This window comes from Megalobrama amblycephala, linkage group LG17 (assembly GCF_018812025.1).
Source record: "Megalobrama amblycephala isolate DHTTF-2021 linkage group LG17, ASM1881202v1, whole genome shotgun sequence".
Taxonomy (NCBI): domain Eukaryota; kingdom Metazoa; phylum Chordata; class Actinopteri; order Cypriniformes; family Xenocyprididae; genus Megalobrama; species Megalobrama amblycephala.
In genome coordinates, this window is record NC_063060.1 from 32,383,430 (window position 1) to 32,608,503 (window position 225,074).

Consider the following 225,074-nt stretch of genomic DNA (forward strand, 5'->3'; position numbering starts at 1 on the left):
TCCCCCTTGTAATAAACTAATGCATTTATTCAACACAGATGCATTTAATCAATCAGTGACAGACATTAATAATGTTACAAAAGATTTCTGTCACACTTTAGATTAGGATCAAATTCTCACTATTAAAGGATTAGTTCACTTTCAAATGAAAATTAGCCCAAGCTTTACTCACCCTCAAGCCGTCCTAGGTGTATATGACTTTCTTCTTTCTGATGATCACAATCAAAGATATTTTAATAAATATCCTGACACATCTGAGCTTTATAGTGGCAGTGAACAGGGGTCCATCCACATCCATCCATCCATCATAAACATACTCCACATGGATCCGGGGGGTTAATAAAGGCCTTCTGAAGTTAAGTTTTTTCCGTAAGTTGAATAGGTAAGGCGTAGGACGTAGCGTAAGCGTTTCAAACTGCGAGAGTTTCACACTTTCTTCGTAAGTTGAATACACTCTTAGCCCGGATTTTATATTTACTTAAAAATATAATTACAATATACTTAAAATATTTAAGTTTGGTTGCATTACTTATAAAATATAAGTATATTCTACTAATTTGTGGGTGTATTTGAATGTGTTAATAAATGTAAGTTAAATGCACTTAAATTATGAAGTTTTTCTCCTGACCGCGACTCCTACACACTGGTTTACGGCAGGTAATGACGCCATTTTGTCGTGGTGTGTGTGAATTCAAGGAGCTGTTGATGAGCAGTTGGAACATTTGTTTTGGCTGTTCTACAGACATTTTTTCCAAACATTTACCTTTTTATAGTTTTTCACCAAAGGAGAAAATCACAATTTTTAAGTTACCATCATCGAGGTCAGGGTTTGTTTTAGTTGAGCTCTTGACCCTTGACTTTTTAATATTAGATTTTGTTTGGGCAGTTTTAACTACATTAAAACCAACCAACCAGACAAGCAAAGTTAAAAGATGATCAGGTGGTGTTGATTATGTTTTCACATAATCATTATTTGATCTGAATCACTGAACTCATTTAGAGCCCAAATTGATTACAGCAGCACTGTGATTCTACAGTGATATATCAGCTTTTACAATACAATTAGAAGTTGTTAGAAGAATTAGAAGATCAGCTTTTACAATACAATTTTTTGTGTCCTTATCACAAAAAAAAAAAAAAACATATTTTAGGCACACACAGACATCAAGAATCAGTGTATGAATCTCAACAATGGTGACAAGCAACATATTCTGATAAACAGATCAACTCTGAACATTAGAAAACAAGCTACTAAAAAGTCAGAAAAACAGCAAAATTTAAATAGTGAGAATAAAGAAAATTACTAAGACAATTCAGCTCATAATTTATTCATGCAGCAATCATGATGGGAGGCATGGATGAATTTTGATTGGTGGCAAGTTAACTTGCTTAGTACATTGAACTTAAATAAACTAGGTGTAATAACTACAAAGTAATTAATATTACAAAACATTTTAAGGTAAATGAACTCGAATTATTAAGTTAACATTACTTAATTTTAAGGGCAATCAGTTTCCTCAAATTTTTTAAGTAAATTCAACTTATCCGGGCTAACAGTGTACGGAAGCCAGTCTGGCGGAAGCTAGATATTTTACTTAATAAAATTTTACTTTTTTTTTTTTTTTTTTTTACACAAATACATCTCTTTGCTTCAGAAGGCCTTTATTAACCTCTCTGGAGCCGTGTGGAGTTTGTTTATGATGGATGGATGTGAATGGAGGCACTTTCTTCAGCTCATATAGTACTCTGCCATTATAAAGCACGGATGCGTCAGGATATTTATTAATATATCTCTGATTGTGTTCACCAGAAAGAAGAAAGTCATATACACATAGGATGGCTTGAGGGTGAGTAAAGCTTGGGCTAATTTTCATTTGAAAGTGAACTAATCCTTTAACTAACTGTTAACTATGACTTTTGCCTCAATAAACTAATTGCTGCTTATTAATTTTAAGGAAGTTGTTAAGTTTAGGTATTGGGTAGGATTACGGGATGTAGAATATGGTCATGCAGAATAAGGCATTAATATCTGCTTTATAAGTACTAATAAACAGCCAATATCCTAGTAATATGCATGCTAATAAGAATTGGAGCCTAAACTAAAGTGTTACCAAGATTTCTATCTCAAATAAAAGCTGTTCTTATTATTATTCAAAGTTTCCACAAAATAGAAAGCAGCTGTTTTCAACATTGATAATAAGAAATGCATCAAATCAGCATATTAGAGTGATTTCTGAAGGATCATGTGGTGCTGAAGACTGGAGTAATGATGCTGAAAATTACATTTTAAAGCAGAATACTTGATAGAAAAAAGAAATAACAATAAGAGATACATCAAATAAATGCAGTCTTGGTAAGAATAAGAGACTAATTACAAAAACATTAAAATATATTACCAAACCCCGAGCTTTTTGAACAGTAAGGAATAATGTGCTAAAAGCAAAATAATATCAGGTTTTATGAAATACTTGAGGTTGAAAGTAAATAAAACACAAACTTAGTAGCCTACATAGTTTAAAAAATATTGCTATATCCAAAAAACAAATTTTGTCATATCACAATTATTGCCCCTATATTTACACTATATCGTTATAATATAGTGCCCATGTAGCTTAATTTACCTTTTAAATAAAACAAACTCCTTTTGCCATTTTTTCACACAGATTGTTGCTTCATCAATATTCAATAAAATTTTTTTTATTTTAAGGTTTTTATTATTATTGTTGTTGTTGTCATACTCTTTTAAAAAAAAACGTTCCTTAAGGGAAGCTTTTAGCCCTGCTGTACCCTCCGCATTTTGGATTATTTTGTCCAATGCCCTGAAAGACCAGCCTCACAGAATCTCTTACTTAAACCATGCAAAATGTGATGAAACATGTTTAATACTTTAGCAGCAGTTATTCAGCTTATTTTTACACAGACATTGAAGATATGATTGCTTTGACGCTGCGTTTTCGGATGCGGGACGGCTGGAATGAGTCATGGTCATACATGACTTGACATTCAGGCGGGTGTCTGCTGATACCGGCTCTAGGCTTTGGCCTGGATGCTCATCCAACTATTAGGTGAGGGATCAGTAGCCTGGCTGGGCTCAGAAAAGTGAATGTCCTATCTGAATATTTTATGCAATGTAGACTATGATAAAAAATACATGCGCTAGAAAAGCATCAGATCTGCAGACTTGGAGATGGTACTGCAGATGCAAACCAAACCTCCAGTTAGAGGCACTGAACTTATTAAAATGGCTAGTATAAATGGTGAGTAAAAGATTTAGGCCTTACATCTTCGGTCTGTCACAGCATGATGCGCCTTATGCTGTCATTTGTAATTATAATTTTACAAAATTTTAATGAAATGTTAGACTCGATATAAGAAACACAGCATGTGTTTTTACATGCTGATTTCCCCATGAAAAATAGACGTTTGCTGCCCCCTTGTGAATGAGACCTTCAACCTTTGGTCTGTTGAGTGTTTTCTCAATATTTGCATTGTCAAAGGTGATTCGTGCCATATATAAGTCTAATATCTCACAGAACTTTACTTTTGAATCATATTTCAAATATTCACCCAAAAATGTAAGTTCTGTCATCATTTACTCACCCTCATCATGTCTTTCCAAACCTGTATGCGTTTCTTTCTTCTGGTGAACACAAAAGAAGTTTTTTTGAAGAATGTTTATACCAAATTACTTCCATTGTAATTCGTGTCCATAAAATGGAAGTCAATCTCTGTATCTCTGCGGCACATACAGCCTCCAACAGTTCCCTGAGGTAAACCTGAGGTACAACACAAACACACACGTCTCAGGGCTCCTGAACAGTCATTACATGTTGAATCAGACATGAGCTCTCTGAAAGCGAGAAAAGCGAACACATCGACAGTGGAACATCTACAGAGAGCACACTTCAAAAACCATTATGAAATGAAAAGGTTTGTGAATAAGCGGGAAATTCTGTGCAGAGATCACAGGAGATCGATGTTTTTGATCAACAAAGAAATACAAGAGCTTCAAAAGACCTTGATGGACATAAAACTGATAAGCGGATATTGTCACGAAGCCTACGGTGCTCATCTGAGATCAGTGAGTATTGCTTTTTCAACTTGTAAAGAAACCAAGAAAGAAAACACATGTGATAATATTGACTTTAATGCTGAAAGCGGTGACTCAGTGAAGTCCAAACGCATGTTTAGCCAGAAGCATGATGGTTTGGGTGATGAATCCTCTGGTGATTGTGAGAAGGATCTGTCAGAAGTCAAACAGCATTCACTGACTCTACAAACGTATAAAAAATGCAGCACTAATAATTACATTTCACCACATAAGGATTGCTTAAAAGCCTCGTCTCATTTTGAGATACCCTCAAGGGAATGCAATGAAAAAGATGAGGATAAAAGTGATGGATATCCTCATAAGACTTTGCCCAAGAGCCCTTCATATATCGCAAAGACAGATCTGAAGAGCAGTTCCTCGACTCCTAGACATTTCACCCTTCACAGAAGAGCAAAACAAGTGCATCAAAGACGACAAAAAGTCACTCTTCATAAGAGTCCTGCTCCAGGAATGAGGAACCCTGCACATGAACAGGATTGTTGTTATTATATGAGTATACAGGAGCAAGACCAAGACAGCAAGACATTGTCAAGATACTTACAAAGTAAAGATGGAATGGACAACAGCAGAGGTCACATATCAAAAGCAGCCATAAAGCACAGCCTCGATCTGCTCATCAAAGAATACAGTCGTTCTCAAAATGCTGATATAGTGAGCGACAATAAGCAGAGGGGTTTGCAGGAAAAGGTGTCTAACTTTGTGTCAGAGCTTCAGATGTGACGTGTGACATTCGGTTTTCTGTTTGTACTTTAAATACGACATAATTTCAAATATTACACAGAGGATTCTCAGAACTAGCACATAAAGACCCACATAACACATGTCAGATGACAAGATAACCAACCTCCAATCCGTTCTTTGTTTCATGAATTTTATAAGCAATTGATTGGTAAAGCTTTCCACAATATTATATGAAATTCATCATCCTCTGAGGGATTCAATTCCTTTCTATCTGATTCACAGTTCATGCACGGCTAGACATAATGCCCTACATTCACTTCATCAATAGAGGCATCAGTATCATTCTGCAATGTTTCCAGGCTTGAAAAAAGAAGCACGGACATTGAAAAGATGTACTTGTTGTGTCTGCCAGAGAGAGGCTGTTGCTAATGGGATGTCTTTCCATGTGGCTTGCTTTTCTTATTTTGTGAATGTCTTATTTTAAGAATGTGAACATTTGAACACAAGTGCAGAGCTGTTTTTCTAGTGAATGAACAAAATGGTTCAAACAAAAGACCGTGTTTGAAGATAACGTAGACAAAGCTAATGTACTGATTTCACCTTGTCTTATTAATTTATCATAATCATGTAAATCTCATATTCATATGAAGCAAGCCAAACATTTACAGGTGAGTAAACATTAGCTACGAATTACCGCCAGTGCAAACTTATTTCAATAGAGAAACCAAACAGATGAAATCTTGGCTAATGCATTTTTAAGCACATCTTTGTATCCCTGTCACATAAACCAGTGGTTCTAAACCTTTTTGTTTGAAGGGGCTCCTGTCTAAGCTGATTTGTACCTCAGGTACTTTATTGTAATAAAAAAGGGCTGTCAAAATAACGCGTTAATTTCGATCAATTAATCTGAGAAAAAATAACGCGTTAAAAAAAATAATGCGCACGAGCTCTCTGTCTTTAAAGTAAGCACAGTCTTTGCACTCTCTCTACCTCACACATAATAATCTAAATCAACTGACACGATGCTAAAAGCTAAAAGACCGAATCGTTTCACGAGGCGCATTCGGAAAATGTTTTTCCTGAATAACCGCTGGGTGTGAATAGTGCTCAAAAGAACGTCACCTCATCTTCTCTGACAGGCGCCCTGCACGTGCAGCTGACATAAACCACACTTTCAGTAAACAAAAAGAAAATCCTATCCAGTGGTGAAGTGTTTTCTGTATTGACAAATCTTTTGTGATGTCCTAATAACAGTCGCGATTCGCACGCAACGCGTCATCATCCGCTAATGTCCAATTCGCGACCTAATGACTCATTTGAACAGATTCATTTTAATGAATCATGATAACAACTGATCTGTCCACACGGTCTGTAACGAATCATTTACTCGAACAACTCTGAAATGAGAACATAAGTGTGCTTACCCCATTTAGCAAGAGTGGTTAGTAAAATTAGCCTTAATAATCCACAGTATTTTCAGGTTATTTAAATGACAATGTGTAGTAAATTAGGCCTACCTATAAAATCAGTTAGTTTAGACTGGAGTGAGGTGAAACCAGAACAAAGCAAGTTGTTGTTAGCTAGGTGCATTCAATTGTATATGGTAGAAAATTATATTATTAGTTAATATAACTTCTAAATGCTACTTTTTAATACTTTTCAGGTTTAGCAAAAAAGCATCTTCTCTTACAAAGCTATAAAATCACTTTTTTTTTTTTTTTCCAAAGAGGGCAAGAAAGAATTACAGTGAGAGCGACGGGTACTTTATTGTACTTTATTGTTGTTTATCGGGCTCGCAGATCACGTGGGTAAGGCACTTTTTACTGTTTGTGTGGATGACTATGTCTGTCACCACCGAAGACCATTTTTGACCCAGGAAAAACCCTGCATTGATTCATTTGAATTGAAATATTTAATACTTTCACAACAAAAATTATGTATGTGATTAATTTAGATTAATTAATCACAGAGTATGTAATTAATTAGATTAAAATATTTAATCGATTGACAGCCCTAAATAAAAATAAACTCAAAAATATAATGTCAGTTTAATGTAATCTTTATTTTTAGTGTTCTCAAAAATGAAAATTCTGTCATTAATTACTCACTCTCATGTCACCCGTTAGAATTTCGTTTATCGTCAGAACACAGATATTTTTCATAAAATCTGATGGCACAGTGAGGCCTGCAGATGCCCAGAAAGCTACTAAAGACATATTTAAAACAGTTCGTGTGACTACAGTGGTTCAACCTTAATGTTATGAAGCAACGAGAATACTTTTTGTGTGCCAAAAAAAAAAAAAAAAAAAAACTTTATTCAACAATATCTCGTGATTTCAAAACACTGCTTCATGGAGCTTTGAAGCTTTACGAATCTTTTGTTTTGAATCAGTGGTTCAGAGCGTGAAAGTCGCGTGATTTCAGTAAAAGAGGCTTCGTTACGTCATAAGTGTTTCGAAATTTCAATGGTTCACCACTGGGGGGCGTGACTTTGGCAGTTTGATACTCGCTCTGAACCACTGATTCGAAACAAAAGATTCGTTAAGCTTCGAAGCTTCATGAAGCAGTGTTTTTCGTTATTTGTGTTTTTTGGTGCACAAAAAGTATTCTCATCATTTCATAACATTAAGGTTGAACCACTGTAGTCACATGAACTGTTTTAAATATGTTTTTAGTAACTTTCTGGGCATTAAAAATGTTAATTGTCTTGCAGGCAATGGAGGCCTCACTGAGCCATTGGATTTCAACAAAAATATCTTAATTTGTGTTCCAAAGATGAACGAAGGTCTTATGGGTGTGGAACGACATGAGGGTGAGTAATTAATGACAGAATTTTCATTTTTGGGTGAACTAACCCTTTAACATTTGCTAACCAAATAAAGTGCATTTCTAGAAAATATCAGTAAATAGGCTACAGCAACACAATTGCAGCAGACAATTGTACATAATAAAGTGCATGAATGTACTTAAGCAAATGAGAAATTGCTTTTATGATGTGCACAAGTGGTATAGGTGATGTTGAGATTGAACAAGCAGATGCGAGAATTTCAGTTGTGATCTGTGAAATGTATCAAAGCAAATGAGGAAAAACTGTGATAAAACTGTGAAAAAACTGTGAGAAAAAAAAAAAAAAAGCCTTATTGTGGCCCCCTAAAAGTGTGCTGAAGCCCCCTAGTGGGAGAATCACTATTCCAAACCTTTAATCTAATGCCTTATGAGCAAATGCTTAAAATAGTTTTGCTGACAAATGTATATTGTGCCCATGTATGAATTTCTTTACAAAATAAAAATGTTAATCGCACATTTTCAATGAGTTGAACTGACTAGTGAAGGTATAAAGCAACCAAAACATGCCAAATATTTGACATGTAGTGTAGTAGTCCAATAAATACCCAGTTTTTGTTACTTGCAAAATACTTTTTGCCCAAAAGAACAAAAATTACTTACAAAATGACCTGTTTTTGCCTGAAATAAAATGATTACATTTAAAAAGGTTCATGATGTTTTTGATGTTATGATTTCTTAGTGTTAACTAATCATCATGTCTTTATTAAACTAACAGAGGCAGTAGATGTGTGAGGGGATCTAACAACAACATGAGTGCCAGGAGACAGTGGTGACATGTGGCACATCTCTCACACTCTGAACAGGTTGTAATGAGAGCCAATGGGGATTCAGCGTAGCCTAACAACCCTTGTGTTTGTTTCTGCAAATCAGTCAGGGGTCTGTAGATTGCTGCGCTCTTGATGATTTCACACTCTGAATTGATTGCCTCTTCACTTTTCCAACTACGTGCTCATATACTTGAAAGCTTTACAGATTTTTTTTTTTTTTTTTGACTAATAGCAGATATGAATACAAATTTAAAAGCACTGTGTGAAAAGCTTATTTTGAACTGAATTTTAGTAAACACAACATCATAAGATAATCGGTGACATTCAAAGCTTGATTGACTAAAACTGGTAGTCAATACAGTTTAATAGTTTTATAAATGATACACATTTCTAACCTACAGTATGCAAAGAAATGCACAAGTACTACTGAGGAAGATCATGTAACAGCAGGCCACTGAAATCTCATTACAATCAGTGTCAGAAGCCATAGGGGTGATGAGCATCAACAGATTAACACCTGACAATGAATTATCCACTAATGAAGCAAAAATCACTTGAGTTTTTGATATTAACATCACATTCATATTCCACGTAGAAGGCGACGTTCTCAGGACCTTGCGCAACGTTCCTTAAACTAAAAGTTCTCTAAAGTGACGAAAATTCCGAACCTTTACAGAACATTCGGGACGTTCCTAAAACGTTCTCTTTTGGTAATGAAAGTGCTGCAGTTCAAGTTTCCTCATATGAGTTTAGGGGGACGTTCTATTTTGCTCATTTTATGGTCGCGCGAGAACGTTACAAAGAGCACATTTGGGAAGTTAACAGAACGTTCTATAGTAATAGTCCCCTAAACATTCCTAGAACGTCCTGAATGTTCCCTGAAGGTCCACCAAATAACATCCCCCAACCCTTAAAAGAAATCTACATTGTGACCGTCTCTGAACGTTCTGGGAACGTTACTAGGTGACAGGTTATCACCGCTAGAAATTTTACGTTCCCAGAACATTCGCAGAACATCCACTGGTGTTAAGGACGTTGTCTAGTAACGTTCCCAGAACGTTCAGAGACGGTCACGATGTGGAGTTCTTTTAAAGGTGCCCAAGAATGCTTTTTCACAAGATGTAATATAAGTCTAAGGTGTCTTTCAGCTCAAAATACCCCATAGATTTTTTTGGGGCATCATTAACTATACACTGATTTTGGCAGCACGCCGCCCCTTTAATTCGCCTGCTCCCTGCCACACAAGCTCTCGACTATATTACAGTGCATTTACAAAGTTCACACAGCTAATATAACCCTCAAATGGATCTTTACAAGATGTTCATCATGCATGCTGTGTGCATGCCTCGAATTATGTGAGTAAAGTGTTTATTTTGATGTTTACGTTTGATTCTGTATGAGTTTGAGGCTGTGCTCCGTGGCTAACGGCTAATGCTACACTGTTGGAGAGATTTATAAAGAATGAAGTTGTGTTTATGAATTATACAGACTGCACATATTTAAAAATGAAAATAGCGACGGCTCTTTTCTCCGTGAATACAGTAAGAAACGATGGTAACTTTAACCACATTTAACAGTACATTAGCAACATGCTAACGAAACATTTAGAAAGACAATTTACAAATATCACTAAAAATATCATGCTATCATGGATCATGTCAGTTATTATTGCTCCATCTGCCATTTTTCGCTGTTGTTCTTGCTGGCTTACCTTGTCTGTGCACAGATCCAGACGTTAATACTGCCTTTCCTTGTCTAATGCGTTGAACATGGGCTGGCATATATGCAAATATTGGGGTCATACATATTAATGATCCCGATTGTTACGTAACAGTCGGTGTTATGTTGAGATCCGCGTGTTTTCCGGAAGTCTTGTAAACAAATGAGATTTACATAAGAAGGAGGAAGCAATGGGGTTTGAAACTCAATGTATGTCTTTTCCATGTATTGAACTCTTGTTATTCAACTATGCCAACGTAAATTCAAATTTTGATTCTAGGGCACCTTTAAGGGTTGGGGGACGTTATTTGGTGGACCTTCAAGGAACATTTAGGACGTTATGGGAATGTTTAGGAGACTATTACTAGGACGTTCTGAAAACTTCCCAAATGTCCTTTTTGTAACGTTCTCGCGCGACCATAAAATAACCAAAATAGAACGTCCCCCTAAACTCATATCAGGAACGTTATTAAATGACCAACAGAGGTTGGTAACGTTCTGTTAATGTCCCAGATATCCTCATTGTAACGTTCTTATCTGACCATGAAATTAACCAAATTGGAATGTCCCCCTAAAATCATATAAGGAACCTTGAACTGCAGCACTTTCATTACCAAAAGAAGACGTTTTATGTCCCAAATATTCTGTAAAATTTTAGACTTTTCGTCACTTTTAGAGAACTTTTAGTCAAAGTTGCGCAAGATCACGAGAACGTTGCCTTCTGCGTGGCTGTTTTATAGAAAATAATAAAGTTTGAAGTCACCGTTATGGAGGTGAGCATTTGCTTTAATTGGGCTCTTGATTCTTACTGTTTTAACATTAGATTTTCTCTGGCTGATTTTCAAAACACACTTGTTACAACAAAAATTGCGAGAGAAATTCTGATCTGATGAATTTGGTTGTTTAATGGAGATTTAGTCATCATGGAGTGTCCTGATTCTCTCCAAAGACTAAACTATTAGTGTGTTGACTGTTAGATTTGCGTTGATTAACGGTTAGTTTTTTTTTGTTAGCTTGTTTTTTACGAATTTTATTTTTCAAAATTCATTATACAGACAGAGTTTTGAGCAGTGTCTTTTAGACTCACACAGACATCATGAATCAGCGTATGAACCTCAACAATGGTGACAATAAACAAAAATCTTTTTTGTGACTTTTGTAGCTTGTTTTGTTTTTTATCTGAAAATTTTGTCACCATTGTTGAGGATCATACGCAGAATCTTGATGTCTGTGTGTCTACATTACCCTACTTTTTTGTAATAAATGTGCTTTAGAAACACACAGTGACAACAACTGGAGAGAAAAAATAAAGTCAAGGATCAGGAGCCCAAGTAAAGCAAGTGTTTACCTCTGTAACAATGACATTTATATAAGTCAAGGGTCAAGAGCTCAACTAAAACAAACCCTGACCTCAATGATGGTAACTTAAAAATAGTGATTTTCTCCATTGGTGATTCTGCTTGTTATCATCAGGTGTCTTCAATAATGGTCAATCATCACTCAATTAAACACTTATTTATCTCATTAATGCTTCAGTGGGTGGAATAAAAATATGGCAGGACTTTTACTCTTTGACCCCTGGACTTCCCACCTCTGTTTATAATAAGTGAAGATGCAGAGATCTAGAGAGATCTGTTAGTGTTTAATGTTCTGTTTCTGCTATCTGAGTTTTGTGAGGTTACCATTGTGCTGAAGAGTAGAGCCTGTGATTCAGTCAGTGATGATCCAGAAACACTGATGTTCTGCTGCATGTTGCTTTATTTAAATGCTGCAGTAACTGTGTAGTTGCTGATGCAGTGAGACAGCAGTTACTTTAGCTCATGCATGTGCTGTTGTCAGCTAATGACTTACTGCAAGAGATTTGCATTTTAAAGAAAAGGTTTGATAGTAATAATCCAGGAAATACCTGTAAAGAGCTTTTTTTTGTAAGACATTTAAGAAAAAAATAGTTTTTGTTTAAACAGCCACTTTTATTAGTCAATTTAGCTCTAATTTTAATTATTATTATTTTTTTGACAAGGGCAGCAGGGACATTCTGAGAACATTTCCAAATAAAATATGGTTCCCTAAACGTTCAGAAAACGTCCTGAATGTTCTGTGAAGGTCAGCCAAACAATGTCCCCCAAACCTTAAAAGAACTCCACATCGTGACCGTCTCTGAACGTACTGGGAACGTAACCAGGCAACGTCCTTAACGGGGACGTTCTGAGAATGTTCTGGGAACATAAAATTTCTAGCGGGGTCCATCCCACACCACAGGCATGTTCACACACTGGTATAAATGCAAGAATGAGAGAAAAATTCATCATTCATACCACAACTGAAACACTCTCTGCCAAATCTCAATAATAACAGCAGCTGCAAACCAAACATGACTTTTAAAATGGTCGCACAATAGTTATTAAGAATGTTTTAGGGATGTGAGGACTAACAAAACTTTGATGATTGATGTGAACAAACTACGGACATAAAATTAATTACATGAAAAGTGTTATGTAACATGTAAATGTTAGTCTTGCGTACTCACTTTGGAAAAGCCAGAGATGAATGAGTGATCTCTACTCTCACTAACTAAATGTTCTTGATTCATACCAAAACAAATGGTATCAACCTGAACAAATCTCTGAACTAAAGCACACAATGTCTTTCTAAAGTCCTTGGTCCCTGTAAGCGGAGTGCCGAATGTTAGTTGAAGATGACAGCTTTCCTCGGTTTGCTCATTTCAAAACTGGGCTGGCTGTGCAGGTGAAGGACAAGAGTAAAACCGTCATGCTGAAAATTTAATCTCAGCTCAGCAAGTCTGGTTGAAGGCCAATTCTCTGAAGCACATCCTCAGGCATGCAAAACACAGGGTTCACCGGTTTGATCTGCTCATCTCCCAGCAAAGACAGACCAGTCACACCAAACAGAGTGTGGAAAGGATCCACCTGGAAAGAAAGACAAAAGAAAAATACACATTATACTCATAACATATCTGTTTAAGAAAGGTAAGTCCTATAGAAAAAACATGCAAAATTTTGTCACCATTGTTGAGGATCATATGCAGAATCTTGATGTCTGTGTGAATCTACATCATGCTGTCTGAATAATTTCAGCATAATGATAAAAACTTTCAAAATATCAAAGCAGGGCAGGATGCACCATCATAGGACTATAACATGAAAAAAAAAATACAATATTCAGAGATCAGTGAGTAAGACCGTTGTATGCTGAAATCATCAACAATGAGCAACCAATCCAACTTTTTATTCTCACAATTTTTTTTTTTTTTTGTAATAAATGTGCTTTCAAAACACACAGTTACAACAACTGGAGAAAAAAAAATAAAGTTAAAATGTCAAGGGTCAGGAGCCCAAGTAAAGCAAAGCACTTACCTCCGTAACGGTGACATTAAATTTTGATAAAACATCAACACCTCATTAAGTTTTGAATGAAAGAAATAAAGTCAGAGTGGTTTGTAATAAGTGAAGATGCTGAGATCTAGAGAGATCTGTTAGTGTTTAATGTTGTTTCTGTTATCTGAGTTTTGTGAGGTTACCATTGTGCTGGAGAGTAGCGCCTGTGCTTCAGTCAGTGATGATCCAGAAACATTGATGTTCTGCAGCATGTTGCTTTATTTAAAGGCTGTAGTAAACTATGTAGTTGCTGATGCAGTTACAGCAGAAAAGGTTTCATAATAATAATCCAGAAATTACCTGTAAAGAGCTTTTTTTTTTTTTTTTGTAAGACATTTAAGAAAAAATAGTTTTTGTTTGAACAGCCACTTTTATTAGTCAATTAAGTTCTAATTTTCAATTCAATTTTTTGATAAGAGCAGCAGGGACGTTCTGAGAACATTTCCAAATAAAATATGGTTCCCTAAATGTTTAGAGAACGTCCTGAATGTTATGTGAAGAAAAACTGCATTTCATGTTAAAAAGTACTTATCTCCTTCTCTACTCAATGCTTTATATTAGATTATGTTAACCTGTAATGGTCAGATGAAATATCTGAAACGATCCCAATTTAACTGATAGTATATCAAAATCTGACCTTGTAAATCCAAATCAAGTCAAATCAAATGGGAAAATCAGTGCTAAACCCATCAGCCTAACAAAATGAACTTCTCTGTCTCTTTTTGACAAGTATCTCATCACATTTAATTATTTTTAAGTTGTTTTCTAAAAGCACTTTGAATCTGAGCGTGTATGATGTGAGTTTGTTTTAATTATTGTCTGTGTAGCCTATTTACATGATTTTCACTTTGAGGTAGTAGCCTAGTTTTTAGCACTAATGATTCTGGCAGTCAGAAAGGCAGTGGTAGTACTTTGAAGTTGTTCTGAATTCCCTATATATGTGTATGCTGGTATGACTTTTATTATAAAAATCTTGCCGCAGGTTGCCTTTCACTTTCACATTCTTGAGCCGTTTGCTCCGCCATTTTCTTCAGGTGTGTTCGTGGTTTAATAAACACCTCGTGGCTGTTACCACAGCTGTACATTAACCACTGTCGATATCCATCTGATGTTAAGTGTTGCCATTTACTCTGAACATTCAATATTTCACATAGTTGAACAGTTAATCTGTCTCCTGTCACGCTTCTTAGGCTACCGGAGTTCTGTAATGAATGAGCTTTCGTCTACTTTCAGAGGTGTGAACTTATATTCAAGATTCGTTTTTAATGCTTTGTATTTTTTACATTTATTAAAGTTTTTAGACCAGAGACACTGAACAGACAGTATTTCCAGTCAGACATGAGAAAGATGTATCTTAATAAGTGGACGAGCAAACCACTTGTAAATTAAAAACATTGTTTTATTTGAGTGAAAATGACATGTTAACACTCGTTTGAAACAGGCTTCACTCGGGAGTTAGTGCGCATGCGTCAATTCGTGCTCACGATTTTTGTGGACGGAGCGGAACGCGGAAAGCGAAGTACACGCTCTTAGCACTCAACATTTGCCACCCACTTTTCTAGCATAAAGTGAGTATTTATTATTATTTTAATGTTTACGTTTTCATATTTTAGAACTTATTTTGTTCTGAAATATGACACTTTTGATAAACGGTGGGATCAATACGTTGCTGGTGACTAAAAACGTAAACCAGGTAATTTTATTAACTGGCCCTCTGGACACCCACCGATTTCTACAGAATAAAAACCCATTTTACACCAAAATCAAGTATGTCTGTGTTTGACCTAACATTAGTCCAGGTTAATTTCGAAGGAGTATGACGTAATACAGTCTCTTTCGCAGAAGTCACGTGACGCTCGCCACGAGCCGATCCTCAGTATCCAGAATCACTGCTGTCATTCAGTTTAGATGCGATCAGAAGCGGGATCAGCATGAGGAGCCGTTCCTTCATTTTTTGGGTTTTATTACTCGTGGACGGTAAGTTACATATTTGTTTTCATTAATATTCAGCAGTTTCGGTTTCATTATAACTCCACAGAAATGCGCATGTGCTTTTATATTATGATGTGAATATCTCAAGTGTTTCATAACATACAAACTTTTATTACTTTTCGACTAAGAGACGTGATAAATAACAGCACCAATGTAAGTATTTTGGAGGGTGCTACGTTGGTTGTACATGTGTGTTTGGTGATAGACACTAGAGGGCGCTGATGGCCTGTAATATTCTGCTTATCATTTGTGGATACAAGCATCAAATATAACTCGCCCTGATCGTGGGGTAGTTTGTGTCAATAGCACTCTGTACTTGAAACTGGCGTGTAAGATTTATCTGTGTGAGATAAATGGGACAACATTAGCCTATATTAAAGTTTGAGACGGGTATATATTTATAATATTAATAGCCTAATAGATTTGTGTGTGCGTGTGTGGTGTGCATAGTGTCATGCTGATTTTGGCCTGATATGACATTTTGCTTCTTCGTGCCTTATTGCCTTTTGACTATATGCTTCCTGCTTTTTCCCTCCTTAAATGGAGGGAACTTTTGTTTGACCTGGTGCAATATTAGGTATTGGAAAACTCAAAATATGGGATCACTAATTGGGGACGGATTCATTTCTCACTCACTTTCTAATTCCAGTATCTGTTTTATAGATCAGTTCACATATAGGAGCCAAAGAATACATAATTTTTGTTTAAGTTTAATGTTTTTTTATTTTGGGGTGCTGGGGGGTTGTGCATGTGTCTCTAAATGTTGCATGGCCATGGCCTGTAAAAAATTGCAGCTCAAACTTATTGGTTACTGTTTTAGCAGGATAGAAATACTAAAGAAAAATAAACATTAAATGTCAACTTATATGAAAGTGCCTATAATAATGCATTCTCATATTTGTATTAACATGTACACATCAAGAATGTGTGCAAAAGGTGATATCTGAAACTCTGAAAAGAACTATTTTTAAACATATCAATTCTTGTGTTGTTAATTTTATTCTCTTGTTTTCCAGTTTCTCCATCAGGTTATGTCAAAACCAATGAAGAAGAAAACATGCAGCAGATAGAGAAATATTCTGACATGAGTATGTTTTCTCGTCCCCCTTTTCTTTTTTTTTTACTATTTATAATAGATTGTGCTAAGTATATTACAATTAAACTAAGTGCATATCATTCTTAAACGACAGTTTATCATTTTTTTATGAATATACTGCTTTTCAGTGCAGTATTGTACCCTCCTCCCTAGAAACTACTGTTGAAATTTAGCTGCACAGTGCATTGTCTGTAAAATTATTTATTTATTTATAAATAATGTCAACTAACACATATGTTAACACGGTGCAATGTCTCTTCAGACGTGTTTGTTGCTGTGGGAGATGGAGTGAAGACGCTGATAGTGATGGAGGGAGATTCTATCACTTTAAACACTAGTGTTACTGAAATAAAAAGAGATGATACGATACTATGGATGTTTGGAGATGATGAGTATATCGCTAAAATGAATGAAGCAGCTGGATTATACTTTATATCTGAGGGTGAGAGATTCAGAGATAGACTGTCGCTGGACAATCAAACTGGATCTCTCACTATCAAAAACATCAGAACTGAACACACTGGATATTATCAGCTACAGATCCGTAGCAAAAGTGAAACAACGAAGAAATTCAGTGTTACTGTCCGTGGTGAGTAGCTCTCAAGTCTTACAATGTTATAATTAAAGGGTTAGTTCACCCAAAAATGAAAATTCTGTTACTCACCCTCATGCCGTTCCACACCTGTAAGACCTTCGTTAATCTTCGGAACACAAATTAAGATATTTTTGTTGAAATTCGATGATTCAGTGAGGTCTGCGTTGACAGCAATGACATTTTCTCTCTCAAGATCCATTAATGTACTAAAAACATATTTAAATCAGTTCATGTGAGTACAGTGGTTCAATATTAATATTATAAAGCGATGAGAATATTTTTGAAGTGCCAAAAAAACAAAACAAAGACTTATATAGTGATGGCTGATTTCAAAACACTGCTTCAGGAAAAATCGAAGCATAATGAATCAGCGTATCGAATCACGATTCAGATCGCATGTCAAACTGCTGAAATCACGTGACTTTGGTGCTCCAAACTGCTGATTTCCTTTGATCCTGAGTTTTGGAGCACGTGCACATGAATCCGTGACATCAGTGGTGAACAGCCAATCACATGCCTTGCAACAGAGAGAGAAACTATGATTCACTTCTTGCGAGAGAGCTAGCGCGATTCAAAACTCTTGCTGAGGGTTAAGAGATTGATGAAAATGAAAACTCATTTACACCGATGAAAGAGGACAGATAAAAGAAATTCTCTTGCTCTATCAGTGCAAGTGAAACTTGTGAAGTTAGTTTATACAGTTGCTTCATAATATATAGCAATAGAGACTCGTACATGTAACACACATCACATGTAGTCATTTTTAAAGAGTTATCTATTGATTCTACAGCTTATTTATATTACATATGATCTGTATATATTAATATTCATTCAAACTAAATGCTTAATAATAACTGTTAAACTAAAATTTCTTGTGTATAATGGATTAATAATATAGATCATATAATATAAATCATAAAATAATTCTAAATTAATTATCAATTATCAAGACAATTTCATCTTCAAATATTTGTTTTTACTATATAGTGACCTTTAATTTGGAGGAAGTGAAACTGGGGGAGTGACTTTACTGCGTTGGATATGTCACTATCACTTTGCTCACATCTGATTGGTCCAATTTCGGTTTGAGATCTCTTATCCAGAACATAACCTGCCACGGAGCAGGTTAGCTGTGGAGCGTAAAACCCAAGATTGGCACAAACTAATCTGAAACTTACCTGGCTAGCCAGCTAATCCAGCTTCATGGTACAGGCCCCTGAAGCAGTGTTTTGAAATCAGCCATCACTAAATAAGTCGTTATTTTGTTTTTTTTTTGGTGCGCCAAAAATATTCTCGTCGATTTATAATATTAATATTGAACTACTGTACTCACGTGAACAGATTTAAATATGTTTTTAGTACATTAATGGATCTTGAGAGAGGAAATGTCATTGCTTGCTATGCAGGCCTCATTAAGCCATTGGATTTCAACAAAAATATCTCATTTTGTGTTCCGAATATTAATGAAGGTCTTACAGGTGTGGAACAGCATGAGGGTAAGTAATAAATGACAAATTTTTCATTTTTGGGTGAACTAACCCTTTAAAGGTGCAATAATTGATTTCTGAGAAATGTTGTTGAGAGTGGATTGGACAGAGTGCAACAACACTTGTAGCCAATCAGCAATAGGGGGCATGTCCACTCATTATGAGGGAGGAGAGATTTATAGGGTTGCACCTTAATAGTAGACTAAACATTAGTCGACTAATAGCCTATCAGTAAGTGAAACATATTTCACTTACTGATATAATGTTAATTTACCAACCGAATGAAGTATTAACATCTGTTTACACATATAAGTGTTCATTAAACACTGAGGATTTTGTTGTGAGGTTAAAAGGGTTAAAGGTGTAAGATGAAAAAAAAACCAGAGTCAAATGTAATTTAACAGTAATAAACTCTAAATTAATTTACGGCAACAGACTATAGAAAAACAGAAATTTACTGGCGCCCCTGCTTACCATAAAATCAAGGGAAAACAGTAATGATTTTATTATTTCAATGGCGACGCATCACTACTTGTCATGTGACACCGCAGATGAGATGAGACCAACAGAAATGCAAGAACTACAACTGACTTCAGTCACAGCCTTAAAATCAGACATTAAATCTTTCAAGATCTGATTAAGCAACTCCACAAATAGCATTACCAGAGTCACTTATTACTAATCAGACTGACTTTATTTCTGTCAGACATCTACAGAAGTTCTTATTGAGAATTAACAGAGGATTAGGCTAGATGTTTTGGTTCATTAGATGTTATCATTGTGGCGATCAGTGTTTGCATTAGCTTTTCTTTGTTGTTGTGACTGTCTTTTTGAAACATTGTAGCAACAACAAAAAAGTCAAAGAAAAAAGTGATCAGATTGAGTTCTCATAACAACATAACCATGATGTAAAACATGATTCACTGATTTTGTTGCTTGTTTCTTAACAAATATTAGTACACCTTAATTTTATGTTATTACTACCACTGTGATTTTACAGCAAAAGATAAAGCAGCGCTTGAGCAACCAGTTATGAAAAACATGAAACTCATTCACAAAAATAAAAACCTTTGAACTGCTGTGCCACTTCGACACACACAGACATCAAGAATCAGCATATGAATCTCAACAATGGTGACAATCAATAAAATAGATAAATAGATTAGCTCTGAACATCACAAAACAAGCTACTAAAAAGTCAAAAACAACAGCAAAAACAAAAGCAAATAGTAAGAATTAAGAGAAAATAACTCGGCAACATAATTTATTCATGCTGCACTGCATGCTGGGAGTCATGAATGAGTCTTGTAGTATACTGGTACCCAGAATGCATTGCAGCATGAAGCTTTTTGGCACCATTGTTGAGATTCATATGCTGATTCTTGATGTCTGTGTGTGTCTGCATGATACAGATGTTCAAAACATTTTCAGTACAAACTGTTTTTAAAATACTTTATACACTTATGTATTTCACGTTACACGTATAATTAAAAATACAATACATCATTAGAAAAATCAGACCACTTGATGACTTAAACCATTAATAAACAGCCCATGTCATCTGATTGTGTTTTTCTCAGAGTTTTTTTTTTGCTTTAACACGTGTCCATTAAACACATTACATAAAACAAAACAAACTGATGTTGAAAAGTCAAGGGTCAAGAGCCCAGCTAAAGCAAATACTGCCCACCACAATGGTAACATTAAATAAAACAATAAAACATCAACATCTAAACCTCTGTTAATTCTCAGTGAGAACGTCTGTAGATGTTTGACAAAAATAAAGTCAGTCTGGTTAGTAATGAGTGAAGCTGGTAATGCTGTTTGTGGAGTTGTTAAAGGGTTAGTTCACCCAAAAATGAAATTTATGTTATTAAGTACTTACCCTCTTGTCGTTCCACACCCGTAAGACCTTCGTTCATCTTCGGAACGCAAATTAAGATATTTTTGATGAAATCTGAGAGTTTCTGATCCGACTGTAATGTCATTACACATTTTGAAAAGATAGTCGACGTGACTACAACGGTTTAATCTTAAACAACAAAAATACTTTTTGTGCTCCAAAACAATTTGAGTAGTTGTCATATGTAGTGAACTCAGTGCAGGTTTCCTTGTTTACATCTGAACGCCAACTCAGTATTGGGTTGATTTCAAATATTGGCAGTGTTTCTCAGAATTTGCTTATTGCACCTTTAAATTGCCTGAGAATTTGATTTTTTTTTTCTTCTGTAAAATAAATAGTCAAAAATAAAAGCAGCAGCTAGCAAAGACATTCAGAGTACAGTGTGCTTCTTCTGAGCAAAACTTGTAATAGAAAAATGTAATAGAAATATGAATATTATCAGATGAAATGGAACTGTAAAGTTGGCTATTATACCAGAATTACATTCCAAATGAGATTTAAGAGATTTCTTTTATAACCATTTTGCATTCAGATAATCGTGTGGAATTTACCAACAGCAATCATTTCAGCTTAATCTCTTTTCCAAAACTGTTCTTGTGTTTGTTGCTGTGATAGAAGAAGTGATATCAGTGTCGTTGATGGTGGGAGATTCTGTCACTCTTCAGACCGGTGTTGCTAAAATAGAGAGAGATGATCAGATACTGTGGAAGTTTGGAAACCAAGGTGTCCTCATTGCCAACTTAACCTGTTAACAGTCACCCCCCATAGTTGAGCTCAAACCCAAACCTGACATGCACAAACTAAAACCGTCACAGTTCATGAACCCTCTGGACTACAGGCATAACTGAAGGCTCTTTAGAAAGATGAGAGTTGAGAGTTTGTTGCAAACCGAATGAATTATTTCAATGTAGACAAAGAGTAGAAGAAGCAAATACTTAGTTAATTTATTTACATAAAAGAATTTAAGATAAATACTGAAACCCTGTCAGAGCCAAAAAGCAATGAAGTCAAAGCCACAATTCTGACCAAGTTAGAAATCAAATTGGAAGATGAAGCCACTAAAAAAATTAGGATCTTCTAAGCTTTTCCTTTTAAAGAATGCATTTTTAAAAAATGGCACTTAATATAAGTCATTTAACAATCGTAGTAATTAATTTGAGGTGAAACACAGAACATGATTTACACTAAGCACAATTTTTGGGCTGTATGAACACTAAAACAACTTTTAGTTTTTTTTCTGAAACGTTCACATTTTGCTGAAACATTCACGTTTTGTCTGAAAGCACAGTGTCACATCAAGTAGTAACTTGATTTTCTGATGTGAATTAATTTTCAGTTTGCTTCAATGTTCAAATCTGAGATTCCAAACTGTTCTTTTGCCATCCACTCTACATTCATACTTTTGCACGTCTTACTTCTCTGTGTAGATTTCTCTGTTTCCTTTTAAATGGCATTTTTAAAGGATATTCACATTCAGGTCTGGCTCCATTCTCAAATGGAACGCTCACTTTTTTTACCATCCATAATTCTATGTATAAAATCAAGTTCGGCCATTTTTACTGAATATCTTATTTTAGTTGGCAATTCATCAATTTGGATTAAAAATAAATGCTGTTGTAATGGTTCAAAATTTGTTTCACATTGACTTTAAGACCTAAATGTGTTTTTAATGTTTGGCTAAGTATATTGAAATCATAATATTGAAATTATATTTTCCTATCCCAGTTTAATATGCAGCGGCAACTATAAACTTCCATTTGTAGATTTCACTGAAAAGGGAAAAACTGTGACTGTGCATTTTCAAAATCTTGATCTCCAACACAATCAGCTTGACAAAGCAACATTTACTCAACCAGTGGAGTGAGACTGGGGTGGGACTACCTGTTTGACCAGCCAATGAAAGATGGGGGAGTGTTTTAAAAAACCTGTTTGAATAAAGTTACTGTTTTTGCAATTCTGTTTTGTGATGCCAGTGGCCCATGAATTACATGAGGTATCTTTAGTAAGAATACAAATATTAAGATACCTAAGTACAAAATTCTATGCTTGAACATTTACATATGGCTTACTGAGAAATACAAACAATCCATGTAATCTCTGATTCTGTGTAATGATTTGTTGGGTGCATTTTACATCCATCAAAACTTTTCTAGCGTTACACACTTGCTGCTGTGTGCAGTGAATATTAGATTAATTTTTGGAGGTCACGCTGTTAGAATGTTTTGAATACTGACCAATCAGCGCTGCCGAAAGAATGCGGTGGACGGTGTTATTCTGTTCCTCACGTTTAACTACTGAAACAACCTCAGAGTGTATAATTTACTGGACAATAAAGAAGAAACCATTTTTTTCTCTGGAGAAATGTTATGTAATCAAAGCAAATATATCAGTATTTGTCTTAAACTTCCATTTTTTTTATTTAAAAGTTAATTATATATTCATATATATTTGATTTTTTTTTTTTTTTTTTTTTTTTTTTGCTACATACTATGGAAGTCAATAAGGGCTCGAGCAAGTAATGGATTAAATGGCATTATCGATGCAAAATGGAAAAATGTGATCAAACTGAATGATCATACTGGAGATCTCACCATTAGAAACATCCAATTCCAACATTCTGGAGACTATGATTTGGAGATCAACAACAGCACCACGATCTTACACATGAAGTTCAATATTGCGGTTAGTGGTGAGTGGCTCGACATTTTCTATAATATATTGTTTTTTTAATGATGCTGTTGGGTTCTATAATTATCAAATTATATTTTATGGACATTTAACAGTTTAAATGCTCAAATTCACAGCTAATTTTCCATTAAGGTAGACAAAAATTAATTAGCTATTAAAGGGATAGTGTCATTTACTCACTCCGAGGTTGTTTTAAACCTGCATGAAATTCTTCCTTCTGTTGAACATAAAAGAATATATTTTGAATATTTGTTAATTATATATTCATATATATTTGATTTTTTTTTTTTTTTTTTTTTTTTTTTGCTACATACTATGGAAGTCAATAAGGGCTTAGCAACTGTTCGGTAACCCATATTCCAAAATAACTTCTTTTGTGTTTAACAAAACAAACTCGTATAGGTTCAGAATGATGTGAGTGAGTAAATGATGACAGAATTGTATTTTTATATTAAACTATCCCTTTAATATTATTAATGTGTAATTAACAACATTTGCTTGCATAAAGGATAGTTCACCCAAAATAATTTTATGTACCTTCATGTTGTACCAAATCTGTATTACTTTCTTTATTCTGTGAAACATAAAAGAAGATTTGAGAAATGTTTTTGTTTTTGTTTATGTTTTTTTTTTTTTGGGGGGGGGGGGGGGGGTTTGTATTTTGAAGATATTCCAAAGCAACACAGTGAAAGGTTCCTTTGCACGTCAGTCACAGCCTTTGAGTTTAAAAGGTGCACATTATCAAATCAACAATAATATTAGTGTCCTTTGAAATGAGCAAGTTTTGCAAAGAACTGATCACTGGTGATCACTGTTAGATTTAAGACCCAGTATACAAATCTTATTAAAAGCTTATGTAAATGTTCATGCAAAAAAAATAAAATAAAAAAAAATAAGTAAGGAATGAATTAAGATGTTAATCAGCCTGTCTGTCAACATATAATGTCTTCAATAAGGTCAGAATAGCAGGAATGCATAATTAATATATCTGCTGAACTATTACAGACCTCCCCAAGAACAACACAGCCATGATCGTGATTGTGATTGTGATCTTGGCTGTGCTCGGGATCTTGGTCATGATCCTGGCCTTTGTGTGGTTCGCAATCTATAAGAAAAAAGCATCCTGTTTCCACAAGAATGGTAAGTACTGAATTTCAAAGGATATATTTCTTATAAAACTAGACCATTTTATTAAGTGATTATTGTGACAATCTCTTTTATTATAAAAGATTCTCTCTGTAAAAATTCTCCTAACTGAGGGGAATGATGCCACTGAAATCTTTGGCTAAGGAAGATCCTGCTATTTTACTTGATCACATCTGCATCTGATATCTGCACTAAGCACAGATAGGACAGATTAATATCATTGTTTGGTTTCAGAATAATTGTGTCTGTTTGTGGGTGTGATGTGACTTCATTCAAACATCAAATACTATTCCAAAGAAACACCATTACAAATAGTCCCTGTGAATTGACTTTATGAGCATATGTCCAATGAAACATGAAGTGGAGTATACATGGTATCCATCCATCCATTTTCCAAACCATTTGTCCTATGTAAGGTCATGGGGATGCTTTAGCCTATCCCAGCATCTTGAGCCGTAGGCAGGGAACCACCCTGGACATATGGTCTGTCCATCACAGGGCTCACACACTCACACACACTCACACCTAAGGGCAGTTTACTGTCTCCCATTGATCTGTCTTGCATGTCTTTGGATTGAGGGGGAGGCCAGAGTAACCAGAGGACAGACGCGTCAAGACAGAGTGAAGAGGAGAACTTAAAACAAGCAGGTGACAGTGCTACCAACTGAGCTACTGTGTCAAGTATATGGTATATTTCCACACTTTCAATTTATCATTATTTGTTACTTGTTTTATTTATTCAAATCAGAAAAGAGCTCTAGACTGTTCTCAGTAGACATTCATGTGGATGATCATTTCAGATTCACTAATTTAATGATCAGCTGTTCGAAAACTGTTCAAATCAGCATGATATCAACACACAATATGATTTAAATAAAAGTGAAATAAAAATACAAAACTAATGATTTCAGTCATAAAGGCAAAATATAGGAGACAAAAAATATTCAAAAACTAATTGACTTGTGTACTTGCATTATCCCAAATGTTTCCATAAATTTTTAAATCCAGACACATCAGCATTTTTAACTAGTGTAAAGTCCCGTGTCATTGCATCGCCTATCAATCACTTCGTATCCATGCTACCCTCTAACTGCGACTGTGTTGAGCTATATGGCAATGATTACTTTTGTGTTGATGAATGTATCCAAACAGTTGCTTACCCCTCATTAACTCATTAGAGACTGAAAAAAAAAAAAAATCTTACATAAAAAACCATCCAACTGGAAATTAAACCAGATAAAAGACTTGTTTTTCAGCATTTTTGTCATTCCTCCTACTTTAAGTTTGTGTAGCTGAAGCATAGCTCAGCACTATTTCTCTGTAGCTTTTCAACTTCTCTTGTTTTTTTGTTTTATTATAGATGGTGGTACAGACCCAGGGAATGAGGCAATGCAGCAATTGAACAGAGATGCCCAATAGCAGTAGTTCATAGTTGGTACACATTAATAGCTTTTGAAAATCAACCATTCTGCACCTGCACTGTAAAAATGAGTTAAGGCTTTTAATTGATTTGGCATGAATAGCATATATAGAGAAACATGCTTTCATCTAGTATAAAATTCACTCAAAATCATCTTTGAATGGCCAATGTAATGTGGAGGGATATAATATCTGTTTGTTGATTTTTGTTGTTGTTGTAGTTTTTTTTTTTAGTTGGACCATTTTTATATAGAATTTAGATTATTTTGTATATTGTTTTTTTTTTATATGTGTACAGTAGTGTCCAAAAGTACAGAGCGCCTAGAGGGACCAAGTGAAGGAAAAAAATATGAGGAGGCAAAATTATATGCCAATACTTACGTGTTCTCTCACAAATAGTTTGCATTCCCCCAAGAAACTTTGCGTTCGTTTGCAAAGAACTCAAAGGTTTTTTCGGGTGAATGCAAAGGTTTTGAAAATAAACAATTCTTGGGTAGTATTTTTTCCTCCCATCCCATATTTTTTCATCCACTATGTCCATCAGGGGAGTTGTAATTGTTGCATTAACCATTTACAATCATTGACTGCTCAGCGAAAGTCTGTATCGAGGGTGCATATCAACCACAAAGGGGGCGCTCATGAGCACCCTTCTGAAACCTACAATAACAAATGGGACACTCTAGAGTTAACGGACACATGCACACGGCAGCCATTTTAAGTCCACAAGACTGCAAGTGCACCTTAAGTGTGCCATTTGGGACAGGGCTATTTTGGCAGATTACAGAGCACTAGCTCCAACTGACCTGAGAAACATTTTCCCTGAGAATATTTCAGCAAATATGATGTGTGTCCAGTATTTCTGTCAGCTGTTCAGAATTAGTGTATGTTTACATGACAATGATGTACTAAAAACAGAGACGTTTTTACTTTGCATTTTTCGCGTACAGGCGACATTCTCAAACAGATCCCCACAGATCCACAAAAAAGACAAAAAAAAAAAAGTATTATTCTGCCAGGCTTGGCATTTTATAAGAAACACTATGCTACTATAGACTTTATAGACTGTAATATGCATGTGCATGATGTCACCGTTTTCACAAATTTGTGTTTTTGTAGTTTACATGGAGACGATAAGGGTATTGTTTTCAAAAACTTGCACTTTGAAACCCATTTTCAGAAGTTTGTATTTTCAGGCCCAGAAAACGCTGTTGTCGTATAGATAAATGGCCAAAACGCTTAAAAAAACTTTTGTTTTTAGTTTAAAATGGTGCCCCATAGTGATGAAATTGAATCAGTCATGCTGTTCAGTTTTGCAAAACGATCTAAATCAATTCATCATTCAGATTGGACTGCTTTCACACTGAATAGTTCTCTTGAATATAATTGTGTTCTGTAAAATATAATCTTCACTGGAATTACTGGAATAATCAAGCTTGTTAAATAGAAAATAGTGTCCACATACTATTTGCTGTACATCTGCCAAATTTGCAGTTTATCTTACTTCCATGCTGTTCTGTCCTGTGTAATCAAATTGGTAATGTTGAGTAAGTAATCTGTTGAATTGAAGCACATATTGTACATATACACTACTTATGTTTGCATTTGAATAAAAAAAAATTGTTTATCATTCTGAGTGGAAATGTAGTATGTTAACCTAGTTTATATACGTGCACATATTATAAAGGTAGTAACATTTAAACATTAACAAAAACTGGCCTAGTTATAGAATTGTGAGGCTTTTTGAAAATTTGGAGGGGCAGCATTATCTTCATAATTCAATTCAAACACAACCTTTGGAAATTTAGAACAATTCACTTTGAATCATAATGACATTTTATTAGATATCAGAAGCTCACAGTAAAGAAAGAAAGAAAGAAACATCTTGTTTCAATCGTTCCTGCCGTTTGTTCCTGTGTTTAGTTCCTGTTTTCAGCATTGCATCCTCATGTTGTTCTACACCCGTAAGACCTTCGTTCATGTTCGGAACACAAATTAAGATATTTTTGATTAAATCAGATGGCTCAGTGAGGCCTGAATAGCCAGCAATGGTACGTCCGCTCTCAAGATCCATAAAGGTACTAAAACATATTTAAAACAGTTCATGTGAGTTCAGTGGTTCAATATTAATATTATAATGCTGCGTTCACACCAGACGCGACTTGCGCGAATAAATCGCGCTATTCACGCGTAGTTGGACGCTTGAATATTTTGAGTTTACTCGCTTCATTTGCGCGTGAAAATCCCTTCACAACTGACGCGAATTCGCGTCATGAGAGGGGCTCTCCTGCTCCTTTATGTGTCCCAGACTCTCCCACTGCTTTCTGCACACTTCCTCTGAATAAACACAATTTGTCAGTGGGGAAATAATTGTAAATTACAGCGAATAAGCTCAATTGGTCGTCTTTAGTTGGCTTGTAGTCTTAATATGTATATATCGCTCAAATTGAGTAAAGACCGTTTTTTACAACTTATCAGATTGTCCGACCTCCTCACTCACTTTCTTTCAAACACGATCCTTTTTATTTCTGTTTCTATAAATGTATGAAGATGTACAGCGACGATGATTTTGTCCTCCATTGTTGTTTCGAATTTCTGCCTCAGCTTGCTAGTCACGTCACTACTAGAGCAAGCTCCTGATTGGTTAACGCGGTGCGGAAATTCGGCAAAGTTAAGTTCAGATTTTTCAACTTGCGTGATTCGCGCGAATCACACGTTAAGCGCGTCAAACGCCCAAATCGCTCAATTCGCGTCGCGTCATTCGCGTGAATCACGCTGCAGGATGTCAATTCACGTCTTTGCATTGACTTAACATGTAAATCACTCGCGCTTACCGCTTCATTCGCGTCCGGTGTGAACGCACCAAGCTACAAGAACATTTCTTTCATTTAAATATGTTTTTAGTACATTAATGGATCCTGAGAGAGGAAATACCATTGCTGTCTATGCAGGCCTCGCTGAGCCATCAGATTTCATCAAAAATACCTTAATTTGTGTTCCGAAGATGAACGAAAGTCTTCTTGTGTAGAACGACATGAGGGTGAGTAATAAATTACATTATTTTAATTTTGGGGTGAACTAACCCTTTAATATGTCATGGCCATGACAAAAGTAAGTGAACCGAACATGTCCCCCTTCCCAGGGTTGCCAGGTTTTCACAACAAAACCCACCCAATTGCTACTCAAAACTAGCCCAATTGTGTTTCAGGGGGTCCCCCAGTAAAAATCATGTTCTGGGGGGTAAAATCCGTGTTTTTGGCTGGGTTCTTTGGTAAAATTCTCATTCCAGGGGCTAAATGTCATGTTATTTGAGGTCGCTTCAACCCGTGGACATGAAAAACAATCAGTGGCAACAGTATAAAGTAGCCAAATTCAGCGGGAAAACCACGGACTTGGCAATACCGCCCCACCCAGTCACTGTACAGTCAGACAAACAGCATGAAAAATAGGAACAAGAATACAATTCAAAATAAAAGTCCCGAAACACAAGACAAGAGAAAACGAGACAGGAATTGTAACAGCAACTTTCATAAAATGCTCAGAAATATTTTGAGAAATAATAAAATGAATTTTACTTAATGTTACCAAACTCTTTTTTTTTTTTTTTTTTTTACCACACAAATAAAGCTACTTGGATCTTTACATTCTTTATAACCAAACTAGAACCAGGATTCAGAAAAAAAAAAAAAAAATCATCTACCAAAAGAGAAAATATATATTTCATACCTTTCATTGTATTTTACAAAAAGAAAAACATAGAAAAAGTATTCAAAATACAGACTGTTTATTCTTGTTTTAGAATATCAGCTCCATCATTGTGGCTCTCATATCTCTCCTGCTCACTTCTTCTTGATCTGATGTCATAAACCAACACAATAAAAGCAGCCACAGCGGCCAGGCCCACCAGAGCCGTGACAGCCAATCGGATCACAGTTTCAGTCCCTCCACAATCATGGACTTCATCTGAAGAGAAAACTTAAGCACAGAAACAACATTTTTGGACACATATACACTAATATCACACTAATGTACCTGACAGAGACTGGATCAGTAAATAAATGATAATATCACTGCTAACATACCTGAACACAAACGACAGAGATCGGTAATGCAGACGTGTTTGGTCTGGTTGCTGAGAGGATTGCTCACCACACAGCTGTATGTTTTGTTATCCTGATATTCCACCTCTAGAGGTAGAGATAGACTGATCCCGAGATCAGACACACTGATGCTGGACAATAAACTGTTCCCTTTGTACCAGGAGAGAGTCACCCTGGTCACATTCCTCACTGAACACAGCAGCACACATTTTGGGCTTGATGAACATTGTGAAATGTTGCTGGTGATGACAGGAATGGATAGTGGACCTGCAAAACATGAAATAAGATGAAACCTAAGAGTTACAAGAGGAATGTTTTATTTGTTAGTGTAGCATGAGTGATTGCTGTGACCCCCCTATACCCTTAAATAGGGCACTATTTGAGGGAACAGCCATTTGTAGTAGTGTCTGAAACCATAATGGGTGTTATCAAGAGCACTCATTCAATCCCACAATGCACCACATTTACGAATGTACAACCGATGTTCACTCAACAGCTAGAGAATTCACATAATGCACTGTGAGAGAGTATGCTGAATGAATTTCTGAGTCTGACCAGAAGATGGTGCACGCCTCTGAATCATTCATCCATCCATCTATCCATCCATTTTCCAAACTGCTGGTCCAATGTGGCTTTACAGGTATGAATTCCTTTTAACTGATGGTTAAATTGTTTAATTAAAAGTGCCCTAGAATCAAAAATTGCATTTACCTTGGCATAGTTGAATAACAAGAGTTCAGTACATGGAAATGACATATGTTGAGTTTCAATCTCCATTGCTTCCTCCTTCTTATGTAAATCTCATTTGTTTAAAAGACCTCCGGAAAACAGGCGAATCTCAACATAACACCGACTGTTACGTAACAGTCGGGATCTTTAATATGTACGCCCCCAATATTTGCATATGCCAGCCCATGTTCAAGGCATTAGACAAGGGCAGCCAGTATTAACATCTGGATCTGTGCACAGCTGAATCATCAGACTAGGTAAGCAAGCAAGGACAATAGCTTAAATGTGGTTGAATTAGATGTGGTAGATGTGGTTAAATTTACCATCGTTTATTGCTGTATTCGCGGAGACAAGAGCCGTCGCTATTTTCATTTTTAAACACTTGCAGTCTGTATAATTCATAAACACAACTTCATTCTTTATAAATCTCTCCAACAGTGTAGCATTAGCTGTTAGCCACAAAGCACAGCCTCAAACTAATTCAGAATCAAATGTAAACATCCAAATAAATACTATACTCACATGAATCGATGCATGCAGTATGAATGACGAACATCTTGTAAAGATCCATTTGAGGGTTGTATTAGCTGTGTGAACTTTCTAAATGCACTGTATTATAGTCGAGAGCTCGGGGGGGAGGGAGCGCGAGATTTAAAGGGGCCGCGCGCTGAATTGGCGCATAGTTAATGATGCCCCAAAATAGGCAATTAAAAAAATTAATTCAAAAAAATCTATGGGGTATTTTGAGTTGAAACTTCACAGACACATTCAGGGGACACCTTAGACTTAGACTTATGTTACATCTTTTGAAAAGATGTTCTACGGCACCATTAAGGTTTATACATGCTAGTATATCCATCACAGAGTTCAAGATTAGTCTTTTCATGTTACTGGAACTGCCAGTTTGCTGAGTTCCAAGTGATTATTAAACAGTAAGCACAAACAATGCAAAAATGGCAGCTCTCCCGGCACACTAAGTGTCTGAATTCACCCACTCGTTTTCATTCACTTCATCAAGTGACCTATATTAGTGGACTAACGTAGGGAATAGTGAATAAGGGTATAGGGGGCGATTTTGGACACAGACTGTGTTAGTCTCTGAGACCAGAGCTAAATATTTCAAATCAGAGAGATATTGGAATAGTTAAAACCCTTGATCTATTGAAATGAGTTAGCCGACATTTGTTCACAATTAAATAACATACTTTAAATCAGAAATAAAATCAACAAGTATGATGCAAAGTGTGCTTTATCCGAAATCACAATAAATAAATTATGCTGGTTCAACTAACACAACTAGTGCAACAGGTGATGTCAAAAAAAGGTCAAAAGGCTGTTTTAACTGTACCATAGGACAAATTCAAATATTAATTATTATGTGAATTATATAGTACTACTTACAATATGAATATGAAGAGAATATGACACAGAATATAATAGAGTAGCCTATTATCCATATACTCACCATAAACAGTAACAGTGAATCTGCTTGAATGCATGGTTGCGATAATACTTAATTCATATACTCCAGTGTCTGTGATTCTGGCATCTGTGATGGTGAGAGATCCATTTCTGTCCAGTTTTAGTCTGTCTCTGAATCTCGCCTCATCATCATATATAGGACTGCCATGAATTAGTTTAGCTATGCGAGTTTTGTCGAACCTCCACTCGATCAAGTTTTCAGAGCTATTACAGTCCAGAGTGACAGAATGTCCCACCATCACTGACACTGCATGTGACTCAACACCAAACACACCTGCAGAGCAAAAATTAAACAACGTTAATATTTAAACAATGTTCATTTTCTCCCGTCATAAATGTATGTTTAGAACTTACCAACCAGACACAACAAAAATAACAAAACAAACGTGCGAATCATTTTCTTAAATCCTCAAAACACTGAAACTTATGTGAAAATACTTTAAGGTAATTAATATGTTTATTTTTGTAAAGTTTAGAGCCTATAACAACCCTTCAGACTCCATCAGTCTGCACAGCCACAGTTAGTGCGCGCTTGTGGTCATGAGCTCGACTGAAACATGTGCTGACGTTTGCATCTGTTCAACCAATGAGAATTTTAGGTAAGCTTGTCCAGTTGCGCTTTCGGAAATCCAGTTTCCAAGTTCGCGGTTTTCCAGCGGAATTGGGCTTCTTGTTGCCGCGGGTTGATTTTTTTTTTTTCCCGCGGTATAAATGTTTGACGTAAGAGCTGAAAATGACTGAAATGCTTGTATATTGAAATATTATACTAATTCTTATGATTATTCTACTAATCATAAAACTGTACTAGATTAGGATTTTGTGAGGGAGGGGCATTTGAGTTAATCTATGAAAACAGACTGATATTCAAGTTGACATTTTGTAAAAGAATAACAGTGAGTGACAGTTAAATATGTATTTCAGGCATTGCCTATGTTGAGTTTTTATGTTTGAATAGGGTTCAGTGGGCTTGTTTTTGGGCTATTTTTGATGGACGACGCACCTTCACTCTCTTCAATTGTAACTGAAGCCGCCAGTGTGTCAATATGGCGCTGACATCTTGAGTCTCTAGTCTGCGTATAGTGAACTTGGAGCCTGAGTCTGCACAGTAGGCTATGAGCCTGAAGTGGAGCCGTGATATCAAGGTCCTGCCCACACTCCCGCAAAATCGGTTAAAGGATTAGTTCACTTTTAAATAAACTTTTGCTGATAGTTTACTCACCCCCATGTCATCCAAGATGTCCATGTCTTTCTTTCTTCAGTCGAAAAGAAATTAAGGTTTTTGATGTAAACATTCTAGGATTTTTCTCCATATCATTCATTTCAATGGGCACCAAACGGTTGAAGGTCCAAATGACAGCTTCAGTGCAGCTTCAAAGGGCTTTAAAGGACACCAGACGATACCAGACGATGAATAAGGGTCTTATCTAGCGAAACGATCGGTCATTTAAAAAAAAAAATTAAAAAAGTTTTATAAACACAAATGCTGGCTTTGCTCTTTTCTCCGATGCGCGTTCGTGACGTCACGTAATACGCAATTACGTTGAAAAGGTCACGGCGTAGGCGTAGCAACCACAGTTTCATTTGCTCAGGATTGTGTAAAGGAAATCTCTGAAAAGTCACAAATTTCTGTCCTGACAAAAATTTTCTTTTAGGCTTTCTAAAATTAAAACACCCAGGATACGCACACCTTTCAAGCGTGAGTTTAAAATGTTCTAACTGACCGCCAGAGTGAGTTTTTTTTAAGGCGACCCTTATTTTAGAACGTTTGCCCTTATTGTTTCCATGGCGACACGTGCGTGTCACGAGCGCTGAACATAGCCACAATAACACTGTATGAGAGATGGATCACTATTATTTTGTTTTTCCTTTTTTATTTAAAATATTCGCAAACTTGCTTACATGTCTTCAACTATATGATGTTCCGATTCTCAAATATGTAATAATAGTGAGTGTGTTTTGTCGTTTAAAAACCTTTATAAATGATCTTTATCTTGATCTATAATGCGAGATGGGCGCCGCCATCTTAGTTTGCACTGCAGTTCACAGAGTTCTGTCAGTCTGATTTACAGCAGGTGAATACATCAGTTTCTCCTGAAATATATGCAAAGTAAGTGGCTGGTGAACTGGAAGAATAAGAGAACAGACTTCGCAACAGACTTCTTCCTGACAATCAAAGCAGCGTTACGTCACAAAAGTGCGGACTCTTAGGACTGCGAGTGTTTAGGGTGCTATTCGGGACAGGACCATACACTCAGCAGCTAGAGAATACCTACAATGCACTCTGAGGGTCATGCCCATAGACAGTAAAAGAAATGGACACAGCGACCCCATTGGAACTCAATTGAGACAAGTGAAGCCCATTTTTAGCGATTTTTAGCACTTCCGTTTCTGACGCGCAGACTCAAACTAAGCTTGATGACGTCAGCAACCTGTCTGACAGATGTAAATCTTCTAGTAGCTGTGCGTGCAAACTGCCATCGTTAATCTTGCAGAGACGGCGAGCTTGAGCGGGGAGTTCTTTGGCGTGAGTGAGCAGGAGTAAGTATTCTGATTAATTATTTTGTATAGTATTTTAAAATGTAACGCCAGTACGCCATATTAAGTTAATGCATACTATTGCCTGCGAGCTTCTCCTCCTGTCTGTACGGTAATTTCTCTACTGTGCGACAGAGAGTCGAGTGGTTATGACGCAATCGTTAGCCTATTTTTACAAAAACTGTTTCTACGGGGCCATAATGTAACATAGAAGGTAATGGAGCCCTTTATACATTGTCGTGTATCTTTAGAAATAAATAATGGACAAATGGAGTCTTTAAACGCCTCAGATGTAAAGTTATTCGCTGTCAAAGTGACGCCAAAATGAATGGGACTCAATGGGATGCTAACGCAAGTGAAGTTCTGCTACAAGATGGCGGCACGCGGCCGACTTCAACTTCCGGTCGACTTCCTTGGGCACTGGTCATGCCGAATAAATTCCTGCGTCTTGTTAGAAGATGGCGCCTAAGCTGAACCATCTATCCTTCTATTTTTCAAACTGCTGGTCCAATGTGGCCAAAGCATAATATCATACAAGTATAAATTACTTTTTTAATGTTTAATTAAGGTTTGTACATGCTAGTTTCCAGAGTTCAAGATAAATATTTTCATTACTGCTAGCACAAACTATGCAAAAGCAGCAATTCTGCTCAAGCAATTCTATTCTTATTTTTTTTCTAATGTGCTGAAACCAATTTAGTCAGTATTGACCAGGTCAAGTGACCAAGGGTTTAAGTGAGTGGCTGAAAAACCTTTCTGATCAGAGTGTTGCAGCAGTTGTTTGGTTTAATCTACTTCTGTCTTATAGTGCTAAGATGATCATCTGTGAATCTGCTTTAGAGAAGTTTCTTGAATAATGCGTGATGGGCTATAAACCAGTTTGACAAATATTACTGGTGTTATTTATTAGCCTCTATCTTTTGCATAGAGTGGAAATCTGACATAAAGAAAATAATTGTATTTACCCATCAGTCAACCACACACATGCGATAGTAAACAGGAGCAAGACATCTGTCCACTCAACAGAAACCACAGGCATTTGGGCCACTTTGCAACAAAACTAACCTGAGTTAAACAAAGACCACAGCAGGTTTCAGATTGACTCTGATAGAGTGTCTAAAGCGTTCAGTAGAAACCATGTGTAATCTTGCAAGAGAAAAAAACCCCTACTTGACTGTTTAGTAAAGCTGTTTTGAGGGGAAATCATAAAAAGAAAAGAAGCCCTTTAAACACTATACAAGCTCAGACATCAGGGGAAAAAAGTTCACTTTTTTGTGGTCAGTATTTTTTTGGGTTATTATTTCGCTTCACATTTCACATTTTTTATCACTTTGCATTCCAATAAATCCAAACAAAAGAGGTTGAAATCATGTTTAGAGTTAAAGATTCTGTACTCAGTGAATGTAAGTCATCTTAAAAGGAAATCGGTTCTCTGATCTAAAGCTATTTGCAGATTGTCTCAGTTCTTGTGGTTTTCTTCAGCATCTTCTGTTCACTGTGGTTACAGACTGTGACTAGGGAACAACAACATTAACAAAACCTTTCACTTAATTCCAAACCTATCCAAACCAAAACACTTTATCAATGGTACATTAGCATAGATAGCCTACATACCATCACTTACAAAAAGAGCTGTGCTGTTATTTTCATTTCTCAATTTTTACCAAATGAACTTTATTTTTTGTCACTTTGCATTCTCATAGACCACATCCTGTGGAGAGATTGACAGTATCTCAGCAGACACAAACTGACCCTTAATGTTCTGTGCTCAATTTAATGTAATTGTGTATTTAGAGGTGTGTATTGACTCCTTGCTAATATTTAAATCACTTTGTCATGATGCATTCTTTTTTATATCTAATGATACATTATATTTCAAAGAAACTAAACAAGGCTTATGACTTTTTGTGGAACTTTTGAGCTGTGTGTGTACATGCGTGTGTGTTAAAACAGCTCATTCTTTAAAACAGGGATGAGTGCTGGTAAGTCATAAAATAACATTCTTAATCCAATTAAAAATTATATTTCATTATGTAAATCATATTTAATTACTTAAATTTTAAATTTTAAAAAGTATGTTGGACTGGTTCACAAACTTAGCAATTTGTTGTCTAACAAGGGACAATCAAAAGTTGTAATATTAATATGATAGACAGTATCTGAGAACAGATAAGGGTGATCTCAGTTACTAGGGTGATACGAGACTCTACAAACGCATAAAAATGCAGCACTAATACTTACCTTTAGCCACGTAAGGATTTATAAACAGATTGAATTTAGGTTTTTACTCGCATATAAACCTTGATCAGCAAACATAAACCGAACCTAAATTATGCACAAGAACAGAACAGGTTCGATTGAGTTTTTGTTTATGTTTGCTGATCAAGATTTATATGTGAGTAAAAACCTAAATTCAGTCTGTTCGTCATAAAAAGTGATCGAGTCTCTTCAGAAAATTTGGACTAAACTGCTCGATTCATAGGGATTAGTTTTACGATCTCTTTATGAACTTTTTGAAGCATCAAAGATGAAATTGCAAAGGTAGTCTATGGAAGGACAGAAAGCTCTCAGATTTCATCAAAAAATCTTCATTTGTGTTCCAAAGATGAACGAAAGTCTTACGAGTTTGGAACAACATGGGGTTGAGTAATTGATGACAGAATTTTCATTTTGGGGTGAACTTTTACTAACCGATAAAAGTGCTTTTCTTTACAGAATAAAAATGTTAATCACACATTTTCAATGAGTTGAACTGGTTAGTGAAGGTATAAAGCAACCAACACATGCCAAATATTTGGCATGTAGTGTATAGAATCAATGCCCAGTTTTTGTTACTTGCAAAATACTTTTTGCCCAGAACAAAAATTACTTACAAAATTACCTGTTTTTGCCTGAAATAAAATGATTACATTTAAAATGGTTCATGTTTTTCATGTTACGCTTTCTTAGTGTTAACTAATCATTATGTCTTTATTAAAGGTGCCCTAGATTCAAAAATTGAATTTACCTTGGCATAGTTGAATAACAAGAGTTCAGTACATGGAAATGACATACAGTGAGTCTCAAACACCATTGTTTCCTCCTTCTTATATAAATCTCATTTGTTTAAAAGACCTCCGAAGAACAGGCGAATCTCAACATAACACCGACTGTTATGCAACAGTCGGGATCATTAAAGGGATAGTTCACCCAAAAATGAAAATTTGATGTTTATCTGCTTACCCCCAGTGCATCCAAGATGTAGGTGACTTTTTTTCTTCAGTCGAACGCAAATTATGATTTTTAACTGCAACCGCTGCCGTCTGTCAGTCAGTAGATGGGAACTTCAACTATAACAGTAAATAAAACTTGCTTAGACAAATCAAAATTAAAACCTGCGGCTCGTGACGACACATTAATGTCCTAAGACACGAAACGATCGGTTTGTGCGAGAAACCGAACATTATTTATATAATTTTTACCTCTAATACACCACTATGTCCAACTTCGTTCAGCTTCCTGTTAGTGAGGTCAAAAAACGCATTCTGTGACGGAAGTGATGTCTCGCCCATATACTTCAATGAGCGCGAGACATCACTTCCGTTGTCAGAGCGCGATCAGACCTCACTAGCCGGAAGCTGAACGGAGTTGGACATAGTGGTGTATTAGAGGTAAAAAATGATATAAATACTGTTCGGTTTCTCACACAAACCGATCGTTTCGTGTCTTAGGACATCAATGTGCCGTCACGAGCCGCAGGGTTTAATTTGGATTTGTCTATGGAAGTTTTTTCGACTCTTATTGTTCAAGTTCCCAATCACTGCTATTATTTGACTGACAGACGGCAGCGGTTGCAGTTAAAAATCATAATTTGCGTTTGACTGAAGAAAAAAAGTAATCTACATCTTGGATGCCCTGGGGGTAAGCAGATAAACATCAAATTTTCATTTTTGGGTGAACTATCCCTTTAATATGTGCGACCCCAATATTTGCATATGCCAGCCCATGTTCAAGGCATTAGACAAGGGCAGCCAGTATTAACATCTGGATCTGTGCACAGCTGAATCATCAGACTAGGTAAGCAAGCAAGGACAATAGCAAAAAATGGCAGATGGAGCAATAATAACTGACATGATCCATCATATCATGATATTTTTATTGATATTTGTAAACTGTCTTTCTAAATGTTTTGTTAGCATGTTGCTAATGTACTGTTAAATGTGGTTAAAGTTACCATCATTTCTTACTGTATTCACGGAGACGAGCCGTCGCTATTTTCATTTTTAAACACTTGCAGTCTGTATAATTCATAAACAACTTCATTCTTTATAAATATCTCCAACAGTGTAGCATTAGCCGTTAGCCACGGAACACCATCAAACTCATTCAGAATCAATGTAAACATCAAAATAAACACTGTACTTACGCGATTAGACATGCTGCATGACGAACACTTTGTAAAGATCCATTTTGAGGGTTATATTAGCTGTTTGAACTTTTTTTATGTTGTTTAAGGAGAGCGCGAGATCTTGGGGCGTGGAGCACGAGATTTAAAGGGCCACACACCCTGAATCGGCTCATTTCTAATTATGCCCCAATATAGGCAGTTAAAAAAATGAATAAAAAAAAATCTATGGGGTATTTTGAGCTGAAACTTCACAGACACATTCAGGGGACACCTTAGACTTGTATTACATCTTTTTAAAAAAAGTTCTAGGGCACCTTTAAACTAACAGAGGCAGTAGATGTGTGAGGGGATCTAACAACAACATGAGTGCCAGGAGACAGTGGTGACATGTGGCACATCTCTCGCCAGGGACGTGCACAGGGGGGTTGCTCAGGTTGCCCGGGCAACTGCCCATATGCCCTTCTCGACTCACGTTGCCCTTCCGAGGTGGAAAAAAATAAATAAATAAATCGTACAATGGATGCAGAATTTCACGTAGGCCTAGATAAAAATAAAAAATAAAAATAAAAAATCGCAAAGCCTCATTCACTTCCATATTCGGGCACCCGTCCGAAAGTGAAAGTCAGTAAGGGGAAGGGCAAACTCTGTTTACGTGGCTGCAGCGCTGCATGCGACCGGCACCTGAGCTGAGCCTGCATGAGCGGCACTAGAAGGAGATTGTCGCGGTTGTCAGGAGAGACGACTTAACGTTGTCGGAAAGGTGATTAAGGTTATAATCGTTAACGAAAACGAACGAAAAAACGAAAACTAGGTGGGAAAAAACAACGTCGTTAACTGAAATAAAAATAAAAACGAGGCATTACAAAAAACGATAACTAACCAAAACTGTGATGTGTGTTTGGCAAAACTAACTATAATAAAATTATAGATTAAATGTCCTTAGTTTTCGTCTTTGTCAATGTCTTTCATAGAGCAAACGTTCAGCTGCATTTCATTTCCCTGCGTCTCTCACTCACGCGTCTCTCTCACATACTCGCGCGCGCACAGCCCCTCCCTCCGTGCACACCGCGCCTCCATGAGAACAAGTGTTGGAAGCAAGTTCGCGAAAGGACAGCGGTAAAGTTAGTTTAACGTTTGACATTCGTCAGACATTCGGTTTCATACCCAATTAAACTCTAAGCACATTTCACGTTTTCAGCCCAAACCAACTCAGATATGCATAAAGAAATGTCCTTTGCATTGCACAAGGCTTAATTTCACCAAATAAAATATATAATAATTAGCCCTATAAATCAATTAAACAATTTAACTATATGACATTATGATATCAAACTAATGGTAAAATGTTCAGAAAAATATCCCCTTTATTGCACAAGGCTCTGTTTTTGGAATTAGCATTTCACTTATTTTATAATAATTTTTTTTTATTATTTAAATGTATACAATACTGTAAATCCATTAAACCACAACACCATTTGACCTGAAAGTATCAAACCAACTGTAAATTACTCAGAATATTATTCTCTATGATGCACAAGGCTTATTTTCCAGAGTAATAATCTGGTATTTTTTATACGTCTTATTTTCCAGATTATTAATCTGGTATTTCTCATATACAGTACTAAACCCATTTATATCCATTAAACTACAACACCGTTTGACCTAAAACTGTCAAACCAACTGCAAATTACTCAGAATATTATTCTCTATGATGCACAAGGCTTGTTTTCCAGATTAATAATCTGGTGATTTTATATTCAGATTATTAATCTGGTGTTTCTTATATACAGTACTGTACCCATTTAAATCCATTAAACTACAACACTGTTTGGCCTAAAACTGTCAAACCAACTCTAAATTACTCAGAATATTATTCTCTATGATGCACAAGTCTTATTTTCCAGATTAATAATCTGGTATTTCTCATATACAGTACTAAACCCATTTATATCCATTAAACTACAACACCGTTTGACCTAAAACTGTCAAACCAACTGTAAATTACTCAGAATATTATTCTCTATGATGCACAAGGCTTGTTTTCTAGATTAAAAATCTGGTATTTTTTATACGTCTTATTTTCCAGATTATTAATCTGGTGTTTTTTATATGCAGTACTGAACCCATTTAAATCCATTAAACTAAAACACTGTTTGACCTAAAACTGTCAAACCAACTGCAAATTACTCAGAATATTATTCTCTATGATGCACAAGGCTTGTTTTCCAGATTAATAATCTGGTGATTTTATATTCAGATTATTAATCTGGTGTTTCTTATATACAGTACTGTACCCATTTAAATCCATTAAACTACAACACTGTTTGGCCTAAAACTGTCAAACCAACTTAAATTACTCAGAATATTATTCTCTATGATGTACAAGGTTTATTTTCCAGATTAATAATCTGGTATTTCTCATATACAGTACTAAACCCATTTATATCCATTAAACTACAACACCGTTTGACCTAAAACTGTCAAACCAACTGTAAATTACTCAGAATATTATTCTCTATGATGCACAAGGCTTGTTTTCTAGATTAATAATCTGGTATTTCTCATATACAGTACTAAACCCATTTAAATCCATTAAACTGCAACACTGTTTGGCCTAAAACTGTCAAACCAACTGTAAATTACTCAGAATATTATTCTCTATGATGCACAAGGCTTGTTTTCTAGATTAATAATCTGGTATTTCTCATATACAGTACTAAACCCATTTAAATCCATTAAACTGCAACACTGTTTGGCCTAAAACTGTCAAACCAACTGTAAATTACTCAGAATATTATTCTTTATGATGCACAAGGCTTGTGTTTCAGATTATTAATCTGGTGTTTTTTATATGCATTACTAAACACATTTAAATCCATTAAACTACAACAACGTATGGCCTAAAAGTGTCAAACCAACTGTAAATTACTCAGAATATTATTCTCTATGATGCACAAGGCTTGCAACTCTGTGTTTACCGCATTTGGGGAACGTCACACGTGAACCGATGTCTGAAAGCCAAGTATCAAATCTCTCCAATCCTATTGGCCGGCGACAGCCTATGACATCATCATAGCGTGACCCGGAAGTATATAAGGAGCGCCTAGAGAATCAGTCAGTATCTTATTGTCTTGATAAGACGATAAGATCTGTTCAGCAAGCAGCCCCGAAGCATGGCTAAGCAATGCAGAGTCTTGTTCCCCGTTCTCAGGGAACCATGGTTACATACGTAACCTGAGACATTCCCTTTCGAAAGGGAACTCAACTCTGCGTTTACCGCATTTGGGGAACGATATTCCCACGCCACCATGCTTGAGGAGAGTGCATGCCAAAGATGGCTAGGCAAACGTCAAGCAGTTTCAAAAGAAATGCCAGATAGCAACTCACCCTCAGGTCACACAAAGGCTGGCAGTGACAGCATCCCTATGGCCAATAGCCCAAGCTGAACCTCAAAGAGGCCTTCCGCAGAGAGCCTACCAAAGCAGCTCCAAGGCTTATGGGACCAAATCTTCCAAAGAAAGACGGTCCCGACCTGGTCTGACAGAGGACAAACTTAGTCTTGGCAAAACCTGTCTGAATACAGAGTCTCAACAATGCATTCTTCAGAGAAGACAGCAAGTGAGAGTGACTGCAAAAAGCAGTAACTCAAACCTACACGTAGAGACAGGCATCCTGGAGAGCAGAACTCAGCTGAGTGCTATGGACCCTCTTATTGAGGGGAGTATACTCTGCTCAATCCTAGGATCTACTCAGCGCCTGATTATTTGCACTGAGCAGGCTGTGTGCTAAGAAACCCTGATAAAGGGGAGCACAAACCAGTCTGGGGGCTGATCCTCAACGGGAGGCCTCATGGAAGCCTGCAACCAATTATTAGCTTAGGGAACTAAGGACTATACAAGACAACCCTAGCAGGGGAGTATAAAGCTCAACCTAACAGATAGACCATACTGTAGGCACATAATCACGGAGGCCAGAAAGGGGCCTACAACATGACAATAGTTCTACATGGAGTAGAAACTCATACATGTCATTCTGCTTAAGTCACAACCCCAGAAGTGGGAGTGGGAAAATCCAAGGGCGGCCTGTCAAGGCCACTCACCTTGAACAACAATCTTGCTGGGAGCAAGAAATAACTACAAGACAGCAACAGCAGATAAGACTGTAAAGTGCCCACATAACAGTCCACCTAACACAATCCAACAAGCAGTGTACTCAGTAAAAGCACCTTTTACTCTTTAAAGCAAGAGGAGTACAACATATGCCATCATGATCTAAAGGAGGCCCAAAAATGGGCCTACAACTTCAGACAGACACGTGGCGTCAGCACCTGGTGTAGGTGCAGAAGGTCCTTAACAATCTGGAACACGCAGACAAAGGTACCTTGGATTAAAGGTGTGCTCTCCTGAGCTTAACCTTGTTGCAGATGTTGTTACTGTCTCGCTGGACAGAAATTCTGAACGTAGTGTTTGTTAATGTCTCTTTCCTCGCAGGCTAGAGGCTCAGAACGTGGTCGTCTCTGTTGCTGCCTCACAAGCTGTAGACTCAGATCATGGGATATGTTGTTGTATCTCTGGATGAACCAGAGGCTCAGAACAGTGTTGTATCTGTTAGTGTCTCAGCTTCGCAAGCCGGGACTTGGTATATCTGTTAATGTCTATCCCTGTACAGGATAGACTCAGAACAGTGTATCTGTTGTGTCTTTCCCCTTTGAAGGGCAGACTCAGAACTGTGTATCTGTTAATGTCTTTCCCCGTGCAGGACAGAGTCAGAATGGTATATCTGTTAATGTCTCCCTCCTTACAGAGTTAAGACCCAGAACAAGGAGTGTTTGTTGAAAGGGTATCTTTATCCCTTTCCGAAGAGGAGGAGATTGCAATTTGGTGCTTCTCCCTTCGAGTGCTGTGATTGGCTGCTGGCATCAGAGGGGACACAGAGGGGACACAGTGTGGCCCACACCTCTCTCCCCTGTGGAAATCATTTGCATAAAGCACAAAGTTGGAAGTCTTTACAGTGTCTTTAAAGTTTACCAATGCATTTCTCACTTTCAAAACCACCACCAGAATACATTTGGCAATATTCTAAACAAATAGAGACTAAACATGATGAAAAAAGATTGAACTGTCATTCAATTGTAGATTAACAGCTGAATTTGTGTCAGATGTTGCACTACAAATAGCTGTCACTTAGAATACTTATTTATTTGAATAAGTATGAAATTGATGTGTAGTTTGCATCAAGTTCTAAGGTTTTCAAACATCATTTTGAATGGATTTGGATGGATCTTTGTGATTTCTCTTTGTTTCACCTATTGCTGCTAAGGTCTTGTGGAATTTTTATGGCGGTCTGTGGCCAACCTTAGGAGATAGTCTCTAGATGGGTGAAGGGCAGAAACTGCCTGTGGACCAATGAGAAGTCCTGTCCTTCCTAGGCTTGGTACAAGAGGTCTTCTTCTTGCCCTCTAAGAGAGGTCTTGATGTTGTCCTTACATCTTTATCTGATGGAGTTGGACAGTTTGTTTGTGTTAGTCCACCAAGATCCAATCAAAATGTAGCAAACCTTTGTCTGCTGTTACGGACAGAGTGGGGCCCGGCCATAAACTGGGCCCTGGAATGTGCTGTTCACTACACCAACATGCAACATAGGAGGCCCAGAAGGCCTACAACTCGCAAACACGTGGCATCTGCTAGTGGCAATCATGAACATACCAGCCAACAGGCCATGCACTCAGTAAAAACTCCTAAACTCTTAAAACAAGAGTACACACTCCACCACAATGCTCTGAGAGAGGCCTTACCTAGGACCTACTCTTAGCAGAGACCGGGCCGTGGCCAGTGGCTGTGATGGGCCATACAAAACCAACACAGAACTGTGCCAACATGTAATCTGAAAGGAGGCCTTAATGGGGCCTACAACTTCAACAACACATGGCGCCAGCTAGTGGTTATAAAGGGGATAAAGCTCAAAGGGCTCTAAACCCAACAAACAGTTGTGGGAAACTATCTCAACACAACCTGAGCTAAGTCTGCACATTCCAACAGGCAATGTACAGGAATTTACACAGTTACAGGGGCTGAATGAAATGCCATCATGGTCTAAGGGAGGCCTACAAATGGCCTACTACCTCAAACTGACACGAGCATAGACCTCTGGCAGTGCTAAACTAAGTGAGCAAAACTCATGACCATATACCAACAACACTTGTGAACACAAGCTGCTAAACTAGGAGGCTAAATCCATTAGAGCTAAATAAAAGGAAATAAAGCAAAACTCAACATGCAAACAATGTGAGGTGGCCGATTAAGGCCAACACTAGTCATAAATATTAACTGATGTGACGAGTGTTAACTCAAACTTACTCTAGCTAACACCAGAGGAGAACCTACTCTGTACAATGGTGGCTAAGAGGTGGCCATTTTGTGGCCTGCACAAATATCGTTCTAGCCAACCTAACAAACTTTGCCCAAAAAACCCTAACTTTTTCCAACTACATACTCAGGAAAAACCAAGCAGGAACACAAGGTCAATATATTTATACACATAAACATAAACCCAGCTTACCTTCCTGCAGCTCAAAGACCGAAGATTCCTCTTTTCCTTTTCTTTCACAAGGAAGGATGGAATCTAGGGTTCTTTGAAGAGTAAAAGAGCCTCTTTCACTATCAAGCCAGAATGCAGGCCTTTAGAAAAATATTCATCAAGGGCCCAGCCATCAGCCTGACCCAGGAGGCGGAGGAAGAAGGGCCGAGGGCAGGTGTGAAGTCACCCTTGCAAAGAGAGGGAATCGATTACCGACGGTGCTGGCGTCTGCGATCGATCACCTACCTTATAACCTGCTTCTTCCTCCTCAGGTCCCGCCATCTTTGTGACTTGCTCCAAGACAGAGGAGGCGCCCGAGCGGCCATACTGGACCTCTGGTCCTGTCTCTGAGCCTCAGCTCGAGATGGACCAGCCTCCTGGCTGTCTACATGCTCAAGAAAAACTATACAGGAAAACCAAGGTCGACATATTTTAAAATACAAAATATATACCCAGCTTACCTTCCTGCGGCTCGAAGACCGAAGATTCCTAATTTTTCACATAAGGATAGAATCTAGGGTTCTTTTAAGCCTAAAAGACCCCCTCATTATCAAACCGGAAAAGCGGGCCGTCAAAAAAAATAATAGCCATAATATTATTAATCTTGAAAAAAAGAAGCCTTGTGCATCATAGAGAATAATATTCTGAGTAATTTACAGTTGTTTTGACAGTTTTAGGCCAAACGGTGTTGTAGTTTAATGGATTAATATGGGTTCAGTACTGTTAAAAACAAAACAAAACACCAGATTAAAAATCTGGAAAACAAGCCTTGTGCATCACAAAGAATAATATTCTGAGTAATTTGCAGTTGGTTTGACACTTTTAGGCCATACGTTGTTGTAGTTTATTGGATTTAAATGTGTTTAGTAATGCATATAAAAAAAACACCAGATTAATAATCTGGAAAATAAGACGTATAAAAATACCAGATTATTAATCTGGAAAATAAACCTTGTGCATCATAGAGAATAATATTCTGAGTAATTTAGAGTTGGTTTGACAGTTTTAGGTCAAACGGTGTTGTAGTTTAATGGATTTAAATGGGTTTAGTACTGTATATGAGAAATACCAGATTATTAATCTGAAAACAAGCCTTTTGCATAATAAAGAATAATATTCTGAGTAATTTACAGTTGGTTTGACAGTTTTAGGCCCAACGGTGTTGTAGTTTAATCGATTTATATGGGTTCAGTACTGTATATGAGAAATACCAGATTAATAAACTGGAAAAGAAGACGTATAAAAAAGACGTATAAAATTAATACAAGAAATTATTAATTTTAGGCCAAACAGTGTTGCAGTTTAATGGGGGTTTAGTACTGTATATGAAAATAAACATAATCTGGAAAATGTGCATCATAGAGAATAATATTCTGAATAAGTTGTATTCTGAGTAATTTAGAGTTGGTTTGACACATCATAGTTTTCTGAGTAATTTAGAGTTGGTTTGACAGTTTTAGGCCAAACAGTGTTGTAGTTTAATGGATTTAAATGGGTACAGTACTGTATATAAGAAACACCAGATTAATAATATGAATATAAAATCACCAGATTATTCATCTAGAAAACAAGCCTTGTGCATCATAGAGAATAATATTCCGAGTAATTTAGAGTTGGTTTGACAGTTTTAGGCCAAACAGTGTTGCAGTTTAATGGATTTAAATGGGTTTAGTACTGTATATGAGAAATACCAGATTATTAATCTAGAAAACAAGCCTTGTGCATCATAGAGAATAATATTCTGAGTAATTTACAGTTGGTTTGACAGTTTTAGGTCAAACGGTGTTGTAGTTTAATGGATTTAAATGGGTTTAGTACTGTATATGAGAAATACCAGATTATTAATCTGGAAAATAAACCTTGTACATCATAGAGAATAATATTCTGAGTAATTTAGAGTTGGTTTGACAGTTTTAGGCCAAACAGTGTTGTAGTTTAATGGATTTAAATGGGTACAGTACTGTATATAAGAAACACCAGATTAATAATCTGAATATAAAATCACCAGATTATTAATCTGGAAAACAAGCCTTGTGCATCATAGAGAATAATATTCTGAGTAATTTGCAGTTGGTTTGACAGTTTTAGGCCAAACAGTGTTGCAGTTTAATGGATTTAAATGGGTTTAGTACTGTATGAGAAATACCAGATTATTAATCTAGAAAACAAGTTGTGCATCATAGAGAATAATATTCTGAGTAATTTACAGTTGGTTTGACAGTTTTAGGTCAAACGGTGTTTTAATGTTTATTTAAATGGGTTCAGTACTGTATATAAAAAACACCAGATTAATAATCTGGAAAATAAGACGTATAAAAAATACCAGATTATTAATCTGGAAAATAAGACGTATAAAAAATACCAGATTATTAATCTAGAAAACAAGCCTTGTGCATCATAGAGAATAATATTCTGAGTAATTTGCAGTTGGTTTGACAGTTTTAGGCCAAACAGTGTTGTAGTTTAATGGATTTAAATGGGTTTACAGTACTGTATATAAGAAACACCAGATTAATAATCTGAATATAAAATCACCAGATTATTAATCTGGAAAACAAGCCTTGTGCATCATAGAGAATAATATTCTGAGTAATTTGCAGTTGGTTTGACAGTTTTAGGCCAAACAGTGTTGTAGTTTAATGGATTTAAATGGGTACAGTACTGTATATAAGAAACACCAGATTAATAATCTGAATATAGAATCACCAGATTATTAATCTGGAAAACAAGCCTTGTGCATCATAGAGAATAATATTCTGAGTAATTTGCAGTTGGTTTGACAGTTTTAGGTCAAACGGTGTTGTAGTTTAATGGATATAAATGGGTTTAGTACTGTATATGAGAAATACCAGATTATTACTCTGGAAAATAAGCCTTGTGCATCATAGAGAATAATATTCTGAGTAATTTACAGTTGGTTTGATACTTTCAGGTCAAATGGTGTTGTGGTTTAATGGATTTACAGTATTGTATACATTTAAATAATAAAAAAAATTATTATAAAATAAGTGAAATGCTAATTTTTCCAAAAACAGAGCCTTGTGCAATAAAGGGGATATTTTTCTGAACATTTTACCATTAGTTTGATATCATAATGTCATATAGTTAAATTGTTTAATTGATTTATAGGGCTAATTATTATATATTTTATTTGGTGAAATTAAGCCTTGTGCAATGCAAAGGACATTTCTTTATGCATATCTGAGTTGGTTTGGGCTGAAAACGTGAAATGTGCTTAGAGTTTAATTGGGTATGAAACCGAATGTCTGACGAATGTCAAACGTTAAACTAACTTTACCGCCATCGCGAAACGTTGGTATCTCGTGAAAACCTTTACACAATCACACATTAAAAAGTGGTATAAAAATTTAAAAAAATTTAAAAATGTTAAATTCTGAATATAATTTTGTCAGTGTGTTAATGTCGACCCGAGAAGCGAAAGAAAGTTAACTAGACGCAGGTAAAATGCAAGGGTTGTCGATGTCAAAACACTATTTAAGCTGTGATTCAAGTAAGGAATAATTGACGACGGGCCGTTGAAATATTAGAAAAATAATGCACACCTGAGGTCGTGATTCGGTCACGACTCGAAGTGGAGTCAATTATTCTGCTTATACCGCGGTTATTCTCAGTCCTTCATATAGCCCATGAGGTTTTTTTTTTTTTTTTTTGTGGGGGGTGCCCTTTTTTTTTAGGTCAGAGCAACTGCCCCTCAAAATTCCTGTGCACGTCCCTGTCTCTCGCACTCTGAACAGGTTGTAATGAGAGCCAGTGGGGATTCAGCGTAGCCTAACAACCCTTGTGTTTGTTTCTGCAAATCAGTCAGGGGTTTTGATTGACTCTTCACGTTTCCAAATATGTGTGCATATACTTTTACAGATTTTTTACTTTTTTACTAATAGCAGATATGAATACAACTTTAAAGCACTGTGTGAAAAGCCTATTTTGAACTGAATTTTAGTAAACACAACATCATAAGATAATTTGTGTGGCATTCAAAACTTGATTGACTAAAACTGGTAGTCAATACAGTTTAACAGTTTTATATGATGCACATTTCTAACCTAGAAAAGCATAAACACTGAGGAAAGTCAACATCAGGCCACTGAAATCTCATTACAATCAGTGTCAGAAGCCATAGGGGTGATGAGCATCGACAGATTAACACCTGACAATGAATTATCCAAATTACACTAATGAAGCAAAAATCACAAGTTTTTGATTTTAACATCACATTTATTCCATCCCACACCACAGGCATGTTCACACACTGGTATCAATGCCAGAATGAGAGAAAATGTCATCATTCATACCACAACTGAAACACTCTCTGCCAAATCTCAATAATAACAGCAGCTGCAAACCAAACGTGACTTTTAAAATGGTCGCACAATAGTTATTAAGAATGTTTTAGGGATGTGAGGACTAACAAAACTTTGATGATTGATGTGAACAAACTACAGTAAGAGAATATGGACATAAAATGAATTACATGCATGAAACTTATGTAACATGTAAATGTTAGTCTTGCGTACTCACTTTGGAAAAGCCAGAGATGAATGAGTGATCTCTACTCTCACCAACTAAATGTTCTTGATTCATACCAAAAAGTGACCTGCTGAATTAGTCATATAAATAAAGTTATGTTTTGGTACACAGTGAAAGCTGTAATAATACCAGATGTACCTCTTCGACTAGCATCTTTAAAGAAAGAAAGCCTATTAACGGAAGTAAGCTCTGTAAGATTGTGCCTATACATGATGACCAGAACAAATCTCTGAACTAAAGCACACAATGTCTTTCCTTGGTCCCTGTAAGCAGAGTGCCGACTGTTAGTTGAAGATGACAGCTTTCCACAGTTTGCTCATTTCAAAACTGGGCTGACTGTGCAGGTGAAGGACAAGAGTAAAACCGTCATGCTGAAAATTTAAACTCAGCTCAGCAAGTCTGGTTGAAGGCCAATTCTCTGAAGCACATCCTCAGGCATGCAAAACACAGGGTTCACCGGTTTGATCTGCTCATCTCCCAGCAAAGACAGACCAGCCACACCAAACAGTGTGTGGAAAGGATCCACCTGGACAGAAAAACAAAAGAGAAATATACATTATACTCATAACATATCTGTTTAAAGAAAGGTAAGTCCTATAGAACTTGCAAAATATTAATGCATATGCAAAATTTCATGTGACAAAATCTATAGAGCTTACGCAGGTCCTGATTTTGCAGAGTTAGACACATTCCCGGGTCATCATATTTTGTTGATCCTGGAACAACATTGCTGTCCAAAAATTTATACCTAACCCTATCCCTACCCCTAAACCTGACTCTACCCATAACATATTCCTTAAATCTGAGGGAAACAACAGATTAATTAATACCTAACCCTGGTTGTATGCCTAAACTTGACATGAACTGTAAACTTGTACCTAAAATCTGATTGGTTGATTGGAATGTCTTTCCAGGATCAACAAAGATGTTGATAGAGGAACATGTGGCACTTGGTGAAATCAGGTTATGCAGAGTTTACCATGTCTCCAGGCCTGTCAGCGAAGCCTCCGGTCTCTTCATCCTGGCAAGCAAGAATAAAATTGCGCAGTTTTGCTTTGTCAATCCAGTGAATTCTGCCAATGATCTTCAAAGATGCAAGAACCCACCAGGAATAGCAGACATCAGGCAGCTGAAATCAGAAAAAAATAAAATAAAATCATCCACAGTTGCATATGCCATCAGATATAAAAGAGTATCTAGGATATATATATATATATATATATATATATATATATATATCATTAATTTTTATTTTGTTTATTTATTTGGTCAATTTCAGTTTAGTTTTATGGTGTACAAATAGTTTTAATTTAATCTAATCTGATTTAGTTTAATCTGATTTTTAAAAAATATTTAAAATATTTTTTATAATTAGTTTAATTATCTTTAATTTAATTAAATTTAATTTTTAATACTTTTTTAAATTAGTTTCAATAGGCTATAAGGTACAGTTTTCACACCACAAATTGTACTATTTATAATCCCACAACAATGACTGGATCAGATGGTTTCTTCCTGATGGTCAAAAGATTTGTAATAGATTAGAAGATTTGGGAAATTAAATCATACTATGCAGCATTGATTGAAAATATGAGAACTAATGTAATTTCATTTGTAATACCATTTCATTTTTATTCTTTAAGCCCTTTTATATTATTTTAATTAACAAAATTATTCTTCATTAAAGGGTTAGTTCACCCAAAAATGAAATTTCTGTCATTCATTACTCACCCTCATGTTATACCACACCCGTAAAACCTTCGTTCATCTTCGGAACACAAATTAAGATATATTTGATGAATTCCGAGAGGTTTTTTATCCCCCATAGACAGCAATTTAACCACCACTTTTAAAATCCAGAAAGGTACTAAAGACATCAAAAAAATAGTCCATGTGACTGCAGTGGTTCAACCTTAATTTTAGGAAAAGACAAAAATACGCTTTGTGCACAAAAACAAAATGACACTGTTCACGTGAGCAGCACGACACATGCGTGTGATGCTGACACAGGAGCCGGCCAATAATGAGCCGGCGTTCTGATGTAGAACCTGGAAGCACTGGACGACATAAACAAAGGAGGAGAATGACACAGAAGAGAAGATATTATTGCATAAAGTTGTTATTTTTGTTTATGCGCACAAAAAGTATTCTCATCGTTTCATAAACTTAAGTTTGAACCACTGCAGTGACTATTTTAACGATGTCTTTAGTACCTTTCTGGACTTTGAAAGTGGTGGTTAAATTGCTGTCTATGAGTGATAAAAAAACTATAATTTTGACCTTCAACCGTTTGGTGGCCACTGAAGTCCACTATAAGGAGAATAATCCTGGAATGTTTTCATCAAAAACCTTAATTTCTTTTCGACTGAAGAAAGAAAGACATGAACATCTTGGATGACATGGGGGTGAGTCAATTATCAGGAAAATTTTATTTGAAAGTGAACTAATCCTTTAATGACAGAATTATCATTTTTGGGTGAACTAACCCTTTAATACCTATGATCTACAAGACATCTTACCTTCTCTGGTCTCCCATTCAGGCCTCCTGACGGCAACTGTCTTTCACAGAGCCACCAGCCCAACAGATCTGCATTTACTTGATGAAGCTGCCCAGTGACGGACAAGAAACCTGTGCAGCAGTAAATCTGGAGACAGGATGAGAAAAACATGACTGAGACACAGAGCATCACTTACAAATACACTAAAAAAAGGGGCATAAAATACCTCAAAAATCTCACCTGACCAGCATGAGACTCTGAACCAGGCCTACAACCAAACCCACCATCAAAGTTCATACAGGACAGCACAAACTGAACAGCCTTGTCCATGTTGATCGCATCCAACTTCCCCTACACAAAAATTTGTCTTGTTATATGCATTTAAAACCATCAAAGCTTGCAGGAAACACCATTAATGCAATTAAATATAACATTAAATACAAAATAATTCAGACCAGTAGTGCCAACGTCGCAACCGCACAAAAGGAAAACCGTGTATCTATTTCACCTGTTACGGGGAAAAAAACAGTCCTTTATGTAGTCATGTAACATTTAAATGTTTATTTCACTAAAGACAGAAAAAGAATATAAATGTACCCCATTTGTCCCCAGCGAATGAGCCGTCCTCCTGCTGCAGTCGTCTAACATAGTCCACCACTTTGTCCACATCAATGACATTAATGCTATCGTACAAGGACAGGATCTAAAGGGGGTAACAACCATTTTTCCCATAAACCATTTTGTACAGCCATTTATTAATCATTATGGTTGCCTTCTATGGAATGTATTTTATTAGAAATTATCCAAAATGTACTATGATAAAGCCATGTTTTTGGTGCACTGACTACCATTTGTATAACAACAAAAAAACATAGTTATAAAGGTGCCCTAGAACTTTTTTTAAAAAGATGTAATACAAGTCTAAGGTGTCCCCTGAAAGTGTCTGTGAAGTTTCAGCTCAAAATACCCCATAGATTTTTTTTAATTCATTTTTTTAACTGCCTATTTTGGGGCATAATTAGAAATGAGCCGATTCAGGGTGTGTGGCCCTTTAAATCTCGTGCTCCACGCCCCAAGAGCTCGCGCTTGCCTTAAACAACATAAAAAAAGTTCAAACAGCTAATATAACCCTCAAAATGGATCTTTACAAAGTGTTCGTCATGCAGCATGTCTAATCGCGTAAGTACAGTGTTTATTTTGATGTTTACATTGATTCTGAATGAGTTTGAGGCTGTGCTCCATGGCTAACGGCTAATGCTACACTGTTGGAGAGATTTATAAAGAATGAAGTTGTGTTTATGCATTATACAGACTGCAAGTGTTTAATAATGAAAATAACGACGGCTCTTGTCTCCGCGAATACAGTAAGAAACGATGGTAACTTTAACCACATTTAACAGTACATTAGCAACATGCTAACGAAACATTTAGAAAGACAATTTACAAATATCACTAAAAATATCATGTTATCATGAATCATGTCAGTTATTATTGCTCCATCTGCCATTTTTTGCTATTGTCCTTGCTTGCTTACCTAGTCTGTTGATTCAGCTGTGCACAGATCCAGACTTTACTGGCTGCCCTTGTTTAATGCCTTTCATAATGTTGGGAACATGGGCTGGCATATGCAAATATTGGGGTCGCACATATTAATGATCCCGACTGTTACATAACAGTTGGTGTTATGTTGAGATTCGCCTGTTCTTCTGAGGTCTTTTAAACAAATGAGATTTATATAAGAAGGAGGAAACAATGGAGTTTGAGACTCACTGTATGTCTTTTCCATGTACTGAACTCTTGTTATTTAACTATGCCGAGGTAAATTCAATTTTTGAATCTAGGGCACCTTTAACTCATCAATTCCTGATGAACAAAATCAAGTCCCGCCCTACATTTTTTTCTAGTTCAAAAAGCTGTTTCACTTGGATGTCACAATAAGGGGAAAAAAGTCTATCGCAACTGTAGTTACACACTGATTCCTACTGACCTGTACAGCACTGAGGGTGTAGAGGAGGTGTGGGTCGTGGCCGATGCTGGCGCTGATGCCTCCACAGTCATGCTGACAGGACTTGATGAAGTCTATGATCTCCTCACGGTTCATTCGAGAGAGCTGACCCATCAGGTCCATTACTGTCAGGCCCCAGTAGATGCCACTCATTCTCAGGTACTCTGACAGCGTGTACTCCTGCAGGAGGAATTAACCTCCAGTTTAAATTATTTATTGAAGGGCAATCATTTTGGGCTTTTTATAAGCCAACAACTTACATAATCATCCTTCTTGGAGCCATAGGCAGCAATATAGTCTGCATGCTTGTCCAGGAGGAGAGTGTTTGGAGCATCAGGTTTAATGATCACGTCTTTAACCTGGGTTCCCTGCGAGATAAAGTAGCTGTCATCACAATAAGCTCAGAAACTGCAGTCTGATACATTCATTTCAGTTTAGACTGTAAACTGCTGAACTGACTGGGCGGATGCCATGACATGTTTATGCTAATATCGCTCTCCTCTTCTAATGTTTTCTTCGCAATCGCATGCCCTTTCTTTATGGGGAAACATTGATACACAATTAAATAACTATAAAAGCAAAGTGGTGTGTTTTACATTACCATTCTGGTGGAGAAGCAAGAGAGTGGACTACAGGCTTACTTCAGCAGTCACACACATTTTACATCATCACATATTTCGTCATTTCTACGGGTGCTCATGAAGGACAGAACGCATTTAACGGGGACGTTATGCGATTTTGCAAATCGCAACTTCTAAACGGACGTTTACGTGAATATTTATTGTTTTTTATATTATATTATATTAAATATAATGTCATTGTGTCACAAAGCAAAGAAAGTGCTTACCATTTTTTCCCAGAAAAATTAAAATACTGTCACTAGTTTTATATTAGCCGTTTTTATGTTTATGCAATGCTGTTAGTAAAATTTTAGACATGTTTAAATACAATTTAAAATTGTGATTTGTGGGATTTTTTCTAATAATAAATATTCAGTAAACAAAAAAATTCACACATACGAAATTAAAAAACATTTCTAAAATTAAAGTTATCACTCAATGGCGACATCTAGGTTGGGTCTAAATGTTGGTTTACTGATTAATGTTTTTATTTCGAATAAATTAAAGAATATTATTCCTTTGATCATTTTTTCTTTCTTGCAATATCTTTGGTAACAAAAGTCTTGACAAATGCAGTTAACTTGTTTACTCAACCTTGTGTGGATCCAAATGATGTTACTTCTTGAGTATCATAACTTTTATTACACTTTCCGTAAAGGGGGAAAATCATATAAGGTTGCACAGTTGCAGTTTGTAATTAAAATGTCAATAATACAGTTTCTATTACTGGCCAAATCATTTGGTCAAGAAAATGACTAACATTTTTTCATGGTAGATTATTTATTTTTATTTTGAGGACATAATTCATTTAAAAAAAATGAGGACGTGCTCAGTAACTACTTTGTTCATCTTAACATCTCATCAACTTACTTGTTCAACACTACAAAAACAAAGACGGCAAGGCATGCTGATATGACATAAGGCAACTTGAGTTCTGTATAGGCAATTTACAATCTGTTAGATACAATCCTGAGATCTATTATATCAAATACATCATCATGTACAAAAGAAGCTAAACCAAACGATCAGCTCTTGGCATGGAAGTCCTGGGTTTACAGGTTCACTGTTTGAATCTCCCAAGAAGTTCTCTTGAGATGATGAGCCTTTGGATTTGAGCAGTCCCTTCATAAATCTGTGGATTCAGATAATAAGCCATTAATCAAATTTTAGCATCTTTACAAATGAACAAATTAATAAAGGTCTCCAATCCTTACCTGGTAAATCTTAGCATCTCTCATCAGCTTCTCCACAGGATATTCACTATTGAAACCGTTCCCACCAAAGATCTGGACGGCATCAGTGGCACACTGGTTTGCAATGTCTCCGGCAAAGGCCTTGGCAATCGAAGCATAGTAGGTGTTCCTGCGACCCTCGTCCACTTCCCAAGCTGCTCTCTGATAGGCCATCCTAGCAAGCTCCACTTTCATGGCCATTTCAGCCAGAAGGAATGACACTGCCTGGTGCTGGGGGTCGGAAAACAGACGCAGCGTATTCGTTATTAATATTGTAGAATTAAGTAGATTTATTTTAGAATGTACTGTATTAACTTCATAGTATCAGTTTAGGTTGTCAAACATGTCTACTGAAACAGACACCTACCTCTGCAATAAACTTGCCAAAAGTCTTTCTTTCCAAAGCGTACTTTGTGGCCTCTTCCAGTGCTCTCTGTGCAAGTCCCGTTGCACCGGCAGCCACCTGAAAAGCATCAAGATATGGTTGAGATGACATTATGAATTAGCCATCTGCAATTTGTTAGCAATAAAAAGGACACTTACTGGTGGTCTGGTCTTGTCAAATGCACCCATGGCAATCTTGAAGCCGGCTCCTTCTCCAATCAAAACATTCTCTTTTGGGATTCTTACATCCTCAAATGTGATGCCCCTGGTGTCTGAGCATCTCTGGCCCATGTTCAGTTCCTGTTGAACAGGAGAATGTAGACTTAAGCAAACAGTGCAGAATCTCATAGTGGTATTAATATAGTGTTTAAGTATCATCTGAGTGCATCAGACTGCAGTTGTCAGCACCTTTTACCTTTCTGCCAGGCTGGACTCCTGGGGTGTCAGCTTCAACAACAAAGCCTGTGAAAGCCTTGCTAGCAGGACATTTTGGATCGGGATCCGTGCGGGCCAGCAGGAAGTACCTTTAAATGCAAACCAATAGGTTTAGAATTGCCCCAAAAACAATTATGAATAAGAAGCAGTTCACCTACCAGTTTGCTTTTCCTCCATTGGTGATCCACATTTTCTGACCGTTGACCACATACTCGTCTCCTTTCTTCACAGCCCGGGTCTTTATCGCAGCCACATCAGAGCCTGCTCCTGGCTCGGTCACACAGTACGCCTGCAAAAATGAGTCTATGTACTTACTTACTATTGCTAAAGGAACGCTTCATAAATCATAAATATTGATGATTAGAAAAATGATGACACACTTACACACATTAGTGGTTCTTCCGTCATTCTGCCCAAATATTTCTTCTTCTGGGCATCATTACCAGCAATAATGACTGGCATTTGCTGCATAGGAAAGACACATAAAAATGTAACTAACTATGATAAGTTCTAGCATTTTACAATAGCTGTTAATTTCCCAGTAAAAAATTACCGTTTAATATAATTATTAAATTAATCACACTAAAAAAAAAAAAAAAAAAAAAAAAAAAAAAAGGTCATAAAACACCACTCACTCCCAGAGAGTTTGCCTCAATGGCTGTCTGTACACCAGTGCAGCCAAAGGCCAGCTCCTCTGTGATGAGACAGGCATCAAATATGCCCAGACCCATTCCACCTGGAACACATTGCAATATCCAACATGGTCAGAATTAAAGGAATAGTTGTGCTCATGTTGATCCAAACTCCTATGACTTACTTTCCTCCATGGAACAAAAATATATATATATTTTTAAGAATATCTTGGGTACTTCACTTTCATATAAAGAAAAGGAGGCCTGAAGCTGCCAAGCTCTAAAATGACATAAAAAGTACCATAAAAGCAGGGGTTTTAAATCTTTTAGATGCCACAGACCCCCAAATATGATCACCCTCAAGCAAGGGATCCCCATGCTAAGATTTGAAAGGCAGTTGAAGGATTAGTTTGCTTCAGAATTAAAATTTCCTGATAATTTACTCACCCATATGTCATCCAAGATGTTCATGTCTTTCTTTCTTTAGTCGAAAAGAAATTAAGGTTTCTGAGGAAAACTTTCCAGGAATTTTCTCCATATAGTGGACTTCAGTGGGGACCAACGGGTTGAAGGTCCAAATTTCAGTTTCAGTGCAGCTTCAAATGGCTCTACATGATCCCAGCTAAGGAATAAGGGTCTTGTCTAGTGAAACGATTGGTCATTTTCCACAAAAAAAAAAAAAAAAAAAAATTATCTACTTTTTAACCACAAATGCTCATCTTGCACTAGCTCTGCGATGCGCCACGCATTACGTAATCACATTAGAAAGGTCATGCGTGATGTAGGTGGAGGTACCAATCCAGTGTCTAAAAAGCAAACATGCAAAGACTAAGTCAAATGCCCTTTACAAAACAGACATCCCAAGTCTCCCGGAAGTTCGGGAGTCTCCCGCATATTGATAGCGGCTCCCTGATGCCCGCAAATTAGTTAAAATCTCCCGGAATCAAGAGCGAGCGAGCAAGAGCGCGCATAGAGACTGTGTTTCAAACCAGCGCACGCACGGCAGAGAGGGAGACGGAGCGAGAGAGAGACCTTGCGTGTGTGTGTGTGTGTGCGTGTGTGCGAAGCGCATGTATGACAGAGAGCATCCCGAATGGCCTTTTTCGGCAAATCAACCAATCAATTATCAGTGAGGTGAGTTGACAAGTTTCATTTCATGTGCATATTATTCAGGCTAGTTGCCAAGGCTACATGAAAACAACAAACTCCTTAGACCTGTTTAAAGTTGCAATGGAAAATAAATAAAAGCAGTTTACATAAATAGTATAAGCAGCTTATATAAATAGTAAAAGTAATCTACATATTTAAACATAATTAACGAATAATTGCATATGCCTATAGCTTATAGCTATAGGGGGGGGGGGGGGGGGGGGGGGGTTATGATACCTCCCTGAAATGACTTTTTGCAGGTTGGGATGTCTGACAAAATAAAAGGTAAAGTTTTTCACCCTACTGCGGTAAAAGTATAATTTCTTTTTTTTTTTTTTTTTTTTTTTAGAAAATGACCAATCGTTTCAACCTGTTGTACCCCAGGGAAGTCCACTATATGGAGAAAAATCTTGGAATGTGTTCCTCAAAAACCTTCATTTCTTTTCGACTGAAGATAAAAAGACATAAACATCTTTGATGACATGGGGGTGAGTAAATTATCAGGAAATTTTAATTCTGAAGTGAACTAATCCTTTAAGGCACCTCTATAGTTTCTTGAATAAAAACTCAATTTGTGCTGTGAAAAAAGAATCATGTGTCAAAATATTATTTGGAAAATATTTTACTATTTACTACAAATATATACTATATATATATATATATACTATATATATATATATATATATATATATATATATATATATTTAATCATTTACATTTAATTATTTTACATTTCCATGTATCCCCAGCACTCCCTTGCGGCCCCACACCCCACTTTGAAAACCCCTGCCATAAAAGTATCATAAAAGGGTTCCACATGACTTTTACGCTGCATTTCAGCTTAAATGTCAGGATGTTCTTTACCCAAATATATGGACTACTTTTATGATGCTTTTATGGTATAATTGCATAGAAACAAGCAATCAGTAGATTATTGTAATGTCTCCTTTTATGTTTAATGGAAAAATGAAAGTCATACAGGTTTGCACTTGGAATGACATGAAGGTGAGCAAAATGACAGAATGATCATTTTTGGGCATCAGTCTTTAGGTTTGGACCTTAAAGTACCTACCACAGTCCTCTGGAATATGTCCATTCATAAGACCCAACTCCCATGCTCTCTTAATGAGAGGAAATGGATACTGCCAGGAGGAAATCAACCATTACAATTTTTGCAAATCAAAAATATGTAATATGACGGACCGGTAGATTTAAATAGCTTACTTCCCCACTTCTGTCATATGATGCGGCAGCTGGGACAATCTCCTCTCGTGCAAACTTTCTTGCCAACTCCTGGAACTCTTTCTGCTGGTCAGTAAATTCTGTAAAATTTGAGGAATAGTGTGTTGGGATGGTGAAATGGTGCCTTGGGATTTCTGAAAACATGGTGAGGTTAAGTAACATTGTAATCAGAGGATGATCACACATACCAAAACTGAAGCCTCCATGAGCTCCCTTCAAGGTGGCAGTCGCTGCTTTGGCACTAGCTTGAGCGCCGGAACTCTGAAACCTGAGTCCAGTCCGAACACCTGCCCTCAAAACCTGTTGGACAATGATTATACAAGTCAACTACTCAAATAATCCACAAACTAACCAATATACAATATTATTGCATTCATTCACTATCTTAATTTAATAATATCAAATCACTATAATTCTAATATACAGTAGAATGAGTTTGGCAAGAGTATGTTACTGTATATTTGCAGTACAGTATGGCAGTATGAGGTAATATCCTGTCAAGCACTTTGTTTATAGATACGTTTATTGATTAATTAACCCTATCACGTTTGTGAAAACTTCATGAACCCAGATGGATATTATCTCGAAATGTACACTACGAAATATACACTAGGAATTCAGCTAACGTTAATCGAACTGCCTAGCGCTAGGCTAGCTATCTCAAACTCACCAGAATTTACATTTGAAACGAATAAAACGTCATGCATATGCAAAATATATTCTGTTCGCAAATATGTCAAGAGAAATGCGTACATACCTTATTAAAAAGCATCGCTATTTCTCAGTGGCTGCACTCAGATCCTTCAATGCCCTTACAATGTTCACCACAAAGAAATCATGAAGCACCAACCAATCAACGACCTCTGTTTCATCACGTGATTAAGCACCGTCGCTCTAGTGACTTTTGCCCTACTTTTTTTATATAACCAACGATAAACATATTAGATCAGTTTATCAAGATTTATTTAAAAAAAAGTCCACAAGAACATTAATCAAATATTTTGTTAAAGAAATAACCCTTGCTTCAATTACGATACGTCACTGTCATCAATTAATTTATTAATATATCCAATTTTAATTAAATTGTTTAAATAATCCTTATGCTTATTTTAAAAAGTGGGATTTAAAAACGTTATGACTTAAAATGAATAATAAAAAAAAAACTAACAAAATACTAAGAAATTCACATTAGTTTTTTCAGTCTTTTCACTCTGTGGTTATTTCCTACAAATGTCATAAGTAAAAAAATAATAATACGAAATATAATATGTTAATAAGCAAAACATTTTAATTTTTTTAAATACATTTTTCTCGAATTTTAAATGAGGGGAGTTTAACTGGCAGTCTCTCCAGTAGAGGGAACGAGTAAACAGCACACATGGGCGGCGGATCCATGTCTATGGGCGGATCGCCCTTTGGACCGGTGAAGATAGCTGTCTTGACAGATGCCAGTATCGGTGAGAAAGCTAAGTTTAGCGGGAGTAAAAATGCTAAACTGTATCTAGTCTTTCGTCGTACTGTTCGTTTATTACATCGGATCTCATTAAAAGCGGACAAACAGGTAAATAAATGCAAAGCATATGTGAGTGTAATGCTTGCTGACGCCCGAACTGCTCAGTGTTGACACATCCTCAGCTAGCTCCCCGGCTAGCGCACTCAAACTTGAGGAGATGTCTCCGGACGTCAACCCCAACACCCTCCTGGGGAGAATACGCTTTTTAAACAAGTGCATTGAATGTTTCCGAAAAAGTGAACCTCTGCCGGAGTCCCTGTGCTACGTGCCGAAAGAGGTTTGCTACAAAATCTGTAAGGATTCGTCGTCGGGCTCCGTTTCCGCGTCCTCGTCAACAGCTGGCAACTCGGGTGGCAAAAGCCTGGTGTCGGTGTGGGAGAGCCCGCATCAGGCGCCACAGAAGAAATCATGCAAGTGTAACATCGAGCCCAAGAAAGGGACATGTATACGGACAACAGGGGAGGAGTACTGCAACAGCCATGGCCTGTGGGTCAAAATAAGCAAGGTAGAACATTTTAATGTATGAGGTGTTGTCGGGAACTGGTGTCAGACGCTATTCTGATTGATCTGCTGTATCATTATTGATATCAGTGTACACGGGACTTCCTGGTTCATGACGTCACTGCATGTAATGTGTTTGCGTGGCACTCGGATTCTTCCACTCTTCAGCTCAATGGACATTCAAATGAGAGTCAGCATGTTTTGTTTGTGTGCTCTGTCCATCACAGGAGCAGCTGGAGGAGTATCGTGCTGGTCTGGACATAGAGGAGGGCTGGATCCTGGTGTGTAAACACACAGAAGGTGGAGACAGACTTGTGCCCGTGGAATCTCCTGACACTATCAGCCGCCAACAGCAGCTGTTTGGCTATGACCACAAGCCTTGTAGCAGGTTTGTGGATTTTTAAAAGTCCACCATTTTCTATTTCCCTGATCCATACAAACTTAAAACTGTGAATCGTTAAATAGTGAGCAAAATCTGTGGTCTGTAAGTTTATTTTTTTATTTAAAGAAATAAATTCTTGTATTTAGCAATTATGTATAAATGGATCGAAAGTGAAGATTTCTATTTTAAAAAATAGCTGCAAGCAGCGATGATGGGTCCGAGCCCTGGCGCCCCGGTGGCTTGAGCAACTGTGCACGGCAGGCAATAGGCATTTAAAATGGGTAAAAGTAAAAGAATTATGTTGAGATAAGTCTCTTCCTGTTTCCCTTTTTGTCAATAATTAATAACCGCTCTCCATGGCAACACCTTTTGAGATATCCAAAATCTGTTCACAATTTAACATCTTCAATGTCTTGCCACCATGTTCAGAAAGTTTGGTGTGAATTGTATGAATTACAAATTAAGAGCCTAAATAAACCTAAATATCTGACTTCCTGTTGGTCGGAGCTAATGACTGTAAATTAGAAAGTTGTCCGGCTCAATGAGAACAATATATGTACAGAGTTTGGTGACTGTAGGTAAAACTAACCCCACACTTTTGTCAAAAGGTGGCATTACAGAGCTCCCTCTCCAGGCCCGTTTCTAAGGCTTTACCCATGTCTACTGGCTGATCACTCTAATGTGTGTCGAGTTTCATGTAACTTGAAGCAAGAGCCTCCCAAAAATATTATTAAAGTTTGATGCGTTGCCATGGCAATAGTATTTAAGATATCAAGAATCTTTTTTGGTCTACATCTGCCATGTTTTGACATTATTACTGATGAAGTTTGAAGTGAATTGGATAAAAATACGCTGTCCTTAGTCAGGGTTTACACAAAAATATTAAACTCTTTTCAACATATATATAATAAGAAATGTTTCTTGAGCAGCAAATCAGCCTATTTGAATGATTTCTGAAGGGTCATGTGACACTGAGGCCTGGAGTAATGCCTGCTGAAAATTCAGCTTTGCCATCACAGGAATAAATTACTTTTTAAAATATATTCAAATAGAAAACAGTTATTTTAAATTATAATAATATTTCACAATATTACTGTTTTTACTGTATTTTCATCAAATAAATGCAGCCTTGGTGAACATAAGAGACTACTTTCAAAAACATAAACTCTTATCAACCCCAAACTTTTGAATGGTAGTATTTTTTTAATTTTTTTAATTTTTTTTTAGCATTAAAAAAAATATATTAGTTTGTGCTCTTAGAATAACACCTCGATCAACTATTATAAAATAAGCTGCCAGTAAAATTTAACTGGGAAGTCTGACATATTCAGTTTAGTAACAGCTCACTTCTTGAATTGGCTGTCAATGTAAAGTGCATATATTAACGTATAGAAGTGTTGATTGTGAATAAATGTATCCTGATGATTCAATGGATATAAATGACCAACATTTTTCCTTGACGGCTTTATAGGTGGGAGCAGGTGGTGGATGTGGAAAACTCTTTACACATGGGTTCCAAACCCAAGGTGGCAGAGCCGGACGAGGCCGCTGTTCGAAAGCTGAGGTGAATGGATGCTCTGACACATAAATTTTATTATATAATTAAACAAAACTCTCTGTCATATAATTTCCTGTTTTATGTTTTACTCCTGCTTGTTTGCACCACATGACTTTTATTTTAGTCTAATTTATATTTTATGATATTAATAAGCAGTTATCATATCTGTGCAGAATAATATATTTATAGCAATATAGTAGAATAATCATATATATGCCAAAAAAAGTTTCTTTAACAATAAACAAACAAACAAACAAATCTTTTAATGAGCCCTTTTTTCCTTCATTATGATAACGATAAATACATGCTTGTAGAAGATTGTAGAAGAGGGGTATTCAGGTAAACTAAAATAATTGTATGTACAGTATGAATTAAATGTTTTGAATAAATGAATAGATTCATAAAAAATGATTTTTTTATGATTTTTTGTCATGTTATTGACCAAGATCTGCCTAATTCTGTGAAGGAATATATGCAATCTCTGTCTTCCAGGTATGCCCCTCCTACGTGGATGTTTGAATGTGACGAGGACCTCGTACACTACTTCTACGACCACATTGGGAAGGAAGATGAAAATCTTGGCAGTGTGAAGCAATGCGTGACCAGCATTGATGTGTCTTCTAGTTCGGTATGTGAGGGCTATCATTTTGTGTAATAACGAAAGGCAGAGAGCTGTGAGTGTCAACATATTGATGTTCTAGACTAGTAAGTGAGTTTTTATGTTTGAAGGAGGACCCCAGTGGTGGTGCAAGCTGCCTGACAGATGGAGACACTGAGACCTACTGGGAGAGCGATGGCATGCAGGGACAGCACTGGATCCGTCTGCACATGAAGAGAGGCACTGTGGTCAAGTAAGGACAACTGATTTGCTAGTCACTCTAATTATCATGGACTTTGTTTACAGGGCACTCAAATCTGATTTGGTTATCAAATCCGAACCTTTGAGACTGAGGGTGTGTCCACATTTGTAGTTTGCTTCGTTTGGTCTGGACCAAAAAAAAAAGAAGTATTTAGTCCTGGTCTGATCAGCGTTCAGATTGGCAATTTTATCACAGAACCCAAAAGATACCTAACCTAAAAGCATAGGGATACGTTCACAACCTGATTGGTCAGATTTTATGACGTATTGCCTATTTTGAGACTGAACGTACCGAACATCCAAAACAACGCTGTGTGATGAGATAAATGTGTTTGTTGTGTGTGCGAAGCCTGCATATGATGGTATTTTGGTCAGCTGGGAACTCGTGAAGAGCTTATAAAATGTGTAAAGGAGTCAAAACAGCAGCAGGAATCCCTCCGTCACGCACAAACTGATACCTGTGATGGGCAAACTAGCGACTATGACAAGAAAAACCAATATGCGTGAGGATTCTGTCCTTTTTAGGGTCTCATCGTCCTGTTTTTGGTTCGTTTACATGTCTTTGGTCTGTGTTGTGTTCATATATCATTTGATCTGCACCAGAGTTCGTTTGGAAGCGGACTGAGACCCATCTTTTCAGTGGTCTCGGTCCGCTTGTTTGGTGCGCGCCAGGGTTCGGATGGCAGCGTTCACACGTTCAGATGAACCGCATTAACAGAGCAATCGCACCAGGGTTGGTTTTAATCGAACCAAACGTGACAAGTGTGAATGCACCCTGACTGTCTGAAATCAGGTCAGTTTGTTCAGACATTGTTGTCAATATTGTGTGTCTACAGTACATTGTATGAAATATAATCTGATCTTTCAGACTGGGGTGCATTCCAAAAAAATCAGATTTTAATTGGATTCAAACAATAAACATCATATTTGATCTGTTTTTTTGCTCTCCAGAATTCAGAAAACGAAACCTGTTTGAGTCAGAATAAAAACTCTGAACATAAAAACATAAATTATTATATTTTCTCTTCCTTTAGCAAACTGATATTAACAGTGGACTCAACAGATGACAACTACATGCCCAAAAGAGTGACTGTATATGGTGGAGAGGGAGATAATCTCAAGAAATACAGTGATGTAACAATAGACGAGTAAGTAATTTGTTTTATTATTATTATTTTTTTTGGTGCAATGTTTTGTTTGGAAAGTGTGCTTGACAAAATTTATGTCATTTTGATATTTTGTTATCTAATGCAATAACTTTTAATTGTGGTGGAAAAGTCCACTTTTTGGGGCCAATTATCATTTTATATGTATAAGCAATAGTAGTAGCTCTATTTTCAAGTTATAAATATGTAAAGGTTATAAAAGATTATGAATATTGCAACAGTATGGCTTTATTTCTCTTGTAGCAACTTAATAGGAGAGGTTTGTGTTCTGGAGGACATGACATCACATTTGCCGGTTATAGAGATCAGGATTGAGGAATGCAGAGGTAAGACATGTGCCGTCATCTGAAATAGAAAGCCAGACTCATGACTGTTCATTTCTATTCTTATCATTCATTTCTTGTCACTATATTTTGCTGTAGATGAGGGAATCGATGTACGAATCAGGGGTCTAAAGATCAAATCGTCCTGCGAGCGTGACTTGGGCCTCAACGCAGACGTGTTTCAGTCTCCCAACCTAGTGCGCTACCCAAGATTGGAGGGCACACCTCCTGATGTCCTCTATCACCGTGCTCTGGTCATTCAGAGGTAACACCCAGCAATATGTGATTTGATAAGGCTTGTAACTGTGAGCTTTTGGCAAATCCCAGTATTCTTTTTGTGTGTCTGTAGGTTCATCACACTTCTGGACAGTCTATTACCACATATGGTGCCTGCATGGGACTACAGCCTTGGAACATTCAACCAGATCAAAGTTAGTACTCTTGCTTAGGACAAGTGTGTGTTGTTTGTATATCAGAAGTTTAAACTGGCAAGGCTTTAAATCGCATGCGAATAATAAACTTTTGTGATGACGAAAAACCGTAATGTCATGTGAGAGTAACCACAGTAGAAAAGAAAAAAAAACTGGTGGAAGGTTTAGCGTAAGGCAGTTCATGGAGACATTTTAATCGTTCACAATCTAATATTGTCATATCGCACACCTCTCTTTTTTTTCTCTTTCCTCAAATTTTGTACTGCCCTGTAGAGCATAAAGCAGTTCCTGCTGTTGTCCAAGCGCCGCTCTGCTCTCATCACCCAGTGCCTGAAGGACTCTGAGACCAGTAAGCCTAACTTCATGCCCCGCCTTTACATCAACCGTCGCCTTGCCATGGAGCACCGTGACAACCCCACTCTGGACCCCACGTGTAAAAATGCTGTCTTCACTCAGGTAGTTCACAAAACAAGTGCCAAATCATGTACAAAATGTATTTGTTCTGCGTTTGTGTAAAACATACACTACCTTAAGTTTTATTTTTTTCACTAAGATATGAATGCTGCATTGTTCAGCAAAACCCATTCATTTGATCAAAAGTAATGACATTTTAAAATGTTAGAAAAGATATGTATTTCAAATACATGCTGTGCGTTTGAACATTCTATTTATCAAATAATCATAAAAAATTGTTTCCACAAAAATATTAAAATCCAAAATGTTTTTTGAGCACCAAATCAGTATATTAATGATTTCTGAAGAATCATGTGAATCATTGAAGACTGGAGTAATGATGCTGAAAATTCAGCTTTGCCATCATGGGAGTGAATTGCTTTTTAAAATATATTAAAATTATTACAATTACAATTTTACAATATTACTATTTCTACTGTATTTTTGAACAAATAAATGCAGCCTTGGTGAGCATAAGAGACTTTTCAATAACATTCAACAGACCACAGTCTTTTGAATAGTAGTGTTTAATGAATTTTTTTTTTTTTTTTGTTATCTAGGTGTATGAGGGTCTGAAGCCGTCTGACAAGTATGAAAAAACTCTGGACTACAGGTAGTCTCTCTCTCTCTCTGGTGAAATCACAGAAGTTGCTGGACTAAATACTCAAAATGCTCCATAACATGCTAGTTATGATAAACTATCACTTTGTTATACATTATACACACAAATATATATTTTTGTCTTTCTTACAGGTGGCCAGCACGATATGACCAGTGGTGGGAGTGTAAATTCATTGCAGAAGGCATCATCGATCAAGGTCATAGTGATAAGCTATAATAATTCACATGTCTGAAATTAAACCGTACCCTGACCTGAGATTCCTGTCTTGCAGGCGGTGGATTTCGAGACAGCCTGGCAGACATGTCTGAAGAGCTTTGTCCCAGCTCATCAGAGTGCTCTTTGCCACTTCCGTTCTTCACTCGAACCTCTAACCAGGTAACAACCCAGTTATTACATGCACTGTCCTTTTCTTTCTGTAATTTTACTTTTTTAATCCTGCCGTAGTCCATTGCATTGGAGTTGACTCTAATGTAACAGACAAGGTAGTTATGAACCTCTCATTATATAAAAATTAAACTGTTTTTAGGGAGCTGGAGAGGCCAGAGACTTCTATGTGCCAAATCCTTCATGCCGAGAATTCCACAAGTTTGAGTGGATTGGGCAACTAATGGGCGCAGCTCTTCGTGGAAAAGACTTTCTGGTCAGTTTTGTTATGTACTTGCAGTGAGACCTTAGTATTCATTTAAAGTCAGCTTTCCTTGATCATTTGGTAGAAAATGGGATTTCATGATATTTATCCTTTAGGTTCTGGCTTTGCCAGGGCTGGTGTGGAAGCAGCTGATTGGAGAAACAGTCAGCTGGACGAAAGATTTTCCTGCAGTAGATTCAGTGCTGGTAAGAAGACCATATATCTCTCCTTCAGTCTTTTCTTAGTGCAACTACTTCCTTAACCATCAGTGGAACTGATGTATGTTTGATGTGATTCCTTAGGTGAAGTTATTGGAGGCTATGGAGCATATGGACAAGGACACGTTTGACTTTAAGTTCGGCCAGGAGCTTGTGTACACAACACCGCTGAGTGACGGGCGGCTGGTGGAGCTGATTCCAGGAGGAAGTGGAGTGGTGGTCCGATATGAAGATCGCATGGAGTTCATACGCCTGGTACAGAAAGCGAGGCTAGACGAGAGCCGAGAACAGGTAAAGACTCTTATATTTGGAATTAACAGAAAAAATAACATCTTTTTTGAGGACGTACTAAGCATATATTTCTCGATCGGTCCATACAATCCTGTGCTTAATCCATACTGTGTTCCTGCACTACAGATAGCTGCCATGCAGGCAGGACTGGTGAAAGTGGTGCCGCAAGCTGTGCTTGATCTTCTGACATGGCAGGAAGTGGAGAAGAAAGTGTGTGGAGACCCAGAGATCACAGTGGAGGCCCTTAAACGCCTCAGTGAGTCATACAGCAGCTGACATGGGCATTTAATAATTGATGTTCTCTGCCTCAGCATGAATTCTTGAAGGCATTGAACCGAATGGTGGATGAAAATATTACAGCTCTGTACAGCAGTCGTTCTCAACTGGCTTCACTTCAGGACCCAAGTTTTATGTTGATTTTAAATTGAGTGGCAATTGTTTGCTAGAATTTTATCTAAATGTTTGTTAATGTACTGTGAATTTTCATGTTATATTACATTACATTATATATATTTGTTATGTACTTTCTATCAGCACGCTATGAAGACTTGGAACAAACAGATGTCAGAGTGCAGTACTTATGGGAAGCCCTGATGAACTTCACCAATGGTTAGTAAGGTTCCTTGTAGTACATGAAACCACTGTTTCTAGTAACTTGCAAAGGGAAGTACCTAAATTTCTCATGTTGATTTATTTACACTTTTACCAGAGGATCGTAGCAGGTTTTTGAGGTTTGTGACTGGCAGAAGTCGTCTTCCTGCTCCAATTTACATCTTTCCGGATAAACAAGGGTAAGATGTGAAGAAAATAACAAGAGATCATGTTCATTTAGGTTGTGATCTGAATAAATATTGAACAAATGCTTTTTTTGTCTAGGTCTGAAACCACAGATGCACTTCCTCAATCTTCTACATGTTCCAGCACTCTTTATCTACCCAAATACCCAAGGTGTGTTTATGCAATATAATATATGGATGATGTTGTTATTTTTCATATTAGCTGAATGAAAAGTCAGTAACTTTTTTGACTGCATTATAAATGTGTTTAATCCACAGTGCTAAAGTTTGTGAAGAGAAGCTTCGCTATGCTGCATATAACTGTGTGGCCATCGACACAGACATGAGCCCTTGGGAGGAGTGACCTGACCATGTTTACAAATTTTACACAGTGGAGTTTTGGCATAAATAAACTAGCCTTCAGCACCGTGCACATGACCATGTCTACGCTATTGCCAATTACATCTGTACAGTATAAAATAAATATGTTATAAACCATACCTGTTTTGCTGTTCTTTTAAGATTATTAATCAAACTGTTTGAAATTGTGGGGAAATCAATAGGGACCACTCATGACAATTTCAATTTAGTATTTTGTATTCTAATTTAATACAAATATTTTCATTACAAAATATATTACCAGTATAACAAATTGAATTTTTTTGAATTTTTTTTTTTTTGTAATGTCCCACTTTTCCATTACTGACAGCAGCACTGAAGCTACATGAACTTTAAGAACTCCATGATCCAACAAAACAGTATGTGATTCAATTGAAGTCAAAACAGCTGACAGATGCTCTCATAAGCAATGTCACATTTGATTGGTGAAATAATGCAGTGGGGTAGGTTGTAACAAAGGAACGCCATGTATTTAACATTAACTCACGAGGTCTGTGATATTCCTGTAGAGGGTTAAATTGGTTCTATTTGTAGTAAACAAATGTGGGTACTTTGTATAAAAGTTTGAGAACTCAAGCTAAAAAGTTTAGCAAGTTATAGGTGCTGAAGCAAAAAGTGTTGCAACCATCCCCAGTCTTCCCTACCAAAATTCCCCAGTGTTTAAAGTTAAAGCCATAAGAGTTTAGTAAAGTGAATGTTGTTTCTTCAAGGTGATATCAGTTAACTGACATACTTTAATGTAGGCTACTTTTCTCAAAAGAACATTGCTTATGGACTTGTTATGAGCAAAAACAATGACTTCATAAATATAAAAAGTTTGAGAGTGAAACCTAGGTTTTGCATATTTTACAATGAGTTACTTTCCTACACAAAATAAATAATGCAATAAAAGATTTATAAGAAATATAGTTTTTGCACCCAATCCTACAATGGTTATAAATTACTATTTATATGACTAAAAAACAATAGTTATGACCTCCTAACGCGTGGTGACAGTCAAGTGTTTTCCACTGAACCCAACGTACTACTCTCGCGATTTCTCCAGGTATTCTCGCGATATGTGGTTGCTTGAAACCCGCCCATGATTCTTTGCTCGCCCTCTTTCTAGCCGGCGCCTGAGAATGGGTACGTGTTTTCAGATTCTCATCGCGGGGACAATCCGTCTTCATCTGCTCTATCCGATGATGCTTTTGTTGAAATTCATTCTGTGATATATCACAAAGGTAGATTTCAAGCATTATAGGCGCAAATTAGACGATTCAATGCCTTTTCAGGTATTTTAACGAGAAAAGATGGGAAAGTGGCTGTAGCCATTTCTCAAGATGGCTGCGCTCATTGGGTATATACTCTCAAACAGCGTTTAGAGTCTAGATAAGGCTGTAGTTGTACTCCGAGATGTGTACAAGGTGGGTTTATTCGTAGATGAAGGATCTTTGTGTTTGAGAAATGTAATTTAGATGAGAAACCAGTTAGCACGACAGGCTAAACGCGCAGAGGATGCATGTGTCAATCACTGGAGGCTGCATGGCTATCTAACGTGCGCTAAAAGGTAGATTTTGAAAGCTTATAAATGTTAATTAGCTATCGTTTGCTTCATATTTCTCGTCATAAACGGGGTACAACTAATTTTAGCAGTGTTATTGTGTCGGTTTGTGAAGTTGGAGCTCAAGACGTCCGAACTGTTAGCATATTGCTAATGTGATTTTTTTTTTTTTTTTTTTTTTACTGCAGTTTGTGGTTGACACCAGATTTTGCTCTTAAAACTTAACGAAAAAAATTAAACATGTCATCTACTACATGCCTGTATGACTTTCTTCCATAGAGCGCGAAAGGAGATTTTTAGGCAGGATGACTGGGTTGTTCTGTGTATAAAGTCATACAGGTGTGGGACGACATGAGGGTGCGTAAATGAGCTGCTTTTTTTTTTCTTTTTTGTACGTTTAAGCTTGAGTGTACGTGATGAATCCAATTGAATCCTATTTTTAATGCGGATAAACACCTTGGAGAACTGAACACTCAAGCGTGCAATTGAAGTGAATGCTCGGATTTCATTCAAATTTGTTTGTAATGCATCTTAATCTCTTTACACTTAAGGTATCTCAAGGGACAACTGGCACAAACGCCGTAAGACCGGTGGAAAACGCAAGCCCGTCCACAAGAAAAGGAAATATGAGCTCGGGCGTCCTCCCGCAAATACCAAGGTAAAACCTAACTTGAAGGGTTAGTTCACCCAAAAATGAAAATTCTGTCATTACTCACCCTCATGCCGTTCCACACACGTAGACCTTTGTTAATCTTCGGAACACAAATATATTTTAGTTAATCTGATGACTCTGTGAGGCCTGCATTGCCAATGACATTTCCTCTCTCAAGATCCTTTAATGTACTAAAAACATATTTAAATCAGTTCATGTGAGTACAGTGGTTCAGTGATTTGATATGTTGATTCATTATGCTCCGAAGCTTATGAAGCAATGTTTTGAAATTAATCATCACTAAATAAGTAATTTTGTTTTTTTGGTGCACAAAATATTCTCTTCGCTTTATAATAATATTGAACCACTATACTCGCATGAACTGATTTAAATGTTTTTAGTATGTTTATGGATCTTGAAAGAGGAAGTGTCATTGCTGGCTATGGAGGCCTCACTTAGCCATCGGATTTCAACAAAAATATCTTAATCTTACAGGTGTGGAACGGCATGAGGGTTAGTAATGACGGAATTTTCATTTTTGGGTGAACTAACCCTTTAAATATGCTGCTATCAGAACGTATGTCTTCTTGCCAATGTGAGTGATGAAAACACGTCCTTAGGTTGGTCATTTTTGGCCGTTTTGGTCAAAGTTTTTGACCTTCCAATGTTAGGATTAGTCATAGTTACACTGACACATGGCTGAACTCAAAGTATGTTTTCATGGATCTTTGTTACCTTTTATAAATATCTTTGTGGCTCTCCATAGATTGGCCCTCGCCGCATCCACACAATAAGAGTCCGTGGTGGAAACAAGAAATACCGTGCCTTGAGGCTCGACGTGGGCAACTTCTCATGGGGCTCAGAATGTGAGTTTATAAATGTTTGGTGCTGCGTAAACGGGTGTAGCTCTTTCAATGAAGATAACTTGTCCAGTTCTGCTACTGAAAGTTTCTGATGGATAACATTGTTTTAACTCTGAGAAAGACACGTTCAACTAATGTATATTCTGAGCTTTTGTTGGATTTTTCTTTTCAGGCTGTTTTAATGTATTGTTAATGTTATTTCAGGCTGTACCCGCAAAACCAGGGTCATTGATGTGGTCTACAATGCCTCTAACAATGAGCTGGTGAGAACCAAGACCCTGGTGAAGAACTGTGTGGTCCTTGTGGACAGCACTCCTTACAGACAGTGGTATGAGTCTCACTATGCCCTCCCGCTTGGCAGGAAGAAGGGTGCCAAGTTGGTAAGTCCAAAAAAAAAAAAAAAAAAGGTTTTCCTAATTCAGAGAGTTTAAAATTTTTTTTATGATGTCTTTCTTTGATGATAACAATGTCAGTTCTGCTACTGAATGAAAGTGATGCAGTTTAAGACACTGAGGAAGGCTTGTAGCTTATAAATCCTTGTAAATATTAAAAATGTGCAACGCATCAGCATATTGCTAATTGTATTTGATTTGTCAATCCAGACCCCTGAGGAAGAAGAAATCCTGAACAAGAAGAGGTCGAAAAAGGTCCAAAAGAAGTTTGATGTGCGCAGAAAGAACAGCAAAATCAGTCATCTGTTGGAGGAGCAGTTCCTGCAGGGCAAGCTTCTCGGTAAGTTGTGTTAAGAGGTCTTAAAATAATACTGATGTGATCATGATGAAACTTTAACCAGTTCTGCTACTGATGAAACAGTGCTGAAGTTTATACCATTTCTGATACCCACTGAAATGTTGCCTTCAGCAACATTGCCCTTCAATTTAAGTGTTTAATCTATGGTTGTTTCTCTCCAGCCTGCATTTCCTCCAGACCGGGACAGTGTGGCCGTGCCGATGGCTATATCCTTGAGGGCAAAGAACTGGAGTTCTACCTGAGGAAGATTAAAGCCAAGAAAGGCAAATAAATGTACAGCTCTCTTTGATACGACCATTAAAGAAATATCCCAACTCGGCATGTTGCTGTTCTCATTTCATGCAACACAATGTTTAGTTGTCCTGTGCATAATTTTGTCTTTTGCCAAAAGGGGATTCAGTCCCTTATATCTTGCAGTTTCTTGTGTACGTAGATGTTGCAAGTAAAATTTACTCCGATCTTCCATTACACAATTTATCAAAAGGAGGATTGAGAAAGTTAAGCAGCCTGTCTCGTACTGCATTAACTGGTTATAAACTCCTAGAAAAACCACAAGTGTTGAAGTGCTCTTTTTAATTTCCTGTATGAAAGTAGTCATTGCAATACTTGTGTACATTTCTTGAGGATCAATCCTAATTGATGTGTACTTTGACATGCAATATGCATCTAACAAGTTGCATATTGCGAATGGCAGGCTTTGAAGAGTCATGGAAACTTCTAATATGAAAAATATTCCAAGAACAAGAAAGAATCACACAATCTATAAGCTTATAACAGGTCAATGCATTAGCTATGATGAATCAAGCAATTGAAAGCATTTATCTAGGTTAGTGTTAATTTCTACATTTAAAACTGTTATAAACAAGTCTTTACAAATGAGCTATTCATAAATCAATACAATTTCTATTTGAATATATTTTCAAAATGTAATTTGCCTGTGATGAAGCTGAATTTTCAGCAGTTGTTACTCCAGTCTTCAGTGTCACATGATCCTTCAAAGAATTGTGCTGCTTGATATTTTTGTAAAACCACTTTTTTAGGATTCTTTCATTAGACATTTTTTAAAAAAAAATCCTTTGTAACATCTTCACTGACAGTTTTAAACAATTTATGGCATCCCTGATTAATAAAAATGTCAAAAAAAAAATCTTGCTGACCCCAAACTTTTGAACAGTAGTGTGCATTGGTAAAAACTGAGAAGGGATGAGGGGTCAAATATTACTTCAAATATCCTTTTATCCTTGACTATCCAAATACATGTTATGGTAAATTCTGAGAAGTTGCACATTTATCTATGGGTCTTGGTTTGCTGGTCCTGTAGTTTCTGGTGTCCCCAAGAGTTTTTCCTGGCAGATAGTCATGTTTTGTTGCTGCGGTGGTGATAAGATGTTGCTCTTGGAAGGCTGTTCAAGTCTCGAGCGCTCGTTCTTACATTTAGCTCTGCAGCATAACTGCTGCAAGTTCTTGCTCTTCTGCTTTTTTACTCTGTGTGTAGTCGGCCACACATTGATGGCAAGCATTTGTGTCTTGGGGGTTGGTACAGATTCCTCAATATCATCCTCCAGTATCCTAATAAATACAGAATTACTACAGTCAATAATGCAAAAAGACAGTAAATCACGTTTTCAAGGATTTGATGCATAAATTCAACATACAGGTTTCATATCATATATCAGTTTCCTGTTGCTGAGGGCTGCTCCACAGTACCTATTTCTGTTAACACTATTTAATCGCCAATAACTTAATTTATCGTGTTTGATAACAGATAACATTCACAGTTAAACAAAAATTGCATACTTGGCCAATGCATTTGATAATTCCATAGCAAGTTAAGTGACCAACTGACTTCACACGATTGGAATAAAGATGCTGAGAGTTGGCAGTATAAGTCCAGACTTTTGGAAAAACACCTATTTTTTGATGTTCTCCCCTACATATAATTCCGCTCCTTTGATATTTACAAGTATTTGTAAAATATAAATAGGTGTTTCAGTTCTTCACCTCATGTCATGTGTAGAACCCATGAAGACAGGCTTCATAGTAGCTGATGGATATGAAGGACCCTTATCCACCCAGTATTTGTCCTTCTCAAGGGGGGGAAGATTTTGATGCATATCATCTACAGCTAGCATAGAAACCTAAATAAAATTAAAAACTGCCATGAATGGTTATGATCAAACGCGTCCTTTGAAATGCAGAAGGGTATTTATCAATTTACTGACCTGAATGTTTCGATCTATGAGTTGGTTGGTTTCAAAATCATCATCGTCTTCTCCAAATGGGTTGATAATAAGTTCGCCTACCTTTAAGAATAAATGCACCCTCGATTTTAGAGAAATCAAGTCAATTTTGTAGAACAAAATATACTATTTTCATGCAACCCATAGCACCTTTAACCAGCCAGCGTAAAAGAAGAACTCCAGTAGAGTGAAAATTGGGACATACAGGTCCAGAACCTTCTCCCCATCTTTCTCAGGTTTCACAAACTGACGCCCAATTAAGCAAAATGTGAAGAAGGAGTACACAGCCACGGTCACTACCTGCATCCAAACAGAAGTTAGATGACCTGAGGTGAATACTGTGAGTTACACCCATGAAAGATCTGTTAGATGAGCTTCACCTGTGTGTAGACCAAGGGAATGCTGATCCAGTCATAATGGAAGAGCATGCTGCACTTTGACCTATAGTTATTCAGCTCCTGACAAAGAGGAAGAAAGGAAGGAATTATTGTGCTTTTATTGTGCATATGCATTATCTTGACATGTTTAAACGCACTTACATCCATAAGCAGTCGCAAGGCTATGTCATCTTTCACACGCCCTTCTTTTCTTGCGTGTGATGCCAGGTTCGCAAACCAGGCAAGTGGCATCCAGTACTTGTTAAAGTCAGAGTACAGATCGTTTAGTTTCTTGAGCTCCTCTGCGGTCATGAATCCTGCAAAATAATAGATAATAATAAGGGGATTTTAGTCTTATAGAGGCCAGAGCACCAAATATGAGTATCTTCACAAAGGACACCCATCCTAAAATTTAAAAGGGAACTATATATTTAGCCACCTTGGAATTATATGGTTCAGTTTTGAGATATTGAGCTTAATCTTTTTGCATTTAATTGGCTACTCCTTTATGGACAGACCCTTTTTGTTTCCTAAAAGAAAATTCCCAAAATGTATACAACTTAAAAAAAAAAAAAATAAAAAAAAAAAAAACACAATGTAAATAAGTTGTCACAGAGTAAGAATATGTGAATAACTCAATTTTGACAAGGTAGAACCTTATAATTCCAAGGTGACTATTTTCATGCATAAAGACCCAATTTATACCAATTTAAATTGTATGTGATACCAGTTTAAAGTATTATTTGGAAAATGTTTAGTATCTGTTAAGTACTTCTATTCAAATTCCTTTCAGATGCAAATTTAGGTCTTACCTGCCTCCACAATGTCCTCCAGAGTTGGGAATCTCTTGCGCACTCGCGTACTGATGGAGCGCAGGATGAGGACCGATGACAGGTTTGCGTATCTCATCAGAGTTCTCCTCAGCAAACGGCCCCTTTCATCTGTGCCATGGACATTCCCAGACACAACCATCATCAGGTTATCTGGCAGGGGGAAGCTTGTATATTGACCCCACCAGCGTTGGAATGCCTGTGTGACATAGAACCCTAACAAGGACCACAGACCATTTTAACTTATAAGGAATCCAAGGAGTATATCATGTTGTTATGGTCAGAACATTTATGCTCACCAAGAACAAATGACATAGGGATGAGTTTAGCAAACTTGTTGCAATGACGTGCAAGTCGCTCAAACATCTCCTGTTGTTCGTTATTGAGGACACACCTGTAAGATGCAACATGCATTGATGAGTTTTACTATTGCTCACATGCTATTTGCTTTAAATAAATAAACTTCCAAATAATCGTTAATTGTAAATATGAATTATTACAATGTTTGGAAATCTCTCAATACCTGTATATAACACTGATGAAGCTGTACAGTAAGCAGAAGACCATGAATTCTCTGTATAGAAGCTTGTAAATGCTTCCTTTCCATCGGAAGAGCAACTTTGAGAAGCCTCCAAACTTGGCATTGGCCACCTTGAGCGTGTAGGACACCGTCATGGTGGAACACTAGGAAAAACCCAAAGAATTTAGAAGTTGCCACAATTTTGTCACTGGAACAGTAATTTATTTATTTTTTTGTTCTTACCTCAAGCTCGTTTCAAGCCCGTCTTCTTTTAGAGAGAAAACACACCTCTTGCTTTCACCTTTATATCTGTCTTTAATGTGGACCTATAATGCATCTGGTGATTTATGGTTTGGGAACCCAGTTTAAAAGATCATGTTTGTGGTTAATGTCAGTTTCACACAGGTGTCTTCATTATGAAAGATTACTCTTGAAAACACACAGTAAAGGTCTAATTTATGACGAGGTATTTATCACTCGATCAAGATTTTGCTCTTTGTTTATAATAGTGTTTTAGTTAAAAAAAAAAAAAAACTTTCAAAGAACAAAAAAAAAGCTCAAAGAACACTGACAAACTTTGAGCAAGCCTCAAACTCCATGTTTGGGGAAAATAGTTTGGAATTCACACTGTTCTCCGATGCATGTTAATATTAATTTTAAATAAATATAAAAGAATTTAGTTACAGCATATGCAATAAAACCTGAAATTCTTGGAAGGCCTTAGTAATATTTACATAAGTTATAAATCCTCTTTCATGTCACTGCTGTAAAACCATTCTCATGTGAACTGCTCATTGACAAACACACCCAAAAGAACAGTGATGTTAAAACCAGTAGTGCTTTATATCCAACCAAACAACCTGAACTCATTTCATAACACTGATTGCTGTTGTGTATTCTATTTATATTCTATTTCCGCTTCTGTGGTCTTTATAAGACTTCTCACACTGATAAAAAAAATAGGTTCTTGAACATGATACAATGGTAGGTTCAAAAGGTTAAACCTAAAAGGATTCAAGCCTGCTGCTCATTTATTAATTTATTTAAAAGTTATACAGATTTTCAGCCAAGGAACATGTGCTGTCTTTTTATACAGATGTAAATAGTTAAACTATCAATTAAAGTTAAATTAAATTATTACATTCTTTCTTTCAAACTATTTCCATCAGCTTATGCATATTATGCACAGGGTGTGAGGAGTAAAAAGCACAAGGGGGCGGTGGACAATAAGAGAAAGAAAGCAGCCTACACCGAGCTACACCAGTTTGGGAGACCCATCACAGCGCTGGCGATATGAGTTCACTTCGTTTAAACAGAACACTCATTTCTTTCCTTGTTAAACAGCAAAAGCTTGATCCTGTTTTCCAGCTGAATTCAGTAAGGTGAGAAGAATCATGATAAACATTCCATAGCCTATCTATTGTACATGTAAATTACATCAGACAGTAGGCAAACATAAAAGTCTTTTTTTAAAGGTGCTCTAGAATTAAATATTGAATTTATATTGGCATAGTTGAATAACAAGAGTTTCAATACATGGAAAAGACATACACTGAGTTTCAAACTCCATTGTTTCCTCCTTCTTATATAAATCTCATTTGTTTAAAAGACCTCAGAGGAACAGGCGAATCTCAACATAACACCAACTGTTACATAACAGTCGGAGTGTACGACCCCAATATTTGCATATGCCAGCCCATGTTCAAGGCATTACACAAGGGCAGAACGTCTGGATGTGCACAGCTGAATCATCAGAGGTAAGCAAGCAAGAACAATAGCAAAAAATGGCAGATGGAGCAATAATAACTGACATGATCCATGATAACTTGATATTTTTAGTGATATTTGTGAATTGTCTTTCTAAATGTTTCGTTAGCATGTTGCTAATGTACTGTTAAATGTGGTTAAAGTTACCATTGTTTATTACTGTATTCATGGAGACAAGAGAGCCGTCTCTATTTTCATTTTTAAACACTTGCAGTCTGTATAATGCATAAACACAACTTCATTCTTTATAAATCTCTCAAACAGTGTGTAATGTTAGCTTTAGCCACGCAGCATAGCCTCAAACTCATTCAGAATCAAATGTAAACATCCAAATAAATACTATACTTACATGATCCGATGTATGCAAGCAGCATGCATGACGAACATCTTGTAAAGATCCATTTTTAAGGGTTATATTAGCTGTGTAAACTGTGTTTATGCTGTTCAAGGCAAGGGGGAGCACGAGAATTAAAGGGGCGCAACCTATATATCGTGCATAGTTAATGATGCCCCAAAATAGGCAGTTAAAAAAATGAATTAAAAAAAATCTATGGGGTATTTTGAGCTGAAACTTCACAGACACATTCAGGGGACACCTTAGACTTATATTACATCTTTTAAAAAGAAGTTCTAGGACACCTTTAAGATAATAATCGAATTAGTAAAAAAAAAAAAAAAGAAAAGAAAGAAAGAAAGAAAGAAATATGACCCTTTTGGTAATCACTAAATTAAGCAACACTATGACAGTTATGTGATAATAAATTGCATTATGGTATGTTCTTAATTGCAATGATGGTCTGAGTAAAATGATGCTTCTAAAAGAACAAGCTTGTGTTCTAATGCTAATCTTTAGTCTGTTTGAAAATAGAGATTCACAACTGTAAAGTGCACACAGAGCCCACAAAAATAACACTCTCTCCAGCAGCAGGGCAGGTATAGATGCCATTACTGCACTGCAGGTTTTACTGGGACTGAGTAACCCAATGCTATAATTACAAACTCCCACACAGGAGGAAATCAGAGCTAGCTTTTTATTACTGCTGAGTGATTTCAGCCACTAATGAATGGGCTGGGTCATTATGGGGACACAAAGGCAGATAAACAGCATCTTGCGAAGGCCAGTGTGAGAAGTGTGGAAGGGCTATATTCATTTACTTGCTCTCTTAGGACTCAGTATAATTAACAAATTTCAATTTAATTTTTTTCTTCTTCACAATTTCAGTTAAACAGCCAATGATTAGAGCCTATACTCCAATTAATTAACACTGAAAAGTCTCAAAAACATCAGAACACCAATTATGTGAAAAAGCATTTATTCGAAGGCATTCAGGATTCTTTGTTAATGCCACAAGCTCTCATATTAAAATCATACAGAATGTCATAACCAGTGTAACTGATATATACCCAAGATTACAAAAGCTGTGTTTTGTTCAGTTTGCATGTCAGCATCTGTATTGTGTCACCATCACTCTTGTTAGAGATTTGTTCTGCCATTTTGTCAATATGAGATTGGCAGTTTTTTTTTTTTTTATAATAATAATAATAATAATAATAATATATATATATATATATATATATATATATATATATATATATATATATATATATATATATATATATAGTCCAAAAGTTTGGAACCACTAAGATTTTTAATGTTTTTAAAAGAAGTTTCATCTGCTCACAAAGGCTACATTTATTTAATTAAAAATACAGTAAAAAACAGTGAAATATTATTACAATTTAAAATAACTGTGTACTATTTAAATATATTTGACAAAGTAATTTATTCCTGTGATGCAAAGCTGAATTTTCAGCATCGTTACTCCAGTCTTCAATGTTCAGCGTTCAAAAGTTTGGGGTCAGTAAGAATTTTTATTTTTATTTTTTTGAAAAGAAATTAAAGAAATGAATACTTTTATTCAGCAAGGATGCATTAAATCAATCAAAAGTGGCAGTAAAGACATTTATAATGTTACAAAAGATTAGATTTCAGATAAACACTGTTCTTTTGAACTTTCTATTCATCAAATAATCCTGAAAAAAAATATTGTACACAAATATTTTGTACAATTGTACACATAAATGTTTCTTGAGCAGCAGATCAGCATATATGAATGATTTCTGAAGGATCATGTGACACTGAAGACTGGAGTAATGATGCTGAAAATTCAGCTTTGCCATCACAGGAATAAATTACTTTGTGAAATATATTCAAATAGAAAACAGTTATTTTAAATTGTAATAATATTTCACAATATTACTGTTTTTACTGTATTTTTAATTAAATAAATGTAGCCTTGGTGAGCAGACGAAACTTCTTTTAAAAACATTAAAAATCTTAGTGGTTCCAGTGGTATATACTGTACTGTATATATATATATATATATATATATATATATATATATATATATATATACAGTATTCATTAATAGTTTGAAATCACTATTACACTATAATATATATTTATCACTATTATATATATTTTTGTTTTTATTTCAATTTTAGTTTGTTGTTTTATGTGCTTTTATCATTTTTATTGATTTTTTCATGTTTCTATTTTGTTTTATTTCAGTATAAGTTTTAGTAATTTTAGTACTTCAGCTTTAACTTGTTTTATTTTAGTTTGTTGCCAAGGCAAACATTTCTCATTTTCATTTAAGTTTTTCATCTGATATTTATATTTTATTTCATTTTAGCTTTATTTCAATTAACGAAAACTATTACAATATTTAATAATTTTAGTTTTAGTTAACAATAACAATGGACGTGAGATAGAAAAAGTCATTTTATAGGTAAAAGTTGAGAGTGATTTGTTCTGTATGGTGTGCATACTCACTCTTTTGCTTTATTTATTCTTTCCATTGAAATCTGCTTATGTTAACTTGTACTCGCTGAGTCAGCCTGATATTATCTGAAAGCCACTTCATTTGACTAGTATAGCTGTTTCTGTTGATTTGATTATGCACATTTTGAACTCGCTAAGATTACATTAATTATTAACAAGACCAAAAATAATGATTACATCAGCTGTGGATGCCAAATGTGGATAAAGGCTAGATACTATTGAGTAAATGGTCACTGTTTTCAACATATATATAGTTAGAAAAAAACTTCATTCTTCATATACCAACCTCCATACTTCTGTGTAGAAGAGAAATGTTGGTCCATTATATATCAAATTTTAGCAAAGCACTGTTTTCAATTATAGTTACAATGGCAGATTTGGTTGCTTATGATAGTGATCAGAGGTTGGACTGTGGTTCTGTCTAATGTTCTCTTGCTCTCTACTGTTACTGTTCCTCTTCATAATATGATATATAAATTATATGGGACACCAAATACATTGTACACTAAACACTGTAACTGAATGTGAAACAAAGATTACAATAATAAAAACTTCCCAACTAAATTACAGTAGACAACGAAGATATAAAAATCTCGATATAATGAAAATATCCAGGCGACAGCTATACGATAGCTTATCTTGGCAAACAGTTTCGTTTGACACTTTATCAGTACAGTAATTCATTCACGTTGTATGCAAAAGTAATGGTTCCGCACTGGCGCAGTGACTTCCTTATGGATAACGTAATCATGGATAACGTAATGACCAGTGATCCAATTCAATTCAGAGACACAAAACTCCAGTGTACTTAACGGGATAGTTCACCCAAAAATGAAAATTATCCCATGATTTACTCACCCCAACCTACTCTTTCAGACAAACACTATCGGGGATATATTTAAAAAAATCCTGGCTCTCCCAAGCTTTATAATAATGAGTGGGGCATGTTTTGAACCCCCCCAAAAATCCATCATAAATATAATCCATACAGCCTCAGGGGGTTAATAAAGGCCTTCTGAAGCAATGCATTGGGTTTTTGTAAGAAAAATATCCATATTTAAAACTTTGGAAGCTCAAAGGATAGAGCAAAACAAAACACCGAATTAGAAGTCTAAACTTCTATAAACTAGAAGTCTAAGCTTACGCTACTCCTACATCCTGCATCATACAATGCATCAGGGGATATCATTTGGCGCAAATCAACTTGTGCAGTATGCTTATGGTTGTTTGGTGGAAGCTAGTTATTTTAGTTCATAAAGTTTTAAATGTGTATATTTTTCTTACCAAATCCCACCGCTTTGTTTCATATGCCCCCTGGAGCCATATGGATTATATTTATGATGGATGGATGCATTGTTTTGGGCTTAAAAATATGCTCCTCGTTCACTACCGTTATAAAGCTTGGGAGAGCCAGGATATTTTTTTTAAATATATCTCCAATTGTGTTCGTCTGAAAGAAGATAGTCATATACACCTAGGATGGCTTGAGGGTGAGTAAATCACGGGATAATTTTCACTTTCTGGGGGAACTATCCCTTTAATTGAATCTCTGAGTATTTCAACCAAATTCAGCATTTCCTGTAATGTCACGAAAGGTCCACACTTTCATACTCTCCATGATCAGAGTCTTCGATTTCAATCCCAGGAACCAGGCTGTAGTATTCAGTGGACTGGGTCAAGTACGCTTTCTCCCGATCGGCCGAGTCCTTCATCACCTCGCTCACACTCACCGTGTCCAGGTCCTGCTTTCCAGCGGTCCCTTCTGTGGAGCAAGTAGATGGCGGAGGAGCCAGCGAGTCCACAGAGCCCAGTTTGATCTCCACCTCCTCATAAATATCCCGAGTGCTGCCTAACAGGTTGGACGCGGGCTGAAGCATCAGCTGGTTCCTCAGTATGACCTCCTTGCTGCCATCCACAGACACTGCTGACTCCTCAGTGGGCAGTTTGGCATGTGGCCACCGTCCGTTGCAATGGGAGTTGTTGGCCCTTTTTCGAGTTGGGCTGAACGAGGGAGTCTCTTTCCTCTTCTTCTTTCTGCCACAGCACCAGCACAGCACCAAACTGAGGAGCAGGAGCAGGGGAAGCAGGATGAAGAGAGCGGTCAGGTTGGCCAAATGACACACGTCACTGGTCTGCAAAGACCAAATCGTCCGCCCAGCCAGATTTTGAGGAGAGGCACAGGTCAGATTACCTACGAGGTCCTGAAGGCTGCTAGAGTTGTCATGCAGACCACTTTGAAGCCCCTCCCACAGAGAGCATGTACAGTCCCAGGGGTTTCCAATGAGCTCCAGATGCTTTAGCGAAGGCTTAAGCGCTGAATGAGGCAGAGCACTCAGCTGGTTCCATCCCAGGATCAGCACTCGCAGTTTGTCCGCGGTCTGCAGAAATTGCTCGGGAAGATCCTTCAGATGATTCACTCCCAAATCCAGCACTTCCAAACTATAAGCTTTAGTGAGGAAGTCAGCTGGGAGAGATGTTAGTCTGTTCTGGCTGAGATACAGCTCTCTCAGTGAACTGACAGCAACATCGACCTCACTGTTATCAAAGTGACTGATATTACAGTTCGTCAGGTCCAAAATCTGCAGGTGTGTATGTGACAAAAAAGCTGACCAAGACATCTGGTTAAATGTGGATCCTGAGTAGTTCAAGCAGCATGTGTCATTGGGTACCTTAGATGGAAAATGAGACAAACTGCTGGCCGCTGGACACCCACATCCCCCAATGCTTCCTTCAGTCACATGCAGCATTTGGAGAATCCCCAACCCACATAAAAAGACAAGCCCTACAATAAAAAACAAAAAACCAAGGATTAGACAAAACTTCAAACTTATAATAATTAAACAGTGAATTATGTAATGTGGCACCAAATGGAGTGACAAAAATAATGATTGTTTCCAAAGAGGTTTCTCAAAAACTCCTAAAGGCCCCGATATACTCACGGCGATTCGGTGAAGTTCTTTTTTGTTCTTTGTTTAGGGGTAAAAAGAAGTTCGAAATACGTCAGCAGAAATATACTGTTATCGAACATCTGACGCTACCCACACTGCTGAGAGCGGCGTTTAGATGAATATGTAAATATGTGCTGCACGCTTTCCTCTCAGTAACAAAATAAACACAACAAAAATGAGAAAACAGCAAGGATTTTTTTTTATAGAAAGCATAAGAAAAGCATCTGATCATAACAACATGGGTATGTTAGCACAAGCTCTGCAAATTAGCACTCCAGTAAAGTCACGTCACATTTATTTATATTACATTTTATTCAATAAATTGCTTAATGACTCTGGCAGCTGGAGCAAACTTTTCCTCAGAGTTTGCTTCGGCAAACCATTTCAAACTCCTAAAACAAACACAAACTAAATTCGTTTTGGCCTGATTTTGTTCGAAATGACATCACATCAATTCGATTTCATTTGAAGTATATTGGGGCCTTAAAGGATTGGTTCACTTCAGAATTAAAATTTCCTGATAATTTACTCACCTCTATGTCATCCAAGATGTTTATGTCTTTCTTTAGTCGAAAAGAAATTAAGATTTTTGAGGAAAACATTCCAGGATTTTTCTCCATATAATGGACTTCAACAGGTTTCAATGGGTTGAAGGTTCAAAATGCAGTTTCAATGCAGCTTCAAAGGGCTCTACACGATCCCAGCCGAGGAATAAGGGTCTTATCTAGCAAAACGAGTCGTTTTCTCGTTTTCTATACTTTTAACCACAAATGCTCGTCTTGCGAGAGAAAGTGTTTAAAAGCGAACGTGCAAAGACTAAGTCAAACAGCCTTTACAAAAACAAGATGTCAGACAATTTTAAAGTTGGAGGAGAAAATGAGATGAGTTTTTCACCCTACCGCGTTACTTCCGCCTTCTAAGGCGCATCGCAGAGCTAGATTTTTTTTATTATTATTATTTAGAAAATGCTTTACTAGATAAGACCCTTGTTCCTCGTCTTGGATCGTGTAGAGCTCTTCAAAGCTGCATTGAAACTGCAATTTGGACCTTCAACCGTTGAACCCTGAAGTCCACTATATGGTGAAAAATCCTGGAATGTTTTCCTCAAAAACCGTAATTTCTTTTCAAATGAAGAAAGAAAGACAAACATCTTGGATGATATGGGGGTGAGTAAATTATCAGGAAATTGTAATTCTGAAGTGAACTAATCCTTTAACACTGAAACATATACATTAATTGACAACATCTAAAACATAGTTTGAGATGTACAAATGCTCATAATTTTATTATATTATCATGTATGCTATCACATTTAATGCATTTAACTACTTTGACATTACAGTAGTTTAATTCTGTTCTATTCAATTAGTTTCGAAGAATTCTGTCACTTAGGCCTACCCACTTTACCCAACCTTTAAAATGAATGAACATTCAGTCATTTATTACTTTATATATATATATATATATATATATATATATATATATATATATATATATATATATATATGTAGTGCACGTATACAATTTTGATATAATATTGTCTTATATATTCTAATATTACATATTTTATAAAAAGAAATAATATATTTTACTAAAATGAGTGATGGCTACTATACCTAGGAATATTAATCAGATTGGTTTGACAGGTCGGACCACAAAAACAAACAGTTTTGAAAGTGCTACACTTTGAACAGTCAACAAAAAAATGACATAGTTTTGCTCTCTGATTCTACATCTTAAGAGTAAAATATCGCATGCATGTCTATTCTCTCTCTTTCTGTTATGTTCTAGCTTGACCTCCAGGGATCTGCTTGCTCAGTTTGAGCAGAGATGTAAAGATCCCATGTGCATAGCAACACTGCCATGGCTTCGGCACTGTTGTCATTAGTGTGAGAGTTGGCATGGCGATGAGGTGAGTCTGGGATCAGGAGTCCATGCTTCACAGAGAAACATCTTATCTGGCAACCATGCAGCTCACGGTTGGTTGGGAACTGAACAAATATATCACCCACACATCCTTTGATGGCTGAGGTGCAAGACAATAAGTGCTTTCCTGTTCACGTTCATTAAACAGAAGTATGTAATATAATTTCTGAAGCTATGAAAACATAAATTTATGCTTACACTGATTATTGTCAGCGATCACAGCATGTATAACAATATATCTGAAAGAATTAATGCAAATGTTTTTCTTTTATTAGTGAAAATAAGACTTTTTGTTTTTTGTTTTTTTTACTACAATTTTTTAGTTTCATTAGTTTCAGGGGAAAAAGCAAATTCTTCTCTTATCTTTAAGAAAACTTTACTCCGGTATCTTTTTCCCTGCTGTGCAGAGGACTGTACATGTTTTCGTTCCCCCACAAGTATAGGCCTGGCATCAGACTTTCCTGATGTAAACAATAGAAGTGGAATGTGCAAACCCCCTGACAACACAGACTATCCACATCAGGAACGAGGGGTGAGGAACCAGGCCAATCCAGCCCTGCATTCAGTACTGCTGAAACACTCATTTTACTTTAGATATCATCAACAGCTATTTGTTTACCCAACACCGGCCCCGAATTTTCTCTCTGAAATTATATGTCATCTGTTAAAGTGACAAACATCATAAATCTAGATGTAATACAGAAAATCAGCCATTACAAGTAATTCTTATAATGAAGTAATGATAGGTAATAGAGTATCACAATTTAGAGATTTGCAGATTTAATCTAAGATGTCCAAACCCACATTAAAGCCGAGGACACACTTAGCGACTAGCTGAAACATTCTAAGACTGAGCTCAACACACAAAGACTGTTTCCTTTGACTGAAGCAGATTTATATATTTACACATGGAATTTAAACACCGACTGTAATTGCCGACTCAACGCAGCTGGCTCTGACTGGACGCATTTGAGCATGATCAGTCATAAGTATCAAATTACATTCATAATCGGCCTTACAATAGTTAAGTGTGTCCCCAGCTTAAGTCCTTATAATGTGCTCTAAATTCTTTATTTTAAGCACTTAATGCCATTGAAGAAAAACAATCTTGGCAAGCTTACGTTCAGCAAACAAGCCCTAACAAAACAATAACTTAAATTTTGATCTAAGCACCAGATAAGTGCTGATCTCTCTCTTACATGCACACAGGTTTGCTTTTCTAATCAACTTTCCATTGACTATTGTTTTATACTGAGCTAATGATATTTTCTATCCTGTAAGCCTAAACCGGATCATCACAGAAACCTTTCTGTCTTGTGGTGGTTCCCAATGTAGGAAAAAACTGACACAATCACACACGCAAACAAACAGCTAGATCCTTCCAGCTATACTGGTTTATTTTCTTTAAACTAAATGTTAATAATAAAAAAATGGTCTTTGTGTTTCCCCATTTAAAGGGTTAGTTCACCCAAAAATGACATTTCTGTCATTAATTACTCACCCTCATATCGTCCCAAACCCTTTAGACCTTTGTTCATCTTCAGAACACAAATTAAGATATTTTGGAGGAAATCCAATAGTTTCTGAAGCACACATAGCCAGCAACGTCATTACACCTTTTGAGGTCCAGAAAAGTATTAAAGATATCATTAAAACAGTCCATGTGACTACAGTGGTTCAACCTTAATATTATGAAGTGACGAGAATACTTTTTGTGTGCAAAAACAAAACAAAAAATATAGCTGCAAGCAGCGATGACGGACCAAAGCCCGGTGGTACCACCACGCCGGTGGCTTCAGGGCAACTGTGTATGGCGGGCAATGGGCATTTAAAACAGTTAAACATAAAAGGACTATGTCAATTTCAAACCACATTTACTGCAGCAGCTGATGCTCCTATGATCACAAACCACAACAGCCACATCATTGAGATCGTTTAAATTGAGATGACTTTCATGTCATAGAATGTCGTAAGTCAATTTCAAAATAACGACTTTATTTAACAATTTGAGCTGTTGTCATACGCATTTGACATAGTGAACGCAATTCAGGCCTTCCGTGTTTACGTTCAAACGCCGGTGTTGTGCGGAATTTCGACTCCCTGCCAAATTATTACCCCCCTCATTGAAGTTGGTACCTGATTGCCTAACCCTAACCCCACACCTTATCCTAAACCTACCGATACTAGGGGGGTAATAATTTGGCGGGGGTCACAATTCAGCCCAACACCGGCTCAATATAATAATTATATGATTGGCCGACCCTGTACACGTGAGCAGCAGGACGCGTGCGTGTGATGCGTTCTGACGTAGAACATGGAACTGTCAACTGCAACAACAGTTCAAATTGTTCAATAAAGTCAATATTTTTGTTTCGTTTTTTTGCACACAAAAAGTACTCTCGTCACTTCATAACATTAAGGTTGAACCATTGCAGTCATGTTGACTATTTTAACAATGTCTTTACTACCTTTCCTGGACTAAAAAAGCAATGGCGTTGCTGCCTATGTGTGCTTCAGAAACCCTTGGATTTCATCTAAAATATCTTAATTTGTGTTCAGAAGATGAACAAAGAGCTTAAGGGTTTGGAACGACATGAGGGTGAGTAATTAATGACAGAAATTTCATTTTTGGGTGAACTAATCCTTTAATTTATTAGTGGATGCAACTGCTATTCCTCAAAATATGAGCTCAATTGGAAATAAAAATATTTAGGCCAGTAAAAAGGACACAACCTATAATAAATAAACATGTTATAGTGACTGAGTTATCCATATATTGTGCAAGGGAGATCAATACTGTGAGGTTAAAGGTACAAGTAGCCTATCTGGAGCGCAAGGTTTGTTCCAACTAAACATTAAGGAAAGAGGGGCATATTAAAACTAAAAAGTTTTCTTCCTAATGTGTAAACGAATGCATTAAAGTGATGAGTATATTCCAACCTATCCTACATGATCTCATGGCAGAACAATGCGCGCTGTTACACCCAGTCCGGCACTTTCCTCTCAGATAGCGGATCTTTTATTTTACTCGAGCGCAACTTCACAACGCGTCTGGTTAGCACTGATAAAACAGTAACAAGTCAATACAAAACAATCCGATTATGTCTGCAAAGCAGAAACTTTCAACATAAAATGTTTCTAGTTAATAAATTTACTAAAAAATTATTTATTTATCAAAACCACTGTCTCTACGTCCATTGTACATTACCGGAGCAATTCTAACTTTACTCAAATTCACTCGGGCAAATATATGGGTGCAACAGTAACAGAGCAAGAGTAAAGTGACGCTTACCTTCACGTGTCATTATTGTGAGCTGTTGGTAGAACTGTCATTCATTCAGATGAGCGCAACACAAAGCGCTAGAGCAGCAGTCCCATCGCGACTCTACTGTACAATGTGTGTGTGTGCGAGCGCTGGGTGTGTCCTGATCAACACAACACCGGCTGGAATGTGGAAATTCTGCTTCCTGTCTGTGTGTGTGATGCAGAGGGAAAGTTGGTGAGAGAACACAGCAGAAGGGAAACTCACCTGGCAGACTTCCCCTCACTTGCTTCATACTGTGAGGTCTGAGCATGTGGGGGGTTGGGGGCTCTTAAAAATGTATATTCCTTTTACATGAAACTATATGTTAATTCGTTTCAAGAGCGTTTTCAAACAACGTTTCAGTAACCCCAAGAGTTGAGTAAAAGTCCACAAACCATAAAAGAGTGACGCTTGCGAGAAATTGCGTTCGCCTGCTGAGGTGGTAACCATAGCAACAACACGCTGCTCGCGCTCTTTCAGGTAAAATCAGATTGGCAAAAAATAATGCTCACAATATTTATCACTTTATATTTGATTTTCATATCGCAAATATATATTTGTATTTTATTTACCTCTTTAAGGTTGACGTTTAGCCACGTGTCCACGGCGCCGAAACACGTTGTTTATACTTGTAGTGCTTTTCATAATCTCTGTTGCTTTAACACTATTTCATCTTCATTAAATAATAAAGGAAGTAAGATGACTTCAGTTTGCAGTGACTTTGAAACACATTAGAATAATGTAAGAATAATAGCCTATAAACGCAAAAGAGATGCTTATTACTAGCTATGGGTGATCAGACCTCCCCGTTTTCCGGAGCTGTCCCCGAAAATGTCCCCGTTATACAGCATGTTGAAAACAACCCTTAAATACACTATAAAAAGCCCGACCAACAGACTGCAGGTTGCCAGAGCAGTCGTGTAGTGATTACTTTGACCAACAGAGGGGGCTGGAGATACACTGATCGAGCTCCACTACTGTTGCCATGAAGAACGAGATATGAGAAATCACTGTTATCATCAATTATCAAAGAGACAAGGTAGTTTCAGGGTAGTCACATTCTAACTACCCATGTTAAATTAAAGTATTATTATTTGTATGTATTATAGGCTATAGCATTTTCTGAACATGGTGTGGTATTTTTGTTTTGCACTCAATTTTACACGTTCGCGAAAGTTCCGCCGTTACAACACAGTAATTCCCCCACATCTATACAACCGATATGAATAAATAAAAAAATAATCACTGATTCGATTCATAAAGCTCCGAAGCAGTGTTTTGAAATCGGACCATCACTACATTGTTGAAAAGTCATTATTTTGTTTTTTTGGTGCACAAAAAAGTATTCTTGTCGCTTAATAATATTAAGATAGAATTACTGTACTCACATGAACTGATTAAAATATGTTTTTAGTAGCCTACCTTTATGGATCTTGAGAGAGGAAATGTCATTGCTGTGAATGCAGGCCTCATTGAGCCATCGGATTTCAACTAAAATATCTTAATTTGTGTTCTGAAGATTAACGAAGGCCTTACGGGTGTGGAACGCCATGAGGGTGAGTAATAAATGACATTATTTTCATTTTGGGGTGAACTAACCAGGGACGTGCACAGGAATTTTGAGGGGCAGTTGCTCTGACCTAAAAAAAAAAAAGGGCACCCCCACAAAAAAAAAAAAAAAAAAAAAAAAAACCTCATGGGCTATATGAAGGACTGAGAATAACCGCGGTATAAGCGGAATAATTGACTCCACTTCGAGTCGTGACCGAATCACGACCTCAGGTGTGCATTATTTTTCTAATATTTCAACGGCCCGTCGTCAATTATTCCTTACTTGAATCACAGCTTAAATAGTGTTTTGACATCGACAACCCTTGCATTTTACCTGCGTCTAGTTAACTTTCTTTCGCTTCTCGGGTCGACATTAACACACTGACAAAATTTCAAATTCAGAATTAAACATTTTTAAATTTTTAAATTTTTTTAAATTTTTATACCACTTTTTAATGTGTGATTGTGTAAAGGTTTTCACGAGATACCAACCTTTCGCGAACTTGCTTCCAACACTTGTTCTCATGGAGGCGCGGTGTGCACGGAGGGAGGGGCTGTGCGCGCGCGAGTATGTGAGAGAGACGCGTGAGTGAGAGACGCAGGGAAATGAAATGCAGCTGAACGTTTGCTCTATGAAAGACATTGACAAAGACGAAAACTAAGGACATTTAATCTATAATTTTATTTTAGTTAGTTTTGCCAAACACACCACAGTTTTGGTTAGTTATCGTTTTTTGTAATGCCTCGTTTTTATTTTTATTTCAGTTAACGACGTTGTTTTTTCCTACCTAGTTTTCGTTTTTTCGTTCGTTTTCGTTAACGATTATAACCTTAATCACCTTTCCGACAACGTTAAGTCGTCTCTCCTGACAACCGCGACAATCTCCTTCTAGTGCCGCTCATGCAGGCTCAGCTCAGGTGCCGGTCGCATGCAGCGCTGCAGCCACGTAAACAGAGTTTGCCCTTCCCCTTACTGACTTTCACTTTCGGACGGGTGCCCGAATATGGAAGTGAATGAGGCTTTGCGATTTTTTATTTTTATTTTTTATTTTTATCTAGGCCTACGTGAAATTCTGCATCCATTGTACGATTTTTTTATTTATTTTTTTCCACCTCGGAAGGGCAACGTGAGTCGAGAAGGGCATATGGGCAGTTGCCCGGGCAACCTGAGCAACCCCCCTGTGCACGTCCCTGGAACTAACCCTTTAAATACAATTAGAAAGTGTAAAAAAGGTTAAATACAGTATTTATCATTTTCTTATATTTATATTTTTGTTTTTTCTTTTACAAAAACACATGTAATTGCCTACTGTTTTGATCTGCTTTCATAGTGTGATTATTTATTATATCCCCTCACCCCCACCCCCCAGATGTAGTCTGTCCCCGTTTTTTAATTATTTATTTATTTTTATTCATAATAAATTAGATTTCAGTTATATTTTGACCACCACTGAAGAACTAGGAAATGTCCCCGGTTTTCATTTCAGAAATCTGGTCACCTTATTATTAGCCGAACGTTAAACTACAGTTCGAGTAAAAGGAAGACAAACCTTTTAGGCGTTATATTCGAGTTAACCACAAGATGGCAGAATTCTACTATAGTAATACTTCCTTCTGTTAGCCTGCAGAGGAGCATTTCATGGTCAAACACCTGAAACAATCAGGACAGACAGATAGACAGATATTTCTCTGTAATTTATTTGAGAAAGGCAGCAAAATGGTACACTATGATGTGATATTGCATCACACATGAAACTAATGTCTGAAAATACAACAAAACATGTTATATAAAGAATTGTGTCATGTTACCATACCAACTCAATATAAACAGCATATCTCCTAACATTCTCTGTGCACACACAAACAGAAAATTACAGTGTCTATTCAGCATCAAAACACAAGGCTGCTGCATAATCATCTTCATCACGATCATCAGTGCCCGAGCCAAGGAGTCTCTCTTTTCTCCGACTCAATGCTCAAGGAATCTCTCAATGAATGATGCTCCACTTCCTCAAAGTGCATGCTTTCATGTCCTTGTTCCTACACTGCTGCTCTCAGACGCAGCGGTTCTAAGGTGTGTCTCAAGTCTACAGAGAGTAGATCTGACTGAGGCAGTGCTCATATAGATTCCGACCGGAGCAGGACAGGGAAGAGGGGCGATTCCCACTCACCTACTGTATGTCCTGAGTTAAGCTGTAGCCTGCCAACAAAGAGAGAGGTTGCAGAATTAAACCAGAGATGAAGGTTAGGAGCAGACTGACATAAATTGACACTTACCAGAGGAGTTTATACATGTAAAAGGAAATCCATTTTGGTCAAAATTATGCAGATCGTCTCTTTCATTACTGGAAATCTGCTCAACTCGATTAAAAGTGGCCTGAAAAACTAGACAAAGACACAGAAAGTACAGAATTAGCTAAACACATTTTATTTGCATTTTCTACTTCCTAGATTACTTGATATTCCACCAATAAAAAGACAAACATCTTTTTAAAATCACCTCAATATTTAATTAAAGGATTTATGGAGTATCCTAAAAATTCACATTTTGTTTACAAAGGGGTCTAAACATCTTTCCAGCTTAATCCTGGTTAACATGCACATGGATCTGATTAAATGATCTAATTTAGTGGTTTTTGAGCTGTCGTTGAACACTGATTTAACAGAGCCAGATTTTAATCATTGCCACTTGTTATTATAAACTAACCACGTAGACAATGGGAAACAAGCAAATGCAACTATAAATCTTTAACAGCAACAATGGCCCTCTTCATGAAATGCTCTGTGTTCCCGTAAATGAAGGCCTTCCTGAAACAGGCTGTAAAATCATTTGAAGGAGGTTTTTGTCTCAGACTTGCTTTGCTGACTAACGCCGCTGCATTTTGTAAAGTTAATGCATATTCCAGCATTGGTGCCAACAAGTTGTCAGTTTGCGGAAATATCGAGAGTATAAAAACCAGCAGAATGAAGAATGCCTTTCACCATTTTTTAACATTAATGAAGGTAATACAGAATAGCTTTCTTACCTTGCTGATTTATTGGTACTTCATTAAACATCTGGTTGAGTTTTTGATGTGGGTTTAGGAAGGAGCTGTGTTTCTCAGAGACAGACTGGAGCTCATTGGTACCACTGACCAGGTTGATTCCACAAACCAGTGGAGAAAGTCTGAAAGAACACAGCAGTTGCTTTTAAATTCATGCATGCTTAACTTCTCTTAACATTTCTTTAATGGGCTTTAAAGGATTAGTTCACTTTCAAATGAAAATTAGCCCAAGCTTTACTCACCCTCAAGCCATCCTAGGTGTATATGACTTTCTTCTTTCTGATGATCACAATCGGAGATATATTAATAAACATCCTGACGCATCCGAGCTTTATAATGGCAGTAAACGGGATCAACGAGTATGAAGCTGAAGAAAGTGTTTCCATCCACATCCATCCATCATAAACGTACTCCACACGGCTCTGGGGGGTTAATAAAGGCCTTCTGAAGCAAAGCGATGCATTTGTGTAAAAAAAATATCCATATAACAAGTTATGAAGTAACTTATGAAGTAGACTGCCTTCCATATTCAACTTACAAAAAAAAAAAAAAATGGAACTGGCGTCGTGTCAGTTAAGCTTTTTCCGTAAGTTGAATTGGGACATAGGATGTAGCATAAGCTTTTTGAACTGTGAGAGTTTTACACTTTCTTCATAAGTTGAGTATTTACTTCATAACTTGGTAAATATGGATTTTTTTTAACACAAACGCATCGCTTCGCTTCAGAAGGCCTTTATTAACCCACCCGGAACCGTGTGGAGTACATTTATGATGGATGGATGTGGATGTAGATGGAAGCACTTTCTTCAGCTCATACTCATTGATCCTGTTCACTGCCATTATAAAGTTTGGATGCATCAGGGTATTTATTAAAATATCTCCGACTGTGATCATCTGAAAGAAGAAAGTCATATACACCTAGGATGGCTTGAGGGTGAGTAAAGCCTGGGCTAATTTTTATTTGAAAGTGAACTAATCCTTTAATTTACTTAAATTCAAGTCCCATGGTTCATTGTTGCATAAATGTAATTCTATATTTATAGTTCAAATATAGAGTATATCAGTATATCAAGAATTAAAAAAAATGCATTCATTAAGAAAAATAAAATATTTTATTGTCTTCATTTTGACATTCATTCATTCATTCATTCTAGTGCATGCCAAATTCAGCCAAGATTCAAGAACTTTTTTTTCAAAAATAATGTCAGAAAAGATTGTCATGACACATAAAAACAAAAAAACAAATAGTTCACATGCAGCACTTACTAAGAGTTCTGGACATATCTGATACATTAATCCAACTATAAGGATCAGTAACTGATGAAAGAATGTTTCTATTTCTCTCATTCCTCTTGAGAGCCCAGCATAGGCTGAAACTCAGAGGGACTCACAGCTAGCCTGCAAAGAACCATCATGATGTACTTTATGTGGAGCACAGTGTTCACTGAACTGATGTAGCCCCTTACAGAGAAGCCCGAGGGTGTTTGACCCAGGTGTCTTTTGGAAGATCTTCAGTGTAATTCATCAACAAGATGCTTGTGTCAGTATCTCACATCAGCCTGAATGGAGCTAGTGTCAACCCAGTGTCAACTAAACTGGTGTATATTTTATATATATATATATATATATATATATATTTTCGTCTGCTCACCAAGGCTACATTTATTTAATTAAAAATACAGTAAAAACAGTAATATTGTGAAATATTATTACAATTTAAAATAACTGTTTTCTATTTGAATATATTTCACAAAGTAATTTATTCCTGTGATGGCAAAGCTGAATTTTCAGCATCATTACTCCAGTCTTCAGTGTCACATGATCCTTCAGAAATCATTCTAATATGCTGATCTGCTGCTCAAGAAACATTTATGATTATTTTCAATGTTGAAAACAGTTGTGTACTAAAAAAAGGAAGGATTTTTCTTCATGGAAATAAATTTTATTTCATTTTGATTTTATACACAAATATTTGGGCTGGATGTTTCTGAATATACATTTTACTGGTTTCAATGTAACTAGTTGACCCACCACTATTAGCAACAAAATTTTAAAAACTTAATTAAACTTGAATTTTTAAAACTTGTTTGATCAAGTAGGCACCGATAGCCTAGTGGTCAGTGCGCCAACATATGCGCAAATGCGTTCATCATGGTGACCCGAGTACGAATCCCGTCTCCCGTTCTTTGACGATCCTACCTCCCTCTATCTGCACAATGCTTTCCTGTCTGCTCTCTATTGTCCTCTCTGAATAAAGGCACAAAAGCCCATAAACATAACTTTTTTTTAAAAAAAAAGTTTGGTTAAATGAACACAGAATATGAGCCATGTATCCATCCATTCATCGTGTTACAGGTCTGAGGTGCCGTGTCCTGTCACTGGGCTCCAGAGTATAGAGAAGAAGATAAGTGGTGTGTGTGTTTGGTGGGAGCCCTGCAGCGCTGCCATGTGTGTGGAGCAGAGGACTGAGTCCCAATAGAGCGGCTGTCAGCACAAAACTCAGAAAACAGCTCCACTCCATATTTTTCACAGCGAGCCTCTCTATATGCACTAATCACAGCCAGCTGCCCGTACGCACCCTTAGGCTGGAATGAGAGGAATCTTTCATGCAGCGTTTAAAAATCCCAATTTACCCATCACACTGATCCTCTTCTTGGTTGACATTGCGTTATTTTCGGCCAGCACACTGCAGTGAAAGACTTGCTCAAAGACATTTGGGTAACGTATCCTGTCATGTTTAAGGAGGTCATTAAATAAGTGAATGTAATGACTCAACTTTACAGGGCAGGAACTTTCATCTCGGAAAAGATTTTATGGATCCAACAGACCTCCTTTTAAACTTACAGGTGGACCAAAAGTTATTACTACAGCCAAACATTGCTCTGACTATTAAAGGAGCTCCAAAATCACTTCAATGTCTCGTCAAGTCATTCACTGAAAAACATTCATTTAATTGGGCTTATGGATAGGTAAATACATAACTTGCTGTGAGCATTTTTAGATTTATAAACATCAAGATTTTAGGTTCAATTTTATATGTATATACAGTACCATTCAAAGCTTTGAGGCCAACTCACAAGACTGAATTTATTTGAATAGAAATAAAGTTAAAACATTAATTTTGTGAAATATTGTGTAATATTGTGTTTAAATAGTTATTTATTCCTGTGATGGCAAAGCTGAATTTTCAGGAACTATTACTCCAGTCTTTAGTGTCACATGATACATGTATATTATGCCATTTTATATAACACATATTATATATAATATGCCAGTTTTCTGCTCAAGGACGATTTCTTATCATTCACATAACATTTGTGCTGCTTAATATTTTTGTGAAAACTATGATACTTTTTTTTGAAAAGTTACTTTTTCTTTTCTTTTTTTATACATATTTTCCAAAATTCAAAAGTTCAAAAGAACAGTATTTACTTTAAATAGAAACAATGTAACAATGTAAATATCTTTACTGCCACTTTTGATCGATTTAATGAATCTTAGCTGAATAAAAGTCTATCTTTAAAAAAATATATATATATCTTACTGACCCCAAACTTTTCAATGGTTCTGTATAAGGAAAAGCATATATTTTAGAAGCTGTGAAAGTTTTTCACCATTTTAATCATTTCAGTAGTTCATTTTAAACAGTGGTGTAAAGTGATATGAATTTTTAAAAGTACAAAAAGTCCTTGTAGTCTCATTTAATATGAGGTCATAAAACAGTATTAATATAAACTATAAAATTGTAGAAAATGCTCAAATAGTTTTAGATGAAGTAAAGCTTGTCAAACTGCAGGAGTATTTCAACTACCCATATATTTTAATGCAAACATATATTAAACTGAATGATTCTTTTGGCAGGAAGATCAAATGGCTAATAACTGATGAAAGACCAAATATCCAGAGGAACTCTAAATGATATAAATCTTTTCTGATACCTACTTTAAAAGAAAGTCCATCAGCATACACCCACATTCACTCAAAAATGAACCACAAGTCGCTCAAAATCTCACATTTCATAACAGGGTTTTGAAATAACAACAATCCTCAGTAAGCAAAATCTCCTAAATGCTTTTTTTTTGCCAAACGAAACATATTTTGCAATGGTATCAGATTCTGATGATGGGAGTTAGAAAAGATAATTTAGTTATAAAAAGGTTTAATATCATTTAAAACCCATTTGGGAAAAATGAGCTTTCTGTTTTGGGACCACAAACCCAAACCTTCAATGTTTCTGTCACACAGTCAGTGGTAGGATAGCTGGCAACAAATAGTATGCGTGAAGTGTTAAGTAGGTTCTGCTGATGTGTTTTGTTATTTGATAAAACACATTTCCTGTTTACAGCCACAGAGTTCTGTTTTTGTCACATCACCTCAAAAGTGATTGTTGTTTACATAAAGCAAGTCGTGGCATGTGTTCCCTTTCCGGACACGTCTGGATAAGCAAACGTTCAGAAACAAACACTGCCTGTTTGTGGTGAGTGAGAGCATAACAACACGCTTCTTTAACAACAACAATAAAAGAAAAAAATTAAATAACGAGAACAATTATTAAAGCCATTTCTAAGAACCGAAATTTACGCAAGACTTAGCAATGACCACAACAGTGACCAAAACTGCAAAAAAATTCCTATGATCTCTGCATTGTCCATATGGCATAAGATTGAATAAACATCTTAATGCAAGACATCCAGATCAAATCAAATCCCTTCACAATCAGCATATTTGCGTGACAACGAAACAGTAATATTGAGAGAACAGGTCATGGGTTAACCGTGTGTTGTAAAAAGACCCATGCGAATGCATAATGATGATAATTTTTCTACTGAAGAAACATGTGTTGCCACACTTCATAATGTCTTCGTTCTCAGGGCAGGGACGATTTGCTCCCATCGCATCGGGTGTGCTGTTTTAATGTTTCACATCATAAGCACATGTTGTTAACTGCTGTGGTTGACGCACATATATGCACTGCAGATGGGAGTCCTCCAGTCAGTGACAAATAGCTAATTAGACTCAAGTAAAATTGTTCCCATATGTATTAAAGCAGCAAACTGGATGTTTCTATGCTGTATGTTTGCTAAAATTTTTTATCATGCTACGTTCTGATGCAGTGACATTACTAGGATGCCATCCTGGGGTTGGCGACTAAAGTTTGTCATCAAAACGTTCGCTATCATCACAATGCAAAATAGTGCACACAAATATACATGGGCATCATTTTGTTCATAAAAGCAGTGAGAAATTATTATATATATATATATATATATATATATATATATATATATATATATATATATATATATATATATATATATATATATATATATATATATATGTTGACTTGTTGGCCACAACATATATCATGATGTTCATGGTCATACATTGCAATGCTCATACTGACAGATTGCTGATCCTCACCTCGGCTGATTGAGCTTGTTAATGTGCAGATGGTTGTGAAGGCTGATGCTGCTGTGCTCCATGCTGGGCTGCTCCAGTGTTACACTGGAGGCTCCAGATAAGACTCTGCTAAACGATTCATCCTCCTCTGAGTATCCTGTAAACAAACAGGAACGAGGGGGGAAAAAAAATAAAAAAAAATAAATCACAAATGAGATCTCTGTTACCAGTTACATCACAGTTGCTTCTTCTAAACAGCAATGCAATCAAATGGAGAGCAAATGGAGACTTTGATTCTCTTGCAATCACTGAAATTTCAATATGAACTCAAACAACATTGATAATAAAAATAAATATTTCTTGAGCACCAAATCAGACTGAAGTAATGGCTGCTGAAAATTCAGCTTTGCCATAACAGGAATAAATTATTTTTTTAAATATATTAAAATACAAAACAGCTATTTTGAATTGTAACAATATGTTTTACAATATTACTATTTTACTGTATTTTTGATCAAATAAATGCAGCCTTGGTGAGGACGAGACTTTTTTATTTATTTATTTATTTATTTTTTTTAGTAAAAATAAAAGCACGACCTCGCGCTGCAAAAACAGTCCAAACTAAGGAAGGAGGGAGGGTGGTGCTCTGGAGGAAGACGAGGAGCAGGCAGAGGAAGACACCAAGGAGACGATGACCAGGGAGGAGATGAAGGTGGGAGGAGCCAGGGGAGAGACAGGAGGAGCAGGAGGATGAGCCAGAGCCATAACAGGAAGGTCCACGGTGGAGCCAATGGAGGGAGGAGCCTTGGAGGAGAGATTGGACATAACCAGGGAGACGACTGACTGAGGTAGAGATGATGGAGATGGAGACCAAGGAATGAAGAGTAAGGGTGACATTGAAGCCCTGGAGGGCTATGGTGGAAACCAAACCGTGTGTTTGGCAGACCAGGTGGAGATGGTGGGACCGTGGGAGTGAGTCAGGGTGTTGCCAAGCTGCTGACTCTGAAGTCCGAGGCAAAGCCAGAGCGACAACAGACCAAGGTGGAGCCAGAGGGACGAAGTGGACCTGGCGGAGCCTAAGGAATGGCAGTCCATGGTGGAGCTGATGGGTGGGAGGGCTGAGGTGGAATCTGGGGCTTGGAAGCTTGAGGTGGAGCCGAGGGATTCACGAGCCAAGGCTGAGCTGATTGCTGGGAAGCCCCTGGCAGATCCGTGCAGCATAGCGGAACCACTGGAGGAGCCAAGGGGCTGAAGGGAGACAGCGGAGGTGAGGACGAGGAACTAGACAGCTTAGATAGTGGAGGAGAGAGAGGGAAGCTGGGCGTGACCATCCAGAACAAAGGAGATTTGATGCTGGACGATTTGGTGACTTGGTGTTGGGCTTAACAAGTGACAACTTGGATGACTTGAAACTAGGCTTATCCAGTGATGAATTTAACAACTTGGAACTGGATGGGACCAGCGGTGACTGCAGTACATCTCATATTCCAGCTCATTGTACAATAAATCCTCAAAAAAACTGGGCGGTGCCAAGCATGAGTGAAGCATGCCAGATCAAGAAAGTCCCTTGTGTGGTCTTCGAGGGAGCAATCCCCCTGCTCCAGCAGGAGGAGATTGACTGTGTAAATATCCACATAAATGTTTGCCGTATTTATCCAATCTGTCAGGGGTTGCTTTGAAAAAAAAGTTTCAAGAGAGATGCGTGATGTAGAATGAATGAATATATAACCAAGATTTCATAAACAGAGGCCAATACACAATCAACATAACGTTAACAAAAGACAAAGAACCGAGGAAGACAGAAGGCTTAAATACACAGAGGATGGTAATCAACGGAACAGGGAACAGGTGATAACTACTCAGAAACCACGAGGAATGACTGGAACTCAGGCAAATGGTGACAATGAAAACTAAAACTGAAAAATAAGACAGAGAAACAGAACATGACTGGTCAGAAATTAATAATGTAGTCAGTTTGGCTTGTTTATGTTAAACATGGTCATAGTCATTCTTCACTCGAAACAGAAATTCTTTCTTCTTTCTTATAAGGCAAGACTAGACGAATATCTGCGGCTTCTGTCTGCCTGTCACATCTCTTATAAAAGTCATCTAAGGCAATTAGTGTGGACTGCCTTCATGGATTTTCACTTCAGGTGTTGACTAAAGGAGCCCCTTCGCTGTCTGACAGCTTCTTGACTCAGTCTCAAGCATCTGAAAGAAAAACAGCTGGAATGGAAAAGATTCTGGAGTGTGAGAGACACGCGTGGGGTGGCCGTTTGCCCACAGTGGGAGCCCAGTGACGGTGCAAACACTGGTCTTTTGAGCTCGTCGGAACAGCTGATGTCAGAAATAGTACGTAGTGTAAATGATGGGTATAGGGAAACGAGAAAGGGAGTGGACAGGGCTCTGAGCACACTCTCCCCTCGACACATCTGTAATGATAAATGGCATGCACATATACAATTTTTTCCTTGTGCACTAGTTAAAAATGCATAGCAGCTGGACTGCTTGTGTAGGGTTACACAATGTCATCTTTTACTCGCATTATTGGGTTCTTTTACTCTAGCTTTCAAAAGTGTGGGGTCAGTATGATTTTTTTAAAGAACTGAATACTTGTATTTAGCAAGGACACATCAAATTGATTAAAAGCTGTAAAAACATTAATGATACAAAAGATTTCTAATGAATTCTATTAATCAAAGATTCCTGGAAAAATATAGCAGTTTCTACAAAAATATTAAGCAGCACAACTGTTTTTAACATATAAAAAAAAAATCTTACCAACCCCAAACTTTTAAACAGTAGCTTATATTATAATGTACATCTTACAGTCTAGCTAATAATGACTAATATTATGTTTAGCTTTATACTAAACTAGAAAAATGTAAAAATATATGAATTTTATATTTTGAAAAAAATTTGCATATTCAGATTCGTATTTTAAAACTTTTTAAAACTTTTTTGTTGTTGTTCTGAACCTTTTTAGTTGTGATATTAGCTGTAAATGTTCAAATGATAAAATTATAGCTTCAATTGAACAGCAAATTCAGAATTCTAAAAACGTAAACTACAATTTAAGGTTTGTGTTCCACAGCAATGCTTGAACTGAGCATTCTGGACAAATAATTGTGTCAGAGAACTGTAGTACAAAAAATACAATAAAATACTACACACTAAAAAAATAAACCACAAATAGTAATTAAAATAAATACTGCACGTCTAGAATTCAAATTTACATATTCAAATATTTTTGTCTTTTTTTCTAGAAAGATAAACAAAACATGGGCCCTTCCACAAAATATGGGTGCCTTTCATGTAGAAAAGACCAGCTACAGACCAACATGAATCCAACCAAATGATGGAGTCTTCTGTGGAAGCTGGTTAGTTAGGATGCTAAGAAGATGCCAGGGCCATGCATTAAAAACATAAAATGCTGGTCATTTCTATCAGGCACACTTTCCTTCCTTCAATTTTACAGCATAAAACTGGAAAAATGTCTCTCAGCCTTCCATAGGGTGAAAAGAAAAAAAAAAAACGAAAGCAGCATAGCCCACAAGAACACCTACCACTAAAGCCTTCCTGATGAACCTTAGTGAGGGAGGTGGGACACCTGTAGTCTGGGCTGTGTACTGAAGGAGTAGAGCCATGGAGATGCTGCAAGCCCAGACACACGTCCACAACTTCCTGCTCCACCTTACTGCAAAGCTGGACCTGTCAAGATACAGAAAACATATCTATAAAATATACAGGACTGATGTCCCAATCTGAAACACAATCACTAGATCTCAAAATCAGGTCACGGCCAGTATGGAGCCTTTAGACTAGGATCTGAATTTGGCTCACCTAAAGTCAAAGAGAAAATCACTGTGTAATAACTGATTTAAAATTGAAGAAATTCAATAAAAAAAAGGAAGGTATTTTCTCAGTTCCAACATAGGTGCATTTGCTGCATTTTGCCTTTGTGGAGCGGTGCCGCTCATAACACGTTTTTGAGGTACGGCTGGACTGTGAGAGCCGCAAATTCTTATTGAGGCTGAAAAAAAATTCTGTTGTTGATTCATTTGAGCATTCAGTGGAGCTGGTGAGCATGTTTGCTATTTGCATGTCACATCTGGCCTCTTGAGGAATAGCACTGCACTGCTTATTAACTGTATTACGGGAACACATGTGTTCTTGTTTAGAATGCCAAAGCCATGGGAATACACAAAGATCTCCTTCATTCTCTTTTGTTTGGAAAGCAGGAACAGCCCATAAAACAATAGGCATTTTCATCAAAGATCTCTGGGATGACAATTACAGATGAAGTTAATGCAATAAATAATGTGACATAATTTATCAGGTAATTAAGATCATCTAACTAGTTGGATGTGATGTGTGTACATATTTTTCAGGTTATTAAGTTACGGTGTGAGGCTGAACTTGATACAAGAGTCTCCCGATATATAAAAATAAACAAACACTTGAAATTGTTACCTTGTCATGTGCCTGCAGTGATTTACTGGAGTGGACCTTGACGTGTTTGCGCAACGAGCTGGGGTCGGTGTAGCGTTTGGTGCATCCTGGGAGCTGACATGCATACGGTTTCTATGAAGAGCGTTGAATAAAATAATAAAGCAAGAGGCACAGCAGAAGAAATAAGAATAAATTAGTCATTCAAATGCTAAATCGAATGATTTATGAACAATTAACTGATGAAGAATGAAAATTTAAAATAAGAAATATTTGCAAGTATCATTTATAAATATAATTATATTTTCCAGAGTGGTCAAATCCCATGACATTTTACAACCTGAACTAACCTTGGCTTTTCATATGTTCATGCAGGGGTCCTCTCTATGACATCATTTCCTGTTTTATGTTTGTTTGTTTGTTTGTTTGTTTGTTTGTTGCCTGCATGTTGTACCACATGACTTTAATTTGATGAAAAAAAATATTAATAATACTTCAAATATTAATAATACAGTTTCACTGCTTAAAAAAAATTAAATAAAATAATTAAAATAATACTTATAACTACACGCACACGACACATTAATAAAAATAATAATAATAATAATAATAATAATAATAAATGTTTCTTGGGCACCAAATCAGCATATTCGAATGATTTCTGAAGGGTCATTTGACACTGAATGCTGGAGTAATGATGCTGAAAATTCAGCTTTGCCATCACAGGAATAAATAACATTTGAAATGTATTTAAATAGAAAAGTTATTTTAAATTACAATAATATTTCACAATATTACTGTTTTTACTGTATTTTTCATCAAATAAATGCAGCCTTGGTGAGTATATTCTTTCAAAAACATAAAAAAAAAAAATCTCCAAACTTTTGAACGGCAATGCACATGCCAAACTAGTTAAGATTTTCTTTTGAAGAATTTTATTCTTTCAATTAGGCCCTTTTCTTCTTTATAATAATAGTTGTAACACTTGCAGTTGTTTTTTACTTTATGCAGAAAAATTCATTTTAATTCCAAAATTATAATAATTGTAAATATACTATAAATTAATAAATACTTAATCTTCTTAACTCAAAGTAGGACATTTCATGATTTTTCTTAAAAAAGAAAGAAAAAGATTATTTTTAGATTCTTCACATGACAACAACAATAAGCAAACCCTCCACAGGCTGTTACACAGGTGCAGAGTGATACACACAAAAAGATTCAGTAAATATTATGAAATCTCTGCATCTGTCCACTTCAAATACTAACCACACACATCACCTTGAGCTACACAAATTCTGAAAACAGCACTGACTAATTAATAATGTTGTCTCTCTAGCAATGCACTTCTTACATCATGGCCTGGTTTCACAGACAGGGCTTAGATTAAGCCAGGATTAGGCCTTAGTTAAATTAGAACATTTCATTGAAGAAAAAAAAAAAAAAAAAAAAAAAAAAAAAAAAAATCACATTATGAAATAAATGTTTATATCCAAAACACGTTGGCCACAATTATTGGCACCCTTTTATCCAATAGTTTTTGCAACCTCCTTTTGCCAAGAAAACAGTTCTGATTTGTCTTCTATAATGCCTGATGAGTTTGGAGAACACCTGACAAGAGATCAGAGACCATTCCTTCATGCAGAATCTCTCCAGATCCTTCAGATTCCCAGCTCCATGTTGGTGCTTCTTCTCTTCAGTTCACTCCACTCATTTTCTTTAGGGTTCAGTTCAGGGAACTGGGAAGACCATGGCAGAAGCTTCATTTTGTGCTCAGTGACACATTTTTGTGTTGGTTTTGATGTTTGTTTTGGATCATTGTCCTGATGGAAGATCCAACCACAGCCCATTATTGGATTTCTAGCAGAAGCGGTCAGGTTTTGATTTTTTATCTGTTGGTATTTGATAGAATCCATGATACCATGTATCTGAACAAGATGCCCAGGACTTCCGGCAGAAAAATAGGCCCACAACATTAAAGATCCAGCAGTATATTTAACCGTGGGTATGGGGTACTTTTTATCCATGTGTGCACCAAACCCATCTGGTGGGTTTGCTGCCAAAAAGCTCTTTTTTTTTTAGTTTCATCTGACCATAGAACCAGGTCCCTTTTGAAGTTCCAATCATGCCTGACACCTTAATATACTGGAGATTGTTTCTGGATGAGAGCAGAGGATTTTTCTTGAAAACCTCCTGAACAACTTGTGGGGATGTAGGTGCTGTTTGATTTTTTTTTTTTTTTTTTTTTAATCGCTTTCTGAGACTCAAGACTCAACTAATCTCTGCAATTCTCCAACTGTGATCCTTGGAGAGTCTTTGTCCACTCAAACTTTCCTCCTCACCGTGCATTAGGAAGATTTAGACACACGTCCTCTTCCAGGCAGATTTGTAACATCTTTAGTTAATTGGAACTTCTTAATTATTGCCCTGATAGTGGAAATGGGGATTTTCAATGCTTTAGCTATTTTCTTACAGCTACTTTCTTTATTGTGAAGCTCAGCAATCTTTTGCTGCACATCAGAACTATATTCTTTGGTTTTACTCATTGTGATGAATGATTAAGGGAATTTGTCCTTTGTGTTTCCTCATGTTTATACTCCTGTGGAACAGGAAGTCATGGCTGGACAATTTCATGTTTATGATCACCCTGGTGTGCTAAAGAAAGAAATGAAAAGGAAGAAAAAGAAAAAAGAAATGTATATGAATGGGAATATACTAAAAAAATTCTAGGGGTGCCAATAATTATGGCCAACATGTTTTGGAGAAAAACATTTATTTCATAATGTGATTTTCCCCCCACTTTCAATTCTTTTCCTTCAATGACATGTTAGACTTTTGCTCATTTTATGAATTAAAGATCAAAAGGATAAACAATGCAGATTTATTTTTACAGTCATCTTTGATCATATTTACCAAGGGTGCCAATAATTCTGAGCACCACTGTAAGTAGCTTTTATAAACATGCCTTAGAGGAAAAAAAAAAAAATAATAAATAAATAATATATATATATATATATATATATATATATATATATATATATATATATATATATATATATATATATATATATATATATATATATATATGTTGTTGTTGTTGTTGTTGTTTTTTTAATACTGGTGTGAGTCTTCTCGAGACAAAACAAAGGCACTGACATATTTTAAGATGTCAGTGCAAGCTGCTTTCAGTTTAAACATTTTAAGCTCAAATGTGCATTTTAGTCTAGGCTTAAGCCTTGTCTGAAACCGGGCACATGTGTTTCAGCTGCACATTTAGAGAGCGTGATGGAGGGTGAAAAGGAAAAATGAATGCTTTAATGGATAACTTTCCCAAGGTCTACATTAATAATACAGAGTGACATAAACAATCACCTACACAGATGTGCTCTACGAACGAATAACGGTATTTGCACATCTACAATTAGAAGTGCTGCGGCTGCCATCAAAACCTTACTGACAGCAGAAAACGAAACCACCCTGTTTTGAATAAATCAGTTCTGTTGACTTAAGTGTACTGAGGAAACAGATATCACTTGCAGGCTGGTTGTTACACAGCTTTACAGGCTGGCATGGGAGCTGCTGTGGGAGAGCTGTGGAGAGAGATGTGAGCTAGTAGTCACAACCAGAGCTAGTAGTCACTGAAGTGGCTATTAAAGTAAAAGGAGATCTCTCCACTGTTCCAGACTATAATTCCTTCTGAATTGAGTGTAAATAAAACCCTGTTATTTTAGGGGACTACTATGTCTGGAAAAAAGTGACAAGTAAGCTTTCCTCGCCTGTTTGTTTTCATTATTGGTGTACACCATTTTCAGACTGGGTAAGAGTGTATATTTATGATGAAACATAACTTCATATATACATACAGTGGGGTTTATTAACAGAACTTTCAGAATGTCTTAGTATGTGTTTAATTAGTGGGCAAAAAAAAAAAAAAAAGTCTCTCTTCCCAGTCTTTTGAACACCACTGTATAATTTTTTTATGGCTAATGATTTTTGAGTTTTAACCTGATAGTAATAATGGTCATGCATACCGTGTCCAGGTGTGTGCGCTGGTGTTTGGCTCGATCACTGGAGTTGCTGAAGGCCTTGAGACAGCCGGGATGCTGGCATATGTAGGGCTTCTCTCCGGTGTGGCTGCGTAGGTGGATCTTCAGGTTCTCCAGACGGGAAAATGCCTTACTGCAGCCTTCAAACTATAAGACAGCACCCAAACACATGAAAATATATTAAGAAAACAAGCCTTCACAAAAATCTACAAGTCCTTCACTGTATGAGAATGTACATATCGTTAGCCTCTTAGCATAATTACCCAAGTCATTTTTTGGCCAAATTGTGATATCTGCCTTTGAAATATGATCTGGGCAATTATGCTATGAGGCTAGTGATATGCATGCTAATTATCAATTATACTCTAGTGGCAGAGAGCACAGCATGCTTTGCGCTGCAGGGATTAATATTAATTAGAAAATTATATTAAACCGAAGGCAGATGGTTTTGGTGAAACTATGTGTTACTTACCGCCATTCCACCTCAAAAAACATTTATTGTCTAATACCAAAAAAATAAAAATAAAAATCGGTTGCATGAAACTTTTTCCATGTCTTTTTTTAACGCTCAAAATGATACCAGTTTTGGAACAGGAAATGTTTTTGCCACAGTGACAGTTATACAACATTTGCAAAGATGTACATTTTTGAGTGGAACAGTAGTCCACCCAAAAATGAAAATCCAGGCAACATTTACTCACCCTCAATCACATATGACTGACTTTCTTCCATGGAAGTCAAAAGGAGAACCTCTAAAGAATGTTCATGCTGCTCTCTTTCATATCGCCCCCATTTAACACTAGGGCTGGGCGATATATCGCATGCGATTGTCACGCGCATTTCGTCAGTAAAGCCAGTTCCCTGATTGCTGCTAAATCGCCATCACCTGCTTTCAGATGGAGCGGCATTTAATAGACAGAGCCGTAGATCACTTCTAAGCCACGCAATATCGCGTTCATTATCGAAGGCGATTCATCTGCGATATGAATGCGATATTGCGTGGCTTAGAAGTGATCTACGGCTCTGTCTATTAAATGCCGCTCCATTTGAAAGCAGGTGATGGCGATTTAGCAGCAATCAGGGAACCGGCTTTACTGACGAAATGCGCGTGACAATCGCATGCGATATATCGCCCAGCCCTATTTAACACTAGTGCGTTTTTGTTTTAAAATGGCGTTTTAAAATGAAAACAATCCTCGTCTACACTGACATTTCCACAGTGTTTCAGAAACGATATCCGTCTACAATACACGGCCGAAAACGCATGTCACATGACCGTTCATGCACACTAGGCATGCGTGTACAAGTACAAGTATAAACAGTTGCCTCTTGTGCATGGAGGCAGCTGCAGTATTAAAAAAATACAGTTTAACTGCACAATGGCTGCTAAAAATGACAACAAAGCCAGCAAAGATTGTAGTTCAGTCTCCATGTTATTGTTCACAGAGTGAACATGGGCAGCCACGCCATCGTTTTCAAAAGTCTCAGTTTTGGTCCGTTTATACTGAAACGAAACCCTGCCATTTTCAAACTAAAGCGGGGTCTGAAGCGTTTTCAAAAGTCTCCGTACGAAAGTACACCGACAGTGTAAACGACAGGTGTAACCGTAGCAAAACGTATGCGTTTTAAAACGAAAATGCACTAGTGTAAACAGGGACTGAAAGTGAATGGGGTGTCAAGCTCTAAAATGACAAAAAAAAAAAAAAAAAAAAAAAAAAAAGCATCATAAAAGTCCATGCAACTTCTATTTGGGTGCTATATTCCAAGTTCTTCTGAAAAAAAATACAATTTAATCCATTATTCACTCACAATTTTGATTGAGAGCTGTGGTCACCATTCACTTTTATTGTATTAGCATTGGATGTTCAAGTTATCAATAATTAATTTGTTTCAGAACACTAGAAAGAAAGAAGAAAGAAAGTCATATGGGTTTCCAAAGACATGTGGGTGAGTAACTGCTTTAAGTTGAAAAACGATGTTGGGAAACTACAGATATCAAGCCACATAAAACTGTAATGTTCCTTTAGTTGTAAATTGCCATAAGTGCCATTTGTGTTGTCAGTTCATGCACATTTATGAGGCCTGTTCTGAAGATCCACACACAAGCACATGCCACTCAACAAAGTTTATTAAACAGACATGTTCAAAGCTGGTTCCTGTTAGAACAAGGCTCTGCTAAGATGTTTGAGTTGGAGAAAGGCCAGCGAGGGAGTCAGTAATAAGCCCGGCTGATTCAAGGTGGCAGCAGCAGTCATGCAGACTTTTGGTTGGAGCAATTCTGCAAAATTATAAAACACATTTTGGCGGTCACAGGTATGATGTCATGATGAGGTTATATGAAAAATGAATAGGGTTTCATTGAGCATCCTTAAATCTGTGCATTTATGACTATAACATTTAAATTAAATATGTTGATGTTTACATTTATTAATTTAGCAGACACATTTATCCAAACTAAATATACTTTCGGTGAATTACACTTACAAATGAGTTACGAATGTGAATGGACAAAAAGAGCACCCGTCTCTGTCTATGTTAAAGCAGACAATTTCTGCATAATGTATATTATACTCTTACTTTTAAAATATGTTTGATATTGATAACGTATTATTAAAAAGACCTGGCCATATGACTGTTCATTATATATTGATAGCAGTTTTTAATTAGACATTAAATACATCACAATGTTAAAAATAAAACGTTTAGTCTTTCTGGATCAAACTGACAATAATTCCCAAATGATAGTCCTCCGGCCACCACAGTTTAAAGAGAAAAATAAAACAGCAAATTGATGAAAAAATATCTCATGGCTATCTTACATCACTAAAAAGAAACACATTTTCTATGTGGCTGATTGTGAAGGAAATGAAACACAGCTTCATTAAAGTATTAAATTATTATAGTTTATCCCTGCCTACAATAATATCTTTGAGCATGTAATGGATATAACTGCTGACAGTTACTGCATTTTTGTGTATTTTATTGTGTGCATTATATATCTCTGTGCAAAAATAAAAGATGGAACAGTATTAAATAAAATTCTTGTTATTATAATTCAATATCAGGTAACAGAGCATAAAGTAACAGAAAGATAGAATGTTTTGCTGTTCCCTCACATTGCATGAGGGCACTTACAAGTCACACTTGTTGAATACCTAAAGAACAATCAGACAATGAATACAAAAAAAATCCTTCTTCAAAGTTGTCCTGGAAGAGTTGACTAAATTGATCATTGCATAATATCATTCCTCAAGCAACTCTCACGAAGGCAATTTGTACGTGAACTATAAACAACTCTAAAATGTCTAAATCTCTCAAATCTGCAATGCATCCATCTTTGGATGTGAAGAGAGATCGAGTCCACATGTCAGTCTCTCTCTACTTTTTCACATGTCTTACTTCAAAGAATTGGCATGGTTTAAAAGAAAAATCTCTTGAATTTTTACTGATTGATACAAACTATATGTATTAGTAAAACAAACACCTGAGTTCAGAGTCTGGCAAAATTTGATATAGATGTGATACATTGTATAAACAAAGAGGGCAAAAAAGACACCAGAAAATTATGTTTGTGCAGCTCAGGAAATATAATTTATATATAATTTTCTATTAATTTTCTACGAGATTTGAACCTTATTACCAACAACTGTCTAAATACAGTTTACCACACATATCTAAATATAGTTTAAAACACTGACTACTGTAATATAGTTATGTTCTAGTAATAAACATGAAAAAAAAAAAAAAAAAACAGAGGCTAGATCTAGTTTGGGACGAAATGTTTGTTTTTAGGTATTGATATTGGTGTATTGATACTGAAATTCAGATTTTCCATCTTTTTCCTTTGATTACTTTGGTAACAGGGTTGAATATTTTAGCTTGACAAATGAAGTCAACAATACAGTTTAGCCGCTTTTCCAAAAATTCCAGTTATATTTACACTTGAGCTTGGTTCGGCATGGCAGAAAGCATGTGCAGATTTATATTAGATTCCAAAGAGCTTCATTATCAGCCCCCAAAGTGGAAAATTAAACCATATCCATACTGGCTTGACCGGATCAGCATGGAATGGAGTGGTTGCAATGACAACAGTTTTGCTTGATGGTGGAAAAGCGGCTTTTGTGTAAAAACTAAGAAAATGAAATCAGGTTATTTACTTGTCTTCCTAACATGTAGGTCAACATGTTTGTGGACAATTTTTTGTATGTCCTGTTCTTGTAGTAACAAGGCGAATATGCATGTATACCGCATAAAAAATAAAAACTGAACTCACCATGCATTTGTTGGGCTTCTCACCAGAATGGACTCTCATGTGAATAAGCAGTTTGTATCGAGCATTGAAAGGCTTGTGCCGACGGACACATCCTGCCCAGAAGCAAGTAAATTCCTCCCCTTTTCGCTGATCTATGTGAACTTTCTCTATGTGTCTCACCAGCTCTTCTTTCTGTCCATAGGTAGCCCTACAATCCATCCATTTACATGGCTGTTCTTCACTATGGTGTCCATTCATTCCCTCAACTCTAGGCATCCCGCTCAGTGCCAAACCATTCTTGAACTGCTGCAATGTAGGAAGCTCTTCAGGTACTTCTGACGGACTGCTGTGAACATTAAGGTGCTGGATTTGTTCCTTGGCTGTGTCCGAGTCACTGCAGAGATACTGAAGCAGGTCTTCCTTGTGTAGAAGTTTCTTGTTACAAAGATGAAATTCAACAACAGGTTCTTGCTTAGGAGACTTGGGATACAAACATCCTTCTGGAGGTTTTTCCTGCGACGTGCAACTATAGAGAAGGTCTTGGGCCTCAGGTGGTCCGCAGAGAGTTGAAAAAGATGGAGAACTCAAACACAGCTCTGACATTGAGCCAGATGAGTGGCTGGAGGAAGGGGAAGAGAAGGATGGAGAGAAGGAACTGAAGGACGACATGGAAGAGCAAAATAAGGAAGGGGACAATGTGTCGGTAACGTGCGATAGGTTATCTCCAACCGAGAGAGTGCAGGATGAATCGCTCTTTACCCCGCTGAAATACGACACAATGGCTCTTTCTGTGGAACAGACCAAATCGAGATCATCTGTTATTATCGACACAGGCGACTCAGACAAGCTACGTATCTTCAGAGCTTCCATGTGAATTGCTTGATTTAAAGAGGACAGGTACTTTTCATCACTGTTAACAAGGCCACACTGTTCCAGTTGTGCAACAGCTGGACTGAGACCAGCAGGCCTCATGTTGTTCTTTGAGTTACGTTCCCTCTGAATGTGGATCATTAAATGGCCACTGTAGAAACGATTCAGGGGTCCCTCAAAAGTTTTTTTTTCTATGTAGCAATGCACCTGTTATGATTCCCAAAGTATCTGGAAAAAAAAAAAACATCAGAAAAATGAACGTATTTTGGACAGCGAATTCAAATAAGAGATATCAGATCAAGTGTGTTAGTAGAAGACCTCAAGAGGAACTGGTGCATGTTGAAGCTGAGTTTGGTGGTTCTATCTTGTCCCAGAATGCAAAGTGCTGTTCAGCCCTTTCACCAGTCACCATTTACTACAAAGGGAAAACAATTATAGAGTAATAATTATAAATATACAAACCCAATTTCAGAAAAGTTGGGAAATAATTTGTTAATTCTCTTGAAACTATTTAACTGACAAAAGAAAAAAAAAGAAAAAGAAAATCAATGTTTTCACTGGCCAAATTAATTGTATTTTGTAAATATAGACATTTTTAATTTGATGGCTGCAACACACTCCAATAATTTTGGGACAGAGGCAAAATAATAGTGAAAAGATTACAGAACATCTAAGTTAAACTGTTTTGAAACAGTCCAAAATTAGCAATTAGAATTAGTAACGGGCGAGGATATCGTGTTTGGGTATAAAACGAGCGTCCACCAAAGGCTCAGTCTTTGCAAGCAAAGATGGGTCAAGGCTCACCACTTTGTGTCAAATTTCATGAAAGAATTCCCAAACAATTCAAAAATCACATTTCTCAATGCAAGATTGCAAAGTACCATATATAATATTGTGAAAAGATTCAGAGAATGCAGTGAAATCTCAGTCCATATAGGGCAAAGCACGAAACCTCTGTTGAATGTGCATGACCTTTGAGTCCTCAGATGGCATTGCATGAGAAACTATCATGCCACGGTGTTAAAAAAAATAGCCACATGGTCTTGGGAGTACTTTGGAAAACCATTGTCACTTAGCCTACTGCTGCATCAAGAAATGTAACTCAAATCTCTGTTATGCAGGGAGAAGGCTATACATCAGTTCTCTGGGCCTGAGCTCTCTCAGATGGTCCAAAAGACAATATGTGCTGTGGTCAAATGAGTCCACGTTTCAGCATGTTTTTGGAAAAAAAATGGTATGAGTGACTTGCATATGTGTGAAAGTACTATTGACATGGGAGGCGTATATCGGGACTGACACATAGCGGAATCAAGATGACATCTTTCCTGGGAAGCAAGACAATGCCAGGCCTCATTCTGCAAATGCTAAAACAGAGTGGTTTCCTTGGCATGTTACACCATAGAGTGGATGTGCTTGACTGGCCTGCCTACAGTCCAGATCTGTTTCTTATTGAAAATATATGGCCCATCATGAAAAGGAGAGTCAGACAACAATGACCAAAGACTGTTGAGCAGCTGTCTTATATCAGGCAAGACTGGGCAAAAACTCCCCTTGCAAAACTGCAACAATTAGTTTTTCTTCCAAAATGATTAAAAACTGTCCCAACTTTTTTTGGAGTGTGTTGCAGCCATCAAAATCAAAATTTGTTTATACTTACATAATACAGTTAAGTTGGTCAGTGAAAACATTGAAAATCTTTTTTTTGTACTTTAAATAAAGGTTAAAGAGAATTGAATGAACAAGAAAATAACATCCTCATACTATACTGTTCAAAAGTTTGGGCTAAGTGAGAGTTTTGAGACTACTTTTATGCAAAGATGCATTAACTTTAATGGAAATGTAAAAAATAGAAATACTGTAAAATTTTAAATGTCACTTAGTCACTTTTAATAAATTTATCAAAAGTGACTGTAAATGACATTTAAAATTTTACGACATTTCTATTACATCAAAAACCTGAAAAAAAATGTTTATAGTACCCACAAAAATATTAGGCAGTTCAACAGTTTTCAAAATTGATAATAAGAAATGCTTCTGGAGCAGGAAGTGACAATACATCAATTTACTGTCCTGTCTCCATACAGTAAATGTTTTCTGTAAATGGAAAAAGATGTAGCAAAGGGTCAGTTATTTTCCCTTACAGAATAAGCAGTAAGAATTCTAATCTGCAAATAATAAATGACTAAATGTCAGTTGGAACAAGCAAAAAGATATTATACATAATCCTGATAAGCCCAACTCAGTATTACAGAACATAATTAACAGATGAGTCATTCTAATATTGTACTACTTGTCCATCAAAAGCTGGATTATGCTGTGTTCACACTGACAGCAATTAAATAAGTGGAGATCACAGAGCCTTCAGTGTGAACTTCCTTTTAAACCTAGTCTTAACTGTAAAAGAATGCCTTTGTTACAGCTGCTCCTCTTCTTAATGGATGATACCACCTCACCACGCTCCTCAGAGCTGGTGAGCACTGAAAGCTTGTAGACCACTGAGGTCAGAATCACTGCACATGGCAGACTGCATTAGTAGCCAATATGGTTCAATAAAAATAAAATAATAAAAAAAAAAACTGTCAGTCCTCTCATGAATTGGACTTGGTCATGGTGTGCGTTTTGCTTCTCTTTGGGTGTGCAAGTTTTCAGACACATTGGCCCAGTAAAGATGAACAGAGACACATTTGTGTCCTGACAGGTTGGTTGGAACCTCTGGCAGAAGAAGATACAGAGATCTGGTACCAAATGCAGAAATTCTAATGTACCACATCCCTTAGCTAATGAGAAGCAGGCCTGGAACAGTGGGGAATGGTCTTCAAAAGGTCTCTCCTGTCCAACAGTCAAACTACTGTGCTGAGTTCATGCACGCTTTAACACTCCGCACACATTCGCTCAAGTGATCCAGTGATGTGCTGCCATGATTGGGCTGGCAAGGGGATTTTAGGTTAAAATGAGTCCTCATGGGCGCTGTGCCATGCTACTGCTTTGACTAAATACATCAAAAGGGCTTAGTATGTAAAATCCTTTTCCCACATTGTATTAATACTATTGTAAATGAGGATAATCATTTAAGTACAATGTCACAAGTTTATCACTTGCTCTTGCAAAAAGATTTTTCATTATTTTTTAAAGCAGCAGTAAGTCATTTTAAGTTTACAACCATGCCTACTTACAGTAAATGTGTCACTTAATTGGAAACATCTAGTAATGGGTCACAGTGGTTTTCTCTTGCAGAATAAGTGGCGAGGAATCGAATTAGCGGATTATGATGACTAAATAAAATTGATGACATTTATTTAGCAAATGCCTCTAAATATTCTTGTAAATTTTCATGGTTCATTGCACAAATGTGGTTGGTTACCCACAGAAAATGAAGAAAACAAACAAGCATAATAAAATAAATATAGCTGCAAACAGCGATGATGGGCCCAAGCCCCGGTGCCACCCCAGTGGCTTTAGGGAAACTGTGCAAGGTGGACAAAATGCATTTAAAGCAGGTAAATATAAAAGAACTATGTGAAATTCAAACTGTCATATAAAACATAATATAAAATTTTAGTCCGTTTTATATAAAACAATATAAAACAGACTAAAAATAGAAAAAAAAGGAAAGAAAGAGAGAGAGAGAGAGAGAGGCAGAGTGAGATCAAAGGATCAGTTGAAGACAGTTTACCAGTTAGTTGAGCCAGAAAATTCAACATTTAAAAATAAATAAATAAATAAAACTGTAAAATCAAAACTGTGACAGAACGTAGTCTTTGATAATGTCTAAATATATATCTAAATGCAATAGCTATAAAATAATTAGGTCTGAAAACTGTTCTCAGCAACAAGGCTTTTCTCAATCCTGTTTAAAAATAGGCCTATGCTACCCGCAAGTGGTTATATTATGTATTACATTTGATTTTATTTCTTTCAACCAAAAAGCACGAAATCTGCATATTTTTTACTTGCACATAATGCATTAATTGTTAAAAAAAAAAAAATGTGTTTTTTACTTTTTATTTGTATTATTTTATATAGAAATAAATGGTGTATAATTTATTATTACAAGATACAAGACTCTTCCAGTTTCCTTTTTTGTCATTACTTTAATTCCTTGCCATGGCAACACTGATTAAGATATGATAAAGGGCCCCAAAAGTAAAAAAAAAAAAACACCTTAGGAAAACAATGCCCCTTACGGCTTGGGTCCTAATAAGAAATCTCCACATACTCATGAGGACACATAAGTTACGTCATGGCATGACTAACGGATTGCTTCAGTGTAATTGGCCTAATAAGATTCCCTGAACACACAACATCTTCACCTTTTGCACTCAATGAACCTTTTTATTAGACTGTTTTTTCAAGTAGTGCTTCACTAATGTGTTGTTGCTTTCATCCCTACGGAGCTTAACGGAGAAACACCATACGTCACTCTTGAAGTCATTCAGTTCTGTTCAGACTTTACTAGAAGCCTTTAAAATTCCTTCCAACCAAGTAAGAAGGATGATATTAAACACCTCAGCAAAATTCCATTTTATACAAGACAAAATGCTATTTAAAGGAACTTTGTTCCTTTGAATGTTATCTTTATATCACTTTATATTATTTTGTTGTTATTATGAAATAACCTGCCAATAATTGGCTTAGAACTAAAACTGTTTTAAAATGAAATTGTGATATTGGAACAAATTCATAAGACGAAAACCATTTTATTTCATTTAATGAATTCTTTCTTTTTAATATAAATATACATTGCTAAACACAGCTGTGTAATCTGACTGGGAAATGAGTACTTATTTAGCAATAAATACTTCTGTCTTCATTTTCAGAGCACTTCTATGCTAGAACAAACATTATGGTCATGTTATAATTCATGAAACAACTGAAAATATGTTTTTACAGGCTTGCTTTTTTTTTTATTATGCTGTGTACTGTTGTGTAAACTGTGGGACAAACTTGTGGCTGGCATGTTTATTGTCTACAGAACGGGTATGAAAAGGTGACATAAACGAATCTGCTTTGTAATTGCTCTAATTTATTAGTTTGCAGCAGGTGCCAGGCAGCTGTTAACTGAACAGAGGGAAAAGACATAATTAACTGTGATGTTAAGATTTAGAAAGTATTGTGTCATTTTCAACTCTGCCACATTCAACAAGCCTGGCATCTTTGAAGTGAATTCAAAGACGTGATTCAAGCTAAACAAGCAGCACTATCCAGCTCTCTTTACTGGGCATAAAATAATGATTGACGAGACACATGGCCTTGAAGGGAGGAATAATATCACTTACCAAATTTACATTTACGTATATAGCAGATGCTTTTATTAAAAGTACTAATTTATCATACAAGATCCAACAATACTTGCAATGCATCAATGGCAAGAGTCAAGAATAAGCAGGAGTAGTACAGAATTGTAAAACAAAAATATTGATTAATGATAGCATTTTTTTTTTTTTTTGACTACAGTAGCAAATAATAAACCATTCTTAGCTGAGAAGCAAAGGAATGCAGTTCAAACCCCTCAATAGCAAGTACTCCTGTCCCACATAAACACAATGTAAGATACTGTAGAGTCAAAGGAGAAACTGCTTTTTAAATGTACTGTTACTTCATACACATCCAAGCAACCAAAGAAGCAGTCACCATTATGGAGGACCAAACCATAGGCTAATTAAACCTGAAAATTGAAATCAATGCATAATACAGTAATAGTAAAGAACTATTAGTCTAATTATATTAGGGCCAACAAGAACTGTATTTCTATTTTCCTCTAATTCAGCATTTAGTGGTGTTCTCTATTCTATGGAAGTGATACTGAAAAGAAAAACCATTCATTATACACGGACATGCAAGTATTCATTATGTGAAATTTTCAATGATGTTTTAACTGCTGACAAAATCCAGACAGTTATTTTATTCAATCTAAAATATCACTTTCTCATCCAAACCCCTGAAATCGCTCATAATGCTCTTACAAATCATTACTCACATCAAACAGTATTGCCATAACACTGGATGTTCAAAATTGATGCTTGCAGAGCCAAGAGAGTGGAAATTGCCATCATTAAGTATTATTTGTTATTTGTCAGTTGTATGTATATATTTATTTATTCATTACAAGATGCAGATTATTCAGAATGATATAATATGTTTTCATAAACATTTGTCTTCATGTCAAATTTATTTCAAACATACATATACAAACAATAAATAAGCTCCTCTCCAATTTTTATTATATATATATATATATATATATATATATATATATATATATATATATATATATATATATATATATATATATATATATATATACACACAGTACAGTTCAAAAGTTTGGAACCACTAAGATTTTTAATGTTTTTAAAAGAAGTTTTGTCTGCTCACCAAGGCTACATTTATTTAATTAAAAATACAGTAAAAAACAGTAATATTGTGAAATATTATTACAATTTAAAATAACTGTGTACTATTTAAATATATTTGACAAAGTAATTTATTCCTGTGATGCAAAGCTGAATTTTCAGCATCGTTACTCCAGTCTTCAGTGTCACATGATCCTTCAGAAATCATTCTAATATGCTGATTTGCTGCTCAATAAACATTTATGATTATTTTCAATGTTGTGTACTTTTTTTTTTTTTTTTTTTTTTTTTTCAGGATTCCTTGATGAATAGAAAGTTCAAAAGAACAGCATTTATCTGAAATACAAAGCTTCTGTAGCATTATACACTACCGTTCAAAAGTTTGGGGTCAGTAAGAATTTGTATTTTTATTTTTTTGAAAAGAAATTAAAGAAATTGATACTTTTATTCAGCAAGGATGCATTAAATCAAAAGTGGCAGTAAAGACATTTATAATGTTACAAAAGATTAGATTTCAGATAAACACTGTTCTTTTGAACTTTCTATTCATCAAATAATCCTGAAAAAAAATACTGTACACAAATATTTTGTACAATTGTACACATTAAATGTTTCTTGAGCAGCAGATCAGCATATTAGAATGATTTCTGAAGGATCATGTAATGATGCTGAAAATTCAGCTTTGCCATCACAGGAATAAATTACTTTGTGAAATATATTCAAATAGAAAACAGTTATTTTAAATTGTAATAATATTTCACAATATTACTGTTTTTACTGTATTTTTAATTAAATAAATGTAGCCTTGGTGAGCAGACGAAACCTCTTTTAAAAACATTAAAAATCTTAGTGGTTCCAAACTTTTGGACTGGACTGGACTGTACTGTACTGTACATACATATAGCTTACTAACAAACTGTTAGATTGATGTCTTTCCATGGTTGAAACACTGAAACACTTACATGAGTCATGATTCATTTCAGTAAGTTGTATTGTATCTTTAGCATTTATTCTAAAATAAATGAAGACAGTAATAATTTAAACAATATATTTTATTTGTGAAGAGATATTCATTTGTTCTCAAATTATTTTTGGATCATCAGTCATCAAACTTAGTAAACACTGGTCACAGAGGTACCTTGAAGATGTACCTTCAATTTCACCAGGTCGAGTGCTCACTAAACCGCGGCCTCCCACTGTAACTTTACCCGTGGGTCGCTGTTGGACAGTTTGACAACTTTAGAAAAACAAATAATTAATACACATTTTAATGTCATGTCTTGTAATATTTGCGTTGCTTTATCTTTGTAATACTGATGTAACGATACTCCACACAGATAGATATTGTTAGGACCCAGATGCAGGGGGATTTATTTAAACACTTTTCCACCCCCATTTGATTGACAGCTTATAATCAGCCCTGATCATCAGCTGTTTTTAAACAATGGCCTGATGGCCGATAGTGAAAATAATTGCTTTTAACGGCCAATACGTCAACGGTGCATCCCAACTCAATATTGTTTCTTATGTAATTGCCCCTTAAAAGAACTTGTCTGATTTTGGTCTGGTGAAAAGGGCCTGATATACATCAAGCAAAATCGAAGAACAAATGATTATGTCATGTCATTTTGATCAAAATGTGGCCCAAAAAAAACTTGGAGCTCATTTCAGTGGTTTGAATCAGCTTGCCAGCACAAGCTTTCCAGAAAAAAAAAATTGCGCTGGTTGTTAAACACCTTTGAACTGCCATTGGTCCATTTCAATTACGCAATAGGAGGGTGTGGCCTGATACATCACACACACACACAAAGTTTGGCGGTCAGTAAAAAATGTTTTTTGAAAGAAATTAGTATTTTTATTCAGCAAGGACTCAACAAATTGGTTGAAAAGTGATAGTAAAGACATTTATGTTTCAAATATTTCAAATAAATGCTATTATTTTGAACTTTCTATTCAAAGAATCCTGAAAAAAAATATATGATGGTTTCCATAAAAATATTAAGCAGCACCACTGTTTTCATCATTGTTATTAAGAAATGTTTCTTGAGCAGCAAATCGGCATATTAGAATGATTTCTGAAGGATCATGTGACGCTGAAGAGTGAAAATTCAGCTTTGCCATCACAGGAATGCATTACATTTTAAATTAAAATAGAAAACAGCTAGTTATTTTAAACTAACATTATTGCATAATTATATTACTTTTTTTTTTTGATCAAATAAATGCAGCCTTTGTGAACAAAACATTTAAAAATCTTACTGACCCCAAACCCTTTGAAAGGCAATTTGAAATGTTAAAAATGTAGAAAAGGTGACCTTAATGTGGCGCCAGGATGTACAATTTTTCTTTGTACATTGATGGAATACGTCTGGATGCGTACTTCTGTTACTGGGAACATAAATTTACAAAATAATGAACAATATAAAAGGATCATGGCATCTCACATTACCGACTGTTATTAAAGCACTGACGGAAGGACACATCACTGAAGAACTAAAGCCGACCGCACTGCCATCTCGTCAGTCCAAACATTTACAAGCAAGTGCAAATCTGTGAGAAAACTCAGCTGAACTCTGAAGCCAGGAAATTCCACTGAAATGACAGTGGTTGAATCCAAACCACCAGACATGGACAGAGCTTCTCTACTGAGTACGGTGGGCGGACAGTATGTGGAGCCAGTCCTTACACACTCCACACATCTGCCAACGGCCTGCCGTTTAAGGAGACGAGACATCTTTAAATTACATGCGGCTAATTGGTTTTGTGACTTGTATTCCATATTTCAATAAAACTATTCTGGTCCTGGTCGAGTAAATGTCTATGATTATGGATTTACTAAATTAAAATGTTTAAATAAAGAGCAACTTGAAACCTGAAGACCAACAAACAAATGAAAATTGATTCGATGTAAAGCAATACTCCGGGTGAAACATAAGTTAAGCTCAATCAATTTGCATTTTTGGTATAATTATATTAATTTGCTTCAAAATAAAACTCTGCTTTTTACCTTAAATGTGCTTATAACCACTAATAATACAAGTGGCACAACAGGGAAGAGGAAAAAAAAAAGGAAAAAGAAAAATCACACGAAGAATCAGTTCAATGCAAGTGGCCTGTCCATAAAAAAGGCCAATACTTGTAAGCAGATGGCGCAAGACAAAAAACCATCAGGGAAAAACATGCCACTAAAATAACAGAAAATGTAACACAAACACCCTGATAACAAAAAAAAAAAAAAAAAAAAGTGATGTGTCATGCAGGGATATGTGGGAATCTTTTTTATTTACCGTTTTTCACCATATAGTAATTCATAGTTTTTACTTGCCAAAAATCATAAATTTTACATTATTTTACAGAAAAATTGATGTTCAATCATGTACATTTTTTCGCTGTATATGGTATAGGTTTTTAATGTAGTAATTTACTGTAGGTTTTTTTCCCCTTTAAAAATGAAAAACATTTTTTACAATGGGAATAAGGCTGATTTTTGGATGTACTTGCAAATATAATGTCCCATCTGTAGCTCCAGGATTAACTAGCCTTGTACACCTCAGTTAAAACCCCCTCAGCCATATATATATATATAAAAAATAAATTCCCCTCTTGTATTTCCAATAAGGTTTCCAAACCTCAGCTCCTTTAACTTTTCTTAATGTAAATAAATCTTTGAAATGTAAATGTGCACTCTCTCTCAGGGGTGTAGAGGAAAAGAAATGCATAAAAAGACAAATCTGAGTTTCACCTATAAAACACACCACAAAAATAAGATCTGTGTTCAGAAGTGCAACGTTTTTGGGCTTGTTGCAGTGAAAATATCTGATGATCCCCCACAGTGTTCTTGTTGGTCTCAGATCATATTTCCCAGCATTCCATAAAAGTTTATGGAATCTTGGCTTTTAGGCATGATGGCCCAATATGTAAGGTTGGTTCTTTTTAAACGGTTAAAACCACAGTCAACGGGAAACTTAAAGTCCTATTTTACTGTCCCTGTCAACACGATCATCACCACATTCAATTAATTTTAAGAGCGCACTAAAACCACAGCAATACAAATAGTATGAGTGCTATAATGCTTTCAAGACATTTACATGGACATGAAAATGGATTTGACAGTCACTGAAGCGTTTGTTTAAAGGAACTTTTTGGAGTATTAAATAGCCAATAAAAATAACATGTTACAGCAGTGATTTACAGCACTGCAACAATACTGGTAACACAATATCATCACAGAGAATCAAGAGACACCTGTGAATGAACACAGAGTTCAGCATTTTACAAAAATTTAACAGGGCAGCAACAAGGGTTGTGAAAAGCCAGTAGACCATTAGTCCTGCACTCCATATAAATCACAAGAGGTGCTGTTGTTGGATCTCATCTTGTTACAACACAATATATTATTTGTCAGATAAACTGTAACAATCACCCAGACATGTTTACAAGTCTCAAACGCTGTGTTCAAGTCAAGACTAAAGTCTTTTGTCCAAGTCAACTCATGTCTTATTTATTTCAAGGCCAAAACTAAGTAATGTCTCAAGCCTTAATCCCTTTTCACGAGTCTCAAATATATTTAGGTAACAGTTTTCTCTGTGCTGAAGGTGCATTTAACAAACTCTGTAATATATTTCTTTAAAATTAGTAGTAGTACGTAGTTTACATACAAATTTGGTGTTTATTTTATCCAAAGTGACTTAAATTGCACTCAAGATATACACTTTATTAGTTCAGTTTCCTAGGAATCGAACCCATGACCTTGGTGTTGCAAGTGCCACAGGTTTAAGCAGTTTTTTCCCCCACTATGTGTTGATTCACTTCAATGTTCGTAAGTCTCTCATTTGGAATCCAAATTTGGAGTGACTTGACTTGTCTGACTGAAGTCTCAGGGTTCGTGCCTGAGCAGTTAACCAGCACATGAACAAAAATCCACTCTAAATATTCAATAATATTCAACTCTATATAAATAAATATATATTTATATTATAAATAAACAGCAAAAATGTCAAATATTAAATTTAGATCTTTCTTAAAATGAAAAAAGACCTCTTACAGCACGATTTCAACTAGCATTATTAATGAAGTGATATTTATATGAACGACTTCCTGGTAAATGCAGAACCTTTAGCTTTCCATTTATGTCTAAAATCTTTGTTGCACCCCGAAGCGAAGCAAACCAAACCAAACCATTCTAAATAAATTATCCTCTGCTTGACATAACTCAGTTACAATGTGAGACCATGAATTGGCTTTCACAGTAAACTGATCAATTTGTTCTCAATTTCTGGCCAACTTTTCTATTGTTAAACACAAACTTAACTGTTGCTGCTCCAGCCACACTGCAAAAGTCAATAGTGCAGGAAAACCAAGTTCTTTCATTCTTTTTGTTCCTAAAATGTTTAATAACATACAGAGAAATGCATGAATCAATCCACCATTGTATTTTCTTATGATGATAGATAATGTAAACCAGTTGAGGTTTTTGTTAGGCAATCAAATACTGTTATTCACCATCATAAACCCTTAATGATGACTTTAATTCTAAATATTCATCAAAACCAAACCACTAAGATGGACAAGAAAAAAAATACATGTATTATACAAGAAGGAAATGGGCTAGAATAACGTTTTGGTCAGTGGGAAAAGGCTCTTGCAAGAGACAGTGAAGGCTAAACCCTAAACCATTTCATCATGTATTTAACGTCTCAACCAAAACTAAATAGCCATGGGCAGCGGATGAAGAGTGCAGCAGTTTTTTCATTATGTGCACACGTTTCTCTTAATTGCCTGATAAATTCAAAACAGCCACAGGCTTTAACTGGATATCAAAATATTTTCATCATAACCTCGTCTTTTTCTTATTTCCCCATAGACAAATCTCTCTCTCTCTCTCTCTCTCTTTCTTCTATGATTTTAAGAAAATCTTAAGGTCAAAGGAACTGGATTTAAAGGGATAGTTACTCAAATGAAACCTGTGTCATTTACTCACCCACATGTTAGAAACGTTTTAGGGTGAATTATCCCTTTAACATACATTTCTAGAAATCTTAACACAAACTTTACTTTATAAATTATCTGTAAAGTGACAGAGTAAAATCAAGTGTGTGTTTCGTAAGAAAAAAAAAATTACCTTGAGTGGTTTCCAGGACCTTCAACCAAGCCACATATTTCATAATCACAAGGCTGGACGTGCTTTACATTACTGGATCGAGTATAATGTGTTTATCTAAAGAAGAAGAAAAAAAAGAAAAGAAAACGTGTTTTGGAAGTAGACACCACGTTTCGACATGGAAAGTACAAAAAAAAAAAAAAAAAAAAAAAAAAAATCAAGCTCAATTTCAGTATGTGTAACAGCAAAACATATTCATTAAAATAATTTAAAATGAGTATAAAACAAAATGATTAACGTTAGCCGTTAGCCGAAAGAGCAGATCCCAAAATATGATGGTTTGACAGTGAACAAGTTCAGAGGTACGTTAGGTTAGTGTTGTTTTCATGTACTGTGGTAAAACTGCAGTAAACTTACCCCAAGTCGAACCACTGTTAGTCCACTGCTGCAGAAACGGACTCTAGTGTGCAAGACTCATCCATACTTCCCTCGGTGTGAAGACCAAACCCATAACCTTGAAATTGTTTCATCTCTTCCTCTTAAAAAGCGGCTGAAAGTTAAACATAACCGCCTTCTCGTTGTTAAGGCGTGTAAACCGGTAATGTAATATATAGGCTATAACTGACAACTAGAGACAGACGCTCATCACACGAAGGCTATAACGTTAGGCGTTGTGCTCCATAAAAGTGTGCCAATGACATTTATTGGAAGAGACTTCTGCTGTCGACTCATATTTACGCACAAAACTACGAAACAAGAACGTCCTTAATCTTTTATCCATACTTATTCCGGCTGACGTTTAAGAAATCACCATGGAAACATTTGTCATTAGTGTTTGGTGTTACTGAACTTGTGGAGAAAAATAATCTAGACTTTTTTTCCTGCATGGGAGTTTACATAATATTCAGTGGTAAAACCCTATTATAATAAATAAACTACATTATATGAAACAATTAAATTTAATAGTTATTATAACTGATGTGTAGCGCAGAATACAAACAGCGCCATCTGCTGTGTATGGAAGGAACTGTGCAAAATGTATTAACAACAAGCATTTAAATGACATTTTAGAAAAGTTTATTTAATTATAGAAATGTTTCAAAAAGGTAATATTTGACATTAACCAAATTACCCAATGGATACTCTCTTCACAAATGTCCAAAACATGTTTATGGAAACCAGATTAACAAAGGGATGATCCTGTAAATAATGATCCACATAACACAAATGGGGCCTTGATAATTTACCATCCAACCAGTGTGATATTAAAAACATAGAACGTGAACAATAAATGATTCAAAACGAAAAAAGTGATGACCCCCTAATTTTTCTAAAGGGAGCATAATAAAATTTAAATATACTGAAAGGGAAAAGTGAAGACATCTTCAACCTTAAATCCCCACCATGATTTTGAAGTCAAACTCTCATCACATTCTAGTACACAGGTACATATACACAAACAAATTGTGCATGAAAGATGTAAATGTTAACTATAAAGTGACTGGGATTTCAAGGGGAAATACAGTGCAGCACCTGGCTGTAAAGCAATATACTTTATAAGGCCTTGAGTGATGTACAGTGCTAATCACCAATATATCAGACCTTTCAAGCAAGCACATTGTCTCTTTTCTCTCCTGACACACACAAACACTTATCCAAAGACATCTGAGAGGAAAGAGATTGTGTGGTGCACTATTCCTTGAATTCCAAGAACTGCTGAAGCCTTTTTCTATGTTCTGATGAAATATTCACAGCACTGCAAACAAAGAAAATTAACAACAAGATTGAGCGTAAACATGAACCACTGCACTGTAAAAAAAGGAAGATTGTGTATTTTATTAAATACAGCGGGTTCACATTTATCCTGTTTATGTTTCTCAGCGATATTACTGCAAAGAACGATGTGACTTACTTCAAGTGCTCTCCAAAAGTGGTAGTTATCTTGTAGATGGCTGTCTTTAGCGCAGCCCTCAGTGCAAACCTTAGAGTTTTGTAGGTGGAATCGCCCATACTGCAGATAGTCCTCGCAGGTTTGCTGGAGGCATGTGGCAGTTTGAAGTGTCTGTCAACAGCCTACAATTGATAAGTAAGATTAACCAAATAAATCAAGACTGTCCACATTTTAATTCATAGGCTCATCCAAAAATGACTTTTGATTTACCTCTAACAAGACTACCAAGCTGCTAAGAATACTAGGTAATGTAGTCTGCACCACCCCAAACTGATCCTCGGAGAAAGAGGCTGCCACCAGATGAGATAGTCCTTAAAGAAAGAAATAACAAAAGACTAAATAAATCATTCAGACTAATAAGCATGTAAGATAGCATCTCTTAAAAATTTCTGACCTTGGAGAGCCCAGATATGAGCCTGGCTGTCAGCAAACAGAGCTTGGCTAGAGGCTTCTGGAAGCTGTTCAATAGAAGAAACTTGTTACTATAGAAAAAGCAAGATTAAATGGAAGCTTGTTCGCCATGAAATAAAAAATAAAAAAAAGGTAATTGCGATTTTTTTTCTCTCACATTTCAGACTTTTTCAAACATAAACACAATTTTGAGTTATAAAGTCAGAATTGTGATATAAAGTCACAACTGTGAGTTGTAGTCAGAATTGTGAGATATAAAGTCAATTATGTGATATAAAGTCAGAATTGTGTGATATAAAGTCAGAATTGTGAGATATAAAGTCAACAGAGATATAAAGTCAATTGAGAGATAGTCAATTGTGTGATATAAAGTCAGAATTGTGTGATATAAAGTCAGAATTGTGAGATATAAAGTCAATTGTGTGATATAAAGTCAGAATTATGTGATATTAAGTCAGAATTGTGTGATATAAAGTCAGAATTGTGTGATATAAAGTCAGAATTATGTGATATAAAGTCAGAATTATGTGATATAAAGTCAGAATTGTGAGATATAAAGTCAGAATTGTGAGATATAAAGTCAGAATTGTGAGATATAAAGTCAATTGTGAGATATAAAGTCAGAGTTGTGAGTTATAAAGTCAGAGTTGTGAGTTATAAAGTCAGAATTGTGTGATATAAAGTCAGAATTGTGAGATAAAGTCAGAATTGTGTGATATAAAGTCAGAATTGTGTAATACAAAGTCAACTGAGAGATGAAGTCAGAATTGTGTGATACAAAGTCAACTGAGAGATAAAGTCAGAATTGTGAGATATAAAGTCAGAGTTGTGAGATATAAAGTCAACTGTGAGTTATAAAGTCAGAGTTGTGAGTTATAAAGTCAGAATTGTGTGATATAAAGTCAGAATTGTGAGATAAAGTCAGAATTGTATGATATAAAGTCAGAATTGTGTGATACAAAGTCAACTGAGAGATATAAAGTCAGAGTTGTGAGATATAAAGTCAATTGTGAGATATAAAGTCAGAATTGTGTTATATAAAGTAAGAATTGCGTGATATAAAGTCAGAATTGTGTTATATAAAGTAAGAATTGCGTGATATAAAGTCAGAATTGTGAATATATATTCTGACTTTATATTACGCAATTCTGACTTGATATGCAATTGCGAGTTTAAAATCTCAGAATTCGGAGAAAAAAAAGTCAGAATTGTGAGAGGCAAACTTGCAATTGCAGGGGAAAAAAAAAAAAGTCAAAAATGCGAGATAAAAAGTCGCACTTACCTTTTGTAATTTTTTTATTTAGTGGCGGAAACAAGCTTCCATATGATTCAGATAACTATACACAATAGGTACCAAACATAAATTTAAAAAAATAAATAAGATTTATAATGCTAAAAGGCTTGTGCATTATAAATGTCAATTCCTTTATTTTTTAGTCTGAAATAAATTTCACAAGTGATCTGATGCATGCAAGAAACTATATGTACTGTATATACTGATTCAAATGGTTTGGAAGCCCTTCACCTGACAGTTCATTGAGAGAAACAACACTGGACTTGACTACACCCCAACATATGGACCCAGTTTATCTACAGTTGCTCTAATAATGGTATTATAAATGGATAGATAAAGATTAAGCTGATTTTGTATAAAGTAAAACTTTTAAAGCATAATCTGTAATATGCCATGGTTTTATTTATTTAAAACTGTGTGTAAACTGGGTCACTATAATCTAACACTACAGTCTTAGACAGAAACAGAACAAGAAGGACAGGGGAGACTAATGGTGTTAGTGCTAATTTAAACATGGGCAGGATCTAGACATGCATTAATGATTTCCTGTAACTAAAAATCTGTTGTGGGGGCATGCAACATGCCACTGCACACAGATCTCCACATTCAAGTAATGCATGCTTAACCTTACCTTGTTAAATAAATACACTATCAGCACCCGCTTTGCCAAAAAGCTTTTAACCTGAGCAGAACAATTGAGAGTATGACAGGAACATGAGTTAACAGGTGTCTCTAGGCCATGTAACGGTATCACATTGTAACGTGAACTGGCTTTTTTTCCAGCAACCGAACTGGACACTCAAAAGCTTGTCTGTTTCAGTTCCTATGGATACACATGCTTGGAAACCAACAAAACACTATGAAATAATAAAGGCTTCATTTACAGGTCAGGTGGGATTAGATGAAGATGTTACCTGCTCTCTCCTGTTCTGCAGCCACTGGGCCAGGAAGCTGGGTTTCTGATTGGCTGCCGGAGGACTAGAAACAGTGGCGGGGGAGGCCGGAGGACTACCATTGGTTTGTGACTCTGAAGTGAAAATAAAGAAATAGGCTAAGTTATATTACAGTATGATAGAGAGTTGTTGTCCAAGTGTGTAAATTTGTTTTTGGCTTCTCACAAAGATTTACAAACACAGAAGAGTCCATATTTTTTATATCTTTATAATAAAATTCTTATAAAATCCTTTCTAATATAGTTTTTCATAATGTAAAAAATAAATGGATAATTTTAAAAAACATTTACAGTTAAAAATCTTTTTTACAAAAATTACTCATAATTGAGCAAATAATTTCATATGAATTAAATTTAACAAAAAAAAATATTTTTAATGGTCTATTATTTAACAATGAGAACAATAGAAAATTATTTTTATTGTTAAATACTAAATTAAATAAAGGTATACATAATGATTTTATTCATATGGAATTATATATATATATATATTTTTAAAATTCATTGTTATAGTTTTAATCAATCTGCTTCACCTGTGGAGGCACTCCAAAGTTTGGGACCCCGCCTCATGACGTGGGGGCTTTGTACAGTACCAAACCAGGGAGACTGGGGATCCTGTTGGCCAACCAGACGTCGAATAGCAGGGGAAGAGAAAGGGCTATCCGCATCTGAGGTGAAAGGAGCCGTCAGAGAGCTGTGCACACCACCCACCGATGACTTGAAGACTGAACCAGGGGTCCTTAGTGGGACACTGAGTCGAGGAGTCTCAGGAATGTCCTCTGTACCGGACATCACTACAGATTAAAGAAAAAAATAAAATCACCCTCTCTAGCAGCTTGATTCCTCTAGTATATCACCAAGGGCAGTGCTGGACTTACTGTTCAGTTTTGCCCTTGCTGGATGCCATCCAAGCGGCCTTACCTGAGCTGCTTGAAGAGACTGATCTGGTGTCACTGCTGGCAGATTGAGATTTAACTCGGCCATTAGAGGCAACCGCATCCTGATGAGCCACCAGTCTGTGTGTCAGCTCACTCAGCATAGACAGACATTCTTTACTGATGGCATTCCAGTTATGAGGGTGACCACCTACATGTACAGGTTACATTAGTTTACCAGGGATGAAAAGGACTGAGTTTCAAGTTTTTTGAAAGTTTTCAGTTTGTACCTGGCTGACTCAGACTGAAGACTTCCAGTCTACGTGAGAGAGAATGTTGCGATAACAAAGCCAGGTCTTGCAGAGCCAAAAACTGTGAAACAGTCAATTAATTAGTTAAGGATCTATAACATCTGCAAACAAGCATCAATAATGACATTAAGGATTCGTTTTGACCATGAATTTTGGCCAAATTCAAAACCAATAACCAATTCGATAGCAAATTTTTAAAATAATAATTTTACACAGGTTGTACTCACAAAAAGAAATATTCAACAGATAATTATAGTTAGCAAAAAAATTACATTCACTATGGAAATTCCCATAACTTAATATGTTATTAATTTCCATGAGCCTATAAATCATGATTTGAAAATTTTCTGACCATGGAAACTGAGTGTTTCTGAAAATGAAGGAAAAAAACTAAACTGACCTTCATGACTAAAGTGTTCTTCTCAGCCAAAACTTTGGGCAGACAATGCTCTGCATCCTCAGTAAATGTGGACTGCACTGGAAAACTGTAGGCCTGAAGATGCACGACAAGCCATCAGAATCATTTTCAAAACATGTACTAGAGTAAAGCCAATTGCTTTGATATATCCTAGAATTAAACCTTCACATTCAAGTACCTCTGTGACATAAATCCTGAAGAGAAGCACAGTGAGGTACCAGGTTAGGTATAGGAAAGTGCCACTGATCGCCAGGTGGTACAGGAGGGAGAAGTCTAGAAGTCCAGTCAATGAATCCAGTGGTTGGAGAGAACTATAAAGTAGCAAAAGGGATATAAAGATTCATGAATATTCATGAATATATTTTACTTTAGACTATATTAGTTAACATATTAAATATTCCAAATCTGACCTGTCTATCTGTAAATTAAGGGTGCTGGAGATCCATGTCTTAGGAACATACCCTGAGGAAGTGAAAACAGCATTTAAAAGAGATTCTAACAGGAAAATAGATGAATTTTAGAGGATGTATCTCTGCTTATCATTGTAACTTACCAAAAAAGAAATAGAGAGCAGCAAAATTCCTGGCCGAATATAAGGATTGAATAACACTGCACTTCACCACCGCTGGTAGACAGCCCTTGAACCGCGGATATTTGTATTGCTTCACCGCCAATGTGGGAGGGACAAAGCAGTTTTGCATTGATAACTTATTAATCAAAGCATTAATGATTCAGCTAATTCTCATTCAATCCTTCTACAAGACTTTTGCAACAATTAAATATTGAATATGAGATAGTAGAAATAGTGGTGGACTGATATATACCCAAGGACAAAATATTGGCTAATATTTAAATTACCAGCATTGGCCATAAAGTTTTTCTGTTTGGCCAGTGAGAAGCAGGACTTTTATTTTGACAGTGTTTTGAACCTAGCGCACTTCTCCATCATTAATTTAGAGTTGTTGATTAAGAGTTCTGTCTCAAAGCTGAAAGCCAAATCATTTTTCCATTGACTATAGCAAAAACACATTTATATAATTTTATATAAAAGTATTTGAATGTCTAACTACACACACAAAAAAAAAAGATTTTTTTTAATCAAGTTATCAAAATATTTATATATTTCTAAATATTTTACTAAATATTATGTAAAATAAATATAAATTTAATGGCAGCAATTGTTATGCATGTGTTTTTTACAATCTTTAAATTAAAAAGTCTGATATATTTTATATCGGCCACCCTGCTCTCTAAGATATTGGCATGGGCCATCAAAAAAAATCCATATCAGAAGACCACTATGCATGACATTTAGCAACTGATCTGAGTAGCCAAATACTTACTTGTATAGGTTGAAAGGACACATAGTACATATTCTGAACCACTCCCAAAAAACTATGACTGTATCCCATGAAGGCCCCAGCCAGGAGAAGAAAGAGATGATACTCATTCAGACAGGTCACGAATTCACCGCTAGAAAAGCCAACATAAAATAAAAGACAGTTATTGGTTACAAAAAGACTTGTCATTAAAAACCAATCACAGACAGAGAATGCATTTCATTTGCATTGTAGAGGTGCACTTGGCCTATATTAGAGTAAGAATGCCCTCCTGGTAATTTTGAGATAGGATTACTCACAGTGTTAATTAAAACAACTTAGGATAACTGTATGCGAGTCAATCACTTTGTCTGGGGACGAAAGAACCGCAGCACCTAGAATGCAATTACTGAAACATGATCCTCCGAGCATGTCGACGGATCATTGTATGTGGGACGAACAGAATCAGGTCATAACCCACCTCTCACTTTGCCTGCAGGGAGTTCCTAGAGTGCTGTAACGTCCACCGATGGTAACGGATGCACACCACATTACCAGCATGCCCATGGTGCAGTAGACCAAAGAATGGACACACTGACGCGGGTGGAGCACTGTCCCCAGAAGGGCCACACGTGAACAAGGAATGGAAGGAACCACTTAGAGAAACACAAAAAGTGAAATAAATAATCAACATAATGTGTAATTCAATGCAAAAATTGCTAATTAAATGATTTTGCAGAACAATGAAAGACAAATCTAGTTAGTTTACTCACAAGTGTAGAACTCCAGGTTGAAAAAGCCAGTCATCAGAACCACTCCACACAGCACGACAAGGGAAAAGATGGTGCTTGAGGCCGTAAGAAGACTTGTGCATTCTGAAAGCAATGTTTGAGATGCTGATTAAAGGGCAATTCAGATATTAACCATACAAAGCCAAAAAAATAAGGCCTCTACAATACATGTCTTCTGTCATCTGACAAAAAGTTCATAAAATATACACTTTAAAAGGAACACTCTACTTTTTTTTGAAAATATTTTGAAAATATTATAGCTCATTTTCCAACTCCCCTAGAGTTAAACAGTTGAGTTTTACCATTTTCAAATCCATTCAGCCGATCTCCGGGTCTGGCGGTACCACTTTTAGCATAGCTTAGCATAGTTCATTGAATCTAATTAGACCATTAGCATCATGCTCAAAAATAATTAAAACTTGTAATTAATAATTTCAATAAAAAAAATTTTTTTTTTTTTAAATACATTGTAATTAAAAATAAATAATAATTAAAACTTGACTCTTCTGTAGTTACATCATGTACTAAGTCCGACGGAAAATGAAAAGTTGTGATTTTCTAGGCCGATATGGCTAGGAACTATACTCTCATTCTGGCGTAATAATCAAGGAACTGCAGCAGGCGCAATGATATTACGCACCGCCTGTGACCCCCTGCTTGCACAGGGAGTGTGCCTTGCAACCATGGAGACGTTTGTGAGAGATGTGCGTGTTGTCATTGCGCCTGCTGCACCCATGGTACGGCAGCAAAGTTCCTTGATTATTACGCCGGAATGAGAGTATAGTTCCTAGCCATATCAGCCTAGAAAATCACAACTTTTCATTTTCCGTCAGTCTTAGTACATGATGTAACTACAGAAGTTTTAAATAGGAAAAATATTGAAACTCTTTGGTCATTTTTGAGCGAGATGCTAACGGTCTAATCAGATTCAATGAACTATGCTAAAAGTGGTACCGCCAGACCCGGAGATCGGCTGAAAGGATTCGAAAACGGTAAAACTCAACTGTTTAACTCTAGGGGAGTTGGAAAGCCTATTTTCAAAAAGGTGGTGTGTTCCTTTAAGGTTGTGGTATGTCTTTTTGCAGTGAAATCTTTTATGATTTAGAAGAATCATAAAAGCACAACTTTTATAATGTTTATAATATTTCAAGATGAAAACTTACTGGACTGAAGCAACTTAGGTTTACTTGATTATCCATACATCATTGTTTAGAAAAATCATGTTAAAACGTATGTATGGATATGATATAGCTTTTAAGGAAGGTTTATTTGTACATCTCACAATCATCATTGTATCTGCCACCCACAAAAAAAAAAACCTACAGAGATTTGATCATAAAACTAAGCTTTTAAATATCATCTTACTAAAACATTACTGGGAGATATAGAGTGAGAACTGATATATATATATATATATATATATATATATATATGCGAGTAGTCCGCTATACTGTTATACAAATCTCATCTATCAGAATTTCATCTTACTTTTTGGTACAATATAAATAACACCTGCATCAAATTCCAAAACTTAAAGCCAAATTTTCCATATAATGTAATCATTATGATCACAAAATGTAATTGCTTTAACATGCTCATTGTTTTTGTTTAAATTAATACATTACTTTGACACAATCACCTGATTACACAATTCGAATGTTGAAAAACATGCATTCTGTAAAGCTGTTCTGAAGCGACGTATTGTAAATAGCACTATACAAATAAATGTGAATTGAATTGAAATTGATAGTCTGATCCAGACTATTATTTCATATGTAAGGCTTTGACAAGGTTTAGCACATGATGTATTTTGTCCCTTAAAGGATTAGTTCTCTTTCAAATTAAAATTTCCTGATAATTTACTCACCCCCATGTCTTCCAAGATGTTCATGTCTTTCTTTCTTCAGTCAAAAAGAAATTAAGGTTTTTGATGAAAACATTCCAGGATTTTTCTCCATATAGTGGACTTCAATGGGGGCCAAACAATTGAAGATCAAAATTACAGATTACAGCGATCCCAGACGAGAAATAAGGGTCTTATCTAGAGAAACCATTTCTCATTTTCTCAAAAAGTTAAAAAATTTAATGCGTTTTAAACATAAATGCTCATCTTGAACTAGCTCTCTTCTTCTTCCCTATTAGAATTCTGGCAGTATAGACACTGCTAAGTGTATTACTGCCCCCCACAAGTCAAAGATTGAACTAAATTGTCATATACAATATGCTAGTGCAAGTATATAACAATTAGTTCAAACTTTGACCTGTGGAGGGCAGTAATACACTTAGCAGTGTCTACACTGCCGGAATTCTTATAGGGAAGAAGAAGAAGAAGAGAGGTAGTTCAAGGCTGTGTTCCAGTTCGTTTTTTAAATGCCCTTCCTTCGCTAACTTCACTCGGTCTCGTTGACTCGGATGTACGTCATTGCTTACGTTGCATGAGTGCCCACTACTGGGGGAACCTATGCAATGGGCTGAATTGGAACGTCCTAAGCCCTTGACCACAATGGAGCTGATTTATTATTTATTTTTTCCCCTAACAAAATGGTTTAATACAGCATTCTATATGTATATATGCGTTTCAAATGTTTAAAAAAATAATTATTATATCACAGAGTTGTTTGTGGTGGGTAAATTAAATGCGATATGCGGTGACAAAATCTGTCAAAATCGAGGCGGCGAGGGTCTGTCCATATAATCTTCCCTCGTCCACTTCACGAAGTGGAACGCATTTTAAAATGGCGGCAGGGATTCCCCTGAGGGGAAGTTCGCGAGTGCGTGTCTAAAGCTGGAGTGGAACGCAGCCCAAGATGAGCATTTATTGTTAAAACTTATATAATTTTTATTTATTTTTTAGAAAATGAGCGATGGGTTCTCTAGATAAGACCCTTATTTCTCGTCTGGGATCGCTGTAAACTGTAATTTTGATCTTCAACCGTTTGGGCTCCATTGAAGTCCACTATATTCATCAAAAACCTTAATTTCTTTTCGACTGAAGAAAGAAAGACATGAACATCTTGGATGACATGGGAGTGAGTAAATCATCAGGAAATTTTTATTTGAAAGTGAACTAATCCTTTAAGGTCAGAACTACTGCTTATATAAATAATGGATTCACACTCCAGCACTTCTCGGTATCAGTAACTTCTGTGAGACAGTCTTGCTCTCTTCCTCACCTGAAATCCATTGGATGGGGTGAAACAGGTTGAATCTACTCAAGAGCACAAAGACTGCCGTTGTCACGGGCAAGAGAAGCACTGACCATGCGATACTCGACACCGCCCTCCATATTACAACCTGAAAATAAACAAGATGAGAATTTGGTCTAGTACAGGGACATTTCATACACCTTTGCTTGTAAGCCTGTCTCAAATACAATCTTTCTACGATTATAACTTTAAAAGTTAACTCTAATTAATTACATATAACTAATATAAAATAATACTGTATTAATTTATCATAAACACACACGAAAGCACACAAAACATGTCGCTATAACAATAAAGTTCAGATGTCACTGCCGACTTGATACTAATTTTCTAGTTGGTTGGTTGCCATCTAGTTCTTTAAACACGGTTTATATTTAACCAGACCTCACCTTTTTTATAAACCAACAATTCTGTTTTAGCGAAAACATTTTGTCACGCTTCAGTTCTGCATCACTTCAGTAAAATCCATATCAACATGGCAAAAGTGAAGATAGTACCCGCGCCACACATTCGAAGGACCTCATAAGGACCGCTGCGAGTGCGTCTGACTTACTGCCTGAGTACAATCACACTTAAAGCGATAGTTCACCCCAAAATTTAAATTGTGTCATTATTTACTCACCCTCGTGTAGTTCCAGACCTGTATACGACTTACTTTCTTCTGTGGAACATAAAAGAAGAAATTCTGAGAAATGTCTGAGAAATGCGTCCATCGTCCATATAATGGAAGTCAACTGTTTGGTTATCAACATTATTCAAGTTCAAACTATCTTCTTTTGTGTTCTGCAGAGAAATAAAGAAGTTATACAGGTTTTGGAACAACATGAGGAAGAGTAAACGATGACAGAATTTACATTTTTGGGTAGATTATCACTTTAAACAGTCTGCTAATGTAGTTATTTATAGCCATTCTTTTACTTGAAATATAAATATAAAATAATAGTCTTATTTTTTTATCATAAATGAATGACATGATATAGATTAATGAATTGTAGGCATATCAGTTGCATTACCCTAATTAAAGAGAGAGGAAAGGAAAATAAATACATTTTATATTTAATGTTAAACAGTAATACACAATGTTTTGTGGGCATTACATCAAACAGCAGTCTAAAAAAAATGTAATAATGAGCCAATTCATAAGAAATAACTATGGTGATTACAATAACATACAGTCTTCAAATATGTTTCTATCAGGTTATTTCTTAATTATTTAAACGTTTTAAAATAACATTTATTTTATAGCATTATAATGCTGTATTTTAGACACAAAAAAAAGTTTCATGAAATAGTTATTGTCAGTTGTGTATTCCCTTCGGTTCATTCTGAATTAACGCGTTTTTCTCTCGATGAGTGCCATTTGCTAAAGTGATGCTGCGTCTCTCCAGATTAGTTCTGCTTTTATCGATCTCTCGGCGGGTCTTAGTCTCAAACGCATTAGTGGGTAATATCTGGGTTGAGCTGATGGACATCTCCGTCTGGACGCCTTTATGCACCACCGGCTTCTGCCCGGGTCTCTGCGGTATGGCGGGCAGTGAAAGCTGCTCCCGCTGAGCCTTCTTATCCTCCCAGAGCTTCAGAAGACGTCGCTGATTGTTGGTCATATCCTTCAGGTTCTGTTGCAGGGACTGGACTTGGTCCTCCAGTAGAGTCTTTGAGGTGACGGTGTTGGCCAGTTCAGATGTTAATTCATCAATTGTCAAACTTAATTTGCCCGCTTTTTCAACAAGTGAATTGCACTCGCGCTCCTTCTCATGCAGGTCGTTGATTATATCCTTTGTGGTTTTACCATGAAACTTAGGACTGGACTCCAAACCAATTTCAGCCCTCAGGATCTTCACTTGTTTCCTCAGCTCCTTGTTGTCCAAAGTCAATTGCTTCAGTTTCTGTTTGAGCGCTTCGGTTGATCTCATTCGAGACTCATATTGTCTCATTTTCTCCCTCATCACATTCTCACGGTGCAAAGCGTCGTCTCTTTCCTTCCTGCACTTTTCCAAAAGCTTTAAAGTTTCGTATTTGGATACCTTTTCCACTTTCCCAGCCATCATTCATTTGCAGTCTTAAATGCAGTATTGAAAAGGCATGTTCCTTGATAGAGGTCGTCAGGTCAAAGTCTCTTTAAATAGAGTTTCCATTTGCAAGTCATTAAATTAATGTCAGCAGATACCTGTGAATTCAGTGATCCAAAAAAATAAAGCCTCCTTATTTTTAATCCACGGTGTAAAGGGAAACAGTGACTTGTGAAGCTGACATTCCGCCACAAAGGTTATAGGTTTGGGAGGCAGCTTCGGTGTAACTCTAAGCTAAGGCTAGAATAACCATTAATTAGGACACACCACACATTGGCACAGTTTCAAGTGACACAAATTTTCTTTGTTAATTTGGAAAATGCAGCTCAGCCATTTCATAACGCCAGTGCCAACTTTAAAAAAAAAAAAATTATCTAATTAATCTAATGACTTTGATGAATAAAGATTAAAAGTCTGCTGATGGTGCTTGAAACGAGATATACGAAACGTTGCACTGTATCAAATCCTGACATCAAAGACAAGATAGATTTTATCTATGACAATAAACCTTTGTTCCTGAATCTTGATGCTGAGAATGAAATGCTATGGTCTGCACCAAAACTAATGGCTATCAATATCACCACCAATCATTGAGACATTATAAATGGAAAAACAAAACTTTATACGCTTTGCATATAATTTTAAATGAGGACAACAACAAAAAAACCCTGCTAAATATTTATTACAACGTGACATCTTGGAATACAGTTAATTGTTCTTGGCATTTTATCGACAAGTATCTAGTTTAAAGAAAAGAGACATATATCTTGTTACAAATATACAGTGAAAAAAATAATAAAATAAAATCAATGGCCATCGTAGAGAACTGAAAGTTTGTAAAATATTTAAATAAACTCTAGCTTTGACTTCCAACTTCATTATAATGGAATATGTAATAAATTTATGTGTGTATGTGCAATTTAACACATTTTATTTTCTTTTTCCATGTCTTTTTACTGCTGGCACTGTAGTGTTTTAAAACATTTTAAGTACATGTACATGTCCCAAAGTGGCAGAAACAGGAGAGTGACCCTTTTGAAAACCATCTCAAGCTCAATTATCACATAAATATTTAAACCACAGTTACACCGTATATACACGTCCTCTGCTTTGTAACAGTAACATGTGTCTGAACCTCAAATCAGAAAACTTTAAACATGTTGTAGATGATTATCTCAAGGTTCCGCTACTCACCTACAAACATAACCCCATCAAAATTAAGACTTGACCCTCACAGAATATAAGATGTAGAAATCCAGACAGCCCACAATCTCATTATCAAGATACCTGATTCTCTCTAATAAGGCAAGAGGAGAAGCTGCAATTACAGAAGAATAACAGTCTCTCGAGGAGCACAGATTATGTACAGGAAGTCTTGTCTCATGTTAACATCTTGCCAAATGCAACTGTCTTATTTTCCCATTAGCTGCTACAATCAAATGACACTTGGCTCATTTAAAAATGCTGGCATTTCTATGCCATTTCATCACTATTAAAACAGTTTAGCAGTCATGAGAGTGCCACATCACTGAAGTCCTGTATTTACCCAAGGCTGTAATTCAGGATGATAAAGTGCTGGTTGCCTTCAATGTCTTATTGTGAACCACTGATAATGGAATCATCTCATATGTGCTGAAGAAACATGTCTGAAAAAAGAGAGAGGACACAAATCTTTCAGACTTTGACAGCACTTTTGTTCCTTAAACTCTGCTAACACTGCATTTCCTAATTAAATGAATGTAATTGATGGCACATGATAGCCATAAGGATATGGTTCTGCTCACACACTGGCATGTTTCCAAGCCAGTCAGTGACTATTGCCATTGTTTCCAAGAACACACCCCTCCACTGGGAAAACACATTTGACACCAAACCGTTTGATCCTTTAATGCTGCAAAAAGCAGTGCCGGAATTCTGATGTTGAGCTGCTTCAGCTACAACTTTACTGTTATAAAAGTTTTAAAGTTTTATCTAATATGTTGCATCATATGCATACATATTAGGGATGCAGTGATATTAAAGGTCCCGTTTTCCGTGGTTTTTTGAAGCTTTGATTGTGTTTATAGTGTGCAATATAACGTGTTCATGTTTCGCGTGTAAAAAAACACAGTATTTTTCACATAATTTACTTATCTGTATACCGCTGTTTCCACTGTCATAAAAACGGGCTGATGACTTCCTTGTTCTATGAAGTCCCTCCTTCAGAAATACGTAACGAGTTCTGATTGTGCCAGCGGTTCCTGTGTTGTGATTCGACAGCTCTGAGCGCACCGTGCCCGGAAAGGTCACGCCTCTTACCATAACGTGGAGATGCACGCGCTCAGTGTTATTGTAAACATGTCTTTAATTTTACCCTATCAATTTGAGCCGGAATCAGACCCGGTGATTGGACTGCGGGATGAAAATAACAGCGTTTCGACGACATGGCGACAATCACACTCTACAAACGCAACTCTTGTGTATTCCTGTGGGCGGAGGTTAGTCAAAAAACTGTTTTAGTGACGTCATTAAAGAAGGAAGTAGAGGGATGTAGTCCAAACTGGCCGTTCGATGTAGGCGACTTCTGTTAAATAAAATATCTCGCTTGGCATTGAACTTTGAGTTTTAACATTTTACAGATTTTATTTATACTCTAACAACAACATTACACACTAACTAAAGTTTGAAACATGGGATCATGAAGAACGGGACCTTTAAGATACATATAAGCCAGTAATTATTATCATGTTATGGCCAATATTACAATTCTATAATATAATTCTATAATATATATAAATTAAACATAAAAAAATAATAATGCTACCATTCCATTTAGACATTTCAACATCATAATGTACAGTGTGAAAGATGGATATTTTATTTTTGCTAAAGATCTGGTAAAGATTAAACATTTAACATTATTATTATTAAATATTAGGGTCTTAAAAATGAATTATTAGGGGACAGCAAAGGTAATAATAGGGATAATGAGTTTGCACAATTAAATTTCCAATATGGACTGACACTGCTTAATTAAATATTGTGCATCCTGAATATGTATTTTACATATTTTGAAATAATAGATATATATTTTGTAAGAAACACATTCATTTACAATATATAAGAATTCTTAAAAAAACGTACCTTGCAACCAACCGCAAGTAAGACGTGAAGAATCACGATGGTGGCTATAATCGCTATGATAACCCTTGGTTTGTCGTCCCTGATGGCTGGCCAGAATGTCATTACCAGCACAGATCCTGAGAGACACAAAGCTACCACGATGGAGAACCACCTCAACCCTTCATTTGGTATTATCCACAGTATCTGTTTTTCACAAAGGCACACAAACAAGTAAATAAACGCTATCTGTAAAATAATAACAGAATGCTTGAAAGATTTGTTAATTATTCACAGATTAATGCATATTATATGAATGCATATATTATGGTTATACTACTCACCACAGCAGGGATGTAGATGGAGAGCGAGTAACCATAGACACAGACTATCTGCATGAAGGAGTAGGACACCAGGCTTGTGATCTTCCTATTTCGCCAGGTGAGAAAACCCCATAGAGCTAAAGGCACTAACCATGCATAGCTGTAGATTGCTGTGGCTGCCATGGTTACTGGAAAACAATCAAGAGAACCAGGGTCATTTTTTTAGGGTGAGCACAAAGGGGGCTATTTTGTTTGGGTCACTTTGGTAATTTTCTTTCTTTCTATTCATCAAAGAATCCTGGTAACTTTAGTTTAGGGTCCAATTCTCACTATTAACTAGTTGCTTATTAGCATGCGTATTATCCTATCGGCTAGGATATTGGCTGTTTGTTAGTACTTAGCACATATTAATGCCTTATTCTGTATGCACCACCATATTCTACATCACTTAGTTCCACTCAATTCCTAACCAATATGTAAACTTAAAGTATTATTTCATTTAAGGATTAAAATTTCCTGATAATTTACTCACCCCCATGCCATCCAAGATGTTTATGTCTTTCTTTCTTCAGTCGAAAAGAAATTATGGTTTTTGAGGAAAACATTCCAGGATCTTTCTCCATATAGTGGACTTCAACAGGGTTCAATGGGTTGAAAGTCCAAATTGCAGTTTCAGTGCAGCTTCAAAGGGCTCTACACGATCCCAGCTGAGGAATAAGGGACTTATCTAGCAAAACAATCTGCCATTTTCTAAAAAAATGTTTAAATTAATATACTTTTTTTTAACCACAAATGCTAGTCTTGCACTAGCTCTGCGATGCGCATTACGTAATCACGTTGGAAAGGTCACGGTTGATGTAGGCAGAAGTACCGACCCAACAGCAGAGTAGAGTCGGGCGAAAAACTCATTTTCCTCATTTTCTCCAAATTCAAAATCTTCCGACGTCGTTGTTTTACCTTTTTTTCATCTGACTTTAGTCTTTGCATGTTCGCTTAGTAAACGCTGAGTCGGTACTTCCGCCTTCATCACGCGTGACCTTTCCAACCTGACTACGTAATGCATGAGGTCGGGGACACGCATCACAGAGCTAGATCAAGACGAGCATTTGTGGATAAAAAGTATATACATTTTTATTTTATTTAGAAAATGACTGATCGTTTCGCTAGATCACTTATTAGTCCTACATCCTTTATTATCCCCTTATTCCTCAGCTGGGATCATGTAAAGCCCTTTGTAGCTGCACTGAAACAATTTGGACCTTTAACCCGTTGGTCCCTGTTGAAGTCCACTATATGGAGAAAAATCCTGGAATGTTTTTATCAAATTTCTTTTCGACTGAAGAAATAAATACATGAACATCTTGGATGACATGGGGGTGAGTAAATTATCAGGAAATTTTAATTTGAAAGTGAACTAATCCTTTATCAACTACCTTACTAACATATAATAAGCAGTATTTAGGAGTTTATTGAAGCAAAAGTCATAGTTAATAGTTAGTTAAATGTTGATAATTGGACCCTTATATAAAATGTGACCGAATCCTTCTTGAGCACCAAATCAGCATATTAGAATTATTTCTGAAGGACCATGTAACACTGAAGACTGGAGTAATGATTCTGAAAATTCAACAGGAATATATGACATGTTAAAATATATTAAAATAGTAAAACATTTGTTATTTAAAACACAAGATTATTTCAAATAACATATCTAACCTTTCCTGAAGTCTGGTACATATTTCACCTTCGGCTGACCATAGTTCACAAGAAAATCGGAGATATTTCCACTAATAGCGATGGCAAAAACCAGAGTTGCACAGATCCAAAAAGGTCCTAGAATAAAAACATATTCATTCAACCTTTTAGTAACTTCTTTCTCTTTGCTCTAATCAATCAATTTTAGTTTAGTTTAGTTTTAATTTAGCCCACCATACAGGTCCGGGTTACTCCGTAAATAGACCTCAACAAAGTTTTTCCCAGGCCAAGGCAGAATTGAACCAATTATTCTGTTCTTTACCTATAAATAAACAAACAGAAGTTATTTCTGTGTTGTCTTGACAGCATATCGGTGCCAACTTTTCAGTCACTTCACAAAACAATCATTACACATGCATGAATAGAACTGCTTGGATTTAAGTAACTAAAATGGGAAAACAGCAGCAATTCATTTTTATATTTAAAAGGATAAGAAAGACCTGAAAATGTGTTTCTGAAATACACAATGAATGTTTTTTTTTTATCACTGTAGTGTGAGTGGTGAATCCTGACCTGATGGCTGTCCACATCGAACAATGTTTGGTAAAAATCAAACGTCCAGAAGGGTGCACTTTTTCTTTCACCTGACAGAAGCTGTTTGATAAAGGAACATATATTTTGACTCACTGTCCCATTTGGGGAAATGAAGATGTCAGATTTTCATGATTGTGTTCGACTGACCTCAGTTTTGTCATTGCTGTCCAAAGGATCAGTCTCTTCCTCAAGTGCAGTTCCAGTAGCTTTTCGTTGTTTTCGTGATTTAACGGGGTCATCGATGGTCACTGTTGTGGCACCTTGGTTACTTTCAATGAATCCTTGATCATCTTCAAATTCTAGCACAATATAGAAAATATTTTTGGACAAATTTCAAGAGGCAGACACCACAATGTCCTATTTATTAGTATGCTAAATGAACAGTTCCACTTCATATATATGATATGTTGTGAAATGTTAGGGTACTCACCTTGAAATTGCAGGTGAAAATCAGTATTTGCCATCACAGGTCTATGTGCTCTGTGAATGAAGGCATCAGTAGAAGATGAGAAGAAGACAAGCTTTAGTTAATGTTGTTGATACTGTAGGCTGTTAAAGGGATAGTTCACCCAAAATGACTTAATCTGTTTCAAATAAAACTTTCTTTATTATATGGAACACAACAGGATATATTAGGCAGAATGTGACAGTCTCAGTCACCATTCACTTTAACTGCATCTTCTTTCTATACAACGAATGGGAGGCTGTCAATATTCCTAACATATTTCTTATGGGTGAGTACGTGATGACAGAACTATCCCTTTAAGTATTAAGATTTACGGAACATATCAACCATAGATGACTTACCGCTGTAACTGAAGTGTCCTGATCACATGTATAGCAGGAGTGAGACACTGTGCAACCTGTTGACAATCAGACGTATGCGGATATTACAGCAGAAACACAAAACTGCACTTATAACCTAACAAATTGTGTTTAGAAGATGCAGTCTCTCAGATGCCTTACATACATGTAACTATAGCAAAATAGGACTTCTAATGTTGTCGTCGTGTTAAATAAACTAGTTACCAGTAAAAGCTTCTTGAATGTTTCAAGAACTTAAACCGCTTAAACTTTGTTTTGAAGTTGAAGAAATGGAAACGCGGAAATAGATAATGCCAGTGATGCGTAGCAAAATAAAAGTTGCCCATAATAATGTTCAAATTATTTTTAAATCTGGTGTTTTTTTCCCTTGTGGTTCAGGGAAAACATTTGAATGAAAATAATAATAATAATAATAATAATAATAGCAAAATAATCAAATAAAAATAATAATACAATTATTAAAATTATTATTTTATTAATAAAAATAGCAAAATAATAATTTTAATTAAAGTAACAAATAATATAGTAACATAAAAATATGGGGAAAACTAAAAAAAACGTGTAAAATACATCAGAGTTATAAGACACAGCAGAAAAAAAATGGTAAAAGACTCAGTAAGACACTTCAAGAAAGATTTGTAACTACTCCAGTTATCTGCGAAGTAAAATTACATTAATTTAAATACATTATAGCAAAGTCCCTTTCAATTATATATCTATATTCTTTGATAAAGATTTCAGTAAAGACTTTTATTTTGGAATGCTCGTGAAACTCGACACAGAGGAGGGATGTTACTTCAAGAGCCCGTCGCTTTTAAATCTCTCTACATTGTACTAACTTCTCGATATTTCAGTCAGTATACCCTTGAATTTAAAAAAACCACCGACTATTTTGGACATTAAACGCTCGGTTTGTGTAAAGAGGTGGACAGGATGTATTTAAGTGAGGACTGTGGCGCTGTGTATGTCAGGGAGAAAGGAGAACTGCGATATGTCAGTGCAGACAAGAATGATGCTCCGCAGCACAGACTCTTCACCAGAGACTTCTCATTTCAACTCTGCATCGACACTTTACCCTCCGCGAGCCGCACAAAGAGAAGAGACCACTTCATATTTACCTACAACAAGGAGGGGAGTCTGCGGTACACGGTGAAGTCTTTATTTGACATATCGTTACAGTTCATCGCTGATCATATTGAGCATGTGGACTCGCTGGTCGGTTTTCCTGAGCAAATGGCTGATAAGTTGTTCTCCGCCGCCGAAGAGAGACACAAATTCACTGAGCCTCATACTGCACCCAGAGCTCTGCAGGTCTTCTGTGAGGCCTATGGAGAACTAGTGCTGAAATCCCTGTGTTTGAGGAACAGGTGAGAAGAAGTGTCAAGTAAACCAGTCAGTAAACTTTTAGATGTCACGGACCCCCAAAATATTATCATTCCCCCATCCTATAATTTTAAAGGCATCAATTTTTGTAGTTTCTTGTATTAAGTCCCAATTTATATTGTGAAAAAATATAAATATTTAAAATTTTATTTGGAACATATTTCGTTTCTATTAAAGGGTTAGTTCACCCAAAAATTAATTTTCTGTCATTTATTACTCACCCTTATGTCGTTCCACACCTGTAAGACCTTTGTTAATCTTCGTAACACAAATTAAGATATTTTTGTTTAAATCCGATGGCTCAGTGAGGCCTGCATAGCCAGCAATGACATTTTCCTCTCTCCATTAATGTACTAAAAACATATTTAAAACAGTTCATGTGAGTACAGTGGTTCAGTATTAATATTATAAAGCGACGAGAATATTTTTGGTGCGCCAAAAAACCAAAATAATGACTTATATAGTGATGGGCGATTTCAAAACATTGCTTCAGGAAGCTTCGGAGCATAATGAATCAGCGTGTCGAATCAGCGGTTCGGAGCGCCAAAGTCACGTGATTTCAGCAGTTTGGCTGTTTGACGTGATCCGAATCATGATTCAGTACACTGATTCATTGTGCTCCGAAGCTTCCTGAAGCAGTGTTTTGAAATCAGCCATCACTAAATAAGTTGTTATTTTGTTTTTTTTGGCACACCAAAATTATTCTCGTCACTTTATAATATTAATATTGAACCACTGTACTCACAGGAACTGATTTAAATATGTTTTTAGTACATTTATTGATCTTGAAAGAGGAAATGTCATTGCTCCCTATGCAGGCCTCACTGAGCCATCGGATTTCAACTAAAATATCTTAATTTGTGTTCTAAAGATGAACAAAGGTCTTACAGGTCTGCAACGGCATGAGGGTGAGTAATAAATGACATTATTACTTTATTTTTGGGTGAACTAACCCTTTAAGTTAATAAATACATTTGTTTTACTCATTATAGCACTGTACTGTTAGATGCATTATTTATTTGCTAACTATTTTCTGATTTTAATTAATTTTTATTAAAAAAAATATTTTTATTATTATATAATTTATTGTGATCTAATTTTAATATTTTTTTATTTCTTTTTAATTATTATTATAATTATTTTATTTTTTACACTGTCCCTGCCGGACCCCACTTTGAAGTAAACAACATTATGACTGTGTCTCAACCTAACGAAAGGTTTAGAGATGTCCAAAATGCTGCCTAGGTAGGCCTATAGACACGTTATAATCAGAAGCTAGAGCATTTACAGCAGTGTTACTGTCTTTTCAGGTACCTTTTGATTTCTGAAAGGTTGGAAGAGATCAGACAGTTTCAGAGTCTGGAGTGCTTGGACCTCTATGGCTGTAGATTAGGTGACAACCATGAGGTTTTTAAATACATAACCTCTGAAGCCCTGGCTAGGTATGGATAACACATAATTGTGTAAATAAAACAAACATATCAGATGATTGCTGGGTGTACAATTTGTTCTAGTTTGTGATAAATAGCTAAATCACTTTCTTTTCCCCCCTCACATTTCCCTTTTTTCTGTAGTCTTGTGAAACTTTTCATAGGTGCAAACTGCCTTTCTGATGCAGGCCTGCAGAGACTGACAGCACCGGTGAGGGTGATGAAGAAAGGCCTAGAAAGCCTACAGATTTTGGACCTCTCTGGTTAGTTAATGGATATATAGTCAGACACTTCCTTTAAAGTTTGGAGTCAGTAAGATTTTTTTGAAAGTAATACTTTTTTTTTTTTTTCAGCAAGGATGCATTCAGTTGATCAAAAGTGACAGTAAAGACATTTATAAGGCTACAAAAGATTGTTCTTTTAAACTTTCTATTCATCAAATAATCCTGAAAAAGTATATTTCTGTGGTTTCCACAGAAATATTAAGCAGAACAACTGTTTTCAACACTGATAATAATAAGAAATGTCCCTGAACTTTTGAATAATATTGTTACATACATTTTTCAGGTGTTTTCATGCATGTTGAATGTAATTTTTATACTCATTGTACTTTGGTTTATTTCTGAACAGAGAATCCCATCACTGAGAAAGGTCTCGGATATCTAACGTGCTTTAAAACGCTACAGAAACTAGACCTATCTAGGACGAATGTGACGGTAACACAATTAAAAAGATAACATCAATGAGTTTCATTAACTTTGTATGAACTGCTGAAGTTTTAAATGAGGTCTTTTATATTATTAACGATCTCTTTTAGGTGAATGTGTCTTTGAAAGGTTTCTTCAGAAAGAAGATGAGAATGGTCCTCTCAGAGACCCCTTTGAACGAGTTCGGACACTCTGATTGCAACACAGAAGGCTGGGCTGAACAGGTAACATATTTAAGGTTATATAGTGTCCATGATGGATAGGTAATGTTGAATGTAAAGTTGTGGTTGTATCAGTTTTGTACTGTGGCCTTAACTTATAAAATTCAAATTTTGAATCAGGTAATAAACCAATGGGAAATTACAGCTTCAGAAGTACCAAAGAAATACTCCAAACCAAGAACAAATGCTCTTCGTTTCTGTGAGTTTATTCATTTTCTCTGTTCACTTGTTCACTTTATCACACATTATTATATATGTGAGTATTATAAAATATACTTCTAATATTGTGAATAATAATTTGTATATTGTTGTAATGTTTATATTAATCTTAAATTTTATTTTCATTTTGTTCTGTAGATGGAAGAGAAAAGTTTGTTCGAGAGACATTGAACTCCATGTCTGGGACAAGTGACACCACAAACAAAGACAAAGTTGTGCCAATTCACTTTTATACGGTTGACCTCTGTGGCACGAGCTCAACAGCAGAACACAGCACACATTCATCAACAGTGGCAGCAGTTCACAAGGGAAAGAAGAGGAGACTATCAGAGGAAGAGCAAAGTTCAGCTCCTCTCGCAAAGCGCCAGTCTTTGCCAGCTCTGTCTGCGGAGGACTTGGATCTGTTAAATAGTTACTGAATGGACACACACGTGTGACATGTATGCAGTGCGTTCCTCTGTGAGGAACATGACACTGGAATGCTTTTATTATGGATTATTTATAATTAAAAAATATCTCGCTTTTTTTGTGTACTGTGATCTTTTATTTCTTCAGACAAATTGACTGCCTGATATTTATACAAAATCACGTCACTTAAAGTCGACATGAAACGGAAATTGCGATAGCCTTTTCTTCCCTATTGTGACATATCTGAGTACAATGGCTTCTCAATCAAGAAAAATGTAGGGTGGGACTTGATTTTGTCCATGGGGAATAGAGTGGTGCAGTAATGACGTATTTTTGCAAGAGAAGAGAAGAAGCTCAAGAGGGAAGGGAAGTTAAAGTTTACAAGGGCACATGAATTTTAAAACAATGATGTGCACATATAAATTATGTATAATTACAGAAGAGGATTAGGGCCAAGCAATAATAAAAAAATAAAACCATCTCGAGATTAAAGTTGTTAAATTTCGAGAAAAAACTCGTTAAATTTCGAGAGAAAATGTTGAGAATAAACTTGTTAAATTTCGAGAAAAAACTCGTTAAATTTCGAGAAAAAAGTCGAGATAAAATGTTGAGAATAACTTGATAAATTACAAGAAAAAAACTCGTTAAATTTAGTAAAGTCAATAAAGTCATTAAATTAACGACTTTTTCTCGTAATTGAATGACTTTATTCTCAACATTTTATCTTGAGTTTTTTCTCGAAATTTAACAACTTTAATCTCGAGATGGTTTTATTTTTTTTATTACTGGCCCTAATGCTCTTTCGTATTAATAAATCTTGCCATATTCCATAAAAAATCTTATTTTTATTAAAAGATCTAATCATTATCTGTTCATTTTAAAATCTGAACATGCATAAACTGACTATAAACAACACTACCAGACTGTCAAGTTATTCTGAACAACAAACTCACACAGAAACTCATGCCTCATTGCAAGGAGACATGTGACAAATAAAAATGAGTTAGCCAAAAATACCAAACATGTTTGATACTCAGGCTGTAATGATTCATTGTCTGAAGCTAAAAAGAAGAAGCAATTTTCAGAAGAAATCTGTTGACTCAAAACTGAACACTGGCTCTGAGTTTTGGCAACTAGCATAGATTCATCCAGACTGCAAATTAGGGCAAAAATTTGGACCAAAGTTCTGTTGTGTATTCCAGCCTTAAGAGAACAAATATGTTACCAAATAGGACAAACAATAGTTGCCGAGTCATAGATATCAGACAGTACATCTAACTTTGAAAGCAATACAAAATGTCCAATAATCTATTTTAGCACATTGCTTCATTCTCAGAAATCTTGGTATTTTTAGCCACTGATGCAGATGTATTCATGAAAGCATTCTAAAAACAAGTTTATTTGGAAGGTTGTTTGGTAGATCTGCTCCACTGGGACAGTTGGAAGCTCCATTGCAGAGGTCAATGCAAGTTATTCTGTCGTCACAAAAAATTCCTGACCCATTTTGTAGCGTCCTACAATCACGATTTACTGGAAAAAATAAATATGTAATAGTCTGAAGTTAAAATAAAATGCAGATTCAGTATTTGGCACTTGAAGAACAGTGTTAGATGTGGATTAAACACAAGAAATGTCATACTTGGAAGTGCTTCATGGATGCCAAAATCAAAAGCTAGCACCACTGCCACTATACTAAAGGTCAGACCCAGCGATACACATACATGTAGTTCTTCTAGTGCAGCATCTGCAGCGCTCGCTACTACAATCTGATGAAAATACTCATCCTGTTACATCAGCCTCATAGCTAGATAACACTTTTCATTGTGATGTTCACAGAAATCAATTTACACATTTTACACAACATTGTAAGAGCAAAAAATGTCTGTATTTGTTTAATGAAATTACTTAACTTTCTCTCCTTCTCCAAATACAGTATATATCCACTACCGTTCAAAGGTTTTAGTGCATTTTTGAAAGAAGTCTCTAATACTCACCAAAAATACATTTATTTGATCAAAATTACAGTAAAACCAATTATATTGCGAAATATTACAATAAATGTTTTCTATATTTCTTATCAATGTTGAAAACAGTTGTGCTGCTTTATTTATTTATTTATTTATTTATTTTTGTGGAAACCATGATACATTTTTTTAGGAGTCTTTGATTAATAGAAAGTTCAAAACAACAGCATTTATTTGAAATCTAGACATTATCATTATTGTTGTTACATTTACAATTTGTAACATTATAAATGTCTTTACTGACACATCATTTTAATGCATTTTTGCTGAATAAAAGTATTATTTTTTCAAAAAAATAAAATAAAAAAATGATAGACCCCAAACTTTTGAATGGTAGTTGTATTTAATGTTCATAATACCTAGCACCAAAATAGTATTTATGCTTGATAAATTCGCTCATATGTTTCTGTTCAAAGAAAAAGGAATTAGAGAAGTATGTCTTGCCTTCCTTTTCTGTTTCAGTTCTCTCTAATGTTGGGTTAAAAGACCGTCTCTGTTTGAAAGGCAACAATCAGTATTGAATAAATTCTATTGGTTTAAAAATAAAATGTGTAATATTCTCAAGCAATACAGAATAGATAACATTCCTTATTCATGTCATTAAAGGTGCTAAAGAGGATGTTTTGTTTTATACATTTTTGCAATATTACTTGAAACTGTCTTTACTGATAAAAGACTATTTATTAGGTGCACTGAAAGGAATAAAATTAATATACATCATCTGTGCACGAGGTAGGGCCTTAAAAACATCAGCCAATCGTTTACGCGATCATCGCATAAACGATTGGCCCTCTGGCTTGTCAATCACTGCCATTACGTTCCTTGTGAGAGACGAGCGCGGCTGCGCGCTCCAGTAACTTTCCACACTCCACAGGCGCTGCATGCAATGTTTTTGTCAGGAGACAGGAATAACAACTGCAGATTATGAGTTACCTCCGGTGAGTCCGACATAATGAATCCACTAACACGATACAGCGAATGCCGGTGGTAAACACTCGTGTTTTCCAATACTCGTGCACGAGTTTTGGGAGGCGTTCCCTCGAAAGGAGGGGGGGTTGTTCTTACGCATGCGCTCATTTAAAAAACTCAGTAACAGTCTTTGGTTTCTCAGTCGACGAAAAGATCCTCTTTATCACCTTTAAAGCATTGTGTAGCCTAATTTCCTCACCTGAGGGTGTGTCCGGTTAGGTTTCATTTTTGAAGCATTTATTTAAAGAAATTACAGCATACTATTCATGCATCTGACATTCAAAAACATGGTCCTCAGAAGGCTATTTAAATGGCCCAGGAGAGTGTTACAAGATAGTAAGGCCACGTTCACACATCAAAAGAATACGGTTGTCGAATCATGATTCAGATCGCGTGTCAAACTGCCAACGGCTAAAATCACGTGACTTTGGCGTTCCGAACAGCAGATTCGACACACTGATTCATCTGTGCTCCGATGCTTCCTGAAGCAGTGTTTTGAAATCGGCCATCACTAAATAAGTCGTTATTTAGTTTTTTTTTGTCGCTCCAAAAATATTCTCGTCGCTTAATAATATTTATATTTAACCACTGTACTCACATGAACCGATTTAAATATTTTTTAGTACCTTTATGGATCTTGAGAGAGGAAGTGTCCATTGCTCCCTATGGAGGCCTCACGGAACTATCGGATTTCAACTAAAATATCTTAATTTGTGTTCTGAAGATTAACGAAGGTCTTGGGTGTGGAACGGCATGAGGGTAAGTAATAAATGACAGAATTTTCATTTTTGGGTGAACTAACCCTTTAAGGTGGACTCTGTCGTGTCAAAAGTGACCAGACTTTTCAGTTTTATGGACGTCGCCATCTTTGATATTATTACTTTGGTCACTGTCGCTATGGTTGCTAGTAAGAGAATACAGGCTTGACTCCCGTTGACTGATTCAAGTATTCGAGTCGAGATGCTGCTGTTAAAGTAGCTGTGTGAACGGGACATTTCAAAACTCACACCTGTAAGTAAATGCGGTTTTCAATCCCAAAAACTGACAGTGTGAACATAGTAACGTCATCAGCATGTGCATAATCTTTGTTCCCAGCGCTGACATGCCCACACAAACAAAACAAATCCCATCAGTTTTGACTTGTCCAAACAAATGACAAAATGCTGACTAAAAACTATGCTACTGCAATTACACTAGATATGATTTAGATTAAAAAACAAACAAACAAAGGGACTGAACACTTTTTGTAGGTTTGTTTATTAATATCAAGATGACAAATCAGAGGTTGCAAAATATTTTCATTTACAATGTTTTCATGACTCTCTTTAACAATTCAAGAAATCTGCACCCTCTGCAACTGAGATATCCTGTACTAAAGCATAAAGCAAAATGTTAATGTTTCATTTTTCAACACACATACCTCAAATCACAAGCTGTTATTGATCACACTGAGAACACTCAAAAAAAGAAAATAAACGGAAAGACTTCATCTCTACAAATGGGCAGTAAACTGGAAAACTGAGATCCTACAGAGCTTTCATTCTAATAGGTAATGCCTTTAAAGTGCCAAAACATCAACAAAATATATTCCCCATAGTCCACACCTTTCAAATTTGAAAAAGAAGAAACAAAAAAAAACCCATATTAAATGAGTTTGAAGCAATAATCACAACTTTGACAGAGAAAACCAAATATTTATGAGACCCCAATTCCTTCGGATGTTAGACTGATTAAATGTTAGACTGATCCAGATTGACCTTTGATGGAAGGGGTCCCGCTTCCTGCTCCTCCACCCCGGGAGATCTGATGATCACTAGAGAAGACTGCAGATAAGGGGTCAGTTTCTTGTCCTTCATGTACTCCATATCCCCATTTATGCTTAGCTTCTGTTAAAAGGAGAATTTGTGGAACAGTTGGTTAAAAGTAATTGGCTAAGAAACATGAAGTTCGCTAAATGTGACGTGGTTTACCTCAGCAGGGACATACTGCTCAACAGCAGTGGACACTGTGGCACAACAGATCCAGATCAGAACAAAGACAGACAGAACCAGAGTGGTGGTCAGGATCCAGCTTGGCAACCATGGGTTCCTACCAATACAACAAGATCGTGACGGTTTATATTCAGCAAGGTCAACAGATAATAAGAGATCAAGATCAAGATGTGCCCAACCTTGAGAGACAGTTGAAGAGGTTGTAATCGTCCTCAGAGTTGCTTCTATCAATGAACATGTCTCTGTCTCTTTCCTGAATGAAGCTCCTTGGGTAGTCTTTATAAATGGGACTTTTCATTCCTTGATCTACAACTATTAAAAACACAAGGGGTCCTATATTAGTACTGTGATCTTGAGACTTTTATTAACACTGTAAAGCCTGACATATTAAATAACAGACAGAAAAATCTAAAGTTTTGAAGTGGAACAGTTTACTGAACCTTTAGACTTGCATGTGTTTTTGTTGAGTATCAAATTTGATACATCAGGCTTTTAGCACATAAATATTTTAATACAGGAGAAAATGAAGCTCATACTTGAGAAATAAACACCTCAAATGTCTCTTGTATCATATTTGATGCATACACCTTAACATTATTTTTCTAAAAAAAAGCTAAGAGTACGTTTACACAACAATGATCTACTAAAAACTGAAAAGATTTTCCTTTGTTTTTCACGTACGGACGACAACGATCCCCGTACACACGGATCCACGGAAACTACTAAAAATGGCCAGAATTTGCTGATGTCAACTTTGTAAAGAAAAACTACGCCCCAACAGACTGAACGCGTAATACACATGCGCATGACGTCACCGTTTTCACAAAGTTTACACAGAAACAATAAAGGTATCGTTTTCAAAAACGTGCACTTTGAAACCCGATTTCAAAAGTTTGCATTTTCAGGCGCTCAAAACGTTGTTGTCGTGTAAATGAACGGCCAAAACACACAAAAAGTTTTCCGCTTTTAGTTGAAAACGGTGTTGTGTAAACGGCCCCCAAGTTGCTTCAGTCCAGTAAATGTAAATCTTGGAATATTACTAATATAAAAGTATACTTAGGTTAACTTTATAAAAATCATACAAAATTTCACAGCAAAAAAAGAGACACGTTCCATGACCTGAAGGGGATATTATTAGATTTATACAAAAAAAAAAAAAAAAAGTCTTTTTACTTGCTATTAAAGTATCTATCAATCAGACAACAGAAGGCATGTAGTAGATTTGTGTGCAACAAGTTTTGATCACACTGATAATTCAGAGGCCTTCAAAATGTTGCTTTATAGGGTTAAGAAAAGGATGCATCGAAGCAGATGTGGAAAGTGACAAGTTTAAGTCAGGGCCTTTGCTGGCCAATCATGAGTGTCAGTACATATTTACATACATCATTACATCATATCTTAATAGTGCAGTATGTAATTTCTGAGACACTAGCAGCTTCAAACAGAACTGTAACATTTTCTAAGAGGTTTCAAAAATCAGGTTTCATTTTTTAATTTTATTTTGGACCTCATAATCATTCATTTAAATGTCATAACTGGATCTTCGGGTTATGGTATTATGAAATTCCCTCTGTTACATATTACATATCTTCAATTATTTAGTCTGCCTAAACTCCGCCCCATTCTTACAATCGACTGCGATCTCGCACTCAGATCTGGCTCCATCCAAGTAACAACTGATGCAAATAACTAAGTACCCACCCTACATTTTTTTTTTTTTTTTTCCAGAAAATCTATTTCACTCAGATGTAAGTCACAATCAGGGTTGCCAGGTCCCAGAAAAATTTCTTACTCAAGCTTACTCAAAACACACCCAAAATGAATTAAAACTTGTACTCTTTCTTTGATTTTAATTTTCAGCATTTTTCGTGATAAATTTTAAAATTAGGGCTGGGCAATATGACCAGAAATATTATGACAATATTATTTTTCCATATCATGTGATACAGATATTTATCAGGATATTTAATTTACCATTAATGGGGAAGGATATGCTCTCCACATGGTTGTTGGACCTTGAGAATGAATGTAAACTTGTTTGTTCACAATTAAACTGCATTAAGACGTCTTTTAATTTATAGCCCCATTAAATCTATTATATTTTCCCTGTGTTTTATGATTTAATACAAATGTATGATCAACAATAGTGTTTAATGAAATGAATTAATAAAATGTAACACTTAATTATCAATTAATTATTTAAATTAAAATTTAATTTACAACAAAACATTGCATTTTTATTTTTTGTCAAATAAGATGCTGCATGAAAAATCTGTTTAATATTAAAACATGGATGAAAAATATCTTGGTTGCATGATATTCCTTACAAACAATGGTAATGTTATTATTTGAGCAGTATATTTAACTATATCATAGTAATACATTTCTGTTAAAATTTCACGTCCTCATATATTGAGAAGACAGATGTTGAAAACACTGCAAGCGTCACATGTGTTTGAGTTTGTGCCGTAGACGAAATACGCCATTCATTCACACAGAGACACGCAAAACATGCTGACTTGTAAGTGACGTGCTTTGACTGGCTGTTGTTGCAATCATTTCTGCTGTGTGAAAGCCTTGAAATCTTTGCTGTTTGTGAAACTCACATAATAGTTTGTTGTGATATTAAACGTGCCGTGCCCCCATATCGTCTCTCCTCCATCCTTAGGTTGCCAGGTATCATTTAAAGGATACCACACATTAGTAAAAGGATCAATTTCCTTTGTCGACAGATAAACTTTTTGGCGACCGCGGTACATTATAAAAGTAAAAAAAAAAAAAAACGCAACCCACGGCTCTATAATTTTTCCCGGGACTGCATTTACAAAATAGCCCAATTGTGCGGGAAAACCACGACCCTGGCAACTATGGTCACAATACAGAAGAAAAAAAATATGCCAATTCAGTTACATTGCGACTTTAAAGTATAACATTATGAACACGAAGCGTGACACTTTCCAAATCTTGCTTATTATTATCATAGAGGGAAGCATAAGTGTATTATGTGAATTGCTCACAAGTGCTCTGTGACTCTTCGGACTCGTCTCTCTGGAAATCAAACTGAGAGATGAACTGAACTTGTGGCTCAGACTAGAAAAGAGAGAAAGAGCAAATACTGATTACTGGCACTTTTTATACCAGAGGTGCCCAAACATTTTACTATGAAGGACCAAAAATTTAATTCGTAGATTGGAGGCTGGTGGCTAAAGCAGAACATTATATTCAACTATATAAAAATGTACATTTTAAAATTAACTTCACATATATTTTCCCCATTTCAATAAAAAATATAAAACTAAAATATAGTATGATTATTTCCCTTCTCGTGATATGGCATTGGAGGCCAAACTGGTTTGGGCATCTCTGCTTTATAAACTCATTACCTCCTTATAGATGCAGTCTAATCATAAAAAAAAAGTTTCATGTAACATTATCACCACATTACCTGGAAAATGACTACTTTGCCATCATCTGCCTGGAGATAAAATGTCCAGGATGAGGTGATGAAGCTGTGGGCTTGGTTCATCATGTCCTCCCAGAAACCCCTCACCAAAGTCAGCGGGTAAAGAAGATGGATTCTGGGCATCATCGTCAACAACTACATACCCCGAACAAAAGAAACATATAGTGATGAACACCCTGGTGACATGCGATTAGAATTGATAATGGAAAGACTATGAGCATCCAAAGCAATTATTCACATATATTCTTCACACCTGCTCCATTCTCTGTTCTGCAAATGGCTGTTGACTCTGGCATCCGAGAATGCACGCATACTGCTCATCTGACTGGGTGTAGGCTTCACGACAGGCTGCAGAAAGTCAAACACACACAACTGGTTATATAACAAATACACTGTTATCAACATGGAGCAAGGCGAATGCTGTAAGGATTCAGTTAGACAATACTTTAATATTACCTGACTCGCATTCAGATTTGGTTTCGTTGAGATCCTTGCTGTCACCCACAAACTGACAGATGGAGAAGAGGCGACATCCCCTCTGACAGGCGTACAGCGCCTCCTCCTAGACCAAAACAAACAGGCCAAATAAAGAGCATAGTCCATTTCCGCTTAGAACGCTGTTGTTGCTTTGCAAATGACTTAACGTTCCAAACATAAGCAAGAACGCGAAAGCTCCTAATAAGACAAACTAAAGAATGGCTGAAAATCTTAATTGCGTTTCTTTGTTTGTAAACAAGTCGAAGCTGGTTGCACTCGCACTCACCCGTGGATAAGTGTGTAAACTGTAAGTCATCTGACATGTTTTATGACAAGACGCCGTGCTTCCCAAAACACCATCGAAGACTTCGGAAGATGCACAGGTGCTCGTTAGTATGCAGCAAAAGCTCATCAAAATCCCGCAGGACTTAATTGCACTCATTTTCGTGAATTACCAAACATCGACTAAAAGATCCTTCCTTGTTTGCGCACCTGCGGAAATGTCGCGAGAACAACGTGTATTCACTTCCTAGTTAGTTACAAGGCGCAAGCGCCGTGAAGTCATTTCATGATCCACAAAGGAGTGCTAGGGGGATCCGTGGAAACAAACAAAAAGAATAAATAAATAAATAAATAAATACATTAAAATAAATACGATTAAATTAACCTAATGAAATAAAACATGATTAAAATATGGATTCATTGATTCAAATAAAGAAAAAACAATAATTAAAATAAATAGAAATAAAACAAATTCTACTTTAGAATAAAGTAGCTTTAAAATCGAACAGTGCAGAAATATAGTGAGTAAAACATACAAATTTAATAAAAACTAAACATTTTACCCATATTTGTAAGTATAAATTGGGTTTTTGTATAATTTAAAAAAAAAATAATAATAATAATATACACATTTTCCCCCTTGAGCAACACTGACCTTATTTGGTCAACTAAAAAATTGAAAATCCCTGGTTTAGAATTAAATGTTTATAAAATATCTTAAATTGGTTCGTTATTTTAATACACTAAGGCCCAGTTTCACAGACAGGGCTTAGACTAAGCCGGGATTAAGCCTTAGTTCAATTAGGGCATTTAAGTATCTTTTATAAACATGCCCTAGAAAACAACATTACTGGTGTGCATCTTGAGACAAAACAATGGCACTGACAGATTTTAACATATGTCAGTGTAAGTTGTTTTCAGTTCATGCATGTTTTAGCTGCTTTTAGTCTGGGACTAGCTTAAGCCTTTTCTGTGAAATCGGGGGATGTTTATTTGGGAAGTATGCAAGAGCAAATACTAAGGCATTTCAGAGAGAAGTCACATAAATTGTCTTTATTGAAAAGCAAACATCTATACAACTGAAACTTACACTATTTTAATTTAAGTCAGTTTCAAGGGATCTAAAAACAATGACAAAAAAAAAAAAAAAAGAATAAGAAAAAAAAAGGATAAGACAATAGTTTTTATGTTGAAGGAAGATTGCCCCAACCACTGCAGTTATTTTGTTTTCGGACATTTGGAACATCAAAGGAAGCTCCTAAATGACATTATAAAACACCCATTAGATGACCCTTGAACACTGTTCTTGTGCCAATGTGAGTGAGCTTCAAAACAAGGATGGGTTATTGAGGGAATGTCCCTCACACTGATTTACAGGACAAATTTGAGGCACAAAAGACAAACCAGGCATATTTCATAATAGCCAGAAGTCTCAGTGTTTGCTTTTTTTGGATTTCTTGTGAGAACGGTGAGGCGATCGTGACCGAGATCTGGATTTCTTTGAAGATTTTTTGGGCGTTCTTGATCTGGACCTACGCGACCTCTTAGGTGTTCTTGGGGGTGAAGGAGACCTAAAACATTTTTTAAAAATGAGAGATTAGTTCCATAAACATGCATGTACTGACAAAGACAAAACAACCCAACCCACAGGATTGAGTTTTATGCTGCGATGAAGGGATGAAATCATTAGTTTACCTTTTAGAAGACTTGCGGTTACTGTCTCTTGGAGAGTCTTTGTAAGACGATCTAGAGCTGTCTTTTGTATAGGATCTATCAGAGCGCTCTGATCGTGGTGAGGGCGACCTGCCGCGCCTACTGCTGCTACTTCGGGTGGGGCTGGGGGAGGGACTGTGCCTCCGTTTTCTGTAAATAAACACAAAATCTTAAATGCATTCAGAGTTCTCCATTTCTGATAGACGTTCACTCATTTGCTGAAGGAGTTTCAGGGTCTTATGCAGGTATCTTACTTTTCTTTTCTGCCTGGTGTGGATTCATCTTTGTCCTTCTCTTTGTGGGAAACATCAGATTTTTCTTTATCTTTTCTTTCTTTTTCTTTCTCTTTTTCTTTGTCTTTCTCAGTCTCTTTCTCCTTCTCCTGAACAATGTCCAAAAAATAGTGGTTTCAAACAAAATAGAAGCACTAAAAGGAATGTCAAAAACAATTAAGCTGATACTAACCCGCTGTAGTAACTTGTCCCGGTAAAGCTCTACTTGCTCTTGAATACTCTGTCCAGATTTTTTGGGTCTTTTTCCAGATTCAAGCTCGTCTTGAAACTTCATGACTTTAAGCTGTAACACAGACAAAGAAAAACATGACTGGGATCTCTAAACAGCTTCAAGAATGTGTTTAGTACACTTATTAGCATTTAGGCATACCTCAATTTCTCTTAGTTTGGCACGTTTCTCTTCGCTCATCTCAAAAAATTTCGCAGACTTTGAATCATATTCTTCTCTAACAGGATTACTGTAGGACTGCTGCTCTGCAGCACTGGAACTTCTGAGAGAGTCTTTACTATCAGTTTCTCGTGATGAACTATTAAAAGAAAGTGAAAATGAGATCAAAATGGCATGAAATTTAGTGTTCCCACACCTCAGTCATTTTTTCAGTTTTGTGATTACTAAATTTTAAAAATCATTTGATAGAGATTCAATATTTTAGAGTGGAGCTTAAAAAAAAAAAATCAGTATAGAACTTTCTAAGATGTTTGCATATCCTTTAACATTTAATAATCAAGTTTTTCAAGCCTAGTAGAACTAGAAATACCTTGTTTTACTTTTGTCAGATTCTTCTGGCAGATCAAAGATTTCCCATTTTGATGTGGTTACAGCTAAAAACATAAAAATCAATTTTATGATGTGTACATGATGAGGAAACTAAGGTTTAGATAATGTGATAAATGTCATCTGGACTAACCTTGAGCTTCCAAAGCAGCACCATCCACTGCCTCCCATTTTGAAGGAGCGACCTTAAAACCTGGTTTTTGATCAACTGAAGAAAAGAAAAAAAACAGCACTTAAATTATTCCAAAACAAATAACATCTGCCATCAAATTTAGCAATTCTAATGTAAATGTAAAGTATTTTCTTTTAGAACTTTGAATAGAGTGATGTGTTAAGTGTACTAAGTAGGGTACTAAGTGGGAGTTGAGTCTATTAAACGTAAAAAAAGAACAAAAAAAAACAAAAAAAAAGCATTCTTACAAGGAATACCATCCAGATCATCATCTGATCCCTTGATGGGCATTCCATCCAGGTCATCGAGTGGTGCTCCATCAATTGGCGCTCCATCGATAGGCATGCCGTCAACATCATCCAAAGGAGCGCCATCCAGCTCCTCCTCCACAATAGGAGCACCATCAATGTCCTCAGTCCTTTCTGGGATCTAAGTGAAAATGCAATAAACAACCAATCATTCAGTCCATCTTGATTCACGCAATGAATCAACTCAAATCTTACCATTGACAATCTATGAATGATAATCTCTACCAAGCTAACCTCTGGCACCAGCTCTTCAGTCTCCTTTTCAGGATCGAGACTGACGAGTCCCAGGAAAATGTTTTGAAGCTTAATCAGGAACGGATCAGGATACACAGCCCAGTCTTCCCACGCACGGAAACAGGACATTACTCGTTGCTGTGAAGACCAAAATTGAGAAACATCAAATCCAGACAGTTAACTTTGTTATAAAACCATGGTGGGTTAAAAATGAGAGAGCCGGATGGCGCACCTTGAAATTCTCTGATTGTAAATGGCCCTGTATTGTCTTATAAGTGGCATTTAGGTCAGAAAATATCTGACAAAGTTTTGTTTCAAAGCTGTAAAAGAATAAAAAGACAAACACATGAAAAAAAAGGACACACAAGAAATAATACCTTGATTAATTGTATATAAAAGAATTGTAAAACTTACAATTTTCTGTAATAGGAGGCATTAGCAACTTTTGCTGATGAGTTATACAGTACATCCGACACCAAATATAACCTTGCAATCTGAGGGAGGACAGAAATGCAGATGTAAACAAAAGTAATGAATGAAACATACAAAAATCAATCATAATCATTGTCAATCTTAATTGTGCAGTATAAGTAACCTTCTTTGGCAGAGGCGTTTTAAGTATGGACAGAGACTCAGCAATGCATTCCACTATTTCCTCAGCTGCATCAGCATGAGTGAGGCAGAAAAACATGGCATCAGCTATGTCGCTCTTCCTCGGCGTGAGACCTCGGAGTAACTCCTCCAGTTTATCCCTCTCACTGCAGCAGATGTGAATATTAAGTACACATAACCAACAATAACGAAAAGCCTGGTAGCACCATTCTAGAAGAATTCAATATCTCCATAGAAACCATCAAGACAGATTTTTCGTAGACATGGACATACTCGTCTTTCAAGGTGCCCTTCTTGCCACTTTCTTCTTCTTCGTCATCATCGCGTTCCTCGTCTTCAGGAGTGCCATGTAAATATGGGTTGAGAGGTGGCGGCCGCCAGAAAGAACCGTTCTTAAACATTCTGAAGTCTTCCGTTTTCCATTTTGTTGGAGAATCGCCCTACGAGTGGAGATTTAAAAATGTTTTATGTCTGGACAAATTTCAATACGTTTTTGACAAAAGAATGAAAATAATTAAGACTAACCTGTAATATGGTGTATAACTTCCACCGGTAATAGACATGAGCTGGACTTTGATTTTCAAATAAAAATCTGTTGAATTAATACAAAAAAACAAACATTTTTTTTATTTGAGTCCATTCTCAGAATACACAATCAAGACAAGTAAAATTGTAAAAATCACTAATGTTCGACTTAAATCACTTAAGACAATGTCATAAGAACCTTCAAGTCACAATGAAAGTGAACTAGTGACAGATCTTTTCTTCCATATTGTGATATACATCTGACCGAAACATTGAATTATTGAAGAAGAAGAAAAAAAAAAAAAAAAAAAAAAAGTAGGGTGGGGACTTTTATCCATTGGTTTATCCATGGCAGATGTGAATACGAGAGTGCAGTCAATTATAAGAAAGGGGCGAAGTTCAAGCAGACTAAATGATTGGAGAAGTCTGTCATTTCACTGGAAGATCCAGTTATAACATTTTAATTTAAAATTATGAGGTTATTGTTTTTTTTTTTTTAACATCATTTGGCAAATGGATAGAGTGAATTTTTAAATTTCATGTCAACTTTAAAGGCTTGGAGTCAAAAAAAAAAGTCTCATTCATTAAAATGCACTCACCTGTAGAGCGGATTATTGATTTCTCTGTTCATGATCATGGCTTCAAACATAGGACCCTCACGCACCACAAATTCGATCATTCGATGGATGAGAGAGAGCAAATTCCTACGAGAAAAACACAGTTAAAGCGAAACAGATTCAGCGCCATCAACAGCCACACCTAAACAACTACTACTGCTAAATTATGACATTTGATGAAATGCAACATCCTTGCACTTACTATCCATGAGTCAATTGACATGTTTGAGCTTTTAAGATTTAAAACTGACTGGCAGTGTGACAGCTTGTAACAATCAAAACATTTAAATCCTCTCTACATCTACATCTGAGTCTCAGCCATAGCATTCTGCCCTTGTAACTTATAACTGGACGTGCTACTGAAATACTAAATGTGAGGCCGAGTGACAGTGATTTTTCTTGCTTATTGACAATAGACAAGTGTGGATGGAGAGGGACAAAATCATGTGAGCACTTCTAGAGTCAGTTAAGGGATAGGGACAACAATTGGCTTCCTGACTGGCTCGTGAAGTGTCCGATAAAATCAACAGATGATGTTTTTCAAATGTACTGAAACACAAATCACAAGTATTGGAGCCGATCATACCAATGTCAGGCAATCATTCTGTATACTTTCCCCAATCCATCCTGTGACGCTTTTCTGGTCCCTCGCTGCTGCAGACAGTTCAACTTGTGCTGCTCACCAAGGCCAATGTCAAAGGTCACTGAGACTATGGGGATTGGGTGTCGCTTTTGTGCCATGCTACTGGGGCAGTTGAAGTGAGCAATAGCCAGAGGGCTGTTTTTTGTGTAACTGACACTAGGTGAATGTATATTGTGTAGTGTTTTAGTTGTTAAATTAGTAGTTCTGTAATGAATCGCATCTGATGTAGTATGTCTGATCAAACCTGAACCACTCTCTCAAAAACTAGTGGAACAACCTGTCAAGCATGCTGTAACACTGACATCTACAATAGTTTTGTCTAAAACGAGGCTCTACAAACACCAAACAGCATCAATTGATACTGTACACTACTGTTCAAAAGTTTGGGGCTGGTAAGATTTTTCAGTGTTGAAAGAAGTCTCTTATGCTCACCAACGCTGTTTTTATTTGATCAAAAATATAGTATAAAAGTAACATTGTGTGAAATAATACAATTTCGAATAACTTTCTATCTTAATATATTTCAAAATGTAATTTATTCCTGTGATGGCAAAGCTGAATTTTCAGCAGCCATTACTGCAGTTTTCAGTGTCACATGATCCTTCAGAAATCATTCTAAAATGTGGATTTGCTGCTCAAGAATCACTTATAATCAATGTTAAACACATTTTCTTTAGGATTCTCTGACAACTAGAAAGTAAAAAAAAAAAAAAAAAAAAAACAGCGAAATGGAAATCTCTAACTTTATTACTATTAACCAATTTAAGTCCTTGCTGAATAAAAGCATTTTATTCTTTCAAAAAATATTTACTGACCTCAAACTTCTGACCAGAAATTTGTGTCACACAGTACTCTCTACTAATATGAACTTCACCGTCTGAGCGGTACGATGCAAACACTTTGTAGAGAAATGTAATGCATGTGTGTGACTTGTATTGTTAGTAGCTGCTCCTGATTTTCATGCAAGGCCTCAACTATTGCTCACTCAAACCAGTCTCTGGTAGCATGGATATGGCCAATCTTTCAAACTACAGAGATGGGATAAGTTCTCTACATTTCATTAGAATTTGGAAAAAAAGAAAAACATGTACCTTTCTGTTGGGATAACCACTTTGACTATGGCTTGCGACAGAGTCTGGATATGAAGTCACATCAGATAATAAACATAGAATATATGTGAGTATTGTTAAAAAGAAACAGGCATAACACTAAATGCAACATATACTCCTACAACAACAAATGTGTTCTACGGTGTCAGTTTTAAAACTTGACTGAACACATTCCTTAGAGAAAGAGGCAGTGAAATCATACACAATCTGCATCCATAATATATTTTTAAAAGTCTCTTTACATTTCTTTCAAACAGACAGTATCAAAGGAGTACAGTTTTATCTTAATTTGCATTCAAAACCTATCAAATGTCTTGTGCAATGAGTAAACTACAGTCCAAAACACTTACCGGTACAACCAGCATGGTACATATGTAATATATAGAATTATTTACAAAAATTGCTAATTTAGTCAAATTGCACAATTTTATGGGCAAAAAAGAGCAAGACGAAAAAAGTCTGCACCTCTTCCACACACACAAATAAAATGCATATAACCAAACATTACTAAGAAAGTCATTTACCCTAACTACATTTATGACCTTGCTAACCAAAATCTTTTTGTCCCACGTATGCCAAGTTACCTTCTCAAACTCCTCTTTGCACTTTGGAGGGGGAGGCATTGGAGCGTTGGGGTTCTTCAGCCTCTCTTTAGGCTGGGCATTGAAGGGCAGTCCAGAGGGTGGTGGTGGGAGGGTGTGCTCCATCATTGAAGGTGGAATGTATATTGGGTGAGGAGGAATTGGTACACCTTTGCCCCATCCCAGTTTCATTTCAAAATTCATTATCATTTTGCCTGAAATGGACAGCATTTACCAAATTATTCATTGGTTTCAAGAGGGAAACAAACACAAAGTGATTCTAAAGAATGCATAGATTTTAGAGGTCGACTGATTTTTTTTGATGGCCGATATCTAAAGCCACTTTTCCACTGTCGGGCTGAACGGTTCTAAGAGCGGTAAGGAACGGTTATTGGGGTGTAACGACACCCTCAGCTCACAATTCGAAATATATCACGATGATGACCTCACAATACGATATTATTGCGATACTACAAGACATACAATAAAAGGTTAACAAAAAATGCACTGTTGATTAAAATGCTGCATGTGGTATTACATTGGGGGTGAAAATGATTAGGCTTGGACTTGGTGCTGGTAACCCAGTCCACAGGACAATGGTGACACCAGAATAAAAATATTCATGATTCTGAAGCTGAAAATACTTACTCATTTTAGACTAATATGCTTGCTCTCTGTCACTGACTAGATAGATTTACTGGTAACAAGACATTTGGCATTATCAGGACCCACAAATATTCCCCCATTGCCTTATTATATTCAACATTATATATAGTAGTTTAATGTAGTACTGACACTAAAACTCTGTAAACTTGAATGTTTTTACTCACACAGTAATTTTAATTTTGGGTGAACTATTTACAATATATATTGTCACTATGCACGATACATATTGTTGCATTTTTGTATTGCAATATATTGTGACACAATATATTGCTACACCCCTAACACATACACGACAACACGATTTCTTGGCCTGGAATTCTCAGTTGGCTAACCATGCTGCTGGAATGCGTGTAGTTACGTTGACACTCAGGATTGGTCACTTGTATGTTGCCTGGCTATCAGTTTCTTGGTATTTGGCCAAGCGCTCTATTTGAGCAAAGTAAACACAAGTTAATAATAGAAATATCCAATCAACCTTCAAAACACAGTCGCAATTTACATCTCATATCGTCTGTAAACTCTTGTGTTACCAAGGCAACAACTGATGTATTTGTATTACATTCCAAAGAGCTCCATTATCAGCCATCACAGTGAAAAATGAAACCAGATCCTTACCAGCTAGGCTGGAAAGGCACGGAATGGAATGGTTTGGCCCGATGGTGGAAAAGTGGCTTTAGAAAGCAAGGTGGCAGAAGGCTGATATAAAGCTTATATGATATTACACTATTTAAAGATAGTAAATAAGACATGCATCACAATTTCTTCAATTAAATGTAGAGTTATTTGACATTTTAAAAACTATTAGAAACAAATAATTTGAAAATAAATATTGTAAAATATATATATATATATAAAAAAAAAAACTGTAAAATAAAACAGATTTATACTTCAGATCACAAATAAAGTAAAAAAAAAAAAAAAAAAGTGTATTTGCTGAATGCCACCAGTACATGAAAAAATTATTTTACCATTTGCCTTTCAATTATTAGACAGAACTGTTAAACAATGACAATAAACTAATGTTGAAGAATGGTGCTGGGTTCTGGGTTCTCTATCACTTACAGATCAAATAAAAACATATTTGCAATGTGAAAAAAAAAAAAAAAAAAAAAAAGCAAAATATCAGTCAATTTATTATCATGTTATATTTGTCGACCACCAATAGATCTGAACAAGAATATATTTACCATTTAAATGTTTAAGTGCACGTTCAGCATCTCTTCTCGTCATGAAGGCTACAAAACCACAATTCCTTTCTCTGGCCCTCTCCTCATCAGTCCTGGGCCACATAATTTTCACACTGGCTAATGGACCATAACGACCGAATTCCTGACAGAGCATCTCCTCGTTCATCTGGAGGGTGAAAGAGCAGTTTTAGAATTGGAAATTGTGGGTTTGAGACAATTACCAGTGGTTATTAAAAAAAAAAAAAAAAAAAAAAAAAAAAAAAAAAAAAAAAAGTTACCTGAGGATTTATGTTCCCCAAATAAAGATTTGTAGTTGTCGGATCACCAACGTCATGTGAGCCAGGAGCTGAATCATCCAAGACTGGAAAAAAACAAACCAAAAGCTTTGAATAACAACTGACATTTTACCACCTCTTCTTCCATGATGGGATACATAAACAGCAAAATGGCCATTGCATTACACAGTATATAAAACAAAATTACCACTGGACGGACGGTTTCTTCGTGAAGAACCATCCGCTAAAAGCAGAAGAAAAGCAGTGTGAATTTTGTTTCCTGAATCTGAAAGCGTATACACTGCTGAATTGTGGCAGTGGCCAAGACATGTGGGAGGGGCACAACCTTGACTTGGTCTGACTCCATGAGTGAACATAAGGTGAAACTGACTGTTTTGGTGGGGGGAAAAGAAACATGAAGAAAGAACTTACAGGATCGCCTTCCTTCCGTCGTAGGAAGAGGCTCAAAACGACTGACTCGGCCCTTCAATCTGTGCCGCTCATCGCGCTCCTCCTGAATCCTACAAAAACAACAGAGGATTACTTTTGAGATCATCAAATTAAAGATACTGTCATTTGTTAAATAAGAATAAGAACATCTACTGTTTCAGTTCTTCTTTGAAGAGTTCAAGGTTGCTCTTTTTCTTTTCTTTATCTCCCTTCTTCGATGCCTAGGTAATATAATAGAAAAAGAATGGGTAATAACACAAAATAGATTTTTTAAAGTAAGGTCAAATGAAAATAAATGACAAAAAAACTCACATTGCGTTTATCTATTGCTAAAAACTGTGGTGGAGTATCCAAAGGTAAAAAACTTTTAGCCTCCAAAATTCTTGACTTCGGTTTGTAGAGCTTTCCTTTCTTTTCATCGACTGCCGCTTCCTCTGTAATGGATATGTAACACATTTAAAGCAGGGACAATTAAGAGGAAAGTATATACAAATACTTGCCAACATATTGCAACATTCACATGATAATCCTACCTTTAGTGGCATTAGCAATCCCACCACGTACAAAAGTCTTCACTTTTCCTTCACCTCCCTCAAAGGCAGCAAGAAATTCTTCATAGATCTCAGCAGCTGCCCTTTCATCCTCCTGACAAAAATCACAGATTGCAGAAGTGGAATAATTTGAATGAAATGGAATAATGTTAAACTTATGTCATAAAACTTGTGAGATTAATGGGGATGCAACAGTTACCCTTGTTTATATGTTCTGTGCATTGATAATACTGCTTTTTTGGGTCTATTTGTAATATATACTCTCAGTTGTGCTATTGTAACTATGAACAAAATAACTGACTATAATGCAGTGAAATTCTAACAATTTAAAGAAAAGCTATAAGCTGATACACTAAGAGTAAAAGCCACAGAGTAATGAAGAGTGACTGAAGAATGACTAGACAGGGAAACATTTTTGCAAACCAGTTTAATTATGTGTAGGGGATCAATAAAATGTCAATCAATACTGAATTTTGCATCTTAAAGGAATAATTCACCCTAAAATGAAAATTAAGCAGTCATCATGTAGTCACTCTGGTGTTCTTTTAATACAGTATGCCCTTTCCTTCATTTTCGAACAACAAAAGGGGAATGTCCCACTTAACATCCATATAATGACAGTGAATAGTGATCAGTATGATCCCATGTGACATGTCATATATTCCAAGTGTTCTGGGGGTACACGATAGGGCTTTTATGCATGGTTATAAGATGTGTGCATTTGTGAGACTTTACCACTGCAGTGCACAATGTCTCACCAAGAATAAGCATACAAGTTGGAAGACGGCCAAAGTCAGGATTTTCATTAAATAATACATCACATTTTGGTTTGTTTTTTACCAAACCCTATACCCCCCAGAACACTTGGAATATACAACACTTTGCATCGGACTATTCTGTTGCGTCTTAAATCTCGATGCTGGTCGCTATTCACTGCCATTACATGGACGAGTGCGAGCGGGTTTTTTTTTTTTTTTTTTTTATTCTCCTTTTTTGGTCCATAAAATAAAGAAAGGCATAATGCATGATTGGAACAACACCTGGTTGAGTAAATAATGGCTTAACTTTCATTTTAGGGTGAACTATCCCTATAAGACTGGAATACACAAAAATCTTAAAATCTGAACAGATTATGAAATACTAGGCAGAGAAATCATACACTAAATGAATGAGAATCACACACACTTTCAGGTCGGTCTGGGGAAAAAATTCTCTCTTTCAAACATATTTGATACTATGATTGGATAAAATCATAGTAACACTTTATTTAAAGAAAAAAAAAAAAAAAAAAAAACATACAGTAGATGCCAAAAGCCAGCCAGTCTGCAGGTTTTGGGCAGTCAGAGTTGACAGATTTCACAGAAAGTCACAGTATATGATGGGCACAGACTGATTTTTAAGCTTTAGACTATGAATCCATTCAGAGGATTTCAACCATGGTTGATATTTTGAGCCGATTTTATAACACATATTGTTTTCAATTGACATGCATCTCCTAAAAATGAGCTGCACATTTATGTCCGAGTTTGTAGTTTTCAGAATGACTTGAAAAGTCTAGTAGTGTGTGATCCTCAGTCATTTAAAGGGTTAGTTCACCCAAAAATGAAAATTCTGTCATTAATTACTCACTCTTGTGTCGTACCAAACCCGTAAGACTTTCGTTCATCTCTGGAACACAAATGAAGATCTTTTTGATGAAGAAACTCAATCGCTTTTTATTATGAACAGATTTAATTTAGGCTTTTACTCACATATAAATCTTGATCAGCGAACATAAACAGATGCTTAACCGAACCTGAAAGACGCATGAGATCAAACCACTTCCAGAAGCTCAAACATGCTGCGTAACACACAAGAATGAACCTCATTGGTTATGCAGCACGTTTGAGCTTCCGAAAGAGGTTTGTTCTCATGCATCATTTAGTTTCAGCCTAAATTAAATATGTTCATCATAAAAAGTGATCGAGCCTCTTGAGAAAATTTGGACTAAACCACTTGATTCTAGTTGCGAAGGCAGTCAATGGAATAACAGAAATCTCTCAGATTTCATCAAAAAGATCTTCATTTGTGTTCCGAAGATGAATGAAAGTCTTATGGGTTTGGAACGACATGAGGGTGAGTAATTAATGACAATTTTCATTTTTGGGTGAACTAACCTTTTCATTTGTGGTATCAGTCTGGTATTGGACCTCATCTACTTACCTTCTTCTTGAGTTCATCCTGCTCTTTCTTGCTTAGTGTTCTTTTAGCAACCGCCATCTTGCCGATACTAAAGGCCTTTAACTTACTTTCCAATAAAGCCTGCATGAAAATATATATATATATAAAAAATTAATTAATTATACAAGACATACATTACATCTACTTCTGAATACACAGACCTATAGTTGTAATGCCTAGGGAAAAAATAATGCATTCCTCCTATAGGGTCTCATAAAAACAAAACCGCACTAGAGAAAGGAAAAACAGAAAGGAAAAAATGAATGTATCTATCTTCAGTAATGGTTTGTTTAGCTTCTGTGAAGTAAAGATGTAACGGTGTGCCATGCATAAAGATGTGCACTTTGCAGTAATAACCTATCACTGAAAACATCAGGACAGATGAGCTACTGTGGCTATAACACAAGTACAGAAAATATGTTTATGATACTATATTAGCTGTTTCTCCCTTTTCTGTTGACTCTTTCACGTGGCTAGTAAAATCGAAAAGACGGACATGATCATGCTAGCTCATCAAAGCAAAAGGAGCAAGTTAGCACAACTTTGAACACGCAAATAAGATATTCACAGCGCTACATCAAGCCCATCTTCTCTATATAGGAGTATAACGTCCAGAGATCAATGTAATACATTAATTAATGTAAAGATACGTTCGTGTTAGCTCTGTCAGCACACAATAAACACACATTAACTTATTCCATGATCAGTGGTGCGGTCAAGCGAATAAAAAAACACAACTGGGTCAAATGTAGCATATATGCAAAACAGATTTTAGCCAAGTGTTTTGTGTTATAAAAAAATCTGTGCAGCCGCCGGTTTCTAGCTAACTACACTGCTAGCTTGTTAGCATCACAACCGAGCAGCTCAATAGACCTTTTCCGTATCAAAGCGCGACACACTACTGAGTCAAACACAACATTATTCCGCTTTTCTTGCCATAAACAAGAAAGGTCGGCTTTAACATACTGATATGACGCGGAAAAGTCATGAAATACCTTAGAGTTGGCTTTCTGCGCCCCACCTGGCGTTTTGTCCGCCATTTTGCCCGACACTGTGCAAGCGCGTAAGGCGCGTTCACTCTCCCACAGTGAGCGAGTCCATTTGACGTATAAATCTGAAGACCGATCTGTATGCGTCTGTCATCTGAGCACAATCTGTGTACTAGTATATGTATACATGTGAACTGTTATTGATGCACAAGACATTGAAATGTCACAGGATGCATTTTTAAAATAATTGTTTTTGTACAATGCACTACATAGGCTAGCTGATTCAACATTACTGCTTGCAGCTGATTTGCTGGTCTTAGCTGGTTTAAAATGGTCTTGCTGGTTGTCTCCAGCGGTTTCAAGCTGGCCAAGCTGGTGTTCAGCTGGTTTCACTCGTCTCCTGCTTTGCTAAACTGGCTTGCAACAAGATATAGGGTCCATTTTTCCCACTGTAAGTTATTTTCAGTATATTAATAGGCCTAGTGAAGTGTATAATCCCAGTAGTTTAGTAGTAGGCCTATTAAAATATGGCAGCTCTGACCCACGTGTTGGGTAAAAAAGTAATCAGTTACTAGCTAATTACATCTTCAACAGTGTATAATTAGATTACCTACTTATTACTCTCTCTAAAAAGTATTGCATTACTTTAATACTTTCTAAATCAACTCTGATGCAGCATGAGAGCAGTCTTAAACTGCAGTTCATTTGTTTGTAATTTTGTATTTTCACTAATTTCACATTAATATAGCCTGCAAACATTAATTTCATCATAACGTAATTCCTGCATACATTTATTCGCCTCTGTGCATCATTAAACAGTAATGCACGTTTTTGTGATATACATGTTACTTTGCCTCATATGGTATTTTAAGACAAAAAATAACTTTGGTAATGTAAAAATACGCATAATTTCAATCCAGACAATAAATGAAATGTAATTTTTGTAGACAATGAGTACTGTAATGTACTGTACTGTAATGTTTCCTAACTATCTATACTTGTCATATATAGTTGGTAAGAAAATTGATAATAAGCAGCAAAAAAGAAACAGCTTTTCATGAATCCATCAACCCTTGCAATGGGTGTATGCTGACATGAAATCACTCCTTATGTGCAGTAAATTTCACACATCAGTAAAGCAGAAAGTAGCCGGAGAAATATGTTGCAAGGACTCCAATAAAGCTGATCATAGCTGATAGTGAGAAACTAAGTATTCTTGTGTTAAACAGTTTCAAACAGCACTCAGTTTTAATATTCATGCAAATACTTTATTTGTTATATAAGCATTGTAATAGAAGTGTTGTAGTTGAGGTGACGACACCACTTCAGGATAACCATGGATTTCAACCATAGATGAAAACTATATGTATTCTTTATCAATAAACTGTCAAAAAACAAAACAAAACAAAAAAAACAGTAGAATTTACATTATGACACATTTTCAAATTTTGTAATATAAAATTGAAAAACATAAGCCTGTCAGAAATCTTAAACAAAACAAAACAAACAAAAACCTTTAATTGAACTGTAGATGGAAATCAACATGAAATCAACATAAAAAAAAAACTTCAGCTCAGATTACATGTTTTGTTTGAAATCCCAAAAATTGTGAATACTTTGATGACCATGTGTGCCAATACAAACAGAGAAGACTGAAGACTTTGTAAATTCTTTAGCAATATTCCCTTCTGATTGTATGAACATTGTAAGTAGGCCTAGTAAGAGTGTACTAGGAATATAAATGTATTTAAAAAAACAACAACATTAAAATAGTCATAAACAGGCAACTTTACATTTGTTGAAGGACATGTGGCTCCGCTCTTGGCATTCACCGCGTGCCTTAATTGAAATACATTAAATCAAGGTCCACTGTGAACACGTACAGCGAGAGCCAAAAAAGAGATTCTTCTGCGCCTGATGAGCAGCTGAACCTGTATCAGATTTAGGATATTCTCCATGACTTGACAGTCTGTGCACCACAGGCCAGACAAATCAGATTCTGCAAACAGGTGTATTTATTCAAAAGCACACTTAAGGCCTATTTAGATGTGAATCTCATCCTGGTAACGCCGAATGTTTCCTTATCCGGTGAGCCTGCTGATACTGGAAAGCCTATGTTCTGATGGACAAAGCACACAGCCTGAGGTAATGCATTCAAAATGCCTGCACATCCAAGGCATCAAATACAGCTTTCCATCCCTGTAACCTAAAACATAAAAAACCATAACCATTAAACCATGATGGCAACCAGGCCTATTCGAAATGTATACACAGAATAACGTCGAACATTAGCTAAACAACACTCGCAAATGGAGCACAAATGTATGCCTCATATGTAACATTAGAAGAAAATAAGATAATTGATCCGAAATATCCGCTTATTAAATCGTAGCAGAATACGCAGAACATTCATAAGGTTATTATTATTTAATCCCACTGTCGTCGGCAGGCAGCATCCGTTTAATTCACTGCATCATCACTGCATCATCCCACAAGGGTGGATGAGACTGATCTGTTATCTACGTTCATTTAGGATTTAGGTGTTCATGTACATACCTCCGTGAAGCCATGCAAACGTGTTCATATCTCTGCTTAATATTAAAGAGGACTTTCGAGTAAATGACGAGCCAGCGGCATATAAATATGGAAACTGCGCTGAGCGCTACATTGCAAGGGAGGCGCGTGACGTCACCATGCAGACAGATGTTCAATCCCTGCGTCCTTGAGCTGAGCCATACAGGCTATGTTAGCCAATAAATGACGATTGATTGATTATAACCCTTAAATGGGAATAATGGTATGTCAACAGCTAGGAGATCGTTAAAAAAAAAAAAAAAAAGCTAGAGTCGGACATAAAATTTGACATGGCTACATTTTGGGAAGATGACAAACAAAGCCACATTAAAACATGACATTTATGTTACTGTTTCATTTAAAAAAAAAAAAAAAAAAAAAAAAAAATATATGAGGTTTCTGAGGAGTGGGTTTGTATGTTGGTTAAACCCCTAATTCAAAGCCATCTTTGTCCTTTTAACTAAACTATGTATGCAGAGCTGGGTAGTAACGGATTACATGTAATCTGGATTACATAATCAGATTCCAGAAATCAAGTACTTGTGATTAGAGTAAACTACTTTTTAAAATATTCATAAGACAGTTACTTTAGTTATGGATTACATGATTACATATTATTTACACAATTTTTCATTTTTTAAACGTTTATATTTTTTTGCTAATAAACATGCCACTTATATACGTTACTGATTCTTCGAGTTTTTCAGGTGGCGAGAGGGAATTATACATGAAATACAGGTGAATATAGACGATATATATACAGTACAGTTCAAAAGTTTGGAACCACTTAGATTTTTAATGTTTTTAAAAGAAGTTTCGTCTGCTCACCAAGGCTACATTTATTTAATTAAAAATACAATAAAAACAGTAATATTGTGAAATATTATTACAATTTAAAATAACTGTTTTCTATTTGAATATATTTCACAAATTTATTCCTGTGATGGCAAAGCTGAATTTTCAGCATCATTATTCCAGTCTTCAGTGTCACATGATCCTTCAGAAATCATTCTAATATGCTGATCTGCTGCTCAAGAAACATTTAATGTGTACAATTGTACAAAATATTTGTGTACAATATTTTTTTTCAGGATTATTTGATGAATAGAAAGTTCAAAAGAACAGTGTTTATCTGAAATCTAATCTTTTGTAACATTATAAATGTCTTTACTGCCACTTTTGATTGATTTAATGCATCCTTGCTGAATAAAAGTATTCATTTCTTTAATTTCTTTTCAAAAAAAATAAAAATAAAAATTCTTACTGACCCCAAACTTTTGAACGGTAGTGTATAATGCTACAGAAGCTTTGTATTTCAGATAAATGCTGTTCTTTTGAACTTTCTATTCATCAAGGAATCCTGAAAAAAAAAAGTACACAACTGTTTTCAACATTGAAAATAATCATAAATGTTTCTTGAGCAGCAAATCAGCATATTAGAATGATTTCTGAAGGATCATGTGACACTGAAGACTGGAGTAACGATGCTGAAAATTCAGCTTTGCATCACAGGAATAAATTACTTTGTGAAATATATTTAAATAGTACACAGTTATTTTAAATTGTAATAATATTTCACAATATTACTGTTTTTTCACTGTATTTTAAATTAAATAAATGTAGCCTTGGTGAGCAGACGAAACTTCTTTTAAAAACATTAAAAATCTTAGTGGTTCCAAACATTTGAACTGTACTATATATATATATATATATATATATATATATATATATATATATATGAACTGTACTATAGCTATATATATATATATATATATATATATATATATATATATATATATGAACTGTACTGTATATATATATATATATATATATATATATATATATATATGAAATATTTGATGTAGCAGTGATATTGCTGTGAATTTCATGTTTTTCAATATTTGTTTTTGTAATGTTGCTGTTTTCTAAATTTACTTAATTTTAAGTAAATATGTTTTAAAGATAAAGATATGTTTAAGATGTGATTTTGTTTTATTCAGTGTTACTATCAGCAAATAACAGGTACATTAGTGTTAGTATTTTGAAGTATTAACTGTCCATACATTGCACTTTAAAAAGAATCTGTTGAGGCACTTGTTGGTGAATATAATATATATTTTTTGGAATATATATTTTTCTTTGTATCTGTCAAAATAGTACAAGATTTTCCTACAATATATGTGACATCAAATAAGGGTTAGCACAAAGGTAATCTAAATGTAATCCAAAAGTAGTCATATTACGTTACCAAAAAATGTGTAATCTAAAAGATTATATTACTGATTACAATTTTTGTCATGTAGTTTGTAATCAGTAACTGATTACAATTCATAAGTAATCTACCCAGCTCTGCATATATATATGTAATATCTGTGGTTGTGTAAACAAGTTAACACAGTAAAACCATACTGATGTATATTCAGGTAGGCTTTTTGATATGGCCATTTCTTGCATATGCATGTTGCACATCAACTACAGTGGAGAGCAGTATAGCGCATCATTCTATACACTGCCACCAAGTGGCAAAGCCGTTGTATGTTTTTTATTTCTTTTCTTTTTTTTTCTCCAGACCAAGATGGCTGAGGGCAAGTCAGAAATGCAAAGCTGTTTTGGAATATCTATCCATTCCTTCTAGAGTCTTGAGTGGAAAATGTTGCAACATCAAGTAACATACAGTCATATCACTGTTAAATTATCCAAGTATTGATTTTAGATTGGGAGGAAATTCTGATTAATCACTAAATTGGACATCATGCATCAGCTACAATTCATATTAATTCAGTTCAATAATACTTCATCTGCAGTAACTTTTTTGGTTGTAAATAAATGTATTTGTGTTATTAGAATGTAATTTGCAGTAAAAAAAAAAAAAGAAGAAACTGATTAGGTAATGCATGTTATGCCTTAGCCTATTTTTACACGTAACACCAAAAAAGTAATCTGATTACATTATGCATGTTATTTGTAATGCATTACTTGTTTCATCAAAAAAGTAATCTGATTACTTAATGCATAATGATTACATTATGCATGTTATTTATAATGTGTTATCCTCAACACTGCTCATTTCAGATGACATTGAAAACACCTCATCACTTTTTCCCACAGTCTGAAAACATCATCAATAGTTTTCAGTCTGAGGTTTTTCTTAGAGAGGAGAGCTTATATGGTAGAAATGTGTCCATTTTCAACACAATCAGAATTAACAGCTAATAAGGGTAAATCGACATACTCTAGTTTTAAGGGAGCGTGAGTGTTTTCTTCATAGACTGAGTTGGTTTTCCACAGAGTTGTACCTCCACCGGATGTTTGATGGAATCACATCCTCATGTTCTGATATCAAAGACATGCATTATATCATTTTATTCATTGGTTTGTTATATAGGCCTACATATTGTATTATTGTGTTATGACTGTATTATGTTTACAGTATCTCTTCAGTTAAAAACTTATTGTCCCATAGGGTGGACATCGGAAAATCTCTTTAGATCTTGTTTTTCATGCCCTAAAAAAATTATGCATAAAAGGGTTAATAAATGTAAAATTGGGGGAAAGTTGTAAAAGAAGTCAAATTGCTGTATAAAGTTGATTAAAGGGATAGTTCACTCAAAAATGAAAATCCTGTCATCATTTACTCACCCACAAGTTGTTCCAAACATATATGAACTTCTTTCTTCTGCTGAACACAACAGAAGATATTTTAAAGAACGTCTGTAACCTGACAGTTGATTGGCGCCATTGACTTCCATAGTATTGTTTTCCCATGCTATGGAAGTCAATGGAGCCCATCAACTTTTTGGTTACCCGTATTCTACAAAATATCTTGTTTTGTGTCCAGCAGAAGAAGTTTGGAACAACTTGAGGGTAAGAGATGACAGAATTTTCATTTTTGTGTAAACTATCCCTTTAATTAAACTGATTGATTTTTTTTTTAATGATATTTTTCTACATCATCTTTAGCAATTTTTTTTTGTTTATTATTTTGGGTTCAAGTTCAATTGACTTTTTCATAGTGGTGGAAATTAACAGCAATATAGCAACATTATTAATTATTATGATTAATATGATTTATTTCACACTCTCGTTGACTTCCTCTTAAACATCTGGATGAATTATATAGATTATACAGAAGTCGTCAACAGTTTATCTCAGTTTTGAACAAGGCGTGGGTCTTGTCTGTTTAATGGACGAGAAAGAATTAATTCAGTCTTCAAAGTTGGCTCGGTTAATGTTTGACGAAACTTGACATGTACAAAGGTGAAAAAACATTGGGCTATAGTTCTCATTGGGATGTTAGGGGCTCGTTCCCTGCCCCCTTTTACGTGATCCGCTGCTCTGAGAAAATGACACTCGATCGGCTCGCGCAACTATGAAGTCTGAAGAAGTTGACAACATCGAAGAATTAAATAATTTACCTGTCGATTCTGTTCGGATTGCGCCTTATTTGTCAGAACTGAAGCAAAAAGCAGAAGCAGAAAGAAGTATTCGACATTTGGATTTGTCGAAAACATTCTTGATACGGTTCTTGCAGGCGAGAGACTTTGATGTGGCACTGGCGTTCAAGGTTTGGGACCCTGTTTCACCTAAACTTTGTCTGAACTCAAATGATATTAATGTGTAAACATGCGCGTGCTTTCTGTTGTGATAGTAACACCGTTGGTGATACGTGATTTGATTAGCGATAACATTTACGGGCTCAAATGACACTCACACCTCACACATGTTTGTTTACACCTCACACATGTTTACAGGAGCGTAGTCATCATTTAAGAAGAGAGGGGGACAGAAATGTCTGTAATAGGCTACCAGTTTGTTTCTGACCTCTTTTGGTTTTATTTTCCTTCTCTCTCTTTTCATCAAAATTCATCAAATACACGGCTGAACAATACATTACATTTTGTATTCTATATTATTTTCCTATATTGTCTGATGATAATTTTATGATTTATGTAGCCTAGCCTACAATCACTTGTGCATTAAGTCATCATGGATTTTAAGGAAAAAAAAAAAAAAAAATTAGCACAGAAAATATATTTTATAGCTTCTGTACTGTATTTAAGGCTATGTCTATTAGAATTGCGTATACTTCATATACTTTATTATTATGAAAATATGGCTTGAATAACATGATCGTGTCTTTATTGTCTTCATGTTTCATCAGTCACGTTTCTGTTTTTTATTCAAAGATAGCTGAATGGGACACCTTTGTCCATATAAGGGATTTCCCAGAATGTCATAAGTTATTACTTCTATGAGTCCGTTTTGGACTTTCTGCGAGGGAGCGCCCTCTGCCTTCGAGTATGAATGAAACATACATTACAACATGAGTGTGTTTAGCGCTCCAATAATGTTTACATCGCCTTGAATAAGAATAAAATGTGAGGCAATGCCAACTTTCACGAATTCACGTCAATTCTCACATTGACACAATGAAAAACATCCTGGAGAAAAGAGGACATGGACAATGCGCTGACAGATTAAGACAGAGCAAGTTACATTTGATATGAAACAAAGTTCAAATTTTGTAAGTTTAATTACAAAATTCAAACAATAGATACAGTTTTGGAGCTCTTAATGTGGCGTGACTGATTGCGCTTCAGTTCAAGCGGCATGTTGACCGATCATCACTTAAAGGCACAATATGTTCAGGATTCAAATATCCAAAAACCACTAGAACAATGTTATATATTTTGTTGAATTGTGTACTTACATTATCCCAGATGTTTCCAAAAATGTTTAAATACAGAGAAATAAGCAATTTTCAATGACGTCATACCATTTAGCTTTTTTTTTTTTTTTTTTTTTAATTGCATTGCATTGCTAAAGCTGGGCACTTTTTTTGCATTGCTAAAGCCGGGCACACATTTAATGACTAGCTAAAACATTCTAAGACTGTGCTCAACATACAGCGATTGTTTCCTGTGACTGAAGCAGATTTAAATACGTACACATTGAATTTGAACACCGACTGTAATCGCAGACTGAACGCAACTGGCTCTGACTGGACGCGTTTGAGCGCGATCAGTCATAAGTATCAATTTACATTCATAATCGGCCTTACAATTGCTAAGTGTGTGCAGGCTTAAGAACAAACATAAACAATGCCAGGGGTAAATACAATTGAGAGTACAATTGCGCATTACAAAATCAGGAAAATGTCATACAGATGACACAGTGAGACAGTTTTAAGGGCTTTGGAATTGCTGGATGTGAAAAGAGTGTCCATGTAGGATTTATTCCTTATAAAAAAGAAAAAAGTAAGAAAAAGAAAAAAAAGAAAAAAGTAATAATTTATATTTATGTAAAAAAAAATTGCTAAAAAAAATAAACAAATTTATCAAAAAATATTTTATTTTTAAAAATAAAACATCTTTGTATAATAAAGAAAAACGTTGTGATAGTCGTACCATTCAGCTCTCTAAGATTCAGCTCTCAAACTTGCCGTCACCAAGCTACGCCTTTGTTTTGAATAGGCTTCTAGCGACCTCTTACTTTAAATTATTACATATTGCACCTTTAACTGAAGAGATACTGTATAAAACATAATACAGTAATAACACAATAATACTATGTCTATATAACAAACCAATGAATAAAATGATATAATCATGTTATGATATAAAATCATGTGAAAGCTATAAAGTATTTAAAACAAAATACCCTTGATTTCCAGTTTTATTTTGTAGAAACCATAGAAACACCAAAGACGCTTTAATATATTATGTTTTATTAGACAGCTGAGCAACTGTTTGGATACATTAATCGACAGAAAACTAATCACGTTAAATAGCTCAACACAGTCTTACTGTTTAAATTTAATATTCTTAATTTGCGCGAGTATCATGTTTTACCATGCCTAATATTGATCTAGCACTAGGCCTATATTACATATTCATTACATTTTACTCTTAATAAAAAAATATTATTATAAAGTTATTATTATCTAGTCTGGGTAAACCCAGCCTGATCTGCCGGCGATTTGATTTCGCTCGGCAACTCAGTCTGGAAACCCGTGCATTCACTTCTGCTGCGTTGTTACACTTTTGCGGGAACCAATCACAGACTGGCTTCTCCACCTTGCTCGCTATTGGCGGGTATAACACAATGACGATAGAGAAGCGACGGCAAGCAGCTTTCAAACTCTATCTGATCTACCCGTCTCTCCAAAATAACAATGCACAATCACAGTGACGCCGATTGTGTTAAGCATTTACCTTATCTGAGAGAAATGTAGCAGAGCGTTGATCCGACAGTCTCTTCATAGGAAGATTACAAACAGCGATTAATGATTCTCTGCTGTTATTTTGGTGGTTTGCTTCACGATGTGAGTACAGAACTCTTTTACTTCAACGCACCTTGTTGGTAGACAATATTTTTATTATTTGCTCTATATGTTTCGTCTTCCTGCTTCTTGAATCTCGCGCCGCCTGAGCTGACTAGGATTCATTTTGGTTGTCATGACAATGACGTAGTTTAGGGCGGCTATATTCCGCGTTCATTTACACTGAACCAGAACAGTATCAGAGTCACCTTTTAACCTCTCGACGATGCTGAATGACTTCTTTAGCAAACAAATCGCTCGAGTGGGTGTAAATACCACTCACTTTCATGTTTTTTTGCACAACCTGCAAAAATCTCTCGATGCCATTACTGCTTCTGCAAACCGCGGATCAATGCTACAAACCAATACAAACTAACCCTGCGTCTCAATCAGCTCCCTAGTTCCCTAGTTCGTGAATCAGTATATCATGAAAGTGAATGTGGCTGATTCCCTGATCAGTGCCCTGACTACTGAACTAGGGAGCTGATTGAGACACACGGTAAACCTGCCTGGAGTTTTCGCATCGCTCTGCAAAGTACGTCACCCGGATCGTTGATCTGATTGGTTGAAGGACTATCCAATTGCGTGAATAATGCTCGTTGATCACGCCTCTTGTGCAGTAGGAAATACATAGCAAACTCCCCAGACCAATGTTCAATTTTAAATTGAGCTTGGTCTGGTGATAGCCAGACTAATTATTATCAGTATTATTATGAACACTGCCTTATATGCATTTGTATATAAATCAGTCATTAATTAACCTTTAATGATAATGTACCAGCTGACAGGGTTCCCCTGTAAAGTTTATTGACATTGGTTGAGAAAGATTTTTTTCCCTTGTAAACAATTAACATATATCCATGTATATATTCAAATGAATCAACACTGAAATCGACTGGAATGCAAATCTTGAAATTTGTGTCAGTACCACCCTCTCTTTTTAATTCTCACTCCAAGCTGAACTCAAAAGTTGGCAGCTCTGCGTCAGGTCATAGACTATCTTGTCTCTTTGAACTTAAACCTAGATTTATTTGCATTGGCCATGCATAATGCAATTCCAAGCGTATCATCACTATTTTGGTATTTACAGTTGTTGTTTTGTTTTTTTCAAGTTTATTATTCTTTATTTATTAGTTATCTTACCTTCTTTTTTAACCATTTATATTGTGTTCATATACACCAGTTCATTTATGTACTAATGTACATTATCGACTATAGCCTATTTACATACTTTTTCTTGTCTATTTATTATTTAATGTAAATATCTGGCCCTCAAACATACTCTAGTTTAAGTCTAGAAGTGACTTTGAGGTTATTTCAGCCATACTGACATGCTAGGGTGTGGATTTTTTTCGAAAATTGATGTACAGCATACAAATATATTTATTGTTTTCTAGCTGAAATTGCATTCAAATGTCAACCCAACCATAATCAATGTAATGAGCAATGCTTCTTTTGTCCTGATAATTTTCTTAAACTAATGCATCATTGATCTTATGTTTTTCAACAGCTGTTGATTAACTATCATAAATGGAGACAAGAATGTCCAGAAATAACAGCTGATCTGCGGCCATCATCCGTTATAGGACTTCTCCGAAACAATTACCATGGAGTTTTGAGATCACGAGATGATGCTGGAAGCCGAGTTTTAATCTATCGGATTGGCAAGTACATACACAAAAAACATTTTTTTTTTTTTTAAATATTTGTTTCTGCCATATAATGGCGAATATCACAAATGCTCAAACGCTGTTTTCAGGTCAGTGGAACCCCAAAGAATTCACAGCTTACGAGGTTTTTCGTGTGAGCCTCATTACGTCCGAGTTGATTGTTCGAGAGTGGGAGACTCAAAGAAATGGACTCAAAGTGATTTTTGATCTCCAAGACTGGTGCTTTGCTCATGCCATACAGATAAATCCTTCCTTGGCAAAAAAGATATCTGCTGTACTCACGGTAAGTGTGTCCATTTAAACATTTTCACTACAGAATATAATTTAGTGAAGAAATTATCAATGAGATATCTGGAGACCCATATATAGTTTCTTCTCCTCTTATGGGAAGCTTTTTAATATTAATTAAAAAAATGGAAAAAATATATGAATATCTAATTATCTCATGAGTCCAACAAATAAAAAATCAAATCTCTTTTGCAGGATTCCTTTCCTTTGAAAGTACGCGGCATCCATTTGATAAACGAGCCCATTTTTTTCCGTCCCGTCTTTGCCATGATCCGCCCATTTCTTCCAGACAAAATCAAACAACGGGTTAGTAAATAATAAGTAGGCTACATGTATATGAGATTTTAAGAGAATTTGTTTTAATCAGTTTAATAATAACTACGGTGATGCTTTTCCTCATAGATTCATATGCATGGCTGTTCATATGTCCGAAGTCTCTGCAGTTACTTTCCGAAGGCTATCCTCCCTCCTATTTATGGAGGAACGGGACCCAGCATAGATGAAGTGTGTCAAGAGTGGACTGAGTTCATCATGCAGTCTGAAGACTATCTCTATAGACTCTCTATACACTTAGGTGGAGGAGATGCTTCTCAATCCTCCGCCTATGACTGATTAAAATGAAGGTACTCTTTGTGTTCTGCTGTGGCAGGTTACATACTTTGTATGAAATTAAGGATAATGTGCTGACATAAATTGTAAAGCATATTAGTCTAAACTTTTACTTAATAAGATTTTTTTCCTTTACTTTTTTCATTCCAGACTGGAAAAAGTTGACATTCCCAGTTGTCACATTTCGATAATGTGATTTTATTGAATTCTATATCTCACAGATATCCATTGCTAGTAATTGATATACCTCTGAATATGCAATATAGCATTAGATATCAGATGTTTGTTGCTTTTAGAAGAAGGATTTCGTAGTCACTTTAAAATAACACAACTAGTGTAAAATGTATGTATCTGAAAAATCAAAGTGCCTTTGTTACTTTTACTTGTGAATTGTCATTGTTTTTTATTGTATTATTTTCTTAACAATTGACATAACTCAGGATGTTACATAAGTCTCTGTGTTTCTGGAAGTTACATATCAAGTTAAAATGAACTGTTTCATTATAATACAGCTCTTAAAAGTCAAATGATCTGTAAACTGCAGCATTCAGTAACCTTTGCTGTATTTTATTTAGTCACTCTTAGTGAGATTATAAAGAGGCACTTTGGTCTACTGCCTTTTGCTCTGACTCTTAAAACAAATATAACCAGAGTCTAATGACCTTACTAGAGCACTTCATGTTTACAGATTTCCTTAAATGTGATTTTCTGAAACCATGTATATACCTCTTGTTCTGTTTATTGCACCTTTTCTGTCAGACAGTGCATCTAATGACAGAAGAAAATCACTGTTTTACATTAGTGGCTCATTATTTAATTGTGTTGTCATCACTTGTTATCCAAATACAATTATTATTTTTTTTTTTCAACTTTAATGTACATTACCATAATGATAGAAAAGATCCACACAGACACATTAATACACTGTTAATACACAATTTGCAACTCAAATAAACGTGGAAACCGGACAATCGCAAAGGTCATTGTGTGAAGAAGTTTCCAACTGATTTTTGCAATCTTCAGCATTAAGCTACCAAATAAAATTGCTCCAGGCTGTGTACTACATTCCTGTCAAATTCATATTATCTTCCATTATCTTGCCTGTAGATTTAGATTGTAAGATTTAAACAATATGAATATATATAATTAACAGTAACAATAAGAAGATCACTAAGAAATCATTAAAACCATAGTTTACTAGTCTAGTAATGGTTAGGGATATAAAAATTGAAGGTCTCCAGGGGGATAAGATAACAATCCCTCCCTATCACCATGGTGTTATTGTGTAAGGGCTGTAATGCCATATTGATCCAGGGGGACAACTGGTGTACTACAAGCTGTTTTCAAAGGGAAAAACATCAACAAGCTGCAACAAACTTATAATGTTATTCTTTGCACAGCATATGTGAGGTACTTTCAACTGTGTACCTATCTAAAACAATAATTTGCATTTTATTATTGTATTAATTCTGTGTATTATCCACCAAATCACACTTGGTAATGACACAACCTTATACCCCAGTTCTATCATATACTAATATTGTTGATTCTATTGAAACTGTATTTTTAGACAACTATCCCATGCCCTCTGCTGGTAAAAATACATAATACAAAATACATGTCATAGGGCCTACCTCCAATTGTTCTGTGAATTTTTTTGTCATACTACCAAATAAGTAATATCCATAGCACTACTATGAAACATTATGTGGTAACAACAACCACTTCAGAATGGATAGGCAGAAGTATCCTGAAGATCTGTGGTGTGAATTAAATAAATGACACTTTTTCACACATGCCAAATGGTGGGAAATGCTCAGATGGTTCCCATACCTCTTTTTTCCTAGCATGTATCTCAACATCTTTTTCACACAAGCCAAATGGTGGGAAAGACCCAAATGGTTCAAATACCTCTTTTATCCTAACATGTATCTCAACATCTTGTGCACACAGACACAGCAAGAGTATTGTAGTATATGTATATTTGAAGTTGGAGCATTGACTATACATACAGTGGCATGAAAAAGTATGTGAACCCCTTGCAGAATCTGTGAAAATGAAAATTATTTTAATAAAATAAGAGGGATAATAAAAAAAATGCATGTTATTTTTTGTTTAGTACTGTCCTGAGTAAGATATTTTACATAAAAGATGTTTGCATTTAGTTCACAAGACAAAACAATAGCTGAATTTATTAAAATAACCCCATTCATAAGTATGTGAACCATTGATTCTCAATACTGTGTGTGGTTACCTGATGATCCACGACTGTTTTTATGTTTTGTGATTGTTGTTCATGAGTCTCTTGTTTGTCCTGAGCAGTTAAACTGAGCTCTGTTCTTCAGAAAAATCCTCCAGCTCCTGCAGATTCATCAGTTTTCAAGCATTTTTGCATATTTGAACCCTTTCCAGCAGTGGCTGTATGATTTTGAGATTCATCTTTTCACACTGAGGACAATTGAGGGACTCAAACTCAACTATTAAAAAAGGTTCAAACATTCACTGATGCTCCAGAAGGAAACACAATGCATTAAGAGCCGAAGGGTGAAAACTTTTGAATTCAAATATCAAGGTAAATTGTATTTAATTTTTCTGCCGGGAAACATGCAAGTATCTTCTTTTGGTTCTGAAGGGCAGTACTAAATGAAAAACAATGATATTTAAACAAAATAAGAAAAATTGTGACATCTTCATCCTGTTCAGAAGTTTTCACACCCCGACTCTTAATGCATCGTGTTTCCTTCTGGAGCATCAGTGAATGTTTGAACCTTTTTTAATAGTTGAGTTTGAGTCCCTCAGTTGTCCTCAGTAAGAAAACACAGATCTCAAAATCCTACAGTCACTGCTGGAAAGGGTTCAATTATCCAAAAATGCTTGAGAACTGATGAATCTGCAGGAGCTGGAGGATTTTTCTGAAGAACAGAGCTCAGTTTAACTGCTCAGGACAAACAAGAGACTCATGAACAACAATCACAAAACATAAAAACAGTCGTGGATCATCAGGTAACCACACACAGTATTGAGAATCAATGGTTCACATACTTATGAATGGGGTTATTTTAATAAATTCAGCTATTGTTTTGTCTTGTGAACTAAATGCAAACATCTTTTATGTAAAATATCTTACTCAGGACAGTACTAAAAAAAAAATAACATGCATTTTTTATTATCCCTCTTATTTTATTAAAATAATTCTCATTTTCACAGATTCTGCAAGGGGTTCACATACTTTTTCATGCCACTATATATATATATATATATATATATATATATATATATATATATATATATATACAAGACACTATATAGAGCTGTTAACAATTAAATGAAATCATTATCAACAGAATTCATCGTTGCACTGCAGAGGCGGCACAGAATGTTTTTTTTATTGAACGTTTATATAAAATCGATAAAACGTTTAGAATTTTGCTCAAATTTGTGAAAACAGCTCTCTTGCTTGTATTGCTTTTTAATAATTATATATTATGTTGTAATATAAGATCTTATACAAGTACATTTTTGCAACAATATTTTGAATTTTGTGGGCATTTGTATTATTCACTCAATTTCTGACTCGGCACAACAGTATATATATTTATTGCATCTGAAGCAAGAAGTTTTACATACAATCACATTAATAATGTTAATAAATCAGACAATGCACTGGCTATTTGGTGATATCCTCTCAATTGTGGTATTGACCGGTCTTGAAATAAAATACAGAGTCCTCATAGTCTGAGACCAAGACAAGACCGAGTACAAATTTATTTTAGACCAAGACTGGTCTTGAGTACTACAACACTAAGTGTTTCATTACTTAAGTGGTAATGGATGTTTGAAAGGATAAAAAATAGCTTTTGCATCTACATTGATTTAATTAAGTCAAAGTTCAAAGTTCTTTCCAATCTTTTAGTTACCATGATTGACATTAATATGTTGTAAGGCAGCATTGTTTGAGAGGTTAGAAAAACTGAGATCTGCTAAACAAACACAGGTCTCGACAGGTTGAAAAGAAAAAATGGTAAATGGTACTTCATTCTTTGAGTGATTACAACACTTACAATTAAACATCCTATGTTTCGATCGAAAATTTCAGCATAAGTAATCAGAAAAAAAACACATTAATTTTTAGGTTTTTCTATATGAATGCGAAGTCAGGGTTTAACAGAATTATAGTTTCAACAAGTTTTAACTTCGTGTGAGTAAAGTTACACACTAGTGCTACTAAATCTTAGGATGAGGTGGACAAAAACAGAAAGGGGGTGGGGCGCAACAATAGGACAATTTGTTCCAAGAAAAAAGAACAAAGTTTTCGTTGTTAATTTCACCCCCTGACAATATATAACACTATTAGGACAAACACGGTTCAATTATTCAGTTAGTTTAATAACTAAATTATCGTATTTTACTTTGTTTTCTGCAGCGTGTGCTTCTTACTACAGGCTCCGTTTAAAAGTAAATTGGAGGCAGAACAGACCTCTCTTTCCAGAGTCCAGACTGAAGTAATTTAGCAAATAACAACCTAATCTAGGACTATATAGGTCATACATCACACGACGACATCATTCGACCGTTATACTCAACGATAATTATATAATGTTACGAATTGTTTTGCATTCACAGCACTGTATGTAAACAGATATGGATTAGATCTCGCGATAAGTGCGACCTTCCATCTTGCCACGTTCCAGTGCTGGTAGAAAAAAACAGAGAAGAACTGGGCGGTCTTACCTCGCAGGTATCCACACGATTGAATAAGTCATCGACCGCTGTTCGGCGATTGGATGACATTTTCACTTGCCCCGCCTACAACGGCTTTGTCTGAACAGCATTGGTCGAACGCCCAGTCACTCAAAAGGGGGATGGGTTGCTATGGGCCTCAGTGTATGAAGGCACAGGGATTTGATTTTGCAGGGCATCAGTACCAGAACTGAGACTAGAATTACAGTCTGTTCGCTTTGTACAGAATAAGAAAACGTCGAAGAACTACCATTTGCAATGGCTAAGAAAAATGCAAAAGGAACAGTTAAAAAAGGTATGTGTGTTTACGTTTGTTGTCGTCAAAAATACGTACATTTCTGCGAAGGCCAGGCCTGAAAGTTAATCAGGCGGCAAGATTGATTTTGTTTATCTAATTTAACATGCCTTCAGTAGGGATTATCAACCACAAAGAGACTTTACAAAAAGACATATACCCAGTGCATTGTGTCGACTACAGTCGTGCTATATAAACTAACGTTACATTAGTTGTGTTGCACAGTAATAGTTCATTAATCGTCCATTATCGTCGCTACAATCTGAGCAAGTTATTGTAGGGTGGATAAAATCTCCCAACCCGATCATGTCTGTGCGTTTGGAAAATGGGAAGGAGTGTTTGCAGAACTTCTGCATGCTTTTGGTCTCATTTGCACGAGTCCCGAACGGCCTAGTTTACTGTGCTGTTTTGTTAATCCCAACAGCAGCAAATGGCCTATATTTTCAGATAAATATTTGGTCTTCGTTGGAGTCAGAGTTGCGAACTCTTAAATGCTCACGTGTCAATATTGGGAGAGCGTGGGAGGGGTTACACGTGGACTCTAGGGTCCCATGTCCCCACACACTGTAATTATAAAGAAAGTCTGCCACACTGCAGGACCCCACTGCTGCTGTTTAACAATGTCCGGGTGTTTGGTTTAGCTATCTAGCCACTGTTATTGACTTTAGTAACTGCGTGGTTACGTAAGAGTGGTAGATAAACTATTGGACTTTTGAAGGTATATGAACTTCAACAGTGAAATGTTATACACGTGTGTAACGTTATAGATTCGCCATATAGACTGACTTCACGGTTAATTTTAACGAAAAGCTATGTAAAAACCTAATAATAGATAGAAGTTTCCTCACCATATACGATAAAGAGATACATTTACAGGACAATGTATGCTATAATTGTTATCAGTCATGCACATTTTCAGTTATATTACATTTTATTAGCTAATATGTTTTGCATTATTTGGTGTTTTGGGAATTACCCTGTTTCTCTGGGTCACTGTGCACATTTTATTTGTGTTTTTAGCTACCGTTCACAGTAAAGTAAGTTTTGTTCATGAAAAAATGTAATTCATCATGTGGCCATCTCTTTTTACAATCTGCTTTATAATGGTGGTTGGTTATCTCTATATTTTAAAGGGTTAGTTCACCCAAAAATGAAAATTCTGTCATTTATTACTCGCCCTCATGCTGTTCCACACCCGTAAGACCTTTGTTAATCTTCGGAACACAAATTAATATGATTTTTGTTGAAATCTGATGGCTCAGTGAGGCCTGCATAGACCGCAATGACATTTCCTCTCTCAAGATCAATTAATGTACTAAAAAAATATTTAAATCAGTTCATGTGAGTACAGTGGTTCAATATTAATATTATAAAGCGACAAGAATATTTTTGGTGCGCCAAAAAAAAAAGAAAAGATTTATATAGTGATGGCCGAATTCAAAACACTGCTTCATGAAGCTTCGGAGCGTTACGAATCTTTTGTGTCGAATCATGATTCGGATTGCATGTCAAACTGCTGAAATCACGTGACTTTGGTGCTCCAAACCGCTGATTCATAACGCTCCGAAGCTTCCTGAAGCAGTGTTTTGCAGGCCTCACTGAGCCATTGGATTTCAACAAAAATATCTTAATTTGCGTTCCGAAGATGAACAAAGGTCTTACAGGTGTGGAACAGCATGAGGGTGAGTAATAAATGACATTATTTTAATTTTTGGGTGAACTAACCCTTTAAGCTAATCAAGCAGATCAAGTAGGTTGATTTATCATTTGTAAAAAAGATGCTGAAAAAAAAAAAAGCCATCCAATGATACCTGAATCTTTTCTCATCATGCTTTTTTTGTTTTCTTTTATTTAAAATGTTGGTGTCACTGAGCATTTCTATTCTTCTATGAAAACTGTAAAATATAATTTTTCTTTACCCATTATGGAAAAATTTTCCTGTAATGATATTTATCTAGACTAGAGCCACACCCAATTTAAATGCTGCATATATAAAGTTAACTAACAAAAGTTAGATTGTTGCATTGCTTTGCAAAGTGGTGCAATGCCCTCTTATCAAATGTCAAAATCATTCGTTTCAGGGATCTTTTCAGCTGCACAGAATAACTTGCTGAGTTCCAAAGAAATGGTAAAGAAATGACAGTCCGTCATGATGTGCTTGCACTTTTTTTTCTCCATTGATTCCAAGGTTATGTTCAAACAACCTTGCATGTGTTTTTTTTTTTTTCAAGGGCATTTAATCCAAAACAATTCTGTCATATATGGTTTGTGCAGTAAATATTTTATTTGCTTTTAATAAATGCAGTGCTGTGCATCTCACAATGTTAAATTTTCTGTCATGCACAGATTGAAGAATGCATTTGTGTGTAATTTAACATAATTTAACACTGTTCAGTCCTGCTATTCTTATGAATGACAATAATATTTAAATATTAAATGCTTTATGGCATACAAAATAGTCTCATAAATTAATTTAATGTCTTGAATAATCTAACATTTAAACTCCTGTTATGACATCAGACAACCCACTGAACTTTTAAACCAGTGTATGATCGATTATGTTAAAGAAGTGGAGGTTTGCTGGTCATTGAAGATTCCAATTGGGGGTGTATGCTGATAAGATCTCACAAGGGGTTAATGTCCAGGGTTTGTTCCTGTGACCAGGCACAAACTGCTTGCTTTAAGCAGCAGGGTGTGTAGGTACGACTGAAGAAAAGGTATTTCAAGGCACATGTCCCAATACAGTCTTATGTAAGCTGGAAAATGAACATTTTGTACCACAAAGGCATAGTCGAAGCAACGGCAAATACCGTACCAAGATACAAAAATGAGTTTGAAGCGCTGTTTTTCTGGTTTAAATGGGGGAGGGGAAGATGTTGCTTAGGACACAATTGGCAGCCATTTGACTATCTGTAGATTTAGAGACGAGTTGAGCATGTGTGTCTTTAGGGGTGTGTCTTGTTATTTCCAAACATTGCATGCAACTTTGATCTGTCTGAAAGATTCAAATGCTCTTAATGCAGTTTTTACTATTAAAACTTCAAGCTTTGGGGTTTTGGTTTGTACACTGCTGTTCAAAAGCTTGGAGTCATTAAGATTTAGCTTAAATAGATACAGGATTATTTAGGTACGTTATGGCAGTTTTACTGTCTGATAATCTTTTGATGGAAGTTATTCTGTTCCAGCTACATGGCTGGTTTGTTTTTGACAAATCTAAGCAGAAGCCACCATTAACATGTTTATTATTTCATCAAGAAACTCGAGAGACCGGTCCTTGTATGGAAAATAAATAGCTCTGTGGCAGGAGAGTCACTGTGAGTTTGCCATGATTTACATGCTCTGCCTGGAGGCTTTACAAAGCTTTCCAAAGTTTAATTTGCATGTCATTAAAACGCATGTTAAAGCATTGTAACCTCCACTCTGCACTGCTCTTTTAAGTATAGTAATTTGGATGACCAATCAGCCATTTCAGCTTTCATATGTGATGTGACAAAGAACAGCAGGATGAAGTGGGATGTGCTTCTACCCTTTCCTATGAGTGCTTGAGATTTTCTGGCTTTCAAACGGACTGTTCTAAAAATAATCCATTTGCTGGTCGAGTTCCATTTTAAGTTCCGGCTCAATTCACCAAGAACAAAAAGACAGGAGACCTGCTGTTGTACAGGGGTTCGGGGTAGGATTGGGGTGAAAGACGCTCTCTTCTTCCCCATTTTACCTGGAGGGATGGGGGAGCCGAATGCAGAGGTCAAGGTGGTGAACGAAGAAACCGGTATTAGTATTTGGAATAAGCTTTTATGACTAGAGATGACATTTAATGAATCACTGGAGTGTGAGAGGAAACCCTAATATTTGAAAATGAATTTATTCATAATACTTAATTTTTAGTTTAATTTGTGTATTGTGCAAATGAGCAGTACAAATTTAAATGTTTTTTCTTTTTTGGAGATTGCTGGAGTGCTATGAAATGCTTTGTTATAACGTTTTCTTGTGAAGTCAGTATATATAACACCTGTACAAAATGTAGAAAAGGAGACTTTCTTTGTTTTAACACTTTAGTGTTGTTATTACAGTCTGTTACTAACGTTTGTAGTGTGCATGAACAAATGTGTGGTTTGACCTAGCAGAACGTAGCGGACAAAACACCTGTTCATTCTTCCCACTAGAGCTCTGAATGCAGATGTATTTATACCACAGCTCCGTGAGGAGTGTTAACAGACCTCAGAATAACTGCACTCTTTTAGACTTTTGTCACCTTGTGATTACTATAGCTTTCAAATGGAAAACATCTTTAAGGGAATATCCTTTCTCTTGAATCAGATATCCCTTGAATCTTACACATGCTTTTAAATATAGAAAGATTATTAATGAGATTTTCAGCTTCAAAGCTAATATTACATACATATTCTATCAACTTTGAGTGAAAATGCTTTTCCGTACAGTAATACTAAAGGACTAATCTTGCTTTTAAAGGCATGTGTTCCTCATTCATATTGTGTAGTAGAGGGTTTTTGCTGTGCTGCACTGAATTTGTTTATTGAATTAATTGGTACTTTACTTTTTATTTCATTTTGACATTGTGTATAATCATCCTTTTTTGTCCTTCAGAGGCCAAGCCACAGCTGGCGCATAAGAATGGGAAGAAGGCAGAGGCTGGAGGAGGAACCTCGTTCTTCACCTGGTTCATGGTTTTGGCTCTCCTGGGTGTCTGGACCTCTGTAGCTGTGGTGTATTTTGACCTTGTTGACTATCAAGGTGTAATTGGTGAGTCTTTGTTTTCTCTTTTTTTCCCAGACATTGCGTATATCTTGACTGTATACTACATGTATGTTGGATGTAAATTTTTTTTTTTGTATATCTGGCCTTAATTTGCATGCAGCCAAAGCAAAGGACTTTCGCTATAATCTTTCAGAGGTATTACAAGGTATGACATCTGAACCAGTGATTTATCACCAGTAAATCACCACCTAAACCTATCATCTTCAATTACAAATTAGGGAAAAGTGAAAGTGTCATTTAATTTGTAGTTCTTTTTTAGTAATTTTCATAATTAAAAACATGTATATGTCTATAAATGTGCACTTCCGTTAAAATGTTTGGGGGTCAGTGAGATTTTTTTCTTAAAGAAATTAACACTTTTTTGCATTAAATGCATTAAATTGATTCAAAGTGGCAGTATACTTTTTAACTTAATGTATTAAAAGTATTTAGTAGCACAACTGCTTTCAACATTTATAATAAGAAATGTTTATTGAGCAGCAAATCTGCATATTAGAATGATTTCTGTAGGATCATGTGACAGACTGGAGTAATGAAGATAAAAAATTTAGCTTTCTCATCACAGGAATCAATTACATTTTAAAATCTATTAAAACAGAAAACCGCTATTTTAAATTGTATTACTTTTACAGTATTTCTCTTTTTACTGTTTAATCAAATAAATGCAGCCTTGCTAAGAGACACTTTTAAAAATATACTAAAAAAATGACCCCAAGCTTTTGAACGATGGTGTATATGTTTTGAATGTATTTTATAATAAATGCTAATGTTAATGTAACGATGTTAGGTAATGACTTCCTAAGGAAAGTTGTAATAAAGCAGTTTTCATTGCTACACAATTATTTAAAGTAACATTAGGGACATTTCTTAGTTTAAAGTATCCCAAAAGAGACCCTGTACTATTTGATAAAAGACAAGTAAAAGCACTATAATAAGACTTCCAGTTTTATATATGGCGCAATGCATGTCAAATGACTAAATCAGATTCACTTTACTTTACTAGGTAAACTTGTGTCCTATGATGCTGATGGTGATGGGGACTTTGATGTGGAAGACGCTAAAGTACTACTAGGCAAGTGCACTGATTTCAATGTGATTCTTACAAGATTGTTTTGCATGACTGACTTTGGTTCACTTTTGTGCAATGACAAATTAAATCAGACTGATGCATGTGCATGGTACTTTTTCATGTTTTTGGAGAAGAGGAGATGAGAGATTATTGCCTTTATTGCATGAGTTTGTGAATTAGACCAATATTACATTTAAGGGCAACGTCAAGTCATAAGGAGAGAAAATAAAGAGATTTATTTTCTCATTTTGCAGGTAGCTTAACTGATTTCACAAGTAACTGAGCCCTACATTCATTAAAAACAGCCTCATTGGTGCTTCTCATGCATGTTCCCTTTCTCCTTTACCTCTTTTTATGCTTTTAATAGCATCTTTACCATCTTTTTTTTATAGCACTGAATCCTTATCTACTAAACCTTGCAAACCGAACCACCTCCACCCTCTCTCTGTTTTCTTGCTCTCCCACTGTTCTTTCTTTCCCTCTCTTTCTCTGTTTCCTTATTTTCCCATTTGCGTAGGGCTGACCAAAGATGGCAGCAAAGAAAACTCAGACTCACTTGAGGAAGTCCTCGATATTTTAGCAGAAGAGGGCACTGATTGGTTTCAAGGTTTCTTCACCTTCCTTTATGACGTTATGAGTCCTTTTGAAACGCTAGAGGATGAAGAAACCGAGGCAGCAGCGGAAGATGTTGCTGGCGCGTCACAGACTGAAGGGGTTCAGGGCCAAAAGACATGCGTTATTTTAGGCCTTCAAAACCAATAGTTGTGTTTTCTACTGCGATTGTGACAGAAGCACTTTATTAGAGGAGGACTTGATTCTGTTCCTAACACTTGAAGAAATATTTTGTTGGGACGATCGCCAACAGTGACTTTGCAACCTGTGAACTCTTGAGAAGATGATGTCATTATGAACATTTACACCTTTGTAAATATTGAACTTGTGTAGTTTATGCTTTGTTGCAGCTCTTTTGCAACAGCTATTTTCAACTACTAATCTACTACTTACCTTTTGCATATGACCTTATTGCTGAAATCTGAAAATATCACCTTTGCTGCATGCCTCAGTTCCCTTATATCATGAACAATAGTATGTATTTCTATTTGAGCCTTGCAATTTAACACTGTACATTTGAGATCTTCTTGTAATCTGATTATTATTATTATTTTTTTTTTTTTCTCTTTAGGCTGTGAATAGTTTATTTTGAGCCATTTTATATTACACAATAATTGCATTTTGGGATGATTTGCATCCTCAGCAACTCAGTGGAGATTTATCTTTTTGTGTTTTGTATTTCCTTTAACATTTATATGGTTCTACTAAATACTGAATAGGCAGTTTTAAGTAACAGTGTCAGTTGTTGTGTTTCTTTACTATACGGGTTGCCTTTGCTCTCCTTCTTCAAAGCTGTTGAGAATATTGATAGGGTTAGATATAAAGTATGTATATATTCCACCCATCTTGCAGTATTACCTTGTAGTATTGCCAATACCAGTGTTTTCCAAACTTTTTCTGCTGGGCCTCCCTTTTGTAGAGAGAAATATTTTCTAGCCACACCAACCCACCCCCCACATACATTCACCTACATAAATAAATATATATAAAAAAAACAACAAAAAAAAACACTTTCATACATGACCTTACTTGCAAAATCCTATAGGATTCATTTGAAACATTATTAATGCAATACTACAACTTCTCAACTTAAACAGACTTCTCTTTGTGTTCATGAGGAGAACTCTCTAACTTGCTCAGCTTCATACTGTCAGAAGCAAATATTTTGAAGCACGCAACACACTTGGTCTCTCTTCATTACCCGCCGTTGTACAGGTGAATCCAGGGCAAGATATGCCTCATAAGTTCTTGTCTTGAGGCTGTTTACACTGCATGAGACAAAAAGCGAATGTTACAAATCCATTGGTCCTTTGTGTCATAAGTTGCACAAGTGCTTTGGAGTACATCAGAAATAGAACGAAGCATCAGTTTACTGTTGGGAATTTGTCACTTCGTGCCGCATACAGTGTAGACAGCTTCACTGATTATAATAGGTTCTATTTGCTTTTGTTGCGTTGTGATGCTCGCTTCTGGTATAGACGTTGTTTTGGTTTGGTTTGTTGATGTTAATATATTCATCGTCTGCTTTACATTTACATGGCACTGGCAGTCCTTTCACAAACTTGTCTATGCTTGGTACAGAACCATGCATCATTCACTTATATTTTTACAATCTGCTGACTTTACACCATCTCTTAGCCTTGCCACGCACCACTTTTATAACTCGGAGGCCCCACAGTTTGGGAACCACTGGCCTATGCAGACTTTTTACTCTAAACAAGAGATTGCACATGGGTGTCAATTTACTTCATCAGTTGTTCTAGACAAGAACTAGTTCAATAGCCTTGTGTAGGAGACATCACCTGAACCCCAGAGTACTGTAACCGTCAACAATCAGTTCCTACCTGCCAATCTAAAGCATCTGAAATAGTGTGCCTGATAAGTAATACAGTGATTATATATGGCTTCTGTATTACTAGGTGGGACTTGAGAGGTCAATAACTTAAATAGTACTTAAGCAAAAAGTACAACATTTACTGCGTACGCATCAGGATTTCTTTACAAAATGTCTGTTTTTGTGTCTGGAAGTGTATTTTAAGAGAATTAATTGTGTAGAATTAAGTTTAGATTAAGGGATACTGTTAGTTATTGAGTATTTCTTTCATTCTCATTTAATTATACCTTCAAACATTTCAAGTAAACTTTTAGGGCCAGATTTACTAAACTGGGCAACTTGGAGTGAAAGCGCAACTCCAAAAAGGCACAGATAGGTGTGGGAAGTTCTATGCGTGATCTACTGACGACGTGCAAATTAAAGAACACAGACGCAGTCAGATCCTTTCCATAATGACGAACGCAATCTACCAAGAGCAGCTCAAGTTTAAGCATCTGGTTTAAGACTGGCTTTTTGGGGGGTGGTAAATAATGGTGCAAATACCAGTAAATTGACTAGCGCAAACCTTAGTCAATCACCTTGCAAGATTCATTTTAAATACTCTCCTCCTATAAGTTTTGCATCTGAAATGGAAACTTCCTACAAATGCATACAATAAGGTCAGTCGCAAAAATAACCCTGTCACTGCATCTTTAGTAAGTCCTGACAATAGTTTTTTTTTTTTTTTTTTTTTTTTTTTTTAAATGCCAAAAGTGTTTGATTCAGATCATTCGGTTTAGCCTAATTATTTTACCATTGTTGCCATATTTTTCCTTTTGGTGTTGTTTGGCTTTTTTATTTGTGTTTAATAAGATTACATATTCTCAAATGTTGTACAGATAGCCACTATTGCAGATTTCGTTTGGGTGATGCACATTGTAAGGTGTTTGACTCTCAATAGCATATGCATACTACTTAAAAAGATTTTCTTTTCTCTCAGCATTATTTAAAAGTATACATCACCAACCATTACATGAGTCACCATGCACAGTGTTTTGTAACACAAATGTATAAATAAGACCTCAAAAGCAGGACTTGCATGATACAACTGTTTGAGTAGCAGTCACTGACTTTAATTTGCACTGTCTCATTTGCACTAGATGAAAAGTCTAAAGATGTTTCCAGGAGAAAAGGAGGTATTTTGCACACTTGATCTAAGTGCATGCAGCAGACAAGCCTCTAGTGTGGTTTTGGATTTTCTAAGTTTACTTGATCGACTTTTTTCTGTTTGCATGACTAAGCTGACATCAAATATTTTAAGATGCATAATATTTTTTTTTTCTGTTTAACCAAGGTTTTTGTTTAACGATAAGACCTTGTAGTTGACATTTATGAGCCTGCATGAACAATGACATTTTCCATGCTACTTGCAAATAATATTAGGGAGCCGTGGACTTGTCATAAACATATCCTAAATACTTAATCTTGTAAAGTAATGTGTAGAGCAGTGGTCCTCAACTGGGAAGCAAACTTCCAAGGGGGCCACTGAATGACTTTAATTATGTATAGTAAATTAGGTTTATTTTTATTTATATATATTTTTAAGAAGTATTTATTAAAATGATATAAATTCATTAAAATGTAATTTTTTTTTCTTTTTTTTTTCTTAATTTTGCAATAACTATTTATTGAAAAACATGCAGTTCTTGAAACTACTGGAATCAAAATAATTAATTTTAATATATCAGGAAGAAAAGTTTGAGAAGCTTTGTCATAATTGCAGAAATACTTTAGCCTGTATGGACAGCCTTTGAATATTGTGTTGGATAATTGGGAGGTCTTCTAGTTAAATCAGTTGAGTGTAGAGGTGTAGAACCACTGGTGTTCAGAATATCCTAACATACTAATGAGGGAGTTCTGATGTGAAGCGATTTGCATCTTTCCAACTAATTGCGTTATGGCTTGAGGTGTGCGTAGTGTTAGAAATTCAGTTACCATGATTGCATCATCAAGCAAAGTTTCTCCCCAGAGCTTTCCCATGGCAAAGATGTTGGCTTGAAGCTTAGGGAAGCTCTGAAACAGCAACTCACCATCATCCATGAAAGAGTGGAAGCCAGGAAGATAGCAAAATTGGCACTGGCAGAAGTGAGGAACATCCTAGCCAAAGAGGAGGAAGAGAGGACCTTGAATCGCATCAGAGAGGAATCTGAAGCCAAAGCTTGGGAAAGAGCTGAGGCTCGGCTGAAAGAGGAAGGGGAGAGAATAGAGAAAGAGGATGTGGAAAAGGCCATGGAAAGAATTAGAAAGGAGAAGGAGGAAAGAGAGAAATTGGCAGAAAGTGAAGAAGCAAAGAAGACTAAGAAGGTGGAAAAGGATGAGGTGAAAGAAAAGCCAGAGGTTGAAAAGAAATCCCTTGAGAAACCTGTTGATGATTATGATGATGTTAAAAAGGTTGAGAAAGATGGAAAAGGCAAAGAATCCAAGAAGGCTGCAGCTAAAAAGAAATTGTAAAGCATTAAACGGCGAATCGTTTTTTTCTTTTGTGTACATTGTGTTAACATCTGGCCGAACTTGATTTCAGTCTGTCAGAGACCACCCCTTACAGACCGAAGGCAAGACCTTTTGCCTCTATGAGAGATAATCAGTGATGTTAATCATAACATTGAGATTAATAAGAGCAGAATCAGAACAAGGTGCTATATGCTGATCATCAGGTGGAATTACTTTTATTTCTCTTAAAGTTTTTGTTAGAGGGTAGGATCTTGGTTTACTCTTACAAAATACTAGTTATAGTGTGGATTTCAACATTGATGTTTTTCTGATTTTGTTCATTTATAATAAATGAAACAAGTTGCATTACTTTACTAAGAGAGAAAATTCTTGTGTTATCAATAAAATATGAATCCCCTGATTTGATTTTTCGGTGCTTTGAGTGTTTTCTTTTGGGTGTTGATTTGATATAAGAAGAACGAACAGTTGCACAGTATTAAAACAGGATTTTTTTTTTTTTTTCTCCACAAGAATGCTTGTCTGTCCTTTAATAATATCTATAAATATTCCTTTTTCCTCTCCTGTTTCCCCATTGGACTGTTTTCATATCTCAAACACATACCTTTTGTGTCTGTAAAACAAAGGAAAGAAAAAATCTCTAGTGCAAAAGTCAACCAAACGTCATCAAATTAATTATGTAAATCATTTTTTGAAAGTGTAAAGGTTGTTTAATGCACTTCATAGATTAGAACCATGTGCTTGTTTTATGTGATTGTATTTTACACTTGCCTCATGTATGCACATCCACATGTAAAATCCTCAGGACTGAAAGATAAGCCCACCATTGAGAACAGTGAATCGGTTAAGGCCTCTGCTGAACCTGTGGAAGAAGGTAAAGTAGAATCATACACAAGTTTTATGCAATAAATAAGGGTGCAGTGAGAATATAAGTATATGAAAGAAAAGATTAATATGAGCATTAAAACATTTGTTTGACTGCAGGGGAGTTAACTGTTTGTCTTGCATATCATTAAACATTAACGCTGTGTTCATAAGGATGGTGTTGTACATATGCATCGTCTGTGTACTATGTAGAAATTATTTTTATGGTCAACTATGAACACTTTTGTATCTGAAATGCACACCAGTGATATACTAGTCATGCCACAGACATACCACAAAAAGCTCATGTGTAACATGACATGAGAGTAAAAACATTAACTTTTTATGAATAGCAGAGATGTATGATTAAACTTGTATGTTTAAATCTTGTATGTTTAAATCTTAGCAAAGTGTTATTGTACAGCATCTTTTATGACAGATAAAGGCTTTCAATAAAAAAAAAAAAAAAAAAAAAGCTGAAGTTTAATAGTTTAGTTTCCTGTTTAGCTCCAGAACCTATTGTGGAGGAAGAGATCCATGCCATTAAAGTTGAGGAAGCGGCTCGGCCACCGCCAGGTACAGCTTTTATGATGTCCTTTTAAAGTTACAGTCTGCAATTGTTGCTATTTTGACTCTCAGGTATTATGTATGCATGCATGTGGTGTATGTAGGGTGTGTATATACTAAAAAATACCTTAGAATAACTTTACCTAATAAATGAATTGGATCATATATGAAATATTTTGGCACCTACCAATAGGAGCGTAGTATATTAGATTTTACCATATTTTTCCCTGCAGAACCAGAGACTGTGGAGGAGGAGGAGCCAGTTGCTGAGGAAGAACCTCTGGCAGTAGACGAAGAGCCCACTGCTGCAGACGAGGAAGTAGCAGAGGAGGAACCAGAGATTGAAGACGAGCAAGAAGTTCCTGAGGAAGAACCTGAGGTTGTGGAGGAAGGGCTAGAGGTTACAGAGACTGTTCCAGTTGAGGAAGAGGCTTTTGAGGAGGCAGTGGAAGAGCTTGCAACAGAGGAAGAGGTCATACCAGTTGAAGAACCGGTTGAGGAAGCTCCAGTGGAAGAAGCAGTTGAGGAAGAAGCTGCACCAGTGGAAAAGGATTCACCAGTTGAAGAGACAATAGAAGTAGAAGAAGATGCACCAGAGGAGGAGGCAGTAGAAGTAGTTGAAGAGGTAGCATCGGTGGAAGAAGCAATTGAGGAAGTATTGGAGGAAGGGGGTGCACCAGTGGAGGAGGCAATAGAAGTAGTAGAAGAGAATGCACCAGTGGGAGAAACGGTAGAGGAATCTGCACCAGTAGAAGAACCTGTTGAGGAGCTTGTACCAGTAGAAGAAGCTGCAGATGAGCTTGAGCCAGTAGAAGAAGCAGTTGAGGAGCTTGAGCCAGTAGAAGAAGCTGTGGAGGAGCTTCAACCAGTAGAAGAAGCTGTGGAGGAGCTTCAACCAGTAGAAGAAGCTGTGGAGGAGCTTCAACCAGTAGAAGAAGCTGTGGAGGAGCCTGAACCAGTAGAAGAAGCTGTGGAGGAGCTTGAACCAGTAGAAGAAGCTGTGGAGGAGCCTGAACCAGTAGAAGAAGCTGTGGAGGAGCCTGAACAAGAAGAAGCTGTGGAGGAGATTGTACCGGTAGAAGAAGCAGTAGAGGAACCTGAAATAGCAGAACAAGTGGAAGAAGTAGAAACATCTGAAGAGACAGTCCCTGTAGAAGAAACTGTAACGGAAGAGGAACTTATAGAGGAAACGAATGAGCCAGTTCAGGAAGATGAGGAAGTACAAGACTCCACAGTGGAGGAAACAGAGCTGGAGGAAGAGAATATGGAAGAAGAGGGTAAGTTTTCTTGTTTTCACTCAGGTGGCGATTAAGAAATAATACACGTTTTGTATATTAAAGAAGTCCAAGCATGTGGAAGCTAACATTATCTGTTAAAATCAGATACTACAAAATCAAAGACAAAAGAGGAAGTGGACAAATTCATAAAATTTACACTGAACAGGTGAGCAGTTCTTTATGTTTGCTTTGTTGTGAAACATGCCTCTCTTGTTACAGAGGATGCAGATGCTGACGAAGAGCAAACTGAGGAAGGTTGGTAATTTTAATATTATGGTTATATAAATGATATAAATAATGGGAAGACTTTCTAATGTGGAAAATCTGTACAGAAATTTGTAGAAACATACATTCTATGATTAATTTCTAAATCATAATTCTTTTCTTTATGCTTTATTTATTAACAGAGGAAATTAACCACACAGCAGAACAATTTGAAGAAGAGCCCACAGGTAATCAAGATTTATTTTTTTATATTCCTTTTCATAATAGTTGAAAATTTAATCTGATTAAGGACCATTTCTTTAACTTTGGCATTTTAATTCTACCCTCTTTACTTGATTTTTCTTTTTTAATATAATATAATATGCATGCGAATATTTATATAGCCTACATACATGCTGCTCTGTATTCAAGGAGCAAGTCGCAAGTCGCTTTATAGCAAGTTGGTTCACTTGTGGGCCATATTTGAAACGGCTGTTTCCAGCTATTCAACTGCAGCTCCTATCTACTTGAATGTAGAAAGAATAAAATTGATGTAACTGTTTGCTGAAATTAAGTGAGAAGTTTCAATAAGTAGTTAAAATCGGGAATATAATTTTACTACATTGTGGAATCAAATTATACATCTTAACATTTTTTTATATGTGGTCTAGTTCATTTTAGACTCAACAAATAAACAATTTACTTTTTTTTTTTTTTTTTTTTTTTTACTTTCAAGTTCAGAACTTCCATTCCTAAAGCTGCCATATTTAGGGCCCAAGCCACTAAGGGGCTTCTATAAATTTGTATAACAAAATAAAGGCATAGAACCAGTTCATTTGTAGTTCACTGACTATATAGTTTTATATAATTTGTTTAATAATTTAGTTAATAAAAGACCTTAAGATAAATTCATCTGAACGTATAATATTTTAACTGCTATTCATAACTTTGCTATAAATGCTTTTAGTTAGTATTACATTTGAATGTATATACAGTACAGTCCAAAAGTTTGGAACCACTAAGATTTTTAATGTTTTTAAAAGAAGTTTCATCTGCTCACCAAGGCTACATTTATTTAATTAAAAATACAGTAAAAACAGTAATATTGTGAAATATTATTACAATTTAAAATAACTGTTTTCTATTTGAATATATTTCACAAAGTAATTTATTCCTGTGATGGCAAAGCTGAATTTTCAGCATCATTACTCCAGTCTTCAGTGTCACATGATCCTTCAGAAATCATTCTAATATGCTGATCTGCTGCTCAAGAAACATTTAATGTGTACAATTGTACAAAATATTTGTGTACAATATTTTTTTTCAGGATTATTTGATGAATAGAAAGTTCAAAAGAACAGTGTTTATCTGAAATCTAATCTTTTGTAACATTATAAATGTCTTTACTGCCACTTTTGATTGATTTAATGCATCCTTGCTGAATAAAAGTATTCATTTCTTTAATTTCTTTTCAAAAAAAAAAAAAAAAAATTCTTACTGACCCCAAACTTTTGAACGGTAGTGTATAATGCTACAGAAGCTTTGTATTTCAGATAAATGCTGTTCTTTTGAACTTTCTATTCATCAAGGAATCCTGAAAAAAAAAAAAAAAAAAAAAAAAAAAAAAAAAAAAAGTACACAACTGTTTTCAACATTGAAAATAATCATAAATGTTTATTGAGCAGCAAATCGGCATATTAGAATGATTTCTGAAGGATCATGTGACACTGAAGACTGGAGTAACGATGCTGAAAATTCAGCTTTGCATCACAGGAATAAATTACTTTGTCAAATATATTTAAATAGTACACAGTTATTTTAAATTGTAATAATATTTTTTTATGTTTTTTACTGTATTTTTAATTAAATAAATGTAGCCTTGGTGAGCAGACGAAACTTCTTTTAAAAACATTAAAAATCTTAGTGGTTCCAAACTTTTGGACTGTACTGTATGTATATATTTCTCTCACAGTATAGATTTTATTCTTATTGTTTAAAATGTTATTGAATAATCTGACTCAACTAACTGGTCAGCCACCGGGCTTGGGCCCACCATCGCTGCTTGCAGCTATATTGAGAGTTGCAATGCCTCTATCAAAAATGTGTTTTCTCCAGTTCACATATGTACAAGTGGACTGTCTCTGCCTAATACAGTGTCTGCTTCAACTAAAAAAAAAAAAAAAATCAGCTGGATAAGTGTATTTAATGTAAATAATTTCATCTTTTGCAGAAACATAAAATATTAGGCATTATGTAAGATGCAGAGAGGACCAGCACCACATGGCATTCCACTGGAAGTGTGCAGCTGCCAATTCCCACCATGGAGTAAAAACAAAAGAGAATGCTACCATTACCCTTTCATTTTCCTGGATTTTTTTTTTTTTTACACTCAAGCCTTTTTGTTAATTGATAATGCAGTCTCTTGTGTACAAGTACACATTTATTTGAATGTTTTGTCAACTTTTGTTTGGTGGTTTGACCCCCCCCCCCCCCCTCCCCCTCCCCCCTCCCCTTTCAAATCCCTATTTTGTAATTACAGACAAAGCTTTTTTCCCTATCCTCTAACATAGATGTGAAGTAGCCATTTTTTAAATGATCATGGATGATAGTTTGGTTGTAGTTTCCTATGTGTACAAACACCTTCATGTTGCTTTGTAGCTCAGAGATCTTCACATTCATCAGTCTCTCTCTTCGTTAAATCTGACTATTTGCTTTAATGTGAAGGTACTATGCAAAGCTGCACTGATCTTTTGCTATTTACCCTTAGGTTTTGTACTACCAATATGTATTGAGTCTACATTTCCAATGTTGCATATCAAGGACAAGTTTATGCTGGCAGGTTAACCAAGATAATTGCTATGTGAAATGTGTGTGAATGGGCGTGCATGTGCATGTTTGCGTGTCAATTTGAAAATTCATGTTTAACTTCATGCGAAGCAATCATTTGAGCCATTTTCCTCACTAGTATGTTTTCATGGTCTTTTCCTATGTGTGTTTTCAGTGTATGGTCAGCATTTAAGTACCTCTGTTGATATTTTCCTCGATACTGTAACTGTTTTGCATTTCTTCATATTTAGGAAATTTCACATTTTTAAATTCAGATGCATAGGTCTGTCCCCATCAAAGTTTTTTTTATTTATAATCATGCCTTTTTCAGTAAATCGTGTTTCGTAGGCTCATGATTTGACAAGCTCTATTTCAGGCAGACACTCCAGCTGCTGTGCAGTATGCGTATGAGAAACGGTGTTTATTGGGATTGTCATCTTGTGTAATAACTGGTGAAGGATTCCCATATAAATATGGAGCAACCTACAAAATGTTTTATTTTTATAGCAGGGTAAAGATTTTTCCTAGTGCTTTTTGTGGGGCATCACAAGTTGGTATGTGCTAATTCATTTGTCAAATGTAATGCACTGCCTATGTATTGACTTCTCAGTGCATTTATTCTGGCCTTTTCAACTGTTGCAGGCACATCTGTAAGAATACAATATAGAAACAACACAGTTTTGTTGTTTTACATTGAAAAAGGAAAGATGACTGGTATTTTGTCACAATAATATCGCAGCAAGACAAAATTTGTTTGTATTTACTATTAATGTTGTCATGGTTTTTATTACAACAATGTAGCTTTCACCCTTGATGCAGAGTAAATGGTTAAGAAACTGAAAACAGGTTTGATCTTTTAAAGGAAACACAATTCTGGCTCCTGAATTGTTTCACTGTGGATTCATTTTTTTTTTTTTTTCTTTTCATTATAATGTTGTATGTTACACTGTGGTTTTACGGGGCCTGCCAGAATAGATGTTGTTTTTGTGCTAGACTTTAGGAAATGCTGCAAATCTCTTCAATGGTTTCATAACATACAAGTGGCTGCAATGTAGTTTTTAGGGATTTCTTTTTCTACAACACTAGAGGGTGTTTTCGACCCCTAACACTTTTGAAGTCAATGTGAATTTTTAAAGTGGTATTAATTTCTTGTTTAGGATTTTTAAGGATTTCTTTTATTTAGGATTTGACTTTTTTTTTTTTTTTTTTTTTTTTTTTTTTTTTTTTAGTCAAATTGAATTAATTCTACAAAAGTGTTAACTTCTCAAAGCCATATGTGAAAGGTTGGGGTATAGCAGCCTTTGGTCGTGCTCTAAGGGACAGACACCTCACAACCAGCAATAACACCATTTGTACAGGGGGTATTTTTTTTAATGAAATCCACATACAGATGGTTACTCAAGGCTTTCTATTCAGAGGTTTACATGAAATCCTGCTGTATAGGCTAACTCATTTTAAGTTATTGAGGCATTGCAATTATAGGGAGTTTTGGGTGACACAAATCTGTAAACAACTGTAAATGTTTTGTTTTGAGTGCTGCAATAAAGATTGGGACAACAAAGTCAAATAGTAACATTTCTTTCTTTCTTTCTTTTTTAAACCATCCATTCCAATCCATGTAATACAACAATTAAAAAACAAATTTCTTTCTATTTGGTCTTCATACGATGAAAAGTATTATTGGGTTTTATGATGTCTAATCTGGAAAAGTAAAAATAGGGAGAGTTCTGTTGTAATATTGTAAAGTTTTTACAGTGTACAGTATTTCACATTTAATTCATAGCAAATCCTACAGAGAAACGAGGCCAGTTCAAAGGGTCAGTCAGTTGTCATCGGGATGTTGAAAGTAAGACAAGGCGCATGCGCAGCAGTAACTTAAGTAAAATAATGTATTTGAAGCACGTATGTGCTAAATACTACGCTTAAATGTTTAGTATTTATCTATAGGTAAATATCTATAGGTATTTATCAGTAGGGCTTTTTATTTTTTATTGATTGTGCTAAATGCCTAGGCGGTTATTTGAAAATAACCCGATTGTTTAGGGTTAATCTCGTCGGGTCCTCCAAGAACCCGGAAGCACAACAATCTGACAGCAGTCTTCATTTCGCCGGTGATTGGTAAGAATTTTGTGTTCTTATTTTGTGAAGAGGGTTTTTTGAAATGTCTTTATATACGCGCATAGATAATAATGCATTGTTTGTACCGATGTTTATATTTGGCGTAACTATAAATGGTCCAGTAATGAAAGGAAGCAGATTTGTACAGTATCTTCACTAAAGATAAGCTACAACTCATCTGTCATGAATATCATGAATTGTGGTTGTGCAGTTTTGGGATGCTCAGACTATAAAATGCTTAAACTTTCCGTGTTTAATGGGTTATTTCAGTTTAGTGATGAATAATGTTTATGAGCCATTTAATAAAATGTAATCAAAATAAATAATGAATTAAAATTAATTCATTAAAACTAGATCCATGGAATGATCCCATGATGGGAACCCATAAAATGTTCTATATGAAGTGCCTGACAGAACCCTTTTAAGGTTCTATATAGAATCTTTTCTTCTAAGAGAGTGTAGTAAGTTTTTGCTAGGGTAGGGACTTTTTAAAGAAAGTCAGAGACCCAGTTCGAGGTCTATTTATAGGAGGAATAACACTATATAAGGAGTGTGTGCAGGGATTAAGGGACTACCAGCAAAGTGGTAAAATATGGAATTAACCAGACGCAAGCTGCCTCCTCAAATAAAATAAGGTTTAAAATGCATCTTTTACCAAGTTTGACTCCTGAATTGATTTACAGCAACATTACAGCATCCCTGTGCTCTAAAATTTATGAGCACATTTATTTTTTTTTATGCCCAGTCAGCTTTTACATAAAGGCACAATGCCTGACCTTTGGCAGGATGCTATGGACCATGCCGTGACTTTGGCCAGGAAAGCAGGAGAGGTGAGATAGCATTGTTCTTTTAAACGATGCAATTTTTCTTGTACTGAAACCTTGTTATCTCTGTTGTCCTCAGATTGTGAGGGATGCTTTGCAGAATGACCTAAAGATCATGTGTAAAAGCTCTTCTGTTGACCTGGTCACTAAAACAGACCAGAATGTGGAGCAGCTTATTATTACGTCAGTGAAGGAGAAGTTTCCTGAGCACAGGTACTAAGTCTAACACAGGGTCAGAAGACCTCTAAACCTTCGTTTAAACCACTATGGTTTCCAAGATAGAGCATATTAGATCTAAAGTAAAGAGAACAGACTGTTTCTGCTCCTGTTTGTTTCAGTTTCATTGGTGAAGAGTCAGTGGCTGCAGGAGAACCTTCTGTTTTGACTGAAAAACCGACATGGATTGTTGACCCTGTGGATGGGACCACTAACTTTGTGCATGGGTAATGTATTAAAATTATATTCACTGTTACAGTGAGGTTCAAAGGTAAATAAAAGTAAATTAAAGGATTAGTTCACCCGAAAATTAAAATTCTGTCATTAATTACTCGCCCTCATGTCGTTCCACACCCGTAAGACCTTCGTTCTGAAGATGACGGGTGTGGAATGACATGAGGGTGAGTAATAATGACAGAATTTTCATTTTTGGGTGAACTAATGCTTTAAAACATTTTAAAAATAATTAAAATAAAAGCAAAAAACAGCTGAATATGTCATGTTCAGGAATGTTATCTGGAAAGTTAGTGACTTATATCACTATGAGGAACCCATAGGTTATGTTCAGACTGAAGGCAAATCTGATTATTTCTCAAATCAGGATGTTTTTCAGGCAGACTGTCCGCACTATTAATCGCAAGTGATCAAATAAGGTTTGTGTGTCCAGATATAACTAACCTATCTGTATGGGTTGCTTTGGTAACAACATAGGCGTTACATACTCTCCAAATAAGCGCCCTGTTGAGTCGCAGTGCAGAGCTCCTCCTTCGCACAAGAAAAACTCAGCAATGGAGGAGACTGGACATTTGTATATGTATGTATATCCCGGTTTTGACGTAGTTGTTGTGTGTCTCCTTAAGATTGACGCAAAATACAATATGAAATCTGATTTGAGCAGCCAGAGCTTCTAGACTGAGATGCATCTGTAAAAATCTGATTGGAATCGCATTTCAAACCACCTCCGAATGTGGTTTGAATCAGATTTGAAAAAAAGATTTCATGTTTTCTGATAAATCTGTGTCATCTGTATTACAGCAATCTTGATATGCAAATTTTTGGGGGATTTTTTGCTGGCAATCTGAACATAGCCTTAGTGAGACATGATATAACTGATCAATTATATATTTGACTTATACTTTTATACTTTTCTAGCATGAGCTACACAAAATAAATATGCTTTCCTTTGTCCAGATATCCATTTGTTGCTGTATCAATTGGCTTTGCTGTCAACAAAACGGTAAGCAGCATTTGCTTTCAAATGCACTTTTAGAATAAAAAAGTGACAGCACTGGTAATGGAACTTGGCAACTGTGCAGGGAGATGAAAACCACTCTGCTCCTACTTTGTTTTCTTGCTCATTTATCATGCCTTTGAAGGTTGGAAGTTTATCCAGTGGGAAGAGTGTCTGTCAAACTCCTCATTCTTCTATTGCAGTTAGAGTTTGGTGTGGTATATAGCTGCATAGAAGACAAGATGTACACTGCTCGAAAAGGGAAGGGTGCATTTTGCAATGGACAGCCGCTGCAAGTGTCAGACCAAAAAGGTGACCGTTCTTCCTGAGAATGTTGAGCAAGTTGTGTTACATGTTTGTTTGTTGGCAGTCATCTGAATTCTCTCCAATTGTTTCCAAATCATATTACAGAGATAAACCAGTCAATCATCGCTACAGAATTTGGCTCTAATAGAGATCCTGATAGCATTGATAAGATTTTCTCCAGTATGAGGAAGATCTTGTGTCTGCCAGTTCATGGGTATGTGCCAGGTTTCTTCCACACACAGCTCATTGAAACAGATTTTCCCTTAAATTTAATATGATCTAATACTATGTACTTTGCGATTATACTGTAACGTGCATCAACAAATACCTCTTGAATTCTAATTTAATTTCCTTCCTAAGGATACGTGGTGTTGGATCTGCTGCCATCAACATGTGCTTGGTTGCATCTGGTTGTGTAGAGGCCTATTATGAGATTGGGATCCACTGTTGGGATGTTGCAGCTGCGGCAGTCATAGTCTCAGAGGCAGGAGGAGTTCTCATGGATGTTGAAGGTAAAGAGAGCTCTAGTCAGCATTAATTTATTTTTATTTCAGTTAGTTGCCAAGGCAACATTCATCATTTAAAGGATTAGTCCACTTTTAAATAAAATTTTCCTGATAATTTACTCACCCCCATGTCATCCAAGATGTTCATGTCTTTCTTTCTTCAGTCGAAAAGAAATGAAGGTTTTTGATGAAAACATTCCAGGATTATTCTCCTTATAGTGGACTTCAATTGGAGCCCAAACTGTATATGCATTATAAACGCATATTTTGCTTGCACGTGCTTCCGCTTTCCACATTCTTCAAAAAGCTTACGCTGTATGTCCTACGCCTTCCCTATTCTACTTAAGGAAAAAACGAAACTTGCGCCGCGTTCGTTCCGTAAGTAGAATAGGGAAGGCGTAGGACATACAGCGTAAGCTTTTTGAAGAATACGGAAGGCAGAAGCACGTGCAAGGCGATATTTTGTGTTTATAAAGCATATACAGTTGTATTTTTTTCGAAAATGACCAATCGTTTCGCTAGATAAGACCCTTATTCCTCATCTGGTATCGTTTAAAGCCCTTTGAAGCTGCATTGAAACTGTAATTTTGACCTTCAACCGTCTGGTGGCCATTGAAGTCAACTATAAGGAGAATAATCCTGGAATGTTTTCATCAAAAACCTTAAAGGTCCCGTTTTTCGTGTTTTTTTGAAGCTTTGATTGTGTTTATAGTGTGCAATATAACATGTGTTCATGTTTCGCGTGTAAAAAAACACAGTATTTTTCACATAATCTACTTATCTGTATACCGCTGTTTCCACTGTCATAAAAACGGGCTGATGACTTCCTTGTTCTATGAAGTCCCTCCTTCAGAAATACGTAATGAGTTCTGATTGTGCCAGCGGTTCCTGTGTTGTGATTCGACAGCAGCTTAGCACTCCTTGCCCAGAAAGGTCACGCCTCTTACCATAACGTGGAGATGCACGCGCTCAGTGTTATTGTAAACTTGTCTTTAATTTTACCCTATCAATTTGAGCCGGAATCAGACCCGGTGATTGGACTGCCGGATGAAAATAACAGCGTTTCGACGACATGGCGACAAACACACTCTACAAACGCAACTCTTGTGTATTCCTGTGGGCGGAGGTTAGTCAAAAAACTGTTTTAGTGACGTCATTAAAGAAGGAAGTAGAGGGATGTAGTCCAAACTGACCGTTCGATGTAGGCAACTTCTGTTAAATAAAATATCTCGCTTGGCATTGAACTTTGAGCTTTAAAATTTTACAGATTTTATTTATACTCTAACAACAACATTACACACTAACTAAAGTTTGATACATGGGATCACGAAGAACGGGAACTTTAATTTCTTTTCGACCGAAGAAAGAAAGACATGGACATCTTTGATGACATGGGGGTGAATAAATTATCAGGAAAATTTTATTTAAAAGTGGACTAATCCTTTAAGTTTTTTGTTAAGCTTAAAGGGTTAGTTCACCCCAAAATGAAAATTCTGTCATTAATTACTCACCCTCAATGTTCCCTCTAATTTTTTTTCTCGCTGAGCAAAACTTTTCTCTGTTGAGCGCACATTTTGGCCACCTGAGCAAAAACATACTTTATATCAGACCTGTACAATGAACGTAAACACACACACACACACAAAAATGGTTTTATCATGCAACTGTAACATTTAACTTAATGTGTCGTTTCTATTTTATTTGACCCTTGATGTAACTTAGTGATTTATTAAATAATATGTTTGAAAACAAGCAGTTCAGTCACTAAATTGAGCACATTTTAGGTTACTTGAGATTTTTTCACATTATTAACTGTACCAGTCTTTACCAAGAAATTCTATTAAAAAATACTTTCTGTCCTCCTGCAGGACAGTTCAATTCTTTATAATAATATAATATGAGCAGTTACAATGATGGTTTGGGACAACCATAATGTGTTTTGTACAGTCAATTATTAGCAACAGACAGTGTTAAACCATCAAAATTACATGTTTATTGCTTATGAATCTCACAGATTTTATATACCAGGAAGTTAAGATTTTTCGTGGCAAGGAGCCCTAAACAATCCCCTTGTGAGATCTTTTTTTTTTTTACTAGGTTTACATTATAATATAATAAAATATAATATAATATTTAAGTATTTAAACTGATATATAGTATTATATCAGTTTAAATGCTTCCATTTGTTTTAATATATTATATAGTGAAAACAAACTGAAGCATTTAAACTGATAGCTAAATATTGTTAAGAAAAGTGAACATTAACTCGTTTATAGTTATCTAAACATCCCTGAAACCCACACCACCACCACACACAATAATCTATTTAAACTGAGGTACTTATGTATTTTGAGTTTGCAAGCTACACCTGTGGTGGGTGTGTAATTCCACCACTTTTCATTAAAACATTACGTTTTATTTAACATTTCTTTTCGTTTCGCGTTGCCTCTCGTATTGATGTATTTAGTCCGCAAACATGACAGTATTCTTACCGCGACTGATTTGGCTCAGGGCCAGCCAGCTCACACGCGCTCAATCGTTCTCTTTCTATGAAACCTGTAAACCGCATTCACCGGTTCCAACTCTATAGCGACAATAACTCTATAGCGGTTGTCTAGAGCACTGTAATTATTGCTCATTTAAACTACTACAATCATTTTCATGTCTGTTCTCTGCGCGGCAATTATTTCTTCTGCGCGGCCGCGCACGCGCGCAGCTTAGAGGGAACATTGCTCACCCTCATTAATTACTCACCCTCATGCCGTTACAAACCTGTAAGACTTTCGTTCATCTTCAGAACACAACTGAAGATCTTTTTGATGAAATCTGACCGCGTTCTGTCCTTCCATAGACTGCCTTTGCAACTTGATCTTTGACGCTTCAAAAACAAAACCTCTTCCGGAAGCTCAAACCTGCTGGGTAACACACAAGAATGAACCTCATTGGTTACGCAGCACGTTCCGGATGAGGTTTGTTCTTGTGCGTCATTTAAATTCGGCTGAGCATCTGTTTATGTTCGCTGATCAAGGTTTGTGAGGTATGTGAGTAAAAGCCTAAATTCGGAAAATTTGGACTAAATTCAGTCTATTCATATGGATTAGTTTTCCCGAAAGTCTTACGGGTTTGGAACTATTTTAGGGATGGATAATAACAACACTTTCTGTCGTGTTTTTTATTATTATTTTTTTTTTAGAAATGACTTTGTTTTATTGAATTTGAATATTATTGTTGTGTATTAGCATATTTTCCCCCCCTAAAATGTCCTCAGGTGGACCAATGGACCTGATGTCTAGAAGAGTTGTTGCAGCTAATAACAACATAATTGGAGAAAGAATCATTAAAGAGATTGAATCATTTTCACCTGTTAGAGATGACGCGCCTGTAGACCCTAGCATCAAATAAAACTTACTTTGAAGAAAGCTCCTGTGCTATTGAAGTCTTATATTATTAGTACATTCGTTGTGAGTTCAGTACATTTTCTCTGTCATCTTTTGTATGTTGTGTAAATGATTTCTCTCACAATGTTGTCAAAATGTATTGTTTAAAGGTATGTGCAAACGTTTGATTAAAAAACGGTTTAATTCATTGCCATTAATTGTATTTTTCTTGTAATATTACATGAGTATCTTACCTTTGAGACTATTTTTGCATCGTCAGCGGAAATAGTTTCACAACGTCAAAGCAGAATCAGCCGTTGGCGTTCGGTTTCCGAATCCGAACACCACCACACAGTATTCTCGTTTCTGAATGAATCAGTGTTCAACGAATCGGTTGAGTAAATTAATCACCAACTCACTCATAATACTCACTGACCCACTTTCTTCCACCTACTGGAGTACGTAACGTTGTAACCCGCCGAAAGAAAGCCTGTCTGGAGCCCGAAAATACTTACAAACGGAGTGATTCCAACAGTAAACAGTTCCAGTACCAGCTTTCTTGGAAGAACGTCTAATAATAACAACAATAGAAAAAGCACAAATATTTCTGGCAGATTAAAGTACACACACAAAAACTTGTTGGGCTTTGGTTTTAACGGCCATCTTATTTCATCATTCATAAACAGGAAAAAAATGAGACTGTGAGAAAATAAATGTTTTATTCACAGTTATTCACACAATAAAATAATCATACCTGCAACACAACCTTTCAGACTTCTTACAGACCATGCTAATACCCATTTCACAAGGGCCAAAAGTGCAAACTTGTGCTCAGTATAATACATATACTGTATGCTTCCTTAATATAAAATTAATATAAAACGGTTAAAACAAATAAGTGTAGATACTGCCAACAATTAGAGAACTTGAGTAGTTTTGAAAGCCACAAGCTTTAACAGAAGTAAGGTTATGTGTAATGACTATAATAAGTACCATACAGAAACCTCAGTGTTCATATTGTAAAAACGGATACAAATCCGGCATTGCTGGTTTCTCTGCTCATTTTAAGGCATCATTTCCTGCTGACATTACATTAAAATTGTGTAAGGGTAAGAAATTCTTTCTGTTTTTCCCCATAATAATATATTGAAAAACAATTTGGCTGAATCCAGATCAATTTGTTAGTGATAATAGTGACAGCAAAATTGCATATAAAGTCCATGTGCTCTGCTATGCTCCTCAATCAGTCAGCAGCAGTAGTTGCTGGGAGTCCTCAGGCACAGCACGGTTCAAGATGGAGTACCATGGAGCTTCAGCCGCAGGAGGAGAAGAGGGCGACGGTGTGGGAGGAGCAGCTGTCTTCAATCCAAGAGCTGCACCGCTGGTCAGACCCACCCTCTCTTTTAAGATCTGAGAGGACATAACAATTTATATGATATGGAGCAGTCACAATCATAACATTTTGGCTAACTGACTTAAAGGGTTAGTTCACCCAAAAATGAAATTTCGGTCATTAATTACTCACTCGCATATCGTTCCAAACCCTTCAGAACACAAATTAAGGTATTTTTGCTTTCTGACCTCCCTATATACAGCAACGTCATTACCAATTTCAAGGCCCAGAAAGGTAGTAAAGACATCATTAAAATAGTTCATGTGACTACAGTGGTTCAACCTTAATGTTATGAAGTGACGAGAATACTTTTTGTGCACAAAAACAAAAAAAACTACTCAAACATTTCTTCTCTTCCCTGTCAGTCTCTTGCATAGCAACGACCGACGCCACGGGAGCGCAAGCGCTTTGGAAAGGAGAAGCGGTGCGGCCGCGCCTTCCACGCATTTTAGACGCGATATGTGAACGGCCCCTATTCATAATTCTAAGTTCATGTTAAATTTAACATTTTTTTTCAGTGACAGACAGCCCTATTCAACTGTTAATTTGAATACAGAAGGTTTTTATTAAAATTTTATATTTATTTATTTTATTGAAATGTGATCTTGTATGTACAACAAGGAAAATTATTGAAATTTGTTCATGTTTTTTTAATAAATCTTGTTTGAATTTCAGTTTCATTTTGTTCAAAATATCGTGATACGTATCGTATCGTGAACTCCGTATCGAGATACGTACCGTATCGTGACCTGAGCGTATCGTTACACCCCTAATAGCAATACCAAAATACAAACAATGTAGAATAGCTTGAATACAGCGTGCGTCTCCCTCAGACTGTAAACGAAGCTCGGGCGCACTAGATAACATGTCAGCAGCGTCACTGTCCGGAGCAGAAGGGGGCGGTAATGCACCAATAAGCTGGATGCCAACCGCCGTAAAACAGGAAAGAAGAAGAAGCAGCAGCATCACTGTGGAGGGAAAGCAGATATACAACAGACCCGGAAGAGAAAACAATGCTGAATAAAGTCATACCCTGCGTTCCAATGTCCATACTATCCATCCTAAATAGTATGTGAGTTTAAAATAAGTGTGTCCCAAAGCATAGTATGTTGAAAAGAGTATGCCAAAAGTCCCCGGATGGTCTACTATTTCCGGTAGATTTTCGAAGTGTGGATCCGTGCACACTATAAAGGCTAATATTGCCCACAACCCATTGCGCGTTGGACGAGGATTCAGTTCAGAACTACAAACACGAGTGAAAAGTGTTAAAAAACTACAAAACATGGCGGATACGCGCGATCGACGCTGAGAGGTTTGAGTGACTAATAATCAGTTTAACCTGATAGAAAATATATATTTCATGTTATCCGTGTTATTTTTCATCTGCAAATACCAATGTGGACTTTTATAAAGATCCGAATGGCCATTAACTTTTAAATGCATCATTATGCATTAATATGAGGAGAGTTCTCCACATGAAAGACTCGCGACTGCATATCAACATGCTGCATTTCTCTCCGATACGGTAGGAAATTAAGTAAATGAAATGTGGAGGATGTAAGATGATTGACAGGCCAGTTTACGGTGACAGGATGCGACAGAGAGAAAAGACGCGATTGTATGACGTGTTAGTATGTCCCAAAGCTTGTCTACTCTTTTGCTACACACTCAAAAGTAAGTACTTTTTGTTCACAGAAAGAGTACATACTTTTAGGGCGTAGTATAAGTAGGCGAATTGGGACGCAGCAATAGTTTTTGTTATTTTTTGACCAAAATGTATTTTCGATGCTTCAAAAACTTCTAACTAACCCACTGATGTCACATGACTACTTTGATGATGTTTTTATTACCTTTCTGGACATGGACAGTATACCGTACATACATTTTCAATGGAGGGACAGAAAGCTCTCGGACTAAATCTAAAATATCTTAAACTGTGTTCCGAAGATGAACGGAGGTCTTACAGGTTTGGAACGACATGAGGGTGAGTCATTAATGACATCATTTTCATTTTTGGGTGAACTAACCCTTTAAAGTACATAAAGAAAAGTTACGCTAACGTTAGCTAAAGAACCAGAAATGATCATATTCTTATTCTTTATTAAAAGGCATTGAAAAAACTATGAATGCACCTTTAAAGGTGGTTCAATTAAAACCACAAAACATAAAAATGTGCTTTTTATGGCAATATTATTTTCATTACTTTCAAAATGTGATTGAAAGTGTGTACAATAATCATTATCTCAAATAACAGGACATGACAGTTTAACTACACACTGCACAAATGATGCTTTGGTCTACTATTGCATAGTAACTTGAATGATTTACATCCAGTAAGCACTGACCTGCCGAAGTCTGTCCTCGTACCGCTGATCCGGCTCTACAGGTTGTTTGTCTGGGACTGGCACTTTCCAGCGGTTCATTTCTGCCCTCAACTCTGTACCATCTAACAGTACCACAGGATCCAGTGCATTGTTGTTTATTAGCTCCACCAGACACTCTTTATAATGTAACCTAAATGTGAGCATAACATTTGAGAAAATCTGTGGGTTTGCTGTATTTAAGAAAGAACATATTTCACTGAATGATAAACCATTATCAAAGCAAGTGCTCCTTACGTGCAGTAACCATTGTACTCCGGGAAAGCTTGTCGTCCACATGGCTCCTCTTTCACAGCTCCTGTTTCTTGGAACTCCATTACACCGCAAATGCCTACAAGGACCAGAATTGAATATGCACCAAAATGTGACATCTAAACATATGTTATTCACACGTAGGCTTATATCAAACCAAAAGATGTACCTTTAGACTGTTTCCTCACTGAATCTTTGGGGCTGAACATGAGGGGATGTGATATCCCATAGTGCTGAAAAGATAAATAAATGTAGCTTAGCCAATTTTAATAGTGGCAGGGTATGAGGCCCGATAAACTCACATTGAAGTTTTTTTCGTTCTTCGCTTAGGGGTAAAAAGAAGTTTGAAATACATGAACAACAGTATACTGTTGGCGAACATCACGACAAAAAAATAAACAACAAAAATAACAGCAGTGAGAAAACAGCAGTTAAGAAAGCATCTGATCATAGCAACATGTATTGCTTTAACGCAAGCAGCTTTACAGTATTACACATGAAAACCAGTGTCAGTGTCTCTTTCAATTACTATTACAACTTAATTTTCTACTATAAAGCGGTGTTTTCATGTTTTACTTGCGTCTGACCTTGATGGACTGAACAGAAGAAATGAAGAAGGCGGAGCCTCAGAGCGCACCTACCTGTTACGTAATCGCTATAAACCAATGGTAGTTCGAAGGCGTTTACCAGCTTCGGGGAGCTGTTTTAAACTTCATTTTGACCTGATTTTGATCAAAATTACATCACACCAGTTTGCTCTTTGATTTAGCTTTAAGTATATATATCGGGGCCTTTATGCTAGATTACAGTAGAGACGTGTGTCACCTGCAGCAGGGTCCGTAGTCTCAGGACACTCCAGTCTCTCAGATGATATAGGCAGTTTCGAGGATGGTGAGCATGTAACCCTTTAGCTGTGCACTCGATAGAAAAATTACAGGCCTGCAAGGACAACAGATGCTAATTAATTGATACAGAGCTCTGCGGTAACTAAACTGACAACTGCTGAGAGAACTAAACTTACAGAGCCTTGTTTAAATGGCTGACTGCAGCCTCCACAGAATTCATGCTGGCACTGAGTGCATCTGAAATGCAGACAGCCTCCTCTAGCCAGGAAGAAGCGAAATTTGCATTTTGGACAGTCTGAAAGGGGCATGGAGAACGTTACAACCTTGGAAAGTTCCAACAAGAAACTTTGCACCAAGAACCTTCATTGAGAGTTATTGTTTTACCTATTTTGTTCCTGCTGAGGAGCTGCTCCAGCCTTGAGTTTTGGTACTCGGGGCTATTGAGCTGCTCCCACTCTTTAAACTTCTCACACGAGATTCCTTCATGCTGTGAAGCCCACTAAAAAAACAAGCATCCATAAATATGAGATCACAAGTACCATCACAATTCAGGGACTCGACAGAAAGAATTGTTTAGTTCAGATGTTTACTTGTTCTGGTCAACAATTTAAGTAGCCCAATTCTACATTTTATTTCTAAACATTTTTATAATATTAACATTTATATTTATAGTAATATTTATTTATATATGGAATATTGTTTAAAAGATTATACATGCACTACCATTCACAAACATAGTGATACTGTGAAATATTAATACATTTTAAAACAGATACATGTTTTTCAGTCTCTTATTCTCACCAAGGCTGTATTTATTTAATCAAAAATACAGTAAAAACAGTATTATTGTGAAATATTTGTACAATTTAAAATAATGGTTTTGTGATGGCAAAGCTGAATTTTCATAAGCCATTACTCCAGTCTTCAATGTCACATGATCCTTCAGAAATCATCCTTATATGCTGATTTCATTATTTAAGAAACATTTCTTTTTATCATCAATTTTTAAAACCGTTATAAACGTCTTTACTGTTTTTTTCTTGCTGAATAAAAGCATCTGTTTCTTTAAAAAAAAAAAAACATGGAGGTTTTTTATGTGTTCCTTTATAAGGTGATGTGTCACAGAAGCCAGTGAATTTGCATAGGCAATAAGGAGGACGCAGACAAGCAGAACGTTTTTCTTGTACAGTTTTTCCAAGTTTTGCTTGTATAGAGCTGTCACCATAAGAATTGTGATAAATCTAGTGACGTAAAAGTTGCATGAATGTTCAGACTGTGGTCGCATTGCAAAACATCAGACCTGCATCTGATTTAGGACACATATGGAAGTGGCCCAAATCAGAATCGAACAGATCAGATTCCATGTGGTTTGTGCTGTTTACACTATTATGCAAAAAAAAAAAAAAAAAAAAGCCAGATCTGAGTCATACTGTATATGAGCAAAAAAAAAAAAAAATCTTATTTGGGCCAGTTTTGCCTGCAGTCTGAACATAGCCTAAGGCATATGATGCAAATCATTACATTGTGGTTTGTAAAAGCAGAACCTACCGGCCTTTTACATTTAAAGCATGTGCTTTTCCCACAGCTGGGGCAGTCCATCCTCAGCCTGTCTGCTTCATGAAGGAGCCCAAAGCAACACTAAAAAACAGTGACAACTTTACAAAAATATAAACAGACATAAATTGCTATCATAGTCAGACCTGACATTCAATCTGTATCAATCTTCCAATCTGTAAATGATGGAACTTACATGTGCACACCAGCGGAAGTTGGGCATTTCCTGTAGTGCCTGGTCTCTGAGCTTCCTCTGGAAGAGCTCGTGGATCTGAGGGTCCAAATAATACCTGATCTACACATACAAAACATTTACAGTTAGTCATGTTCTATATTCAATTTCATATGGTCTATATTTCAGTAAATCAGGCACAAGGTAAAAAGGCCAAAAAACGTGTTTGGAGCTCCACACCTGTGTGTCGAGTAGACTGAAATACTCCATAGAGTCCTCCCTGCGGCCTCCTCGTACATCGGGAAGATTACAGAGGGGACACACAGCATGTACTATATTCTTCTCCTTAATGACAGAGGAGAAGTACTTCTTAAAACAGCTCTCACAGAATGTGCAAGAGCAGTGTGTCATGGTGACCATCTGAAGAAGAAAAGAGAGGCAGATACGACATTTAGGACTATAAAAGAGATATATCCCACAGTGGATTATCTCCATATGTAAAAAAATATATGATTTAACTAATATCAGGGCTCAACAATAAGGATGGCTGGAAATCTTAGGGCCAGAGTGAGTGTTTCATGCTAAAAATAAAATGTAATGTCCCTGTAAGATTAAGTCCTGAATATGCATTAACCATAATTATTTAATTATAATATTATTAAATATTGTAATAATCATAGTAATATGATTATTACAATAATAGGTATTTACGGAATAATAATAAATATTAATATATAGCCTACTTTACCATTCAAAAGTCTCTTGTGCTCACCAAGGCTGCATTTATTTGATAGAAAATACAGTAAAAACAATAATATTATGAAATATTATTACAATTTAAAAACAACTCTCATATTTTAAAATGTAATTTATTCCTGTGATGGCAAAGCTGAATTTTCAGCAGTCATTACTGCAGTCTTCAGTGTCACGTGATCATTCAGAAATCATTCTAATATGCTGATTTGGTGCTCAATCATTTATTATTATCAGTGTTGAAAACAATTGTGTTGCTTAATATTTTTGAAGAACCCTAATGCATTTTTTCAGGATTCTTTGATGAATAGAAAGTTCAAAAGACCAGCATTTATTTGAAATATAAAACTTTTGTAACA

The 225,074-nt window shown here is 36.0% G+C and overlaps 19 protein-coding genes and 2 non-coding genes across 36 annotated transcripts in view; 9 read left to right on the top strand and 12 right to left on the bottom strand.

Moving 5' to 3' along the window:
• The first annotated feature begins 14,573 nt into the window (after positions 1 to 14,573).
• On the top strand, positions 14,574 to 27,473 carry LOC125250999. 4 transcript variants are annotated; one of them, XM_048163861.1, is made up of 10 exons: positions 14,574 to 14,755; positions 14,962 to 15,088; positions 15,363 to 15,497; positions 16,529 to 16,600; positions 16,871 to 17,197; positions 21,212 to 21,333; positions 23,117 to 23,282; positions 24,287 to 24,421; positions 25,007 to 25,075; positions 25,788 to 27,473. In XM_048163861.1, the coding sequence occupies exons 3-10, from the start codon at positions 15,452 to 15,454 to the stop codon at positions 25,844 to 25,846; spliced, it is 996 nt and encodes a 331-aa protein (XP_048019818.1). In that variant the 5' UTR covers positions 14,574 to 14,755; positions 14,962 to 15,088; positions 15,363 to 15,451; the 3' UTR covers positions 25,847 to 27,473. The 4 variants fall into 4 exon arrangements, with proteins under 4 accessions (XP_048019818.1, XP_048019817.1, XP_048019819.1 ...); XM_048163860.1 differs by having other exon boundaries at positions 14,575 to 14,755; positions 15,351 to 15,497; positions 21,209 to 21,333; XM_048163862.1 differs by having other exon boundaries at positions 14,575 to 14,755; positions 21,209 to 21,333; positions 25,007 to 25,115.
• Positions 27,474 to 28,836: 1,363 nt separating this feature from the next.
• Positions 28,837 to 32,680, bottom strand: LOC125249934 (hepatocyte cell adhesion molecule-like). The gene is made up of 4 exons (XM_048162184.1): positions 32,509 to 32,680; positions 32,138 to 32,428; positions 29,926 to 30,210; positions 28,837 to 29,818 (listed from the first exon to the last, which is right to left on the bottom strand). The coding sequence occupies exons 1-4, from the start codon at positions 32,549 to 32,551 to the stop codon at positions 29,628 to 29,630; spliced, it is 810 nt and encodes a 269-aa protein (XP_048018141.1). The 5' UTR covers positions 32,552 to 32,680; the 3' UTR covers positions 28,837 to 29,627.
• A 17,187-nt stretch (positions 32,681 to 49,867) lies between these two features.
• Positions 49,868 to 55,436, bottom strand: rabggtb (Rab geranylgeranyltransferase subunit beta). Its single transcript, XM_048164418.1, has 9 exons — positions 55,305 to 55,436; positions 54,964 to 55,071; positions 54,686 to 54,883; positions 53,296 to 53,401; positions 53,154 to 53,206; positions 52,939 to 53,049; positions 52,720 to 52,845; positions 51,180 to 51,329; positions 49,868 to 50,726 (listed from the first exon to the last, which is right to left on the bottom strand). Exons 1-9 carry the CDS (start codon positions 55,305 to 55,307, stop codon positions 50,586 to 50,588), a joined length of 996 nt encoding a protein of 331 aa, XP_048020375.1. The 5' UTR covers positions 55,308 to 55,436; the 3' UTR covers positions 49,868 to 50,585.
• A 648-nt stretch (positions 55,437 to 56,084) lies between these two features.
• acadm (acyl-CoA dehydrogenase medium chain) lies at positions 56,085 to 61,310 on the bottom strand. Its single transcript, XM_048164417.1, has 12 exons — positions 61,155 to 61,310; positions 60,586 to 60,697; positions 60,380 to 60,477; positions 60,228 to 60,297; positions 58,010 to 58,110; positions 57,759 to 57,839; positions 57,533 to 57,663; positions 57,355 to 57,463; positions 57,099 to 57,239; positions 56,923 to 57,018; positions 56,538 to 56,786; positions 56,085 to 56,455 (listed from the first exon to the last, which is right to left on the bottom strand). Exons 1-12 carry the CDS (start codon positions 61,167 to 61,169, stop codon positions 56,384 to 56,386), a joined length of 1,275 nt encoding a protein of 424 aa, XP_048020374.1. The 5' UTR covers positions 61,170 to 61,310; the 3' UTR covers positions 56,085 to 56,383.
• A 460-nt stretch (positions 61,311 to 61,770) lies between these two features.
• Positions 61,771 to 70,618, top strand: hectd3 (HECT domain containing 3). The gene is made up of 21 exons (XM_048164415.1): positions 61,771 to 62,415; positions 62,639 to 62,799; positions 64,265 to 64,357; positions 64,844 to 64,979; positions 65,081 to 65,202; positions 66,245 to 66,358; positions 66,620 to 66,702; positions 66,799 to 66,964; positions 67,049 to 67,130; positions 67,404 to 67,586; positions 68,144 to 68,196; positions 68,337 to 68,401; positions 68,477 to 68,580; positions 68,732 to 68,845; positions 68,950 to 69,039; positions 69,136 to 69,342; positions 69,469 to 69,598; positions 69,877 to 69,951; positions 70,052 to 70,133; positions 70,219 to 70,290; positions 70,398 to 70,618. The coding sequence occupies exons 1-21, from the start codon at positions 62,068 to 62,070 to the stop codon at positions 70,480 to 70,482; spliced, it is 2,565 nt and encodes an 854-aa protein (XP_048020372.1). The 5' UTR covers positions 61,771 to 62,067; the 3' UTR covers positions 70,483 to 70,618.
• An 881-nt stretch (positions 70,619 to 71,499) lies between these two features.
• Positions 71,500 to 74,644, top strand: rps8a (ribosomal protein S8a). Its single transcript, XM_048164419.1, has 6 exons — positions 71,500 to 71,642; positions 72,612 to 72,718; positions 73,479 to 73,578; positions 73,780 to 73,955; positions 74,178 to 74,307; positions 74,487 to 74,644. The coding sequence occupies exons 1-6, from the start codon at positions 71,639 to 71,641 to the stop codon at positions 74,594 to 74,596; spliced, it is 627 nt and encodes a 208-aa protein (XP_048020376.1). The 5' UTR covers positions 71,500 to 71,638; the 3' UTR covers positions 74,597 to 74,644.
• Positions 73,305 to 73,410, top strand: LOC125252054. Its single transcript, XR_007181138.1, has one exon. It is a non-coding gene; the product is annotated as a small nucleolar RNA SNORD46 (small nucleolar RNA).
• Positions 74,025 to 74,093, top strand: LOC125252053. The gene has a single exon (XR_007181137.1). It is a non-coding gene; the product is annotated as a small nucleolar RNA SNORD38 (small nucleolar RNA).
• A 760-nt stretch (positions 74,645 to 75,404) lies between the features above and the next one.
• On the bottom strand, positions 75,405 to 78,462 carry best4 (bestrophin 4). The gene is made up of 9 exons (XM_048164421.1): positions 78,296 to 78,462; positions 78,072 to 78,166; positions 77,755 to 77,988; positions 77,105 to 77,259; positions 76,946 to 77,023; positions 76,716 to 76,865; positions 76,548 to 76,628; positions 76,327 to 76,463; positions 75,405 to 75,894 (listed from the first exon to the last, which is right to left on the bottom strand). The coding sequence occupies exons 1-9, from the start codon at positions 78,445 to 78,447 to the stop codon at positions 75,618 to 75,620; spliced, it is 1,359 nt and encodes a 452-aa protein (XP_048020378.1). The 5' UTR covers positions 78,448 to 78,462; the 3' UTR covers positions 75,405 to 75,617.
• A 4,233-nt stretch (positions 78,463 to 82,695) lies between these two features.
• si:ch211-106k21.5 (leucine-rich repeat-containing protein 38) lies at positions 82,696 to 91,931 on the bottom strand. Its single transcript, XM_048164420.1, has 2 exons — positions 91,071 to 91,931; positions 82,696 to 85,686 (listed from the first exon to the last, which is right to left on the bottom strand). The coding sequence occupies exons 1-2, from the start codon at positions 91,081 to 91,083 to the stop codon at positions 84,491 to 84,493; spliced, it is 1,209 nt and encodes a 402-aa protein (XP_048020377.1). The 5' UTR covers positions 91,084 to 91,931; the 3' UTR covers positions 82,696 to 84,490.
• A 2,378-nt stretch (positions 91,932 to 94,309) lies between these two features.
• On the bottom strand, positions 94,310 to 127,971 carry LOC125250070 (zinc finger protein GLIS1). Of its 2 annotated transcripts, XM_048162423.1 has the most exons (11): positions 127,565 to 127,970; positions 127,169 to 127,264; positions 115,013 to 115,109; positions 113,846 to 114,922; positions 109,558 to 109,719; positions 105,551 to 105,661; positions 104,644 to 104,788; positions 101,099 to 101,234; positions 95,660 to 95,799; positions 94,911 to 95,018; positions 94,310 to 94,833 (listed from the first exon to the last, which is right to left on the bottom strand). In XM_048162423.1, exons 4-11 carry the CDS (start codon positions 114,833 to 114,835, stop codon positions 94,805 to 94,807), a joined length of 1,821 nt encoding a protein of 606 aa, XP_048018380.1. In that variant the 5' UTR covers positions 114,836 to 114,922; positions 115,013 to 115,109; positions 127,169 to 127,264; positions 127,565 to 127,970; the 3' UTR covers positions 94,310 to 94,804. The 2 variants fall into 2 exon arrangements, with proteins under 2 accessions (XP_048018380.1, XP_048018379.1); XM_048162422.1 differs by having other exon boundaries at positions 94,310 to 95,018; positions 127,565 to 127,971.
• A 236-nt stretch (positions 127,972 to 128,207) lies between these two features.
• ndc1 (NDC1 transmembrane nucleoporin) lies at positions 128,208 to 139,225 on the bottom strand. 3 transcript variants are annotated; one of them, XM_048162420.1, is made up of 18 exons: positions 139,065 to 139,225; positions 138,643 to 138,763; positions 135,452 to 135,553; positions 135,160 to 135,334; positions 134,703 to 134,832; positions 133,913 to 134,021; positions 133,770 to 133,821; positions 133,538 to 133,670; positions 133,342 to 133,434; positions 132,921 to 133,002; positions 132,677 to 132,841; positions 132,289 to 132,549; positions 131,718 to 131,830; positions 131,435 to 131,485; positions 129,493 to 129,556; positions 129,309 to 129,409; positions 129,060 to 129,220; positions 128,208 to 128,903 (listed from the first exon to the last, which is right to left on the bottom strand). In XM_048162420.1, exons 1-18 carry the CDS (start codon positions 139,101 to 139,103, stop codon positions 128,840 to 128,842), a joined length of 2,016 nt encoding a protein of 671 aa, XP_048018377.1. In that variant the 5' UTR covers positions 139,104 to 139,225; the 3' UTR covers positions 128,208 to 128,839. The 3 variants fall into 3 exon arrangements, with proteins under 3 accessions (XP_048018377.1, XP_048018376.1, XP_048018378.1); XM_048162419.1 differs by having other exon boundaries at positions 133,913 to 134,030; XM_048162421.1 differs by lacking the exon at positions 131,435 to 131,485 and having other exon boundaries at positions 133,913 to 134,030.
• Positions 139,226 to 139,373: 148 nt separating this feature from the next.
• Positions 139,374 to 141,280, bottom strand: zgc:113691 (uncharacterized protein LOC503529 homolog). Its single transcript, XM_048162426.1, has one exon. The coding sequence runs from the start codon at positions 140,721 to 140,723 to the stop codon at positions 139,974 to 139,976; it is 750 nt and encodes a 249-aa protein (XP_048018383.1). The 5' UTR covers positions 140,724 to 141,280; the 3' UTR covers positions 139,374 to 139,973.
• A 130-nt stretch (positions 141,281 to 141,410) lies between these two features.
• On the bottom strand, positions 141,411 to 147,585 carry yipf1 (Yip1 domain family, member 1). 2 transcript variants are annotated; one of them, XM_048162424.1, is made up of 10 exons: positions 147,426 to 147,585; positions 147,263 to 147,318; positions 146,886 to 146,935; positions 146,603 to 146,754; positions 146,435 to 146,515; positions 146,096 to 146,183; positions 145,883 to 145,999; positions 144,188 to 144,354; positions 143,868 to 144,050; positions 141,411 to 142,390 (listed from the first exon to the last, which is right to left on the bottom strand). In XM_048162424.1, the coding sequence occupies exons 3-10, from the start codon at positions 146,917 to 146,919 to the stop codon at positions 142,304 to 142,306; spliced, it is 909 nt and encodes a 302-aa protein (XP_048018381.1). In that variant the 5' UTR covers positions 146,920 to 146,935; positions 147,263 to 147,318; positions 147,426 to 147,585; the 3' UTR covers positions 141,411 to 142,303. The 2 variants fall into 2 exon arrangements, with proteins under 2 accessions (XP_048018381.1, XP_048018382.1); XM_048162425.1 differs by having other exon boundaries at positions 147,485 to 147,584.
• A 441-nt stretch (positions 147,586 to 148,026) lies between these two features.
• lrrc42 (leucine rich repeat containing 42) lies at positions 148,027 to 151,764 on the top strand. Its single transcript, XM_048164508.1, has 7 exons — positions 148,027 to 148,647; positions 149,974 to 150,105; positions 150,238 to 150,356; positions 150,724 to 150,809; positions 150,911 to 151,024; positions 151,142 to 151,220; positions 151,379 to 151,764. The coding sequence occupies exons 1-7, from the start codon at positions 148,214 to 148,216 to the stop codon at positions 151,657 to 151,659; spliced, it is 1,245 nt and encodes a 414-aa protein (XP_048020465.1). The 5' UTR covers positions 148,027 to 148,213; the 3' UTR covers positions 151,660 to 151,764.
• A 4,115-nt stretch (positions 151,765 to 155,879) lies between these two features.
• Positions 155,880 to 161,085, bottom strand: tmem59 (transmembrane protein 59). The gene is made up of 8 exons (XM_048162279.1): positions 160,859 to 161,085; positions 160,552 to 160,657; positions 160,349 to 160,443; positions 160,078 to 160,230; positions 159,650 to 159,722; positions 156,812 to 156,944; positions 156,612 to 156,729; positions 155,880 to 156,527 (listed from the first exon to the last, which is right to left on the bottom strand). The coding sequence occupies exons 1-8, from the start codon at positions 161,012 to 161,014 to the stop codon at positions 156,372 to 156,374; spliced, it is 990 nt and encodes a 329-aa protein (XP_048018236.1). The 5' UTR covers positions 161,015 to 161,085; the 3' UTR covers positions 155,880 to 156,371.
• An 807-nt stretch (positions 161,086 to 161,892) lies between these two features.
• LOC125249990 (U2 snRNP-associated SURP domain containing) lies at positions 161,893 to 174,943 on the bottom strand. Of its 4 annotated transcripts, none has more exons than XM_048162275.1 (26): positions 174,781 to 174,943; positions 173,768 to 173,866; positions 171,548 to 171,659; positions 171,327 to 171,448; positions 171,168 to 171,235; positions 170,997 to 171,085; positions 170,773 to 170,808; positions 170,568 to 170,650; positions 170,290 to 170,455; positions 168,440 to 168,651; positions 167,838 to 167,881; positions 166,086 to 166,190; positions 165,487 to 165,553; positions 165,235 to 165,401; positions 164,945 to 165,107; positions 164,764 to 164,843; positions 164,582 to 164,669; positions 164,341 to 164,487; positions 164,056 to 164,236; positions 163,769 to 163,843; positions 163,619 to 163,682; positions 163,231 to 163,387; positions 163,033 to 163,143; positions 162,822 to 162,949; positions 162,550 to 162,717; positions 161,893 to 162,425 (listed from the first exon to the last, which is right to left on the bottom strand). In XM_048162275.1, the coding sequence occupies exons 1-26, from the start codon at positions 174,823 to 174,825 to the stop codon at positions 162,287 to 162,289; spliced, it is 2,916 nt and encodes a 971-aa protein (XP_048018232.1). In that variant the 5' UTR covers positions 174,826 to 174,943; the 3' UTR covers positions 161,893 to 162,286. The 4 variants fall into 4 exon arrangements, with proteins under 4 accessions (XP_048018232.1, XP_048018233.1, XP_048018234.1 ...); XM_048162276.1 differs by having other exon boundaries at positions 164,350 to 164,487; positions 174,781 to 174,936; XM_048162277.1 differs by lacking the exon at positions 170,773 to 170,808.
• Positions 174,944 to 181,644: 6,701 nt separating this feature from the next.
• Positions 181,645 to 188,301, top strand: ttpa (tocopherol (alpha) transfer protein). Of its 2 annotated transcripts, XM_048164336.1 has the most exons (6): positions 181,645 to 181,912; positions 186,180 to 186,333; positions 186,429 to 186,622; positions 186,823 to 186,933; positions 187,030 to 187,250; positions 187,387 to 188,301. In XM_048164336.1, the coding sequence occupies exons 1-5, from the start codon at positions 181,718 to 181,720 to the stop codon at positions 187,237 to 187,239; spliced, it is 864 nt and encodes a 287-aa protein (XP_048020293.1). In that variant the 5' UTR covers positions 181,645 to 181,717; the 3' UTR covers positions 187,240 to 187,250; positions 187,387 to 188,301. The 2 variants fall into 2 exon arrangements, with proteins under 2 accessions (XP_048020293.1, XP_048020292.1); XM_048164335.1 differs by having other exon boundaries at positions 187,030 to 188,301.
• A 3,780-nt stretch (positions 188,302 to 192,081) lies between these two features.
• Positions 192,082 to 210,360, top strand: asph (aspartate beta-hydroxylase). Of its 4 annotated transcripts, none has more exons than XM_048164263.1 (10): positions 192,082 to 192,271; positions 196,877 to 197,032; positions 197,148 to 197,192; positions 198,051 to 198,119; positions 203,855 to 203,923; positions 204,421 to 204,489; positions 204,714 to 205,757; positions 205,977 to 206,012; positions 206,165 to 206,209; positions 208,192 to 210,360. In XM_048164263.1, exons 1-10 carry the CDS (start codon positions 192,235 to 192,237, stop codon positions 208,197 to 208,199), a joined length of 1,578 nt encoding a protein of 525 aa, XP_048020220.1. In that variant the 5' UTR covers positions 192,082 to 192,234; the 3' UTR covers positions 208,200 to 210,360. The 4 variants fall into 4 exon arrangements, with proteins under 4 accessions (XP_048020220.1, XP_048020221.1, XP_048020219.1 ...); XM_048164262.1 differs by lacking the exon at positions 192,082 to 192,271 and adding an exon at positions 195,886 to 196,040; XM_048164265.1 differs by lacking the exons at positions 192,082 to 192,271; positions 197,148 to 197,192 and adding an exon at positions 195,887 to 196,040.
• A 273-nt stretch (positions 210,361 to 210,633) lies between these two features.
• impa1 (inositol monophosphatase 1) lies at positions 210,634 to 217,579 on the top strand. 2 transcript variants are annotated; one of them, XM_048164268.1, is made up of 9 exons: positions 210,634 to 210,905; positions 211,655 to 211,735; positions 211,809 to 211,942; positions 212,068 to 212,172; positions 213,137 to 213,182; positions 213,380 to 213,488; positions 213,588 to 213,696; positions 213,843 to 213,994; positions 217,257 to 217,579. In XM_048164268.1, exons 2-9 carry the CDS (start codon positions 211,673 to 211,675, stop codon positions 217,388 to 217,390), a joined length of 852 nt encoding a protein of 283 aa, XP_048020225.1. In that variant the 5' UTR covers positions 210,634 to 210,905; positions 211,655 to 211,672; the 3' UTR covers positions 217,391 to 217,579. The 2 variants fall into 2 exon arrangements, with proteins under 2 accessions (XP_048020225.1, XP_048020224.1); XM_048164267.1 differs by having other exon boundaries at positions 210,635 to 210,905; positions 211,651 to 211,735.
• A 486-nt stretch (positions 217,580 to 218,065) lies between these two features.
• si:dkey-181m9.8 overlaps positions 218,066 to 225,074 on the bottom strand; it is a 15,200-nt gene continuing 8,191 nt past the window's right edge. Inside the window, exons 12-21 of the mRNA XM_048164261.1 lie at positions 224,203 to 224,382; positions 223,987 to 224,085; positions 223,785 to 223,874; positions 222,621 to 222,735; positions 222,413 to 222,531; positions 222,217 to 222,330; positions 221,561 to 221,624; positions 221,377 to 221,470; positions 221,104 to 221,272; positions 218,066 to 218,775 (exon numbers count right to left, since the gene is read on the bottom strand). Coding sequence (XP_048020218.1) covers positions 218,605 to 218,775; positions 221,104 to 221,272; positions 221,377 to 221,470; positions 221,561 to 221,624; positions 222,217 to 222,330; positions 222,413 to 222,531; positions 222,621 to 222,735; positions 223,785 to 223,874; positions 223,987 to 224,085; positions 224,203 to 224,382 — 1,215 coding nt within the window. The 3' untranslated portion in view covers positions 218,066 to 218,604. The remainder of the gene's footprint in view (positions 218,776 to 221,103; positions 221,273 to 221,376; positions 221,471 to 221,560; positions 221,625 to 222,216; positions 222,331 to 222,412; positions 222,532 to 222,620; positions 222,736 to 223,784; positions 223,875 to 223,986; positions 224,086 to 224,202; positions 224,383 to 225,074) is intronic.

Excerpts from the sequence above, each read along its gene's own strand:
- yipf1 (XM_048162424.1), bottom strand. The coding sequence starts at position 146,919 with ATGGCAAATACTGATTTTCACCTGCAATTTCAAG. Across the intron at positions 146,516-146,602 it reads ACAGCAATGACAAAACTGAG|CTTCTGTCAGGTGAAAGAAA; the intron begins GTCAGTCGAACA and ends TTTATCAAACAG. Across the intron at positions 142,391-143,867 it reads TACTTGCGGTTGGTTGCAAG|ACATGTTTCTTCAGCACATA; the intron begins GTACGTTTTTTT and ends CTCTTTTTTCAG.
- rps8a (XM_048164419.1), top strand. Across the intron at positions 72,719-73,478 it reads GTCCTCCCGCAAATACCAAG|ATTGGCCCTCGCCGCATCCA; the intron begins GTAAAACCTAAC and ends GGCTCTCCATAG. Across the intron at positions 73,956-74,177 it reads GGAAGAAGGGTGCCAAGTTG|ACCCCTGAGGAAGAAGAAAT; the intron begins GTAAGTCCAAAA and ends TTGTCAATCCAG.
- tmem59 (XM_048162279.1), bottom strand. The coding sequence starts at position 161,014 with ATGAGTGCAATTAAGTCCTGCGGGATTTTGATGAGCTTTTGCTGCATA. Across the intron at positions 160,444-160,551 it reads CAAATCTGAATGCGAGTCAG|CCTGTCGTGAAGCCTACACC; the intron begins GTAATATTAAAG and ends GACTTTCTGCAG. Across the intron at positions 156,730-156,811 it reads CTCTTCAACTGTCTCTCAAG|GAACCCATGGTTGCCAAGCT; the intron begins GTTGGGCACATC and ends TTGTATTGGTAG.
- hectd3 (XM_048164415.1), top strand. The coding sequence starts at position 62,068 with ATGTCTCCGGACGTCAACCCCAACACCCTCCTGGGGAGAATACGCTTT. Across the intron at positions 68,581-68,731 it reads TCACTCGAACCTCTAACCAG|GGAGCTGGAGAGGCCAGAGA; the intron begins GTAACAACCCAG and ends AACTGTTTTTAG. Across the intron at positions 69,952-70,051 it reads CCTGATGAACTTCACCAATG|AGGATCGTAGCAGGTTTTTG; the intron begins GTTAGTAAGGTT and ends CACTTTTACCAG.
- rabggtb (XM_048164418.1), bottom strand. Across the intron at positions 53,402-54,685 it reads ACACCCTCAGTGCTGTACAG|ATCCTGTCCTTGTACGATAG; the intron begins GTCAGTAGGAAT and ends TACCCCCTTTAG. Across the intron at positions 52,846-52,938 it reads CAGAGTCTCATGCTGGTCAG|ATTTACTGCTGCACAGGTTT; the intron begins GTGAGATTTTTG and ends TCCTGTCTCCAG.
- ttpa (XM_048164335.1), top strand. The coding sequence starts at position 181,718 with ATGAAGTCTGAAGAAGTTGACAACATCGAAGAATTAAATAATTTACCT. Across the intron at positions 186,334-186,428 it reads AGTTTTAATCTATCGGATTG|GTCAGTGGAACCCCAAAGAA; the intron begins GCAAGTACATAC and ends CGCTGTTTTCAG. Across the intron at positions 186,934-187,029 it reads CAGACAAAATCAAACAACGG|ATTCATATGCATGGCTGTTC; the intron begins GTTAGTAAATAA and ends TTTTCCTCATAG.
- LOC125249934 (XM_048162184.1), bottom strand. The coding sequence starts at position 32,551 with ATGATTCGCACGTTTGTTTTGTTATTTTTGTTGTGTCTGGTTG. Across the intron at positions 30,211-32,137 it reads ATTCACTGTTACTGTTTATG|GTCCACTATCCATTCCTGTC; the intron begins GTGAGTATATGG and ends CATGTTTTGCAG. Across the intron at positions 29,819-29,925 it reads TCTCTGTCGTTTGTGTTCAG|TTTTCTCTTCAGATGAAGTC; the intron begins GTATGTTAGCAG and ends TCTGTGCTTAAG.
- impa1 (XM_048164268.1), top strand. The coding sequence starts at position 211,673 with ATGCCTGACCTTTGGCAGGATGCTATGGACCATGCCGTGACTTTGGCC. Across the intron at positions 211,736-211,808 it reads TGGCCAGGAAAGCAGGAGAG|ATTGTGAGGGATGCTTTGCA; the intron begins GTGAGATAGCAT and ends TGTTGTCCTCAG. Across the intron at positions 213,489-213,587 it reads GCAAGTGTCAGACCAAAAAG|AGATAAACCAGTCAATCATC; the intron begins GTGACCGTTCTT and ends ATCATATTACAG.
- LOC125250070 (XM_048162422.1), bottom strand. The coding sequence starts at position 114,835 with ATGATCCACATTCAGAGGGAACGTAACTCAAAGAACAACATGAGGCCT. Across the intron at positions 109,720-113,845 it reads AGAAGCCCAACAAATGCATG|TTTGAAGGCTGCAGTAAGGC; the intron begins GTGAGTTCAGTT and ends GCTGTCTTATAG. Across the intron at positions 105,662-109,557 it reads AGCGCACACACCTGGACACG|AAACCGTATGCATGTCAGCT; the intron begins GTATGCATGACC and ends CGCTCTTCATAG.
- asph (XM_048164262.1), top strand. The coding sequence starts at position 195,995 with ATGGGGGAGCCGAATGCAGAGGTCAAGGTGGTGAACGAAGAAACCG. Across the intron at positions 198,120-203,854 it reads AGACGCTAAAGTACTACTAG|GACTGAAAGATAAGCCCACC; the intron begins GCAAGTGCACTG and ends TAAAATCCTCAG. Across the intron at positions 205,758-205,976 it reads AGAGAATATGGAAGAAGAGG|AGGATGCAGATGCTGACGAA; the intron begins GTAAGTTTTCTT and ends CTCTTGTTACAG.
- acadm (XM_048164417.1), bottom strand. Across the intron at positions 60,478-60,585 it reads TCATGGAGGCTTCAGTTTTG|AATTTACTGACCAGCAGAAA; the intron begins GTATGTGTGATC and ends CAAATTTTACAG. Across the intron at positions 57,464-57,532 it reads AATGGAGGAAAAGCAAACTG|GTACTTCCTGCTGGCCCGCA; the intron begins GTAGGTGAACTG and ends TTGCATTTAAAG.
- best4 (XM_048164421.1), bottom strand. The coding sequence starts at position 78,447 with ATGACGGTGTCCTACACGCTCAAGGTGGCCAATGCCAAGTTTGGAGGC. Across the intron at positions 76,629-76,715 it reads TTTACGCTGGCTGGTTAAAG|GTAGGCGAACTTATTATCAA; the intron begins GTGCTATGGGTT and ends TTATTCTTAAAG. Across the intron at positions 75,895-76,326 it reads GGTTCTACACATGACATGAG|GATACTGGAGGATGATATTG; the intron begins GTGAAGAACTGA and ends TGTATTTATTAG.
- LOC125249990 (XM_048162275.1), bottom strand. The coding sequence starts at position 174,825 with ATGGCGGACAAAACGCCAGGTGGGGCGCAGAAAGCCAACTCTAAG. Across the intron at positions 171,086-171,167 it reads TTCAAAGAAGAACTGAAACA|GATTCAGGAGGAGCGCGATG; the intron begins GTAGATGTTCTT and ends TTGTTTTTGTAG. Across the intron at positions 164,844-164,944 it reads AAACGCCTCTGCCAAAGAAG|ATTGCAAGGTTATATTTGGT; the intron begins GTTACTTATACT and ends GTCCTCCCTCAG.
- ndc1 (XM_048162419.1), bottom strand. The coding sequence starts at position 139,103 with ATGTTTTCGCTAAAACAGAATTGTTGGTTTATAAAAAAG. Across the intron at positions 135,335-135,451 it reads CAACCTGGAGTTCTACACTT|TGGTTCCTTCCATTCCTTGT; the intron begins GTGAGTAAACTA and ends TGTTTCTCTAAG. Across the intron at positions 132,842-132,920 it reads CTTCAGTCTGAGTCAGCCAG|GTGGTCACCCTCATAACTGG; the intron begins GTACAAACTGAA and ends CTGTACATGTAG.
- lrrc42 (XM_048164508.1), top strand. The coding sequence starts at position 148,214 with ATGTATTTAAGTGAGGACTGTGGCGCTGTGTATGTCAGGGAGAAAGGA. Across the intron at positions 150,810-150,910 it reads TATCTAGGACGAATGTGACG|GTGAATGTGTCTTTGAAAGG; the intron begins GTAACACAATTA and ends GATCTCTTTTAG. Across the intron at positions 151,025-151,141 it reads CAGAAGGCTGGGCTGAACAG|GTAATAAACCAATGGGAAAT; the intron begins GTAACATATTTA and ends ATTTTGAATCAG.
- LOC125250999 (XM_048163860.1), top strand. The coding sequence starts at position 15,452 with ATGAGGAGCCGTTCCTTCATTTTTTGGGTTTTATTACTCGTGGACG. Across the intron at positions 15,498-16,528 it reads GGTTTTATTACTCGTGGACG|TTTCTCCATCAGGTTATGTC; the intron begins GTAAGTTACATA and ends CTTGTTTTCCAG. Across the intron at positions 23,283-24,286 it reads GTTCAATATTGCGGTTAGTG|ACCTCCCCAAGAACAACACA; the intron begins GTGAGTGGCTCG and ends GAACTATTACAG.
- zgc:113691 (XM_048162426.1), bottom strand. The coding sequence starts at position 140,723 with ATGATGGCTGGGAAAGTGGAAAAGGTATCCAAATACGAAACTTTAAAG.